This window comes from Megascapheus bottae, chromosome 16 (genome assembly GCF_031878675.1).
Source record: "Megascapheus bottae isolate mThoBot1 chromosome 16, mThoBot2.hap1, whole genome shotgun sequence".
Classification (NCBI taxonomy): Eukaryota; Metazoa; Chordata; class Mammalia; order Rodentia; family Geomyidae; genus Megascapheus; species Megascapheus bottae.
The window spans coordinates 6,360,475-6,632,656 of NC_143524.1; the positions used below are offsets into that span (position 1 = coordinate 6,360,475).

General features: G+C 49.3%; 21 protein-coding genes, 1 long non-coding RNA gene and 1 other non-coding gene across 33 annotated transcripts in view; 15 read left to right on the top strand and 8 right to left on the bottom strand.

The window, feature by feature from the left end:
• Positions 1–4,323: 4,323 nt before the first annotated feature.
• Polr2g (RNA polymerase II subunit G) lies at positions 4,324–8,866 on the bottom strand. Its single transcript, XM_090348675.1, has 8 exons — positions 8,729–8,866; positions 8,274–8,383; positions 6,868–7,027; positions 5,518–5,568; positions 5,343–5,408; positions 5,185–5,256; positions 4,954–4,987; positions 4,324–4,550 (listed from the first exon to the last, which is right to left on the bottom strand). The coding sequence occupies exons 1-8, from the start codon at positions 8,738–8,740 to the stop codon at positions 4,537–4,539; spliced, it is 519 nt and encodes a 172-aa protein (XP_090204801.1). The 5' UTR covers positions 8,741–8,866; the 3' UTR covers positions 4,324–4,536.
• An 8,650-nt stretch (positions 8,867–17,516) lies between these two features.
• Positions 17,517–20,046, top strand: Zbtb3 (zinc finger and BTB domain containing 3). The gene has a single exon (XM_090348676.1). The coding sequence runs from the start codon at positions 17,677–17,679 to the stop codon at positions 19,246–19,248; it is 1,572 nt and encodes a 523-aa protein (XP_090204802.1). The 5' UTR covers positions 17,517–17,676; the 3' UTR covers positions 19,249–20,046.
• Positions 20,047–23,903: 3,857 nt separating this feature from the next.
• Positions 23,904–32,652, bottom strand: Ttc9c (tetratricopeptide repeat domain 9C). Of its 3 annotated transcripts, none has more exons than XM_090347508.1 (4): positions 32,584–32,652; positions 31,222–31,480; positions 27,678–27,860; positions 23,904–25,141 (listed from the first exon to the last, which is right to left on the bottom strand). In XM_090347508.1, exons 2-4 carry the CDS (start codon positions 31,457–31,459, stop codon positions 25,047–25,049), a joined length of 516 nt encoding a protein of 171 aa, XP_090203634.1. In that variant the 5' UTR covers positions 31,460–31,480; positions 32,584–32,652; the 3' UTR covers positions 23,904–25,046. The 3 variants fall into 3 exon arrangements, with proteins under 3 accessions (XP_090203634.1, XP_090203632.1, XP_090203633.1); XM_090347506.1 differs by lacking the exon at positions 32,584–32,652 and adding an exon at positions 32,332–32,574; XM_090347507.1 differs by lacking the exon at positions 32,584–32,652 and adding an exon at positions 31,929–32,073.
• A 220-nt stretch (positions 32,653–32,872) lies between these two features.
• Positions 32,873–45,130, top strand: Hnrnpul2 (heterogeneous nuclear ribonucleoprotein U like 2). Its single transcript, XM_090347509.1, has 14 exons — positions 32,873–33,704; positions 35,467–35,602; positions 35,901–35,977; positions 36,526–36,665; positions 37,162–37,252; positions 37,342–37,454; positions 37,859–38,122; positions 38,280–38,402; positions 39,027–39,155; positions 39,951–40,119; positions 43,205–43,405; positions 44,360–44,433; positions 44,693–44,800; positions 44,926–45,130. The coding sequence occupies exons 1-14, from the start codon at positions 33,170–33,172 to the stop codon at positions 45,004–45,006; spliced, it is 2,241 nt and encodes a 746-aa protein (XP_090203635.1). The 5' UTR covers positions 32,873–33,169; the 3' UTR covers positions 45,007–45,130.
• A 7,151-nt stretch (positions 45,131–52,281) lies between these two features.
• On the top strand, positions 52,282–67,033 carry Bscl2 (BSCL2 lipid droplet biogenesis associated, seipin). Of its 3 annotated transcripts, none has more exons than XM_090347511.1 (12): positions 52,282–52,403; positions 53,902–54,092; positions 55,396–55,715; positions 57,172–57,253; positions 62,500–62,643; positions 63,977–64,111; positions 64,420–64,517; positions 65,799–65,940; positions 66,092–66,158; positions 66,334–66,423; positions 66,529–66,609; positions 66,775–67,033. In XM_090347511.1, exons 2-12 carry the CDS (start codon positions 54,018–54,020, stop codon positions 66,930–66,932), a joined length of 1,392 nt encoding a protein of 463 aa, XP_090203637.1. In that variant the 5' UTR covers positions 52,282–52,403; positions 53,902–54,017; the 3' UTR covers positions 66,933–67,033. The 3 variants fall into 3 exon arrangements, with proteins under 3 accessions (XP_090203637.1, XP_090203636.1, XP_090203638.1); XM_090347510.1 differs by lacking the exon at positions 52,282–52,403 and adding an exon at positions 52,583–52,675; XM_090347512.1 differs by lacking the exons at positions 52,282–52,403; positions 53,902–54,092 and adding an exon at positions 54,797–54,896.
• Gng3 (G protein subunit gamma 3) lies at positions 52,353–53,588 on the bottom strand. Its single transcript, XM_090347513.1, has 3 exons — positions 53,278–53,588; positions 52,864–52,963; positions 52,353–52,708 (listed from the first exon to the last, which is right to left on the bottom strand). The coding sequence occupies exons 2-3, from the start codon at positions 52,960–52,962 to the stop codon at positions 52,580–52,582; spliced, it is 228 nt and encodes a 75-aa protein (XP_090203639.1). The 5' UTR covers position 52,963; positions 53,278–53,588; the 3' UTR covers positions 52,353–52,579.
• A 3,173-nt stretch (positions 67,034–70,206) lies between the features above and the next one.
• On the top strand, positions 70,207–71,072 carry Lrrn4cl (LRRN4 C-terminal like). Its single transcript, XM_090348677.1, has one exon. It carries the CDS (start codon positions 70,207–70,209, stop codon positions 70,909–70,911), a length of 705 nt encoding a protein of 234 aa, XP_090204803.1. The 3' UTR covers positions 70,912–71,072.
• A 1,933-nt stretch (positions 71,073–73,005) lies between these two features.
• On the top strand, positions 73,006–76,178 carry Ubxn1 (UBX domain protein 1). Its single transcript, XM_090347514.1, has 10 exons — positions 73,006–73,103; positions 73,209–73,297; positions 73,437–73,490; positions 73,578–73,684; positions 73,775–73,844; positions 74,407–74,598; positions 74,685–74,736; positions 74,887–75,009; positions 75,691–75,883; positions 76,037–76,178. The coding sequence occupies exons 2-10, from the start codon at positions 73,239–73,241 to the stop codon at positions 76,084–76,086; spliced, it is 900 nt and encodes a 299-aa protein (XP_090203640.1). The 5' UTR covers positions 73,006–73,103; positions 73,209–73,238; the 3' UTR covers positions 76,087–76,178.
• Positions 76,179–79,454: 3,276 nt separating this feature from the next.
• On the bottom strand, positions 79,455–80,262 carry Uqcc3 (ubiquinol-cytochrome c reductase complex assembly factor 3). The gene is made up of 2 exons (XM_090347515.1): positions 80,090–80,262; positions 79,455–80,021 (listed from the first exon to the last, which is right to left on the bottom strand). The coding sequence occupies exons 1-2, from the start codon at positions 80,207–80,209 to the stop codon at positions 79,872–79,874; spliced, it is 270 nt and encodes an 89-aa protein (XP_090203641.1). The 5' UTR covers positions 80,210–80,262; the 3' UTR covers positions 79,455–79,871.
• Positions 80,263–82,453: 2,191 nt separating this feature from the next.
• On the top strand, positions 82,454–88,186 carry Lbhd1 (LBH domain containing 1). The gene is made up of 9 exons (XM_090349146.1): positions 82,454–82,603; positions 82,685–82,841; positions 83,837–84,052; positions 84,785–84,997; positions 85,122–85,275; positions 85,437–85,954; positions 86,134–86,258; positions 87,887–87,984; positions 88,066–88,186. Exons 1-9 carry the CDS (start codon positions 82,454–82,456, stop codon positions 88,094–88,096), a joined length of 1,662 nt encoding a protein of 553 aa, XP_090205272.1. The 3' UTR covers positions 88,097–88,186.
• Positions 84,327–85,476, bottom strand: Cskmt (citrate synthase lysine methyltransferase). Its single transcript, XM_090347517.1, has 2 exons — positions 85,165–85,476; positions 84,327–85,046 (listed from the first exon to the last, which is right to left on the bottom strand). Exons 1-2 carry the CDS (start codon positions 85,229–85,231, stop codon positions 84,340–84,342), a joined length of 774 nt encoding a protein of 257 aa, XP_090203643.1. The 5' UTR covers positions 85,232–85,476; the 3' UTR covers positions 84,327–84,339.
• LOC150052461 (small nucleolar RNA SNORA57) lies at positions 85,521–85,669 on the bottom strand. Its single transcript, XR_016538170.1, has one exon. It is a non-coding gene; the product is annotated as a small nucleolar RNA SNORA57 (small nucleolar RNA).
• A 2,964-nt stretch (positions 88,187–91,150) lies between the features above and the next one.
• Ints5 (integrator complex subunit 5) lies at positions 91,151–96,295 on the top strand. The gene is made up of 2 exons (XM_090347518.1): positions 91,151–91,264; positions 93,159–96,295. Exons 1-2 carry the CDS (start codon positions 91,185–91,187, stop codon positions 96,133–96,135), a joined length of 3,057 nt encoding a protein of 1,018 aa, XP_090203644.1. The 5' UTR covers positions 91,151–91,184; the 3' UTR covers positions 96,136–96,295.
• A 276-nt stretch (positions 96,296–96,571) lies between these two features.
• Positions 96,572–117,497, top strand: Ganab (glucosidase II alpha subunit). Of its 2 annotated transcripts, XM_090347519.1 has the most exons (25): positions 96,572–96,641; positions 104,557–104,661; positions 104,808–104,916; positions 105,166–105,293; positions 107,499–107,678; positions 108,129–108,194; positions 108,974–109,043; positions 109,331–109,418; positions 109,523–109,619; positions 110,056–110,236; positions 111,607–111,760; positions 111,946–112,181; positions 112,284–112,410; positions 112,514–112,593; positions 112,811–112,954; positions 113,314–113,410; positions 113,863–113,964; positions 114,098–114,341; positions 114,903–114,967; positions 115,116–115,192; positions 115,281–115,355; positions 115,488–115,601; positions 115,704–115,816; positions 115,963–116,063; positions 116,388–117,497. In XM_090347519.1, the coding sequence occupies exons 1-25, from the start codon at positions 96,604–96,606 to the stop codon at positions 116,495–116,497; spliced, it is 2,901 nt and encodes a 966-aa protein (XP_090203645.1). In that variant the 5' UTR covers positions 96,572–96,603; the 3' UTR covers positions 116,498–117,497. The 2 variants fall into 2 exon arrangements, with proteins under 2 accessions (XP_090203645.1, XP_090203646.1); XM_090347520.1 differs by lacking the exon at positions 108,129–108,194.
• A 4,122-nt stretch (positions 117,498–121,619) lies between these two features.
• On the top strand, positions 121,620–127,967 carry B3gat3 (beta-1,3-glucuronyltransferase 3). The gene is made up of 5 exons (XM_090347527.1): positions 121,620–121,874; positions 123,220–123,394; positions 125,741–126,101; positions 126,295–126,585; positions 127,479–127,967. The coding sequence occupies exons 1-5, from the start codon at positions 121,793–121,795 to the stop codon at positions 127,575–127,577; spliced, it is 1,008 nt and encodes a 335-aa protein (XP_090203653.1). The 5' UTR covers positions 121,620–121,792; the 3' UTR covers positions 127,578–127,967.
• Positions 127,968–128,150: 183 nt separating this feature from the next.
• Positions 128,151–130,505, bottom strand: Rom1 (retinal outer segment membrane protein 1). The gene is made up of 3 exons (XM_090347526.1): positions 129,763–130,505; positions 129,135–129,381; positions 128,151–129,039 (listed from the first exon to the last, which is right to left on the bottom strand). Exons 1-3 carry the CDS (start codon positions 130,350–130,352, stop codon positions 128,824–128,826), a joined length of 1,053 nt encoding a protein of 350 aa, XP_090203652.1. The 5' UTR covers positions 130,353–130,505; the 3' UTR covers positions 128,151–128,823.
• Positions 130,506–130,926: 421 nt separating this feature from the next.
• On the top strand, positions 130,927–142,108 carry Eml3 (EMAP like 3). Of its 4 annotated transcripts, none has more exons than XM_090347524.1 (22): positions 130,927–131,195; positions 131,950–132,121; positions 132,210–132,458; positions 132,537–132,647; positions 135,300–135,367; positions 135,516–135,639; positions 135,859–136,029; positions 136,185–136,254; positions 136,338–136,448; positions 136,641–136,736; positions 137,409–137,564; positions 137,701–137,842; positions 138,167–138,318; positions 138,696–138,821; positions 138,909–139,040; positions 139,677–139,744; positions 139,998–140,086; positions 140,158–140,255; positions 140,379–140,466; positions 141,159–141,242; positions 141,464–141,594; positions 141,680–142,108. In XM_090347524.1, exons 1-22 carry the CDS (start codon positions 131,174–131,176, stop codon positions 141,881–141,883), a joined length of 2,664 nt encoding a protein of 887 aa, XP_090203650.1. In that variant the 5' UTR covers positions 130,927–131,173; the 3' UTR covers positions 141,884–142,108. The 4 variants fall into 4 exon arrangements, with proteins under 4 accessions (XP_090203650.1, XP_090203647.1, XP_090203648.1 ...); XM_090347521.1 differs by having other exon boundaries at positions 130,928–131,195; positions 141,144–141,242; XM_090347522.1 differs by having other exon boundaries at positions 130,928–131,195; positions 132,213–132,458; positions 141,144–141,242.
• Positions 142,109–142,525: 417 nt separating this feature from the next.
• Positions 142,526–154,209, top strand: Mta2 (metastasis associated 1 family member 2). Its single transcript, XM_090347528.1, has 18 exons — positions 142,526–143,009; positions 143,683–143,750; positions 144,066–144,159; positions 145,617–145,734; positions 146,214–146,277; positions 146,457–146,574; positions 147,053–147,155; positions 147,335–147,434; positions 147,588–147,776; positions 147,878–147,952; positions 148,072–148,130; positions 149,213–149,310; positions 149,419–149,558; positions 149,752–149,980; positions 150,156–150,245; positions 152,343–152,461; positions 152,572–152,720; positions 153,386–154,209. The coding sequence occupies exons 1-18, from the start codon at positions 142,982–142,984 to the stop codon at positions 153,549–153,551; spliced, it is 2,007 nt and encodes a 668-aa protein (XP_090203654.1). The 5' UTR covers positions 142,526–142,981; the 3' UTR covers positions 153,552–154,209.
• Positions 154,210–155,856: 1,647 nt separating this feature from the next.
• Positions 155,857–168,738, top strand: Tut1 (terminal uridylyl transferase 1, U6 snRNA-specific). Of its 3 annotated transcripts, none has more exons than XM_090347531.1 (9): positions 155,857–155,994; positions 159,786–159,976; positions 160,473–160,788; positions 161,383–161,483; positions 163,366–163,835; positions 166,045–166,154; positions 166,626–166,736; positions 166,900–166,992; positions 167,571–168,738. In XM_090347531.1, the coding sequence occupies exons 1-9, from the start codon at positions 155,913–155,915 to the stop codon at positions 168,695–168,697; spliced, it is 2,601 nt and encodes an 866-aa protein (XP_090203657.1). In that variant the 5' UTR covers positions 155,857–155,912; the 3' UTR covers positions 168,698–168,738. The 3 variants fall into 3 exon arrangements, with proteins under 3 accessions (XP_090203657.1, XP_090203655.1, XP_090203658.1); XM_090347529.1 differs by lacking the exon at positions 155,857–155,994 and adding an exon at positions 156,235–156,459; XM_090347532.1 differs by lacking the exon at positions 155,857–155,994 and adding an exon at positions 156,235–156,459 and having other exon boundaries at positions 160,533–160,788.
• Positions 168,739–169,540: 802 nt separating this feature from the next.
• Eef1g (eukaryotic translation elongation factor 1 gamma) lies at positions 169,541–180,433 on the top strand. Its single transcript, XM_090347533.1, has 10 exons — positions 169,541–169,645; positions 170,717–170,875; positions 172,069–172,132; positions 172,271–172,413; positions 172,905–173,048; positions 174,370–174,499; positions 174,776–174,989; positions 179,624–179,796; positions 179,892–180,016; positions 180,192–180,433. Exons 1-10 carry the CDS (start codon positions 169,634–169,636, stop codon positions 180,348–180,350), a joined length of 1,323 nt encoding a protein of 440 aa, XP_090203659.1. The 5' UTR covers positions 169,541–169,633; the 3' UTR covers positions 180,351–180,433.
• A 10,842-nt stretch (positions 180,434–191,275) lies between these two features.
• Ahnak (AHNAK nucleoprotein) lies at positions 191,276–225,566 on the top strand. Its single transcript, XM_090347537.1, has 5 exons — positions 191,276–191,397; positions 202,962–203,068; positions 203,180–203,336; positions 203,745–203,932; positions 206,165–225,566. Exons 3-5 carry the CDS (start codon positions 203,180–203,182, stop codon positions 224,687–224,689), a joined length of 18,870 nt encoding a protein of 6,289 aa, XP_090203663.1. The 5' UTR covers positions 191,276–191,397; positions 202,962–203,068; the 3' UTR covers positions 224,690–225,566.
• A 28,626-nt stretch (positions 225,567–254,192) lies between these two features.
• On the top strand, positions 254,193–269,595 carry LOC150052471 (uncharacterized). Its single transcript, XR_016538023.1, has 3 exons — positions 254,193–254,694; positions 266,634–266,878; positions 268,646–269,595. It is a non-coding gene; the product is annotated as an uncharacterized LOC150052471 (long non-coding RNA).
• A 2,178-nt stretch (positions 269,596–271,773) lies between these two features.
• Scgb1a1 (secretoglobin family 1A member 1) overlaps positions 271,774–272,182 on the bottom strand; it is a 1,849-nt gene continuing 1,440 nt past the window's right edge. The window contains exon 3 of the mRNA XM_090348678.1: positions 271,774–271,938. Within this exon, the coding sequence (XP_090204804.1) occupies positions 271,858–271,938 (81 nt within the window). The 3' untranslated portion in view covers positions 271,774–271,857. The remainder of the gene's footprint in view (positions 271,939–272,182) is intronic.

The following is a 272,182-nucleotide window of genomic DNA, read 5'->3' on the forward strand; positions in this document are numbered from 1 at the left end:
AATTAGAATATAGTGTCAACTCTGCTAAGCTATGAAAAATCAATAAACTATGTTGCATCATATTACCTGCCTATTGGTGAATTACTTCGCCTGCACCACTGCTCTAGACACCAATGCCCCTGGTCTGGTCCTTGCACCATTTTAAGAAAGTTTTTGTGGACTTCACAGTAAACCCTAAGGGTTTTTAGCCTGTGTAATTATGCACACACACATTCACACACACCTAGTGTCACAGGTGCAGCACCTAGTCCAGTGCCTAGCAGCTAGCATCCCTCACAATATCTCAATATCTATCTATCTATCTATCTACCATCTATATCTATTTATTTTGCCAGTCCTGAGGGCCTGGGCACTGCCCTTGGGCTTTTTCTCAAGACTAGTGCTCTACCACTTGACCCACAGCGCCACTTCTGGCTTTCTTCTGTATGTGGTAGCGAGGATTTGAACCAGGACTTCATGCATGCAAGGCAAGCACTCTATCACTAAGCCACCTCCTGGCCCCCTCAAAATATTTATTGAATAAATCAGGTAAGTGTGAGCATAAAGCATCAGATAGCAAAGAAAGATAGTAACACATTTCCTAATTTCAGCATGCAAAGTATTGCCAGGAAGTTCTTGAGTTCTAGGCCAGCAAGACTACATAGCAATACTTCGTTTTAAAACCATAAAAAAAAATCAGCTGTTAATCTAGGATCCAGTTGCTTTTTTATGTTCCTGTTCCTATGCCATCCCCGCCCCCACCCCAGTGCTAGATACGGAACCCTTGGATGTTTGTTGGTCTGAGACAATGTCTCACTGTGTACTTCGAGCTAGCCTTGAACTTCTAAGAGGCCCACACTGCCCTGGAATGTCCAGTCTTTCTTCCTGCCTTTCCCTCCCAAGGCCTCGGACACCAAGGACACCTGGAATCCGATTTCTGACATTGCCTTTGGGCAATTTACTTGACTGTATCTGCCCTTCCTACAAGTACAAAAGAGGTGACAGGAACGCTGAGAGGGAAGGTTTTCAGGTTTCAGATTGGTATAGGCTAAATTAGAGACCATGTCTCAAAAAAAAAGTTATAATGTACTTGACAGAATAGAAGATTGAACTTTCACTAATATCAGAAAGCAATAATTTCCTTCATGTTCACCAAGGATGGGAAGTTTGCTTGGTGCATTATTATTTTTTGTTTTGTGATAGTCCTGGGGCTTGAACTCAGGGCCTAGGCTTTTTGGGTCAAGATTAAAATGGTACCACTTGAACAACAGCTCCACTTCTGGCTTTTGAAGTAATTATTTACAGATAATAGTCTTAAAATCTTTCCTGGCTGGGCACTGTGGCCCACACCTGTAATCTTAACTACTCAGGAGGCTGAGATCTGAGGAGCCAGGTTCAAAAACAGCCCAATAAACTACTCAGATAAAGCCAGAAGTGGCACTGTAACTCAAGTAGTAGAGCACTGGCCTTGAACAGAGGCTCATAGACAGCATCCGTGCCCTGAGTTCAAGTCCCAGGACTGGCAAAACATAAAACCTTTCCTAGCCAGGCTGGTTTCCAACCATGATCATATCTCAGTCTCCTGATAACTAGGACTTACTGAAATCAGCCATCAGTACCTGGTTAGAGCTACTACTATTATTTCCTTTATCACAGTGCTGGGGATCAAACAACCCAGGGCCTTGGACACACGGGGCAAATATTCTACCACTGAGATATACTCCTCACCCTTTTAATTTTAGTTCTAGAAGAGTTTTCTGTGGGGGAGAATGCCTGTTTACATCCTCCCACTTCCTCTTAGGGCCAGATGCTGCAGCTTGTTTAGAGAGAATCCTCTGGGACTGAATGATGAAAGCCAGATGAAGGTAACTAGGGTTGTCATGACAACTCACCTGCGGCAAAGACCCTGCTGAGTCTTTTTCAGCCATATTGACATTTGAAGTGGTTGGATGCTTTGGGACACTGGAGTATCCATCTACCTGTGCTTGAAAGGAAGGGGACAGCACAGCCTCCTCTGAGTCTGGCCATCAATTCAGCAGCATCTGTGGTGCAGACCAATCCCTTTGCTCAAGTTTATTGGTTTGGAGAGCCATTTGCAAGCTTTGAGGTAGGAGAGGCTGAATGAGGCACCCAGGGCCATTGAAATTATATGGAAACGGTATCCAGTCTTTAAGTAAGCAAGTGTGGCACTTACTTGTCTACTTTTTTTTTTTTTTGCCAGTCCTAGGGCTTGAACACAGGGCCTGGGTATTGTCCCTGAGCCTCTGTGCTCAAGACTAGTGCTCTAGCACTTGAACCACAGCACCACTTTTGGCTTTTTCTGAGTAGTTAGAAGTAAGCAGACTTTCCTGCCTGAGCCTGCTTTTTTTTTTTTTTTTTTTTGGTCGGTCATGGGACTTGAACTCTGGGCCTGAGAGTTGTCTCTGAGCTGTTCAGCTCAAGGCTACTACCCTATTCCTGGAGACACAACAAAGCCACTTCTAGCTTTCTAGTGGTTAATTGGAGATGAGTCTCAGACTTCTTAGTGCCCAGGCTGGCTTTGAATTGCAATCCTCAGATCTCAGCCGCCTGAGCAGCAAGGATTACAGGCGTGAGCCACTGGTGCCTGGCTTTTGCCTACACTTTTTTTTTTTTTTTGCCAGTCCTGTGCTTGAACTCATGGCCTGAGCACTGTCTGTGGGCTTCCTCAAGGCTAGAGCTCTACCCACTTGAGCCACAGCACCATTTCCAGCTTTTTAGTATGTATGTGGTAGGGAGGAATTGAACCCAGGTCTTTGTACATGCTAGGTAAACACTCTTCTATTAGGCCAAACTCCCGTCCCTTGGCTACAATATTTGTGGAGGCAGGAATGAGAGTCATGCCAAAAGACTGCATGCCTTTTAGAATAATTTTGGAATCAGTTTTTTTGTTTTGAGAAAAAGGAAGATGAGGAGGCAAAAAGTGGCTTGTGTGTTGGTATGTATGGACATGGGTCTAAAATCCCACTACAGTGCATGGTGGTAGCCTTGGTGCCACACCCTACCCCTGCTTCCTCCGCAGTACCTAGACTCAGTCTCCGTGAACTATCACTCTGCCCATCTTCTCTCCAGACTTGCTGTTCCTTCCCATGTCCCCCTACAGTTCACCCGAGAGTATTGGTTCATTTGGGGAAGAATTTTACTCCCTGAGACATGCTATTTAGGAAGCCTAGGAAAAGCCCTAAAGCCTATATAAACAACTCACTATACCATGAAATAGTACCTACAACCTAAGCATTTGTTCCAGTAAAATTTCATCAGTGGGCTGGAAGCATTACTGGCTCGCATCTATAATCCTAGCTACTCAGGAGGCTGAGATCTGAGGATTGAAGTTCAAAGCCAGCCCTAGCAGAAAAATCCCCAAGATCATTTCCAATTAATCACCAGAAAATCAGAAGTAGAGCTGTGACTCAAAGTGATAGAGCACTAACCTTGAGCAAAAGAGCTCAGGGACAGTACCCAGACCCTGAGTTCAAGCCCCAACACTGGCAAAAAAAAAAATAGTGATTGTTGCTGGCGCTTAAATTCAGGTTAACATGCTCTTGCTTATTTGTTTCTTTGTTTCACTCATGGCTGGTTCTCTACTACTTCAGCTTTCCTACACTTCTGGCTTTTTGGGGGTTGGGGGAATATGCTGACCTTGGTGCTTTAATTCATGGCCTAGATGCTGTCCCTTAAGGTGTGTGTGTGCGCTCAAGGACCGTGTTCTACCACTAGAGTCACAGATCCACTTCTGGCCTTTTTGGTATTCAATCAGAAATCAGTCTCAGCCGGGTGCAGTGACTCACATCTGTAATCCTAACTACTCAAGAGGCGGAGATCTGAGGGTTGAGGTTCAAAGCCAGCCTATGACATAAGACTTTTATCTCCAATTAACCACTAGAAAACAGGAAGTGGAGCTGTGGCTCAAGGCACAGCAGTAGGGCAGCAGCTTTAAACTGAAGAGCTCAGGGATAGCACCCAGGCCCTGAATTCAAACCCCATGACCAATTAAAAAAAAAAAAGGAAAGAAAGAAAGAAAGAAAGGAAATGAGTCACACAGGCTTCCCTGCTCTAGCTGGACATGTGGACATGAACCTTGATCCTAGATCTCCATCTCCTATGTAGCTAGGATTACAGGTGTAAACCACCTGTTGTTCATGATTGGAAAGAGAATCTCATCTCATGGGCATGTTTGTTTTTTTTTTTTTGAGTGGGGGAGTGGCTGGCTTTTAACCACAATCCTCCAGATCTTACCTTTCTGAGTAGCTACACAAGTTCCCACTGCCATTGTTTAAAAAGTTATTATTCCTAGCTGCCCCCCCCCAAGGGAAAGAAAATGAAACATTTCCATGAAAACCAAGGACATTTAATAATTAGAACAACACACAGTGGGCAGGTCTATAAGCTGTGACTAGCTGGAAGAAGTGCCAGATGTCTTTCTTGAGTCAAGGAACTTTGCTGTCAGTGAAAACAGCTAGAGTCAGCCTCTGGACCAAGTAGCAAGTATGACAGTCATACTTCCCCAGTGAGGATCAAAAAGGTCAGAGTAGTCCACGCTCAGCTCACAAGTCCTGGAGAAACAGGGAAAGCATTTCAGCGAGAGTCTGCTCAGGGGCAGCCACACGGATACTTCTCACCCCTAAGGCCACATGCCCTGAACTTTTTTTTTTTCTTTTTTGCCAGTCCTGGAGCTTAAACTCTGGGGTTTATGCACTGTCCTTGGGCTTTTTCCTCAAGGCTAGCACTCTGCCACCTGAGCCACAACACCACTTCTGGCTTTTCTATGTTTGTGGTACCCAGGAATCGAACCCAGGGCTTCCTGCATGCTAGGTAAGCACTGTACCACTAGGACAAACTCTCAGCTCTGCCCTGGACTTCTAAGCAGACAGAATGAGAACTGACTGGGGCATTAAATCCCACATCTTCCCTGTGCCCAGGCACAGCTGTGGCACCCATGATAAAGCAGGCACTTACCCAGATAGTCATCCATCAGGGAGCCAATAGCAAACTAGAGGAGGGAAAGTAAAAATGAAGAGAGGCCAAAGTAAGCACAGAAGAATCTTCCACCTGGCCAGCCCCAGGCCCTTAGCCACCCAGCCTTTCTTCCTCATAAAAGAGCACAGAACACCCAGGAACTGTGAGTGATAAGAAGTCAGTAGCTCTCAGCTCTGTCTGGTACAAAAAGGAAGGACACAAGAGACTCACAATGTCATTCTTGTCCACACGGGTCCCTACGATTTTCAAGCGAATCTCATCATCCTGTTGAATCACAATGTCCTAAGGAGAAGAGAACAGTGTTCTGGAATATCTGCAGGCCAGTATTTTTCCTCCTGCCTCTCCCAGAATGCTTCCTGCCCACTCACCTCATCCGTTGTCTTGTAACACGGTGGGTTGGAGTTAGGATCAAATTCCATCTCTGATGGGATAGACTGAAAGGAAAGATGAGATGGAGTCAGCGTTTTAAGTGATGGCTATTACATGAACTGGTCATGAGTGATGTCTCCAGTCCATGGCCCTACCTAGTGCATCCAAACTTACATGCCGGGAGATGAAGCAAGACATGGGCCCAATTTCAGTGAAAAGTCCAACCTAGGAGGAAAAATGAATACTCATCCTTCTGTTTTTGCCCCATACCCTCACCCTTTTAGGCTTGTAGGTTTACGTTACTCTGTGTGTGTGTGTGTGTGTGTGTGTGTGTGTGTGTGTGTGTGTGTGTGTGTGTGTGTGTGTGTTTCAATTCAGGGCCTCAAGCTCTTGCTTGGCCACTGAGCCACAGCTCTACCTCCAACTTTTATTTATTTGTTATTGTTTTTGCGAGTCCTGTGCTTGAGCGCAGGGCCTGGTCACTGTCCTTGAGCTTTCTCAAGGCTAGGACTCTACCACTTGAGTCATAACACCATTTCCAGCCTTTTCTGTATATATGGTACCAAAGAATTGAACCCAGGGCTTCATGCATACTAAGCAAGTATTCTACCACTAGGCCCTGGTCCTGGTCCAGTCTTCTGCCTTAAATTTTGGGATGGTTAGTTGAAGATAAGTATCTCAAGGGCTATCCTACCTGGGCTGGCTTTAAACCATGAATCTCTTCTGTTGAGTAGTTAGGATTAGAAGTGTAAACCTTTCTCTGTTTTTAACCTTTTAAAATTAAACAAATATAGTGTGGTTGTAAAACACTTAGGCTTATCTCCTATAATCTAGTTAGTCAGAAGGCTAAGATCTGAGAAATGTGCTTGAAGCCAGACCCAGCAGGAAAGTCCTTGAGACTCATCTCCAATTACCCACCAGAAAACTGAAAATGGTGCTATAGGGTCCACGGCTAGAGTGTTTGCCTTGAGCAGAAAAGCTTATGGACAGCATCCAGGTCCTGAGTTCAAGCTTAGGCTTAGGACTTGTTAATCCAAGTTTGTTATTCAAATGACGTTGGCCAAAATACATCCCTAAGCTTCAGCTTCTGGAAAGAAAGAAAGAAAGAAAGAAAGAAAGAAAGAAAGAAAGAAAGAAAGAAAGAAAGAAAGAAAAGAAAAGAAAAGAAAAGAAAAGAAAAGAAAAGAAAAGAAAAGAAAAGAAAAGGAAAGGAAAGGAAAGGAAAGGAAAGGGTGCTGGTGGATCATGTCTGTAATCCTAGCTACTCAGGAGGCTGAGATCTGAGGATGGAGGTTCAAAGCCAGCCCAAGCACTAAAATCCATGAGGCTCTTATCCCCAATTAACCACCAGAAATCTGGAAGTGGTGCTATGGTTCAAGTGGTAGAGCACTAGCCTTGAGCTGAAGAGCTCAGGGACAGCATCCAGGCCCAGAGTTCAAGTCCTATGATACACACACACACAGTCACAGTCACTGTGATTGATTAAATAGCAATAGCTCTTCACCCTGTGAATAAGCTTATTACCTTGTTCACCTGAGTGACCACAGCATCCACAACTTCGCCTTTAAAGGGCCGGAAAACAATGGCTTTGTACTTCACTGGATAAAGGACAAAGCCTCGGCCAGGTTGGATCACACCAGCACCAATGTTGTCGATGGTGGTGACAGCGATTACAAAGCCATACCTGTGAGGAAAAAGAAAAGGCAATGGATGTTGAGGAGCACTAGCCTGGAGCAATAAAAGCGCAAGGACAAAGCCTAGGCCCTCGGTTTAAGCACCAAGACTGGCAAAGAAGAAAACAACAACAACAACAACAAAAAAACACTTTGGGCTGGGAGTTTGGGCTAGTGGTGGAGTGCTTGCCTAGCATGCACAAAGCCAGGGTTTAACTCCTCAGTACCACATACATAGAAAAAGCCAAAAGTGGTGCTGTGACTCAAGTGGTAGAGCTCTAGCCTTGAGAAAGTCCAAGGAGAAGAAGCAGAAGCAGCAGCAACAGCAGCAGCATACTGTGTCTCATTTATGTGCTATGTCAGGCTCTTGACTCTACAGGGCATAAAACAAAATCACCAAAGGAACACAGACATAGGAACAATGATTAAACAATACAAAAGATGGGGACTGTAGCTCAGGGACCCTGGAGTCCATGCTCAGCACCACTAAAACAACCTTGAGCAAGTAAGCAGACTGCAAGTGCAAGAGGGCTGACCTCATCTAATCTTCTGTGTGGTGTGTCTGCAGCAGTAGTAAGCCTTAAACTTAAAATCTGAGTCTGTCCCTTAATTTTTCACGCAAGCCTGTCGCTTTACCATCTGAGTCACAGCTCTACTTCTGGCTTTTTGCTAGTTAAAAAGCTTTTTTGAAGGCTTTCAGAGTTTCCTGCCAGGGTTGGCTTCCAATAGCCTTAGCTCTCCACCTCATAAGTAGCTAGGATTGACTACAAACATAAGCCATGAGGGCCATACAGGATCTGAAAGTTTGGTAAACTGCCTGGACAACACAGCAAGACCTTGTCTCAAAACAACACAGCTAAGAATTTGGCATAGTGGTAGATTGCTTGACCATCATGCAGTAAGTCTAGGATTCAATTCCTTGGTATCTCTTACACAGAAAAAGCTGGAAGTGGCACTGTGGCTCAAGTGGTAGAGCTCCAGCTTTGAGAAAACCCAAGGACTGTGCCCAAGCCCTGAATTCAAGCCTCAGGACTAGCAAAACAGACCCATATACCACCACCACCACCACCACCATGTTTGTGGAATAAATGAAGTGTCCAATTATCAGCTAAGGAAAGAACGTCTTGTCATCCATTTTGCAGAGGGCATCATGGCATAGGATCCCAAAGTAGTGAGCGACCAGCTGCCTGGGACCCCGGGGAGGAGGGGAGGAAGGGTGGTTGCACAGAAGTGACAGGCAGGGAGGGTGACACTCACTTTCCGGTGCAGGTCCCCTCCACCTCGGTGAAGAGCTTTTGCTTCACGGTGTTGAGCAAGTTAGGGCCGAAGTAGCGCGGGTGCAGCAGGATTTCGTGCTCCAAGGAGATCTGCAGAGAACATGGATGGGGACCAGGTGAGACCCACCAAGGATCCGGTAGAGGGGTGACCCTCGCGTATAAATCAGAGCTCCGCAGGAGGCCGGAATCAGGGGGCAGCGGTTCAAAGCCAGGCTGGGGAGGGCGGTGCGTGAGATTCTCCAACTAACCACCCAAAAGCGGGAAATGAAGCTGTGGCTCAAGTGGTGGAGCGCCATCCCCGAGCAAAAAGTCACCCCCCAGAGACGGCGCCCAGATCCCGAGTTCGAGCCCCACGAGCGGCCGAAAGGAAAAGCGTCACTCGGCTCGGGAGAACCGCTTCGCAGCCCCCGCCCTCCCACACCGCGCGCGGCTTACGTGGTAAAACATCTTCCCGCGGAGGCTGGACCACGGAGCCGGCAACGCGGGGAGCTGCGGCTGGGCTCCCGAGCTCGACGGAACGCGCGCGCTGCCCACTCAGGGCCAAGATCCCGTCCGCGAATCCGATTGGACGTCGCTCGGCTGGGCGGCGCTGGGAGGCGGGCACTGGAGTTCCGCCCTAGGGCCCCACCCACCGGAAGTTTTCCCAGCTATCAATCTCCGTAGACGGAAGATTAACGATTTCTAGTACTGGAACCTGTAACGCTACCCTTCCCAGGTCGCAGATCCCGTCCGCGAATCCGATTGGCGGGCACTGGAGTTCTGCCCTAGGGCCCCACCCACCGGAAGTCCAGCTATCAATCTGCGTAGCGAGAAGATGAACGATTTCTAGTACTGGGCCTGTGAGTCTGATCCTCCTGCCCTGGACCGCTTGAGCCACGCTTAAAGTCTGGCGCTTTTAAATTTTTTTAAAATTGTTATTATAAAGGTGATGTACAGAGGGTGACAGTTACATAAGCCAGGTTCAGACTGACTTTTTTTCCCCTCCCGGTTGTGGGGTTTGAACCCAGGGCCTTGGCCCTGTCCCTGAGCCGCTCCTGGCCCAAGGCTAGGGCTACAGCCACTGGAGCCACAGCCCCACTTCCGGCTTTTCCTGAGTGGTTTATTGGAATGAGAGTCTCTTGGGGACTTTCTACCTGTGCTCAGCCTCCCAAGTAGCTAAGATTACAGGCATGAGCCTGCCAGACGGACTTTGTTTTTGGTCTTTTTTGGTACTGGGGATCCAACCCAGGACGTTGCACTTGGCTAGGCAAGCACTTTGCCCCTGAGCTACATCCCAGACCCAGGCTGACTTTTTGCTGGTTATTTTAGCGATGGAATCCCATGGACTTTTCTGTTCAGGCTGACTTCAAGCTAGGACCCTCCAAATCTCACCCTCTGGAGTAGCTAGGATTATTGATCCTGGGACTTGGAACTCAGGGTTTGGCACTTCCCCAGAGTTCTTTTTTTGGGGGGTTATGGAACTTGAGCTCTTCAGCTCAAGGCTACTGCCCTACCCCTGGAACCACTGCGCCACTTCCTATTTCCTAGTAGTTAATTGGATATAGGAGTCTTCTTGGACTTTAGTGCCTTGGCTGGCTTTGAACTGTGATCCTCAGCTTTCAGCCTCCTGAGTAACTAGGATTACAGGCCTGAGCCAATGTGCCCGGCTGCCCCTGAGCTTTCTTGATCAAGAGTAGTACTAAAACAGTTGAGCTATACAGCTCCATTTCTGGTATTTTGCTGGTTAATTGGAAATAATCTCATGAACTTACCTAACCAGGCTGGCCTCAAACCATGATCCATAGATCTTCTCCTGGGATGAGCTCCAGAGCCTGGCTGTGAGTTTGGTTATAGGAGTAAGCTTCAGGTGCCTAGCTTCAGTTTTCATTTTTTGTATTTCTGGAAAGCCCAAAACATGTTAGATCCTTGGTATGTTTCATTCCTGTACTCCAACCTCCAGGGTGAAATGAGGGCTGGAGGTTGAGCCAAATTTTAATCAATAATCAATGATTTAATCCTCTCAGTGCAATGAGACCTCCTTAAGCACTGATAAATGATAAATTCAGGAAGATGGTGTGTCTGAAGATGACATTGAGGCATTTAGGTCCACAGAGCATAAATTTCGGGAACATGCTCAGACAAGTTCTTTACAGTGTTCTGCACAAGCTCTGTTTGGGCAGCATGAACTTAGATGTCTCAGTGGTTTTTTTGTTTGGTTGGTTGGTTGTTTTTTGTTTTTTTTTTTTTACCAGTCCTGGGGCTTGAACTCAAGGCCTGAGCACTGTCCTTGGGCTTTTTCCTCAAGGCTAGTGCTCTGTCCTTTGAGCCACAACACCACTTCCAGCTTTTCTTTTTTTGTCAGTCATGGGGCTTGGGTGCTGTCCCTGAGCTCTTCAGCTCAAGGCTACCATTCTACCCCTTGAACCACAACATTTTCTGAGGATTAATTGGAGATAAGAATCTCATGGACTTTTCTTTTTATCTTTTTTCTTTTTTTGCCAGTCCTGGGGCTTGAACTCAGGGCCTAAGCACTGTCCTTGGGCTTTCTCAAGGCTAGAGCTCTACCACTTGAGCAACAGCACCACTTCTGGAATTTTCTATGTATATGGTACCAAGGAATCAAACCCAGGTCTTCATGCATGCTAGGTAAGCACTCTACCACTAGGCCAAACTCCCAGTCCTCTTTTTTCTTTCTCTTTCTTTCTTTTTCTTTCTTTCTTTCTTTCTTTCTTTCTTTCTTTCTTTCTTTCTTTCTTTCTTTCTTCTTCTTCTTCTTCTTCTTCTTCTTCTTCTTCTTCTTCTTCTTCTTCTTCTTCTTCTTCTTCTTCTTCTCATTTATTTTTGCCAGTCCTGGGCTTGAACTCAGGGCCTGGACACTGTCTTGGACACTTTTTGCTCAAGGCTACTGTTCTGCCACTTGAGCCACAGTGCCACTTCTGGCTTTTTCTAAGTATGTGGTACCAAGGAATCGAACCCAGGGCTTTGTGCATGCTAGATGAGCACTCTACCTCTAGGCTATGCTCCCTGCCCTCACACACTTTTTAGTGCCCAGGCTGGCTTTGAACGGCGATCCTCAGATCTTACCCTACTGAGTAGCTAGGATTACAGGCATAAGTCACTGCACCTGGCTCACTTCAGGCTTTTCTATGTATGTGGTACCGAGGAATCAAACCCAGGTCTTTGTGAGAGGTAGGTAAGCATGCCTCAGTTTTACATCCACTTACAGGTTTTCTCTTCAGTCCTGCACATAAGTACTTCCCCTTTACACATCAAGACCCAGTTCTCAGAAATTGCTCCTTGTGCCGGGCGTGGTGGCTCACACCTGTAATCTTAGCTATTCTGGAGGCTGAGATCTGAGGATCAAGGTTCAAAGCCAGCCCAAGGCACAAGAGGACCTGAGACTTTTCTCTCCAATTAACCTCTAGAAAAAGAGAAGTGGGGTCCGGGAGTTTGGCCTAGAGGTAGAGTGCTTGCCTAGGATGAACAAAGACCTAGGTACGATTCCTTGGTACCGCATACATAGAAAAAAGCTGGAAGTGGTGCTGAGGCTCAAATGGTAGAGCTCTAGCCCTGAGAGAACCCACGGACAGTGCTTAGGCCCTGAACTCAAGCCCAGGACTCGCAAAAGAAAAAAGCAAATAAAAGAAAATGGGAAGGGCCGGGAGTTTGGCCTAGTGGTTAAAGTGCTTGCCTAGCATGCATGAAGACCCGAGTTCGATTCCTCGGTTCCACATACATAGAAAAAAGCCGAAAGTGGTGCTGAGGCTCAAGTGGTAGAGCTCTAGCCTTGAGAAAGTCCAGGGACAGTGCTCAGGCCCTGAGCTCAAGCCCAGGACTGGCAAAAAAAAAAAAAAGAAAAAAAGAAAATGAGAAGTGGGGTTTGGCTCAAGGGTAGGGTAGTAGTCTTGAGCTGAAGAGCTCAGGGACAGTGCCCAGGCTGAGTTCAAGCCCCATGATTCCCCCCACACACCCAAAAATTTCTCCTTGTTCCAGCCTTTCTATCTTGTAAAGATTAGTTGCCCACAGAAGTCTATCTTTCATAGATAAGCTATACACTAAAGTTACTAAAATAGCAGCCTCTCCCTTGTTCTCTCACGTTCCTAGAGAAGGTCACATTTGGAAGAGTGCTTTTCAGAAACACTGCCCTCACCATAAAACAGACACATATTACTGTTTTGGTGGTGATCATGGGGCTTGAACTGAAGTCCTGGGCACTGTCTCTGAACTTCTTTTATTCAAGGGTAGCACTACCACTTGAGCCAGAGTGCCAATTCTGGCTTTTTCTGTGTGTGTGGTTCTGAGGAATTGAACCCAGGGCTTCATGCATGCTAGGCAAGCGCTTCTTCACTAAGCCACATTCTCAGCCCCACTCTATGGCTTTGAGCTATAGTTCTATCATTTTTTTTTTTTGCCAGTCCTGGGCTTGAGCTCAGGGCCTGAGCACTGTCCTTGGACTTTCTCAAGGCTTGAGCCTCAGCACCACTTATGGCTTTTTTCTATGTATGTGGTACCGAGGAATCGAACCCGGGTCTTCATGCATGCTAGGCAAGCACTTTAACCACTAGGCCAAACTCCCAGCCCCAGTTCTATCATTTTTTTAAGTGATCAATAGGGGCTAAGAGTCTCGGAGATTTTTCTGCCTGAACTGGCTTCAAACTGAGATCCTCAGATCTCAGCCTCCTGAATAGCTAGGGCAACAGGGGTAAGCCACCAGCACCTTGCTACAGGTCACTTTATCAGCATACTCTGCTTCTGTCTTCTTTAGAGCCCTTGGCCATTTTCAAAGATCCCTTTGCTCACTTCTTCTTCCAGCTAGAGCACTGATTTCCCCAGAGCCCCACTGTATAGACAGCTCTCCCCAAGGTGGGCCTGTTTGATTTACTGCAGGCCAGTTTGGGGGTGGTCAGTTTATGACTGACCTAGTAGAAGGCTGGCTTTGACTTCAGTCCAGACTTCCTTATTGCATGGGGCAAGGCTCCTGACAGCCAGTCTCCTTAGGGTATTTCTACAGGGCCACTTCTTACCCTGTGGGATGCCCAGGAAAATGCCTTCTTCTTTTTGTTTTTTTTGCCAGTCCTGGCCTTGAGCTCAGGGTCTGAGCACTGTCTTGGACTTTCTCAAGGCTAGAGATGTACCACTTGAGCCTCAGCACCACTTCCAGCTTTTTTCTATGTATGTGGTACCGAGGAATTGAACCTAGGTCTTCATTCGTTCATGCTAGGCAAGCACTCTACCACTAGGCCAAACTCCCAGCCCTATTTCTTTAAGGGCTCACTTAGTTACCCAAAGGCCTTCAACTTGCTTGGAGGATGTGACCCTACAAGATATTGCTTCTATTATTCCTGAGGAACACCATTTTGTATGGACTAATGGCCTAAAATCATGTATCGATGGGTTTTTGCTAAAAGACTGCCACAGGTCCTGTTGTATGGAGGGAAAGAATGTCTCTCATCCTCATGTGCCCCATTTGACCCATGCCAAAAGAGCTGTGATTGTACTGGCTGGGTCCACATGGGGATCACCCGAGCTTGGAGCTGCTGCCCTCATCCAGGGGGGTGGGGGAGAGATGTTGACACTGAGACACTGAGCAAGTCACACAACCTGAACCTGGAGGGATTGGAATTGGCCATCGTAGAGCTGCCACCTCAGCTCAACTCCCTGGCTAAAGTTGCGCTCCAAAACTGGAAAGGCAAAGATCTTTTGATCTAGTCACAACGAAGAGAACTGTGCATAGCACTTCAGGATTAAGTTTTATGTCAATAAATCAAGCATCAAATTGGTATGAGTCTTTTAAATTGGAACCCACGGTTAAAATCCTTAATTAGTGGAATTACTGGATTCTACTTCCTTATAGAAGCCACTTGTCAGCGAATTGAGTTATGTACAAGAGTGGAGAATGAAGTAGAAAAGTTACCCTCCAGGTGAAGGCACTTTCTAGCATCTAGTTACCAGAATGTGGCCTGGTGGGGCTATTGCTGGAATGTGGGCTGGCCAGAGACTAAGTGGGACCATCTGAATTGATAGCTGGAAGCCCACTTGGCATTATTTAAAATAATACAGAAAGAGTAGTAACAGGATTATCCATGATTTGTGTACAACTAGAATGGAATTGATTACCTGGTCAGAAATTGATGTCAGCTCACCAGACTTTTTTTTTTTTATATCGGATTAATGCCTATTTTGTTTGTAACCAGCTTGTATAAAAGCCAGAATCTTCCTCCCTCAGATTCTGAACTTTCTGGCCCTAATCTGGTTCAGGTGGCTGACAATAAACTTATCCTTTCTAAAAAGTGGTGATGATTTTGCTGGTCTGCATTGCCACAACAGAGCCACACCTCCACTTCTGTGTTTTTTGGTAGTTTCAAGTAAGAGTCTCATAGGCTATCTTGATCACTGGCTTTGAACCTAGATCCTCTGATCCCAGCCTCCTGAGTAGGCAACAGGAATGAGCCACTTGTGTTCAGCTTGTTAGTATTGAGTGGTAATGAATAATCATTTTCATGTTTCATAATTTTAATTCCTATTTAGGCAACATTTGAATAGCTTATAAGAATGGTTATAGTGGGCCGGGAGTTTGGCCTAGTGGTAGAGTGCTTGCCTAGCGTGCATGAAGACCCAGGTTCGATTCCTCGGTACCACATACATAGAAAAAAGCCATAAGTGGTGCTGAGGCTCAAGTGGTAGAGCTCTAGCCTTGAGAAAGTCCAAGGACAGTGCTCAGGCCCTGAGCTCAAGCCCAGGACTGGCAAAAAAAAAAAAAAAAAAAAAAAAAAAAAGAATGGTTATAGTGAAGTGCTTAGTCCCCTACACCACCATTATGCTACGTTATAAGAATGGAAGCCTGTCCGAGCCTGGTGGTTCACACCTGTAATCCTAGCTACTCAGGAGGCCGAAATCTGAGGATTGTGGTTCAAAGCCAGCCTGGGCACTAAAGAAAGTGAGACTTTTTTTTTTTTTTTTTTTTTTTTTTTTTTGGCCAGTCCTGGGCTTGAGCTCAGGGCCTGAGCACTGTCCTTGGACTTTCTCAAGGCTAGAGCTCTACCACTTGAGCCTCAGCACCACTTCTGGCTTTTTATCTATGTATGTGGTACCGAGGAATCGAACCCGGGTCTTCATGCATGCTAGGCAAGCACTTTAACCACTAGGCCAAACTCCCGGCCGAAAGTGAGACTTTTATCTCCAATTAACCTCTAAAAAACCGGAAGTGGCCGTGTGGCTCCAAGGATAGGGCAGTAGACTTGAGCTGAAGCGCTCAAGGACAGTGCCCAGGCCCAGAGTTCAAGTTCCATAACTGACAACAAAAAGAATGGAGCTGTGTGCTAGGCACTGTGGCTCACTTCTGTAATCCTAGCTACTCAGGAGGGTGAGATCTGAGGATTGCGGTTCAAAGCCAGCCTGGACAATGAGGTCTGAGAGACTCTTATCTCCAATTAACCACCAAAAAACTGGAATTAATGCTGTAGCTCAAGTAGTAGGGTGGGTAGCCTTGAGCTGAAGAACTTAAGGACAATGCCCAACCCCAGAATTCAAGCTCCACGACTGACAAAAAAAAAAAAAAATAGAGCTGTGGGAGCATCTTGGAATTTTTGGTAGAAAGGATCTTCAAGACAACAGTACTTCAAAGAGGTGTGGCTACTACTCACAGTTTTTGTTTTTTTTCTTTTGCTTTGTGGGTTGTAGAACTTGAAGTCAGGGCCTGGGCCGAGTCCCTGAGCTCTTTTTTAATTTTTTTAATTTTTATTTTTTGCCAGTCCTGGGCCTTGAACTCAGTCAGGGCCTGAGCACTGTCCTTGGGCTTTTCCTCATGGAAAGTGCTCCACCACTTGAGCCACAGCACCACTTCTCGCTTTCCTATGTATGTGATACTGAGGGATTGAACCCGGGCCTACATGCATGCTAGGCAAGCACTCTACCACTGGGCCAAACTCCTGGCCCCCGTCTCTGAGCTCTTTTGCTCAAGGCTAGCCACCACAACTCCACTTCCAGATTTTTATTTATTTATTTTTTATTTTGTTTTATTTTGGTGGGTCGTGAAGCTTGAACTCTGGGGCTGGAAGCTCGTCAGCTCAAGGGTACCACTCTTCCATTTGAGTCACAGACTCACTTCCAGTTTTCTGTTCATTATTCGGAGATAAAAATCTCGGGGCCGGGAGTTTGGCCTAGTGGTAGAGTGCTTGCCTAGCATGCACAAAGACCTGGGTTCGATTCCTCGGTACCACATACATAGAAAAAAAGCCGGAAATGGTGCTGAGGCTCAAGGGGTAGAGCTCTAGCCTTGAGAAAGTCCAAGGAGACAGTGCTCAGGCCCTGAGCTCAAGCCCATGACTGGCAAAAAAAAAAAAAAAAAAAAAAATCTCACGGACTTTTGTGCCTGGGCTGGCTTCGAACCGAGATCCCCAGATCGCGGCCTCCTGAATAGCTAGGATCACAGGCGTGAGCCATGGGCGCCTGGCACTGCCCAGTTCTGGCAGAGCCTGGTGTAGGATCTGGCTCCCAAGGGACCACATTAGTCTATTGTTTCTTCCAGTCACCTGCACTGGGGTGTTTGGGGGTCGAGCGAGGGCGGGAATGGGGACGGAGGACCTGAGGGTCACTCCTATAACAGCATTGCGCAGTCGCCAACTTCCAGTCTCACTCGCCTAGATTCTCAGGTAGAAGGGGAGAAATTCAGCCAATCCTAAGGGCTCTGACGCAAAGAGGGCGGGACGAACGGGAAAATGGTTAGGACAGGAGGGTCAGCCAATCAGATGCCGCGCTGACTGAGCGACGGCTGCGTGTACCCATTTAGAAATGCCAGTAATAGTGGGGCGGGACACTGGGTAATAGACCAATCTGTGACTAGAGAAAGGAAACTTGAGCCAATGAAGACTGAGAAGGTGGGAAGGGGCGGAGCCTGCCTGTGGCCGCTTGGTGGTGGGTGAGGGATCAGCTTGCTAGTTCCCGTATTTGGAGTCTTTAGCCCCTGGAAGCCGAGAGGGGGAGGCTCGGGGAGTTCTCAGAGTGGGGCGTGGTGGCATCGTCCGGGAAAGCGTGGGAAAGAGAGTAGTCCTAGTTGGCGAAACCTCTAGAAGCTACCGGGTGGGCATCGAGGAAGCGGACTGGTCGGGGGTGGGACTTCCGGGGGCGGGGCGTTTGCCGGGCGGGGCGGGGCCTGCTGCTAAGGTTAGGTCGAGGGGGCGGGGCTAATAAGGATACCTTTGGGGTGTGGGTGTGACCTAAGTAAAAAAAAAAGGGTAACAACTAAAGCCTGCGTCTGGGGGGAGGGGGCATAGGGCGGCTAGCCACAGTTCAAGGATAACGTTAGGGTTGCTGGGGAAGTTACTTGCCCTTAACTTACTGTCCTCTTTTCCCAGGGAACCACTGGTGGGGACATCTCTTGGGCGCCCTTCCCTTCCTGGGGTGCTATGGAGTTCCCAGAACACAGTCAGCAGCTGCTGCAGAGCCTCCGGGAGCAGCGGTCCCAGGGTTTTCTTTGTGACTGCACCGTGATGGTGGGTAGCACCCAGTTCTTGGCCCATCGGGCTGTGCTGGCCTCCTGTAGCCCATTCTTCCAGCTTTTCTACAAGGAGCGGGAACTGGACAAGAGGGATCTGGTGTGTATTCACAACGAGATTGTTACAGCTCCAGCCTTTGGCCTTCTTCTAGACTTTATGTATGCTGGCCAGCTGGCTCTGAGGGGGGATACCCCTCTAGAGGATGTACTGGCAGCTGCCAGCTACTTACACATGAATGACATTGTCAAAGTGTGTAAGCAGCGGCTTCAAGCTCGGGCCTTGGCAGAGGCAGATAGTACTAAGAAGGAGGAAGAAACCAATGCACAGCCCCTGAGTCTGGAGTTTTTGTCTAGCACTTCTCGTAGCTCCCAACATTCACTGACATCTGCTGAGACCTCAGGCCACTGGGGCAAAGAGGAATGGAAAAGTAATGCTCCCTTACCTATTGTCCGTCCTACAGAGGAGCCACCAATGCCTGCTGGGGCTGACACTACACAGCCTAGCATGGAGGTTGACTCACCTCATCTCCGAGCACCTCCTCCACCAGTGGCTGATGTCTCTGTTTCCCTGGCCAGCCCTAGTAGTTCCACAGAGACCATGTCTGCAAACTACTTCACTTCTGGCCTCCCATCCGTTTCAGTGGAGCCTCTGACTCCTCTGGAGGTTGGGTCTGAGAGTTTGAGGATGGTGGAAGCAAGGGATACTGGAGGACCATTACAAGGCTTCTATCCCCCAGCATCAGCCCCTGTCTCGGCCCCAGCGTCAGTCGCGGCCTCAGTTCCACCCCAGGCCCCAGCCCCAGCCGAAGCTGAACTTGTCCAGGTCAAAGTAGAAGCCATTGTGATCTCTGATGAGGAGCCCGATGTGTTGGAGGAGCAGTCTCAGGGTCCTGAGGGACTGTTTCCAGCCGGAGGCGGAATGTATGGGGGACAGCCTGCCCAACCAGAGACTTTTGAGGAGCCAGGGGCAGCAGGACTAGATGAGGTGGGGCCGACTGACCACTTCCTGCCTCCGGACCCTCATCTGCCCTACCACCTGCTGTCAGGGGCAGGGCAGTTTCATCGAGGACTGGTGACTTCACCCCTACCTGCACCTCCAGCCTTGCATGAGCCACTTTACCCGCCTTCTGAGTATGAAGCAGCTCCAGGAAACTTCGGTGTTTTTACCGATGACGTTCCCACTTGCAAGACGTGTGGAAAGACCTTCTCATGTTCTTACACGCTACGGCGACATGCCACCGTCCACACACGTGAGCGACCCTACGAGTGCCGCTACTGCCTGCGCAGCTACACACAATCAGGGGACCTCTACCGCCACATCCGCAAGGCTCACAATGAGGATCTGGCCAAACGCAGCAAACCTGACCCAGAGGCCGGCCCTGTGCTGGGGATGCAGCCCCTCTCTGGCTCACCTACAACAGAAAGACAGGGGACTGGTAGTGGAGGACCATCCAAAGATTTTGTACTTGGGCCCAAAAATTAATAATTGAGGGACATGAACTGATGCCAGGCCTGGTCGTACCCTCCATAGTGGTAACACTGAAAGCCAGAGGCATCTCATCACTTCCAGTGGGTGACAGAACTAAGATTCGGCTCAAGCTAAAGGTTCCTACACTTTTCTTGGCCCAACCAGATACATAGGACTTAACCAGGACGGGCAGGTCAGCAGCCCTCTCTGAGGGTACTGGGATTTTTTTTTTCCCCTGAGGTGTAATTACTTCTCACTCCAAATTCTAGAACATAAAGCTAGCAAAGAAATTATCTCTTTTGAACTGATGTTGTCTGGTTTCTTCCTCAGACCTGCATGCCTTCATCCCTTCCCTTGGGTTCTTGAATCTGATTCCTGTACTTGAGTTAGGCAAGTGAGTCAAAAGTAGGTTAAGGGGCAAGCCAGTATTTGAACCTGGCTTATGACTCGAGACATCATGTATGCTATAGACTGGTTTCATTCTTGGCAGTTGGCAAACAATTGAAAGCTCTTTTCTTGTCCTTTGAGTGTGGCTTTATTCCCTTGATACCTCTTCTGCCAATAAGAACATTTGCTTGATTGTTTCAGTGACAGATAATGTACTGATGAAGTTTTTGCTTTTATGTTGAAAATACGGGTTAGTCTCTGAAGATGAGAAAGGGACAGACAGTAAGCCTTGTGGTAGTAGTCTTGTGAGGGGAGGGAGGTTGTGAGGCATTGGAATGATGGTTTTTTGGGAAAGCTACAGCAGGAAAACCTAGGAGAAAGTCTTCTTCATGGGGAGGTGGGGTCGTGAGGCTTGAACTCTGGGCTTGGGAGCTGCCCCTGAGCTTTTCAGCTCAAGGCTAACAGTTTACCACTTGAGCCACAGCACCACTTCCAGTTTACTGGTGGTTAATTGGAGATAAGAGTCTCAGAGAGCCAGGGAGCCAGGGTAGTGGCATACGCTTGTAATCCTAGCTTCTTAGGAGGCTGAGATCTGAGGATCAAGGTTCAAAGCCAGCTCAGGCACAAAAGGACCAGAGATTCTTATCTCTAATTAACCTCTAGAAAATGGGAAGTGGGGCTTGGCTCAAGGGTAGGGGGGTAGCCTTGAGCTGAAGAGCTCAGGGACAGTGCCCAGGCTGAGTTCAAGCCCCATGACCCATAAAAAAAAAAAAAAAAAAAAGTCTCACAGGCTTTAGTGTCCTGTTCCCCTGATCCTCAGATCTCAGCCTCCTGTAGCTAGGATTACAGTCGTGAGCCACTGGCGCCCGGCTCCAGGAGAGAATCTTGTGCATTAGAGGTGAGACTGGGAACATAATTCAATGGCAGTGCCTAGCATGAATCATGCCCTGGGTTCGATACCCAACACCAGAGAAAGAAAACAATGTGATGATAGTAGCCTAGAGAAGTTAAATTACGTAAGGTAATACACATGGCTGTTGGCAATGGAATGGCAAAGAAATGAAATTTTGGGGTGTTGATGTGGAATAGGGAAAATGAGCCCTAAGAATATGAGAGAAGGGCTAGGAATGTGGCTTAGTAGTGGAGTGCATGCCTAGCATGCATGAAGCAAGATTCGATTCCTCAGTACCACATAAACAGAAAAAGCCAAAAGTATCAGTGTGATTGTGGTTCAAGTGGTAGAGTACTAACACCTAGAGCACAAAGAGGCTCAGGGACAGCATCCAGACATTGAGTTGAAGCCCCAGGAATGGCAAAAAAAAAAGTGTGAGAGAAGAGTTTGCCCAACGGTGGTGAAGTCTGAAGCTGTAGAATGGAGTAACAGGCTTGCTCCAAACCAAACTTTTATTTACACTGGGGACCTGAAAGTAGAAGGGGCCAGGAGCATAGCCTTAGTGGTAGAGTGCTTGCCTAGCGTGCATGAAGCCCTGGGTTTGATTCCTTGATACCACATACACAGAAAAAGCTAGAAATGGTGCTGTGGCTTAAGTGGCAGAGTGAAAAAAGTGTCCAAGGACAGTGCCTAGGCTGTGAGTTCCAGGCCCAGGACTGGTGGAAAAAAAGAAAAAATAGAAAAATGAAAATACAAATAAACTTTACAAATTCCTTTCCTCTCTTTTGGGTTATCTACCACTAACTTCTTACAAAGTTAGTGTTTTTTTGAGATACAGGAATGAGAGCTTCAAGGTAAAGATCTGGGAAAAGAAAAGTTCCTTAATGAAGAGATTATGGAAGTAAGAGCTGATGATGCTGGCTCAGGGCCATGGCTCAAGTGGTGGAGCACCTGCTTGGCAAGCATGAGGCCAAGTTCAAACCCACTGCCACACAAAACCAAACAACACTTGAAAAGTTGATGATGCCTAATTTTTCTATGCTGAATGAATTCCAAATCCAGGGACAATGGTACACAACGGTAGTCATAGCCCCTTGGAAGTGTTAGGCATGAGGATACTCCAGGAACTCACGACCAGTTTGGATAACTCCTAAAAACCTGTGTCTAAGGAAATTTATCCCAGAACTAGACTCTCAACTATGTACTGAATATACTGACCAGGAAATACAGAGTTTAAGCAAAACAAGGTTGGAGGTTCAAGTTTGGAGAATAACATTTCTCATTATCTCTGGGAACCAAAGTATGATTGCCTATCCATGATGGATAATTTTCATAAAAAATTTTTTGTGTATGTGCTAATACTGGGGCCTAGAATTCGGGGCCTAGGTGTTATCCCTTATATTTTTGTTGTTGTTGATCCTGGGGACCTGGACTCTATCCTTGAACTGCTTTGTGCTCAAGGTTAGCTAGCACTCTACCACTTGAGTCACAGTGTCACTTCCAGCTTTTTCTGAGTAATGTAATAGAGATAAAAGTCTCACAGGGATTTTTCTGCCCTGGCTGGCTTCCAACTGTGATCCTCAGATCTCAGCCTCCTGGGTAGCTAGGATGACAGGTGTGAGCCACTGGTGCCCAGCTAAACTGCATTTTAAAATAACCGGCTTATTGGGGCCGGGAGTTTGGCCTAGTGGTACAGTGCTTGCCTAGCATGCACGAAGACCCGGGTTCAATTCCTTGGTACCACATACATAGAAAAAAAAAATAAAAATAAAATATCCGGCTTATTGTTTCCTTACTGATGAAAAAGGCAGCTTATTATTATTGACCAGTCCTGGAGCTTGAAGTCGGGGCCTGAGCATTGTCCCTGTTTCTTTTGCTGAAGGCTAACACTCTACTACTTGAGCCACAGCACCACTTTGGCTTTTTAAGTCTATGTGATACTGAGGAATTGGACCTGGGGCTTCATGCATGCTAGGCAAGCACTCTACCACTAACCCACATTCCCAGCCCAAGACGGCTTATTTTATTGATTTATTTTTGCCAGTCCTGGGCTTGAGCTCAGGGCCTGAGCACTGTCCTTGGACTTTCTCAAGGCTAGAGCTCTACCACTTGAGCCTCAGCACCACTTCCAGCTTTTTTCTACATATGTGGTACTGAGGAATCGAACCTGGGTCTTCATGCATGCTGGCAAGCACTCTACCATTAGGCTAAACTCCAAGTTTTGGGAAGGAGAAAAAAAAATCAGAGAACAAAACCAGTTCAAACCAAATGAAGCATGTAACTTCACAATTTCTTTTCTCACATTTATTATTTTTTGTCAGCTGTTGAATGTGAACTTAGGGCCTGCAATTTAAAAACAAGGATTACAGGCATGAACCACCATTGCCTTATCAAAAAAATGTTCTGATGTGAGCTGATGATTATATTTAGTGTGTAGAGAGGCCCAGAGAAGTCTAATCTATTGCAAGAATGGGGTCTTATTAACAAACAATGGTTTTTCATTCTGAAAACCTATTTACTTTATAGTTATAGGATGGCTAATCACACATATATTATCTCCATTATAAAGGTACTGCTACATGTTTTCAGCTGTTATTTAGTATCCATGGCACAGATGTAATCCACAAGGAAACACAATAGCAGAGGAGCTTCTGGTGGACAGGGCCACCCCAGATGTGCATTTTGCATGGGTTCTCAAGACAGCTTCCCCAGAGGCCCAGAGGTTCTTCCAAGGCACTGAGCAATAAAATCATGGGCTTTCCTCATTCCTATTCTGTAAGGACCTGAACTCCTGCAAAATATAGGGTGACAGATCAAGAGATTTGGGATTTTGTCCTACTTTTTTTTTTCTCCAGTCCCTGAGCCTCTCTGTGCTCAAGGTGAATGCTCTACCACTTGAGCCACAGTGCCACTTCCAGGTTTTTCTGTGTTTGTGGTATAGTGGAATTGAACCCAGGGCTTCATGCATGCTAGACAAGCACTCCACCACTAAGCCACATTCTTAGCCCTGCCCTATTTTTCTATAGGATAGTTTCCAGAAGACATGGTAAGTAATCTATCTTACAGGTTTTTTTTTATGTTTCTTTTTTGTTTTTTTGCCAGTCCTGGGCTTGAGCTCAGGGTCTGAGCACTGTCCTTGGACTTTCTCAAGGCTAGAGCTCTACCACTTGAGCCTCAGCACCACTTCTGGCTTTTTGCTATGTGGGGTACCGAGGACCCAGGTCTTCGTGCATGCTAGACAAGCACTCAACCACTACGCCAAACTCCTGGCCCCTATCTTACAGGTTTTTTAAGAGAAATGTTCATGCAACAAATATACAACTTTATGAAAACAGAGATTTTTTTTTTTTTGGCATGAGGTGGAAGGATTATTGGATGAATACTTCAATACTTAACTCTGCTAAGTTATTAGTTTAATGAAAAAATAAGTTAATGATCTGAGTACAAGCATTAGCAAAGACTAGAAATTACAAATAAATAAGTCATAAAATAATAACAAGTATTTAATGTGGTACTGACCCCAGAAATGGAACATACAGCATCATATGTGGTAAGCAAGGGCTCTACAACTGAGCTATATCTTTGGCCCTTTGTTCTTTGAGATAGGATCTCATTATGTAGCCCAGAGTAGCCTCAAACTCAAGATCCTCTTGTCTCAACTTCCCAGTGGTAGAATTCCAGGACTACAGTACCACATCCAGATAGAAAAGAGATATCTTTATAGGAAGAAAGAAATTTCAATGTGTGTGAATTATTAAAGAGAATAAGGGAAAAAAAGCTAATCCTAGCTACGTTGGAGGCTGAGAATTGAACAGCTAAGATCTGAGGATCGTGGTTCAAAGCCAGCCCAGGCATGAAAGTCTATGAGACTCTTATCTCCGACTAACCACCAGAAAACCAGAAGTGACACTGTGGCTCAAGGTGGTTGAGTACGAGCCTTGAGCTGAAGAGCTCAGAGACAGTGCCTAGGCCCAGAGTTCAAGCCCCACAACTGACCCCCCCCCCCAAAAAAAAGATTCTCTGAAAGGTTTTCATTTATATAGACTCAAGTTGTACTTATAATTATTTAGTTTTCCAGTTTAACTTTGGGCATCTGAGATACCACTGGAGGCTTTTGCCTCCCCTTACTTCACCTCTGCTAGTCTTCTGCCCTGTATAGAAATATATCTACCACATCTCATTAAAATTCATGCCAGAAATATTAATTCCACCCATGGCTGATGACTATTTTCTGGTCTAGTTCTCAAAGCAAATATCCCCAACAATAAAATTTATTGGAAGATAGCATATATATAGATGAATAAACACACACACACACACACACACACACACACACACACACACACACACACACACACATATATATACAAAGACACAAATGGTCTAAACAAAGATCTGTGCAGAACAGAAAACAAAACAGAAGTTCAGCTGCAATAGAGGTACAGGATTCATTCTCTTGCTGAGGCTCAGGTTTCTCTTGCTGGGTCTTCAATGGCCCACCTCAGTTCGTATGTCCAAGCATCCTTTTTCTTCATTAACCAAACATGCCAAGATACAGCTGTTTCTCTTTCCTATGGTAGCTGTTGAGTTCTGACTGTGTCAGCTGGAGGTACCGCCGGACATTGGTATCTTGGGAGATGAAAGAGAAGGCAATCAGACAAATTACAATCATGTTATGTGGGGGAGGGTCATTAACACATTCTCACTTATTTTATCTGAACATATCACAATCTGAATATATTACAACAGTAAATTCCATTACTTAGTATCACTTTGAATTTTTAAAATATCTGCCTTTACACAGCAGGGTTGATTGCTAACTTTTTTTTTTTGTCAGTCTGGGCTTGAGCTCCTGTCCTTGGACTTTCCCAAGGCTAGAGCTCTACCACTTGAGCCTCAGCACCACTTCTGGCTTTTTTCTATGTATGTGGTACTGAGGAATTAAACCCGGGCCTTTGTGCATGCTAGGCAAGCACTCTACCTCTAGGCTAAATTCCTGGCCCTGTTGATTGCTAACTTTATAATGAAATGGATTTTTAGGAAACAGTGATTATAAAAGTACCTGAAGATGCTATTTATATAGTCATGGGGATGGGGCATGAACTTGGGCCTGGGCCTTGTCTCTGAGCCACAGCTCCACTTCTGGTTTTCTGGTGGTTACATGGAGATAAGAGTCTTATGGACTTTCCTGCCCTGGCTAGCTCCGAGGCAAAACCCTCAGATCTTAGCCTCCCAAATAGGTAGGATTACAAGTGAGTCACTGGCACCCCAGAATTATTGCTCAGGACCTGAGCACTGTCCTTCTGTTTTCTGAAGGCTAGTGAACTACCTACCACTTGAGCCTCAGCTCCACTTCTGACCTTTTCTATGTATGTGGTACCAAGGAATCCAACCCAGGGCTTCATGCATGCTAGGCAAGCACTCTACCACTAGGCCACTCTCCCAGCCTCTTTTTGTTTTAGATATAATTTTATTGTTACTAAGTTTTTGTACAAAGAGGTTATTGTTTTCATAAGTCAAGTACTAAGTATATTTTTGGGGGGACACTATCATCATTTTCCTCCAGTTTCTCTCTCCCATCCCTACCCATAAATTGCATAGTTCATTTAAGTTCATTTATTCATCCTTTTTCCCTCCACCATTTTTTTTGGGGGGGGGGCCTTCAACTCAGGGCCTGACCACTGTCCTTGGGTTTTCTTCAGACACTTGCAGAGTCTTTCTATGTATGTGGTACCGAGGATCTTCATGAATGCTAGGTGAGCACTCTACCACTAGGCCAAACTCCAGGCCCCCTTCTACCATTTACGTGTCCCCCTTTTGTTCCTCAAAAGAAAGAAAAAAGAACAAAAAAGGTAAAGAAGAAAAAACACTACCGGCACCACCATCAACAACAAAACCAATGTTTTCATTTCCTAAGCTATAGTGGCTTGAGCATTCATTTAACTTAATAAGGTTTTACAGCACTTTGGTGCTTGGGGACCCTCTGCTTCTAGTCTTCAGAAGCTGCTATAAGCCAGCATGAAAACAAGGGAAGACAATTTTCAGTGCTGAGCCAACTAACATAGGAATATGCCTACCATCCATTTCACAGCTTAAAGACAAAGTACCAAGTCTCAATTCTCTCAGTAGGCTGCTTCTTTTTACTAGGTCACACCTGGGGCTAGCAAGAACTCAAAAACAAAATGACAGCTAAAGCAAAGGCCAGTCCCAGCCTGAGAGCAGGCAGAATGAGGATTACCAAAGTTTACTTGGGGTCCACATCCTATTCTAGATATACGTTTAAAGGGTAAGAAGTGAACTTTGAAAACTGATGCTTCTAAAATTCCTGGTCACCAGTTGGGCAACTAAAAAAAATTATTATGGACTGTGCCTTTCAAAAAGCTACAAGGATTTCCAATAGGTATGTTTCATTTGATTTAAAATATTTTGCCATGGAAAGTAACATTGAAATTCCCCCATATAACAAAGGTAAGCTAACAAAAATATACAATGTATCCATTGTATAATGTCTCCTGAGTAGCTAGGAATGTAGGCATATTGTTCTTGTTACTGATATAATAGACATATTTGGAAATACATAGATATGACAAATACTGATCAGATCAATTATCATTTCTGTTTTTTTTGGGGGGGAGGGGTCATGAGGCTTGAACACAGCCTGGGAGCTGTCCCTGAGCTCTTCGGCTCAAGGTTACTGTTCTTCCCTACAGCGAAGCCCCACTTCTGGTTTTCTAGTGGTTAATTGGAGAAAAGAGTCTCAGAACCTTTTGTGCCCCGGCCGGCTTTAAATCTTGATACTCAGATCTCAGCCTCTTTTGTAGCTGCCTCACCATGCCAGGCAGCATTTCTATTTTCTTAAACACTGATCATTTTTTTTTTGTCAGTTGTGAGAAACTCAGGGCCTGGGCACTGTCCCTGAGCTCTTTCGCTAAAGGCTAGCACTCTACCACTCTGAGCCAAAGCTCTACTTCTGGTTTTTTGGTGGTTAACTGGAGACAAGTCTCCCAGACTTTCTTGCCTGGGCTGGCTGAGAACAGAGATCTTCAGATCTCAGCCTGTGGAGTAGCTAGGAAGACAGATGTGAGCCCTTAGCACCTAACTTGATCATTTCTTTGTGTTAAGGACAGATATTTGTCCTCACCATTTTAACGTCCCTGTCACTCACCTTTAGGCTGCCTGTTCACAGCAGCCAGGAGGTAATGCCGAGCCTGGTCATAGTCCTGCAGATGGAAAAAGGCTACTCCGGCCCGATACAGGGCCTTGGCATTATCTGGCTGGCGTTCCAGGACTTTCTGACTATATTCCCTCACTCGTTCGTAGTTCACTGGCTCCATCTGAAGGAGACAGGCTAGTGGACAAAATTAAAGGTGGAAAGAGGAGAGGCTTATTATAATAGGTTCCATGCATAAGTTCAAGGGGGTCCCCAATGTTCACTTCTTCAACAATTCAACAAACACTCAAGTGTCTCCTAGGTGCCACACCCTCTATTAGGTACTGGAAACACAGCAGTGTAAAAAAAGCCATACATACTTGGAATCCACTTCAGTATTTACCACTTGCCTATTGTGTACATAGTGCTATGATATGCTAGTTTGTCGTTTTCAGTACAGGGCTTCTACACCAAGGCTCTACGTTCTCAGTCTCCCATCTCACCAGTTCTTGCCATTTTCTTTTTCTTTTTTTTTTTTTTGCCAGTCCTGGGCTTTAGCTCAGGGCCTGAGCACTGTCCTTGGACTTTCTCAAGGCTAGAGCTCTACCACTTGAGCCTCAGCACCACTTCCGGCTTTTTTCTATGTATGTGGTACCGAGGAATCAAACCCAGGTCTTCATGCATGCTAGACAAGCACTTTAACCACTAGGCCAGACTCCCGGCCCAGTTCTCGCCATTTTCAATGACAAGGTATCACTGTTCTCTCGGATGACTGAACAGGGGCTCAAATTAAAACCCTGACTAGGAGGCAACAACTGGATGCACAGTTCCTGTCTTAAGAGCAGGGAAATATGCTCCTTACTTCACAACTGTTAGAATTACACATACAAGGATTCTATCATGGTTCTGAGATGGAACAAGGTCCAGGGATTATGAGAATAGCATGGGCTTATTACATGTGCTTCCTTTTTCCACAACTCCACCAAGTAGCCACAGAGTTTTTAACTTTTTTTTTTTTTCCAGTCCTGGACCTTGAACTCAGGGCCTGAGCACTGAGTTGGGCTTTTTCCTGAAGGCTAGCATTCTACCACTTGAGCCACAGTACCGCTTGCAGCTTTTTTCTATGTATGTGGTACCGAGGAATCAAACCCAGATCTTCATGAATGCTAGGCGAGCACTCTACCACTAGACCAAATTCCCAGCCCTAATGTAAAAGTCTTTTTTTTTTTTTTTTTGCCAGTCCTGGGCTTGAGCTCAGGGCCTCAGCACTATCCTTGGACTTTCTCAAGGCAAGTGCTGTACCACTTGAGTCTCAGCACCACTTCTAGCTTTTTTCTATGTATGTGGTACCGAGGAATTGAACCTGGGTCTTCATGTATGCTAGGCAACCACTCTACCACTAGGCAAACTCCTGGCCCCCACAGAGTTTTTATACTGAGCTATTTCTCCAGCATTCAATTAATCCCTATTTCTGACTAGCTTCATTAATTCATTTGACAATGAATGAAGCATTGACCTATGTAAAGACACTGAACTAGGAGCACGGGATTAGAGGAACAAAACAGGTCTTCATCTCTACCTCACTCCAGATGGGCTTGATCTCAAGGTCTTGTACTTGCTCAACCATTTGAGCCACACAGCCCAGCTATTTCCTGGTTATTTTGGAAATGGAGTCATGGTTAACTTTTCTATCTGGGTTGGCTTCAAACCATAATTCTCTGAATCTTGGCCCTTCTGAATAGCTGGAATTCTAGGCAAGAGCCACTGGTGTCTGGCTAAGGTAAGATACCTTGATGATTAACACAGATTGTATTTCCTAGTCTCCAAGTGGAAGAATACACAACAAATGAATGAAATCTTGAAAGTATTACTTGAAGACAATCGAATTGAGTTGGGAGGGACTGGGAGTATGGCCTAGTGGTAGAGTCATCGCCTAGCATTCATGGAGCCCTGGGTTCGATTCCTCGAGGTAACACAAACAGAAAAAGCTGGGAGTAGTATGGCTCAAGTGGTAGAGTTCTAACCTTGAGGAAAGCCCAAGAATAGTGCTCAGGCTCTGAGTTCAAGCCCCAAGACTGGCAAAAAAAAAAAAAAATAGAGTTGAGAGAGTAAATGAAGTCAGACTACTGTTTGGTCCGAAGACTTCTCTAAAAAAAAGGTTACTTTTGGAAGCTCTGAATGTACCTTAAGGGTAGAGTGATTAACTAGCATGTGTGAGAACCTGAGTTTGATAGCCATAGCGCTCACGCATGCCCGCGTGAGCACACACACTTAAGTGACTTTTAAGCAAGCTCTCAATGACAAGGGTCATTCCAGGAAGACAGCATTCTAACTGAAGAGAAGCTGTTAGCCAATGCAGCCTGAGACAGAAATGTGCTTTGCCATGCTGGGCATGGTGGCTCATGCCTGTAATCCTAGCTACTCAGGAGGCTGAGATCCGGCTATTAAGGTTTAAAGCCAGCCTGGGCACAAAACGGTCTGAGACTCTTTTCTTCAATTAAACTCTAGAAAATGGGAAGTGGGGCTTGGCTCAAGGATAGAGTGGTAGCCTGGAGCTGAAGAGCTCCACCAAAAAAAAAAAAAAGTGCTTTGCCCGTCCCCCTAAATGTGGTGAGATCACACACACACACACACACATATATATATATATATATTTTTTTTTTTTTTGCCAGTCATGGAGATTAAGCTCAGGGCCTAGGCACTGTCCTTGGACACGTTTTGCTGCAGGTTAGCTCTCTGTCACTTGAGCTACAGCACCATGTCACTGTTGTGATATTTACATAGATTAATATGAGCAACAATTAATACAGGAGCTACTTGTTGCACTGTCATAATATCATCTCTGTGAACCTAAAATTCCTTTTAAAAAATCAAATTCCCCTTAAACAATACCAGTGTTTTTTTCCTCTACAGTAAGTACAAATGTTCTTAAGTTATCAACATCCCCTGCGAGCTTGTTAGAAAATGGATATTGGTAAGTTTCATCCAAGACATAAATCCACATTTCTGTTCTGTAATAATGAGGGTTGTATACATTGGAAATGGGGTAGGGGTGTATTTGGCACCATCCCTTAGCTATTTTGCTCAAGGCTGGAGCTCTACCACCTGAGCCACAGGTCCATTTCTAGCTTTTTGATGGCTCATTGGAGATGACAGTCTCACAGTGTGTCCTGCCTGTGTTAACTTGGAACTGCAATTTTTATTTAGATCTCAGTCTCTTGAATAGTTAGGTAAGTGTGAACGAGCGGCACCCGGCTTAAAAACAGATCTCAGTTCATGTCAGAATAAACTGGATTGGTCTTTTGCCAGTAGTACTGGGCTTGAACTCGGCCTGAGCACTGTCCTTGGGCTCTCATGGCTATTGCTCCACCACTTGAGTCACAGCACCACTTCTTGCTTTTGCTGTGTATGTGATACCGAGGAATCTAACCCAGGGCTCCGTCTATGCTAGGCAAGTACTCTGCCACTAGGCCAGGCTCCAGGCCCCTCATTTGTTGTTGGTTTTCTCCAAAGCTCACCTTTAATGTTCCTCTCTACCCACCCTCAGCCCTGTTCTTACCAGCCAGATTGTTGTAGCAGTCTGTCTGGGTGGTGTGCAGTTCGTTTTCTTGCTCAGGTGTAAGAGCCGGGCCCTGTGGCCCTAGACTAGGAATCGGGGAAGGCAGACTCGGGTCCAGCCCTCGCAGCTGAAGCAGAGCTCGGTGGTACCGACTCACGGCGTCCCGGTACTTCCCTTCCCGGTAGCGCTGGTTCCCTTCCTCCTTGTATAGCTGAGCCTCCCGCAGGCGCTTCTCCATAACTCTTGGTGGCCCAGGGCTCTTAAAAGAATCGGAGAGGGAAAAGAGCCAATGAAGCTCGGGGTGGGGATGGAAACACCCGGTCTTGGCAGCTGAGGAAGGTGGAAAATCACTGTTCTCAAAAAATAAAGTAAAATTAAAAAAAAAAAAGGCCCGGGAAGGTGAACTTGGAGGGTTTTTACTACAGCCTCTGAACGGTATTTCTCTCTCTTTAGAAGTGCAGGAGACTCGTTCAAGGGTATGTAGGATAGTCACGCCTAGGACTACGTTGAGGACCACGGGACGAGGAGACTGGGAAGAAGCCGAGGCCCGAAGGGAGCGCCAGAGGCCGGCGGGCCGAGGCCCCGAGCCCGCTTCCTTCCCTGCGAGACACACCCCCTGGCCCGGAAGTGAACGCCGCAGGCACACCCGCCACGCCGGGAGGGCTTTGCTGCGTCCTCGCTCTTTATTTGTCCTTCCTCAACATTACATTTAGTGATATCGGCCTTCGCGAGCTGGGGAACCGGGGTGGGGGCGATCGGTGTCCTCAGTCTACAGGCGAGGCTGACCCGGCCGCCGAGGCAGCCGGGCCCGGGCGCAGGCCCGAGCCCGGAAGTCTGCTCGCGGGCTTCGGTGCCGGGCGGGAGCCCGGGCAGGAAAGGGTCACACGCCCCGCAGTCTGGCATCCGAAGGGTCGCGCGCATGGCGCCCACGCCGTCCAACCAGAAGCAGCTCTAGAAAAGTAATCCCCCAGACACGACCCCACCAGCCCGGCGGAACGACTCCACCCCACCGCACAAATACAGACAGACAGACAGACAGAAAGAAAGAAAGAAACCCAGCCGTTTCGTCCATTTGAAAAAAAACAAAAACAAAAAAAAACCACGCAAAACCTTGGCGAACACGGATGACCAATCAGAGCGTCAGGCGACGGTTCAAGCTAGCCAATGACAAGGCGGGAAGGCGGGGTCGGGGCGTCTGTTGCTAGGTAGAACTTCCAATGTTAACAGAGGGCCAGCGGGGACTACGGTGTGTCTTGGGTCTGATGACCCCCTTCTCCAGAAGCTACGAAAACGCTCTTATGTGGCCACGCTTGTCTTCTGGTTTTTCTTTTGTTTCTATTCTCCAGACTATACTGCACTCACACAGAAAAGAGGGCATGGCGCAAGCCCTAGGCAGACGCGGTAATTGAATGTGAGCCGGAAGCACTGGTGGTGAGCGGGTGGGCGGCGCTCCGGGCAGCTGCGCAGAACGCCCGGCTGAGGTACGGAAAGACGGGCGCGCACTCGTTTCCGTGCTACGAGGCACTTGAGCCGCAGCCAGCCTTCCTCGCGTCAGACCGCGGCGCGCCTGCGCCGTAATATTTTGCGGGCGCTGATTGGTCCGGGGAGGCGAAAGGGGCGGGACGAGGGAGGGAACTCCGTCGCCCTCTGCGCGCGCCCGTCCTCGGTAGGGAACCCAGGGCCTGGAAGGAAAGCGGAGCTGCGTTGCGTTGTTTTGGGCTCCCGGAGCCGAGAGGGGGAGGGAAGAGGAAAGCGACCCAAACAGGACGCTGCGGGGACTGCTCGGCCTTCGCCGCTGCGTGCGTGCGTGCACTCGCTCGCGCGGGTTCAGGACTGGCGCGTGAGGCGGAGGCGGGCGGTGGCGGCGGCGGCGGCGCCTGCGCGGTCCGACTCGGTCGACGGTTCGCAGGGGAGGAGGCGGCGGGAGGCGGAGGAGGCGGCGGCGGCGATGGAGGTGAAGCGGCTGAAAGTGACCGAGCTGCGGTCAGAGCTGCAGCGGCGGGGCCTGGATTCGCGCGGCCTCAAGATGGATCTGGCGCAGAGGCTGCAGGAAGCGCTGGATGCCGAGATGCTTGAGGACGAGGCCGGTGGTGGCGGGGCCGGGCCCGGCGGGGCCTGCAAGGCGGAGCCTCGGCCTGTGGCCGCGTCGGGCGGCGGCCCGGGCGGGGACGAAGAGGAGGACGAGGAGGAGGAGGAGGACGAGGAGGCGCTGCTTGAGGACGAGGACGAGGAGCCACCCCCTGCTAAGGCCTCGGACCAGGCCGCGCAGCCGCCGCCGGAGCCCCCGGAGGTGTCAGCCATGGAGGCCGAGCCCGAGCCCGATACTTCCGACCTGCCGACAGAGGCCACGGCCGGGTCAGGTGGGGTAAATGGTGGCGAAGAGCAGGGCACCGGCAAGGGGGAGGAAGACGAGCCGGAGGAACGGAGCGGGGACGAGACGCCAGGATCCGAGGCGCCGGGTGACAAGGCCGCAGAGGAGCAGGGTGAGGAGCTGGCAGCGGAGCCGGGCTCGGTCCTGCCTCGTGCGTCCATGATCCGGCACCCTGCCCTGCACTGCGGGGTTCTACCGCTTGTTCCCTCTTGCCCCCCATCGCTGCTCGGTGGGACTCCCCGGGGGAACATCGCTTTCTTTCTCTGCCCGTCTTTCTGAGGGGTCTAGCTGCCTCGGTGGCCTAGCACTTTGCAGGAGGGAGATCCCTGCCCCAGCTAGATGGCCGTGCTACGGGTGCACGGATGTGAACGGTTTGGTATGCGAGCTACCTGTGGAGCATTCTCTTCTGGTCCTTGCACCGCTTATCTGACCAAAAAATGTGCTGAGGAATCGGTGATTACAGGAACCGCTAGACTGACAGTTGGAGTAGGCCTTAGGGCTATCTGACTGTTGACTTTCTCACTGTAAAAAGTCTGAAGCAATAAGCCGGGTCCGGCAAAGTCCGCTCTGCCAAAAGTATATTGCCAGAGCAAATCTGAACGTCCGATTTTGCTCTTGCTTGATCGGTAGGGGACAGCGTCTAGTGTGAACTTGTTGGGTTTAATGGTTAACTAGAGAAGAGAAAGCATTAGAATATTGCATTTAGAATAGTTACTTGTAAAACGTTTTCATTTTCCCACCGAGTCCGTGTGTAGGTGCTATGACTTCCTGAGTTGAATGATTGAGGCTCAGTGGGTCCAGTAAGAACCTTGTGGTAGTGTATGTAGAGATGTCCCAGGGAATTGGTGAGCTTTCCGCGTTCTTTTAAACATATTGTATGTTTGGTCCATAACACAATCAGAATAGGTTGGGAAAGGGGAGCTTCCTTCAAGTCTTTCTTCGAAGTAGATTGCTTTAATGTTTTTTTCCCTTGTTACTGAGTATTCTGTTGGTGTAGTTGGAACCTATTTTACTATAATCTTATAACCTGCACCTTAACAAGTTTTTTTTTTTTGTTTTATGTCCTGGAACAAAAATCGTATTATATAACCTTTTACTTGTCTGTATCCCAAATAGATAAGAAAAGAAACACTGAAGGTTGAAGCCCTGGGGGATTGCTTTAAAGAAATTATTAGTGTCGCAAAATGGAAAAGCTAGGGAAAACTCATGAGCATTTTCCTCTTATAGAGACTGTTACTAAATATATGGCAACACCTTTCTGCTCCAAATTATGTGCAGTAGAGATGCAGGATTATTTATGGGTCTCTTGTGACAATGGTTTGCTCTTGCAACCTTCAGGTAAAAAAAAAAAAAAAAACTCCTGATAAAATATAGCTGTCTTGTGCTTAGGTTCATTGACCATAATGTATAAGTAAAAGCCATTGGATGGCTGCGTATTTTAATGAAGACTCTTAAAAACAGAGATGCCTGTGTTATAAAGTTGTGGAAAAGTGTTAGAAAAATAACATGCCTGTCTTATGTCCAAATTTGATAAGAATTAAATATACCTGTGCAGGTTTCCAAAAGACAGGATATTTTTTATATCACTTTAGTGGGAAAGTCTTCAAGTTTGACCTGATTTAAGCAGATAAATTTAGAATGCAAAATTGCCCGGTTTTTAATCTGCTCCTTGACAAATTAGCCAGTAACATTCTTCCTCCCCAATGGCTGGAGCCATTGATAAGAAAATGATCTTTGGAAATAAAATGTTAAGTGGATAAATGAAAATAACTTGACCATTTTGATTAGACAGATCACTTACATTCCCCTTTAGTTTCTATTGGTTCTACACTCCAGTATAAAAACTGCTGATTTTCTTTCCCTCCTTTTTGTAGGAGATGACCAAGATAGTGAAAAGTCAAAACCAGCAGGCTCAGATGGTGAGCGGCGGGGGGTAAAGAGACAGCGGGATGAGAAGGATGAACATGGCCGAGCTTACTATGAATTCCGAGAGGAGGCTTACCACAGCCGGTGAGGGAAACAGTCCCTTTCCTTGAAGGGAGTGTCTGCTCTGATTTTGGTAAACCTGGTATTGACTGGTTAGCCTGGAAGGAGGGGTGGATTGAAAATGGAATAGGTTTTTATAGGCATAAGTTTTAGAATGATTATGCCATGGAAGTGCCTATTACCTTATTTGTTGAAAGAAGCTGTCTGCTGGGATTTGATATTCACTGGTAGTTTAAAATGGACATGATGCCAAGCAGATACTGCCCCTCAAAGAAAAGGGCCTTTTTACACTCTATTTGCTTTTCTTTCCTACTGTGTATAGCTCAAAGTCTCCACCACCTCCAGAAGAAGAGGCAAAAGATGAGGAGGAGGATCAAACTCTTGTGAACCTGGACACGTGTATGTATAAGGCAGATAGATTGTTTGGAGGGGTTTTTGTTTGGTTTTGAAATAGTCTTTCTATGTAGCCCAGACAGTCATAGAATTCCTTGGGTAGCCCAGGTTGACCTCCTTCCTCAGCCTCTGGAGTGATGCCTAAAAATGATTTTAGAAGCTGGATGCTGGTGGCTCATGCCTGTAATCCTAGTTGCTCAGGAGGCTGAGATCTGAGGATCATGGTCGAAGCCAGTCTGGGCAAGAAAATCTGTGAGACTCTTACCTCCAATAGACTAACAGAATAGCCAGACGTGGAACTGTAGCTTAACTGGTATAAAGAAGCTTGAGCAAAAAGAAGCTGAGAAGTAGCACCCAGGCTGAGTTCAAGCCCCAGGACCAACAGCAACAACAAAAAAAAACCCACAGTGGTTTTGGAGATTAAAATTTCTTGATCTGAAAATTTTAAGAAATTTTCTATCAATTCTGGACAATTAGATATACTTGTCCTCTGTGGGCAGCTTTCAAATGTGGGGATCATACTGTTAACCAGTTGAATCTTTCTTTCTACACAGATACCTCAGATCTCCATTTTCAAGTGAGCAAAGACCGCTATGGAGGGCAGCCACTTTTCTCAGAGAAGTTCCCCACCCTTTGGTCTGGGGCAAGGAGTACTTATGGAGTAACAAAGGGAAAAGTCTGCTTTGAGGCCAAGGTAAGAGGCTCTTTAAGACTATTCATTTAATGTATCCGCTAAACTATATAATAGACTCTTATCCATTAATATTTATAGGTTTAGGAAAAGGCATTGACAATAAGAGTAAGAGAAATCTACCCATGTGTCTTTAGGTTCAGTGAGCTGTTCCTCTTGATATTGAGTTGTGGTTATTTTCAGTTAAAAAATGAGCCAAGTTAGGCTTGGCTCTTGCCTACAATCCTAGCTACTCAGGAGGTTGAGATCTGAGAATTGTGGTTCAGAGCCAGCCTGGGCACTAAAGAGCATGAGACTCTTATCTCCAATTAACCACTAGAAAATGGGAAGTGGGGATATGGCTCAGGGGGTAGGGAGGTAGCCTTGAGTTGAAGAGCTCAGGGACAGTGCCCAGGCCCAGAGTTCAAGCTCGGTGACTGACAAAACAACTTGCTTTGTAACAAGTTTGCTCCTGAATCTATCAGAATCTTAAAAGAGTTCTTTTTTCTGACTTGGCTAGGTATCCCAGAACCTCCCAATGAAAGAAGGCTGCACAGAGGTTTCTCTCCTTCGAGTTGGGTGGTCCATTGACTTTTCCCATCCACAACTTGGTAAAGTTACTTTGTTACTTCACTGTGTCCCTCTGTTACCATTTTGTTACTGTGTGGGAACTTTGACTGGTAACTGATTTGTCCACTAGGTGAAGATGAATTCTCTTATGGCTTTGATGGTCGAGGACTCAAGGCAGAGAATGGACAGTTTGAGGAATTTGGCCAGACTTTTGGGGAGAATGATGTCATTGGCTGTTTTGCTGTAAGTGTTCCTAAAAGGTGTAGATTAATAGCAAAAAAAAAAAAAAAAAATGGACATAGAACCCTAGGAATTCAACTGTTTTCCATCAACTGCAGACATTAAGCATTTACATTGCTTCTGTTATGCCATAATCTTAGTTTAAAGAATAAGATTTAGGGGCCAGGAGTTTGGCCTAGTGGTAGAATGTTTGCTTAGTGTGCATGAAGACCTGGGTTCGATTTCTTGGTACCACATATATAGAAAAAGCTGGAAGTGATGGTATGGCTCAAGTGGTAGAGCTCTGGCCTTGAGAAAGCCCAAGAACAATGTTTAGGCCCAGAGTTCAAGCCCGGGACTGGCAAAAAAAAAAGATGTAATATTCATCAAACTCAGCCCATAAGTACTTCTGGTCTTTGTCCTTACAGAATTTTGAGACTGAAGAAGTAGAACTTTCCTTCTCCAAAAATGGAGAAGATCTAGGTGTGGCATTCCGGATCAACAAGGAATCTCTGGCAGACCGGGCACTTCTGCCCCATGTCCTCTGCAAAAATTGTGTTGTAGAATTAAACTTTGGTCAGAAGGAGGAACCTTTCTTCCAACCACCAGAAGAGTTTGTGTTCATCCATGCTGTGCCTGTTGAGGAGCGTGTGCGCACTGCAGTCCCTCCCAAGACCACAGAGGAGTGTGAGGTATGCCAAACAGAATGCAGAAATGAGCTTTCGTGGCTGGGTATGACCTCCCAGGTGTATTGCGAAAACATTACCATACTGGGATGCAAATTAGGTTCTTAAATTGGCATTTTTATTACGTGATGGTGATTTTATTATTATTATTATTATATTGTAGGTGATTCTGATGGTGGGACTACCCGGATCTGGAAAGACCAAGTGGGCATTGAATTATGCAAAAGAAAATCCTGAGAAAAGATACAATGTCCTGGGAGCTGAGACTGTGCTCAACCAAATGAGGGTCAGTTGCTCTGAGGATTACCAAGATAGAGTGTTTGCTCTGTACCCTAGCAAGCTCCTGTGACCTGTCCTTTATGGAGAGTTAGTGGGTTTTTTTGTTTTGTTTTGTTTTTTTAAGGGTCTGAGAATAAAGGTCCTACTAATAGAGAAGTATTTCAGATGTTTTTAGTGTTTTTTAGCTTTCTTTTTTTTTTTTTTTTTTTGCCAGTCCTGGGCTTGATTGAGCTCAGGGCCTGAGCACTGTCCTTGGACTTTCTCAAGGCTAGAGCTCTACCACTTGTGCCTCAGCACCACTTCCGGCTTTTTTCTATATGTGGTACCTAGGAATCGAACCTGGGTCTTCATGCATGCTAGGCAAGCACTTTAACCACTAGGCCAAACTCCCGGCCCCTTAGCTTTATTTCTTTCCTTTGCTATGTCAGCTTTCTGAAAGCGTAAAATCTAGACAGTATTGAAGTTGAGAACAGAAATGACTACTGTGACTACTAAATGACTACTGCAAGCTCTGAGGAAAGGGGATGACTTGTCATGGATGGTGGAAATGGCATTTAAAGAAGCAGCAGCAGTAGCCATGAATCACCCGTGAACACTCTTGTACTTCTCTTTACTTCCTTACATTTGTCAGATGAAGGGACTTGTGGAACCAGAGATGGACCCCAAAAGCCGAGACCTTTTAGTGCAGCAAGCCTCCCAGTGCCTTAGTAAGCTGGTCCAGATTGCTTCTCGAACAAAGAGGAACTTCATTCTTGATCAGGTATTGTTGAAACATTCAGAAGAACTTGGTTTTGCAGAGAATCCAGAGGCAATGGGAATTTCTTCTAACATTCCATCTGACATAATGAGTTATAATCAAAAGCTGAATACATATGTACAGAGAGCTGAATAAAAGATCAATTCAGATTATCTAATTATGACTGTGAGTGGTGGTTGTAATGTTGGTTTGTCATTAGTTTTTTTTTTTTTTTTTTTTTTACCTGAGAGTAGTATATAAATCTAGGTAATAGAGAAAGTAGTTTATTTGGATTCTTGAATCTACCACTTAGTTTGGAATTTTGGAGAAATCTTATTCTTTAATCTCTAGGGCTATGCAAAATGAGATAGTATCGCTCTGTAGACAGTTTTTTGTTGTTGTTTTTTGTTTCTTTGCCAGTCCTGGGGTTTGAACTCAGGGCCTGGGCACTATCCGTGGGTTTTTCTCAAGGCTAGCATTCTACCACCTGAGCCACCACACTACTTCTGGCTTTTTTCTGTGTACATGATATCAAGAAATCAAACCTGGGGCTTCATGCATGGTAGGTAAGCACTCTACCATGAGACCATGCTTCTGGCTCTCGTATACAGCTTTGAAAATTAAAGGTTGGACAAAGGTGTAGCTCGGTGATAGAGCACTTGCCTAGCATGTATAAGACCCTGAGTTTGATCCCCAGCATTGGAAGGAAAAATAATAAAGGTGATTGTATATGTGTGATTTCCAATCTGGTGACTTAAATTTAGTTGACATTGAATTCAATTTTCATTGTTAACCATCTGTTATGTCTCCTGTTCTTAGTGCAATGTGTACAATTCTGGCCAAAGGCGGAAGCTATTGCTGTTCAAGACTTTCTCCCGGAAAGTGGTGGTAGTTGTTCCCAATGAGGAAGACTGGAAAAAGAGGCTGGAGTTGAGAAAAGAAGTGGAGGGAGATGATGTTCCTGAGTCTATAATGCTGGAGATGAAAGGTGGGATACATTACGTGAGAGTTCCTGTTACCTTACTGGATACTTTTATCACCAGCGGTGACTTCCTGTGTCTAAATGCAGTAGCTTATACCTGTACTCCTAGCTACTCAGTAGGCTGAGATCTGAGGTTCACGTATCAAAGTCAGCTTGGGCTCTAAAAGTCAGTGAAACTCTTATCTTCAATTAACTACCAGAAAACTGGAAATGGCACTGTGGCTCAAGTGTAGGGCCTGAGCTGAAGAGCTCAGGGACAGTGCCCAGGCCCAGAGTTCAAGTCCCATGACCAGCAAGAACAACAATGAAAAATGAGTGTGTGAATTTGAAGAATAACTTAGGGGCCTGGATTGTGGCCTAGTGGTAGAGTGCTTGCCTAGCATACACAAAGCCCTGGGTTCAATTGTTGGTACCACATACACAGAAAAAGCTGGAAGTGGTGCTGAGAGGTAGAGTGCTAGTCTTGAGAAAGCTCCAGGACAGTGCCCAGGTCCCCAAGAGTAAGACTCAGGACTGGTAAAAAAAAAAAAATACAGTCAAGCTGTTGTAAATAAATGAGTGAGCAGAGTGATGAAGAAGCAGTGATCCCTTGACTCATTCTGGATATGATACAAGAAAGCAAAGTGGTGAGCATAGAGTGATGGTACATGCCTGTAATCCCCACACTCTGGAGGCTGATGCAGAAGACTTGAGTTAAAAGGCAATGTTGGCTACAATAATAGGCGGAGAGTTTGGCCTAGTGGTAGAGTGCTTGCCTAGCAAGCACGAAGACCCAGGTTTGATTCCTCGGTACCACATGCATAGATAAAAGCTGGAAGTGGTGCTGAGGTTCAAGTGGTAGAGCTCTAGCCTTGAGAAAGTCCAAGGACAGTGCTCAGGCCCTGAGCTCAAGCCCAGAACTGGCAAATAATAATAATTAGTAATAGATTACAAGACAATTAGAACTCAAGAAAGAAGCTTCCTAGCATTACTTAGTAAAGTAAGATTTGTGGTGTGTCTGGCCAGTAGTGCCCTAGACATGGGGAAATAGCATATGAAATGAGGTTCCTTCTTTGTGGATTATTCATATTACATGAAAACGGGGAATGGGAGATTGTTAGAATTCAAATTTAAATTGAGTCCTGAGAATCTGCCATAGTGAATGATCTTAATGTTGTTTTGTTATTTTGTTTGTTATTAGTCAGTTGTGGAGCTTGAACTCGACCTGGGCGCTGTCCCTGAGCTGTTCACCTCAAGGCTACTGCCCTACCCGTTGAGTCACAGTACCACTTCCAGTTTTCTGGTTGTTAATTGGACATAGGAGTCTCACAGACTTTAGTGTCCGAGCTGGCACTGGGATCTCAGATCCTCAGATCTCAGCCTCCTATTATAGGCGTGAGCCACTGGGCCCTGTTCAATATTGTATTTGTTAGTATCTTTAGTTTTACAAAGGATTCAACAAATTGCTTAATAAGTACAGTGTGTCTTGGTCTTATGATCTTGTTTTGATTTTTGGTATTTGATGAAATTGTTAATGCAGTCCAAAACCTGTAGCTAGGTCTGCACAAAGTAGTATTAGCTGTTTGCTTGGTTTCACTTCCTGATTTCCTCTTACTGTCTTCAGACGACAGCCTGCCATCTGCTCTTTTAGCCAGTGGCCCTTTAAATTCTGGTAATCACTATCCTTGGAAACATTTACACAGCCAGATCCTCTAAATTTTTACAGAGTGAACTTTGACAGTTCATAATTGATACTCCAGCTCCAGGAGGAATTTAGTATAGTTTCATAAAGTAAGGCTGCTTGGATTCATCCAAGAACCACAAGTGCCCCATTGGAGTTAATTTTCCTGGGATTTAGCAGTCTATATGAACTTGAAATCCAGTGACTGGTAAACATGCTGGGTAGTTGTGTACAGGTGGCAAATGAGAAAGCTTACACTCTTATTTTCTTTTCTTATATCAATATAAAAGGCCTGTAGGCTGGAGTTTCTAAGAAATACTACTTATCTAGCAACACCAAAATCTCCTCAGTTACTTTATACTCTTTCTCTGCTTCTTTTCTAATGAGAAACTTTACTCACTTAACTGTTAGTTTATTATGGATCACTTAAGACCTCATAAATTTACTATTTGCAGAGATTACAATTTAGGGGAAAATGAAGTGGTAGAATGCTTGCCTAGCATGCACAAAGCCCTGGATTTGATTTCTCAATACCAAATTCTTAGAAAACCCGGAAGTAGCACGGTGATTCAAGTGGCAGAGCATTAGCCTTGAGCAGACGTGTCCAAGGGCAGTGCCCAGGCCCTAAGTTCAAGCCCCAGGACTGGCAAAAACAAAACAAAACTATTATGTAGGTAGGTACCCAAGGCTAGTGACTATAATTCTAACTATCAAAAAGCCAGAAATGATGGTATGGCTCAAGTGATAGAGAGCTTGCAAAGTCTTACACGGGGCCAGGCATGGTGGATCCCCAGTCCATCTGGGGCTACATAAGAGGTCTTATTTAAAAACAAGCTGGGGAATGGAGCTCATTGGATTTGTACAGCCCTGCGTTTCATTCCCCTCCACACATGTACTCACTCACACAGTGTCTTTCTATAATAGAATTTTTATGAGTTCTTACCCATCTGTGGACTTTCCAGACAAAACTTCTTTTTTTTTTGTTTGTTTGTTTTTTTTTTGCCAGTCGTGGGCTTGAGCTCAGGGCTTGAGCACTGTCCTTGGACTTTCTCAAGGCTAGAGCTCTACCACTTGAGCCTCAGTACCACTTCTGGCTTTTTGTTATGTATGTGGGGTACCGAGGAATCGAACCCGGGTCTTCATGCGTGCTAGGCAAGCACTTTAACCACTAGGCCAAACTCCCGGCCCCCTTTTTTTTTTTTTTTTTTTTTTGCCAGTCCTGGGCTTGAGCTCAGGGCCTGAGGACTGTCCTTGGACTTTCTCAAGGCTAGAGCTCTAACCAGTTGAGCCTCAGCACCACTTCCAGCGTTTTTTTTGTATGTATGTGGTACCAAGGAATCGAACCCGGGTCTTCCCGCATGCTAGGCAAGCACTTTAACCACTAGGCCAAACTCCCGGCCTCCAGACAAAACTTCTTTCATACCTTTGCAGCCAATTTTTCTCTGCCTGAAAAATGCGACTATATGGATGAGGTGACATACGGGGAACTAGAAAAGGAAGAAGCGCAGCCCATTGTCACTAAGTACAAGGAGGAGGCTCGGAAGCTGCTGCCCCCCTCCGAGAAGCGCACAAACCGCAGAAACAACCGGAACAAGCGTAACCGGCAGAACCGAAGCCGAGGCCAAGGCTATGGTGAGTCTTGAGGATCTGCCGCCTCCAGCCTCAGTTTGTTCTTTGCGCTGAATTATCCAGGGAGACCCAGGAAAACCAAGTCACTTACAGAAAGGAAGTGCCTTCTTGATGGATCCTCTTTCTTTCTGTGTCCCTTATAAACTCTGATTCTTTCATAATCCTTCAACAAAAAAGAGTTACTTTTCAACAAAAATATTTATTTTCTTGGAAAGCAGTGCTGTACCTTCTCTTTCTAGTTTTCCTGTTGACTTATGGGCTCCCTGCTTCACTGTGCCAGTGTACTGATAGGATTTGTACAGTGAAATCTGATTCTTTTCTTGGTGCTTTGTCTTTTGGATAAAGTCAGCTGTAGAGATTAGAAAGTGAATGCATCATTCAGTAATTTGTGGGCTTGGGGGGACAGTGGCTAAAAAGCAAGTTAGGTTAGTGGTGGAATTGTTTCCCCTAAACATCTACAGTTAGTCAGCTAAACCCCCCCATGTGCGTTCACTGCCTTTAAGAATGTGTTTGTGTATGTGTGTATATAACCATAAGTCAGCAGGCTTTGAGCGCTGCTAGCTATGTGCCGAGTACTTAGAATTCCAGGTTTCTGTCCTCATGGAATATTAGACTTTGTTTCCAAGGCTGAAAGTTTGTGATCCTGTGAATGGCAGTTTTTACTCGTGTTTCTAATTCTGCCATGTATTCCTTTTGCCCTCTTAAATGTTTTCCAGGATTGGGGAATTTGAAAAGCAAGGTGGCTCGGTTTTCTTGTGTCTCTCTTCTTCCTCTGCCCTCCCCTCTGAGACTCTCTAAAATCCTGGCAGTGCTTTAATTAACATTGTATAAGCCTGGTTGAAACAGGCCTCCTATTCCCCTAGATTTGCCTTTGGCTCCAACTTTTTGATTTCCACTCAGTTGTGGAGCCAGGACCCCACGCCAGCTGTCTGAGCGTGCTCTCCATTTCTCTTCCAGTGGGCGGGCAGCGCCGAGGCTACGACAACCGGGCCTACGGGCAGCAGTACTGGGGGCAGTCTGGAAACAGAGGGGTGAGTGCAGCTCTCCTTCTGCTCCTCCCTCTGGGCCGTGATAGCCATTCCTATTGGCTTGGGGGAGCAGAGGGGTCTGGGCTGTTTTCTCAGGGCTTAGGGTTTTGCCCACTTAATGTTTCATCTGGAAGAATTTATCCTGATTTACCCTGATTTGTAATATGAAGCTAAGATATATCTTGTTGAAGAAGGGGGTAATGGTTGGGTCATGCTGCTGAAAACACGTGAATGTTTATTACTCCTTTCTCTCCTTTCTCAGGGCTACCGTAATTTCTATGATCGATACAGGGGAGACTATGATCGATTCTATGCACGAGATTATGAGTACAACAGATACAGAGACTATTACAGACAATACAATCGGGATGTAAGTATCTGCTTGGGATAGAGACAGGTCAAACAAAGGTGGGGGTCAGGAGCAGAAGGATGAGTGTCTGTCCCTTCTTCCAGCCAGCTCTGGCTTCAAGTGATAAGGTTTCCCCTTTCTTCTAGTGGCAGAATTACTACTACAACCACCCCCAGGACAGAGACCGATACTACAGGAACTACTACGGTTACCAAGGGTATCGGTGAAGCCTCTGCTGTTGTCACCTGTCAGCCATGAAGCTGAATCTCTGGGGGTGCCAAGCACCCTTCAAAACACAACCAAGGAAAACAGGGGCTGTCTGGGTGGGGCTGAGCTGCCGGGGAGGGGCGGTGGGGGGGAGGGTGCGTAAGCAGGGGGGAGGGGGGAGGTGGAAACAACAAAACTGTACATTTTTTTTAAAGTTTGTTGAAAAGAATATTGTCTTATTCTATAAAACATTTCAAACCTAGTTAGATATTTGTAATCAAAAAAACATTTGCGCAGAAAGCAGCCCTTAGGGCTGCCTGTTCTGTACCCTGCAGTTGGACAGGAAAAGAACTGAAAATGTCACCTCTTCTGACATTCTAAGGCAGCTGAACTGGCAGCCAAGTAAGGGAGAGTGATGTGGGGGGCAGGGGAGCAGCGTGTGGGTACTCTCTCCATAGCAGATAGGAGCAGGCAGGAGTGGGGATAGGGGAGCGCTGTGATGGGACAGTGAAAATAAACGATTGGCTCTGATCAATCACTTGCACCAACTAACCGTTTGTATTTTCTTTACCGACCTCTCCCTCTTGGGATATCTGGTCTGGTGGGCTGGGAGGCCAGAGTGTCCCAGTGTCCACTTTGCTGTGCCTTGATGCTGTGTGGTTGAGGCACAGAGACTCTGGTTGGGCGGTTCTATTATATAGGATTCCCAGGCTGAGGGGGCCTATGGACTGTTCTGGACTGCAGGGCAACGTAGCTTGGCCCCTCCATGTACCTGCTAGTGAATACTTAAAAGTTGGGGAGAGGGGAATTGCAGCCCTCAGCTTGAAGATTGTAATTTGCCAGTTTATAGTCTCCTGTCTTCCGAGTTAAGAGAAGCAGGAGGCCTCTAAAATCATCTATTGGGAGTGTCTGCCTCTTAGGTGCAAGAGAAGGAACGATTCTCAGGGTTTCAGCTCACAGAAATGCAGCAGGACTCTGCTCGCCGCAGCAGGACATGTATATAGGGGAATCCTGTGGTGTGGGCTCCCAGCCCAGGTGCTGAGAATAGCAACTATTTTATACAGTATGGGAGGGCCTCTGCCCTGCTGTTTTTTTGATACACAGGTAGAAAGTGAATACCAGAGGGGGGCGGGGTGGGGGGGAGGCAGCTCAGTGGGGCTGCTGAAACTTTGGGGGAATGTGTGAACATGTATGCATGTGCGTATGCAAGGAGCACCCCTACCAAACTTCTTGAAACAAGATTCCTTCTGAAGTGCTTTCCTGGGTGAACCTAGAGAGGCATCTCCCCAAGAGACTTCAGTTAGGATCCCTTACTTTGTAGCTGTACCAATATCCTCCTAGTTCTTGACAAAACAGTTTCTAGTTGCTGAGTTCAAGACTAGGTAGGAAATGGGAATGCTCTTTGATTATTCAGTTCAGTTGTAATTCACCTTCCTGCTCAGCAGTGTGTCAGCCAAGAGGATACTGGGCAAACCTCCATGAACTTCAGCCCTTGCTAATGAGAGAATACCCTGGACTGTGCTAGTAGAAAATGCCTCACTTCAACTGCAACTGTGCAGTTCTCGTTCAAAATTTTGTGCTAGGATCCGTCTTTCTCTTTCTGCTGGGCAGTGCTTTTCTAGGTGCATAGACCCTCGTCCTGAGACCTTCTGCTCATGCATCTTTGATCCCTGAGGCTGGAATGGGGCTGGTAGAAAAATCCCCCATAATGATGTTTTGTTTTCTCTTAGTACCTACTTGGTGTAGGTGCCAAAATGGATTTGTATGTGGCAGTGGAGTGATGGCATGAACCTACAGCCCACTAGCTTTATTATTATTAAGCGAGTTTGAGAAAGTTTTATTCCTATGTCAGGGCAAGAACATAAAAACTAAAGCCCAAAGAAATTCCCTTAGGGCAAGATAATGTTTATAATAGCAAATTTAATTTTCAGAGGCTTCCCTACCCCCTACATATGCTCACTTGTCCATTGAATTGTGTCTTGTTTCTGACATGGATTGGGGGTGCTAGGTCTCAAGCAGGGGAACAAAGCTTATACCATTTGGAGGGGGGCATTTTAGGAGAGTAATTGCTATTTGTTTTTGGCACTAGAAAAGTCATCTTTTTCTGAAAGCTGTTTTTCTAGCTGTAGAGAACTTAACTGCCGTATCCTTATGTGTTCAGCCCAAGATCGCTTGCAGCAACAGTGGATGTCTGAGTTTTGTTTCTGTCTTGTGTTTTTATTATGGAAAAACAATGTTATGGGGGGAGGGAATGTATGTGGATTATGGTAATGGGAGGGAACTCTGGCCTTGTTTTCCTTAGAAGACTTGTTTAGTGTTTTATCAGATGTCTGTTGTAGTTGTAGATGGAAAAGCTTGTGAGAAAAATAAACACCACATGGAGCCTGTAAATGTTTTTTGCACAACCTGTAAAGCATTCTTGGAAGTGGCCAGTAAAAAGGGTTTACCATTTTAAAAAATGTAACTGTGTCATTGTTTACATCTGTAACTTTTTCCTCCCCTGTTCTCCTTACAACATTCTGGCAAAAAAAAAAAAAAATGTAGGCACAGTAGCGTCCAGTTTTAGAATAAATAACCATTTGGATTGGATTCCCTCTACTTTCTATGGCTGCATTGACTGGGGTGGAGTGTGTTATTGAGATGTTTGTATTATTTTTTGTCTGTGCTAGGGCTAAACTCAGCGTGGGCACTTTTGTTCATACCTCCATTTTAACCTTTGATCATTATCACTGTTCTGATTCTGGGACTTGAAACGAAGTCCTAGGCCCTGTTAATTAGGTTTTTTGCTCAAGGCTGGCATTCTGTCACTTGAGCCACAGCTCCACTTCTTTGCTAGTTCATTGGAAATAGTCTTACAGACTTTTCGTCCTTGATAGCTTTGAATGGTGATCAGATTTTAACCTTCTTGAGTAGCTAGGATTATAGACATGAGCCACTGGCATCTGGTTCCATTTGTTTAATATAATCATTTCTCAGGTTATACCAGGTACAACCAAGGATAGCCTTCCTCTCATTGCTAGGATTTTATTTATTTTTAGTCAGTGGTGGGACTTAAACTCTGGGCTTGGCCCCTGGGCATTGTCCCTGAGCCCTTCAGCTCAAGGCTACTACCCTACCCCTTGAGCCACAGCACCACTTCAGTTTTCTGGTGGTTAATTTTGGAGATAAGAGTCTCACGGACTTCAATGACTTTAGTGCCGGGCCTGGCTTTGAACCAGGATCCTCAGATACCAGCTTCCTGAGTAGCTAAGATTACAGGTGTGAGGCCACTGCGCTTGCAACAATCTCAGAAGGCTGAGATCTGAGGATCACAGTTAAAAGCTAGCCAGGGCATAAAAGTCTGTGAGACTCTTATCTCCAAATAACCACCAGAAAACCAGAAATGGCACAGTGGGTGGCAGCCTTGAACTGACAAGCTCAGGAACAGTGTCCAGGCCCAGAGTTGAAGCCCTACAGTTGACCAAAGAGTAAAAAAACATGACTTTAGCTGGGAATGTGTCTTAGTGGTAGAGTGCTTGTCTAGCATGCATGAAGCCCTGGGTTAGATTCCTCAAGTACCACATAAACAGAAAAAAAACATGTGGCACAGGGGCTCAAGTGGTAGAATTTTAACCTTGAGCAAAAGGTTCAGGGACAGGGCCGGGAGTTTGGCCTAGTGGTTAAAGTGCTTGCCTAGCATGCATGAAGACCCAGGTTCGATTCCTCGGTACCACATACATAGAAAAAAGACGGAAGTGGTAGAGCTCTAACCTTGAGAAAGTCCAAGGACAGTGGTCAGGCCCTGAGCTCAAGCCCAAGACTGGCAAAAAAAAAAAAAAAAAAAAGGTTCAGGGACAGTGCCCAGGCCCTGAGTTTAAGCCCAGGACTGGCAAAAAAATAAAATAAAATTCATGACTTTCACTCAGGAGGCTAAAATCAGAGGAATCACAGCTCACAAGCCCTGAAAGAATGTTCCTGAGACTTATTTCCAATTTATCACCAGAAAAGCTGGAAGTGAAGCTGTAGCTTGGCACTGTGCCCCGGCCTGTATTCCTAGCTACTCTGGCTACTCCTACAGATTCTTATCTCCAAATAACCACTAAAAAATCGGAAGTGGCGCTGTAGCTCAAGGGGTAGGGCGGTAGCCTAGAGCTTATTACCTCAGGGACAGTGCCCAGGCCCAAGGGGTAGGGTGGTAGCCTGGAGCTAAAGAAGTTCAGGCTCCATGACCTTCCCCCCCAAAAAAAGAGAAAATGAAAGGGTCAGGGACATGACACTGAAAATAAAAGTAAAAGTAGCCTGTTAGCAGTGACTCAGGAAGCTGAGATCTGAGGATGGCAGTTACAAGCCATCAAGTGTGAGACTTGAAATCCCACTTCATAACAAAATGCTGTTTTGTGTGTATGTCACTGCACATGCACACGTGCACAAGCCAGACATTGTGCTTTCCCTTAGCTTCATTTGCTCATTGATGGCACGCCACACTCTCTTCCATGCCTCCAGTCCTGCCTCCCCCCGCCCCCTCCCCGCCGCCCCGCCCCTCCCTTCTGGCTAATTGAAGTTTTGGACTTACCTGCTTAGGCTGACTTCAAACCACAATCATCAGAGTTAGTTAAGATTACTGGCATGAGCCACCAGCGCCTAGCAAGACTTTCTGATTTCTTAATTTGTGTGTGCTGGACCTGGGGGCTCACCATCTCTTAGCTTTTATGTTCAAGGCTGATACGGCAGCTGAGCTACACCCCCACTTTCAGGTATTTTTTTGTTTTTGTTTTGCCGGTCCTAGAGGTTGAACTCAAGGCCTGGGCACTGTCCATGAGCAATTTTTTGCTCAAAGCTAGCACTCTACAACTTGAGCCACAACGCCACTTCTAGCGCTTTTTCAGTTTATGTGGTACTGAGGAATTGGATGCAGGGTTTCATGCATGCTAGTCAAGCATGTGCCACTAATCCACATTCTCAGCCACTACTTCCAGGCTTTTTCCTGCCTGGTCTGGCTTCTCATTTCCTCTGATCTTCCTGATCTTCTGAGTAGCCAGGATTACAGGCCTGAGGACTTTTGCTTTTTGAGACAGGGTTTCTTCTCCCTCTCTTTTCCCCTCTCCCCTGCAACCAGGCTGGAAAAAAACTCATAATCTTCCTGCCTTCTGAATACTGGGAATTACAGGAGAAAGTCAGTGGTGAAATGAGAGTTGTAGACGTGATTTATGCAAGGCTCTAAATTCAAACCCATAACCACTACCAATCATAGAGGAGAAGAATGAAAAACCTAGGCTATCTCTTAACCATGCTGGGGTTTGGGCCAAAGGGTCTTACAAATAAATGCTAGGCAAGAACTCAACTACAGGTTAACACTCCCTCCAGTCCTAATCAGAATGGAAAATCAATATCCACCCCTCATTTTTTTTTGGGGGGGGGGGTAGTCTTAAGGCTTGAACTCTGGGCCTGGGAGCTGTTTCTGAACTCTTCAGACTCAAGGCTAGTGCCCTACCACTTGAGCCAAAGCGCCACTCCTGGTTTTCTGGTGAATTTTTTGAACTGTGATCCCCAGCTTTAAGCCTCCTGAGTAGCTAGAATTACAGGTGTAAGAAAAAGTGAACTTGGTCTGGGAGTTTGGCCTAGTGGTTAAAGTGCTTGCCTAGCATGCATGAAGACCCGGGTTCGATTCCTTGGTACCACATACATAGAAAAAAAGCCGGAAATGGTGCTGAGGCTCAAGTGGTAGAGCTCTAGCCTTGAGAAAGTCCAAGGACAGTGCTCAGGCCCTGAGCTCAAGCCCAGGACTGGCAAAAAAAAAAAAAAAAAAAAAAAAAATGAACTTTTAAAATGTAATGTCAGCTATATTTATCAAGAATTTTCTGATTTTTTTTTTTAACCAAGTATGAGCTGATGTGGAAATTTTCACTTACTGTTCTATAATATGTGCCCCACACTGATACAAATCACAGTGATAGGAAAAGAGTTCTTATTATCTGCTGTACCATACAATCTATTCATTAGGTGTTTGAGCCCTGGCTGTGTGTGAAGCATTGTCAGCATGCAAGGATCCTAACAGCTGATTCTCCCTGGGATCTCCACAAATCAAGAGCTAAGCATATTCCTGAACAGAAAGCGAGTTGTTCCCCTCCAAGTGCTTGCTTATCCAGTTTCTTCATCTTTAGAATGAAGAAAATTAATGAGATGACCTCTAGGACTTACTTGGGCTCACAGCTTCCACCAACAGTGCAGTGCTGGTATTCCTGAATGTATTCCAAGTTAGCTGGGAATCCCTGTAGCGCACAAATAACATGCTCAGGCTAATTAAGTTCCGTTGTTAGCAGTGCACCTTTATTCCTTTGATTTCTTTTTTCTTTTGCCAGTCTTGGGGCTTGAACTCGGGAGCCCGGGCACTGTCCTTGGGCTTTTCTCAAGGCTAGCGCTCTAGGGCTTGAGTCCAAAGCATCACTTCTGGTTTTTTTTCTGTGTATGTGGTACCTATGAGTCAAGCCCAGAGCTTCATGCATGCTAGGCAAGCACTCTACCACTAGGCCATGCTCCTGGCCCCTCCTTTGATTTTTTTAATCTAGTCTTCTCCCTCTACTCTCCCTCTTTGGGAAGGTATGGGAAAGCCGGGGGTAACAGGGCTGTAACCCAAATATGCCCAGGCCACCCCTGGCAGTCAGTCAGTCCTAAGTATATGCAGACACGGGATGAGGGCCTCAGCTTTTCTAGGGAATGGCGTTCAGTCACCTCTTGCTCCTGTAGAAGCAGCCAACTAGGGTTGGCCCACTGGCACTTACGTTTACCCTGGGTAGGAAACGGGGTCCAGGAGGCGACTGGGCTCCCAGGATCCGGTTGCCTGGCGGAAGGCCGCTGGACCCTGCACGGGGCAGCTGCGCAGCAGACGTGGTGGACACACCGCCGGCCCCAGGACCCTGGCTTGTAGCCGCCCCGTGGGCCCTGGGTGCCGCCACGGGAGGACCTGGGCGCGGGAGGGAGCAGCCATTTCGAGACCAGAGGAGTACGGACAGGCCCATCTCGGCAGCGTGGAGCGTCTGGGGGACGCCATTTTATGAGCAGATCCGTACGGTGGCGGCGGCCGGGGGGGCGGCCATCTTGGAGCGGCGGCGGCGGCGGGCGCGGCCATCTTAGGCACCAGCCTCCCCCTGCAGCCGCGCCCCGCCCCGCGGGCTCCGGCTCCGGAGTCGGCCCTGCCCGCGCCCGGTGACGGCCCGCCCCGCCCCGGCCCTCGCCGGGGCCCCTACCTGGCGGCGTCTGTGTGGCTCTGCGCCACCCGCCCCGGGCCGCCCGCCCCGCGGAGCGCCCGGCGTCCGGTGGCCCCCGGGCATGGCCAGCCTCCCGCCCGGCGCCGCTGCCCCCCAAGAACGCTGAGCCCGGAGCCGCCCGCGGAGGTCGGGAGACTTTATTCCGCAAATGGCCTCCCCCGCCCCTCTCCCAGGTGAGCCGGGAGCCGGCCCGGCCCGTCCCCCTCCCGAGTGCCGGGGCGCCGGGGAGACGTGGCGAAGGGGGTCTGTGCTTCCGATGATGTCACAGGGCTGGGAAGGGGCTCGGGGAGCCTCCGGGGGCCCCGCAGTGACCGGCCCGCGGGGAGGACCGGGCGGAGGCCGGCGCGGCTCAGAGGAGGGCGCAGAAGAACTTCTTCTCCCGGAAGGGGTTCTCCGAAGTGGGCACCGGAGTGATGAGGGGGTCCTCACAGGCGTGGGCATCACAGTAAGTCATCAGGTCTGCGGCCGCCTTGGACACCTGGGGCGCAGCGGGCAGCGGGCGTTAGCCGGAGCCGCCCCGCCGCGGGTCTGGGGCCAGCTCCTGGCCGGGCCTCCGACCGCGGCCGTGCGCCTCTCCCCAGGGCGCACTGCCCAGCAAAGCCTATGAATCGGTGGAGCCAGGGTCCCACCCACCTTTATCCGACACAGGCTGGCCTCAATCTTAAGCTGCTCCACCATCTTGCGGGCTTGCCCAATACTCATGGTGCTGTTGACGGGGGTCTCCCCTTTCATCCTGGGAGAAAAGAGAGACACAGCTCAACACGGTCTCTAGGCTCCACCGTCACCAACCTTTACAAGGCTGGGTGCTGCCTTCCTATCCCCACCCTCCTTTTACAGGCCTGTCCCAAGTAAATGCTCTCCAAATTCCCCCACAGTCTGGACCTCAGGACATCAAAGCTATACAAAGGGTTTTCCAGCTTTTTCAGCCCTTCACGCTATCAGCGGTGAAAGATTCAGCCACAAAGTGCCCAACCCTGATGAGATCACCGCACCCCCGCTTGTCCCCTAAAACGCCAGTGGGAGAGAAACAATGACTCCCTTACTCACCTGAAGCCACAGGCAGCAGCAACGGCAGCCTCCTTGGGATATGGGGTCAGTGAGGGGCACCAAACCCTGCCTCGGATGGGTACTCTACCCTGCGGGCAATTGCAGCTGAAGATGTCTGTAGCACAAACAGTTGTGATAGAAGGCCAGAGGTCAGACCAGAGGTCCGCAGGTTTGGGGTGGGGAGTGGATGATCTCTGCAGTTCAAGCACTGCCCAGATGGCTGGTACCTGAAGGATGAAGGATGTTGGAAGGAGCTGCTCGATCCTGGAGCATACCAACTGCTTGGCCAGTGGGGGAGCCTGGCTGCTGCCTGCATCCCCTGTGCACACCCCCACTGTCACTGTCTCTCTCCCTGCCCCTCCCCCATTGCAGACGTCTGGGCTAGAGGCCCCCCTCCAAGTAACTGTGGCCGGAAGCAGACTCCCCCCCTTAAAGGAAGGTGGTCTAGGCCTGTGACAGTCTCTGCAGTAGCTTACACTGGCTGCGGGGGGGACCCTGCTCATTGGAAAATCTGACATCAGCTGGGCATTCGCCCCCCTCTTCCCTTTCTCCCTCTGCCCTGACACAGCATTTTGGCATCTGAATCTTCATTTCTCTGAGTGACCCTCCACTCCCCATATGCAGGAAAATGTGATGCGCACAGGTGATCCGCTGCTAGAACCCCCACATTCTAGCCAAAAGTGATTGGAGTGGGAGATCCAGGGGCAGCGGAGGGAATCGTCAGAAAGATATCTAAAGACATGACGGACCAAAAAGGAGAAACTGGAGGAAAAGAGGAATGCGGGGACCAGATCAAAGGACCGGACAAGGATGAGGTAAGGCTTGTATAGGAATCAGTGGAAATATTTTGAGAATCAGTGTGCTTCCGAGGATGGATTGTAGGGGTGACAAGCTGTGAGGGGATAGCGACGTAAAATTATTCGTATGTTTTGAGTAGATTACATCTTAACACTCGCAACCCCATCCAAGAAGACATACACAACACTGGCCTTGCCTTCTGTAGTACCTTATCTGAGTGCAATTAGAGGATGCCACTGATAGAGTGCTAGTTGTTCTACAGGGGTTCTGAGGGAAATGGAATCCACTTAGGGTCATGCAGCGGCTGACATGCAGCTTTGTAAACAGCGGACAGCAAGGCCATCTGCACAACGCGTGCTGCAAGGTTCAGGCAGAATAGGTCATTCTCTGGATGAATCCTCCCCTCCTTGGACGCCAACAGGTCTCAGGAGCTGTGCTTGCTACAGATTAGGGTCCCCTTCACCATTACCACCACCACCCCCGTCGTCACCCCCCAACGCCCCCACCCTGCCTCGGCTCCAGGGGTTACAAGGAGGCCTCAGGACATATTTTAGGGCCGGGTGGGAGGCACCTTTTCCCGGTAGTCATGGTAACCAAGGTTGGGACTTGGGGCGCGCGAGGAGGCGGGGCGCTGCACCCAGGGGCCCCGCCCCGGGATCGGATCGGACCCGCCCTCGAGAGGCCCCGCCCCCAGGCTGCGGCATCCGGACGGGGCGGGGCAGCCGGACGGGGCGGGGCAGCCGGACGGGGCGGAGCTCCTCGGGGCTCCTCCGCGGCAGCCGGAAATCCCTCTCCGGGTTGCCCCGGCAGCCGCGAGGCTGGTGAGTCTGCGGAGCTGCGGCCTCTGGCCGGGCTGGTGTCCATGGTGGCGCGTCGACGGCCGGGGGTCCTCGGGCGCTGAGCCCGCTGGCCTGCGGGAGGGCACCGGCGGGCGGCAGCCATGGACTGCCGGGCGTCCTGCGAACCTGAGGCGCGGCCCTCCGGGCGTTTATGGCCCTGAGGCGAAGGGGAGAAGCTTGGGAGACGTTGGCGAGGGTGACTGCTCGGAGGCTGCTGGCTTCCCGGTCGGCTGTGCTGCCTCAGGCAAGGCGCGCAGCCTCTCTGGGCCGCCGCGTGAGGGAGCTGGGAGGAGCTCCTCGTGTGAGGGGAGCCTGGGGGTGGTTTGCCCCTGCCTCGACGGCCGAACTGGCAGAGAAGCGCTGTCACTGGGAAAAAAAGTCCTGCGGAATCATGGCTTTGCTTTGTCCGGCTATCTCTTGCTCCTCAAGCTTTGCTTTTCTTTTCTTTTTTTATCTTCAGCTGCCCTTTTCTTTTTTCCAGGAACCTCCGTCTGCCTCATCCCATGGCCAGGGGTGGCGTCCATGTGGCAGAGCAGCAGCTAAGAACTCAAGACCTGAACCTGGGGCCAGACCCCTTCCTCCCCCCGCCATGGTCAATGACCCACCAGTCCCTGCCGTACTGTGGGCCCAGGAAGTGGGCCACGTGTTGGCAGGCCGTGCCCGCAGGCTGCTGCTGCAGTTTGGGGTGCTCTTCTGCACCATCCTCCTCCTGCTATGGGTGTCTGTGTTCCTCTATGGCTCCTTCTATTATTCCTACATGCCAACAGTTAGCCACCTCAGCCCCGTGCATTTCTACTACAGGTGAGAGTTACTGGAAGCCTTTTGGAGTTCTTCAGTCCTCCTGTTTACAGCGGAGGAAAGATGAGCCCGTTCTGCTGACAGGGCTAAGCTTCTCCACCCAAGGCTGCAGCAGGTCTAGACTTGGGATGTACAGGTCCTACCTCTATCTCTATCGCTGAATTCTGCTTAAAAAATGAGGGGCCAGGAGTTTGGTCTAGTGGTAGAGTGTTTGCCTAGCATGCACAAAGACCTGGTTTGATTCCTTGGTACCACATACATGGAAAAAGCCAGAAGTAGTGCTGTGGCTCAAGTGGTAGAGCTCTCTAGCCTTGAGAAAGTCCAAGGACAGTGCTTAGGCTCTGAGTTCAAGTTCCAGGACTGGCAAAAAAAAAAAAAGAAAGCAAAGGGTGATAATGACCGAAAAGCATTACACTTATAATCTGACTTGTGGAATCATACAACTACGTAATAAAATAATAACATAATGAAATAGAAAGAGGCTAACTGCTAGTGGCTCACACCTGTAATTACAGGAGGCTAAGATCTGAGGGTCACAATTTTCAAAGCCAGCCTGGGTAGAAAAGTCTGTAAGACTTGTTTCCAATAAACTACCAAAAAGCTACAAGTGGAACTGTGGCTCAAGTGTTAGAGCACTAACCTTGAGCAAAAAAAACACAAGGAGAGCACACAGGCCATGAGTTTAAGCCCCAGGACCAGCACGAAAACAAATCAAAATTCCTTTTTCCTCTCTGAATCCATAATCATGAATTGTAGTTTCTAAGATAGATCTTGAACTTTTAGGAGACATGGATCTTATGAAACCTTTAATCCATCCTCTCATGAAAGTGCCTGCATGCCCAGGCATGCTGCAGGCCCACATACTTCATACAGTTTTGCTACTAGTTTAAGGGGTTTCATGAGCTTCAAAAAAATTTGCCTTTAGATCCCTTTAGAGGAATTTTTTTGTTTTTTTTTTCTTCAAAGCAGCCACAAATTCGATCTATTGGATATAACATAGTTTAGAAACATTGTGTTCATAAATCCCTATTTAAAAATAGAAAGTACAGGAAGGAAAGCATTCTGGCATCTTAAATCTCCAGTCCACAAGCCGGGTGCAGCCCAGTGGCTCACGCCCATAATCCTAGCTAGGCTGAGATCTGAGGATCACGGTTCAAAGCCAGCCCGGGCACAAAACGACAGGAAACTCTTATCTCCAATTAACCTCTAGAAAATGGGAAGTGGGGCTTGGCTCAAGGGTAAGGCAGTAGCCTTAAGCTGAAGAGCTCAGGCATAGTGCCCAGGCCAAGTTCAAGCCCCATGACTCCCTCCCAAAAAAAATTAAAAAAAAAAAAATCTCCTGACCACATCTGTTCTCTGTAACAGAAAAAAATAGGATAGAGGCCAGGGAAGTGTGAGGAAAGATCGTCAAGGTAAACTGTGTAACTCAGCAGAGGATCATTGCCCTCTTCTCATTTAGGACTGACTGCGATTCCTCCACCACCTCGCTCTGCTCCTTCCCTGTTGCCAATGTCTCATTGGCTAAGAGTGGACGTGATCGGGTGAGTATGCAAACTAGAGAAAAGTTTGATGAGATAGGAAGACTTGAGAAAGACAGGAAGAGCAAGCATTGAATAATAGAGACAAGAAGCAGGGCTCTAAATGGAAGGCAAGCTCAAGAAAAATTAGGATCTCAGTTACTTCAGTATTTGAATCTTTCTACAAGAGCTGGGAAATCTGATTAGTTTCAGAATGGTCAAGAAAGTATAATGTGTTGTAAAGTTCAGTGAACACACCAACTATTTAATTGCAATAGTGTGGCATGCACCCTAGAGTTTTAAAAGCTTGCACAGAAAATTATGGCTGGGGGCCAGGAGTGTAGCCTAGTGATAGCGTGCTCAGCTAGCATGCACGAAGCCCTGGGTTCGATTCCTTAGTACCACATACACACAAAAAGCCAGAAGTGGAGCTGTGGCTCAAGTGGCAAAGCACTAGCCTTAAGAAAAAAAAAGAAAGAAGAAAATTATGGCTGGTAATGTGGCGTAGTGGTAGAGTGCTTGCCTAGCATGGATGAAGACCTAAATTCAATTCCTCAGTACCACATAAACAAAAAAAGCCAGAAGTGGCACTGTGGCTCAAGTGGTAGAGTGTTACCCTTAAGCAAAAGAGGCTCAGGGACAGTGCCTAGGCCCTGAGTTCAAGCCCCAGGACTGGCAAAAAAAAAAAAAAATTATGAAGTGTTTGGAAAATATGTATAACCTGTATTACAAAGGGTACCGTGCCAGAGGACTGGCCAGATGCCAGTGTGACCTGAACAAATGTGGAAACCCTCGTGAATGTCCATGGACTCCTCCTTCTATATTTGTTAAGCTGATTGAGGCTCTGATTAAAGCATGGGATCCCTGAACTTAAAAAGTACTGTCTGGTGGGTGCCAGTGGCTCATGCCAGTAATTCTAGCTACTCAGGAGACTGAGATCTGAGGATCACTGTTGAAAGGCAGTCAGGGAAGAGAACACTGTCCTCTTCAGTCCAAGGCTACCTGCCCTACCCCTTGAGCCACACAGCGTGCCACTTGATTTTTTTTTTTTTTTTTTGCCAGTGCTAGGGCTTGAACTCAGGTCCTGATTACTGTCCTTGGGCTTTCAGAAGGCTAGAACTCTACCACTGGAGCCACAGCACCATTTCCTGCTTTTTCTGTGTATATGGTACTGAGGAATTGAACCTGGGTCTTCCTGTACATTAGACAAGCACTCTTATCACTAGGCCAAACTCCCAGACCCTGCCTGTGAGATTTTTTTCTCCAACTAACCGCCAGAAAACTGGAAGTGGCACTGTGGCTCAAAGTGGTAGAATGCTAGTCTTGACCAAAAAGAGCTCAGGGACAGTGCCTGAGCTCTAAGTTCAAACCCTATGTCCAACAACAAAAAGTAGCACATGCCCGAGTGTGTGTGTGTGTGTGTGTGTGTGTGTGTGTGTGTGTGTGTGTGTTCTATTCCTGGGGCTTGAACTCAGGGTCTGGGTGCTGTCCCTTACCTTTTCTGCTCAAGGCTGGTTCTGTATCAGTTGAGCCACAGCTCTACTTTCAACTTTTTGGCAGTGAACTGGAGATAAAGAGACTCCAGACTTTCCTGCCCCAGTTGGCACAGTCAAGTAAGGAGGCTGGGATCTGATAATTATGATTCAAAGCCAGCCTGGTCAGACAGATCTTTGAGATTTATATCTCCAGTTAACCACCAGCTTAAGTGGTAAAGCACCAACCCCTAGTAAAAAAGCTGAGACAGGCCAGGAGCATGGCCTAGTGGTAGAGTGCTCATCTAGCATACACAAAGCCCTGGGTTCAATTTCTTGGTACGACATACACAAAAAAAGCCGAAAGTGGTACTAGCTTGAATTCAGGGCCTGAGCACTGTCCTTGGGCTTTCTCAAAGCTAGTGCTCTACTGCTTGAACCACAGCACCACTTCCCGCCTTTTGTGTGTATGTGGTACTGAGGAATCGAACCCAGAACTTCATGCATGCTAGTCAAGCACTCTACCTAGACTAGGCCATGCTCCCAATCCCCTTCCTTCCTTCCTTCCATCCTTCCTGCCTTCCTTCCTTCCTTCCCCCCTTCCTTCCCCCCTTTCTTCCCCCCTTCCTTCCTTCCCTCTCTTCCTTTATGTATGTCAGTCATGGTACTTGGACACGTCCTGAGCTCTTCAGCTCAAGGCTACTGCCCTACCCCTTTGAGCCTCATGAGCACCACTTCTGTTTTTTTTTTTTTTTGCCAGTCATGGGCTTGAGCTCAGGGCCCGAGCACTGTCCTTGGACTTTCTCAAGGCTAGAGCTCTACCACTTGAGCCTCAGCATCACTTTCGGCTTTTTTTATGTATGTGGTACCAAGGAATCGAACCCGGGTCTTCGTGCATGCTAGGCAAGCACTCTACCACTAGGTCAAACTCCCGGCCCCACTTCTGTAATTTTAGTGGTTAATTGGAGTCTCAAGGCCTTGGGCCGGGAGTTTGGCCTAGTGGTAGAGTGCTTGCGTAGCATGCATGAAGACCCGGGGTTCGATTCCTCGGTACCACATACATAGCAAAAAGCCTGAAGTGGTGCTGAGGCTCAAGTGGTAGAGTGCTAGCCTTGAGAAAGTCCAAAGACAGTGCTCAAGCCCTGAGCCCAAGCCCAGGACTGGCAAAAAAAAAAAAAAAAAAAAGAGTCTCAAGGTCTTTAGTGCCCCAGCTGGCTTTGAATCTTGATCCTCAGATCTCAGCCTTCTGAGTAGCTAGGATTACAGGCAAGAGTCACTGCGCCTGGCTCCTCAGCTTTTTTATTCTGATGCTCTACCCCTTGAATTATATACTTCTAGCCTTTTTGGTGGTTAATGGGACTCTCACACAAACTTTTCTGCCTGGGCTGGCTTCATGCCAAAAATGTCATTCTCAGCCTTGTGAGTAGTATTATAGGTCTGAGTGATGATCACCTAACCAATTCACCACCGTAAGGTATACAGTTCTGTCATTTTTGATATATTCACAATTGTACAACCATAACCCACCATCAATTTTAGGACATTTTCATTACCACCACCCCTAAAAAAACATGCTTGCATGCTTGTTAGCCCCCCCCCACACACACACACACACACACTTCTCTGCAATCTGTAGGTAGAAAACTAGCCACTAGGCCAGGAGCATGGCCTAGTGATAGAGTGCTTGCCTAGCATGCATGAAGACCCGGTTCAGTTCCTACATATGTAGAAGAACGCTAGAAGTGGTGCTGTGGCTCAAGTGGTAGATAGAACCTTGAGAAAGCCCAAGGACAGTGCTCAGACCCTGACTTCAAGCCCCAGGACTGACAAAAAAAAGAAAGAAAGAAAGAAAACTACCCTTTTTTGATTTTCCAAAACTTAGTGAAGCACCTGGGATACAATCATCTGGCCTCCATTGGAGAAGGGGTTAGGAATCCCGTAAAATCTTTTTTTCTTTTTCTTTTTAAACCAAGAGATAGTTCAGCTGGTGTTAGTGGTTCAGATCTATAATCCTACTGAGCCTCTTGCTCAAAGCTAGTGCTCTGACACTTGAGGCTGAGGTCTGAGGATCATGGTTCAAAGCCATGATCAACTAAAAGGTAGAAATGGAGCTGTGGTTGAAGTTGTAGAATACCAATTTTGAGCACAAAGGCTCAGGGGCAGCACTTAGGCCCTGAGTTTGAGCCTAAAGACATACATAAAAGCTAGGCCTGAGGGCTCAGGCTATAATTCTGTCTATTGGGGAAACTTGAGATCTGAACCTTATGGTTCAAATCAGCCTGGCTAGAAAGTTTGTGAGACTCATATCGCCCATGAATTACCAAAGAGCCACAAGTAGAACTGTGGCTCAAGTAGTGGACTGGCAGCCTTGAGTGAAAACCAGAGGCAACACCTGAGGCCCTGAATTCAAGCCCTAGTACAGGCACAAAAATGAATAATAACTAATCCCCTTTTGGTTAAACCAGAAGTTTGGCCAAGCGGTGGCTCACGCCTATAATCCTAGCCACTCTGGATGCTGAGATCTGAGGATCATGGTTCAAAGCCAGCCCAGTCAGGCAAGTCTCTGAGACTTAACTCTAATGAATCAGCAGAAAAGCAGAAATAGCACTGTAGTTCAAAGTTATGATAGAGTGCAAGCCTTGAGCAATAGAGCTCAGGGACAGTGCCTAGGCATTGAGTCCAAGCCCTATGACCACCTCCACCAGCAACAAAATGAAATGATCCGGAGAAATTTAAAATAAAACTAACTTTCTTTTTTGGTGGGTCTTGGGACTTAAGCTCAGGGCCTGGGTACTGTCTTTGAGCTCTTCAGATCAAGGCTACTGACATACCCCTGGAGCCATAGCCCCACTTTGTTTTCCAGTGATTAATTGGATATAAGAGTCTCGAGTTCTTTAGTGCCCAGGCTGATTTTGAACCATGATCCTCAGATCTCAGCCTCCTGTGTAGCTAGGATTACAGGCATGAGCCATCGCACCGGCTTAAATTTTAACTTCTTGAGCCAGACATGGAGGTTCATACCTTTAATCCTAGCTACTCTGGCACTGACCAATAAGAATCATGATTCAATCATGGTTCATGCCAGCCCAGGCAGGAGAGTCCATGAGACTCATCTCCAATTATCCACTGAAAAGCCAGAGATGAGGCTGTAGTTCAAAGGGGTAGAGCACTAGTCTTGAGCAAAAAAACTTAGGTTAGCCCTTAGGTCAAGCCCCAGTATTGGCACAGAAAGAAAACAAAAAATCTCTGGAGGTGGAGCTCGGTGAAGAAGTATTTCCACTGTGAATCTCAGTTCTAACAACAGAACCTAGAGTAGGAACTTGAGCCTAATACACACCTAAGTCCTAGCTATTTTGGAAGAACAAGAGACAGCTAACAGGAAAGACCAACAAAAAAGCAACAAGACAATCTAGGAGATGTGCGATTTTACCAGAGCTGGCTTGGGAGGCAGAGCTCTGTGGGCAGTTGATTAATTAACCATGTAAGTGAGGGCAGGCTGGGTCCAGGGGGAGGGCCTCGCCGGCACATAGGCGAGAATTACAGATGGCCCAGTTGGCAACAGCATAGTTCACTTTGAGGAAAAAAATAAATAAAAAAAAGGAATAGAGCATGTCTCAGAACAGAGTAGCTAGTAAGATGTGGATGGGAGCCATCAGAAGGGGGCAGCACATGCACCTTCTGGTGGTGAGCAGTGAGAGGGCCTGGATGCTGTCCCTGGGGGTTGTGGGCTGAGTAGTTGGAGCTGGCACAGCACAGTTTTGAAAACCTTTGAAACGAAATGGTGGCTACCTTTGGCAGGTGCTGATGTATGGACAGCCTTATCGTGTAACCTTAGAGCTTGAGCTGCCAGAGTCCCCTGTGAATCAAGATTTGGGCATGTTCTTGGTCACTGTTTCATGCTACACCCGAGGTGGCCGCGTCATCTCCACTTCTTCACGCTCGGTAAGTGTTTGTGGCCATGGTGGGAAGCCGGGGAGAATTACTGCCAAAGTCAGAGCATCAGAGAAAGGTTTCGGGAGAAGAAATCCCTGGTTCTGAGGTCAGGGGCCAGTCCAGAGAGATGAAGAGGAATCCTCTCCCCAAACCACAAGCATTTTCCCTGATATCTGATTAGCATGTTCATGTGGGAGTAGAGGCTGAATAGTCCAGCTGCTCTCAGCAGCGAAAGGTCAGCTAGGCATGATGGTGAAGGTATATCAATCCCAAACCTGGGACATGGATCATGAGTTTGAGGCCAGCCTGACTTAGCAAGACTTTGTTTTCAAACGAGAACAAACAGGTTTAATAGTCACAGTGTCTCATAGGAGGACTGAGTACACACACACACACACACACACACACACACACACACACACACACTAATGGCTCACACTTGTCACCTAGATAATTAAGAGGCTGCTACCTGGGGCTGAGAGTTTGACCTAGTGGTAGAGTGCTTGCCTAGCATGCACGAAGACCCAAGTTTGATTCCATAGTACCACATACATAGAAAAGCCAGAAGTGGTGTTGTGGCTCAAGTGGTAGAGCCCTTGCTCTGAACTCAGTGCCCAGGCTGAATTCAAGCCCCAGGAGTGGCCAGAGAGAGAGAGAGAGAGGCTGATACCTGACGATCATGGTTCAAAGCCAGCCTGGCAAAACAATCCATGAGAGTCTTCAGTTGACCACTCCCAAAAAACTGAAGTGGAGCTGTGTCTCAAAGTGGCAGAGCATTGGAAGTGGTGCTGTGGCTCAAGGGTAGGGCGGGTGGTAGCCTTGAGCTGAAGAACTCAGGGACAACACCCAGGCCCGGAGTTCAAGCACCATGACCTACAAACAAACAAAGTGGTTGAGCACTAGCCTTGAGCAAAAAGGCTCAGGGACAGCACACAGGACTTGAGTTAAGGGGCTGGGAATTTTGCCTAGTGGTAGAGTGCTTGCCTAGCATGCACAAAGACCCAGGTTCGATTCCTTGGTACCACATACACAGAAAAAGCCAGAAGTGGTATTGTGGCTCAAGTGGTAGAACTCTAGCCTTGAGAAAACCCAAGGACAGTGCTCAGGCCCTGAGTTCAAGCCCCAGGACTGGAAAAAAAAAAAAAAAGGCCTTGACTCTTGAGTTCAAAGCTAACCAAAAAAAAAAAAAAAGAAAAGAAAAGAAAGAATGAACAAATGTGGTAGGATGGAGTCTGAGGGATAGGGAATGAAGATGAGAAAAGGGCCCTTGGCTGGTGTTCAGAGGTGGGTCAGTTGAAACCTGGGATACTTGTCCCCAACCTTTTCCTCCTGGCCCTGGTAGGTGATGCTGCATTATCGCTCTGACCTGCTCAAGATGCTTGACACGCTGGTCTTCTCCAGCCTCCTGCTGTTCGGCTTTGCAGAGCAGAAGCAGCTGCTAGAAGTAGAGTTGTATGCGGACTATAGAGAGAACTCGGTAAGTGAGGTGAAGGCGTGAAGAAGAGACAGTGTCCCTGTTGGCTCGGTGGGTGTGGGGGGGAGTGATAGAGACTGGGAGCGGGCCTCTGATCAGGCTGATAAGATTGGCAGCAGTGGGATGGATTTGATACATAGAAAAAAAAAAAAAGCTGAAAGTAGTGCTGTGGTAGAGCCCTAGCCTTGAGAAAACCCAGGAGCCAGCGCTCAGGCTCTTGAGCTCAAGCCCCAGGACTGGCAAAAAGAAAAAGAAAATTGGCAGCAGTAGGATGCCAGCCCAGCACAGCTCTTGCTTCCTCCACCCTGCAGTATGTGCCTACCACGGGAGCGATTATCGAGATCCACAGCAAGCGCATCCAGATGTATGGCGCCTACCTCCGCATCCACGCCCACTTCACTGGGCTCAGGTGAGCCCTGAAGGGAGCCATGAGGTTCCGTGACCTGGAACTCAGCAGCTCTCCTGGGGGCTGTCCTTAAATGAAGAGGATCTTGGGCAGAGGTAACAAGTTAATCCCCCACCAGCATGGCCAACAGTTCTCTATGCTGCCTGCAGTCTGCACACTGACTTCCTAAGGAACCTTTTTTATTTTGGAAGGGTGGAGGTGTGCATACTTGGGCTTGAGCTCAGCGTCTCACGTCTGGCCCTCTTCCACTTCAGTCATGCCTCCACTTGTAGCTTTTGCTGGTTGATTAGAGATAAGTGTCAAGGATTTGGCTGCCCAGGCTGGCCGCTAGATGTTGACCCTCAGCTCTCTGCCTCCTGAGTCGGTAGGATTTAACAGGCATAAGCCACTAGCACCTGGCAGCTGAGGAACTTTTTAAAACTGTCATGCAAGATGGTACATACCTGTTATCTTAGCACCCAGGCAGGAGAATCAGATTTCAAGGTCAGCCTGGGCAAGTAGTGAGTTGAAGCCAGTCTAATTATAGAAAAGATACTATGACTCAAATTAAAAAAAAAAAAAATCAGTCTGCTAGAGGGGTTGGCTCAGCAGCAGAGTGCTTACCTAGCCCTGGGTAAGAAGAAGGAAAGGATTGGAAGAAAAGAAGGAGGGATGGAGGGAAGGAAAAACCACTTGAACCAGGTATGGTTCTAAGTAACTGTAGTCTCAGCTTCTTGGGAGGCCTAGTGATCAGGAGATTTACTTGTTCTCAGAAGTTTGAGGCCAACCTGGGCAACATAACATTAGATCCCAGAGTAGGAACATTAGATCCCAGAGCTCAATTGGAAAAACACTAATCAATGAGTGAAAGCAGGTACCAAGTTTGAGTCCTGGTCTCAGACCAAAAAGAAAAGAAAAAAGTAACATTACATTCTCCTTCACGAATACAATAGAGGACTTATAAAATCTGTCTGATTCATGGTCTTAGGGTTAGGGTGACTCCAGAGACCAGAGACAGCCTTAGAACCTGGGTTGGGTGACAGGGTCTGGTATCTCAATGGTAGATGGGGAGTGGCGCTGTGGCTCAAGGGATAGGGTGGTAGCCTTGAGCAGAAGAGCTCAAGGACAACACCCAGGCCCAGAGTTCAAGTCCCACGACTGACAAAAAAAAAAATGGTGGACGGGGAACATGAAGGCCAAATCCAGCTCTAAGCCAAACTCACTAGTTCTGTCTGGGGAATGAGAAGGCTGGGTCCTGCCTAGTATCTAACTACAGTTTGATTCCTCTCCCTTGTCTGGCTTCAGGTACCTGCTGTACAACTTCCCCATGACCTGCGCCTTCGTGGGCGTCGCCAGCAACTTCACCTTCCTCAGCGTCATCATGCTGTTCAGCTACATGCAGTGGGTGTGGGGGGGCATCTGGCCCCGGCACCGCTTCCCTTCACAGGTTGGAAGGGGCAGGAACCCCGTTTTTCTTCCCCACATGATCTTTCTTTGCGGGTGGGCCAGGGATATGTTGGGGCGTAGGGAGCAAGGGGCCCTGATCTCTGGAGAAGGAATTCCCATCCTTGCTGCTCAATTGTTTCTCCCTGCCACAGACCAGCATGAGGAAAAGGGAGAGTTCACGCAGGGAAGCCCAACGTCGCATTTCTACCAATCAGCCAGGTAAAAGGATTGCCTGGGTGGTGGATGAGGCACGAGAGGCCACCTACCTCTCTCTAGTAAGAGGTGAAGGCCATTATACTGAGTTCAGAGTTGGGGAAAAGGCTCAAGAAGGTAGAGTTGGAGCTGCCCGCCCTCCACAGCCACCAACCCCCGGCCTCTGTTTCTTGCTTTGGAGGCTCGGGGACTGAAGGCACTCAGGAAGAATCCACTCAGCAGTCAGATCTGACAGAGGATGGTGAGGGGCCTGATGACCCCTCGGGGACAGGTAGGGTACAGTCCCTCCTTCCTGGCTCCTCTGCTCCGCTTACCTACTCCCCACCCCACCCCGTCCCCAGTGGGTCTCACCCAGATGTTCCCCACTCTGTCACAGAGGGCCCACTGTCTGAGGAGGAGAAGCCAGATCAGCAGCCCCTGAGTGGAGAGGAGGAGCTGGAGCCTGAGGCCAGTGATGGTGAGGCAGTGATGGTGGGCAGCTGAGGTGGGGGCAGTGATGGTGAGGGCAGTGATGGTGAGGGCAGTGATGGTGGGCAGCTGAGGTGGGGGCAGGACCTTGTGGGAATCTAGTAGCTTATTTGGGATTTTGTTGTTGTGTTTTGTTTTTCCTTTTCTGGCCCAGGCTCAGGCTCCTGGGAAGATGCAGCCCTGCTGACTGACACCAACGTGACTGCTGCCTCTGCCTCCGCCTCCACTCCTGCTCTGGCCCCAGAGACACTGGGTACCTCCGAGGCTTCTGCGGGCGGCCTTCGGCAGCGCCCCACCTGCTCCAGTTCTTGAGGAAAAGTGGGCAGATTCTCACATTCCAGCACTTTTCCACCAACCCCCTTTTCTCCTGTGTTTCCCCTCAATAAACTATTTTATGCCAGCTGCTTCCCTGACTCAGGAGTGGATTTTGGGTGATTTGCAAACCTCGGATTCCCCAGGCACCTCCCTCCCTCCCCCTTAGGGGAAGTTACCTGGTCAGGGATTGCCTATGGGACAGCCTCCAGACCCAGGCTGGCAGTGCGGGACGTTGTTTTTGTGTTTGCTCTGGGTTAAGACAGGGTCATACTGTGCAGCCCTGGCTGGCCTCTAACTCACCATGTGACCGAATGGCTTTGGATATGCAGACCTGCTCCTACCCTTCTGCCTCACGAGAGCTGGGATCCTATGGTTTGCCCGCATGCACGGCCTGCTGCTTTAAACACATCTGTTTCCAACCATAAGCCTAGGAAGTTCAAGGAGAGAAAATGATCTGGGCTCCCAGAAAGCTTCCAGCTCCATCCATGTGACTTGTCTCCCTCAGGGGAGGGACAGGGCAGGGCTGGCCTGGAGAGCCAGGATCCTACATCCTAGCCTTTACACCCCTCCCTTTCTCTGTCCATTGGGAGGCAGAAGACAGGAAATGACTGCTGTAAATGTGTGATTTTTTTTTTTAAACCAAAACCATATTTTATAACTCAGGCTTCATGTTGTTCACAGCTATTTTCCTGCTTCAGCCATGAAACTCCACTCCCCAAGTCATCACACGATTCAGCCTTTGGGTTCTCAGTTTCTGGCTGCTTTCCACACTTCACTCCTGTCAGAACCCAGGCATCCTGGCTTCCAGCTGAAACCACTGCATGTGGCTTCCCCCATTCCTGGCCTCATGACTCAGGCCCTGTGAGGGGACCAGCCCTCTTGGCACTCACCAGGGAAGGGGCTAGGTGGTGACATCAGGGTATAAAAGCTTTCAGCCAAAACTGAACTGAAATTGAAGATACAACCTGACAGTACGACCTGTGATCCTCGGGACACCTCCGCTGATACCAGCAATATTTGGTGGTGGACTACCCACTGGTGAGGGGGTGCTGTGGGCCTGAGGAGAAGCAGGGGACTGCTTTGATGAGATTTGCATGAGATACAGGTGGCGAATAAGGATTCCAGGTTTCTTCTCTCTCTGTTCTCCTTTGTCAATTCTCTTTCTGGGATTTTGCTTGTGCGATAAGGTTTGTTTGCTAAGATCTTTCTTGGAGGGGCAGCTGGAAATGCTACCTTTTCCTCCCCCCCCCCCCGCCACCCCACCCTGGGCTGAGTAACTCTTTTCTTCCTCATCTTTTGGCCAGCCCTTTGTTTATTCATTAGCGATTTCGAGCATATTTGCACACTTCTGGCCACGCATCTCAGGAGTCAGACTGGATTTCGTTTCTGTGTGTGTACGCGCATGTGCATACGCCACCAATTCTAAGGCTTATCCTCAGCTCCTCAGCTCGCACATGGCCTTTTCCGCTCAAGGTTGGAACTTGGTACACAGCTCCACTTCCAGTTTTGTTTTGTTTTTTTTTAGTTGGAGGTAAGCATCTCACTTTTCTATTTGGGCTGGCTTCAAAACTCAATCCTCAGGGATGGGAATGTGGCTTAGTGGTAGAGTACATGCATGAAGTGAAAACAAAAAGAAAAAAAAAAATCTCAGGCGGGGACCAGTGGCAAACACCTGTAATCCTAGCTATTCAGGAGGCTGGGGTCTGAGGATCTCAGTTGGAAGCCAGCTCAGGAAGGAAAGTCCGTAAGGCTTTTTATTTATTTATTTATTTTTGCTGTTGGGTGTGGGGCTTGAACTCAGGGCCTAGACTCTGTCCCAGAGCCTGTTTTGCTCAAAGCTAGTGCTCTGACACTTGAGTCACAGCACCATTTCTGGTTTTTGATTTTTAGCTGGCTTTGTACTGTGATCCACAGATCTCAGCCTCCTGAGTAGCTAGGATTACAGGCTTGAGCCACCAGCACCCAACCCATAAGACAGTCTCCAATTAATCTTTAATTAATCACCAGAAAACTGGAAGTGGTACTGCGGCTCCAGCCTTGAGTGAAAAAGCTCAGGGACAACACCCATGATTAAAAATCAAAACAGGCTAAGAGTTTAGCCTAGTGGTAGAGTGCTCGCCTAGCATGCATGAAAACTGGGATTCAACTCCTCAGTACCACATACATAGAAAAAGCTGGAGGCGGGGCCGGGAGTTTGGCCTAGTGGTTAAAGTGCTTGCCTAGCATGCATGAAGACCCAGGTTCGATTCCTCGGTACCACATACATAGAAAAAAGCCGGAAGTGGTGCTGAGGCTCAAGTGGTAGAGCTCTAGCCTTGAGAAAGTCCAAGGACAGTGCTCAGGCCCTGAGCTCAAGCCCAGGACTGGCAAAAAAAAAAAAAAAAAGAAAGAAAGAAAAAGCTGGAGGCTGGAGTTTGGCCTAGTGGTAGAGAGCTTGCCTAGCATGCACAAATACCCGGGTTCAATTCCTCAGTACCACAATAAAAAAAAAGCTAGAAGTGGTGCTGTGGCTCAAGTGATAGAGCTCTAGCCTTAAGAAAACCCAAGAACAATGCTCTGGCCCTGAGTTCAAGCCCCAGTACTGGCAAAACAAACAAAAACTCAATCCTCAGATTTCACTCTCCTAAGTTCAGAGAGTTACAAGCATAAGTTACCAGCTTGTGTGTGTGTGTGTGTGTGTGTGTGTGTGTGTGTGTGTGTGTGTGTCCTGTGGCTTGAACTCTGGGCCTGGGTGTTGTCCCTGAGCTCTTTAGCGCAAGGCTATTCCCCTCCTCCTGGCACTACAGTGCCATATCCCGTTTTCTAGTGGTTTATTGGAGATGGGTCTCATGGACTAATTTATTGCTCAGGCTAGCTTTTAACTGAGATCCTCTGATCTCAGCCTCCTGAGTAGTTAGGATTACAGGTATGAGCCACTGCACCAGGCTTTACCAGTTTGGTTTTTTGTAAATGAGTGTCTCATTCTCACCTCTTTCCTCCTGGTGGTTTGTTTGTTTTGCCAGCCCTGGAGCTTGAACTCAGGGCTGCACATTGTCCATTTGAGCCACAGCACCACTTTGTGCTTTTTCCGTGTACCAAGGAATCGAACCCAGGCCTTTGTGTATGCTAGGCAAGCACTCTACCAGTAGTCCACCCTCCTGGCTCCTTTCTTCTTTCAGTCTTGGTCTGTAATCATGTTTCCCTGTCCTTCGAGGATCTGTTCCAGAAGGCAAGGGGCCTAGAAGGCAGGACCGACATCTTTGACCTCTTCACCCCTTCCCTTCCAGACTCCATGCACCACTCGCCTTGCTTTCTGTGGCTTCTGGCCATGGCCTTCACGTTGGTTCCCAGAGCTCAGCCTTTGACCCCTCCAGGCTTGGAGGAGGGCGAAGAAGATGAAACAGTGGGCACGCCACTGCTGGCCCTCCCCTGTGACTACGACCGATGCCGCCACCTGCAGGTGCCCTGCCATGAGCTGCAGAGTGCTGGGCCAGTGGCCTGCCTGTGCCCAGGCATCTCTAGCCCTGCCCAGCGGCCTGACCCACCACGCTTGGGAGAGGTTCGTGTTGTGGCCGAGGAGGGCCGAGCTGTGGTCCACTGGTGTGCGCCGTCCTCCCCAGTTCACTACTACTTGCTGCTGCTTCGGGAAGGCGCTGGGGCACCACAGAAGGGGTCCCCGTTCAACGCAACAGTCCGAAGAGCAGAAGTGAAGGGACTGGTCCCTGGGGCCACTTATGTCATCTGTGTGGTGGCTGTGAACGAGGCTGGGGAGAGCCAGGTCCCCGAGGCAGGTGAAGATGGCCAGAAGAGTGGGGCCTTCCCGGCCTTTGGGCCCTGTGGCAAGCTCACTGTGCCACCCAGGCCCGCCACCCTGGTCCATGCCGCGGTCGGGATAGGCACAGCTTTGGCCCTCCTGAGCTTTGCTGCCCTGTTCTGGCACTTCTGTCTACGTGAACGGTGGGGCTGTCCCCACCGCCCCGCTTCAGGGACTGTCTGATGGGACTCTGGGGACCACCCCTCCTAGAGCAGTGAACCCTTCCTTGGGCAGGAGTGCCAGGACTTGTGGACACATGATGACCAAATAGAGCCAGGTCCAGACCATGGGACCACCCATGAAATGTCAGGGCTGAGAGTTAGTTAATGCCACAACTTGTCATTTTGTTCAGGGTTGAGGACTAGGAAGAAATAAAATGTTCTCTCTAAAAGGTGAGATCATGAATGATTTAGGCTTTGTCAGTTTGGAAGGATAACATCAAGAACATTTTGTAGGTATTGATATAGCCATTTAAAATATAGTCGTGAACATGGAAAAACTGAGCTGGGTTCTGGAGGGTCAGGCCTGTCATTCCAGCTATCAGGAGGCTGAGATTTGAGGATTGCTGTTGGAAGCCAGTCCAGGCAGGAAAGTCTGTGAGACTCTCATCTCCCATTAAGCACTAACAAATCAAAAGTAGAGCTGTGGCTCAAGTGGTGGAACACCAGCCTTGAGCGAAAAAACTTAAAGACTAAGGTGCAGAGTTCAAGCTCCATTACCAGCACAAGAAAACAACAAAAAAGTAAAAACTGGTGTTAGCTCACGTTTAGAAATCAAGTACCTTGAAAGGGGTTCTGTTATTGTGAGTGGCTTCCTTGGGAGTGTGTGTGTGTGTGCCTGTTGGACCTGGGAGGTGTCTCAGCATTTTTTGCTCAAGGCTAGTGCTGTACTATTTGGGCCACAGCTCCAGTTCATTTTTTTTGCTGGTTAGTTGAAGATCAGAGTTTCATGGACTTTCCTGCCACAGCTGGCTTTTACCCTCAGATCTCAACCTCCTGAGTAGGTAGGATGACAGGATTGAACCACCAGCACTTGGCTTAGTGTTCCTTTTAGTTAAAGCAAAACTAACATCAACACCTAGGAATTCCCATTCCCAGGTGTTGTATATCCAGTGTGATAACATTAAAGGAAATTTAAAAGGTCTTTTGATTGCGTGTGTGTGTGTGTGTGTATATATATATATATATATATATATATATATATATACACATATATATAGTTGTTGTTTTGCTAGTTTTGGGGGCTTACCCTCAGGGTCTGGGCACTGTCCTCGAGCTTTCTCAGGGCTAGCACTCTACCACTTAACCCATAGTGCCACTTCCAGCTTTTTCTGTTTATGTGGCACTGGGGCATCAAACCCAGGGCTCCATGCATGCTAGGTAAGCACCCTACCACTAGACCACCTCAGTTTTTGAGTGGTAAATTGGTGATAACTCTCTTGGGGACTTTTCTGCCCAGACTGACTTTCAACCAGGATCCTCAGATCTCAGCCTCCTGAATAGCTAATACCACAGGTATGAGCTGTCAGAGCCCCGCATGAGACGCTCCAGTGAACTACTAAAAAAATAAATGAATGAAATGAAAATCTGGCCGTGGAGCTGTGGCTCAAGTGGCAGAGCGCTGTATTTGAGCAGAAACGCTGAGGGAGAGCGCAGTTCTAGCCCGAGGACGGAACACACACAAAACAACACAACACCAGCGCCTCGAGGTTGGGCTTGGTGACACGTGTCTGTAAGGATGGGGTGGGAGCTGGTGACATTCTGCAGTAATATCTGTCATCTGGGAGGCAAGGGCAGACAATCTAGGTCAAGCGGGGCCACAAAGCAAGACCTTGTTTTTCAACTAAGCCAAGCAGGGCACAAGGCCCGGGCTGCGGGGCGGAAGGCAGCGGCGATCGTTCCGTCAAGGTCTCCGAGCCGGAGGGGAGCGCAGTGTCGGACACAGTGTTGCAAAAGTCCCTCTGGCAATCAAGCAGGGAATGGCTGCATTCCCAGGAGGGGACGAAGGGGCCTCGAACTCCTGATAAGCTTTCCAGCGGCCACGCTCCGCCGGAACCAGCGCGGCGGTCCGCAGCGGGAACCGCGGCCCGCGCCCGCTCCCCGCGCGCGCGCCCGAACGCCCCGGGACCTGCCGGGAACGCGCGCGGCCGCCCGGAGCGCGGTTGGCTGAGAGCGTCGCGCGGCCCCGCCCCCCGCCCCTCTCGCCCCGCCCCCTCCAGCCCGCGCGAAGGCCCGGCCGCCCAGTCCAGCGGAAGAACTTTTGGCTCTCGGCGGCTCCCGTCCACGCCCCGCTCCCACGTGACCCAAACAGATTCGGGTACTTCCGCTTCCCTTCGGCTTTCTTCTCGTCGGTGTCCCCGGCGGGTCCCGAGCCGGGTGAGTTGAGCGAGCGACGGGCCGGGGCGGGGGGAAGCGGGGGGTGGCGTCGAGGGCGTCTTTGCCCCATGCTGACCCTCCCCGCCTTCCTTCTCACCCTGCCAGGTCCCCGCGGAAGCGGTGGCTGGCGTCGTCATGGCGGAGCTGACGGCTCTGGAGAGTCTCATCGAGATGGGTTTTCCCAGCGGACGCGCGTAAGAGCGCCCCGAACCTCCCCGATCTCCCCGAGCCCCCGGCCCCGGGGTGGAGGGCCGTGGACCTGCCCTGGCCTTCGCCCCAGGCCGCCCGTCACGATGGCCGGCGGGCGCTTGCTCACGGTGTTTCTGCCTCCAGGGAGAAGGCTCTGGCCCTCACGGGGAACCAGGGCATCGAGGCCGCGATGGACTGGTGAGCGGACGGGCGGGCGGGCGGGCGGGCGCCCGGGCTGGAGGGGGCGCCCCCGGGCCAACCTCCCCTGCCGACTTGCCCTGGCAGGCTGATGGAGCACGAAGACGACCCCGACGTGGACGAACCTCTAGAGATGCCTCTTGGACATATCCTGGGACGGGAACCCACCTCCTCAGAGCAAGTCGGCCCTGAAGGTGCAGACAGGGAGAGAGACAGCCTGTGATTTACTTGGCAGGGCCGGAAGAGAATCACGAGGCATAGTCATGCCTGTTGCTTATTTGTAGGACCTGGGTCTGCTGCAGGCGAAAGCAAACCAACTTTGACCGAAGAAGAAAGACAAGAACAGACTAAGAGGTACAGTAAAGAATAATCTTACTTTCCCCGGAATCGTGTGACACCCCCCTCAAATGTAAACACAAGCTTTGTCGGATAGATTGACAACACATTTCCTAAGTTCTTCCAAAAAAAAAAAAAAAGTCCTGGGCTCTCATATGCAGAGCATAAGTTCTACTAATGAACTACTTTAGGTTGTCTGGTGATTAATTGTGGTTAAGAGTCTCATGGACTTTCTTGCCCCAGACCGCTCTGAACCACAATCCCCAGATCTTAGCCTCCTGAGCAGCTAGGATTACAGGTGTGAGCCACTGGTGCCTGGCATCACTCAGCTGTTTTTCTTTCTTTTTTTTTTTTGTTGCCACTTCTGGGGCTTGAACTTAGGGTGTGAATACTGTCCTTGGGCTTTCTCAAGGTTAGAGCTCTACCACTTGAGCCATAGCACCACTTTGGCTTTTTTTATGTATGTGGCATTGAGGAATCGAAGTCGGGTCTTCGTGCATGCTAGGCAAGCACTCTACCACTAGGCCAAACTCCCAGCCCTCAGCTGTTTTTCTTGAACTCTTTCATTTCTTCGACACAGAATGTTGGAGTTGATGGCCCAGAAGCAGCGGGAACGTGAAGAAAGGGAGGAGCGAGAGGCACTGGAACGAGAAAAGCAGCGCCGGAGACAAGGGCAAGAGCTGTCGGCTGCCCGACAGAAACTACAAGAAGATGAGATGCGCAGAGCTGCTGAGGAGCGAAGGAGGGAAAAGGCTGAAGAGTTAGCAGCCAGGTCTGAGTGATGGGCAACTGTTGAGAATGAAACCAAGATTTGCTTTGTCCATCTCCAACCTACTTTCTTTTCTGTCTACATTCCAGGCAAAGAGTTCGGGAAAAGATTGAAAGGGATAAAGCAGAAAGAGCCAAGAAGGTGAGTAATTGAGAAGACAGTAGGTAACTAGATGAGGGGGTTAATTTTCTTTTTAGCTTCAGGTGAAAAACTGGTTACAGGATTGCCTTCTCCTGATCTGTTTCTCGACAGTACATGAGTATCTGACTGAATTCTTCCTTTGCTCTCCAGTATGGTGGTAGTGTAGGTTCTCGGTCAACCCCACCAGTGACAGAGACAGAGCCAGGTCCTCTCCCCTCCTCTCCCAGCCAGGAGCCACCTACCAAGCGGGAGTATGATCAGTGTCGTATACAGGTACTAATTCTGATACCTCTTTTTTTTTGAGTGGGGGGAGGGGGAATGGGCTCTACTTTTTGCTATTGGAGATAAGAGTCCCATGGATTTTCCTGCCTGGGCTGGCTTTGAACTGTGTTCTCAGCCTCCTCAATAGCTAAGGTTATAGGCATGATCCATGGATACCAGGCCTCCTACCTCTCTTGCTCCCAGAACCTCTTCATTGGTATACAAGGGGCCCAGCTTTACTTCTCCCCACCTTTTCAGCTATGTTGTTTGCCAAATCTCTCCTTTCTTTGTAAATGACTTTTGAACTCTTGTACTCTTAGGAAAGATACCAGTTTCACCTGCCCTAGTCGATTTTAAAGTCCATACCTCCCAGTTACCCTTTTACTTGTTCATGATGTTTTTTTTGTTTGTTTTTTAAGTACTCAGCTGTTTTTGTGATGTTATTGATCCTGACAGTGTGATCTTGTCCTGTTTGTCTTAGACTGGGAGGAAGCTAGGGTCCTTGCTTTTAAAACTTGGTAAAGCCCACAGCACACATGCTTCTTCATTACATGCTTTAGTAGTTGTACTTGAGTTGTAAAATGCTTCCAGTCCCTTTTAAGAGAAAGGAGGGGCCTGCTTTAGCTCTTCTTTGCCTTACTTGGGCATCTTACTTTTGATTCTCACAGTATTGGGATCTCCTTTGCCTTCTAGGTGAGGCTGCCAGATGGGACCTCACTGACTCAGACATTCAGAGCTCGGGAACAGCTGGCAGCTGTAAGGCTCTATGTGGAGCTTCACCGTGGGGAGGAAGCTGGAGGAGGCCAGGACCCTGTGCAGTTGCTCAGTGGCTTCCCCAGACGGGCCTTCTCAGAGGCTGACATGGAGCGACCTCTGCAGGAGCTGGGTATGGCCTTTGTTACCTAGAACCAGGACTGGTGGGTTTGGGGCATGTTTGGGAAAAGGAGGGATGTAAAAAAAAGGTATTTTATGAGAAATGGTGTGGCCAGGAACTTGGGGAGCAAAAGCACTATCAAGCCTGCTTTTCTTCCATCTTTAGGACTCGTGCCTTCTGCTGTCCTCATTGTGGCCAAGAAATGTCCCAGTTGAGGGGCTTTTATCTCACCATCCCTCTTGACCTTTTCATCTTTGATACAGCACTGACATCTCCTTCCTAATAAATAGATCTTTGGAGTTCTGTATATGCCTGGCTTCTTCCTGAATGGTTGGAGGGACAAAAATGAAGTAGAGGAAGACATTAAAAGGAAGGCATTTGCATAAATTGATATGTTTCTATGACATACATACCGTTAGCCTAATTTTGATTAAGTTCTAAATTCTAAGTCCCAGAGAATGTAATTAGAGATTCCCTCCTTGAACAATTGTTTGTTAAACTTGTCATTTAAAATATGATGTAAACATAAGCCATATAATTAATGATTGTTGTTCTAAAAAAAAAAAAAAGCATTTGGATTAGGCACTAGAGGCTCATGTCTTTAATCCTAGTTACTCAGGCAAGATCTGGAGATCATTCAAAGCCAGTCCAGGCCTAAAACTCCTTGAGACTCCATCTTTAGTTAGCAAGCAGAAAAGTGGTTTGGAAATGTGGCTTATGTGGTAGTACACCAGATTGAGCAAGCCCAGCTTCCAGGACAGTTCTAAATTCCACAACAGGCAAGGAGGAATTAAAGGGTATTTTGAGTAGAACTTCTTCCTCTTCTGAAGTTTCCAATGAAGAGACTTCTTGTTTATATGATTTGCTGCTTCAGAAGTGGAGGGGGTACCTACAATTCTAGTTACTCAGGAGGCTGAGATCTGAGGATTACAGTTTGAAACTAATCCAGGCAAGAAACTCTTGAGATTTGGCCCCAGTTAACCAACAAAAAGTTGGAAATGGCATGGGAGGGGAAAACTGGGAGAAAGTGAAAGGATGACATTTTCCAAAAAGAAATACACTTTTTATCTGTAATCCCTCTGTACATCACCTTTTTCTTTTTTTGCCAGTCCTGGAGCTTGAATTTAGGGTCCTGAGCACTGTCCTTGGGCTTTCCTCAAGGCTAGCACTCTACCACTTGTGCCATAGCACCACTTCTGTCTTCTGTGTATGTAGTACTGAGGAATCGAACCCAGGGCTTCCTGCATGCTAGGCAAGTACTCGACCACTAGGCCAAACTCCCGGCTGTACATCACCTTTATAATGACAAATAAAATAGTTGAAAGTGAGCCAGGTGCTGGTGGCTCATACCTGTAATCCTAGCTTCTCAGGAGGTTCAGATCTGAAGATCGTTTTCAGACCTTGTAGGAAAGTCGATGAGACATTTATCTCCAATTAACTATCAAGTGTTCTCAAATGTCATCAAGTGGAGCTGTGGCTTAAGTGCTAGAGTGCCAAAGAAAACAGTGCACATAGGGCCGGGAGTTTGGCCTAGTGGTATAGTGCTTACCTAGCATGCACGAAGACCTGGCTTTGATTCCTCAGTACCACATATACATAGAAAAAGCCAGAAATGGTGCTGTGGCTCAAGTGATAGAGCTCTATAGCCTTGAGAAAGCCCAAGGACTGTGCTTAGGCCCTGAGTTCAAGGCCCAGGATGGCAAAAAAACGGTGTGGGAAAGGGCTGGAATGTAGATCAGTGTCAAAATGCTTGCCTCACAAGTACAGTATCATGGGTTTGATCCCAAGTACCAAAAAAGACAAGACATATGCAATTAAAAAAAAGAAAGGTGGGAGGGACAACAGGATACATTGCATGTCACCTTTCATTCTGTAGGTGGAATATATGAATTAAAATCCTCACTAGCAATTTTCCTTTTTGGGGGAAGGATCCATTCCTGGGACAGAATTCAAGGCCTGAACACTGTCTTTGGGATTTCTCAAGGCTAGCACTCTACTACTTGAACCACCACACCACTTCCAGCTTTTTCTATGTATGGGGTATTGAGGAATTGAACCCAGGTTTTCGTGCATGTTAGGCAGTCATTCTACCACTAGGCCAAACTCTGCCCCCATGCCTTGACTTCTTTAAGCCTGGTTTCTTCTTCAGTAGAACAGGGGACAGCAGTATCTCTTGGGGTTATCATGAGGTTGCCATAGTCTTTTAGCAGTGTCTTGGTACTTAGTCCTCAGTAAATTTCCACGGGGGCCTCTTGATACTGCTAATAACCTCTACCTAGTGTCTTATTCAGCAGACTGCTGCCTTAATCCTGAGTGTAGGGAAGAAACATTAAATAACACCAATGTTGTTAAGGTTGTGACTCCACCACTGTTATTCATTTCTGAGTTTGAACTTCAGTGTTTGGTATTCTAAGTGCTATTAACATGCATAAGACCCTGGGTTCAGGCTCTTAAAAAAAAAAAAAAAAGGTAGGGGGTGGGGGGGAGGGAAATGGGTACCAAGACATGTGAAAGGGTATCAATGTATGTGAATTAATGCATCTTCTATCTGGCAAATACCATGTAACCCTTTTACTAATTACAATAAAAAAAAAAAAAGGTAGGCCCGTCTCCTGAATAGGTAATATTACAGGTATGAGCCATTGATGCCCAGCCATCTACGAGGTTCATATCTCCAGTAGCAGAGTGCCAACATTGAGTGAAAAATACAAGGGACAGCACCCAGGTGATGAGTTCAAGCCCTAGTATCAAATAGTACAAAAAAACCCACAAAGAGGCATGACTTAGATTTACTTCCTGTAGAGCTCCAAAATCTTGGCTTTATTCTATGCTCAGTGGCAGAGATGAAATCTACAATGGTTGATTGGGATTCCAATTCAAAGACTGGAAAGCATGTGGATGGAAGTCCACTACATTTATTGAGACTGTTCTATTCCAGGAATGTGCACTTCACAGGCTTTTTTTTTTCTTTCCTTTTGCCAGTCCTGGGCCTTGAACTCAGAGCCTAGGCACTGTCCTTGAGCACTTTTGCTCAAGGCTATAGCTCTATCACTTGAGCCACAGCACCACTTCCAGTTATTTCTGTGTAAGGGATACTGAAGAAATCAAACTCAGGGCTTCATGCATGCTAAGCAAGCACTCTTACCACTGAGCCATATTCTCAGTTCCATGCATGGTAGGCAAGCACTACCACTAGGGCACACTCCTTGGCCCCTCTAAGTTGAGGGTCAAAAGCCTAGAAAGATCAGATCTTGACTGACAAAAACCATACCTCTTTAACCACAGGTAATGCTTCACAAAAAACATTCTGGCACACCTGAATTGCTAGATAACCCTGCCCAAAGGGCCTTATATGTATCCACTGCTAATAACATGCTTAAGAAAATTATATTAATAACACAACCTGAGCTGGGCATCTGTTGCTCATCTGTGTAATTCTGGCCACCCAACAGCCTGAGATCTGAAGATCAGGGTTCCATGCTAGGAAGTGCAGCCAAATCCTCAAGACCCTTATCAATTAACTAGTAAAAAGCTGGAAGTGAATGATACAATGGGCCCTGAGTGAAGAAGTTAAGCAAGAACATAGAAGTTCCGAGTTTTAATCTCGGGCGGGGACTGTGGTGGCTCAGGTGGTAGAATGCCAGCCTTCAGCAAAAGAAGCTCAGGGTCAGTGCCCGGGCTCAGTATTCAAGTCCCAGGAAGTGCACGCACATATAACACCTCCTGACTTGACAGTTTTGAACACGTGGCCGCTAAGCCAGTTGGCCTTAAACTTTCCCAGAGGAGTAGAGGACGGTCGCGGGCAGGGGCGGCCCGGGTGCCGGCCGCGCCGCCCCGCAGCGAGGCATTAGCAGAGGTCCATCTGCACAGCTTACTCCCGGGATGCACAAACAGGAGTTACTGTTCCTTCCACTCCATGTACGTCACGTCCGGCCCCCATGCCGACCCCGGCCCGGGCCGTGCTCAGGCGATGGAGGGGCCTCCCGGCGCCCGGCCCGCCTCACTCCGGCCTCCCGGGGCTGCTAGCCATCCAGCGCTTCCTCCAGGCCACGTTCTGCTGCGTGGCCGCGGCCTTCTGCAGCTCATCCATCACCAGCCGCTGCCTCCAGCTCGCCTCGTCCGTGAGCAGCCGGTTCTGCTCGGGCATCTCCTGCCGGGAGAAGGCGGCTCGGGATCCTCCGCACACCCGCACACCCCCTCGGGCGCTCCCCGTCCTACCTTCAGCTTGTCCCGCTTCAGCACCCCTCCGGGTGTCACCAGAGCGTAGAGCACGGTGCCCACGGCGGCCCCCACTCCCAGACATGCGGCCACCTGCGTCACCTTGGTCCGGGAGCCCATGGCTGACCGCGGGGCAGGAGAGGCCGGCTACAGCGTCTCCTGCCGCGTCTCGATGCTCCTGCTCCGGCTAGAGCGTCGGCGAGGCGCGGTGGGGCGGGGCTCCGGGGGGGCGGGGCTTCCAGGGACGGGGCGGGGCTCCCAGGGACGGGGCGGGGCTCGAGAGAACCTGACACCAGAAAAGAGGAGTCCGGAGCGCCTGGGCCTAGGGGTGGGGAAGGTTGAGCATGGTGTGTGGGTCCAGCTCAGTCGAAGCATGTTTCTTTTTCGCCCACGGAGACCCACCCTAGGCCTGAGTTCAATCCCCAGCCTCATGCACAACAGAACAAACAATCTGATTTACCACCAAGCCATCCCAGCACTGGGAGGGAGGTCAGGCTTTAGAAGGATCTGCCTAGCCTAGTACACTTAAGCCAGATCTGTCTACCTTTCCCAATCTTCCTCCCCCCACCCCCAATTTCTCTTACTATCCTTCTCCAGTTTTTCTCCCATTTCTTTTAGAAGCATACATTAGCTACATACTGGAAATCAGGATATACTGGGAATCAGGATATTCAGACCCTTTATCACTCTTCCTCCTTTCTCTGCTCATACTCTAAACCTATCTTTAAAGGCGGCATTGTTTTTCTTGCTATAGGTGGGAATAAAAAAGTTCAGGGCTCTTCCCTCTCCTGTGGACACTTGCTTTCTCCTCTCACCTCCCCCCTCCCACCCTAGTGTGTATTAATTGATTGTACTAAGAAGTTTTGCCTTAGTATTTGTTGGTCAAGGATCTTGAACTCTGAGTCTGGGTATTGTGCCTGAGCTCTTTAGTTCAAGGCTACAGTGCCACTTTCTGTCTTCTGGTGGTTAATTGGAGATGAGTTTCATGGACTTTAGTGCCCAGGCTGGCTTTGAACCACGGTCCTCAGATCTCACTCACCTGAATAGTTACGATTACAGGCTTGACCCATCGGGCCTGGTAGATATAGATATATTTTAATCAGAATAATCTCTATTGCTCTTTTCCCACCCAAGCCTCATATTGAGTTTCATGATGCCATCTTCATTGTTACAATGTGTTTTTTTAAATTGTGCCTCTCCTTTTTTTTTTTTTCCTCAAGGCCAGTGATCTGACACTTGAGCCACAGCACCACTTCCAGCTTTTTTCTATGTATGTGGTTCCAAGGAATTGAACCCTGGTCTTTGTGCATGCTAGGCAAGCACTCTGCCACTAGGCAAAACTCCTGGCCTGTGTACTCTTCTTTTTATCTTCTTTCTCCCCTCTCCATTTATTAATCAGTCTCATAGTTAGAATCATGTTCTATGTATATCTATATATACTATGTACATGAGTTTACATCTTTGTTCTTTAGGCTAGCTTCAACAAAGGAGCAGAAACATGTTATTTGGGTTTTGAGGCTTTTTTTTTTTTTTAATTGGTGCTGGTCCTGGGGCTTGAACCCGGGGCCTCTTGATTTTAGGTTTCACATTCATGTTTGGGGTTCCATTCCATAGAGCATGAATCTAACTGACTTCCTGGAGATGAGGAAGGGGAAAAGAGTAAGGATGGATATTTTGATTATATACATGTGTATATATGTATGTGTGTGTGTATATATATATGTATGTATGTATATATCTTTCTGTGTATGCACTGAGGAATTGAATCCAAGGCTTCATGCATGCTTGGCAAGCACTCTACCACTAAGCCATGCTCCTGGCCACTTAGGATGGGTATTTTGAGAGGATGAGTATTAGATGCTTGAAATAGTGTTTACAACTATGAAAATTAAACAAGGAAAATTGCTCAAATTGCTTTGGGAAGGTAGAAAGGGACAGAGGGAAAGTGAAAGGCCCCTTCTCTGTAACTAATGTAAGCTAATTAAAAAAATAGAGTGCCTGGCCAAATAGTAAACACTACCTATAAAAAAATACAAATAAATAAGCCATCTTGGGAATCCCAAGTAGGTAAAAAGTTCCAAATTCATTATCATTGCTCTTTACTCACAGGTCATTCATTCAAATGCCCTTGGTGTCTCTTACCCTCTTTTCCAGGCAGGGAGAAAATAGAAATAAATCTCCTATCCTATCTTGAGCATCTCCCCTCCCCACATCTAAGGCCCATAATCTGTTAACTCATCATCCTCCTCTCCTCAGCAGTGATTAAGGAACTGGCTCCAAAGAAGATTAAAGGTGCATTCTATAAGGTCCATAGGACAGGGGTACTCTCCTGAGTTTGAACTGGCCTGCACTCTTGGAATCACCATGGCCCTTGTGCCACAGAGCAGCGAGAATGGAAGTTGGCTTAGAAATAACCCAGGCTCTGCCAGGCACCCAGACAGTTCTAGGATGACCAATCCTGTCTGGGAAGTCAGAGACGAAATTGGCAGGGTTGAAGGGCACCAGGATGTTCAGGTTAGTACTTGTTACGCTGTGTCCTGCTTGCTGGCTCACCCTGAAGTCTGACCCCTGTGCCTGCTGTCTTTCTTTACTCAGGGCTCTCAAAAGGCCCACTTGCCCTCTTCTGTGGCAGAAGCATCAGTGGGCAGTGAAGACGATGTGGAGCTACCTTGGCCACATGGGGAGCTCCTCTTCCTCACTGATGATGGAGAGGAGGCTGAGGTCTTCTTCCAGGACCAAAGTGAAGAGCCAGGTGAGGGGAGGAGCGGTGTCCTCTGCATTCACTTTTATTTGGCACAGAAGTAGGTACTCAGGTTTGGTAAGGGGCTACTGGTGCTTTAGCAGTTATTTATAGCAACAACAAACAAAATATGTGGGAGATAAAGCTGATGAGTATTAGAGGGAAAGACACACAATGTTTGTATTATTCCTTTTTTTCCCCCTAGTCCTGAGGGCCTGGGCACTGTTCTTGAGATTCTTTTGCTCAAGGCTAGCACTGTTATACTTGAGCCACAGCACCACTTTTGGCCTGTGTATGTGGTACAGAGGAATCAAACCCAGGGCTTCATGCCTGCTAGGTGAACACTCTTCCACTAAGTCACATTCCTTGTCCCTAGATTTTCTCAAGGCTAGGGCTCCACCACTTGAGCCACAGCACCACTTCTGGCTTTTTGCTACATATGTGGTACCGAGGAATCGAACCTGGGTCTTCGCGCATGCTAGGCAAGCACTCTACCACTAGGCCAAAGTCCAGTCCCAAGTACATTTTTTTTGTCGGTTGTGGGACATGAATTCTGGGCCTGGGTACTGTCCCTAAGCTCTTCAGCCCTACCCCTGGAGCCACAGAACCCAGTTGCAGTTTTCTGGTTAATGAGAGGCAAGTTTCATGACTTCAGTGCACAGGCTGGCTTTGAACTAGTAGCTAGTATTATATAAGCATGAGCCACTGTGGCTGGCTTCTGACATATCTCAGCATCCTGAGCAGCTAGCAGTATAGGCCTCAGCTGCCAGATACTCCCCTCCCCCCCACTCCTGGGGCTTTAATTTAGGGCAGCATTGTCCTTAAGCTGCTCTTAAACAAGGCTAGCACTCTACCCAGCTACAGCACTTTTGGCTTTTTTTGTCTGACAGAATAGAACCTGGGGCTTCATGCATGCTAGGCACTCTATCACTAAGCCACATTTAAAGTCCCCATTGTTTTAGACGCTAAGTATCCCATTAATAGTTCTGTAAGTTTCTTTCCTCCAGGATGGGTTTGGAGTCCACAGGACCCCAGGTCCCCCTTAAGAACAATTAACCCTGTAATGACCTTGGAGCAGGAAGAGAAAAAGCAAGATTACTGGATTACTGACACTCCTTGTCAGGAAGCTCTAGACTCCTGTCCTGTTGGGGAGACAGGCTCCTGTGTCTGCAGAAGCTGTTTGGCGGAATATTCTCACCTCCCACCTTCAAATACTTTTGGAGGTGAGTCTATCTGGACTGGGAAACCAGTTTACTCACATAGCCCAGCCTCCTTCCCCTCACTGGGAAGTTTTAAGTTGCACCACTGGGTCACACAAGTTAGTTCCTATCTGCTGCTTTTGGTTGGAAGTAGGGAGGGACCCAAGGGCCACCACTGCACACTACATGTAATCCATGTTATTTCTACTCTGTAAATAACCAACCAAATGTGCAGCCAGTTTTATCGGGAAAGCAAGCTCCCTTCAAATCCCTCTTTCCGAATAGAACATACTTTTGGAAACAAAACATCTTTAATGAGACCCTTGTACAAAATAAGCAAAATAGGTAATGCCCTTGAAAGGGCCCAGTTCCTGGACCGTCACTGTCCTTCCGTAGGATCTTTGCTCCAAGCAGGGAAGTCGCACATCAGGGTCTTCATCTGAGAACTGAATCAGGGTCCCTCCAGGGCTCAGGACTCTCAGGCATTCTGATAGTAGCTGGTATGCCCCAGGTAGACCACCCCGAACCACAGCATCCCAAGTGCCCTTGTCCAATACTAGGTGGAAGGAACCGGAAGGGGCTACAGATGCCATGTTTTGGGCATTAGCTTGCATGAAGCGGAGGGAAGAGGAAGGGTGTCCAGGGGATAGGGGTACTTGGTCTTGTCCACCCTCCAAAAGGGCATTCATGTGGGCCACAGCCACAGGAGAAAAATCAATCCCTAGCACATCCACAGGGTATGGGGATTTGGCGTAGAGGCCCGTACTGAGATCAGAGGTTCCACAGCCCACATCCAGCACCCGCAGCGGACTCGTGGTTTGTACCTCCTGCAGCAAGGGGAGGAGAAGTTCCTGGATTTCCTCATAACCAAAGAACCAGTCGAAAGTAGGGGTACCGGCCAGTCGGGGCTGGGTGTGGAGCTGGTCCCAGAGGCGGCGGTCCGCCAAGCAGCTAGTGGCCAGAGAACCTGTAGTTTCAGGTGAAGGGTAGTCTCTGCTGCCGGATTTCAACCTCGCAGCTGCAAAAAACCGGCTCAAATGTACCCGGGGTGGGGGGAGGAGGCTCTCAGTGACAATTTCCGCTCCTATTGAAGTCACCCCCACCACCCACCCCCCACCGCCGTCCCACCGTCCTACCCGCCAACACTCGGCGCACTCGGGCCGCCAGAGTCGGCAGCAGGAGCGGTCGGCGGAGCGCGGCCATCCGCAGGTCACCCGCACTCGATCAGGAGCCAAGGAAGGAACGGGGTGGGGAAGGGGAGGAAAAAACGCGCACGGCCTGTTAGGACGGAGCTCGGGCGTAAACAAACACGCACAACGGCCTGGGTGGCACCAACTGCCTTTATTGGTTTCAACATTACCACGAAGGGAGGAAACACGTCAGCTTCTCATCACGGGGCGGCGCCTAGACCTGAAACCAAAGCACAGCGTGTAAGCACCTCGCCGAGGGGACGCCCCAGGGGAGCTTACAGAGCTCTGCCCGTCTCGGAGACGCGTGTCCCGGCGCTTGAGGATAGAACCGGCGAACGAGAACTCGCCGGCACCGAAGACATGACGCCGAGAGGGCTCGAGCCCTTTCCTTCTGCCTCCGAACATAACGGAGAGCGGGACTGCACGCCCGTTCCCCGCCAAGAAATGGAGGGCTGGATGGATGCTGGCCGCCCCCGCCGCCCCCGATCTCCTCTACCGCCCCGCAACACCGGGCTAAGCGTAAAAGAACCCATCACTCACCGAGATGCCCTCCGAAAGGCCGCTGTGCGCCACGAGGCTTCTTATATAGGCCGAACCACGCCCCCTTGCTGTGATTGGTTTGAGGTGCTAGGGGGCGGGGCTCGGCGGTTGTTGCAAGAAGCGGAAGTGCGGCCCTCGAGTGCCCCACGCTGCAATTATGGGTGCCCCGGGAGGAAAGATCAACCGGCCCCGAACGGTGGGTGACTGGCGCGGACGGCGTGGGGGTTGTCTGCGAAGGTTTCCTCTAGCTTTCAGAGTCTTCTCTGGGAAGCAGGAGAAGGGATCGATAGGAAGGTGGGGCTGCCAAGTGTCCGGGGGAACACGGGTGGCTGAACGCATCTTCAGCTGACCCCAGGCTTTCGCCCCGCTTCGTAGGAGTTGAAGAAGAAGCTGTTCAAGCGCCGGCGGGTTTTGAACCGAGAGCGGAGACTGAAGCGCAAGGTGGTCGGGGCCGTGATAGACGAAGGGCTGATCACGAGGCATCACCTCAAGAAGAGAGCGTGAGTGCCTTGCCTCCTTTTTCCTTGGTCCTCCGCATCGATTTCTTCTCCCCTTGCCTTCCAAGTTTCAGAGCCGTTCAAGGCTCCCCTGGCGTCTTCTTGAACTCTCATGTTAACGCAGGGAATATGTGTTGGTTCCTAAACTCTGCTAGCCGCTCACCACACCCTTAGCTCACAGCCTCTGCAAGATTGTCACTCCTACATCTTGTCCTACGTATGTACATTCATTTTGTGTGTGTGTGTGTGTGTGTGTGTGTCGGTCATGGGGCTTAAACTCTGGACCTGAGCACTTCAGTTCAAGGCTACAGCCCTACCCCTTGAGCCACAGCACCACTTCTGGTTTTCTAGTGGTTAATTGGAGATAGAGTCTCATGGTCTTTAGTGCCTGGGCTGGCTTTGAACAGTGATCCTCAGACCTCGGCCTCCTGAGTAGCTAGGATTACAGGCATGAGCCACACTGCCTGGCTATTCACTCACTTTTTCCTTGGTTTTCTTTTTTCTTTTTTTCTTTTTTTTGCCAGTTCTGAGCACTGTTCTTGGGCTTTTCTCAAGACTAGCACTCTGACACTTGAGCCACAGCACCACTTCCAGCCTTTTTCTATGTATGTGGTACCGAGGAATTGAACCTGGGTCTTCGTGCATGCTAGGCAAGCACTCTACCACTAGGCCAAACTCCCAGCCCATATTCACTCACTTTTTAAAGTAAGTTTATTTCTCATACAGAAAAGTACTTATGTAAGTGGACACAATTCTTTGAATTTTCCTAAAGATACCCACAAGATTTTGCATAGGAATATCAAGATTCTTGATTCTGGGGAAAGAGTTTTCATTCATTAATTGAAGCTAATTATACATTAAGGAATTTAGTTAAGCAGGTTGCTGGTAGTTGAAGTCTGTAATCCCAGCTACTCAGGAAGATGGAAGCCAGACAAGACTGGAAAGTTAATGAGACTCTTAGCTCCAATTAACAGCAACAAGCTAGAAGTGGGCCCAGGAATTGGCCTAGTGGTAGTGGAGTGCTTGCCTAGCATGCACGAAGGCCCGCATTCGACTCCTTGGAACAACATACACAGAAAAGCTGGAAATGGTGCTGTAGCTCAGTGGTAGAGTGCTAGCCTTGTGGAAAAAGCCCAAGGACAGTGCTCAGGCCCTGAGTTCAAGCTCCAGGACTGGCCAAAAAAAAGACAACTAGAAGTGAAGCCGGATGTGATGGCTCACACCTGTAATCCTAGCTACTCCAAGAGGCTGAGATCTCAGGATCTCAGTTCAAAGCAAAAAGTCTGAGGCACTAAAGTCTGAGGCTCTTATCTCCAATTAGCCACCAGAAAATCAGAAGTGGGTGTGGCTCAAGGGGTAGGGAGAGCGGTGGCCTTGAGCTGAAGAGCTCAGTGACAGTTCCCAGGTCCATAGTTCAAGCCCCATGACAGAGAAAGGTAAGGGACAATAGACACTTCATGCAATAACCTGATCCTGAGATGTATGTTGATTGGAGTTAAGTATGTTGGACTTAACTCACAACACTAAAGCCCACAATTCTAAAGACAAGTTATTTGAAATTGAAGACTCTTCCTATAGCTAGAATCACTTGTGATTTGATCTGTGTATCCTTGTTCCTACTTATCGTTCAGGTCCAGTGCTCGTGCCAACATTACTCTGTCAGGGAAGAAACGCAGAAAACTCCTACAGCAGATTCGGCTTGCACAGAAAGAAAAGGCCGCTATGGAAGGTGAGGCCGGGACAGAGAGATGGGATGAAAGAAACTGTGTTTGTCTGGATTCTTCAATGTCTCCTTCTTCCCGTTGTTTAGTGGAAGCCCCTTCAAAGCCAGCCAGGACTAGTGAAACACAGCCCAAAAGAAGACAAAAGAAGATGAAAGCCCCCCAAGATGTAGAGATGGAGGACCTTGAAGAGGAGGGTTAAATTCTTCTACAAGGAAAATCTCGGCTGGAGCCAGGATTTGGTGGTTGCTTCGAAGGACTTTAGAGAAAGCAAAATCCCTTATCCTCAGATTCCTTTTTCACAGTGGTCTTCTGACCTTCCCTGGAGGGATGTTAGGAAGGAGGGGGGCACAGAAGCAAGATTGAGGAGTGTCCTCTCTAGCAATTAAATCCATTTGTAATGAAGCCCTAGAATCTGCCTGAGGCATGTGTGAATAAGTGTAGAGATAGAGGTGGGCCTTAAAAAAGAGTGTAGGTGAAGATAGGCCGGAAGCAGGACTTACCGAACTTCCTTGAACAAAGGCAATTAGAAACCAGCTTATCTTGCTGTGTAGCTCATGCCTGTAATCCTTGCTACTCAGGAGGCTGAGATCTGAAGATCTTGTTTTGAAGCTGGCCTAGGAAGGAAAGTCCATGAGACTCTCATCTCTAATAAAGTACTCAGAAAAGGCAGGAAGTGGTGTTGTGGCTCAAGTAGTAGATCACTGGGCGTTGAGCACAAAGAGGCTCAGGGATAGCACCTAAGTCTTGAGTTCAAGCCCCAAGACCGGTAATAAAAGGAAAGAAAAAAAAAGTGGCTTCTCCAATGGTCCTGCCTCCCTAGTGAGTGACATTCCACCTTACCATTTCTAAGGCAAGTAGAGATTATTGGGGGGGTGACAGGTGTGAATCCTGATACCAGTCCTGCCTCTGGTTTTGCTCAGGTTGGGTAAATCACTTTACCTCATTTACCTTGCTTCTTCTGGAATGTTTTTAATAAAATATAGTCCAAACATTACCCATTGTCCTTTTTTTCTTGTGTTGGAGAGTAAAACCTAGGTCTTTATGCATGCTAGTTAAGCATTCTACCACTACAGTATCAGCTACCATATTTTATATCTATTTTAAAAAAAATTTTTTTTTCCAGTCCTGAGGCTTGAACTCAGGGCCTGAGCACTGTCCCTGGGCTTTCCTCAAGGCTAGTGCTCTACCACTTCTGGCTTTTTTTTCCCTATGTATGTGGTCATGAGGAATTGAACCCTGGTCTTCATGCATGATATGCAAGCACTCTACCACTAGGCCAAATTCCCGGCCCCATTCATGTCTAATTAGATACCATTAATAGACGAACTTTTTTTCCTCCCAAAACCCAGTTTGGGTCTTGTATTTGCTAGCCAAGTGCATTGCCACTTAAGGAAAGCTTTTCTTGACTTTTTTTTTTTTTTTTCAAGTAGTGTCTCACTTTTTGCTGAGACTATCCTAAGTGGTAATCCTTCGATTTATGCCTCCAGAGTAGTTGGAATGACAACCGTGCTGCCACACTCAGTTTAGTTTTTTTTTTTTTTTTTTTGCCAGTCGTGGGCTTGAGCTCAGGGCCTGAGCACTGTCCTTGGACTTTCTCAAGGCTAGAGCTCTACCACTTGAGCCTCAGCACCACTTCCGGTTTTTTTCTATGTATGTGGTGCCAAGGAATCGAACCCGGGTCTTCATGCATGCTAGGCAAGCACTTTAACCACTAGGCCAAACTCCCGGCCCCTAGTTTTTTTTTTTTTTAATTGGTTGAAATGAAGTTTCATGAACTTTTTGTCAAGGTTGGCCTGAAACTTCAATCTCAGTCTTCAGACCTACATTCCCACTAAACTTAAGGTCTCTGTTACTCAGCTTTTTTTTCTTTTTGCCAGTCCTGGGCTTGAGCTCAGGGCCTGAGCACTGTCCTTGGACTTTCTCAAGGTTAGAGCTCTACCATTTGAGCCTCAGCACCACTTCTGTTTTTTTTCTATGTATGTGGAATTGAACCCCGGTCTTTGTGCATGCTAGGCAAGCACGCTATCACTCGGGCAAACTCCTAGCTTTGTTCAGCTATTTTGCTCACTGCTGTGTTCTACCACTTGAGCCATGCCTTTAGTTTTCAGTGTTTTAAAGAGGCCTTCTATCAGTTGGGCCATGTCCCAGTTTTATTTTTTCCCCTGTTCTAAGGCTTGAACGCAGGACCTGGGCAATGTCAGTGAGACTTATCTCTAACCAGCCAAAAAATAGAAGAGGGGGGAATGTGTCTTAATGGTAGAGTGGTGGTAGAGTACTTGCCTAGCATGCATGCACAAAGACCTGGGTTTGATTTCTCACTACCACATATACAGCAAAAGCCAGATGCGACACTGGCTCAAATGATAAGAGTGCTAACCTTGAGTAAAAGAAGCTCACGAACAGTGTCCAGACCCTGAGTTCAAATCGCACAAGTGACCAAATGAAAAAAATCTTTTGGACTTTCTTGCTTGCTGTCTTCAAACAAAGATCTTCAGATCTCAGCCTCCTGAATATGACTATAAGTATGAACCTCAAGTGCCTGGCTTCCTTTTTACATAGTTGTTAAATTCTACATAATTATGCATTAATAATAATTTTACTATTATTGCTGTTATCTTTTGAGACAGAGTCTCCCAGTTTATGTATCCCAAGCTACCCTGGAATTTGTGATTCTGTCTAAACCTGGGAGTTTACTAACGTTCCTGGGTATCACTGCATTTTAAAAAGCTCACAAATTTCATTTTAGTAATTTTATTGTTATAAAAATAATGTAAAAGGGCCTGGAGTTTGGCCTAGTGGTAGAGTGCTTGCCTAGCATGCAGAAATGGTGCTGTAGCTCAAGTGGTAGAGCTCTAGCCTTGAGCAAAAAGTGTCCAAGGACAGTGCTCAGGCCCTGAGTTCAGCCCCAGAACTGTCAAAAAAACAAAAACAGTTGAGTAAAAAAACCACAAAAATAAATCCCAGTGAATGTCACCCGCAATCCTCAAATCTATCAGTGGTCCTCAGGCGGTGGGCGGGACGAAGGGCGTGTGAGGACGGAAGAGGTCCTCGACGCGCCGCGGAACCCAAGTGCTGAGCTCAGGCGCGACGTCGGACCCCTTTTCCCGTGAGGCTTCCGCGCTAGTTTCTTTCGCGTCTCCCGTCAACGCGCATGCGCCGTCTGAACGCCGCCGCTCCCGCCTCGGGCTTGGGGTAGGGCTCCGGGATGTCCGCGTTGTGCGACCCTCCCGGGGCCCCGGGGCCTCCCGGGCCTGCCCCCGCCACCCACGGTCCCGCGCCTCTCAGGTAGTCAGAGCCCTTGGTCTCTTCCCCCACCGCGCGGCCTTCTCGGCAGATACCCGGATCCTGCCCCAAGAACTCGCGGCAGGATTCTGACGGATTCCGGTTCGCGTCCACCAGAACTCGGGATTGCTTCTCTTAAAAACTCTGGGCTCCAGGGCCCGCCCTCCCAAGGCTTCGGGCCTGCTTCTCCCTACCCCCAGACCCGATTGCTTTCCTACCCTCGGCTTGGTGGAAGCAGAACTCCTGCGGACGCCTCACCCCGTCCCTTGTAACCTGAAGGAACCCGCAGGGCCTTGGCTTTCCTAGACTGATAATCCAGACGCTGAAACCTATGGAGTTGTTCCTGCTAGACTTTCCCTTGCACACTCTTCCTGTCTTGGGGGGTGGTTTTTATGTTATTTTGAGGAACCAGAGAGGAATGCACAGCCCCTCGCGGATGCTGCTTTGACAGAAAAGGGATTTTGTCTCTTTTCCTTCTGAGAAGGAGTCCGTGTTTCCAGAGTGCATGGGACACTCTTGATTCTCAAGGCACTTTGAAGGTGCTGGGTAGGTGGTGAGTGGTTAGGATTCTTGCACCATATGGGAAGAATAGGTGTTGGGAGGGAGAGCCTTTAATAAGGAGCTTAACGACTTTTTTCATTGCACCAGATTCCAGGGTGCTTTTGTGCAGGGGAGTGTGACACAAAATATACTTAATTCAACAAAAGTTGAATATACCAGCACCTCCATAAAAAGGGATTTATTATTGAAGAGCTCGGGAATAGTTCCTATCCTTTTGTAGCATCTAAGCTGATGACTTAACTTTGATTACCATATCTGTAGAATGGGGTCATAATTGTGCTTCGTTGTTATTCTATTGTCTGGATTGAAATAATTCACATAAAATAATTTAAACAAGACCTGGCCTGTTAGGGGGTGTAACTCAGGGCAGAATACATGCTTAGCATGTGTGAAACCTGGGTTCAATCTTTAGTGTCCCCCCCAAAAAAAGGGCAGCTAGCCTTTATATATATATGTGCATCTTTTTTTTTTTTTTTTGCCAGTCCTGGGCTTGAGCTCAGGGCCTGAGCACTGTCTTTGGGCTTTCTCAAGGCTAGAGCTCCACCACTTGAGCCTCAGCACCACTTCCGGCTTTTTTCTATGTATGTGGTACCGAGGAATCAAACCTGGGTCTTCATGCATGCTAGGCAAGCACTTTAACCACTAGGCCAAACTCCCGGCCTATATGTGTATCTTTTTCTTTTCTTTCTTTCTTTTTTTTTTTTTTTTTTTTTTTTTTGTGGGTCATGGGGTTTGAAGTCTGGGCTTTGGCGCTGTCCCTAAGCTATTCAGCTCAAGGCGACGGCCCCTGGAGCCACAGCCCCACTTCTTTAGAGATTAATTGGAAATAGGAATCTCACAGTCTTTAGTGCCCAGGCTGGCTTTGAACCTTGTTCTCAGCCTCCTGAGTAACTAGGATTACAGGCATGAGCCACAGCGCCCTACTTACCCTGCAGTTTCTAGTTATTGACTGCTAGATTTTTTTTTTTTTTTTTTGCCAATCCTGGGGTTTAAACTTAGGGCCTGGGCACTGTCCTTGGACACTTTTTCTCAAGGCTAGTGCTCTGCCACTTGAGCCACAGCACCACTTCTGGCTTTTTCTGTGTACGTGGTACCGAGGAATCAAATCCATGAATGCTAGGTGAGCACTCTACCACTAAGCTACGCTCTCGGTCCCAACTGCTATTTTTTTTGGTATGGAAGATGAGCATTGACTTAATGATACTGTGATGCATGCTTTATAAGCTCTTAAGAATTTATTCTCCTTGTTTTATATAGAAAGTGAATCTCACAAAAGAAACGTAACTTGCATAATCTCTCCCAATGCTCTAAGTCTGCTTCTTTTTCTTCCTTATAGTGCTCAGGAGCTGTCCCAGGAAATCAAAGCCTTTCTGACGGGTGTGGATCCTATTCTGGGTCATCAGCTCTCAGCCCGGGAACATGCTCGCTGTAGTCTACTTCTGCTACGCTGTTTGCCACCTGCTCGGGCTGCTGTCCTGGACCACTTAAGAGGTGTTTTTGATGAGAGTGTCCGGGCCCATCTAGCTGCCCTAGATGAAAGCCCTGTGGCTGGTCCTCCTCACCTCCGTCCACCTCCGCCCTCCCACGTCCCTGCTGGGGGACCCGGTCTAGAGGATGTGATACAGGAAGTACAGCAGGTGCTGTCTGAGTTTATCCGGGCCAATCCAAAGGCCTGGGCACCTGTGATTAGTGCATGGTCTATTGACCTCATGGGTCAGCTGAGCAGTACCTATTCAGGCCAACATCAGCGTGTACCCCATGCTACTGGCTCTCTCAATGAATTGCTGCAGCTATGGATGGGTTGTAGGGCCACCCGTACGTTAATGGACATCTATGTGCAGTGCCTCTCAGCTCTCATTGGTAGCTGCCCAGATGCATGTGTGGATGCCTTGCTGGATACTTCAGTCCAGCATTCCCCACACTTTGACTGGGTTGTAGCACATATTGGCTCCTCCTTTCCAGGCACTATCATCTCTCGAGTCCTCTCCTGTGGGCTTAAGGACTTCTGTGTCCATGGTGGGGCTGGAGGTGGAGCTGGTGGTGGCGGTGGAAGCTCTTCTCAGACTCCCTCTACCGATCCATTCCCTGGCTCTCCTGTCCTCCCTGGGGAGAAACGAGTGCCCAAGATTGCCTCCGTTGTAGGCATTCTAGGGCACCTGGCCTCCCGCCATGGAGACAGCATCAGACGGGAGCTCCTGAGAATGTTCCATGATAGCCTGGCAGGGGGCACTGGCGGCCGGAGCGGGGACCCTTCCCTTCAGGCTACAGTTCCTTTCCTACTGCAGCTGGCAGTCATGTCACCGGCTCTACTCGGCACGGTCTCTGGAGAACTTGTGGATTGCCTCAAGCCCCCAGCTGTGCTGAGCCAGCTGCAACAACACCTGCAGGGATTCCCCCGAGAGGAGCTGGACAACATGTTGAATCTGGCTGTGCACCTGGTGAGCCAGGCCTCAGGTGCAGGTGCCTACCGCCTACTGCAGTTTCTGGTGGACACCGCCATGCCTGCTTCAGTCATTACCACCCAGGGCCTGGCTGTACCAGACACTGTGCGAGAGGCCTGTGACCGCCTGATCCAGCTGCTGCTGCTGCACCTGCAAAAGCTGGTTCATCACCGGGGTGGATCTCCTGGAGAAGGGGTGCTGGGCCCACCTCCCCCTCCCCGCCCGGTGCCCTTTCTGGATGCACTAAAGAACCATGTTGGAGAGCTGTGTGGTGAGACACTGCGGCTAGAACGGAAGCGCTTCCTCTGGCAGCACCAACTTCTAGGCCTGCTTTCTGTCTATACTCGGCCCAGCTGTGGACCTGAGGCCTTGGGCCATCTCCTGAGCAGAGCTCGAAGCCCTGAAGAATTGAGTTTGGCGACCCAGTTATATGCAGGGCTGGTGGTCAGTCTCTCTGGCCTCCTCCCCCTGGCTTTCCGAAGCTGCCTGGCTCGGGTGCATGCAGGGACTTTACAACCTCCCTTCACATCCCGGTTCCTGCGCAACTTGGCACTGTTAGTGGGCTGGGAACAGCAGGGTGGGGAGGGCTCTGCAGCCCTAGGGGCCCGCTTTGGAGAGTCTGCCTCAGCCCATCTGTCTGACCTGGCTCCTCTCCTGCTCCATCCTGAGGAAGAAGTAGCTGAAGCTGCAGCTTCCCTCTTGGCCATTTGCCCCTTTCCTAGGGAAGCCCTGTCTCCCTCCCAGCTCCTGGGATTGGTCAGAGCTGGGGTGCATCGCTTCTTTGCTTCTCTCAGGCTCCATGGGCCCCCAGGTGTGGCCTCTGCCTCTCAGCTTCTCACCCGCCTTTCTCAGATTTCCCCAGCTGGGCTCAAGGCTGTCTTGCAGCTCCTAGTTGAGGGAGCCTTACATCGAGGCAACACAGAACTGTTTGGAGGGGAAGTGGACGAGGACAATGAGAACCTTTCACTTGTTTCAGCTCCTTTGGCTTCAGCCTCCCTGTTGGACACGAACCGGCGCCACACTGCAGCTGTGCCAGGGCCTGGAGGGATCTGGTCCGTTTTCCACGCTGGAGTCATTGGTCGTGGCTTAAAGCCACCCAAGCTTATCCAGTCTCGAAACCAGCAGGAAGTGATTTATAACACCCAGAGCCTTCTCAGGCTCTTAGTGCACTGTTGTACCGCCTCTGGAAGCGCTGAATGTGGGGGTTGCTGGAGCGCTCCTACCCTCAGCCCAGAGGCAGCCAAAGCAGTTGCAGTGACCCTAGTGGAGAGTGTGTGTCCAGACGCGGCTGGGGCAGAGCTGGCCTGGCCCCCGGAGGAGCACGCCAGGGCCACTGTGGAGCGGGATCTCCGCATTGGCCGACGCTTCCGGGAACAGCCTCTGCTCTTCGAGCTGTTAAAGCTGGTCGCAGCTGCTCCTCCGGCCCTGTGCTACTGCTCCGTGCTGCTGCGGGGGCTGCTGGCCGCCTTGTTGGGCCATTGGGAAGCCTCCCGCCACCCTGACACGGCTCACTCCCGCTGGCATCTGGAAGCATCCTGCACCCTGGTGGCTGTCATGGCTGAGGGAAGCCTCTTGCCTCCAGCCCTGGGTAATATGCACGAGGTATTTAGCCAACTGGCCCCATTTGAAGTGCGCCTGTTGCTGCTCAGCGTCTGGGGCTTTCTCCGGGAGCACGGGCCCCTGCCCCAGAAGTTCATCTTCCAGTCTGAGCAGGGCCGCTTCATCCGGGACTTCTCCAGGGAGGGTGGAGGCGATGGTGGCCCGCACCTGGCGGTGCTGCACAGCGTGCTCCACCGCAACGTCGATCGCCTGGGCCTCTTCTCCGGCCGTTTCCAGGCACCCTCACCGCCCGCCCTTCGGCAGGGGACCTAACCTTCCCCCCCTTCCCCGCGCCAGAGGCCCACGGAGAGAAGAGACTTAGGGAGCCGGGCCACAGGAGGGATCATTTCTACATCCTTGGCTTAATGAGTGCTGTCACTATTCCCCTGCCCTACTTTTTTTCTAAATAAAATTTGTCGAGTTGAGACAAGCAGTCCAGTGTTTGTGCCTAACGTGGGATGCAGGAAAAGTGCGGACAGCCCCGAGCGCCCGCGCAGTCGACCTCCCTGACCCGCCCGGAGCCCGCCGGCCCCGCCCCTCGCCCGTCGGCCCCGCCCCCCAGCCCGCCGGCTCCGCCCCCCCTCCGGGAGCAGGTAAGGTGTGAGGTCCGCGGATAGGACGGACGTTCGGCCCCTTTCTCGATTCGCCAATCAGGAGGCCGGAAGGGGCGGGCACTGTGATACGTGGCCCTGCGTGCGCAGGGGCGGGGCCGTCCGGGTCAAGGAGCAAACCCGGCACAAGATGGCGGCGGTAGCGGCAGTGGCGGCGCGTAGGAGGCGGTGAGGAGTCCGGAACCCGGGGGCGCACCCGGATGCCCCTAACTCCCCACACCCCATATTGCTCCCTTTCGTATGCCCTGTGTGCCGCCCTGCTCCCCAGGCCTCGCGGAGACCCTTCGTTCCTCGAGGCGGCCTCAGGCTCCTCCAGGCCCCCCTCCCGTCGTGGTGGCCCTTGCCCCTGGGGCTCCTGCCTCCGCCTCCGGGGCTCGCAGAGGCCGCACCGGCGCGCTCTTCTCGGCCTGGGTCGCTCTCCCCAGTCTGGCTTCCCCGGCGGTTCGTGCCGGCTAGCACCGCCGCCTTCTTCCTGCAGTGGCTGGGCGGTCCGGGGAGGTCAGGGTGGGGGGACACACGCACCCCCGCCCCTGGCAAAGCCGCCTGTTGCCTCGCGGCCGCCTCGCCTGGCGCCCGCCTCGCGCCCGCTTCGGCTCCATCCCTACTATTGTCTTCACGTGGGCACCAGCCAGGGCTTGTGTTCACTTTGGCTGGGTACGACTGGGGTAGGGTCTGTAAGTTCAGAATCTGCATGGGTGATGTTGCTCAAACACGCCATGTAATCGAATGGTCTAGTCCTTGCTCTCAAGTTGTTAAGTACCGGGAGAAGGAGGAGAAAGGGTTCGAAACACATCAGCTCCACAAAGCGTTTATCTAACGGATATACTGGGAGTGTGAAAAGAGTGGATCATAAACTTAGCACTGGGTAGCCTGAAATAACAAACAGGTCTTACTTACCAGCAGTTCATGCCTGACTTTTTAGCTTGTGAACTCTTCTTGTTGAGGGGTGCTCAGAGGCATCTCTGGATTTCTAGCTCCCTTCAGCAGAACATAACTAAAAGATACCTCAAAATCCTATTCTCTGGCAGGAGCAGGTGGCTCACACCTGTCTTCTTTGCTACTCACAGAGCTGAGATGTGAGGATCAGGTTCGAAGCCATCCCAGGCAGGAAAGTTTATGAGATTATTTATTTCCAGTTAACCAACAAAAAGCCAGAAGTGGAGGTGTGACTCAAGTTTGTACAGCCATAGCTTTGAGTGAAAAAGGTAAGGGACAATTTCCAGGCCCGGAATTCAAGGCCCAGAACTGGCATACATTAATAAAGTCTTATTCCCCATTGTTATCCCTTCAACTCTATTCTGCAGAGCATTTAAATCATTGGCTTAACACTGTTGCTTAGGGGATGGTGCATATGAGCAATGGCCTGAGATGCTTACTGTAGTCACTCTTCGGGACCTCAGCCACATGCCCTGTGGCTAAGTTTTCCTTCCTTCCTTCCTTCCTTCTTTTCTTTCTGTCTTTTTTTTTTTGCCAGTCCTGGGGCTTGAATTTAAGGCCTGAGCACTGTCCTTGGGTTTTCTCAAGGCTAAAGCTCAGCTACTTAAACCACTTCCAATTTTTTTTTTTTTGCCAGTCCTGGGCTTGGGCTCAGGGCCTGAGCGTGTCCTTGGACTTTCTCAAGGCTAGAGCTCTACCACTTGAGCCTCAGCATCACTTCCGGCTTTTTGCTATGTATGTGGTACCCAGGAATCAAATCTGGGTCTTTGTGCATGCTAGGCAAGCACTCTGCCACTAGGCCATACTCCTGGCCCCCTTTGTTTGCTTGTTTTGTCTTTTTCTTTTTTGGTACTGGGGACTGAACTGAGGATGTTGCACTTGCTAGACAAGTGCTTTGCCACTGAGCTACATCCCAGCCATGAATTTTCTGATAGCATTGATTTTGCTAGTTTTGCTGATACAAACCTGTATCTAGTGTTTTCCTCACTTTTCTCACTGGCCTGCTGTAGAATACTCTCTTTGCAGAATTTTGTGGTCCTATATCATGGAGAGCGTGTGTTCTGTGATCCCTTTTCTAGTTATTTTCATCTTTATTTTTATTTTTTGCCATGATGATCAAACCCAGGACCTGGTACAGGCAAAGTAAATGCTTACCACTAAGCACTCTGGTGCATTTTTTAAATTGTTAGCTTATAAACAGATATAAAGTCTAGATCTAATGTGTATAATAGGTCCTGTTGTTAGTAATCCTATTACAGATTGCAAAGTTTTGTTGCCTAGAAGAAATCTGTCTCCTTCCTCTCTACTTTGAAAACTTCTCCAGCAAGTGTTCCTGTACAATTCATATAAAAAAGAGTTACCAAGACAAGCGCAGTGGCTCACGCCTGTAATCTTAGCTTCTCAGGAGGCTGAGATCTGTGGATCCCTGTTCAAAGCCAGCTCAGGCACTAAAGTCCATGAGACTCTTATTTCCAATTAACCACTAGAAAACTGGACGTGGTGCTGAGGCTCAGGGGGAAGGGCTGTAGCCTTGAGTTGAAGAGCTCAGGGACAGTGCCCAGGCCCAGAGTTCAAGTCCCACAATGGACAAAAAAAAAAGTTACCAGCAGGTCAGGTGCCAGTTGCTCATGACTGTGATCTTTGCTACTCAGAAGCTGAGATGTAAGAATCATGGTACAAAGCCAAAGCCAGCCTGGACAGGAAAGTTGTTGAAAGTCTTTTTTTTTTATTTTTATTGTCATTCCTGGGGCTTAAACTTAGGGCCTACCCACTGTCCCTGGGCACTTTGTTCAAGGTTAGTGCTCTGCCACTTGAGCCATAGCGTCATTTCTTGCTTTTTCTGTATAAGTGGTACCAAGGAATCGAACCCAGGGCTTCCTGCATGCTAGGTGAGCACTCTACTAGGCTACACTCCTAGCCTCTTGGTGAAACTCTTACCTCCACTCAAACTAAAACTACCAAGAAGGCCAGAAGTGGAGCTGTAGCTCAAGTGGTAGAGTGGTAACCTTGAGCAAAAGAAGCTCAAGGCCAACTGTATCTGTTTAAGTTTTTGTGTGTGGGGGGGGGGTTAGGGGGGGTGGGAGTCATGGGGCTTGAACTCTGCCTGGGCACTCTCTCTGAGCTCTTCAGCTCAAGGCTATGGCCCGACCTTTTAACCAAACCCTACTTCCCATTTTCTAAAGATTAATTGGAGATAAGAGTCTCAGGTCCTTTTGTGGTAGACTGGCTTTGAACCTTGATCCTCAGATCTTAGCCTCCAGACTAGCTAGGATTATAGACATGAGCCACCTCGCCCGCCTGGCTCCTGTACTCTTTCATTGCAGGCTAGTGTTCTGCCACTTTCAGCCACAACTCTACCTCTAGTTTTCTGGTGGATAACTGGATGTAAGCATTTCATAGATTTTCTTGCCTGAGTTGGGCTGGCTTTGAACTGTGATCCTCAGATCTCAGCATCCTGAATAGCTGGCATTACAGGTGAGAGCTACCAATGCCTGGATATATATATGAAATGGAAGAAGTCTATGTTGCCTGGTTGGGCCTTGAACTCTTTGGCTTAAGCTGTCATCCTTCTTCAGCTTCTTAAATTGCTGTGAACTATAGGTGACACTTTATCATTTAGAGAGCTTTTGAACAAAAACACAGACCCTATTTCAGTCCTATTAAATCATAGTTGTAGAGGTTGAGACAAGAGCACTAATGCTTTTTTTTTTTTTTTTTTTTTTTTGGTGGATCATTGGGCTTGAACTCTAAGCCTGGGTGTTGTCCCTGAGCTCTTTAGCTCAAGGCTACTGCCCCACCCCTTGAGCCACAACCCCACTTCCCAATTTATGGTGATTAATCGGAGATAAGAGTCTCACGTTCTTTAGTTCTTTAGTGCCCAGGCTGGCTTTGAACTGAGATCCTCAGATCTTGGTCTCCTGAGTAGCTAGGATTACAGGCATGAGCCACTGCACCAGGTCAAAGCACTTAATAGTTTTCAAGTTGCTTGTAGAGTTGAAAGCTAGGGATACAAAACAGACAGGCCCCATGGCTATGTTATGGGTAATTGGAGTTATAGGTCTTGTTCTTTTCAGCCCTGGGTAGTGATGGAGTGCTTTATTTTAAAGATACAAAAGTATATTTAGGAGGAGCAGAATCCCTGGTGTGCTGTAGGAGTTAAGATCCTTAGGAATTGTGACCAGCAGGCTAGCTGAGGGTACATCTTTAATTTTTTAATTATACCTGCTGTCTCTGCTCATTCACAAAAGATACATTTTTTGTTGTTGTTTCTTTCGTCCACACATGGTACCTCCATTTCCTCGGAGACTAGCTGTTAATACTTTTTATTTTTCCTCTTGAGAGACTGATGAAACTACAGTTAATACAAGGGCCTCTGAAGGACAAAGCTATTTGTTCCCTTCCTCTTTTTATTTGGCCAGTCCTGGTGCTTGAACTCCTGGTGCTTGAGCTCAGTTCCTGAGAATCTCTGTGCTTAAGGTTAACACTACCACTTGAGCCACAGTACCACTTCTGGGTTTTTTTTCTAATTGGAAATTAGAGTCTCATGGACTTTCCTGCCCTAGCTAACTTTGTGATCCTCAAATCTCAGCTTCCTGAGCTCTTGTCTCTTTTTTTTTTTGGTCAGTCCTTGGGCTTGAACGCAGGGCCTGGGCACTGTCCTTGGACACTTTTTTTTTTCCCCCAGTCTCGGGGCTTGAATTTGAGGCCTGAGCACTGTCCTTGGGTCTTCTCAAGGTTAGAGCTCTGCCACGTAAGCCATAGCACCACTTCTGGCTTTTTCTGTGTATGTGGTACCAAGGAATTGAACCCACAATCATGCAAACTAGGCTAATCTCCCAGCCCCATTTTGTCTTCTTTTATTGTGCCAGTACTGGGACTGGAACTCAGGGCTTCAAACTATTGCTTGGCTTTCTCATTCAAGGCTGATACTTTACCATTTGGGCCTCAGCTCTAATAAAGTCTCAGATTTTCTACTAGGACTAGCTTCAGACAGGGATCCTCAGATCTTGGTGTCCTAAGTACCTAGGATTACCTCCTACAGGAGCCACCAGCACCTGGCCAGTCTCTTGGTCTTTTGTGCTTTGAATTGTGATCTTCCACTTCTCAGTTTCTTGAATAACTAGGATTACACATTGAGTGTCTGGCTCTTTAATTTTATTTACTTATTATTTTGGAGATTTTAAATTAAAATTTAAAAATATTCAAAATATTTTTAGTTTTGTAGGATGAGTTCAGGGCCTGGATACTGTCCCTGAGCTCTTGTGCTCAAATCTTTTTTTTTTTTTTTTTTTTTTGCCAGTCCTGGGCTTGAGCTCAGGGCCTGAGCACTGTCCTTGGACTTTCTCAAGGCTAGAGCTCTACCACTTGAGCCTCAGCACCACTTCCGGGTTTTTTCTATATGTGGTACTGAGGAATCGAACCCAGGTCTTCATGCATGCTAGGCAAGCACTTTAACCACTAGGCCAAACTCCCGGCCCCCTCACAAATCTTGTTTGGGTTGGCTTTGAACCTGAATCCTCAGATCTCATCTCATCCTCCTTAGGTCCTAGGATTGCAGGAATGAGCCACCAGCACCTGGCTTTAATTTTTTGAAAGCATACAAGGTAGACAAGGTAGATTTTCTTTCTTTTCCTCTTTTTTTTTTTGCCAATCCTGGGGCTTGAACTCAAGGCCTGAGCACTGTCCTTGGGCTTTCTCTACCACTTGAGCCACATTACCACTTCTGGCTTTTTCTATGTATGTGGTACCGAGGAATCGAACCCGAGTCTGCATGCATGCTAGGCAAGTATTCTACCACTAGGCCAAACTCCTGGCTCCACAAGGTTAAATTTCATTGTGACAGATCCCTAATCTCCCTATCTTTCTTCCTTTTTTTGGAGATGGGGGAAGCTTGAACTTAGGGCCTTGTGCTCTCCCTTTGTGTTTTCACTCAAGACTGGTGCTCTCTCATTTTCACCATATCTCTACTTCCGGTGTTTTGGTGGTTCCTTGGAGATAGGAGTCTTTTAGGCTAGGCTTCCTGGACTGGAGCCTGTAATCCTACTAATGAGGCTGAGACCTGAGGATCTTGTTATGAAGCTAGCCTGAACAGTCATGATTCTTACCTCTAATTAACCACTAAAGGTGAAATTAAAAAAAAAAGAGTTGTTACTCACGTATTAGATACCAGCCTTGAGCAAAAAAGCTAAGGGACCTCATCAGGGAAAAGAAAAGTCTCAGGATTTGTCTGCTGGAATGGTCTGGCTTCAAACTGTGATCTCACCCTTCTGAGTAGCTAAGATTATGGGTATGAGTCACCAGTGCCCTCTCCCCCTTAGAACAATTTGAATAGGCTTCATTTTTTATTTTCATATATGCAAAGAAACTATGTCAACCAAATTCATCCTTATTCACCCTCTTTGTTAGCCTTCCTTCATAGTGTTGGTTCCTTATCCCTCCCTTTCCCATCCAAGCTTGATATTTTCCCGTTTCTTTTGGTGCTGGTACTTGTTGTCCCTTAGCTTTTTTTTTGGCCAGTCCTGAGCTTGAGCTCAGGGCCTGAGCACTGTTCTTAGACTTTCTCAAGGCTAGAGCTCTACCACTTGAGCCTCAGCACCACTTCAGGCTTTTTTCTATGTGTGTAGTATCAAGGAATGAAACCTGGGACTTCGTGCATGCTGGGCAAGCACTCGATCACTAGGCTAAACTCCTGGCCCCGTCTCTTAGCTTTTTTACTCAAAGCTGGCACTCTACCACCTCCATTGTTACTATTACTATTACTACTTCTTCATATAATAGCAATTATAATTATTAATATTTAATATCATTAATAGTTATTATATAATAATTATTATATTTATTTTTTACAATCATGGGGCTTAAACCCTGAGCATGGTTGCTGTCTCTGAGCTCTTCACCTCAAGGCTACCACCCTTCCCCTTGAGATACAGTGCCACTTCCAGTTTTCTGTTGGTTAATTGGAGATAAGAGTCTCAGGAACTTTAGTGCCCAGGCTGGCTTTGAACCAGGATCTTCAGATCTCAGCCTCCTGAGAAGCTAGGATTATAGACATGAGCCATTGCGCCCAGCATCCACTTCTTATTTTTTGCTGGTTAATTGGAGATCAGAGTCTTAAGCAACCAGGTGCCAGTGGCTCATGCCTGCATTCTAGCTACTTAGGAGGCTGAGATCTAAGGCTCCTAGTTCAAAGCTAGCCCAGGCAGGAAAGTCCATGAGACTCATCTCCAATTAATCACCAGAAAGCCAGAAGTGGCTCTGTGGCTCAAGTGGTAGAGCACTAGACTTGAGCTGAAGAACTCAGAGGCAATGCCCAGGCCCAGAGTTCAAGCTCCATGACTGATACCAAAAGAATTATTTAAAAAAAAAAAAAAAGAGGGGCCAGGAGCATGGCCTAGTGGTAGAGTGTTTATCTAGCATGCATGAAGACCTGGTACCACATACATAGAAGAAGGGGGAAGTGATGCTGTGGCTCAAGTGGCAGAGCTCTAGCCTTGAGAAAACCTAAGGACAAGTCAGGCCCTAAGCTCAGGCCCCAGGAATCATAACAAAAAGGAGTCTTAAGGAATTTTCCTGCCTGGACTAACTTTGATAATCCTCATATCTCATCCTTTAAAGTAGCTAGGGTTACAGGCATCATGAGCCTTTTATGTGTATTAATCACATTAGCAGGTTTCACAGTTGTCATGCATATATTTTGCTGAGGATAACCGTGTAATTATGTTTTGTTTTTCAAGCCATCTTTTAATTTATTATTATTATCATTATTGTTATTATTATTATTATCTGGTAGTGATCCTGAGGTCTGAAACTCAGGGCCATGCACTGTCCCTGAGCTCATCAGCTCAAGCCTACCACCCTACCCCTGGAGCCACAGCACCACTTCCAGTTTTTCTGGCAGGTTAATTGGAGATAAGAATCTCATGGACTTTAGTGCCCAGGCCGGCACCTCCATCCTCAGATCTCAGCTTCCTGGGTAGCTAGGATTACAGGTGTAACCATCATGCCTGGCTATCTTCTGCCATCTTTTCTATTTAATTTGACCCTATCTTCCTCCTTTTTCCTGAGCTGTCCTTTAATGCTATAACAGGACATGGGGCCCTTCCTAACTTCCATGTTGATTCTACCTCTTTGTCCTTTTGTTCCATAGGTCTTGGGCAGGTGTGGTACTGGCGTGTTTAGGGGTCTGCTTGGGGATTACCTTTGCTGTGGATAGAAGCAACTTCAAGACCTGTGAAGAAAGTTCCTTCTGCAAGTAAGTTATTTATGGGAGAATGGGTTGAAAATGAGGGTGATGTTGTAGGTGGCAATGAATACCCTAAGAACTTTGCAGGTGATAGAGATACTTAGGAATATTGGGGTGCTCTCTTACCTTATTTCCCCATTTGTTGTACTTGGCAGGAGGCAGCGAAGCATACGTCCAGGCCTTTCACCATACCGTGCCTTGCTGGAGACTCTGCAGCTGGGTCCTGATTCTCTCTCTATCCATCTGATCCATGAGGTTACAAAGGTGAGGCAAGGCATGGAAAAGTAGTGGAGATGGGGAAAGGACTGAGGAATCACTTGGGAAGGGAGAATTTACAATGAACAACCTATGTCAGCCTAATCTTTGGATAGTTATTCTTTGTAAAGAAATCTAATCTTAGGTCCTTTAGGCAAAGTCTTAAAGGGGGAGACCCTTTCAAGAGGGACCAGGTTCAAGGATTTTGCATGGTATAGTCCCTCTCATTTCTCCAGACCCAAACCTCTGTTCCCGCAGGTGTTGCTGGTCCTGGAGCTGCAGGGACTTCAAAAGAACATGACTCGGCTCAGAATTGATGAGCTAGAGCCCCGGCGGCCCCGATACCGTGTGCCAGATGTTTTGGTGGCCGATCCCCCTACTGCTCGGTAAACCAACCAACCAACCTTCCTTCCTTTCTTCTTGCCAGTGTTGGGGCTAGTGCTCTGCCACTTCAGCCACAGCACCACTTCCAGCTTTTTCTTTGTATGTGGTACAGAGGAATGGAACCCAGGGCTTTGTGCATGCTAAGCAATTTATCTACCTCCAGACTATGCTCCCAGCCTCTCGGCAAATTTTTCTTAAAAACATACCTTTCCTTTCCTTTTCTCTCTCTCTTTTTTTTTTTTTTTTTTGTCAGTCCTGGTACTTGTACCCAAGACCCTGGCCACTGTCTCTGAACTTCTTTCGCTCAAGTCTAACACTCTGCCACCACCACTTGAGACACAGTTGTACTTCCAGCCTTTTCTGTTTATCTGGTACTGAGGAATCACCCAGGGCTTCATACATGCTAGGCAAGCACTGTTTCACTAAGCCACATTGCCTGCCTTCAACTTTGTTTTTTTTGTTTGTTTGTTTGCTTTTTTTTTTTTTTTTTTTTTTTTTGCCATTCCTGGAGCTTGGTTTCAGCTTAGGCACTGTATTTGAGCTTTCTCAGAGCTAATGCTCTTCCACTTGAGCCATAGCACTACTTCTGGCTTTTTCTGTGTATGTGGTACCAAGGAATCCAAACCCAGGTCTTTGTGCTACTAGGCAGGCACTCTACCAGTAGACCACACTCCTGGAGCCTCAACCTTTTTTTTTTTTTTTTTTTTTTGCCAGTCCTGGGACTTGAACTCAGGGCTTGAGCACTACTATCTTTGGACTTCCTCAAAGCTAGAGCTCTACCACTTGAGCCACAGCACTACTTCTGGCTTTTTCTATGTATATAGTACCAAGAAATCAAACATGGGACTTCGTGCATGCTAGGCTAGCACTTTTCCATTAGGCCTAACTTCCCTTTTCCCCCCACCCTTTTTTTTTTGGTCGGTCATGGGGCTTGATCTCTGGATCTGGGCACTGTCCCTGAGCTCTTCATCTCAAGGCTACTGCCCTACTTCTGGAGCCACAGGGGCATTTCTGGTTTTCTAGTGGTTAACTGGAGATAAAGAGTCTCACGGACTTTAGTGCCTGAGCTGGCGTTGAACCATGATCCTCAGATCTCAGCATCCTGAGTAACTAGGATTACAAGCATGAGCTACCACACCAGCCTTTTTTGGGTGTATCCTACATTAGGATAATTTTCAAGTGTTTCTCCATGCTGTTCTGACTCTTATCTTTCTCTGTTGTACCTACTTTCACTCTATCTTCATTCAGTAAGCAAATAGGTATTATTTCACCTTCTGTCTCTGGCCTGGCTTGGGCGCTGGTAAGAGAAAGTAAACAAGGTTGAATAGACTTTTCAGGCCCATTACTCCCCCCCCTCTGATTTTACTTTTTCCCCCCCCTCAAAACTGCTCAGAGGACTGGGAGTTTGGCCTAGTGGTAGCGTACTTGCCTAACACACATGAAGACCCAAGTTGTATTCCTTGGTACTACATATATGTAGAAAAAGCCAGAAATGGTGTTGTGGCTCAAATGGTAAAGCTCTAGCTTTGAGAAAGCCAAGGACAGGGCTCAGGCCCTGAGTTTAAGCCCCAGGACTGACAAAAAAAAAAATTACTCAGAATAGGATATTCAATTTATGTATGTCTTTATTGTGCTACTTCTAGGGCTTGAGCTCAAGTCCTAGGCTCTGTACTTAGCCTTTTTGCTAAGGCTAGTGCTCTACCACTTTAGCCACAGTTCCACTTCTGGCTTTTTGGTGATTAATTGGAGATAAGAGTCTCACTGACTTTTCTGCCTGGGCTGGCTTTGAACTGTGATTCTCAAATATCAGCTTCCTGAGTATCTAGTTACAAATGAGCTACAAGCCTTTTTACCTCTGGAAATATGCCTCTGGCTTTTGCATGCGTCTCATCACAGATTGCATTTTCTTTTGAAGTACTGGGTTTATCCTTGCTCTTTGCCCTTTTATTTTTGCCATTCCTGGGGTTTGAACTCTGGGACTAGATGCTGTCCCTGAGTTTTTGTGCTTAAGGCTAATGCTGTGCCACTTTAAGCTACAGCTCTATTTCTAGCTTTTTGGTAGTTAATTGGAAGTAAAAGTTTCACAGACTTTTCTTGCACAGGTTGGCTTTGAATCTTGATTCTCAGATCTCAGCCTTATGAGTAGCTAGGCATGAGCCCAGCTTGCCCTTTGCCCTTTTCTGTATCCCTTTTCATATCTTTCCCAGGCTTTCTGTCTCTGGCCATGATGACAATAGTGTTGAGCTAACAGTGGCTGAGGGACCCTACAAAATCATCTTGACAGCTCAGCCATTCCGCCTTGACCTGTTAGAGGATCGCAGTCTTCTGCTCAGTGTCAATGCGCGAGGACTCATGGAATTTGAACACCAGAGAGCCCCCAGGGTCCCGTGAGTATACAGGGGTTGGAACAGCAGGGAATCACTATGGGAGAGCTCAGGGATTTTGTGGGTTATCTGACACTAAGTTCCTGGGAGGAGACTGGGTGACAGGACTGGTAGGTAGAAGTTGGGGGCTGGGAGAAGCTATCTGGGAGGGGTTGTGATTTTGTCCATTTTCTGTACAGACCAGGAGGCTGTTGCTTTTGTCCCTGAGCTGTGCTTTGGGTACCTCCTCTAGGAGGCCTGCCTGGGTCTATCTCTCCTTCTTTCCCTTCTCATATCATCATATTCCCCATATTTATTTTCTTTCTTTAAAAAAAAAACTATTTATTTATTTATTGGTTTCTTTTTTCCCCCATCTCTGGAAGTTTGTCGACTGAAACTCACTTTTATGTTTCTGTTTTTGTGTTGGTTTTGTGCCTCCTTTTCCCCTTCCCTATTCATTTCCTCCTGCCCCAGTTTTTCGGATAAAGTTAGTCTCACTCTTGGTAGCATTTGGGATAAGATCAAGAGCCTTTTCTCTAGGTAAATGAATGGCCACTGGTACTCTCTGTGTTTCTCTGTCTTTGCCTACCCATCACTCTGGCCCTCTGGGAAAAGGATCTTTCCATGCCCTGTCCTTTACCTCTCCCACTTTTCCCCATTGTGTGGCATTTTGGCCCTTGTTCAGTGTTGCTCTGGCTAGCACACCCATTAGAGAAGGAAGATGAAGTTCTGGAAGTCCTTAAGGAATGTTCGGAACTTAGTGTTTTGCCAAGGGGTGGAGGGATATTGCTTGTTGCTGGGGTTTTTCACCCTTAGCTGAGATGGAACTGAGGTCTTTGACAGCTGCTTGCCAGCCACCTGAAAACATTCTTTAGAACCTTTAAAAGTTTCTGTTTGTGTCTGGAGAGGGTAACTGTGGTCTGACTTACTCCCCTTGCAAAACCCTGTCTCAGGCCAGGTGTCTGAAGCTAGTGAGAAAGTAGCTGGGATCAGAGTCAGGACTAACATTCAGAACTCAGGCCCCTGAACCACGCTTTGCTTGTTTCTTCAGATGCTGGCAGAGTCTGGTGATTTGCCCCTGTATGTAGAAAGCATCTCCTGGTAGAATTTACCCCTCATTTTCTTTTCTCAGTTTGTTTCCCATCTTTTGAAAATGTAACTGCATCCTGGGGTCCCTCTCCACGCTTTAACGTTCAATCCCTTGCTCCAGTGCTTTCATCCCTTTGGATCCTTGGCTCTCTATTCCCCTACCCCTCCTTCCACTAGCCCCTCGTCCCTGCCCCCTCTGGATTGGAGCAGACGGCTCTCCTACCTTCCAGGCAAGGATCAAAAGACCCAGCTGAGGGCGATGGGGCCCAGCCTGAGGAAACTCCTGGGGATGGTGACAAGGCAAGTTGGACAGGGTGGGTGGTGGGAGGATGGGCTGGCTGGGAAAGGCCCACAAGAAACTTTAGGGAACTGGGAAACATGGCCGGACTGGTAGACCACCAGCTGTAAGTAAAAGAGCTGAAGGAGAGTGCGAGGTCCAGAGTTCAAGTCCCCGTAATCTGCATATTAAAAGAAAAAAAGAAAACCTACAAACTCAGCAAGTCTCACCATGAGGGATTGGATTTAGAAAATGAGGGGGAAGAAAAATTGGTGTATGATTGGGTTGTGGTCCACTTTCCTTCTTACAGCCAGAGGATACCCAGGGGAAAGCAGAGAAAGATGAGCCAGGAGCCTGGGAGGAGACATTCAAAACTCACTCTGACAGCAAGCCATATGGTGAGGAGCTGGGAGAGCCCTGGGCAGGGGCACAGGGAGTCCTTGCTAAAGAGGGTGCACTGGAGCTCAGCCTTGTTTTTTGGTTTTGGTTTTTGTTTTTCTAGGCCCCACCTCTGTGGGTTTAGACTTTTCTCTGCCAGGCATGGAACATGTATATGGGATCCCTGAGCATGGAGACAACCTGAGGTTGAAGGTCACTGAGTGAGTCCCCTAATGACACCAGGAGGAAAAGGGGGTGAGGGAGGAGGAGGGAAAGGTGGGAGGAAGTCTGAGTTATTGGATAGTCCAGGTACGCATCGATCACTTTCTGTTTTTAATCGCTATTGGTAGTTCAGAAAGGTTTTTTTTTTTTTTTTTGAGAAAAGATAGAGAAACCGGGTGTCAGTGACTCCTGTAATTCTTAGTATTCAGGAGACTGAGAGCTGAGGGTCACGCACATGTAGTTCAAAGCCAGTCCTGGCACAAAAGACCATGGATCATCTCCAGTTAACCACCAGAAAAATTAAAGTGATGCTGTGGCTCAAGTGGTAGAGCACAGAAAAATTATTTCTATCACTCCCTGAATCTGGTAGGGTTTGGAGTACTGCAGTTGGGACCAGTTCTTAGCTCAGGCCTGTCTGTCTGTTTACCACACCAGGGGTGGGGAGCCATATCGCCTGTACAACTTGGATGTGTTCCAGTATGAGCTGGACAACCCCATGGCCTTGTATGGGTCTGTGCCTGTGCTCCTGGCACACAACCCTCATCGAGACTTGGGCATCTTCTGGCTCAATGCTGCGGAGACCTGGGTTGATATATCCTCCAACACTGCGGGAAAGGTAAGGATAGGGAGATGGCAGGGCCTGAGCTAAGCACGATGGCTCATGCCTTTTATCCTAGCTAGTCAATGGCTGAGATCTGAGGATCATAGTTCAAAGCCAACCTGGGCAGGAAAGTCCATGAGACTTTTATCTCTAATAAACTACTTGAAAACAGCCAGAAGTATAGCTGTGGTTCATGTGGCACAGTGCTAGCCTGCAGTAATGAAGCTCAATCCCTGAATTGAAGCCCCAGAATTGGTACCACGAGAGAGAGAGGGAATGGGGGGGAGCCTGAGATCTGAGGATCATGATTTGAAGCCAGTCTGGGTAGGAAACTCATGAGGCTCATTAGCTCCCAAACAGCCAAAAGTGGGGGGGTGTAGTTTAAATGATGGAAAGCCAACCTTATGAAACAGCGAAAGCACAGTGCCCAAATGCTGGCTTCAAGCCTCAGTACCACACATACACCATAAAGAGAAGAAAGAAATTAACATACTCTGGGTGCCTGAGGCTCATCCCTGTAATCCTAGCTACGCAGGAGGCTGGGATCTGAGAATAATGGCTCAAAGCGAGCCCAGGCCTGAAAGTACCCATGAGACTCTTAACTTCAATTAACCACTCAAAAACTGGCTCAAAGAGGGCCGGGAATTTGGCCTAGTGGTAGAGTGCTTGCCTAGCATGCATGAAGACCCGGGTTCAATTCCTTGGTACCCCACATACATAGCAAAAAGCTGGAAGTGGTGCTGAGGCTCAAGTGGTAGAGTTCTAGCCTTGAGAAAGTCCAAGGACAGTGCTCAGGCCCTGAGCCCAAGCCCAGGACTGGCAAAAAAAAAAAAAGAACTGGCTCAAAGTGGTAGAGCACTAATCTTAAACAAAAGAGCTCAGGGATAGCCCCAAAATTTACACTGATATCCTTCCCCCCCCAAAATGCTGTGAGTGTGGCCTAGTGGTGGAGTGCTTGCCTAGCATGCATGAATACTCAGGTTTGATTTCTCACCACATACATAGAAAAAGCCGGAAGTGGTGCTGTAGCTCTAGTGGTAGAGCTCTAGCCTTGAGAAAAAACCCCAAGGACAGCACTCAGGCCCTGATCTCAAGCCCAGGACTGGCCAAAAAAAAAAAGTATCCAGTCTCAGGAAGACAGTTTTCACGGCAAGATAAATTTGAGATGGTAATTGCTAATACTGAAAGCCATGGAGATGGATGTGGGTATGTGCTGCTTTAGTTAATGCAGTACACAAACGCCTCTCTGGGGGAGGTGACATTTTAGTATTACACTAAAGGAAGACCTTAGGAGTCAGTTGTGTGAGGACCTTGAGGAGATTATTGCTACTTTTGCATGGAATTGGAAAATACAAGGGCTGATTTCTCTTTGGTCCCTTCTGTAGACTCTGTTTGGAAAGATGCTTGACTACCTGCAGGGTTCTGGGGAGACCCCACAGACGGATGTCCGTTGGATGTCAGAGAGTGGTATCATTGATGTCTTCCTCCTGCTTGGACCGTCTCCCTTTGATGTCTTCAGACAGTATGCTAGTCTCACAGGTAGGGTCCACTCTGCTAACTTACAGCCTCGCTCCTCTTGTCTTTTATACTTCTTTCAGAAATTTTGTGTTCTAATCTCCTTACTAGTGCTATACCCCCAGCCTCCCTTAGTTTCTGGCTGTCCCCACTGGCCCCTAGTTGGTCCTGATCCCCATTAATACCCCCATCCCTTCACAAACCTACAGGAACCCAGACATTGCCCCCACTCTTCTCCCTCGGCTACCACCAGAGCCGTTGGAACTACTGGGACGAGGCTGATGTTCTGGAAGTGGATCAGGGTTTTGATGATCACAACCTGCCCTGTGATGTCATCTGGCTTGATATTGAACACGCTGATGGCAAGCGGTACTTCACCTGGGACCCCAGCCGCTTCCCTCGGCCCCGCGCCATGCTTGATCACTTGGCCGCCAAGAGGCGGAAGGTAAAAGGGTTGCAGCCCATGGTCAGTCATCTCATGGTAAAGGCCGAGGCCGGATAACCTTGAAGATCTCTGACCAACCCCTTTTGTGTTCCTTGACCTCAGCTGGTGACCATCGTGGACCCCCACATCAAAGTGGACTCTGGCTATCGAGTACATGAGGAGTTGAAGAACCAGGGCCTTTATGTTAAAACCCGGGATGGCTCTGACTATGAGGGCTGGTGCTGGCCAGGTAGGCAAGCAGAAGCTTGAAGGAGAGGGAGTTGGAAGGCTCGGAGGTACATTGGTGACTTGGTCCTGGCAGAAATTTGACCACTACTTTTACCTCCTTCTAGGCTCAGCTGGTTACCCTGATTTCACTAATCCTCTGATGAGAGCCTGGTGGGCTAACATGTTCAGCTTTGACAATTATGAGGTAAGCTAGGCCCTTTCCTGTGACTCCTGTCCTTCCTACCCTGTGTGCATGCACAGATAGTCTTCCTGGTTGTCACATCCTGCTTTGGTTGGGTGCCTAAACCTTTGTCAGCCCTTGGTCTGAGTAAATAATTCTTTCTAGGCGCCCTCACACTGACACTGCCTGTCTTCTTCCTTCTGTTTGTCCTCTTGTCCATATCATCTGCTTATATTCCCAGGGCTCAGCTCCTAATCTCTATGTCTGGAATGATATGAACGAACCTTCTGTTTTCAATGGTCCTGAGGTCACCATGCTCAAGGATGCCAAGCATTATGGGGGCTGGGAGCACCGAGATGTCCATAACATCTATGGCTTCTATGTGGTAAGAAATTGAGAGAGGAGAGCTGGTGGAAAGAAAAAAGATAGAGCCTTGTTGGGCTCAGTGGCTCACACCTGTAATCTGAGGATCCCAGCTCAAAGCCAGCCTGGCACTAAAGTCCGTGAGACTCTTATCTCCATTTAACCACTAGGAAACCAGAAGTGGCTCAAGGGGTAGGGCTGTAGCCTTGAGCTGAAAAGCTCAGGGGCAACACCCAGGCCCAGAGTTCAAGCCCCACAACTGAGAAAACAAGAAAAGGAAAAAATAATAAGAAAGATCCTAGAGACTTGAGGATCAGACATCTTGCAACTGATAATGGGACTATTCTTATTACTCCCTTTCTTTCTCTCATCTTTACCCAGCACATGGCCACTGCAGATGGGTTAATACAGCGCTCTGGTGGAATAGAACGCCCCTTTGTTCTGAGCAGGGCTTTCTTCGCTGGCTCCCAGCGTTTTGGTAAGACTTGGAGAATAGAGCTGTGGCAAAGAGAGAATACCAGATCAAAGATGCAGACCTAGGCCTAGAGAGTTGTTCACTGAGCTCCCTAGCTGGGTACTCTCAAATGGAGTCAAAGAGAGTGGGAACTAGATGCCAGTAGCTTACACCTGTAGTCCTGGCTACTTAGGAAGCTGAGGTCTAGAAGATTCCAGTTTGAAGCCAACTTGGACAGAAAAGTCTGTGAGACTCCATCTTCAAACTAACCAGGAAAAAAAAACTGGACTGGAGACCCTGAGTTCAAACCCCAGTACTAGCAAACAAAATTCTTGTAAGCTCTACTATCTTTTGAGGCAACCCCTATCTTCTGCTTCTGGGGACCCCAGAGTAGATGTGGTTCGGCAGAGTGGTCACCTATGCAAAATGCTAAGGCCTTTTCTCTGTTTAAGCTCTCTTCCTCTTGTCATCTTCAGGAGCCGTGTGGACAGGGGACAACAGCGCTGAGTGGGACCATTTGAAGATCTCCATCTCTATGTGTCTCAGCTTGGGGCTGGTGGGACTTTCCTTCTGTGGGGGTAAGAGGGAGGAATTTAGGGGTTTTTTTGGTAGGAGAGGTGCAAAGATCATAGGACCCAGAACTACAATTTGGGCGTCGGGAGTGTTTGTCTTGAACCATCTTCTCTAACTGCTTCCCCCTCCCTTTCCCAGCGGATGTGGGTGGCTTCTTCAAAAACCCAGAGCCAGAGCTACTTGTTCGCTGGTACCAGATGGGTGCCTATCAGCCATTCTTCCGGGCTCATGCTCACATGGACACTGGGCGGCGGGAGCCATGGCTCTTAGCATCTCAGTACACAGACATAATCCGAGATGCCTTAAACCAGCGATACTCCCTGCTTCCCTTTTGGTACACTATCTTCTATCAGGCCCATCGAGAAGGGTTTCCTGTCATGAGGTGAGGCGTTCTTCGGGCCCTTGTCGAGCAGGCTGAGAGTGGCTGGGGAATACTGGGAACTGTGAAAAGAAGGGAAACCTCATCTTAAGAGTTAGAGGGATGGGACTGTGAGTGTGGTAGAGCGCTTGCCTAGCATACAGGAAACCCTGGGTTTCATTCCTCAGTACCATATATACAGAAAAAGCTGCAAGTGGTGATGTGACTCAAGTGGTAGAGCGTTAGACTTGAGAAAGCCCAAGTACAATGTCCAGGCCCTGAGTTCAAGCCCCAAGACTGGCAAAAAAAAGGGGGGGGCTGGGAATGTGGCTTAGTGCAAGAGTTCTTGCCTAGCATAGATGAAGCCCTGGATTTGATTCCTCAGTACCACATGTACAGAAGAAGCCTGATGTGGTACTGTGGCTTACATGGTAGAGTGGTAGCCTTGGACAAAAGAAGCTCACGGACAGTACCCAGGCCCTGAGTTCAAACTCTAGGACTGGCTCACCCCCCCCCCCAAATAAAAAATCATTTTTCTCTGGTCCCTTTACACAGAATATCTTTCTCATCCTGCTTCCTTCCTAGGCCCCTGTGGGTACAGTATCCTCAGGATGTGACTACCTTCAGTATGGATGATCAGTTCCTTCTTGGTGAGAAGTGGTTGATTTGGAGTGGAGAAGCTCTTGGCTGTGGATACTCAAGAAGGGTGGGATGCATGTGGCTGGTGATACAGGGGACAGATGCTCTGGTGCTTCCCATTTAGCCTGTCAGTTACAAGTTGGTTCTCTTGTGTTTTAGGGGATGCACTTTTGGTTCACCCTGTATCAGATGCTGGCGCTCATGGTGTGCAGGTTTATCTGCCTGGCCAAGGGGAGGTGAGTTACGGAAAGGCATAGACAAAAAGTAAACGATATGGGGGTCCCTGTGCAATGGTGACTCAACATCTTAACCTTGTCCCCACAGGTGTGGTACGACAGTCAAAGCTATCAGAAGTATCACGGTCCTCAGACTCTGTACTTGCCTGTAACTCTAAGCACTGTGAGTATACCAGTTCCATCTGCCTGTAGGTTTACAGACAGGAACTGTGTGTACTTTGAGGTGGTAACCGTAAGAGCAGAAACATGTTGAGGTGTAAGTGGTGACTTCATCCTTGCACTGCTTTTGTTGTAGATCCCTGTGTTTCAGCGAGGAGGAACAATTGTGCCTCGATGGATGCGTGTGCGGCGCTCTTCAGACTGTATGAAGGATGACCCCATTACTCTGTTTGTTGCACTCAGCTCCCAGGTGAGTATCCAGGCAAAGAGCCACCTTGGGACTCAGTCTCCTAGGGATGAGCTCCCGACTTCCTCTTTGCCTAGGTGCCTAATTGTCCCATTTCCTGCTCAGGGTACAGCCCAAGGAGAGCTCTTTCTAGATGATGGGCACACATTCAACTATCAGACTAGCCATGAGTTCCTGTTGCGCCGTTTCTCCTTCTCTGGCAACACTCTTGTCTCCAGGTAATGGTATCGCTCTGAGGGAGTTGGTCCTTGGGGAAGTCACCATTGACTGCACTCTTCCCTCATCTCCTGACCTTGCTTTGGGTGACTTCCTTCCACTCTTAACATTTTTTTCCTTGATGGACATCTGCTTTTGCCACCTTCAGCTCAGCAGACCCTAAAGGCCACCTTGAGACACCAGTCTGGATTGAGCGAGTGGTGATAATAGGGGCCGGAAAGCCAGCAACTGTAGTGTTGCAGACAAAAGGTTAGTGACTGGGCAGGGAGTTTGGCCTAGTGATAGAGTGCTTGCCTAGCATGCACGAAGACCCAGGCTTGATTCCTCAGTACCACATACATAGGAAAAAGCCAGAAATGGTGCTGTGGTTCAAGTGGTAGAGCTCTGGCCTTGAGAGAGCTCAAGGACAGTGCTCAGGCCCTGGATTCAAGCCTGGGACTGGCAAAAAAAAAAAAAAAAAAGGTTAGTGATTGACTGGGCTCTAGGATGGCGGAAGAGAGGAAGCAGAGGCAAGGTTCACAATGTTGAGATGGCCTTTCCTGTTAGCCAACTGTGGTACTCTTCTTCTCCCAGGATCTCCTGAAACCCGCTTATCCTTCCAACATGACCCGGAAACTTCTGTGTTGGTCCTGCGTAAGCCTGGTGTCAATGTGGCATCAGATTGGAGTATTCATCTCCGATAACCCAGGGGATCCCTTCTTGGTTGGGGAGAAGGGTGTGGTGGTGATGATGAGAGTTAACCCTTCTACCTTGAATTTTGATCCTCCCCAGACTCTGCCCTTTTCCAAGACCCAGATTCTTACCAACATCTGGGCAGGATGATAGGACTGTTATGAGCTCCAAATTCCTTTTGTGACCTCTTGACTTCTGTTCTCTGACACCAAGCCTTCCCCTTCATCCCTCCCCCTTCCCCCCCAGCATCCTATTGCTCTGACTGGAGCATATTACTTGTGACAACCTCAGAACTACAAGGCCCTTGCCTCTCCTCTTTCTCCTCCTTTAGGAACCTTGATTTCCCCACACCCTGTCCAACTGTGCATCTTGTATGTTGATACCATTTCTTGGAAGAAGATGAGGGCAGTGAGCTTTAGTGTTCCCTTTCTCCTTCCTTTTTTTTTTTTTAATTTTTCCCTACCCATCTCCCCTTCTCCCCACCCCCCTTTTTTTGTTTGTTCATTCCCCTGGCTCTACCATGTCCAGACCTCCCCTTTCTCTGCTCCTGGGACTTGTCTCTATATTGGGACCACCCCTTACCTGGTAAGGAATAAAAGGAACAAGAGTGAGGTTGCTTCCCTCTCATCTCAACCAACCTTTCCCTCTACCCCACTTCCTTCCAGAGCTGCTGCAGTTCTGTGGGGACAGTTCTGTCCCTGTCCCCTGGGGGAGAGACATTTCCAGACCTCCTTAACTAAGAGGGGATGGGTGAAACTTTTGCCTCCTTCTGGTCCCCTGGGGCTTCAAGATGAAGAAATCAGTTGTGGTTTCATTGAATCACGGTCACCTGTATTTATTGCTGGGAGAAAGCTTCGGGTGGGGAGAGATGATCATGTGTGCCCAGGGTTGGCCAGAGCTCTGGGTGGGAGGTGGGTGGGTAAACTGGGGCAATATTTGTGGGATTTTTTTAAACTTCCTTTTGGCCCCCAGCTGTGACAGATTTTGATAAAAGGAGAAATAATAAAAAAGATAAACCATAAGTAACTGCAGGTGTCTGAATGCTAGTGGTAACGCAAGTCATACCCTAGAAGCTCGGGAGCCTGACATCTTCATCTGGCTCCATCATAAGCATCATTTCAGTTGAATGCATAAGCTCCAGCCTTCCTCAGCTTGTTAGAGGCCAGCAAAGCCAGGGATTTTAAAATAGACTTGGTTAATAAGTGGTAATCAGAGTTGACAACATTTCTCGAGTAAAACAATATCAGCAGGAGCCTCTTTGAGGAAATTAAAGTCGGATGTTTTCAGAGTAGAAGCTCTGTCTCTAGCTGACAGAACCTTAAAAAAAAATTCCCATTAATCTGGGCGTGGTGGCTCACTCCTGTAATCTTGGCTGCTTAGGAGGCTGAGATCTGAGGATCTAGGTTCAAAGCCAGCCCAGGGAACTAACGTCAGTGAGACTCTTATCTCCAATTAACCACTAGAAAACGCTGTGGCTCCTGGGGTAGGGCAGTAGCCTTGAGAAGAAAAGCCCAGGGACAGGGCCCAGGCCCAGAGGTTAAGCCCCACAACTTTAGGGTGGGAGTGGGGGGGGACAAACTCCTATTAATGACCAGTAGTTTGGCTTAGTGGTAGAGTGATTGCCTAACATACACAAAGACTCGGGTTTGATTCCTTGATACCACATACATAGAAAAAAGCCAGAAATGGTGCTGAAGCTCAAGTACAAGTGGCAGAGCTCTAGCCTTGAGAAGAACCCAAGAACAGTGCTCGGGCCCTGAGCTTAAGCCCAGGACTGGCCCCCCCCCCAAAAAAAAAAAAGAAAAAAAACTGGAAGTGGTACTGTAGCTCAAGTGGTGAAGTTCTAGCCTTGAGAAAGCCTAAGGACAATGCTCATGACCTGAATTCAAGCCCCAGGACTGGCAAAAAAAAAAAAAATCTCCCACTAAGTTAGGTGCCAGTGACTCATGTCTATAATTGTAGCTACTCAGGAGGCTGAGATCTAAGGAAGTCAGCCATGCAGAAAAGTACCAGTGAGGTTCTTTTTTTCTTTTTTTTTTCCCTTCCAGTCCTGGGGTTTGAACTCAGGGCCTGAGCACTGTCCTGAGCTCTACCACTTGAGCCATAGCACCACTTCTGGCCTTTTCTATGTATGTAGTACCAGGAATTGAACCCGGGTCTTTGTGCATGCTAGGCAAGTACTCTACCACTAGGCCAAACTCCCACCCTCTAGTGAGGCTCTTATCTCCACTTAACCACCAGAAAAGTGGAAGACCTGTGACTCAAAATAGCATAATACTAGTTTTGAACAAAAGAGCGCAGGGACAGAATCCAGGCTCTGGATTCATGTTGCATAACTGACAAAAGAAATTGATGATGTTGTGGAACCCAACAAAGCATTTAGTTATAATTGGTGCAATCAGTCACATATCCCAGGGGCCAAGAAACCCTAGACTCAGAGCCACTGAAACTACCTGATGGATGGGGAGATAACCACCTGGCCACCTGGGGGTAAACAAGAGGACAAGTAAAGGTAGATGCAACAGCAGATACTTATGAATAAAATATTTCACACCCTCTCTTGTCCTGGACTTCATTTATTGAGTTGCTGAGTCAATCTGAGGAGACTACAGCGCAGTTCTGGCATTGAGTTGCAACACTGACAGGCATCCTCTGCTGATCTGCACCTCTAGTATGTGTTTGTTGCCTCTTAGAGTTACGGAAGCCAAGTGGTGGCAAGTTGGTGTGAATATTGCCTACCAGTGTTAGACTCCCGATTCAGCGGGATGTCTTCCAGACGGAGCCCCCTTCCCAAGGAACAGCGAGACCACGCAGTCGGATGCAATCAGCAAGAGGTTTATTCAGGAACACGAGTACTCGGGGCAACAAGGTCTCCTAGGAGACTTGCGCACCTAGGCTGGGGAGAGGGGGATATTTATGGGTGGCTGAAGCAGGTTACAGAAGCAGAAGCATAGTTACAGAGTAATGATTGATTATAATCACATTAGGTAAGACTCAGCTAGGGGCTCAGCTAGGGGTTTATTGAATTTCCACTTGGTTAAACAGGCAGTTAACTGCATGTCTTGTTTCTGGCCATATCTTATTGTTTTATTCCTTGAATTTCCTCCTCTTATTCAGGTTCATAAGGTATACAGTTTCGCTGACTCGAACCAACTCAAACTGCACATCCTGTTGGCTGTTCTTCAGCCCATTGTATAAACTGCAGCTACTTGCACTATTCTAAAGACCATTCTTTTAAGACTTTGGATTATGTTTGTGTTGTGAAAGTACTTTCGAGTGGTTGCTATTGGTTACTATTACATTATGGGGAGATTTCATATTTCTCATCATTATGGGGAGATTTCATATTTTTCATCATTATGGGGAGATTTCATACTTTTCACCAGAAGCAACAGAAAATTTTGTACCCTAACTACTCAGGAGGCTGAGAAATGAACGATCTAGATTCTAAGCCAGCTTGAGCAGAAAATGTTACAATACTCCCATCTTCAGTTAACCAGCAAATGTTAGACTGAAGTGGTAGAAATACAAACAGCAAGAAGGTTAAATAAGAGCCTAGTTCAAGACCCAATACTGGTGTGCACACCCTCCAAATGTTTTAGTGACAGGAAATACTTTCTAGCCTTAGAGATCCTTTTGCAAAAAAAAAAAAACAAAAAACAAAACAAAACTTGGAGTTCAATAAGTAGTTATTTTCGTAGGTTGTGGGGCTTGAAATCAGGGCCTGAGCACTATCCCTGAGCCTCTCTATTCCAAGGCTCTCTCCCACTTGAGCCACAACACCACTTCTGGCATTTATTTTAGTCTCATGGACTTTTCTGCCCAGGCTGGCTTCAAACCTTGATCCTCAGATCTCAGCCAGAGTAGCTAGGATTACAGGCATGAACCACTGGGTGCCTGGCTAAATAGTAATTTAGTTATTTTTATTTATCATGGGTCTTGAACTCTGGACTGGATACTGTTCTTGAGCTCTTCAACTCAAGGCTACTGCCCTACCCTTGAACCACAGCCCCACTTCCCGTTTTCTAGTGATTAACTGGAAATGAGTCTCTTGGCTTTGTATTGTCCGGGGCTGGCTTTGAACCTTAATCCTCAGATCCGAGCCTCCTGAGTAGTTAGGATTACAGGCATGAGCCATCCTACCCGACTTTTTTTTTTTTTAATTGTAAGGGGCTAGCACTCTGCTACTTGGGCCACAACACCACTTCTGGCTTTTAATGTGTATGTGGTACCGAAGAATCAAATCCAGGGCCTTATGCGTGCTAGGCAAGCACTCTATCACTAGGCCATGTTGCCTGGCCCACATTAAATAGTCATTTGAATGTTCAGAGAAATTACATCCTCTTTTTGTTGTTGGGTTTGAACTTGGCCTGGGTGCTTTCCCTGAGCTCTTCACCTCAAGGCTAGTACTCTACCACTTTGGTTTTCTGCTGATGAACTGAAGAGAAGCCTCTCACAGACTTTCATGCCTGAGCTGGCTTTGAACTGTAAGTAGGCTTACACGCATGTGTTAGCCTGTGTATCTAGGCTTACATGCATGAGCCACCAATGCTGGCTTCAGTTATTTTTAGGGCAAATTGAGTGTTCAGTGGCTTATGCTTGTAAAGAGATAATCGTGTTCATGAAAGCCCCCAGTTTAAGAAATATTTCAGTTCCTTGGGAGGTAGTGTATTGCCTAAGCACTTCCGTATGCCCAGTTTTCCCCTTGTGGTAAAATGGGTCAGAAGAAACAGTACATGGGAAGGGGCCTGGAAAGTTGCCTGTGTCAATGACATCTTTTTTTGTCAGTTTTAACCTTGTCTAAGATGAGGTCAGCTGTCTATCTCAAGTAAAGGCCATGAGAGATACACAGAGGACCAGCCTGGCACATGGTAGGCCCTAGAGTGCATTCATTGGTGTAAGAAGTATCAAGCAACTTAGAGCTGTGGCTGATGGATGCAGGAAACTAAGACCGGTACGAGGAGCGGCAGGGTTTTTCCCTGCAATTCCACGCTGGGGGGCGGGCCTCCCACGTGCTTCCCTCGCTGGACACGCGCACTTGACACGCCGGATATGACGCCACCGCCCCTTGGCTCCCGGAACCAGGTGTTGAGACCGGATGTGCGGGGGAGGCGAGCGCACGGATGACCGGAAGTGGGTCTTGACGTGCGCTGTCAGCCCCAGCTCCTGGGTGCCTGCAAAGAGCCCCAGGAAGGCGGGGTGCAGGGCGGGCCGCTGCAGGGGCGGGGCTTACCGGCGGGGGCAGCGGGGGACCCTTCGTCCCCGCGCCCATCCCCGCCTGCCCCGGCGCCCGCGGCGGCGCGGCCATGAAGCTGAAGCTGAAGAACGTCTTTCTCGCCTACTTCCTGGTGTCGATCGCGGGCCTCCTCTACGCGCTGGTGCAGCTCGGTGAGCGGGGCGGGGCGGGGCGGGGTGTGGCGGGGCGTCCCGAGGGCGCTCGCCCAGCTGTGTCCGGCTGTGGGGATGCAGCTCCCCGGGGATGCAGCGCCCCGGGGATGCAGCTCGCTGGGGATGCAGCGCCCCGGGGATGCAGCTCGCTGGGCATGCAGCGCCCCGGGGATGCAGCTCGCTGGGCATGCAGCGCCCCGGGGATGCAGCTCGCTGGGGATGCAGCGCCCCGGGGATGCAGCTCCCCGGGCATGCAGCTCGGCGCCCACGCCGGGCATCCCGCTCTGCCGTCGGGACAGCCCTTGGCGGCCCCGCGCCCGTGCTCCTCCAGGCGCTCGCCGATCTCCTGGAGGCTGCAGGGTCTTAGCCGGACTGGCTTCCTGACAGGCTCTCCAGACCCCCACATTCGTTCTCTCCTGAGCTCTTGACTTGTTCCTTCCACTAGCAACGCTCTTCTCCCAGCTTTTCCTGAGCATCTATTTCTTCTCACCCTTGCAGGTTTAAACTCACTTGTCACTGCCTCAAACAGGTTTTCCTTCACTACCTTAGCTAAAGTCATCCGCATTATTCCGGTCCTCTTTTAGCCTCTCTTTATTTTCCTCATGGCTCAGAGCACAGTTCGTAATGATTTCTTTTCTTTTCTTTTTCTTTCTTTTTTTTTTTTTTTAAGAATTTGTTTAGTATCTGCTTCAAAGTGAAAGGTCTATTAGGATACAGTCTAGTCTGTGTTTTGTTCATTGCCTTCTAGGGATATTAGTCAGTTGTGGCATCAGTGAATTTAATAAGACTGTGGTCACACAGCCAAAGGAGCAGATTGAACTCCACCTATTGCATACAGATTTAAGGATAGTGCCACTGCATGATCCTCAAGTATATCAGTCTGATGAAAGGGGACACTGATGAGTTCCTTAGAAATCTAGAGTGTAACGTTAGGACCATTGGATAGAAAGGATGAAGACAGATTAGTAGCTTTATGGCAAAACTGAACGTGTTAGATTGTTAGGAGAGCTTAGTTGTAGAGTGCTAGGCCCTTGGTTCTATCTGCAGTGTGTGGGGGTGGGGGTAGGGGAATGGGGGTGTTGGATGTGGTGGTCCCAGCCACCACAGAACATGCTGTTATTCAGGTGTTGGAGGCTAGAAGGTCAGGAGTTCTAGGTCAGCCTGTACTATGTAGTTGGAGGCTGCCCACTGAAGCAGTGCATTCCAGAGCTATAGAAAATGTTACAAGGAAATTGAAAGGGGCATTGGTTGAGAGTTAATGAAAAGATTTTTGACCCATGTGGATACTGAAAATTTTATGATTCTCTGCCCCACTCCCTTTCCCTATCGGTGCTTCCTGGGCCAGGCCAGCCATGTGACTGCCTCCCTCCCCTGCGGGCAGCAGCTGAGCAGCTCCGGCAGAAGGATCTAAGGATTTCCCAGCTGCAAGCAGATCTCCGTCGCCCACCCCCTGCCCCTGCCCAGCCCCCTGAACCTGAGGCCTTGCCTACCATATATGTCATTACCCCCACTTACGCCAGGTACGGGTGTGTTGCAGCTGAGGGGTGCATCAACCAAGATGTTGGGCTGGGGGCTAGGAAGGTGACTTAGTGGTAGAGTAATTGCCTTGCAGGCATGAAAAGCCCTGGGTTCTATTCCTCAATACCACATAAACAGAAGAAGGCTGGAAGTAGCACTGCGGTTCAAGTGGTAGAGTGCTAGTCTTGAGCAAAAGAAGCTCAGTGCCCAGGCCCTGAGTTCAGACGCTAAGACTGGCCAACACACACATACACAAAAAAAAGTTGGGTTGATGATGAGTTGAGGGAGGCCCTAGGGTAGAATATGTTTGTAAACTACAGCTGCCAAATAATGCCATAAATGAACTGTGTCTACTCAAGTTTGTGGGGGACATTTTTTTTTTAAGGAACATATCATAACTAACAAGTATATAAAATTCCTTCTGGAATTGTTGTTGTTATGGTTGTTGGTTGTGGGCCTGGAACGTAGGACTTGGTCTCTATCCCTGAGCTCTTTTGCTTAAAGATAGTACTCTACCACTTTGAGCCACAGTTCTGCTTCTAGTTTTCTGGTGGTTAATTGAAGATAATAGTCTCTCAGGCTTTCCTGAACCATGATCCTCAGATCTCAGCCTCCTGAGTAGCTAGGATTACAGGTATAAGCCACCAATACCCAGCCTGAATTTTGAAATAGGACAATAAAACTATATATAAAAAAAAAAAGGTCAAAGCTGGGTGCCAGTGTGCCAGGCACATGGCTGTAAACTTAGCTACTCAGGAAGATCACTGTTTTCTGCCCTGGCAGAAGAGTTGGTAGATTCTATAACCAAATTAAACAGCAAAACGCAAGGCTGAAAGTATGGATCAAGTGGCAGAATGCCAGCCTTGGAAAAAGCTAAAGAAAAGTGCCTAGGCCCTGAATTCACATCCCCATCCTGCCACCAAAAATAAATAAATACATACATACTAAAATTAGAGAGCTGGAGCTGAAGCTCAGTGATAGAGAACCTGCCCAGCACGGAAGTGAGAAGGGAACTGAAAGTTGTGGCTCACACCTGTAATCCTTGGCTCAAGTTTCAACAGCAGCCAGCCCAGGCCTTAGAAATACCCCATCAATGGGCCGGGAGTTTAGCCTAGTGGTAGAGTGCTTGCCTAGCGTGCACGAAGACCTGGGTTCGATTCCTCGGTACCACATACATAGAAAAAAGCCGGAAATGGTGCTGAGGTTCAAGTGGTAGAGCTCTAGCCTTGAGAAAGTCCAAGGATAGTGTTCAGGCTCTGAGTTCAAGCCCAGGACTGGCAAAAAAAAAAAAAATACCCCATCTAAACTACTGAAAAGCTGGGTGGTGGCACACATCTGTATACATCCCAGTACATCCCAGCTATAGTGGGAAGTGTATATAGGAGGATATAACTAACGCGATAAGTTTTAGAGGTATGGCTTACGTGGTGGAGCACTTGCTTAGCAAGTATGAGGCCCTGAGTTCAAGTTCCAGTACTGCCCCCCCCACAAAAAGAAAAAAAAAAGTAGTTTAAACAGGTCAGTTATTTAATTTCTAGAAACGACTCCACAAGCTATCACGTACAGTGTGTTACTCTTTACCACGCACTGTGCTAAATGCTTGACATTTGTTTTAAGTCAAAGAATAGCTTTGTAACTGATAAACACCAATTTGGAAATGTGGTTTGGGGTCTGCAGCCAAAAGGGCCTCATGACGCATGTCTGTCTCTGGAGTCAGATGGCTGGGCCATCTCCACACAGGCAGTTCTGATTGCCCTCCGCCCACATGCACGTTCTTGCACAGACTACCACCCCTGGGGCAGGTGGCGTGACGACAGAGGCCAGAAGAGGCTCAGCCACATATTCCCAGTGCTTTTTGTAAAATCAAAAATCTTCCTCCCTGCAGAAGAATGACGGAGGAACTCCTCTAGAATCCCTCTCCCTAGACACCCAGCACAGGAGGAAAAGAACCCGAAGAACCTGGTCTACTGGAGTTCTAAAAAGTCATTATCTTCTTTATTTTTTAAAATAACTGTGTTAGAATGTATAGTTATTCCCACTTGACATCTGGGTAAACATAAGGCTGAGAGCTAAGTATTTCAATCTCATGTTGCACCGATGGGATTCAAACCCAGATCTGTGTGATCCCAAACCTGGCAGTCTCCTAGGTTGGAGGTGGGTGGGGCAGGGCAGGGCAGGGCAAGTGACTGAGGGCATGAAATTGACGGTTAATAAAGAGGGCACTTGGGCACACACGTTTGAGGAGAAGCTAGGGAAGATAGTAGCAGTGACCCAGGAGAAACTTTGTATTGACCAGGCTGCAGTGGGCCCACCGTGCCATTTTCCTTCTTGCCTCTCCTTCCCTGCAGGCTGGTGCAGAAGGCAGAGCTAGTACGTCTGTCCCAGACCCTAAGTCTGGTGCCCCGGCTGCACTGGCTGCTGGTGGAGGACTCGGAGGGCCCTACCCCGCTGGTCTCAGGGCTGCTGGCTGCCTCCGGTCTCCTTTTCACACACTTGGCTGTCCTCACCCCCAAGGCCCAGCGGCTTCGGGAAGGCGAGCCAGGCTGGGTTCGGCCTCGTGGCGTAGAGCAGAGGAACAAGGCCCTGGACTGGCTCCGGGGCAGAGGGGGTGCGGTGGGCGGGGAGAAGGACCCACCGGCACCGGGAGCCCATGGAGTCGTGTATTTTGCTGATGATGACAACACCTACAGCCGGGAGCTCTTTGAGGAGGTGAGACCTGGGAAGGGAATGGGGAAAGAGGCCAGATGGAACCAACTGCATCTCTTACCTTGGTTACCAGTGCCGCTGAAGGCTTCTGGGTGAGATGTGTGGAGCAGCGTGGGGCAGCGTGAACCCAGTGGTTCTGTCTGTGGTTCCCTTTCCCTCCGGCCACCCCTGTTTCTTCTCTCCCCATCTCCGTTAGATGCGTTGGACCCATGGTGTCTCAGTGTGGCCCGTGGGACTGGTGGGCGGCCTGCGATTCGAGGGCCCTCGGGTACAGGATGGCCGGGTTGTAGGCTTCCACACGGCATGGGAGCCCAACAGGCCCTTCCCTGTGGACATGGCGGGATTTGCTGTCGCCCTACCCTTGCTGTTGACTAAGCCCAATGCCCAGTTTGATGCCACTGCTCCCCGGGGCCATCTGGAGAGTAGTCTCCTGAGCCGTCTCGTGGATCCCAAGGACCTGGAGCCAAAGGCTGCCAACTGTACACGGGTAAGGGGATGGGGGTGGCACAGAATCCCAGCTCTGGGACAGATAAGTGGTGGGAGAAGGGGGGCAGTAAATTGGGTGCTGTGGTTCACACCTGTAATCCTAGGGGCTGGGAGTTTGGCCTAGTGGTAGAGTGCTTGCCTAGTATGCATGAAGACCCAGGTTCGATTCCTCGGTACCACATACATGGAAAAAGCCAGAAGTGGTGCGGTGGCTCAGGGTAGAATTCTAGCTTTGAGGAAAGCCTAAGGACAGTTCTCAGGCCCTGAGCTCAAGCTCAGTACTGGCAAAAACAAAACAAAATAAAAACATCTGTAATTCTAGTTACTAAGGAAACTGAGATCTGAGGATCACGGTTCAAAATTCAGGGGCAGGAAAGTCCATAAGATTCTCCTGTCCAATTAAACACCAAAAAAGCCAGAAGTAGAACCATGGCTCAAGTGGTTGAGTGTTAGCCTTGAGCAAAAATACTTAGGGACAGCACTGAGGCTCTGCATTCAATTCCCAGACCAGTACCAAAAAGAAAAAAAAAAAAAAAATATATATATATACATGTATGTATGTATGTATATATGGGGCAAGATCTGGCGTTTGGGTATTTGAACAACGAGGGATATTCTGATCTTTCATCAACCCTGCTTGCCCTTCTGATGGGACCGCTGAAACTAGGGAGGAACAGCCTGCCTGCCACTGCATGTCACAGATTCCTTGGAGCCCACAGAAGGCAAAGGGACAAAGCCCCACTTGAGAGGCACTTACGTCTCCTCCCTACCTCCACCCCTGCCCTTCATACACTGCAGCTAGCACTGAAGGGGAGAGAGAGAATCCTCTCTTGATCAGGCCCCAGAGGCCTGGCTATGGCTGGTCCTTGCTATAACTGAACCCCTCCTGCACAGGTGCTGGTGTGGCACACACGGACCGAGAAACCCAAGATGAAGCAGGAGGAGCAGCTGCAGCGGCAGGGCCGGGGCTCAGACCCAGCCATTGAGGTGTGATGGAGGAGGCCTCACCCGACTTCCACCTCACTTTAGACATGGACCTGGTGGGATTAGGCCCCAGGCCTGTTTAAGATGTGGTTCTGCAAGTCTCCACCCCTTAGCCGAGGCGGCTCCTCTGGCCCCAGGCGTGGTGTACCACTTCTCCCTTTCCCAGCCCACCATGCGAGACTGCCCACGGGCTGGGGACAAGCAGCCCTTGTGTAGAGCCAGGTCAGCTCTGTCTGGGGTGGAGCAGGACAGACGGACTCAGCAGGGAGGGTGGCTGAGGAACTGGGTAATTTATTGGGGCTGGGCATGCACTGGGGGGCTGGAGGAGCTGGGCCGGACCCTCCCCACCTGAGCATGTGGACCCCTTCCTACCTCCAGAATAAAGAAACTCAATCTGAAGGGGTCTTCTGTTTTCCTGTGCTTGGCACACCTTGTTCTTGTTCTGTAGTCCTGAGAGATATGGGTACCTGATCCTGCCCAGGCTGAGCCAGGGTTAAAACTCTGGAGTCCTGGGGCCGGGAGTTTGGCCTAGTGGTAGAGTGCTTGCCTAGCATGCATGAAGACCCAGGTTCGATTCCTCGGTACCATATACATAGAAAAAAAAAGCTGGAAGTGGTGCTATGACTCAAGTCATAGAGTAGACCTCTTGCCTTGAGAAAGTCCAAGGACAAGTGGTCAGGCCCTGAGCTCAAGCCCAGGACTGGCAAAAAATAACAACAAAAAACTGGAGTCCCGGCTTCCTCTTCACACACAAACCCATTTTGTCAGCATCTCCATGCACTCAACAAGAAAGAGCAGTGGCTTCCATACAAACACTTTATTACAGGGCCCGCACTAGAGGCCATCTCCAGTCCTTCACCCAATGTTCTCATCCCTATAGTGGCTTTGGCCAAAGGCTGTTTCCTAGGAAAGCTAGTTCTCATCCCAGTCTAGCCTGTGACTACCTTTAACCCTCTAATCCTAGGAATTTCCTCCTAGAGTCTTGGTAAGGAGGGTGGCATCCTGCCTATAATCTTAGTTACTCAGGAGGCTGAGATCTGAGGACCACGGTTTGAAGCCAACCTGGGCAGGAAGTCTGTGAGGTGATTTATCTCCAGTTAACTACCAATCAGGTGGAAGTGGAGCTGTGGCTCAAATGGTAGAAGTGCCAGCCTGGAGCAAAGATGCCAAGAGAGAGCTCAGGGCCTTGAGTTCACCACATTTGTCCATCCCTTCCTCTTCCTCTGCCCTGATGCCCCACCCCAACTGCAGACAGCTAGGGCTCCTGTTCGTCCTTGGGAAAGTCAGCTTCTGGTGGGGCCTCCTCAGGTGCTGGCTTGTGGGCACCCCCTCCTGGCAGCCATGCTGTTTTTAGCGTGTCTTTCAGCCCACTGGGGAAGAGATAACCCTGGGTTTCTCCTTCCCCATCGATGACCCCTCCAAGCCCCTCCAGCGCTGTCTGCAGATACCGCAGGCCGAGGAGCACTAGAGCCTGTAGGAAAAGCGAGGGGGGTGTGTGTGTGATTCTGAGGGCCCCAGGGCTGGAGTCTCAAATGGAAGGGGGCCCAGGGTCCTTTGCTGACTCACCTGCAGCAGGAAGGTGACAGCCAGCAAGCCGCCCAGTGTGCTCGACAAGTCTTGCAGGTATCCCCGCAGCACCTCGTGGCACCCTTGGGCCCACAGGTTTAGGTTGCGTTGTCGGGGGTCGAAGAGAGGGTGGGCATAAGGATCTGACAGTCGGCTTTGCAGGCAAGGCCGGGGAGAGTGGGGGTTGCAGCAAGAAAAGGGGACCCCATCCGTCAGGTATAGGCCTTCCACATTGCTCTGGATCCGGCTGCAGGGGGAGGACTTAGGATGTTAGCCAACTGAAGCTTGGGGGGGAAAGCTGGGGCCACAGGAATTAAGGAGGGAAAAATGATAGTAAAACATTTATAGACTGTTTTACTCTGTGCCAAGCATGTATAATGCGCTTATCTTCGTAACTCTTATCAAAATAGGCACTGTTATCTGCCTTTTACAGATGAGGAAACGGGTCCAGCATGGCTTTGGCATCATACTCTGGTGCACAGCTGATGATTCCCCATTCTCAACCACTGTGTCTATTCCTTGACTGTCTGGATGGGGGTGTGGGTTCCAGGCAGCAGGAGGGGGTCTGGGGATGCAGGGAGCCCGGAGAGGAACAGGAGAAAGAGAAGGGGAGAAGTAAATCACTCACTCGACCACATCCTGGTCATTGGGGTCCAGATAACGGCTGCTGACCCACTGGACCCCAAACCAGTCCTTGTAGCCATGGCGCCCACAGCAGTGATGCTTCAGCTGCAGCTCATCCATCAACCTTTTGGCTTGACAGTGCCCAGGCACCTCGGTGTCCTTGTAGTGAGCCAGGGCGGTCCCCAGGCCCTCCTCCAGCCCCTGGTCCAGACTCACAGGCAAACCCAGGGCTAGCCCCAGGGCAAGGGTCAGGAGCCCCCCACCCCCGGCTGTGCCAGCCGCCAGCAGCGGGCCCAGGACGCCGCGCCAAGGAGGGAATCCAGCCGCATCCAGACTTGCTCGGCTGGCTCCTGCCACTCCTAGTCCCGTGCCCAGAGCCGCTGCACCCGCTGCCAACGCAGTCTGGGGCAGGGCAGGGAACCGACAGGAGGGAGCCAGGAAAGTGCCCAGGTGCCTCAGCTGGACCAGGAGGTGCCCACTAGAGAGAAGGGTGAGGCCGCTGGCGAATGCCAGCAGCCAGGAGAGGAGCCAGAGCCCTTGCGCCAGACGGATGCGGGCCTGGAGGGGCAGCACCAGGGGCAGCACGGGCGCCATCTCCCATCTCTGCCGTCGGGGATGAGGGGTGGCCGGGGCAGGGTGCTGAGTCAGCCCGGCCTGGCTTGAGCTAGGCTAATGCCACCCTGACCCCAATACCCTGGGCATCCCCCCGCCCCCCCGCTGGGCCTTAACCCTCTGCGGCCCCAGCTCGGGGTGCGCGGGCCTGGCCCCTTCGGGAAGGCCCCGCCCACGGGCACAGGGCCCACGGCCTGACCCCGCCCTGCCCCTTCGCGGAAGTGGGTGTTCCACCGGCCCTGCGCGGCCAGGCTGGAGTGGGGGGCGGAGACCTCGGGGCCCCGCGTCCCCTCCCGAGTCCCCTGGGATTCCGTGACCGGGGTGGGGGGGGCGGAGTGGGGACCCCGGAAGGGCCTGGAAGCTCAGAGCCAGGAGGGGTCAGGGGCCCGGCCCGCCCGCGAGCTGGGCCGCGGGGCCCGGACGGGGAGGGGTTACCCGGCGTCCCCCCTCCCGGCCCGCCCCCCCCCGCCGGGCCCGCCTTCCCCCCTCCCCGCGCTTCCTGGCGGCTCCGCGTCCGGCGCCTGTTTGTGCTGCTGCGGCGCTGGGGCCCCGGGACGGCCCCGCCACCCCAACCCCGGGAGCCGAGAGCCGCCCCGGCGGGCCCCGGGGGGGCTGCGGCCCCGGCTCCCCAGCGCCCCCTCCAGGCCCCATCCCCGCGCCCGACAGCGCCCCTCGAGGGGAGGCACGGCCCCCACCCCCGCCGCGTGCGCCCCGGGGTGCTTCCCCTTCCCCGGTCCCCGGCCATGGCCCCCGCGGCATAGACGCCTCCGCCGCCGCCGCTCGGAGCAAGCCGGGGGCCCGGGATGGACGGGGCCGAGGGGCCCGGTGAGTACGGGGCGGGGCGGGCGGTGCGCCTCTGCCCGTCGGCCGGCGTGCCCGCGTGCTCCTCGGCCCCGGGGGCTCCGGGCATCCTCCACCGCCTCCCGGCCGCCCCCTCGGGCTTCCCGAGCGTCCCTCCCGCCGCCTGGGCCGCCCGCGCTCCCCCGGCGCCGTCGCCCCGCCGGTCTCTAGGGATCCCCGGGTCACTTGGGGACCTTGGCCACCGCTCCAGGCGCCCCGTCCCGCGCTGGCGCTCCTTCCTTGCGTCCGATCCCATCCTCAGCGCAATGCCGCTGCCCGGCCTCCCCTCGCGCCCGCCTCCCCGGCTTGGTTTCGCCGCTTTTCTTCTTTCTTTTTTTTATTTTGAGACCCGAGCTTGCCCTCGGTGTGGGAGGGCGACAGACCCTCGCCAGTGCCGCTGCACCCGCCGGGCTCCCACGTTCCCCGGCCGTACTCCATATTTCCCCCGCTGGTACTCTGTGGTTCTCCCTGTCTCTGCTTGCGGAGGCTGAGATAGCAGGAAGGAAGCTTTGCCAGGCTCCCCGCCTGCCCTGCCAGAGCAGGCCGTTGATCCCCTGCCACCCTTGTCTCCTGCCCGCTGGATGAGCCTCCTTCATGCCTAGGGCTGCTGCAAAGGGGCAGTCCTGGGAGACCCGTTGTAAAGTTTGGGGGACCTGGAGAAGGCAGGGGGAGCACAGGCCTCCCTCAACGTCTTTTCCAGGTGGTGGCATTTTCTAAGTTCTTCTTGTCCCTTTCCCAGAAGAGGGCCCTGCCCAGGAGGCCCTGCAGGCTCTGAGCAAGCGGCTCCTGGTGCAGGAAAAGGAGATGGAACTAGTCAAGGCAGCTCTGGCAGAAGCCCTTCGCCTGCTCCGGCTGCATGGATCACCCACCTCCCTGCAGGGAGCTGGCATGCCAGCTCCTACAAGGGACAGGTATGCCTGCCAGTACAGCCTCTTCCTCCTCCTCCCTTCCTGGAGCCTCTAGGTTCCAGGCTGTTAGGCTGATTCACTTTCTCCCCAGCAGCCTTGCAGCGCCCCCAGGACTGCCACCTACATGCAGCCCCTCTTTGGTGAGCCGAGGCACCCAGACAGAAATCGAGCCATCCCCTGCACCTCCCGGCCTGAGCAATGGGCCTCCAGCCCTTCAGAGGGGTGGTGAAGAGTCTAGTCTCGCCCAGTCTGAAGGAGGGGGCAGCAGCAGCAGTGGGGCTGGCTCCCCTGGCCCCCCAGGGATCCTCAGGCCCGGGCAACCTCTACAGCTTGCTGAAACGTAGGTGTTCTGTGGTGGAGGCCGGGAGGGGTGGAGGATCAGGAGCAGACCTTCACCCACTTACTCTACCCCTACCAGGCCTCGAAGAAATTCCTCCTCCTCATCCCCCTCTGAGCGCCCTCGGCAGAAACTCTCAAGAAAGGCAGCTTCTTCCGCCAATCTGTTACTGAGGTCAGGCAGCACAGAGAGGTGAGCGAGGCCCCTCCTTAACCTGTCCTGCCCAGGCTCAGGCTCTGGACTTTCCACATGGCTCACCTCCCTTTCCTGGGTGGGAAGGGGTACGCATCAGGGAGAGGGGGTCAAGCACTTTTGTGCCTCAGGATCCTTGCTATGTACAGGGCACTGTGTCAAACTTGCCATCTCATTCAGCATCTCTTTTTTGGGGGGATAGGGATATAGGTGGTGCCATGCAGTCCATTGCAATGGTGAGGAAACAGGCTCAGAGATGGTAAATCATTTGCTTGAAGTTAAAGCCAAGTTGAGCCAGCTCTTCCTGAAAACAAAACAAAACTTAAGTGCCTGTATTGGGGTTTGAACTCAGAGCTTGGCCACTCTCCCTTAACTTTTTGTTCAAGACTGGCACTCTGCCACTTAAGTCACAGCTCCACTTCTGGCTTTTTGGTGGTTAATTGGACATAAAGGATCTCACAGACTTTTCCTGCCCAGGCTGGCTTCAAACTGTGATCCTTTGATCTCAGCCTCCAGTGTAGCTAGGATTACAGGAGTGAGCCACCAGGGTCTGACTTCAACTCTTCCTGATTTCATTTCCCCGTGCTGTGTCTACCAAATCACAAAACACCCTCCAGGACTCCAAGAAGCTTTTCTTCTCTCGAGGTTTTCATGGATGACTGTTCCCAGAGCTCAGAGGGCTTCTCTCTCCATTTACTGCTAGAGGGCAAGGAGACATCCTAGCAGTAGCTGGCTTAGTGGTCTCCGAATGTGAACCCGAATGTTCTTTGTAGCACTATCTTTTCTTGGCTTCTCCTCTGTTCTCTAAAGAGATATCATCCAGAGACAGTGATCTCTAGAATTCACTGATTACTTTCCTTCAGAGAGATAAGGACTTGCTTGCCTGCCTCTCACATTCCTGGAAGGCCTACCTTTCTAGATTCACATTGGTCCCTTTTTACAAACAGGGAAATGACAGTGCAAACACAGATACTGTCTCTTAAAAGTTTGACAGTCTTGTATTATCATCTCTTAAATGGAATTAAAAGTTTTCATTAGCCAGCCCCATGGTTCATGCCTGTAATCGTAGTTACTCAGGAGACTAGATCTGAAGACCAAGATCTGATGCCACCCTCGACTTCCGTACCTGAGACTCTTGTCTCCAGTTAAGCATCAAAAAAGGCTACAAATTGCTGGGTATCAGTGGTTCACGCCTGTAATCCTAGCTACTCAGGAGGTTGAGATCTGAGGATCTGGGTTCATAGCCAGCCCAGGAAGAAAAATCTGTGAGCCTCTAATCTCCAATAAACTACTCAGAGAAAGTTGGAAGTGGTGCTGTGGCTCAAGTGGCAGAGCATTCCCTCCTTGAACACAAAGAGACTCAAGGACAGCATCCAGGCCCTGAATTCAAGCCCCAGGACCATGAAGAAGATGAAGACTAAGATGAAAATGATAATGACAATGACAATGAAGAAGAAGACAACGATGAAGAAGAAGAGGAGGAGGGGAGGAAGAAAGCTGCAAGTGGAGAGAGAGAGAGAGAGAGGAGGGGTGAACAAATGCAGTCATGGTATTTATTCAGTATGCACTACATGGAAAATGAACTGTGCAATGTGTGGGCAGGGATGGAAGGGGGAAACCAGGGGAAAACAAAGGAAGGGATATCATTGTCCAAAAAAGAATTACACTCATCTGACTTCTGAAGCCATAATCCCTCTGTACAGCATCTTAATAATAACAGTAATGCATTTTTAAAAATACAGTGCCTAGTGGTAGAGTACTTGCCTAGCATGCACGAAGACCTGGGTTCTAGTCTTCAGTACCACATACAAAAAAAAAAAAAAGAGAAAAAAAGCTGGAGCGGTGTGGTGGCCCAAAGTGGTAGCGCTCTAGCCTTGAGAAAGTCTAAGGACAGTGCACAGGCCCTGAGTTCAAGCCCCAGGACTGGGAAAAGAAAAAAAAGCAGAGCTGTGTATCACATGAGCACAAAAGCTCAGGGATAGCTCGCAGGCCCTGAGTTCAAGTCTCATGATAGCACCAAAAAAAAAGAATAAAGCTCTCATTTACTGCTGGGGCTCTGATACTCAGGGGCATGTGCTCTTGCTAAGCTTGCTTGCTTGACTGGCCACTCTACTGCATGGGCCACACTTCTTGGTGCTTGAACTCAGGACCTGGGTGTGTGATCCCTGAGCTTTTTGTTCAAGGTTAGAACTCTACCACTTGAGCTACAGCTCCACTTCCCAGCTATTTTGGTGCTTAAAGAGTCTCATGGAGGGCCAGGAGTTTGGCCTAGTGGTTAAAGTGCTTGCCTAGCATGCACGAAGACCCGGTTCGATTCCTTGATACCACATACATAGAAAAAAGCCGGAAGTGGTGCTGAGGCTCAAGTAGTACAGCTCTAGCCTTGAGAAAAGTCCAAGGACAGTGCTCAGGCCCTGAGCTCAAGCCCAGGACTGGCAAAAAAAAAAAAAAGTCTCTTGGACTTGATTGCCCTGGATGGCTTTGAACTGCGATCCTCACATCTCAGCCTCCTGAGTCCTCAGTAGCTAGAATTACAGGCAGATGTGAGCCACCAGCACCCAGCTCAGCTTGGCTTCTTGCTGGGTTCCTTTGGAAATGGAGTCTCATGAACTTTCCTACCCCTAGTCTCTTGTTTTCCTTCCTTTCCCACAGCCGCGGTGGCAAAGATCCCCTCCCCAGCCCTGGAGGTCCTGGGTCTCGGAGAAGCAATTATAATTTGGGTATGTGCAGAGGGGGAGAAGGGTGATAGCACGGATGATGGGAGTTAGGGTTTGGGTGCAGGTCCCAGGATCTGTAGTGGGGGAACCTGTGAGATATGATTGGGTGCAGTTCTGCTTTGGCTGATCCGCCTCCACCTTTTTTCTGTAGAAGGCATCTCAGTGAAAATGTTCCTTCGAGGCCGGCCCATTACCATGTACATCCCATCTGGCATCCGCAGCCTTGAGGAGCTGCCCAGCGGCCCACCCCCGGAGACCCTCAGCCTTGACTGGGTGTATCCTACCCCTTCAGTGCCACAGAACTCCCCGCCCCGCCCCGCCCCGCCCGCCCCGCCTTGCCCTGCTTCTTTTTCATAGAGCATCCTCCTGGTTATGGGGCAGAGAATTCTGTGAATGGTCTCCTCCCATCCTGCTGCAGATGGCGCTGCTGGCCAGAAACCTTGTCATTCTTTTCTTCCTCTTGCCCTTTTCCTTGACGGTGCTTCCCATCTCAGCTATGGGTACAGGGGTCGTGACTCCCGTTCTAATCTGTTTGTGCTGCGCTCTGGGGAGGTGGTCTACTTCATTGCCTGTGTGGTGGTGCTCTACCGGCCTGGGGGAGGCCCAGGGGGGCCCGGAGGTGGCGGCCAGAGACATTACCGGGGACACACGGACTGCGTTCGATGGTGAGGGGCCTGGGGAAGGTGGGCTTGTCTGGAAGGGGGGCTGGCTGGGTGTGAAGGAGCAGGAGAGATAGGTTGACTTGCTTCTGTGTAACTGACATGTGTGGGGTGGTTTTGAGAGAGATCCCCATCTCTACAGTGTCTGTTCCCCTACTTAGCCTTGCTGTCCACCCTGATGGGGTCCGGGTAGCCTCGGGACAGACGGCTGGAGTGGACAAGGATGGGAAGGTAAGGCTGAATACCAGACAGACAAGATGAGATTCCAGGCCAGCTCTGTTGCTCAGAGTCCTGATCCTCTTCTCCTCTCCCAGCCCCTCCAGCCCGTGGTGCATGTCTGGAACTCAGAGACACTGCAGAAGTTGCAGGAGATTGGACTGGGGGCCTTCGAACGTGGTGTCGGGGCCCTGGCTTTTTCAGCAGCGGTGAGCTGGCCCCAAAGCTTCCAGACCCCCTCTCCTATGCATTTTCCCAGGAAGCCTGGGAAGGCCTGGCTTCCTGCGCTCCACCCAGCCAGTTTTCCTAAGAGGATTCATGCCAACTTCTCCTGGCTTCTCAACCTGTGATCACACCCTCTGCCTGCCTGATAATCCCATGCTGTGTCCTCCATTCCTTAGGACCAGGGTGCTTTTCTCTGTGTGGTGGATGATTCCAACGAGCACATGTTGTCTGTGTGGGACTGCAGCCGGGGAATAAAGCTGGCAGAGATCAAGGTGAGGACTCCAGGTGGCCTGGAGAGGAGGGGGAGGGGGTGTAAGGTTGGAGGTAGCATGGGACAGATGGAGTACAAGACAGCTTCAGACCTGCCCCTACATTTCCTTCCATTTTCCCTGGGTCTCTCAGTCTTCCTCTCTTCATCTGTTAAATGGGGACCTTAGAAGTTCTAATGGGGCAAGCACCAGTGGCTCACATCTGAAATCCTAGCTATACTGAGGAAGTTGAGATCTAAAGATTAAGATTTGATGCCAGCCAGGGCAGAAAAATCCCCCAAGACTCTCGTCTCCAACAATTAACAAGCAAAAACTGGAAGTGGGAAAGCACCAGCTTTGGGAAAAAGCCAAATGAGAGCAAGAAGCCCTGAGTTCAAGCCCCAGTATCAGCAGAGAGACACTGAGAGAAGAGGGTGTGTGTGGGCGGATCAGGGTGGTTGTTGTTTTTGTTTTTTTTTCTCCTCTTTCTTATTGGTGTTGGAGTCAAACCCAGGGACTTGAGAATGTCAGGCAAGCATTCTATCCCTGATCCACATCCCCAGTCTGCATAGAGTCTTGAAAAAAGGGTTGTCCTGGGCTTCAGTGCAGGTCCCCTATGGGGATACAGAGTGAAATCAAGGAGAGTGAGGGGCTCAGGGTTTGGGGTGGCTGGACTTAATGTCTTCCTTCTTTCAGAGTACAAATGACTCAGTCCTGGCTGTTGGCTTCAGCCCTCGTGACAGCAGCTGCATTGTTACCAGTGGCAAATCTCATGTCCACTTCTGGAACTGGAGTGGTGGAGCAGGGGCTCCTGGGAATGGGACCCTTGCCAGGAAGCAGGGTGTCTTTGGGGTGAGGCATGAATGAGTTGGGGGGGTTGGGAAGGGTGGAGCTGGGAATTGAGGACCCTTACACTGCCCTGCTCCCATCCGTCCCCTGACTTCTGGACTTTGCCTTACCCTTTGCCCTCTGCTTTCTCTTCCTCCAGAAATACAAGAAACCCAAGTTTATCCCTTGCTTTGTATTCCTCCCGGAAGGAGACATTCTCACTGGGGACTCAGAGGGGAACATTCTTACCTGGGGGCGGAGCCTCTCTGATTCCAAGACCCCTGGCAGGGGTGGTGCTAAAGGTGTGTGGTTGGGTTGCCAAGTGGGATGTCTGCCTGCAGGGGTCTCCCTTGAGAGATCGCATTTTTTGTGTGGGATAGAGGTGTGAGGGGGTTCTGATCTATCTCAGGCTTAAAGCTCTACCTTCTGTGCTAGTTGTGTGGCCTTGAGGAACAGTTTAGGATGTGCTTAGCATACAATGGGACTAATAGTCTCAGGGATTAGAGAGCCTTTGGTAGAGACATAGCTAGCTGGATGTGACTGCTCTATTGTCATGGCCTAGCTTGTCCTTTCCCTTACTTCCCTGCACTCCCAAGAGCCTAATCCATCTGTGGCTTTACCAACAGAGACCTATGGGATTGTGGCCCAGGCTCATGCTCATGAAGGTTCCATCTTCGCCCTGTGTCTCCGACGGGATGGGACAGTGTTGAGTGGTGGCGGGAGGGACCGTCGCCTGGTGCAATGGGGACCCGGGTTGGTGGCTCTCCAGGAGGCTGAGGTGAGGGCTGGCCAAGGGTCAAGGGAGGGACGGGAAAGGCAATGGGTAGTGGTCTCACAGCTTCTTGACATTCTGTGTGTGTGTGTGTGTGTGTGTGTGTGTGTGTGTGTGTGTGTGTGTGCGCGTGCGCATGCATACCCCAACATACACCAGTACTGGAACTTGAACCAGGGGTTTGTACTCAGGGCTCTCAGTTGACTTCCTTGTTCATTACTCTCTGACACTTGGCTGGTGAATTGGAGATGGAGTCTCAGATTTTCCTGCCTGGGCTGGCTTTGAACCTGGATCCTCAGCTCTCAGCCTCCTGAGTAGCTAGGATGACAGGCGTGAGCCACTGGTTTGCAGCAGACTCTTCCCATGTTCTTACCACTCGGCAGATTCCAGAGCACTTTGGAGCCGTGAGGGCCATTGCTGAAGGGCTTGGCTCTGAGCTTCTGGTGGGAACCACAAAGAACGCATTGCTGAGGGGAGACCTGGCTCAGGGCTTCTCCCCTGTAATCCAGGTAGTGGGCTTAAGAGCTGAGGAGGAGGGGAAGGAGGGTGGTGGTGCTGGGGAAGGGGTGGCAGTGACAGGCCATGTTCTCTTGCAGGGCCATACGGATGAGCTCTGGGGGCTCTGCACACATCCTTTCCAGAACCGCTTCCTCACCTGCGGCCATGACCGGCAGCTCTGCCTGTGGGACGGGGAGGGCCACGCGCTGGCCTGGAGCATTGATCTTAAGGTAGACCTAGCGCTCCCTGCTCCCTCGGGCCACACCCATGTGGCCACAGTTCCTTCTCCATTACCCATCTGTTCTCCACTTCTCAGTGGCAGCCAATTATATTGCATGGCCACACTGGCTACTCACATTGGAGTTCTTTTGTATACACGGCTGAAAGTTGGTGCCCTGGGCTGGGCAGGTGACTTTGTGGTACAGTACTTGTCCAGCATGCATGAAGCCTCAGATTCGATTCCTCAGCACTACAAAAACAGAAAAAGCCAGAAGTGGTGCTGTGGCTCGAGTGGTAGAGTGCTAATCTTGAGCAAAAAGAAGCTCAGGGACAATGCCCAGGAGCTGATTTCAAGCCCCAGGACTGGCAAAAAATAAAATAAAAGTTGGTGCCCCTAGTGTTACCTGCCCCACTCCCAAGCCTCCTGTTGGTCCAGCAGCAGCTAAATGGTTAATCTGCAGTACAGCTAGGGGCCTCCTTTGGTGGCGAGGGGTTCTCTGTATCTCTTTCTGTTCAGGTTCTCGTGACCTTGTCTCAATCATAGGTCTCTAGTCCATCATTTCCTTGGAAGAAACATGGTTGGAAGTTATTGTGATAACAAAGTGTCTCCTTGTTCCCTTACTAGAATTCCCCTTCTCTCCTCCCAGGAAATAGGTTTCTGTGCTGATTTCCACCCGAGTGGGGCAGTCATGGCAGTGGGTCTGAGCACAGGAAGGTGAGAGTGTACCAGGGAGGAGGTCTGGGAGGGGTTCCTAGTGAACGGGGAAGGCGACGTGTGACCAAGGCTGCTCCAGGGCCAGTTGTGTTTCCACTCCTCTGTGCTTCTTTCTGTGGCCTGTGCCTTCCTCCCCTGCTCTCCTGTTGTCACTGTCCCCACCTCTTCCCCAGCCACTCTGTACCTCTGAGCATGGCAGACCAGCATGGGGAAGCGGGGACAAACAGAGAGGGGACAAACACCTCTTTTCCAGGTGGTTAGTTTTGGATACAGAGACCAGAGAGATCGTGTCTGATGTCACCGACGGAAATGAACAACTCTCAGTTGTCCGGTATAGCCCAGGTGGGAGCTGCCACCAGTCTGGATTCAGATTCTTCCCTGGCCCTTCTTTCTCTGAGTGACTCTCTTTGCAGATGGGTTGTACCTGGCCATCGGTTCCCATGATAACATGATCTACATCTATAGTGTTTCCAGTGATGGGGCCAAGTCTAGCCGCTTTGGCCGCTGCGTGGTGAGGAAGCTGAGGCGGAGGGTGGGCCATGCTCACTGTGGGTACACAGACAAGGGATCTGGAGTATTAAATGTGTGGTGTGGGGATGGTGACTGCCTTGGTAAACTCCACCCTTGTTCCCAGGGTCACTCCAGCTTCATCACTCACCTTGACTGGTCCAAGGATGGAAACTTCATCATGTCCAATTCTGGGGACTATGAGATTCTTTATTGTGAGTGGTAGTCGGGGGAGGACATCGGAAGAGGGCAGTTGGAATGGGTTTTATTTGCTTGGGACCAGCCTGGTCTACATAAGTTCTAGGCCTGGGCTCAAGTTGTCTCCTACCTCTCACTCCCCTCCCCCCCCAAAAAAAGGTATAGTTGAAATTGTATGTATAACAAAAATTATGTAATTTGGGAAAGTCTCAAACCATGCCTTCTTCCCAGAGGGATTTGAGGGAATTTGAAAATGAACTAAGAAAGGATTGTTTTGGAGGCTGGGTGCCAGGTGACTCCTGCCTGTAGTCCTAGCTATTCTGGAGGCTGAGATCTGAGGATCTCAGTTGCTAGCCCCAGTAGGGAAGTCCTTGCGACTCTGAGCTCCAATCAGTCAGCAAAAAGCCAGAGGTAGAACTATGGCTCAAATGGTAGTAGGCTGACTGTGGCCCAGGCTGAGAGCTCAAGCTCTGCTGTCCTAAGGATAGCAGTTTTATACGTTTCTTAAGTAAGTGTGGAGAGGCTGATTTATCTAGGGAGTCTGAACTGAAGAGAAGGTGTCAGAACTTTGGGGTGGAGTGCCTACTGCTGTGCTCACATGCCACCCCTCCTTAAGCTCCTCTTTCCAAACCTTTCATCTTCCTGAGGGAGGGAAAGGTGAAAAATCCGAACTGAGTAGACCCCCTCCATGCAGGGGATGTGGCTGCAGGCTGCAAGCTGCTAAGGAATCGCTATGAGAGCCGAGACCGGGAATGGGCTACTTACACCTGCGTGCTGGGTTTCCATGTCTACGGTGAGCAGGAGGGGCGCAGGGATTACGACCCCTGAGATCTGAATGCTAGCCTATGCGCTCTGGGCTGGGTGTCTGGAGATGGGCAGATCTAGACCAGGAGGCTCTTCTGGCCTTCTAGCACGGGACTGAGATTCGTGGGTGCCCGTGGTACCCCAGGAGGACGAGGACCGGCCGGGGGGATGGGTGGAGGCCCGGCTGAGGAAGGTCTGTCTGTCTTCTAGGCGTGTGGCCCGACGGCTCCGACGGGACGGACATCAACTCCCTGTGCCGCTCCCACAATGAGCGAGTGGTGGCCGTGGCCGACGACTTCTGCAAAGTCCACCTCTTCCAGTACCCGTGCGCGCGCGCCAAGGTGAGGCCCGAGGGCCTCCCGGGCCCTGCCGGGTCGGGCGGGCTCCCGGGCTCCGGCGACGTCCCTCACCCTTGGTCCCGTCTAGGCACCGAGTCGCATGTACGGGGGCCACGGCAGCCACGTGACCAGCGTCCGGTTCACGCACGACGATCTGTTCCTGGTCTCCCTGGGCGGCAAGGATGCCAGCATCTTCCAGTGGCGAGTGCTGGGCGCTGGGGGCGCGGGGCCGGCGCCCGCCACGCCCTCCCGGACCCCCTCCCTGTCTCCCGCCTCCTCCCTAGACGTCTGATCCCCGTGGCCGCCCCGCCCGCCTGAGCACCGGGCGGAGGGCCGGTCATCATGCCCGGCCCGACTCCTCTCTCAACTTCCAGACATTCCCGACCGTGCATTTGCCTGGAGGGGACGTACGGCACCTTTGCACAACACTGTACAGACCCGCTGTGGCCGAGCCGGGCAGCCCCAGCCCGGGCCTTAACTCTCGCTGCCTGCTGAGGGGCAATAAATAGAAAACCGAGCTCGCCTCCGGGTTTTTGTGGGGTGGGGAGGTGCGGGGGAGGGGAAGAACGGGACGAGCGCTCCGGAGCCCGCAGGGGAGGAGGGATAACGGCAAAAAGTGGAGCGCGGAGAAGGGTAAAGGAGCGAGAACGGATCATGCAAATCTCAGGCAAAGCCGCTTGCAAATGACCCGAGAAGCGTGAGGGCGCGTGCGCGCGCGGGCCGGGCCGGAGGCTCGGCCAGGAGCGGGTTAAAGCTCCCTGCACTCCCGCCCTCGGGGAAGACGCCGGGCGCCCGGCGGAAAGAGCCGAGCGCTTTCCGCCGCTGGCCGGAAACAGCCGAGCGGCTTCCGGAAACAGCCGAGCGGCTTCCGGAAACAGCCGAGCGGCTTCCGGAAGTGGCCGAGCCGCGCCGTCCTGCGCTCCGTCCGGACCCGACCGCCTGGCCTTGTTCTCCGGATCGGCCGAAGGTGTTCCGGAAGGAGGCGAACGGCGAGGCGGGCCGGGCCGGCCTTCCCCCCCTCAGCTCGGCAGGGACGGACGTCTGCCGGTGCAGGCACTCGGAGGAGGCGGAGGGAGCCGGAGTTTGGCTTTGGTCCGGCTCGTTCCGGAAGCAGCCGAGCGGCCGGGCGCCGGCCTCGGCGTCCCGTGAGTGAGGCGGCAGCGGCGGCGGCGGCGGCAGCGGCGACGGCGGCACCAGGTCCAGCGCGGGCCGGCATGAACCGCGACGGCTGAGGCTGAGGAGGTGCCGGCTGCGCGGGTCCCATCGACTCCCCGGCAAAGCCCCAGCCCCACGCTGGGGGTCCCGCCTCGAGCCAGGCTCGGTCCCCGCGAACCTCTCGGACCCCTTTGTGCGGCCGGAGGCGGCGGCGGCGGCGGCGGCGGGAACGGCCATGGCGGCCAACATGTACCGGGTGGGAGGTGAGTGTCCGGAACCGGGAGGCGCGGCACCCCCCAGGGGAGGGGGTGGTGGGGGGCCGTGGATGAGTGAGGTGTCCGGCCCCGGGAGGTGCTGGGGAGCCAAGCCCCGGGGGCCGAGTGGACCGGAGCGGTGACCGGAACCGGAACCGGGGAGCGACAGCGTCGCGGTGGGGCCCCGAGCCTTGGAACGGCAGCGAGCGGGGTCCCCGACGGCGCCGCCTCGCCTTTCCCCGGGACGGGGCGAAGGTTTGGGAAGCGGGTTTCGGAGGGGTTGACAGGGCAGTGCGGGGGCGCGGGAGCCGAGGCGACAGTCTTGATGGCTGTGGGGGAGACGCCGAAGGCTTCCCGGCTCTCGACGCCCGGACGTGGGGGGGTCTAGGCGCTCCCTCCCCCGACTCCGGGAGACAACTCGTTTGAGTTGTGGGGAACCTTCGCCTCGCTCTCCTTTAAGGTTCACTTCTGAGTGAAGACCTGAGTTTTTACTAGTTGCAGCAGTGGTGGTGTTTGGGGCCGGCGGGGGGGGGGGCAACCTTTATTTCCTTTAGTTTCTCCACTTCCAACATTTCAGCGTCTTCTTCCACCTGGAGGCTTCTTTTGGTCCTCTCAGGCTGACTGATTTTGGCGCTTGCCTCTTTCACTGATCTTCCTGGTTCTTCTCCACCCCCTTCTACAGATTACGTCTATTTTGAGAACTCCTCCAGCAATCCTTACCTGGTTAGACGGATTGAGGAGCTCAACAAGGTGAGTTGTGGTATTCCCCCCTTCCTCCAATCCCATCCTCAGGTGGGAGGGAGGATCCCGTCTGGACGAATCCATTCATTCATTGTGGTATTTATGGAAGGTTTCTGAGAGTTTAGTGAGTGGGAACTTTGCTGTTCCTTGGAGGCCAAAGAAGAAAAGGATTTGGAATTGTTTGTGTATTTACTGGTAATTTCCTGGGCTTTTTCTACATTGATCCCATTGGAATGTATTGACAGTTCTTAGTCTCTGCTTGGTGCATTTCCACTTTCAAACTCATATGTATTGCCCCCCCCCCTTTTCCTCCCCACCCCTTAGACTGCAAACGGAAATGTGGAAGCAAAAGTTGTCTGTCTTTTCCGGCGAAGGGATATTTCTAGTAGCCTCAACAGCTTGGCCGATAGTAATGCCAGTGAGTGTCTTCATCACCTCCTTCCTCCCCTTCCCGGTGATCTGAGGCATGGGCATGCATGCCTTTGCAGGTGTTTCCCCTGGTAGCATGCCCAGGGCATGGGTGGGAGTTTGTGGGGTGGCGGAGTGGGGGAAGGGCCTGGTCTGAGGAGAAAGGCCTGTTTTTACACGTTGGAGAAGAAGGGTGGGGAGACCAGAATATGGGGTATGAGTGTGTGTGATGTGTGTGTGTGTGTGTGTGTGGTGGGGAGGGGAGTATTTAGATAAGGATGGGGAAGAGCATTTAAAGAAGCCAGACACTTGGGAATAGTTTCAGGTAAAGAGGAAAGAATTCTTAGAGACTTCCATAAAGGAAAACAGACTTATTTGTGAGATAGTGAGACTATTTTTGAAAGGAGGTAATAGGAAGCTAGGAGATGGAGTTTTCTTGCACTTTTTGTTTTACATGTCTAAATTTTTTACTCCTCTCCAATTTACATCTGATTTTTCCTGTCGCGTTATCTTTGTTCTGCTTTTACTTCTTTTAAAATTAATTTTTCTTGGTTCCTTGTATTCTTTCTGCTTTGATTCTTTCTTCTTAAAGTATTCCCCTTAAATTATTTTCCTGGCTGTTTTGGTCATGAAGGGGTTAACAAGGAGCTGGGCCTACCAAGTTCCCTGGCCCAGGGGTTTCCAGGCCTGTCTAGCAGGGGCTGACCTTGGCCTTGTCCAATCACAAGGGGTGTGGGGGTGTGGTCCCCCTAGCCTTAGCACTGGTTTCCGGAGCACACTGGTGAGGGGTGGAGTCTACTCAACTCCCCTCCCCCCTTCTCCCTGAGGTTGGGAACAAAGCACCAATGAGCCTGGGCCTAGGTTTTTCTGCCTCCTCCTACTTTGGTTGGCACTCATCCAGGTTAAACCTTCTTTTCCAGGTTTAAGGACCAGCTGCAGCTTTGTGTGTGTGTGTGTGTGTAGGTGTGTGTGTAGTGTGCAGAGTTGTTGGCTGTGGCTTGAGGGGCTGTCCTTGTTAGCCCACAAACTATTACTAACCAAGTACAGAGGGAGGGATAGTTAGAATTGCATGTGATGTTTTAGAGCAAAAATCTGCAAAGAGGAATGAGTAAACACAATTTGTATGATGTTCTTTCATCTTACTGAGTTCCTAGACCTTAGGCTGGTTTAACAAAGAGTTCATCATGTGTGTGGTATGGCCATATTTGTGCTTTATGAATAGTGTCTGAACATCAGCAATTGGGCCTGGGGATGCATTTTGTGGCCTTATGTGTATCCTTACAGCTCTCTGCTTAACAGTCCTAATGATGGAGTGGATCTCTAATAAAGCACTGGGCTAAGGGAGAAGCTGGTTGAATAAGGATAAGATGCTTGAGAAAAGTGAGAAATAGTTTCTGGGGTTAGTTTCTAAGGTGTCTTCTTTTTGGACTGGTTTCTGACTTGGTTTCTTCTTCCTCAATTTCTTAGGGGAATTTGAGGAGGAATCAAAGCAACCAGGGGTGACAGAACAGCAGAGACATCAGCTAAAGCACCGGGAGCTTTTTCTTTCTCGGCAGTTTGAATCATTACCAGCCACCCACATAAGGTATAGGACAATAAGCCATTATAGTTTTCAAGCATTTATTTAGAAGAAGGAAAGGAAAAGAAAATAAAATCTTGCTTTTTTTTGGGGGGGGGGAGGCACAGTGCCAGTCCTGGGAATTGAACTTAGAGCCTCATGTGCTCATCCTGTTTTTCCCCCCCAAGTTCCAGAACTTGAGTGCAGGGCCTGGGCACTGTCCCTCAGCCTCTTTGTGCTCAAGGCTAGCACTCTACCACTTGAGCCACAGTGCCACTTCTGTCTTTCTCTGAGTAGTTTATTAGAGATAAGAGTCTCATGCACTTTACTGCCTGGGCTGGCTTTGAGATCCTCAGATCTCGGCCTCCTGAGTGGCTGGGATTACAAGTGTGAGCCACCAGCATCTGGCTCCTCACAGGCTGGGAGTCTACCACTTGAGCCACAGCTCTGCTATGAAGAGAGAAGGAGAGGCTCACACAGGGTTTTTTCTGACTTTTCTCCTATAGGGGAAAATGCAGTGTGACGCTCTTGAATGAGACAGATATCTTGAGCCAATACCTGGAAAAGGAGGTGAGAAGAATGTATTGGGAAAAGAGGGAGGAGAGTGGATATTACCCTGTAAAAGCTAAGAGGAAAGTAGAACAGTGAGGAGGTAAAGGGATGACAGACTGGGAAACTCTGCATCGCACTTCCCCCCCATCCCCATACATTGATTACTGCTCTGCTTACCTTCCTCTCCTCATCTCCAGGACTGCTTTTTTTACTCGCTGGTATTTGACCCTGTACAGAAGACACTTCTGGCTGATCAGGGGGAAATCAGAGTTGGTTGCAAATACCAAGCTGAAATCCCTGATCGCCTAGCAGAGGGTAAGCATCACACAGGTCATCTGGCTACTGGGTTATTGAACTCCTGGGGGGCGGGGTCTCAGACATTGCTGCATTTGCTGTGAGTGGCATGCTATAGGGTGTGGGGAACACAGTCTACAAGGCTTTCTGCTATGACCCTCACAGAATGGGACCTTAGGAATCTGAAAGGGACAACTGGGTACTACTGGGAGAATTATTATTATTTTTTGGCCAGTCCTGGGGCTTGAACTCAGGGCCTGGGCACTGTCCCTGAGCATCTTTTGCTTAAGGCTAGTAAGTTATCACTTGAGCCACATGCATGCTAAGCAAGCATTCTATTACTAAGCCCCATTCTTGGCCCTGGGAGGAAAATTCTAAGAGTTGATTTGGCTGAGAGAATCCAAGCAGAAGAGGGGGAAAAAGGTGCTACAGTGAGTGACTAAGACATCAGTTGTTTCCCTTTCACTCTCCCTGGTGATGCTTTTGCTTGGTTCCCCAGGAGAATCAGATAATCGGAATCAACAGAAGATGGAGATGAAAGTCTGGGACCCAGACAACCCACTCACAGACCGACAGATTGATCAGTTTCTCGTGGTGGCCCGGTGAGGGTGGGTGGATCGAGAAATGGGCTGGGGGTGGTAGAGACACAGTTCTGAGTCCCACTCATTCTTAGAAATTCTCAGAGATTTCTTTGTCAGGAGCTGTTTTCCTTCTTTTTTCCCCTTAATTCCTCAGCTTGCTTATACCTTCTTTTTTTTGATTCCCTCAATTTCTCCCTTAGAGCTGTGGGGACCTTTGCAAGAGCCCTAGATTGTAGCAGCTCCATTCGGCAGCCAAGCCTGCACATGAGTGCAGCTGCTGCCTCCCGAGACATCACTCTGGTGAGCAGAAGTTGGTGGGTAGTTGGACAAGCTGGGCCTTGTGGGGAGCTGTAGAACTTGGGGGTCGGGGTTGGAGAAGAGCATCTCGGAGGCCTAAATGCAAGTGGTGCTGAAGCTTCAGGTACTTAGTCTTGTTCTCTGAATTTTCTATAGTTTCATGCCATGGACACATTGCAGAGGAACGGCTATGATCTAGCCAAGGCTATGTCGACTCTGGTGCCTCAGGGGGGCCCGGTGCTGTGCCGTGACGAGATGGAGGAATGGTCTGCTTCTGAAGCCATGCTGTTTGAGGAGGCCCTCGAGAAGTATGGGAAAGATTTCAATGACATTCGCCAAGATTTTGTAAGTGGATGGGCTAAAAGACGGAGTAGGAAAGGTGACAAGTCAGGGACCTGGGCGTGTGGCAGGGTATCAGATTACTCCCATTTTTCTGCCCTCTTTAGCTACCATGGAAATCCCTTGCCAGCATAGTCCAGTTTTACTACATGTGGAAAACCACTGACCGGTATATTCAGCAGGTATGGACTGGGCTAGGAGGCTGGACCACAGGCTGCCTGCTCCCCTCTGCCTTTGAAGTTGATGGTGTCCTCCTCTCTGCTGAGATGTTCTGATCCTTTGTTCTTTTTCTTTCTGGCAGAAAAGATTGAAAGCCGCTGAAGCAGACAGCAAACTGAAACAGGTCTACATCCCTACCTAGTAAGTGTAATTAGAAGCATACTGCCTTCCTCAGTGCGGGACGGTGGGCAGAAGGCCCATGGGAGTGGGGGGTTCAGTCTCCAGCATTGTAAAACAAAACAGTGTCTAAGGCCTGGGATGTAGATCAGTAGCAAAGTTCTTGTCTAGCAAGTGCAATATCTTGGGTTTGATCCCCAGCACCAAAAAAGAAAAGACCCCCCCCCCCCCAAACACAAGCCAGGTGCCGTGGCTCACGCCTATAATCCTAGCTACTCAGGAGGCTGAGATCAGAGGATCCTGGTTCAAAGCCAGCCTGGGCACTAAAGTTCATGATAACTTTATCTCCAATTAACCACCAGAAAACCGAAAGTGGCACTGTGGCTCCAGGGGTAGGGTAGTAGTACCTTGATTTGAAGAGCTCAGGATAGTGCCTAGGCCCAGAGTTCAAGCCACACAACCAACCAAAAAGCAAACAAACAAGAAAAACACCACAAATAAAAAACAGAACTGTATATACACATAGAGAGGGAGCCAGAATATACAGGATATGGTATATATAAATATACATATATTTTTCAGTGACGGTACTGGGACCTGAACTCAGGACTTAGGCACTGCCCTTTAGCTAGCGTTTTTTTTTTTTTTTTTTTTTTTGCCAGTCCCTGGGCTTGAACGCAGGGCCTGAGCACTGTCCTTGGACTTTCTCAAGGCTAGAGCTCTACCACTTGAGCTTCAGCACCACTTCCAGCTTTTTTTTTTTTTTTTTTTTCCTATGTATGTGGTACCGAGGAATCAAACCTGGGTCTTCGTGCATGCTAGGCAAGCACTTTAACCACTAGGCCAAACTCCCGGCCCCTAGCTAGCGTTTTTTGCTCAAGGATGGTGTTGTCATTTGAGTCAGATTTTTTGGCTTTTTGGTGGTTAATTGGAGGTAAGTGGCTCAAGAACTTTGCTGCCTGGGTTGGCTTTGAATGGCAGTCTTCAGATCTCAGTCTTCTGAGTAGTTAGGATTATAGACATGATCCCTGGTGACCAGCTGTTATGAGGTTTTTGTTTTTTCCTTAAATCTTCGTTTTTTTCCTTCCTCTTCCTGTTCTCATCAGCACGAAGCCAAACCCTAACCAGATTATTTCTGTGGGGTCCAAACCTGGCATGAATGGAGCTGGATTCCAGAAGGGCCTGACCTGTGAGAGTTGCCATAGTGAGTTCTAGGGAGGGATCATGTCGTTTCCTGGGGGGGGTGGCGGGGGAGGGGGAGGAGGCTTAGGTCTCAGTGTATTTCCTCTCTGTCCTCTCTCTGCTTCTGCAGCCACACAATCTGCCCAGTGGTATGCCTGGGGCCCGCCCAACATGCAGTGCCGCCTTTGTGCTTCCTGTTGGATCTACTGGAAGAAGTATGGGGGACTGAAGACCCCAACCCAGCTTGAGGGTGCTGCTCGGGGCACCACAGTAAGGATTGTTCAAGAGGCGGGCAGTGAGCAGACAAGCAGAGGCCGTCTTTTCCTGGGGATGGATTGATGGGCAGGCTGTGGGTGCTTGATAAATGTTGGGGAGCCAAATAGGTTGGGGTGTCAGTAAGGAGGTCGTGAGGGAACTTGAGTGCTGGTACTTAGTCTTCCCTTTTTCCTTACCATTCTTCCAGGAGCCCCATTCAAGGGGTCATTTATCCAGGCCTGAAGCCCAAAGTCTCTCCCCATACACCACCAGCGCCAACCGGGCCAAGCTGCTGGCTAAGAACAGGCAGACTTTCCTGCTTCAGACCACGAAGTTAACCCGACTTGCCCGACGAATGTGCAGGGACCTGTTACAGCCGAGGAGGGCTGCCCGACGCCCCTACGCCCCTATTAATGCCAATGCCATCAAGGCAGAGTGTAAGGGCACAAGTGGTGGGCTGGTGGTGGGCTCAGGGTTGCTCTGGCCAGAGACTACTTTCTGTGAGTGTTTAATGACAGCAGGAATACTAGGTGGTAGAGGTTGGTTTTCTTTACTTTAGACTTGGCTTCTGGTCCCCAGAACTCCGGCAAGAGTTTTTGTCTTTTCTTCCAGGCTCCATTCGACTTCCTAAGGCCGCCAAGACACCACTGAAGATTCACCCTCTAGTGCGGCTGCCCCTGGCAACTATTGTCAAAGATCTGGGTATGAGCTAGGGTACCAGGGTGGGGAGAGGATGGAGAACCAGTTAGTGTAGTGTTAGGCTTCTAGTCCTTTTACTGTCTATGGGGTGTGGCGGTGCATGTCTGTAATTCCAGTATGTAGAAGGGTGAGGAAGGAGGATTTTGAGTTCCAGACAGCTGGACTCGCATAGGACATTATGTCTCAAAAACAAGAAAAAGCCGGGAGTGTGGCCTAGTGGTAGACTGCTCATCCACCATGTACAAAGCTCTGGGTTCGATTCCTTGTTACCATATACATAGAAAAAGCTGGAAATGGTGCTATGGCACAAATGGCAGAAGGCTAGCCTTGAGCAAAAAGTGTCCAAGGACAGTGCCCAGACCCTGAGTTCAAGCCCCAGGATTGACAAAAAAAAAAAAAAAAAGAAAAAGAATTTTTCTTTCTTCCCACTGACTCTAGAGAGATTTGGTTTAATAAACTCTTTGTTTTATGTAGGTGTTTATTTTTGCAGTTCTTAAAACTCAAAACCAGAACTTTGTATATCACTGAACTGAGCTACATTCCCCAGCCTAATGATATGTTTTTCATAAGACATAATCTAGCTGGTGCTGGTGCCTCGCACCTGTAATACTAACCATTCGGGAAACTGAGATCTGAAGATTTCTGTTGCAGAAAAGTCCATGAAATTTATCTTCAATTAACTACCAGAAATCTAGAGTGACAGATTAGTGGAGTGACAATTTAGTGGCAGCCATGAACAAAACGCTCTAGAATGAACAAGAAAGGGAGGGAGGAAGAGAGGAAGAGGAGAAAGAAAAGATAGGCAGAAAGAGTGGGAGAGTAAAGGTAGGACTTGATAACATTTGAAATAAGCTTGTTAGACAATGCCCTCATTACCCTTATTACTTTTTTTGTTGTTTTTGGTTGATTGTGGGGCTTGAACTCTGGGGCTCTTCAGCTCAAGGCTACACCCTACCCCTGGGTCTGGGTATTGAACCTGATCTCTTCAACTCAAGGCTACTGCCCTACCCCTCCAGCCATAGGGCCACCAAAGGGCCACTTCCGGTTTTCTAGTAGTTAATTTTCGATAACAGACTTAGTTTCTTTAGTGCCGGGGCTGGCTTTGAATGGCAATCCTCACATCTCAGCCTCTTGAGTAGCTAGGATTATAGATGTGAGCCACTCTTCCTGGCTTACTATTTTATCTTTTATACCAGTCCTGGGGCTTGAATTCAGGGCCTAGTCACTATCCCTGAGTTGTTTTGCTCAAGACTAGGCCTCTACCACTTGAACCACAGATTTTGGGTAGTTAGTGGTTAAGAATCTCAGACTTGCCTTCCCTGGCTGGATTTGAACTGCAGTCCTTCGATCTCAACCTTCTGTATAGCTAGGATTACAGGTGTGAGCCACCAGCACTTCATTACTGTTGTTGTGTGTGTTTTTTTTTTTTAATATATATAAAACATCTTTTGAAATTTCATTTTATATTTGTGGGTCATGGGGCTTGAACTCAGCCTGGGTGCTATCCCTGAGCTCTTAGCTCAAGGCTACCACCCTACCCTTGAGCCAAGCCCTATTTCTGTTTTCTAGTGGTTAATTGGAGATAAAAGTCTCAGGTCCTATTATGCCCGAGCTGGCTTTGAACCATGATCCTCAGATATCAGCCTCCTGAGTAGCTAGGATTACAGGCTTGAGCCACTGCATCTAGCTTCTTTCTCCTTTCTACCTTTTTTCTTTTTCTTTTTTTTTTTTTGCCAGTCTTTGGGCTTGAATTCAGGGCCTGGGCGCTGTCCTTGTACGCTTTTTGCCCAAGCCTGAGACACAGCTTTTTTCTGTGTATGTGGTATCAAGGAATCAAACCCAGGGCTTCATGCATGCTAGGCGAGCATTCCTAGGCTTCGCTCCTGGCCCTCATTACTGTTTTTGAAGATAACCTGCTGCCCAGGGAAGGAATGAGGGTGAGACAAGGAAACAAAGTAGGGAAGAGAAGGTATGAAAGTATTTTTTTTATGTACGGAGGTTTGAACTCAGGACTTTGATTGCTAGGCAGGTGTTCTACCATCTAAGCCACCAAAGAGATGTGAAAAATTCTCCTTTGCTTTTTTTTTTTTTTCCTGGCAGTGGCCCAGGCACCTCTAAAACCAAAAACACCTCGAGGCACCAAGACACCAATCAACAGAAACCAGCTGACCCAGAACCGGGGCCTGGGAGGCATCGTGGTGAAGCGCGCCTATGACACTGTGAGTTGACAGAGCTTAGGCCAAGATGGCTTGGGTGGGCTTTTTTCTTTTTTTGGTCTTGTGTTGGCTAAGTAGAGAGGGCTGTTTCCTCATTGTCCATCCTTTTCCAGATGGCAGGGGCAGGGGTCCCCTTCTCTGCCAATGGAAGGCCTTTGACTTCAGGGATTCGCTCAAGCACACAGCCAGTGGCCAAACGTCAGAAACTAAACCCAGCGGATGCTCCCAATCCTGTGGTATTTGTAGCCACAAAAGATACCAGGTAGGCACTGCACCATGGTAGGGGCTAAGAGAGTTGACAGTCCAGGTTGGCGAGGGCAGGAAGTGATTAAGACAGTCTTTAGAATGGTAGTACAAAAGTGGGGCTAGCCAGATGCCATGGTCACTCCTATCATCTTAGCTACTCAGGAGGCTGAGATCCAAGTTCGAAGCCTGCCTGGGTGGGAAAGTCCACAGAGACTCTTATCTCTAGTTAAGCATCAACAAAAACTACAAGTAGAGCTGTGGCTTAAGTGGCAGATCACTCACTAGCCTTGAGCAAAACGTTTGGGGACAGGGTCTAGGCTGTGAGTTCAAGTTCCGGGACTGACTAAATAAAAAAAAGAAAAAGTGGGGCTGGCAGTTTGGTCTAGTGGTAGAATGCTTGCCTGGCATGCTCAAAGACCTGGGTTCACTTCCTCAGTACCATGTACATAGAAAAAAAAAAGCCAGAAGTGGTTCTGAGGCTCTAGTGGTAGAGCCCTAGCCTTGAGAAAGTCCAAGGACAGTGCTCAGGCCCTGAGCTCAAGCCCAGGACTGGCAATAAATAAATAAATAAAAATAAAAAAATAAGCTAGAAAAAGTGGGACATTACAGAATGTAGTTTCACCTGTGGGTCTTCGTGTTCACCAGACTTTCTCTGTTCATCTTTTGCCCTTTCCTGGTCAGGGCCCTACGGAAGGCTCTAACCCACCTGGAAATGCGGCGAGCTGCCCGAAGGCCCAACTTACCCTTGAAGGTGAAGCCAACGCTGATTGCAGTGCGGCCCCCAGTCCCTCTACCTGCAGTCTCACATCCCGCCAGCACCAGTGAACCTATTGTCCTGGAGGACTGAGCATCTTTGGGCAAGGGAGGTCTGTGGGTTGAGAGGTAGAGAGGATACTTGGGGCATCCAGACCTCCCTTCCCTTTAGTAAAGGGAGCTAGAAGCAAGGGAGGGCTGGAGCTTGTCCCTGGAGGGGTTGGGCGCCCTCTGGTGGTAATGCCTTTGTGACTGATCTTCGCAGCTCCATTCTTGTGATGGAGGGCAGCCTGCGGGGACTTGGCCCCTGTGGGCACTTAACCCGATTCCTGGGGTAGGGCTCACAGTTGTCTTGGACAGTTTTCTGTGGAGGGTTTTTTAATTTTTTAAAATTTTGCCTCCCTTTGTGAAAGGGATGGGGGAGGGGAAAGAGTAAACATATCAGGTGGTGGTACCTGGTTGGGGGAGGGGGGGCGTGCACTGCCATGTCTTTTCTTTCTTTTTTTTTTTTTTTTTTTTTCTAATTGGGAGTTTCGTTTTCTGTCCGGTGTCCGGACTTTCCTAATTGGAGTATGAGGCCCCTAAGCTGGCATCAACTCCAGCCCATGCTCGCTCTTTCTTCCCTCCCCCTCTCCCCTCTGCCTTTTGTACGCCAGTTCTCAGAAATAAAGATCTTTTGTCCGTTTTTTAACCTCGAATTCTGTAATTGGTTCTTATAGTAACAAATAAAAAGCTGGTTTCTTTGGCTCCTCCTTGGCTCAGCTGTTCTCTGCCATGTACGTGTGTATATGTGTTGGGGGTGTATTTGAGTGGGAAAATAAAGGACAAAGGACAATTTAGAAGAGGTACAGATGGTGCTTGTGCTGGGAACAGCTTTGTGAGATAGGCAGCTTGTGCCAGTTGTGGGACCCCAATTCCCAGTGGTGGAGTCTAGGCTCAGCCGTTTCATCCGAAGCTCTCATGGCTGTATGCCTCCGTAGGGTGGAGGTGTGAGGATACTTCTAGTTTCCTAAATTTTTTCCCATCTGTTCTGGGGAATCCAGCCTAGGATCTTGCACATACTAGGCAAGTATGCTACAAATGAGTGACATTCCCAGCCCTACCCTTCCTTTTTAAGCAGTTCTGGAAATTACTAGTAGCCAGGGTAATGTGTAGTCGGGGGTGGGGGGGTGGGGGGAGAAGACTGGATCTTTCTGTCCAGCTCAAAAATCCTTAAGGCGGAGCCTCAGCAACTGCCTCGGTGATGAGGTGTGCAGTAGTGTGTTATGCTCTCTCAGCTCTGGGAAACATGCCTGAGCTGAGGCCGCAGAAATATCTTAAGATACAGAACAAGAACTTCTGCCTACTCTGCGCCCTTTAGACACCTTGGGCACAGAACGCTCAAGGTTGCTCACAGAGTGGATCTCATGCAGAGGTCCACTGCCCTTTACATGACTCAGAGCTGTCCTTGGGGCTCCCCAGCTCTCTTCGAGTTCGGTGTCAGGAGCTGGCTTCAAACCCTGGATCTCAGAAGAGTGTCAGGAGCAACAGACAGCTATACTAATCTGGGCTGCCTTAAACCCTTCTCCCCTCCAAAATCTTCAGGCGGCTATCACCATAGTGGGTTTCATCTCACTGCTTTAAAGTGGATCTTCTGCAGCAGCCGGCCACAACCACCAGAAGTGGTGGCTTGGAGTTCAGAATGTGCCTTAGGGTTTGGAGCATCCCCTGTTGTCCTCTCCCTGCCACCCAGCCCTTGAGAACTTCCTCAGTAGAGGAAGAGAATGAGGCAGTCCACGGACAGTCCTGGCTTTCGTGAGTAAGATTTGAAGCTGTCCATCTTCCGTCTTTATTCGCCTGGTAAATAGTGGCTGTGCGTGGAGGGAGCGTCAGCGACTCAAAGAAGCCCACCCCGCATTCGGCCACGGTTCTAGACGCCAGTCTTTATGTCTGCCTTATGAATATTCATGAGCTGCAAAGGCCAATCGGCGCCAGAGTAGCCCAGAACAGACTAAGGGACAGCAGTTGGTTTACGGTACTGCACAGCTGTAAGCCCTCTGTGTGTGTGTGAGTGTGGAACTTGAACTCAGGGCCTGGGCGCTGTCCTTGAGCTCTTCCTTTCTCAAGGCTAGCGCTCTACCACTTTGAGCCACAGCAACACTCCCGGCTTTTTTGAATAGTCGACTGGCACGTCTCTCCGGGACTTTTCTTGCCCGGGTTGGCTTCTAACCGCCATCCTCAGATCTCAGCCTCCCGAGTAGCTAGGATCACACGTGTGAGCCGCCGGTGCCCTTAAACCTTTTTAGGGAGGCTAAAGCCGGAACTCTGATTCCGAGGAGCTGTTTCCGGAAGGCTTGTCTAGCGGTAGCACCGTACGTCACTTCCGGTGAGACGGCGATCGCGGCTGCCGGGCGCGGTGCGCGTTGCAGGCGGGAGTTCCGGCGGTGCCTGAGGTGGTTGCTTTGGGCCGGAGGCTATGGCTGCGGTGTGCTCGGATGTGGAGGCGCTGCCGCGCGGGGGCTTCCGCTGCAGCCTCTGCCAGGTTACCACAGCCAACCGTAAGCGGTGGCCCGCGAGGGAGGGGGAGGGCGCAGGCTCCCGCCTCGTAGGTGGTCGTAGCGCTCTTGGAGACGCTCCCCGAGGCGGAGGGTCTCGCGGGGGGGGAGAAAGCCCACCAGCGTCCGTCTGCGCCTCGCACGCCCGGAAATCTCCACGAGCAAAGCCTCCCTGCTTCATCTCCCTCCCACACCCCTTTCTGTTTTTCTTTTGCCGGTTCTGGAGCTTGGACTCGGCCTGCGCCCTGTCCCTTTTTCCACCCAAGGCTGATGCTTGAACACTTGAGCCAAGCTCCACGTCTGGCTTTTTGGGGCGGCTGATTGAAGATAAGAATCTCATGGGCTTTCCTGTCTACCCTGGTTTCGAGCCTAGATCCTCAGATCCCAGCCTCCTTCGTAGCCAGGATTACAGGCGTGACCGCCGGAAACCCAGCCGCTTTATTCCCCTTTTGAACTCACGTCTACTGGGTGAGACTGTTAGGGTGTCTAGTGTATGAGTTCGGAGACGCAGAAACTCATCTCCGGAATTTCTGACAGTTTCCGTGTATGTAGAGCTGTGGCATCAGACTGCAGAGAACTTCCAGAGAGCTCAGGATGGGTGAAAATGTGGCATGAATGACGGAAGAAGCTGCCTAAGGAAGAAGAATAAAACAAAAATATCTAGACCAGGCGCTTGCCTGATAGTGCAAGGGGCTCAGTGGAACCTCAGGTTTTCTTTTTTCCTTCTATCAGTACCAAGCCCTTGCACTCTTGCTTAGCTTCCTTAGCTGGTATTCTGTCATTTTAGTCTGGCATCTAGCTGTATTTTTTGGAGACACAGTCTCACAGGCTTTTCTGCTCCAGCTGGCTTTGAACCACAGTCCTCCAGATCTTGGTCTTCCCCAAGTAACTAGGATGACAAGCATAAACCACCAGATTTCTCTGTTGTTGGTGCCAGTATGGCTTGAACCCAAGGTCTGGGTGCTGTCCGTTAGCTTTTTTTACTCAAGACTGGTATACTGCCTCTTCTTCTACCCTGCTCCCTAGTTCTAGAGCTTGAACTCAGGGCCTGGGCACTGTGGGCACTGTCCCTGAGCTTTTTTTTTTTTTTTTGCTCAAGGCTGGCGCTCTACCTACTTGAGCCACAGCACCATTTCTGTTTTTTTTTTTTTTTTTTTTTTCTGTGTATGTGGTACTAAGAAATTGAACCCAGGACTTTGTGTATGCTAGGCAAGCCCTCTACCACTATGCTGCATTCACAGCCCCTGTACTCTGCCTTTTCAGCCATAGCTCCACTTTCCACTTCTTGGTGGTAAATTTGCAGTACGAATAGCATAGACTATCCTGTCTGGACTGACTTTGAACATCAGTCCTCATATCTAAGCCTACTGAGTAACTAGGATTTCACTTTTGAGATCTGGATCCTGGATCTTCCATGAGCAAGGCTTTCTACATTTTTTTTTTTTTTTTTTGTCCATCATGGGCCTGCTCACTGTCCCTTAGGTCTTTAGCTCAAGGCTTCTGCCCTACCTCTTGAGTCACAGTACCCCATCCAGTTTTCTAATGGTTAATTGCAGATAAGAGTCTCAGGGTGTTTAGTGCCTGGGCTGGCTTTGAACCATCATTCTCAGACCTCAGCCTCTTGAGTAGCTAGGATTACAAGAATAAGACTTTGCCCTGTGCTTTCCATTTTTTTTTGCTTGATAGTTGGCACTGTCACTATGTCTAAAAGTGCAAGCCAACCAGGTGCCGTGGCTCACGCCTGTAATCCTAGCTTCTCAGGAGGCTGAGACCTGAGGATTATGGGTCAAAGCCAGCCTGGGCAATACAAAGCCAGGCAGTACAAAGCCCTGAGACTCTTCATCTCCAATTAATCACTAGAAAACGGAAAATGGGGCTATGGCTCAAGGGTAGGGCGGTATCCTTGAACTGATGAGCTCAGGGACAGTGCCCAGGCCAGAGTTCAAGCCCCATGGCACCCCCCCACAAAAAAAAAGTGCAAGCCAGAAACTTCCTTGGGCTCCAAAATACTTGGGTGATATCAAGCAGGTGATAATAATTCTAACAGCTAAATTTTCAACATTGGCTATGTACCAGATTATCTGCTAGGAGCCTATGTGGTAGATACTGTTACTAACTCTGAGGAAATGGATACATTTTGAATCACCATACCTCACAGCCTTGATTTACTTAATTCTTTTCTATATAACCAGGAAAAGTTACCTGTTAATTTCTTCACAACTGACAGGTCTTGTTGTATTACTTAATAATATGGTATAAATACTACTTGTTTGCCTGATGCTGGTAGCTCACACCTGTAATCCTAGGTACTCAGGCAGCTGAGATCTAAGATTTGAGCCTGGTCAGGAAAGTCCATGTAGCTCTTAGCTCCAGTTAACCATTCAAAAGCAAGATAGTAAGCTGTGGCTCAAGTGATAGACGGCTTGTGTAGTAAGTATGAGACCCTGAGTTCAGACTTCATTACTGGCAAAAAGAAATCTAAACAAACTGGGCGAGGTGGCTCACTCCCATAATCCTAGCTACTAAGCAGGCAAACAAATGGGAAGTGGGGCTTGGCTCTAGGGTAGGGTGGTAACCTTGAGCTGAGGAGCTCAGGGACAGTGTGCCTGAGCTGAGTTCAAGCCCCATGATTCCCCCTCCCCCTCAAAAAAAAGCCAGCGTGGTCAGGTATGACTATTAAGTCTCATCTCCAATAACCATCAAAATACAGTGATGAAGCTGTGGTGTAAGGGTAGAGCCCTAGCCTTGAGTGGGAAAAGCACAGGAGCTCTGAGTTCAAGCCTCAGTACTGGCACCAAACAAAACAAAGCAAATACTTGCTGGTGGCTTACACCTATAATCCTGGGCAGGCAAAAACGGAGAGATTGTCTCTAGCCACATAAACAGAAATGGAGCCAGGTGCTGTGGCTCACATTGTAACTAGCTACTCAGGAGGCTAAGATCTGGGGATGGTGGTTCAAAGCCAACCTGGGCTGAAAGTCCATGGGACTGCTTTATCTTTCTCACACACACAAATCACAAATCTGGAGGTGGAGGTGTGGCTCAATTAGTAGAGCACCAGCCTGTGTGAAAAAGCTAAGCAATGGTAAGAGGAGTCAAGCTCTGGCAAGGAAAAAAAATAAAGTACTGCTGGTTCACACCTGTAATTGTAGCTACTCTGGAGGCTGAGATCTGAGTAATGTGGTTCCAGCCTGAGCAGGAAAAAGGAAAGTCTAAGACACTTTTTTTTTTTTTTTTTTTAAATTTGGTGGTGGTGGTGGGGTCATGGGGCTTGGGCACTATCCCTGAGCTCTTCAGCTCAAGGCTACCACCCTACCTCTGGGTCTGGGTGTTGTCCCTGAGCTCTTCAGCTCAAGGATACCCTTGAGCCAAGCACCACTTCCTGTTTTCTAAAGGTTAGTTGAAGATAAGAGTCACAGGTCCTTTTTGTGCCAGACTGGCTTTGAACCTTGATCCGCAGATTTCAGCCTCCTGATTACAGGCGTGAGCCACTGCGCCTGCTAGTCTAAGACACTTTTTATGTCCAGCGGACTATTTAGAAAGGGCCAGAAGTGGAGCTGAAACTCAAGTGATAGTTTTCTTTGAGTAGAAACTTAGGGACAGCAAGTCCTAGGACCTACACAAAAAAGAAAAAGAATCATATAGAGAAATGGGCAGTCCTGTCAAATGTGGAAGGGGTGAGGTCTTTGATTATTCTAAGACACTTGCTGTGCCTTGGAAGATCGAGAGAGTAGAGCCAGGGAAGAGATACACTGAAGAACACAGACGTTTTTGTGTCATCCTTGTCCCTTCAGGACCCAGCCTGGATGCCCACTTGGGAGGCAGGAAGCACCGCCATCTGGTTGAACTGAGAGCTGCCAGAAAGGCCCAAGGACTCCGGAGTGTATTTGTCAGTGGTTTCCCCAGGGATGTGGACTCTGCTCAGCTCTCTGAGTACTTCCAGACATTCGGACCTGTGGCCAGTATTGTCATGGATAAGGACAAGGTAGAGTGAATTAGCCAAGCTGCATGCTGAGAGGGAGAGGGGATTGGGGAGAAACTAGCAGTCTCTTGTCTATTTGCTAATGTGGCCTCCGCTTGGTGGATACCACAGAACTTGTGAGAGCTTCTCACACCTCCCCTTTCCCTGTGTTTTATATGCCTGCTGACTATTGGACTTGGTCAAAGATTCAGTGTGCTTTGCTTTTTTGTTTTGGTGTCAGTCCTGGAACTTCAGCTTGGGCCTTGGCACCATTCCTGAACTTTTGTGCTTAAGGATAATGTTTTGCCACTTGAGCCACAGCTCCACTTTACTTATTTTGTTGTTAATTAGAGATAGGAGTCTTTCCTGCAGGTGTGAACCACTAGCACCTGGCTCAGTGTACTTTTGATTTGCTCACCAAACACTTACCACTGACTTAGCGCTAAGCACTTGTGCTAAGACCCTGTGCTTGGATTCTCAGTTGCAAAACCACCGTCTTCTCTCTCGTGTGGTCTGGCAGGGCGTATTTGCCATTGTGGAGATGGGGGATGTGAGTGCGAGGGAGGCTGTCTTGTCACAGTCCCAGCACAGCCTGGGGAAACATCGCCTGCGTGTCCGGCCTCGGGAGCAGAAGACGTTCCAGAGCCCGGCTGCCCGGTCCCCCAAGGGAGTGGGCCCCGACAGTAACCAGCTTGCCAGAGCATTAGCCGAGGCCTCCAACGTGGAGGCCCAGATGGTGAAGCTTGTGGGACTGAGGGAGTTGTCTGAGGCCGAGCGGCAGCTGCGGAACCTCGTAGTGGCCCTGATGCAGGAGGTCTTCACGGAGTTCTTCCCAGGTAAGTAAGCACCTTGCCCTGTGTCAACCTGCCTGTCCTTCACCCCAGCTCCCCTCAGGCGAATGGGCTCATTCAGTGTCTCCCTCTCTTCCCCCCTCCCCTCCTCATCTCCCTTTCCCCCTCTCCTCCCTCTCCCCTTTCATCTCCCTCTCCCCCCTCATCTCCCTCTCGCCCTCTCCTCCCTCTCCTCCCTCTCCTCCCTCTCCTCCCTCTCCTCCCTCTCCTCCCTCTCCCCCTTCTCCCCCCTCTCCCCCCTCTCCTCCCTCTCCCCCGTTTCTTTCCTTTCCTCCCTTTCCCCCACTCTCTCTTTGTGCCATTCCTGGGGCTTGAACTCAGGGCCTGGGCTCTGGGCTCTGTCCTTGGGCTTTCTCAAGTAGTGTTCTACCATTTGAGCCCACAGCGCCACTTCCAGCTTTTTCTATGTATGTGGTACTTGAGAAATCAAACCCAGGGCTTCGTGCTTGCTAGGCAAGCACTCTACCACTAGGCCAGCCCCTCCTTCAGTTTCTCATCCATCTCTGTACCTCATTCTGTTCTTGCACCTCCAGTTCCTCTCTACTCTCTCCTGACTTTTGTTTTCCTCTTGGTCCCTAGGTTGTATGGTCCATCCTTTTGGCTCTTCCATAAATAGCTTTGATGTCCATGGCTGTGATCTTGACCTCTTCTTGGATCTAGGTGATATGGAAGAACCTCAGGTGAGTAACCAGGGATTGTGATGTGGGCATCTCTGAGGTCCACCTTGTAAAATGGGCATGATAGGACCTACTTGAAAGTGTCACTCGGGCATGTAATCTTAAGCTACTTGAGGGCTGGGATCCAGAGGATCTGAGTTTGAAGCCAGCCTGGGCATAAAGTTCAAGACTCCTTTTCGACCCACTGTTGGGTTGTGTGATGTGTGCCGATCATTCAAACTACGTGGAAGGCTGAGATTCCCCAGGCAGAAAAAGCCTGCGGAGGAGCCTCTATCTCAGCCAGGGAGGCTGTCATAGTGCCAAATGCCTGTTGTCTCAGTTACCTTGGGAAACCCAAAGTAGACTGACTGGTCCCAGTGTCTGCTGAGGCAAGCAACAGTGGCTCATGTCTGTAATTCCTGCTACTCAGGTGGCTGGATTCTAAAATATTGCAGTTCAAAGCCATCGTGGGCAATGTTCATAAGATTCCATCTCCCAAATAACCAGCCTTCTTGTCTGCTCCCCTCAAAATATGCTAAAAGTGTGACTCAAGTGATATGAACTGCTAGTCAAACAAGCAAGTTGAGCAGTGCAGGGTCTTGAGTGCAGACTCAAGTCCTGGTTAATAAAAGAAAAAGGAGCTCTGATAGGAAAAGATGTTCAGTGTATAATAATCCTATTGGGGGAAAATATATAAACATTGGGGTTTCACATGAAACGTTGGGGTTATACTGTTGTCTTTTTTATACTGTTGTTACTAGGGGTTGAACTTGATCTTGTGCCTGCTAGGTTGGGATTATACTTGAGAACCTCTAGAACCATACCTCTAGCAGTAGGGTTTGTTATGGTTGTTGTCTGTTGTGGGGCTTGAAATCAGGGCTGGGCGCTGTCACTGAGCTCTTTGTTATTACTCAAGGCTAATGCTCTATCACTTTGAGCCACAGTGCCACTTCTTGTTTTCTGTTGGTTAATTGGAGATAAGAGCCTCATGGACTTTGCTGCCTGTGCTGGCTTTGAACTATGATCCTCAGATTTCAGCCTCCTGAGTAGCTAGGATTATAGGCATGAGTCACCAGCACCTGACTTATTTTAAGAAAGTTGGTGGGTGAGGTGGCCCATGCCTGTAATCTTAGCTACTCAGGAGGCTGAGATCTGAGGATCTCAGTTCAAAGCCAGCCCGGCACTAAAGAATGAGACTTTTTTTGTGGGTCATGGGGCTTGAACTCTGGGCCTGGATCTGTCCCTGAGCTCTTCAGTTCAAGGCTGCCACCCTACCCCTTGAGCCTCAACCTCACTTTCCATTTACTTACTAGTAGTTAATTAGAAATGAGTCTCATATTCTTTAGTGCCCCAACTGGCTTTGAACTGTGATCCTCAGATCTCAGGATCCACTGTAAGACTTTTTTTTTTTTTGCTAGTGCTGGGGCTTGAACTCAGGGCCTGTGCACTGTCCTTGGGCTTTTCTCAAGGCTAGAGCTCTACCACTTGAGCCACAGTACCACTTCTGTGTATGTGGTACTGAGGAATTGAACCTGGGTCTTTGTGCATGTTAGGCAAGCACTCTACCACTAGGTCAAACTCCCGGTTGTGAGACTCTTATTAACCACTAGAAAACAGGAAGTGGGGCTGTGGCTCAAGGGGTAGAGTGGTAGCCTTGAGCTGAAGAGCTCAGGGACAGTGCCCAGGCCCAGACTTCAAGTCCCATGACTGACAAAAAAAGAGGTACTGCTGTGAAGATTAAATGAGTTGATTTATATAAGCTTCTCAAATAGGGTCTATCACATAATAAACACATAAAATTATATAAACATGTCACATAAAATTAGTAGCCACCATGTTGGGAATTGAAATTTTTAGAGTAGGAGGCAGTAGGCGGGGCAGTCACTCATTTCCTTCCCATCCACAGCCAGCCTCGAAGCCTCCCGAGTCTCCATCCTTGGACTCAGCCCTTGCTTCCCCTCTGGATCCTCAAACCTTGGCCTGTACCCCAGCTTCTCCTCTAGACTCCCAGCCTCCAGCTTCTCCTCAAGATTCTGAAGCACTGGATTTGGAAACTCCTTCTTCCTCCTTGGCACCCCAGACTCCAGACTCTGCTTTGGCCTCTGAGACTATCGCCTCCCCCCAGTCCCTTCCTCCAGCCTCACCACTACAGGATGACAGGGGAGAGGGGGACCCAGGGAAGGCTCAGGAACAAGCAGAGGTGCTGAAGGAGGAGAAGCCTGAGGGAGCAGCAATGCTGGAACTGGTGGGATCCATTCTCCGTGGCTGTGTCCCTGGTGTGTATCGGGTACAAACTGTGCCCTCTGCCCGGCGCCCTGTGGTCAAGTTTTGCCATCGGCCTTCAGGTCTCCATGGTGACGTCTCCCTCAGTAACCGGTACCTTAATTTTGGGAGGATGGTTGGGGAAGACTAGCAGCAAGTTTCAGAGTGGATGGGAATGTTGGTTCGGCTCTTGTGCTTGCTGAATCAGCATTGTCCTTCTGGTTCCATCTTTTTCCCACTTACCTTCTGTGTGGCTGTGTTTCCATGTTTCTTACCTGGGTTCCTTGGAGTACTTTTTTTTCTGTGCAATTCAGGTTGGCTAGGAACTCACTGTGTAGTCTATACTGTCTTCAAACTTGAGATCTTTCTGCCTGCCTACCTCTGGATTAGCTGGATTAGCAAGTATATGCCACCATGCCTGACTGTATAATTTTAATTATGTAATACCTTTTGTTTTTTGAGGGGTGGGTAGTCCTGGGGCTTGAACTCAGGGTCTGGGTGCTAAAGTATTTTCACTCAAGGCTAGTGTTCTACCACTTGAATTATAGCTCCACTTCTGGATTTTTTTGGTAGTTTATAGGAGATAAGACTGTCATGTACTTTACTGCCCAGGCTGGCTTGGAACCATGATCCTCTGATCTCAGCTTCCTAAGTAGCTCAGGTTCTAGGTGTGAGACATCAGTACCTGGCTGTAATACTGTTTTTTTCTTTTTGCCAGTCCTGGGCTTGGGCTCAGGACCTGAGCACTGTCCCTGGATTTTCTCAAGACTAGGGCTCTACCACTTGAGCCACAGCACCACTTCTGGCTTTTTGCTATGTATGTGGTACCAAGGAATCGAACCTGGGTCTTTGTGCATGCTAGGCAAGCACTCTACCACTAGGCCAAACTCCCAGCCCTGTAATACTTTTTTTTTTTTTTTTTTGCCAGTACTGGGCTTGAGCTCAGGGCCTGAGCATTGTCCTTGGACTTTCTCAAGGCTAGCACTCCACCTCTTGAGCCTCAGCATCACTTCTGGCTTTTTTCTATGTATGTGGTACCGAGGAATCAAACCTGAGTCTTTGTGCATGCTAGGCAAGCACTCTACCACTAGGCCAAACTCCCGGCCCTGTAATATTGTTTTTTAAGGGATGTAGAAGAGAGTCTGTGATTGCCTAAATTTGGGAATATTAATAGGTTCTCCATCCTTTTCCATTGCTTCCCCTTCTTTCTCCCCTTTTCCTCTTTGTTTCTTTCTTTTAAATTTTTTTTGTTGTTATTGGGTTGTCGGGCTTGAATTTAGTTCCTGGGTACAGTCCCTGAGCCTTTTTGTGCTCAAGGCTAGTACTGTACCACTTTGAGTCACAGCACCACTTCTGACTTTTATTTATTTATTTTTGCCAGTCCTGGTGCTTGAACTCGGGACCTGAGCACTGTTCTTGGGCTTTCTCAAGGCTAGAGCTCCACCACTGAGCCATAGCACCTCTTCCAGCTTTTTCTTTTTCTTTTTTCTTTTTTTTGCCAGTCCTAGGCTTGAGCTCAGGGCCTGAGCACTGTCTTTGGGCTTTCTCAAGGCTAGAGCTCTACCACTTGAGCCTCAGCACCACTTCTGGCTTTTTTCTATGTATGTGGTACCGAGGAATTCTACCACTAGGCCAAACTCCTGGCCCCATCTTCTTTTTTGTGTGTGTGTCAGTTTTGGGGTTGAGCTCAGGGCTTAAGCAATGTTCTTGGACCTTCTCAAGGCTAGAGCTCTTCCACTTGAGCTGCAGCACTACTTCTGGCTTTTTTCTTTGTATGTGGTGCCATGGAATTGAACCTGGGTCTTCCTGCATGCTAGGCAAGCAAAGCACTCTACCACTAGGCCAAACTCTGGGCCCCTGACTTTTATTTTGAGTAGTTTATTGGAGATAAGAGTCTCGGGAAGTTTCTGTCCCAGCTGGTTTTGAATCACAATCCTCAGATCTCAGCCTTTTAAGTAGGATTTTAGATATGAGTCACTAGTACCTGGCTTGTCTTTAAGTCTTTGCATACTAAGGGCTCTCAACAGTCTGTCTACCTATCTGTATATATCTTGGCATTGCTGGTATTTGAACTTAGGATCTTGTATTTGCTAGGTGGGGGCTTTCTCAACTGAGCCACCCCTAGTCCTGAATAGTCTGATCCACCTCCTTGGCTGTCTTTTCTTCTTTTGTATACCCTCTCACAAGATCATTGTTTTAGCCATACTTTGGGAAACATTGTGGGCCTTATTCCAGCTGGGTTCAAGTCTGGACTGGGAGCTAGTGAGGTGATAGGTTCTAAGGTGTACTAAGCTCTAACACTTTTGTTCTTCCTTTGTTCTAGTCTCGCCCTGCATAACTCCCGGTTCCTGAGTCTCTGCTGTGAGCTGGATGGGCGAGTGCGACCCCTTGTGTACACTATCCGCTGCTGGGCTCAGGGCCGAGGGCTATCAGGTGAGAACAGATTTGGCCTGAGTTGGTATTAAGACAAAGGCATATTTCACCCAGGATTCAGGGAGAGAAGGAAAGTGGGTGTAGGAACCAGGGTCAAGGAAATTACTGAAAGTTTAGAATCACATTTTTTTTTTTTTTTTTGCCAGTCCTGGGCTTGAGCTCAGGGCCTGAGCACTGTCCTTGGACTTTCTCAAGGCTAGAGCTCTACCACTTGAGCCTCAGCACCACTTCCGGCTTTTTTCTATGTATGTGATACTGAGGAATTGAACCCGGGTCTTTGTGCATGCTAGGCAAGCACTTTAACCACTAGGCCAAACTCCTGGCCCCTAGAATCACATTTTTGTAACTGACCTTCATTTTTTTTCCTTTTTGATCATAGTGGAGTTTGAACCCAGTGCTTTGGACTTCTAGGCAGGTACCATTTGAGCCATGCTTCTTGCCCCTAACTGATAATCTTGCTTGCTTACCCAGGGAGTGGCCCCCTTCTCAATAACTACGCCTTGACCTTGCTCGTGATCTACTTTCTTCAGACCAGGGACCCTCCTGTGCTGCCAACTGTGGCCCAGCTCACCCAGAAAGCAGGTACTGCAGGCAGCCCCTCTCCTATCTCATAAGCTCCTCTCTTCCTCACACTGAAACATACCAAACTACTCACAATGAAACCTCTGCTGTCACCCCATTTCCACCCCCTCGGTCCCTTCATCTTCTTCCTTCAAAGCCGACTCCCTCTGTTTTTCTTTCACAGGGGAGGGAGAGCAGGTGGAAGTGGATGGCTGGGACTGCAGTTTCCCCAGGGATGCCTCAAGACTGGAACCCAGCACCAATGTGGAGCCCCTTAGTGAGTCTGGCAGAGAACCAATGATGATAGATAATAGGTGTTTTTTTTTTTCTTTTTCTTTGTTTTGGTCTGAAAAGGACCCCTCGCCTCTCATGGCTTTTTACTCAAGGCTCTACCACTTGAGCCACACTTGCACTTCTAGTTTTATTGCTGGTTAATTGGTGGTAAAGGCCTTTTCTACCTGGGCAGGCTCACACTGGGATCTACCAGTGGCAGGCAGGCGTTTGTCACCCCAGTGAGTAACACGCCAGGTGCTGGTCCTGTGGGTCTTGCAGTGGTTTGGAGAAACCATGCCTTGACAGAGTTACTTGGTTTGGCCAAAATTTATACTGCTACCATGGGCAAGGAGCAGTATCTGGGGGTGCAGGGAGGGAGGCTTGTTGTCTTTTTTTAGGGGGATCAGAGAGGCCTGGTTCCTTAGGACTCTCCTGAGCCTCTTGGGAGGAAAGATGTCTCTCCAAGGACACAGACCTTCCTGCCAAGTGACTGTTAAGGAAGCGTCTTGGGTGCAGGCCCTGCCTCAGTTTCAGTCCTCACCTCATGGTGACCCCCTTTCCTCAGTCTGTTCCTTCTTCCAGGTTCCCTGCTGGCCCAGTTCTTCTCCTGTGTCTCTTCCTGGGATCTTCATGGCTCACTGCTCTCCCTGAGGGAGGGCCGGGCATTGCCAGTGGCAGGGGCCTTGCCCTCTAATCTCTGGGAGGGTCTGCGCCTTGGCTCCATGAATCTCCAGGACCCCTTTGACCTGAGTCACAATGTTGCAGCCAATGTGACCAGCCGGGTAGCTGGTCGGCTCCAGAACTGCTGCCGAGCAGCAGCCAATTACTGCCGAAGCCTCCAGTACCAGCACAGATCCTCTCGGGGTCGCGACTGGGGGCTACTCCCCCTTTTACAGCCCAGTTCCCCCAGCTCCCTGCTGTCTGCCACACCCATCCCCTTCCCCCCTGCTCCCTTTCCCCAGCTGTCTGATGCCCTGGCCCGGGTGTTAAGGGAAGCACTGGGGTGCCATATAGAACAGGGAACCAAGAGACCACGGTCGGAAGGTGGTAGGACAGAGTCACCCCAGGAGGGGACAAGGAAAAGACTGAAACTAGATGGACAGAGAAAGAACAGTGAGGAGGGGAAAGAGGAGCCGCAGGGATGTGAGGAGGACCCTGGTGAAGATGCGGTGGAAGAAATGGTTATAGAGGCTGGAGAGGTGCCGCAGGACTGGGCCATGCGGAGCCCTGGGCAGTCAGGGGAGCTGCCCGATGTGACCGTGACCACAAACTGTGTAGGCACACTTGCTGAGCAGAGGCCCATGGCACCTGGGATGGGAGGAGGTGGGTCTCCAGGTGAGCCTGAAAAGGGGGCGTCACGTTCTGCTTCGGTGAGCTGGCGCTGTGCTTTGTGGCACCGAGTGTGGCAGGGGCGGCGGCGTGCCCGGCGACGCTTGCAGCAACAAAGCAAAGATGGAGGTGGAAACAGGGCCATTGCGGGAGCCGAGTGGCTGGCCATGGAGGCTCGGGTAACCCAGGCACTGAGACAACCAAATGCTGGTGAACAGATGCCAGACATGGAGCCTCTCCTGACCTTCGTGGCATCGGCCTCGCAGGCTGACCAGGCCCTCACTGTGACCCCGCTCCAGGACTCTCAAGGCTTGTTCCCTGATCTCTATCACTTCTTACAAGTTTTCCTCCCTCAAGCTCTTCGAAATCTCCTCAAATAGAGGATCTGGACCCTAGGAGGTCAATAAAGCTGCTAGTTTAATACCACACTCCTCTTGTTCAGTTTTTTTCTTTTTGCGTTGGGTCTGGGCACTGTCCTTGAGCTTTTTTAGCTCAAGGCGAGGGCTCAACCATTTGAGACACAGATCCACTTCTGGCCTTTTGATGATTAGAGATAAGAACCTCAGATTTTTCTTTCCAGGTTGGCTACAATCCTCAGGCTGGAGGCTCCTGATAAGCTAGGTCACTGGTGTGAGCCACCAGTGACCGCATCATCCATTGTTCTTAACACTTCATCCACTCCTTCCATGGGATAAGAAATTTTCAAACTTGAACATGGATTCAAAGCATCCCACCAGACCAGGATTTCCTTGTGCTCTCTGCTCCCCCCCGAGGCAGAGCCCAGCCTACAGGAGGCTGAAGGGTAGGTCGGGGCCCTTGTCCTAGAGCTGCAAGGCGGCCTGTTCTGCAGACTTGGGGCCCGCCACAGAATAACCGGGGCAGGAATGAACGTTCAGTGAACTGCCATTCCTGGGTGTCACACAGTCATAGTAAGAGGGGCTGGGCCAGTGTCCACCCAGCGGTCCGGACCTGAAGGCAATTGGTGCCACGTCCCTTCTCCGGGCTCTTCCACCGTCCACGCCCCCCGCGCGCTGGGAGCCTCCCGTCACGACTCCGATTGGCCAGCGCTACCGGAGGGCAGCCCTAAGAGCCCTACTGCGCAGGCGTACACTTCACGCGGGCTGGCAGGCCCCACCCCTTTCCTTTTCCAATTCAGCGCCTCGGGCTACGGAACTGTCGTGCGCCGGCCTTCTATGCCGTCCTCACTTTCCGGCTGCTGCCTCTCCACGGCTCTCCCTTGCCCCCTCCCTCCTGTCCCTGGCGGCGCACTTTGCGGCAGCACCGACAACCCCACCCCCTTTCTCTGCGGAATCACCATGGCGGCTGGGGTAAGTTCGTCGGCTCTGGTGATTCGGTTCGTCTCATCCGCCGCCATCCTCTGTCCGACTGGGACGGGTCGGCGCCGGAGGATGTCAGGAGCCATGCGGGCGCCCGGCCCGGGCTCTGCCGGGGGCCCTGTCGGGGAGCAGGGCTCCCGGGGCCGGGGCGGAGCGGAACCGAGACCGGAGTCTCCAGAGGGCAGAGGTGGAATGTGAGGAGAAAGAGATGCTCGCGTCCGCGCGTCTGCAGGCTGGCCGGGCGGCCCGGCCTCGCCGCCGTTGGGAGGCGTGGGCTCTGGGTTTCCTGATGGAACTTTGGCCCCGTGGTGTGCGGCGGCGAGCGGGCAGCGAGGAGAGGGCGTGCGTGGTCGGGGAGGACGGCTGGCACGGCCCAGGCGTGGGGGCCGGCGAGGCTCCGGGCGCCCGGGCCGGACCCCCTGTAGAGGCCGGCGGAGGAGTCAGTTGAGAGCTCGGGGCCGGCCAGCGCCGGAGGACGACAGTGCTGGATAAGGAGAAAGGCTTCCCGTGTTACGCTTTCATTTTGGGGGGAGAACATGCTATTGGGGTTCACTCGCAACGTGGCAGTGCTCAGGGGAACTTGGGAAATTTCTCGTTCGCAATGTGTGCCTTGGATGGGTGATGCTTAGCTCAGCAGTGGAGCGAGGGAGTTGTCGGGCGCTCGGGTCGCCGTGGATGAATGAATGAAACCCTAGGTTCTGAGCGGGCAGGGCAGATAGAGGAGGAGGAGGCTAGGAATCCGAATCTCCTGGATTTCTTCGAGATAACACTGGGAAGGAGGAGAGTGCTTCCTCCCAGAATGTCCTTAGGGAAGGTCACATCTGTCAACAAGCTTTATTTAGCAGTTGGTAGGTAATTCAGTTCTTGGTATTTTGGAGGACTCTGATTACATCTGACAAATAGCTGAAGAACTTGGTTCCGCAGGAGCAGCATAGATAAATAAATGGAACAGATTGGGGTTACCTAGCAAAGTTCTCCTGTGTGTGTGTGTGGGAAACAGTGGCTTTTAGGACTTGGAATCCTATTTACGGTAATCTTCCTCACTTCTCCTTTCTCTGACAGACCCTGTACACATATCCTGAAAACTGGAGGGCCTTTAAGGCCCTCATTGCTGCTCAGTACAGTGGGGCCCAGATCCGTGTACTCTCCGCACCACCCCACTTCCACTTTGGCCAAACCAACCGCACACCTGAGTTTCTCCGAAAATTTCCTGCTGGCAAGGTGAGTAGGGAAGTAGAGGAATTGTTTTTGGTCCTGAGAACCCAAAGAACGCTAGGATTCCATTGCCCTAGAGAAGGCTGCCATCTTTTTAAAGGGAGCGGTCCAAATTACTTAACCACATTTCAGTGGTTTAAGAATAAAAATTTGAGGGTCCAGGAGCATAGGTAGAGTGCTTGCCTCCCATACACAAAGCTCTGGGTTCTATTCCTCGGTACCACATATGCAGAAAGAGCCGGAAGGGATACTGCGGCTCAAGTGGCAGAACCTTGAACAAAAAGTGTCCAAGGATAGTGCCTAGTCCATGAGTTCAAGCCCCAGGACTGGCAAAAAAAAAAAAAAAAGCCTAAAAGTTTGAAAGCTGGGTGTGATGGTGCCCCTTTGTAATCCTGACACTAGAGCGTGGAGGCTTCAACGCTACCTTGGGCCACATAGAGACTTTTTGAGAGAACTATAGAGTATTCTGCAAAAGATAATGTAGAACAACTTGCCAAATTCACAGGCTTACTATGTTTGTGGGAAAGCAAGTGTTGCCATCGCAGATATATTAAGTATTCATTACAATGAATTTCCCCTCCCCGCTCCCCAGCAACTTAGAGAAAGGTAAATAACCACACTTAAGAGGTTAAGATCACAGTGGTCCATTGCTATATGGGTTGTGCCATAATTCTTGTCAGTCATAAAGATGTAGGGATACAACTTTTTTTTTTTTTTTTGTGGGTCATGGGGCTTGAACTTTGGCCCTGGGCACTGTCCCTGAGCTCTTCAGCTCAAGGCTACCACCCTACCCCTGCAGCCACAACCCCACTTCCTGTTTTCCAGTGATTAATTGGAGACAAGAGTCTCCAGTTCTTTTGGTGGCCTAGTGCCCAGCTTGGTTTGGCTGACTTTGAACCGAGATCCTCATTTCAGCCTTGGGAGGAGCTAGGATTACAAGCGTGAGCCACCAGGCCCCGCCACAACTTTTGTTTTCTTAGAACTCAGAAGTTTACTTTAAGCTTACAGTCTTCTCAGACCTATAAGATGTAAAACTTCTAGTTTCTATCTTTCTGCTTAATATGATTTAAAGGAACAGCTTACTGTTCCTACTGTTGGTTAGTTTGGATATTCATATTTAAAGGGACACTGTAGTCCTTACAATCTGAATATCTCATCCTGGGACTGGCTCTTGAGACTTTCTTTAATTTTTTCCCTAGGTTCCAGCATTTGAGGCTGATGACGGGTTCTGTGTGTTTGAGAGCAATGCCATTGCCTACTATGGTAATTTGCTGGGATATTTGGCACTGGGGCGGGGGGAAGAGGAGAGGGTGCAGAAGAGGATGAGGATGAACTGCAGTGGACCTGGCTTGCTATTGGCATGACTCCCAGGGTTCTGACCTGCGCATTCTGCCTCTGCAGTGAGCAATGAGGAGCTTCGGGGAAGTACTCCAGAAGCAGCAGCCCAGGTGGTGCAGTGGGTGAGCTTTGCCGATAGTGACATAGTGCCTCCTGCCAGCACCTGGGTGTTCCCCACCTTGGGCATCATGCACCATAACAAACAGGTGAGCTCCTTTGGAACTTGAGGAAAGGCTGGGGACAGCATCGGCTCCTCCTCAGTGTCGGAAAGTGGGAAACAAAATAGGTTGAGAACCGGATAGCAAGAATATGTAAGCAATGCAAAGACGTAATTTCTGGGGTGCAGATAGACTACTGATGGTGTTTGGGTACTTCATGTGACACAATGGTTTGTCTTGCACGTGATCAGAAGCATTGCTTCTGCTCTGGTTATACCCAATGGGAACTGAATGGTTAGAGCAGATGTGCTCTAAATTTCAGTAAGAGTCTATCATTATCCACAGTCTTGAGAGAAATCAAAGATCCAGACCCACCACAAAGGGGTTTAGTATGGAGAGCTTCCTTCAGGATAAGGTTTGAGATAATTCTAGTTGATCCTGACTTGATTTGGAAAAGGATGTGTGTCTGATTATGTTCTTGGGAGGAGAACAAGGAAGACAGATTGATACCAGTTAAGTTTGACCATTTTGAATCATAGGCCACTGAAAATGCAAAGGAGGAGGTGAAGCGAATTCTGGGGCTACTGGATGCTCATCTGAAGACAAAGACTTTCCTGGTGGGCGAACGAGTGACATTGGCTGATATCACAGTTGTCTGCACCCTGTTGTGGCTCTACAAACAGGTGAGGCTTGTAAAGGATCCATTTGGCAGGAAGTAACTGAGTGTCCGAAACACAGTGGTCAGTCCTGACTGGCCTGGCTCTCCTGAGGACATAGATGAAAGGGAATCCAAGATATAGCTGTGGGGTCCTGGAGTTGACGTGGGACTCACATCACTCTTTGGCCACTGAGCTGTTTTATGCCTCCCTTTCTTGGGAAGCTTGGTCAGTCTTAGGTATGAAGATTGAGGTTTGCAGCTTCAGAATCTTTTGGGGACAGACTTGGCTTTACTGGTGGATATAGAGGGGTATGTGAATCCCTTTAGGTTGTTTGTGTGTGTAGACGTGTACATACCTCAGTATTTGGACTTGTGCTTTCTTAAGGCTAGAACTCTACCATTTGAGCCACAGCACCACTTTTGTCCTTTTCTGTGTATTCAAGGGATTGAACCCGTGCTAGGTAAGCACTCTACCACTAGGCCAATTTCCTGACCCAACTTTTTTTTTTTTTTTTTTAAGTTCTGTTAAGTACGGAGACTGTGGCCTAGTGGTAGAGTGCTTGCTGCCTAGTGTGTGCCAAGCCCCTGGGTTGGATTCCTCAGTACCACATACTCAGAAAAGCCCAGAAGTGGTGGTGGTGTGGCTCAAGTGGTGGAGAACTAGCCTTGAGAAAGCTCCAGGAGTGGCCCCCTACCCAAAAAAAGTGCTCTTAAGGCACTTGGGAGGAAGTCTTAAAAGATGGCTTATTGGCATGTGAAATTTTAAAACATTGGTAACAATATAAGATAAAGGAGCAAGATGCGGGCTTTCTACCAAATAGATAACAGTAAATGGAAGGTGGGGACCGGAATCTCTTAAATTAGACTGATTATAAAGAAATTAAAAAAAAAATTCCAGTACTTGAGAGGCTGAGGCATGAGGATCAGGAGTTGGAGATTAGCCTGGGTGGTGTAGCTAGACCTTGTCTCAAAAAGTAAAGTTAGCTGGGCATGATGGCTCACACCTGCAATGCTAGCTGCTCAGCCAGGGCACTAAAGAACCAGAGACTTAGCTCCACTTACTCACTAGAAAATGGGAAGTGGGGCTGTGGCTGCAGGTGTGGGGTGGTAACCTTGAGCTGAAGAGCTCAGGGATAGCCTCTGGCCTGGGCCCAGAGTTCAAGCCCCACAACCAACCAAAAAACAACGCAAGTAAGCAAGAAGTACAGGAGGTAGTTCATCCGGGAGAAATGAATGCCGTCAGATGGAGCTGTCTAGGATTTTGGAGAAAGGGTGGCCCAGAGAGGGTAGGGAGAGAGCTGAGGGTCTCCTGGGCTCACTTTAATTCCACCTGCATATCTTGACAGGTCTTGGAGCCTTCTTTCCGCCAGGCTTTCCCTAATACCAACCGCTGGTTCCTTACCTGCATTAACCAGCCCCAGTTCCGGGCTGTTTTGGGGGAGGTGAAGCTGTGTGAGAAGATGGCCCAGTTTGACGGTAAGTGAGGAGACAAAGGAGTGCAGGTCACAGTCCCATTGACTCCTCAACAATCCTCTGATTTCCTATCCATCCTTTGGGCTAAAGGGACCCTATATCATGTGAACTTGCGATAAATGCAGAGTTGTAAGGTGTCTTCTTGCTTGAGTATGGAGAGTGCGGGGCAGTCTATAGTCCCATCCATCCATTTTCCTTTTATTATTATGCTCATTGCTGCTTGGGTATGGCAGAATCTGGAGACTGGACATTTACCTCCCTTCCTTTTCTCCCCTTCAGCTAAGAAGTTTGCAGAAAGCCAGCCTAAAAAAGATACCCCACGGAAAGAAAAGGGTTCAAGGGAAGAGAAGCAGAAGGAAAAGGAAAAGGCTTCTGAGCGAAAAGAGGAGAAAAAAGCAGCTGCCCCAGCTCCAGAGGAGGAGATGGACGAGTGTGAGCAGGCACTGGCTTCCGAGCCCAAGGCCAAAGATCCCTTCGCTCATCTACCCAAGAGGTAAGGTTACTGGATAGCATGCTCACTTCCATTCCCTGTGGCAGCGGGGGCCAGAACTTTAGGTGGTTTATTTATTTTGGTGGTTTTGGAATTTTTGAACCCAGAGTTTCATGTGTGCTTGTCGAGCACTCTATCACTGAGTCATTCTTCCGGCTAGAAGTGAGGCTGTGTTTCAATTGGGAGAGCGAGCATTAGACTTGAACACAAAAGGTAAGGGAATGGAGTGTGAGCCCTAGGACTTAAAAAAGAAGAATTTGAGTTGACAGCACTTTGTTTAGAGTGCTTATTTCATTTAAGTGTCCAAGGCTAAATGGTAGCACATATTTGCAATCCCAGTGTGAAGCACAAACCATGAAGATGGCAAGTCAGAGGCCAACCTCCGTGTCCCACCCCCCAAAAAAATCTCTGGTCTGCAAAAGGTGTGGGGAGGAAAAAGATGGAGAGAACCTGTGTCTATAGCAGGGCTGGCTTTGCTGAAGTATCTGACAGCAATAGGCTTCTGTGTAGTGGTAGAGTACTTGCCTAGTATGCACAAAGACACAGGTTCCATTTCTCACTACCACATACAAGGAAAAGCCGAAAGTGGTGCTGTAGAAATAAACGTTGCTTATCAAACAAATTGTTTTATTATTATTATTATTATTTTGCCAGTCCTGGGCTAATGGCTCACACCTGTAGTCCTAACTATTCAGATGGCTGAGGTGTGAGGATGGCAATTTGAAGCCAGTCTTGGGCAATGAAGTCCTCATGAGACTCACAGAAGTAGAGCTGGGGCTCAAAGTGGCCTTCAACCATAACTCAGGGACAGTGTCCTGAGTTTATGCCCTATAACCAAGAAAAAAAATTTTAAAGCATTTAGAGTGCAACTGATGTGGACAAACTCTTCATCATGGCTTAAATGTCAGTTGTGTTAAAATGTGTGAGCTGAGCCAGGAGTTTGGCCTAGTGGTAGAGTGCTTGCCTAGCACATGCATGAAGACCTGGGTTTGATTCCTCAGTACCACATGCATAGAAAAAAGCCAGAAATGGTCTGTGGCTCAAGAGATAGAGCTCTAGCCTTGAGAAAGTCCAAGGACAGTGCTCAGACCCTGAATTCAAGCCCAAGACTGGCAAAAAATAAAAAAGAAAATGTGTGATCTGCTGAGTGCTTGCCTCCCCAGCTGTAACGTAACAAGTTTAATATTTTTAGTAATAAAGTGAGAAGTGGAGACTCCCAGGTACCTAGAAGGCATTGGTGGAGGTGGGGCCCAGCCACCTCTGGGCACCCATGGCATACCTACTAGCTCTTGCACCCGTATACCTGTGGGTACCCAAGGTCTGCTGTCAAAATAACGATTCTTTGGAAGAAAGCATATAGTGGGTTTTGTTTGTTTTTTTGGCAGTCTCATGACTTGATCTTGGGGCCAGACGCTTTGGTTCAAGGCTTGCCCTATCAGCCTTTTTGTGTGTGTGTGTGTTTACATGTGTTTATGTAAGCGTGCTCATGCATATACCAGTCCTGGGGCTTGAACTCAAGGCCTAAGCAGTGTCCATGCACTTTCTCAAGCTAGTGCTCTAATACTTGAGCCACAGCACCACTTCTGGTGGTAGTGGGGAGTTGAACCCGGGTTGTTGTGTATACTAGGCAAGTATGCACAACACATCACTAGGCCAAACTTTCTTAAAATAACTAAGCCAGGTGTTTTTGTTGTTGTTTTGTTTTGGACAGACATGGGGCTTGAACTCTGGGCTTGAGCACTGTTTCTGAGCTTTTCAGATCAAGGCTGACACTCAACACTTTGAGCCACAATGCCACTTCCAGTTTTCTGGTGGTTAATTGGAAATACGATTCTCACAGACTTTTGACTTGGCAGGCTTTGATCTGTGATCCTCAGATCTTAGCCTCCTGAGTAACTAGGGTTACAGATGAGTCACTGGCACCCGGCTCTTTTTTTGTGTTTTTGTTTGTTGATGGGGTGCTTGGACTCTGAGCATGGGCGCTATCCTTGGAGTCTCACAGACTTCTCTGCCTGGATGGATTTGATCCAAGATCTCTAGATTTCAGCCTTCTGGGTAGCTAGGATTATAGGCGTGTACCATTACAATTCAACTTAGTGTAAGACTTTTGTGTGAAAAAGGATAGCTAGTGTTTTCCTGGAGACTTTTGTGTGAAAAAAGGATAGCTAGTGTTTTCCTGGTTCTGTGCCGCTCAGTCACTTTGGTCATTTTCCCAAACATTTTATTGGAAGTCTTAAGTGTATTTTCTGTGAATTAGGACTTTTGTTTGCATGTTTATAAGAATGTCTTATCATGTACGCCAGCTGGCCTTGAACTCATAGGCCTTCTGCCTTTCACTATTTGGTCTGTTAGGATTCACATTTGACCCTCTTTCCCCTACTTTGATGCTTAGTGTGGGGTAACTTGGTATGCATGGGTCCTGAGAGGAGGGAAATTAGAGGTGTACAGGGTGTGACAAGTGATTAACCTTACACTGGGATAGGTCAGGAATGAGCAGGCTTGTGTGTCTGTCTGTCAAGACAACTGTTGTAATTGACCTAAACTGTATATGCTGTTGAAATACATTTTATTACCTGAGGTGTTTTGTTTTGCTACTTAGGGGCTTGAACTAGTGTTCAAGCCTGGTCACTCTTCCTGAGCTCTTTAGCTCAAGGCTAGTACTCTACCACTTCGAGCCACAGCACCACTTCTGGTTTTCTGGTGGTTAGTTGCTGCTAAGAGTCTCATAGACTTTTGTGCCAGAATGACCTCAGATCTCAGCCTTCTGAGTAGCTAGGATTACAGGTGTGAGCTGCTGCTGGCTCCTGGCCCTGGAGATTTTATAATGTAGATCAGGCACAAAGGGGACATCTTGTGGGAGAACACCTCTAGACTTGAACTCTGGGGGCCCTGCAGTGGGACTGTGAAAGGTTGCATTTTCTTAAAACACATTTTGAAACATTTAATGTCTATTTGCTGGTGCCACATTGGGCGGCTGGATTTCCTGGATCCCTTCCCCTAGGGATTTTATGTCATAAAGACTTGAGACTAGTTTATTTTGTTCATAGTTTTCTTTCAGTCCCTTTAAGGCCTTCTAGCTAAATGTGTTTCCTTAGAAGCCTGTGGGTAGTTTATAATTCTTTGAGACAGGGTCTCAAATTACAATCCAAGCTGGACTCAAAACTTTGTTTTTGTTTTGGTGTTGGTCCTGGGGCTTGAACTCAGGGCAAAAGCTAGTGCTCTGTTTGAGCCACAGCTATACTTGCAGCTTTTGTTTTTCTTTTTTAGTTTAGTGGAGATAAGAGGCTCCTACTTGGGCTGGCTTTGAACTGCATTCCTCAGATTTCAGCCTCCTGAGTAGCTGAGATTACAGGTATGAGCCACCAGTGCCAGGCTCAAACTTTGTTTTAAGAAGGGCTTTTTGGTGTAGTTTTCATTTATGCAGCCTTGGCAGAAAAATCTGTGAGACTTGTCTCTAATTAGCTGCCAGAAAATCAGAAGTGGCACTGTGGCTCAAAGTTTAGATTGCTCTAGCTTTGGCAAAAGAGCTGAGGGGCAGGAGTATGGCCTAGTGGTAGAGTGCCTAGTGTATGTGAAGCCCTGGGTTCAACTCCTTGGTACCACATACACAGAAAAACTGGAAGTGGTGCTGTGGCTCAAGGACAGTGCCCAGGCCCTGAGTTGAAGCCCCATGACCAATGAAGAAAAAAATCCAGAAAGATAGGACAGGCAGTGAAGGGAGACAAGTACCAGTCTTGGTACATTGCTACATTGGTATCTTTAATCCGTAGCTGCTGGTTAGGCTTGCTGGATTCCTCTTAGCCTGCAGTGCTGGGGTTATAGGCATGCACCTATATGTACCCAGTAAGAATTTGTAATTGTCACAGTTGACAAATTAAGGCACAAGACTTCATGGGTTGTTTCCTGCATCTTTGAAAAAAATCAAAGACCTGAAGAAAGAATGCAAATATTACTGCTCTTGTCTGTTAGCATTTTAGATACTTTCTTCCCTTTGTTGTTGTTTTCACTTGTGAGGCTTGAGCTCTGGGGTCTGGATGCTTGGAGGAAGCTCTTTGGCGCAAGGCCAGGGCTCTGCCACTTTGGAGCTACAGCCACTCCTGGGTTTTGAGTGGTTGATTAGACATAAGAGTGTGACTTTCATGCCTTCCCTTGTACCTCGCACATTCCTCAATTCTCAATAGCTAGGATTATGGGTGGATCAGCAGCTATAGTTGCTTCGATAATTGAGGAAAAAATAGAACCTCAGCCTTGAATAGTTGTTACTAACCCCTCCTCTTCTGCCTATTTAACCTGAGAGGCCAGCACAGTGGGTGGGCGTGCACACTTTGCTTTAGTGAGTGAATTGGGCTTGTGGCCAATAGGCAGGGCCAGGCTGAGGCAGAAAGAAATCTTTACCGCCAGTCTCCACCTGGGGGCAGCAGTCAGCCATGCCCTTCCTGACCCTGCTGGCCCAGGCCCACCATCATGCTTAGCATACTTGGGCAGGAGTGTCTTCCTCCTGTTAGTCCCTTCCCATCTCTTCACCGGAGAAGGCATTCAGTCTGCCAGTGAATGGAGTGGAAGCCCCCTTAGCCCAGCAATCCCTTGCTGTGTCTCTAGGACTTGTCCTATTGGCTCCTTCTGTTTTCTTCTTTCAGTACCTTTGTGTTGGATGAATTTAAACGCAAGTACTCTAATGAGGACACGCTGTCTGTGGCACTGCCATATTTTTGGGAGCATTTCGATAAGGATGGCTGGTCCCTGTGGTATGCTGAGTACCGCTTCCCCGAAGAGCTCACCCAGACCTTCATGAGCTGCAACCTCATCACTGGTAAGAGGGAGCAGGTGGGTCTGGGGAAGAGGACAGAGGTCTGCCTGCTGTGGGCTAAAGTGATTCCAAAGGCTGAATGTTCTTTGCCCTTCCAGGAATGTTCCAGCGATTGGATAAGCTGAGGAAGAATGCCTTTGCCAGTGTTGTCCTCTTTGGAACCAATAATAGCAGCTCCATTTCTGGAGTCTGGGTTTTCCGAGGCCAGGATCTGGCCTTTCCGGTGAGGAAGGGGGAAAGGGAGGAGTCTCTAGGATTGGGGCAAGAATATGGGCCTTTGGGCCATGTGGGAGCGATGACGGGTGCTCGGGGAGAACTGTCCAAGTTCTCCACTGAAGTTTGAGGCTGTACCGGTGTCTAATAAACCTGACCACAAGCCTCTTTGCTTCTATCCCCAGCTGAGTCCAGACTGGCAGGTGGACTACGAATCATATACGTGGCGGAAACTGGATCCTGGAAGCGAAGAGACCCAGACCTTGGTTCGAGAGTACTTTTCCTGGGAGGGGGCCTTCCAGCACGTGGGCAAAGCCTTCAATCAGGGCAAGATCTTCAAGTGACCATCCCTTGCCTTCGCCTAGCTGCCTGCACCTGCCCGTCAGGGAGACAGGGGTCATTAAAGGAAACTGAACATTGAACATTTCCTGTCGTGCCTCCTTTGTGAGTGGTGGCTACTAGAAAGGGCGGAGATGAGCTGCCCGAGCCTGCAGCATCTCCACAGCAGAAGTCTTCAGAAGAGCAGAAATGGAGGCCTGGCCTCATTTTTGCCTTATTACTTGCTTCCTGCAATGGAAAGATGAGGAACAGGGTGTGGTGACCTGGAGCTTAATTACTACCAAATTCTTAGGAGCCAAATTCCAGGCCTTCCTCATGAGGAGTGAAAATAACCTGTTAAAAATGAAAAGCCAACTTGTAACTCAGTGTATAGAGGAACTTCTGTGTGTGTGTGTGTGTGTGTGTGCGCGCGCGCGCTAGTACTGAGGTTTGAACTGTGGCCTCACATTCTTTTTTGCCTGAGGCTGGTGCTTTACCCCTTGAGCCACAACTCCAGTTTGCTCTTTTTGCTGTTTATTTGAAGATGAGTCTCCCCAATTTGCCGCCTCAGTTAGCTTTAAACAGATCTCCACATCTCAGCCTCCGGAGTAGCTAGGATTAGACATGAGCTGCTGCCAGCACCTGTCCAGAGGAATGTTTCATTTATAGTTGTCCCTACCTGTCGGGTGGGGTAGGGGTGGAAATGGTTCCAGGAACCCCCTAGGATATTCAGGTCCTCTGCTCCTCATGTCCCTTACATGAATGGCGCAGCATTTATATGTTTTGATCATCTCTTGGGTTACTTGAAATAGCCAATATACTTATTAACGTTTTATAAATTCTTGTGCTGTATTGTTTACGGAATGATGTGGGAAATGCTCAGTATAGATGTAGATTTCTCCTTTTTTTCTTTCTGGGTTTTTTTTATTTTTATTTTTATTTTTTTTTTTGGTTGGCCTTGAGAGTGAACCTGACCTTTGAGCAGGTGCAGGTCTACTCGACGATGCCCATTTGTGGTTTTTTTTTTTTTTTTTTTTTCTCCAGTCCTGGGCTTGAGCTCAGAGCCTGAGCAATGTCCTTGGGTTTTCTCAAGGCCAGAGCTCTACCACTTGAGCCTCAGCACCACTTCTGGATTTTCTCTATATATGTGGTACCAAGGAATTGAACCCGGGTCTTCGTGCATGCTAGGCAAGCTCTCTACCACTAGGCCAAACTCCTGGCCCGCCCATTTGTGTTTTACAGGTGTATTTATGGGGCTTTTGCATTTGAGGGTGTGGTGGTACATCACAGAACTTGAAGTTCTGATTTCAAGGCCAGGCGGAGCCAAATGATACGCCCCCTGCAACCTTCCCCAAAAAGAAAATGAGTTTGATTGGTATATGTGGCCTTTTTTCCCCAAGCTCGGGCACAGACAAGGGGCAGGTTGGGAGCTTGGGAGGGGGTATTGTTATAGGCTGGCTGGACACAGAAGGGCAGTTGGGGTTCTGTGATGGGTAGGCAGAGGAATTGTGTGGTTTGGATGAGATGAGGATAGGCTGGTACCTGCTGCGGGCCGCTCATCTTCAGCTGAAGTGGAGCTGTGCATTTTGTCCTTGTAGCTGGTAGCTGAAAGTGCTCGAGATCGGGGATGGGCCCTTGGCTTATAGCTGGGGCCTTATGGAACCTGTCTGCCCTAAGTACTATTTTCCCACCACACCCCTCTGCTTGAGCAACCTTCACTACTAATCTTCCCAGTAGCTGAGGATTTAGACAGGAGAGGCCACGTTGTGCAAAGACTTGTATTTGAGGGGCAGGCCTCAGGCCTTGATGACAAAGGTGGGGTTTAGGGGTTAGGCCATTGTTTAGGTAGCTTACCTGGCAGCCCATATGAACTGGGCGTGTCTGGGTTTGGGGGCATGGATCCCCCACTTCTAGTCCCCTCAGCTTACAGGAAGGGTGACTCATCTGCACATCCTGCCAGTGCCCTGGCAGTTTGGTTTGGTACAGAGCTAGAGTAGCCAGGTTGTTGGAAAAGGACAGCACTTGGGGGAGAGCCAAGACTAACTGAAGGTTGGAGAGACCAGGGAAACTGGACTGCAGCATTCTGGGGGGCAAGGGTAGGGTGGGGAGGGCTAGGCAGGAAAGAGTTAACAGGACTTTGTAGCAGAGCTGGGGGCAGGAAAGGGGAAGCCATCTGGAGTTGGTTCTGTCCACACCCTGCCCTGGGGAGCCCTGAGTCACTACTGCTCGCACCACTCCCCCAACAATCCATGTGGGCTCCAGCTCTGGCTGGAGCTCTTTCTTCTGCCATGGGCAACCAATCAAGAGCGTTTGTGTCTGTGACATGTCGAGTTGCTGGGCAGTTTTCCTTGTCTGCTGGGGAGGGTCCTGTGCAAGCTGCCTGAGGCTGAGGATAGGGGGCAGAAAGAAGTGCTGGGAAGGGGTCAGGGCCTGGGGATGCTGGTAGGATGAAGGGAAGAAGTGTCCATTCTACCCACTAGAGAAAAGTCTCAGCTCCACAAGGAGATAGAGAAACTGAGGAAGGTTGTGGCTCAGAGTTGAAGTTGTCTCAGAATCCTCACGGAAAGAACCCAGAGGCCAGGAGTTTGGCCTAACAGTAGGGTGCTTGCCTAGCATGCTTGAAGACCTGGGTTCTATTCCTTGGTATCATACATAGAAAAAAGCCGGCAGTGGTGCTGTGGTTTAAGTGGTAGGACTAGCCTTGAGAAAGCCCAAGGACAGTGCTCAGGCCCTGAGCTCAAGCCCAGGACTGGCAAAAAAAGATAAAAAATAAAAGAACCTAGAGTATGAGTGCGAAAGCCAGAGCCTTGGTTTCACTGGTAGATAAACTAGTAGATACTGATTATAAAACAGCTGTGTATTTGAGCCTTGTTGGCAGTTCTGCTTAAGTCACTTGCTAAAAGGTTAAAAGCCTCTAAAGTTCTTTCAGGAACCTAGATTCTTTTCATGTTCTGCTTTGGCAGAGCTGGGCAGCTGCTGTGCTGCACTGCCTGCTGGGCCCATCCCGCCAGCTGCCCACATACCCCAAATGTGCCACTTCCCTTCGAGGTGGGGAGGGGTAGAAGGCTGAAGGGCCCCACCCAGGCATTTCTGAAAGTTGAGCTGCCTTCTTCATTGGGACCAGCCCTCTCATAACCCAGAACTTCCTCTTTGCACATATCGGATGCTTTTTTTGTCTTGTTGCTAGGCCGAAGACTTGAACTCAGGGCCTGGGCATTGTCCCTGAGCTTTTGCTCAAGACTAGCACTTCACCACTTGAGCTACAGTGACACTTCTGACCTTTACTGTGCATGGGGTGGCAGGGAATTGAACCCAGGGCTTCATGCATGCTAGGGAAGCACTCTACCACTACTAAGCCACGTTCCCAGCCCCTCCGATGGTTTTTTGTGTTTTTTTGGGGGGGGGGGGTATCTAGCTTCCTGGTATCCATAGGGTGCCAGTAATGCTGTAACATCCCAACTTGCTTTGACCCAACTGTGTTGGGGTGTGTCAGGAGCACACCCTGTTTTAAATCTGTGGAGTTAAAATATTGGTGCTCTGGAAAGGTTAGAGAAATGATGCCACCTGCCCTTGTCTGTCTGCCCTAATCAGGCTGGCAGTGTTCCCGGACAGAGTAGGCTACTCCAGCAGAATGTCTGCCATGGCCTGGTGTTCCAGCATCCTGAGGACGGTGTGCAAGGCGCTAAAGGAGGCTGTAGAGTCTGGCTCTGTTCACATGACTCGAGAACCCCTTGGGCAGGTGGTATGGTACCTCTGCTCTGCTATTGAGCTTGCTCCTCTTTTGTGTGTTCTTGATTTCCTAAGGTTTCCAAGGGGAAGCCTATTTAATTTTGAATAAAACAGGTTTGGGCTTGGATGGTCAGGCTTTGGGGCTATTTGTGATAGGATCTCCCATGAACTGTGCCTCTCCTCCCAGCTGCCCCCCTTGGGCGGAGGCAGCAGCGGCAGCTGCTGCTGCATCTGTCATGCAAAGTTCTCTGCTGGCTCAGCCCTTTTGCAATCATCTGGCTGGCCCTGCCAACATGGGGGTGGACAGTGAGGATGGACAGAGCCAAGGGGTAGTGGTAGGCTAGGGAACATGGCAGGGTCCTGGCCAGATAAGAGCGTGATGAGGGCTGTAGCCTTGAGGGCTGAAGGGAAGAGGTGCGAGGAGTGGAAACAGTTGAGTAGGCCAAGGAGGCCCGAGAGATGAGCTTAGGGCTCCTGTCACAGGAAGTGGGGGCCACACTGGCACAGGAAACTTTCTAGGTGTAGTTCCATTAGTTCCAGTGGGCCCCTGGCCAGTCATTCATCAGAGAGGTCCGTATTTCTCCTGACTCAGAAGCCAACGGGCGCTTTCCGGCCAGTTCTCCACCATGTGGGACCTGACTCATCCAGTTGCCTAGGGTGTTGGCTGCTCGGGTGGCAGTGAGTCGGCTCCACCTTGTCCTGCCCATTCATTCTCACTGTTAGGACAGAGGTTATCAAGCACACCCATTGATCCACGCTCTTCCACAGTAAGCATCTGTCACTTTGACTCAGGTTTACAGAACGTTACTTCACACGTGAATAAACTGGACCCCAGAGAGGGGGAAGTGACTTATCAAGGCCACATCTGTGTCTTCCTGAGTCACGCTGGCTCCTGAGCAGGAACGTGCTTCTGTTACAAGCTGTGGATAGGAAGTATGGTGCGCACAGTATACTGCTTTTGGAGGGTGAGGAGAGGGTGATTTCCTTCCAAAAGCTTCCATGATAGGTCTCAGAAGTGGAGTAAGTCCCAGGGCTGGGTTAACCACAGCCATCCAAGGCCTGAGCTGGGCAGAGGGCACAGGGTGGAGCAGAGGCGGGACTTTGAGTGACATGAACCTCAGCTATGTGGTGACTCAGGCTCTGGGCAGCTAAGGCCTTTCCTTCCCTGCTAAGTCTGATCTGAAGCTGAATTTAGGAAAGTGAGTCGAGGAGGTTGGGAAGCCCAGGCTGGGAAGGCCAAGGAAGTCAGAGAGGACTAAAGGAAGGCAGATTCTAAAGCAGGGCGACGGGTGTTCCTCCCTGACTCCTCTCTAGAGGAAACTGGCTGCTCCCTTCATCTCAGCTCCTGTATGCAACTTTGTCATTCAGCCTCCATGTCAATCTGCAATCTCCTGTTTTCTCTCTGCCTCCCTTCTTCCTTTGCAGCCTTCAGCCATCCTGCTTTCACATTTCCAGAATGTTTGGTGCATTTTTCCTGTTATTCCCCCCCCCCCACACCCAACTGTTAGGATCCATAGCTGCTAAAATGTCCTGGCCTGCCTGCATCTCCCAATTTCCTTTCCTTTCTCCTGCCTAGACAATCTTTCTTGGCCTTACTTCCTCCTAAGGCCTGGATTCAGAAGACATAAGAGAGCCCCCTGACTTTTTTTTTTGTGCCAGCACGGAAGCTTGAACTCAGGGCTTAGGCACTATCCCTTCGTTTTTTCTGCTCAAGGCTGACGCCATACCACTCTACTATTTTTTGGTGATCAATTGGAGTTTCACACATTTTACTGCCTGGGCTGGTTTTCAACCACCACACTCCTCAGATCCCAGCCTCCTGAGTAGCTAGGTTTACAGACATGAGTCACCTACTTACTGGCACCCAGCCTCCCTGAACTCTTGTTCTCTAGCCAGCCTTAACTTTGGTTCTATTTGAGTCTAAAGGTTTCATTAGAGCCCAAGTGTCATGGGAGAATTTCTGGGTCTTGGCTATTCAATTAGAATGATTCAATTCAGGAAAGCCTTATTTGAAGTTTGAGGTTGCATACAGGCTGGGATTTGCAGCGAGCTGGGGAATACTTGGCTTTGTATGTGGGGCTGGGGAATATTTGGCTTCGTATGTGGGGCTAAGGTGAAGAGTTTGGAGTTTGAGAATCGCTTAGGAAATGTTTGGATTCCCTGGTCACCCAATCTGCTTGCCTTTTGGCTTGGGGGAAGACTAGGGATTAGGAAATCCCAAAGTGAATGGAGAAGAGCTGGTTGGGCCACCACTGTAATCTTAGTTTGCTGTGGGACAGACTGATAGGGGTCTGGGAGCTCCCGGATGGGAAGTTGGCATTTCTCTGTTATTCAAAAGGGGATGTCATTCAGGATCAGGGACGTGAGGGTGGGGGAAGAGTCCCTCTGTTTCTAAAGCAACAACAAACACACGGTACACATTACTTCCTTCCTGGAATTTCACTTTAAAAGCCTAAATTACCCTTTAAATATCAGCTTCTCTTCTCTAACAAGCCAATGGCAGAACAGGGGATTTGTGGCAAGGAGGGAGGGGAAGGGGAATCCCCTGGCAAGGGGCCTGCCTAGTGAGCACCCCTTTGTGGTTACTATGGAAACAGGCATAATAAGAACAAAACACAAGCCCGTTGCCTGGCAACCAGAGAGCCTAAGGTTCATCACACACTCATTCATAACACGTATGTTTCAGGGAACCCCCAGGGAGGGAGCGTCGTCACTTTTGTGGAAGCTGGGCTATCCCAGGAATGACAAATCCTAGAGTGCAGCTAGCTTTGCTGGGGATTCTGGAAGGGCCTAGTGTGGGCTACTTCTCTCGGGGGTGGGGGAGCCAGCCGTTGGGTGTTCTTCCCTAATCTCTGCAGGTAGATAGGACTATCACCTTTATTTTGACAGGAGTTCAAAATCTTGGGGGAACAAACAAGTTTTCTTTGCAGTGTTAGGAGAGAGGAGAGTCTTTACAAACTAAACTATTTGTATGTGTATGTGTGTGTAATAGTGTGAAAGATCTGATAGAAGCCAAGTGCTGGTGACTCATGCCTTACACAGGAAGCTGAGAGCTGAGGATAGAGGTTCAAAGCCAGCCTGGGGCAGGGAAGTCTGTGAGACATTTACCTCTTATTAATCACCCAGAAGTGGAGCTGAGGCTCAAGTGGTGGAGCACAAGCCTTGAACAACAAAGTTAAGGGACAGTGGCTAGGCCCTGATCAAGCCACAGTAACATACACACACACACACACACACACACACACACACACGATCTACTAGAAAACTTCTAATTTTCTGAGCTTAGGGGGACCTTTGAGGAACTTAGAGACAAGGTAAAGGAGATCAGAGCCATCTCTGGACTGTGTCTCCAGGGCAGGGATTCCATTTTGCCAGGTTTTTCCATTGCTTCTATTGCCACTGGGTTTCTGACCCAGTGTTGCAAGCACAGTGATGTATGTGCAGCTGCAAGAGGGACCTCTTTGCTCCCTGGGGGCTGGCAGCCAGCGTTGGATGTAGGATAGTGGTGTGGAAAGAGTAAAGGCCTTTGGAGCTCTGAGTCCAGTGGCTCATGGCTATTCAGGAGGCTGAGATCTGAAGATTGAAGTTCAAAGACAGCATGGGCAGGCAAGTCTATGAGACTCTGCTGTCCAATGAGCCACAATAAAGCCAGAAGTGGAGCTGTAGCTCAACTGATAGAGCACTAGCTGTGAGTGAAGAAGCCAAGAGATAACACCCAGGCCCTGTGTTCAAACCCCCACTACTGATACACACACACACACACACACACACACACACACACACACAAATTTGGTAGAAGTAAAAATGTGAGCAGAAATTTCTGAAAATACTCTCCTTACCTGGATTGAGGCATGCAACTGAAATCCCAGTTATGGTTCAAATCTCACTGACATGAATAAACTTTTTCTTCACTGTTAGAGTTTGAACCTAAAACCCTGCTCACGCTAGACAATAGACAGGTGCTCTACCACTTGAGCCATGACTATAACCTCTCACTTTTTTTTGTCTGTTGTGGGACTTGAACTCTGGGCCTGGATGTTGTCCCTGAGCTCTTCAGCTCAAGGCTACCACCCTACCACCTGAGCCACAGTGCCACTTCTGTTTTTCTGATGGTTAATTGGAGATACGAGTCTTATGGACTTTAGTGCCAGGCTGGCTTTGAGCCTTGATCCTCAATTCTCAGCCTCCTGAGTAGCTAGGATTACAGGCATGAACCCCCATTTCTGGCTACCTGTTTTTTGTTTTTTGAGATAAGGTCCTGGTTGGCTTTGAACTAGCGATCATCCTATCTCAGCCTCTTGATTGGTCGGGATACACTGGCTGCAATGTTTTGAAGCCGTTTCTTATTTACAGTCAGTTCCCACCAGGTAATTTTGATATCTTTCCTCTGAAGTACCTGACAGCTATCCTTGCTCTGTGGCTGCTCTAAATACCAACCTCACCCACCTGCTTTCTTCCCTGTTGACCAAGAGGGTGGCCAGAACAAACAATGAAGCTCGTAAATTGGCTCTGAGCCAGGAAGTTCCCTCGGTTCTGGTTCTTTTTGACCAGTGGAGCTGAGATCAGCTGCTCCCACCTCCCTCCTCCAAATCCCTGGAACCCTCCTTGCAGATACCCCATGTTTTTGTGACACACGTCACATTGCAATAATCTTTCTGAGAGCCTAGGGCTAAATTGATTTCTATTTTATTTATTTGTTTTGTTGGTCATGGGGCTTGAACTCAGTTCTTGGGTGCTATCTCTGAGCTCAAAAAAATTTTTTAAAGTATGTATTAGTTGTACAAACAGGATTTCACTACAGCATTTCCGTCCATGCGTACAGTGTACCTAGCTCAAATTTAATCTTCTATCACTTTTCCATTATTCTTTCCCTTTCTCCAAGGCATTAATCTTATTTTGAAAAATGTCGACAGGGATGATCTAGCTTGTGGGGTGGTAAGACACTTTAGTTTATTCCTGATCTATGTTTAAGAGGCTGAATATTATTTAAGTGTAAAAAGATGTTGGGGACAGCTGGACACTAGTGGCTCATGACTGTAATCATAACTACTAAAGAGTCTGCGATCTGAGGATTGTGGTTCAAAGCCAGCCTGGGGCAGGAAAGTTTGTGAGACTCTCACCTCCAATTAACTACCAAAAAGCCAGCAGTGGAGCCGTGTCTCAAATGATAGAGCACTGGCCTTGAGTAAAAAGGAGCTCAGGAACAGCCTCAGGACCTGAGTTCAAGCCCTAGGACTGCAAAAAAAAAAAAGTGTTCGTGTGTGTGTGTGTGTGTGTGTGTGTGTGTGTGTGTGCACATGCGTATATTCTTTAAAGGTGGATACAGAACCAAATGGGGATTTTTTTTATTGTAATTAGTAAAAGGGTTACATGATATTTGCCAGATAGAAGGTGCATTAATTCACATACATTGATACCCTTTCACATGTCTTGGTACCCATTTCCCTCCCCCCACACACCCCTGGGGATTTTTTTTTAACCAGTCCTGGGGCTTGAACTCAGGGCTTGGCACTGTCCTTGGACATTTTTTTGCTCAAGGCTAGTACTCTGCCACTTGAGCCACAGTGCCGCTTCTGGCTTTTTCTATGTATATGGTAGGGAGGAATCGAACCCAGGGCTTTGTGCATGCTAGGCGAGCACTCTACAGCTAGGCTACAAATGGGGGAATTTTTATAGAAAGTGTGGATCCATGACTGTGCTTATAATGATGTGCATGTGGGGAGATTGAGTCAGTGGATAACGTGTGTGTGTGTGTGTGTGTGTGTGTGAGAGAGAGAGAGAGAGAGAGAGAGAGAGAGAGAGACAGAGAGACAGAGAGAGAGAGACAGAGAGAGAGAGAGACAGAGACAGAGACAGAGAGAGACACAGAGAGAGAGATTCAGACAGACAGAAAAGAGACAATGCTAGTTCTCAAGTCTCAGCCTTGTCTGTGTGTCCTGACATGTCCATACCTGTTGGGATGTCTACCTTTATTTCTTCACCTTTGGGTGCCTGCACGTCTGTGGCTTCTTTTCCTGCCTCTTCCTTCCCCCAGCCTCCTGTACCTTACCCTGTGCGGTAACTGGACCTGGACACAGCCAGCCCCCAGGCTGGCAGGCAAACTTGGCTGCTGGTATTTTTAGCCTGTAAACATGTTTGCCATTTCAGAGGACAGGGCTGAGCTGGTCCCAGCCCCAGCCCACTCATGATCTTGCTACAAAGCTGGCGCTCCTAACCTCCAGCCAAGGTCTCAGCTGTCCTGCCTGAAATTTCTCTTCTCCAGCGATTCGGAAGGAAGGGAAATTGGTGCAGTGGGTAGTGAGTGACCAAGAGGACCCAGGGAGGAGAAGAAAAATAAGGGTGCAAAGAGGGCGTAGCCAGAGGGCCTTGCACCCCATCATTACACGTTTAATAAAAATTTCCATGTGGTTAGAAGTTGCTGTGGGAAATGTCTGTAAATTGGGAGGCCGCGTCCTGTAAGTGGGGAGGTGGGGAAGGACTGGGAGAGGGGCTCCAGACCAAGAGAGCACAGAGGGGAACCTGCAGCTCGGGGGGAGGCTACAGACAGGGTGTGTGTGTGTTGGCCTGACTCCAGGGTCTGCTGTCACAGCCGATCAGGTCGGTAAGGGCCCGGGGCACATGTGACCCTGAGCCCGGGCTGAGGCCAGGGTCTCCCAGAGAGGTTTCTGTAGGGAGAGGAGATGAGCCAGGGCCTCAGGAAAGATGGAAGGCGAGACGTGGGCATGGCTGCCCGGCACCTGGGGAAACGCGGTGGGGGAACCCGGGGCCTGGGGCCCAAGTGTTGTCTGGCCTGAGAAGAAAAGTTCAAGTTCATGATCTGGCGGCTCAGTCGGCCTCGCCCGAACTTCTGGGTCCTTCCTGCAAAATGGGCTGCAGCTGTGAGGCTGGGCCCGGGTGCTTCCAGGAATTTCTGGTCCGTGAAGCCACTCGGAGCAGAGATGGGCGGGGGTGGATGCAGGCCCCGGACAGGCCGGGGGCAACGGCTTGGGTAGGGAGAGGGAAAGGGGACGCCCGCTCGCCCCCGCGCCCCCTTCACGCGCTCCCTGTACCCACAGCCCATTCTCGGGTGGCCCCGGAGTCGGCCCTGCTGGCCCGTCCCGGCCCGAGCTCCGGCCCCGCCCGGCCCCGCCCTCTCCCCACAGCTCGGGGCAGACCCGCCCGCCCCAGCGGAGTTACAAGAGCCGCCTCCGCGCTCGGGGGCCCGGCCACTCGGAGCAGCGCTGCCGCGGGGACCCTGCCGCCCTGCCCTGCCGGACCCGCCCCGACCGGGGCTCGCCGCCGCCGCCGCACCGCCAGCTCGGGCCCCGCGCCGGCTATGGCAGTGCCCCGGGGCTGAGCGCACAGGTAGGGACCCGGCGGGCTGCAGGGTCGGGGGGTCGGGGCGCGTTTGGGGTCCGTCCCCGTGGGCGCTCGGCCAGTGCGGAGCCCGGGGCCGCCAGGCCGGGAGGGACAGAGCCGCGCCGCGCGCCCCGCCACGAGCGCTCAGCCTCCGGAGTTGGGGCACAAGTTGGGCAAAGTTGGAAAATCGCGCCGGAGCGAAGGGTGCGTGGCTTGGGCTCCGCACTTCCCCCGGGGCGGCTCGTCGTCCCGCTCGCGCGGCAGGGCGCCCCGTTTCTGGCTCCGATCTCAGGATCTTCTCCCGCTCCCTCGCGCGCTCGCTCGCTCGCCCTCCACCCCCCCTCCTCGGGGCGGTGGCTCAGCGCGCCGCTGAGTTTCAATTCGGTGTTTACGGCTTAAGTTTTCGCAGAGTGCCGCGGCAGCGTCCCGACCCCTCCCCGCGCCCCTGCGCCCGCGCCACCTCCGCGTCTCTTCCCGCGCCTCCGCCCTTCACCTCGGGGGCCCGAGCGCTCCGGCCCCACCCTGTTCTGTACCCCGAGCCTCTCCCTCGCCGGCCCCCGCCGCCCCGCTCCAGCGGCCCCGCCCTGGTCTTGCCCCTCCGCGTGTCCCCCCTTCTTCCTCCACTGGAAGTGCGCTGCGCGCCCCTGCGGGACGGGTGGGGGTGGGGACGTCATTAGCGAGATTCTTGCGCTGGGGTGGGCGGGGAGGGGGTGCTGTGCCGAGACACCACCCTCTCCAGAACCGCCCCTTCCCCTCTCCGAGGCGGTGCTTCCACCCCTCCACTCCCAAACTCGTCCGGGCGGGCGGGGACCCCCCCACCCCGCCCCTGCGCTCTGGCCCGGTGCCAGCAGCCTGAGGAATGCGGTGGTTGGAGCCGGTGACTAATTCAAACCAGAACTCGGGGCGGAGTGGCAAGGGGCGAAGGGGAGGGGAGAGGGGCTGCGTGCAGACGGACGGAGGGGCCAGGAGCCGAGCCCGGCCTGGGCCGGGGACCCCCGGGGTCCCCCGACTCCTCCGCTCCGCCGCGCTGCGGGCGAGGCCGCGCCCTGGGTGTGTGCAGAGACCCGAGTTATGTAAGGCTTTCCCGGGCAGGCAGGCAGGGAGGGGGCCCGTGCAGTGCCAGGGTCCGGGGGTGGGGGTGGTGACCTGGAAGGAGCAGGGCTGGCTGAGCCCCCTTTTGCATGTCGGGGAGGGATCTCATAGATCCGAGCCAGGACCACCCGGTCGGGCCCGCTGTGGCACCGGTGCACGGTGTGGCCACGGGGGACCGCGGGACTCGACGAGCCTCGGGCGTGCGCCTGGCAGGGCGCGGCCCCCGCCGCTGCCCTCGAGGTGCTGCGGAGTCGCAGTGCTCGGGGAGGGGCCATCGAGAAAGACCCCCCCCCGTGATCGTGGGGTGACCCCGACTTCCCACAGGAAAAGGGAGGCAGATGATTTACCTCTGGGTCCCCCGTGCCCAAACTGGGCTTCCAATAAATGGCTTTGAAGTCCATGTCCCATTAAAATTTAACCTCAGGATTGCAGGAGTGGTCTTCAAACTCTCGCCCCTCCTCCCTGCAGCCCAGTCCGTGACAGATCTGGTGGGCTTGGCGGTGGGACCCAGGGGTCCAGCAGGGGAGGGGGAGGTCGAAGGCGACTTGGAAGGTATTTAAGGGTCTTGGTTCAAGTTAAGTGAGTTGAACTGGTCTAGGTCCCCGCCCCAGGAGGGAAGTCTCGAGGTCGGGTGTGGCACTTTCCTTTCCCCAGCTGAATGGGGTGTCTGCCTTGTCCTCTGGCCTGAGGGTCTGCTGAGCTAGACCCTCACCTGGCTCTGTAGAGCCCCTAGTTTAGAGGGCACATCCCTGCGTTGAGCTGTGAACTGTGTGGGAAGGAGGGTGGAATGGCCACAGAGACTCTGGGAGTTAAGTTTGCAAAGGAAAAGCTTAGCGCTCTTGGCTCATGCCTAAAATCCTTGCTACTTAGAAGGCTGAGAGCTGAGGAGCTGTTTGAAGCTGGCCCAGGCAGACAGATCTGACAGACTTATTTCCAACTCACCACCAAACAAACAAATGGAACTGTGCTGCAAGTGATGGAGCAGCAGCCTTGAGTGAAAAAGCCAGTGAGCTGGGCACTGGGGGCTCAACGCCTTGTAATCTTAGCTACTCCAGAGGCTGAGATCTGAGGATGGAGATTCAAAGCCAGTCTTTAAGACTTTTATCTTCAAGTAACCATTCAGTGGTAGAGTGGTAACCTTGAGCAAAAGCACTCAGGGACAACACCCAGGCTCTGAGTTCAAGCCCCGAGGATCAGCAAAGGAAAAAAAAAGCCAGTAACAACTTGAGGCCCTGAGTTCAAGTCCCAGTGAAGCATGTGCGCTGGCGTGCGTGTGCACGTGCGTGTACACACACACACACACACACACACACTCATACACACCTCTCTCCCTAAGAGATTATGCACAGGCCAGAGAAGAAGGACGTAAGATTCACATGCTCTGTGGAGGGGAGAGGGAGAGGGAGAGGGAGAGGGAGAGGGAGAGGGAGAGGGAGAGAGAGAGAGAGAGAGAGAGAGAGAGAGAGAGAGAGAGAGAGAGAGAGAGAGAGAGAGAGAGAGAGAGAGAGAGAGAGAGAGAGAAGGAGAAAGCCAGCTTTAGTCCAGGGCGGGAATGGGCCCCGGGGGAGGGAGGCTGGGTCACCTCAGTCCTGGGGAGGGAGGCCCTGGGTGGAGGGCCAGCACCACTGGACTGGATTCTTTTGCACGACTTGGAATTGGCTGGCAGGCTCTGGCAGAGCACACCACTGCGAGCCTGAGGAGCTGGTTGGAGGAGTGGGGCAAGGCTGTGGGGGTGGAGGGGTGTGTGGGGCACTGGGGTGTGGTGAGCAACTTCTTCTGAACTTGGGAACTGCCTGGGGACAGGCAGAGGCAGACTGGGAGAGCTAGTTTGACTCTTGATGGAAACTTAGCCTGGCCGCCCCCGTTTCTCTCCCTGGAGCTGGGCTGAGCATGCGTTGTATTCATTTAGGTTGGAGGAAGGGAGGGGGCCCCCGGGAAGGTTAGAATGTGTGTTTTATTTGGGCAGTGGCAGCGGGGACAGTGCTGAGGGTCACAGGCCTTCTGCTCCTTTTGCCGCCTGCAGGCTTTGGCCAGGGAGCTTGCCTTTCTCTGGATTTGACCCCTGGACCAAGGCTCTAGAAGTTTCCTGATCTGAGTGTGCCTGAGGGAGGGTGCAGCGAGCCTGTTAGAAATGTCCACATGCCTGTGACTGCAGAGACTTCCTCTCCGCTACCCTGAGTTCCTGCCGGGCTTGAACTGCAGGCGGTCTGGGGTTTATCGATGTGAGCGCTGCCCAGGTGGCTGTGGGTCCTGTGTCTTGCTGTGCCACTGCCTCTGTGTCTATGTCATTGCCTATGGTTGGTTGTACATTGCAGTGGATCTAGCTCTGTCACTTCTGCCTTTGTGTTTGTGCATGTGTGCATGCATGTGTCTGTGTGTGCCCCTTAGCTTTTTTTTGTTCAAGGTTAATACTCTATCGCTTGAGTCACACTTCCACCACTCCCCCCTCCCTCCCTCTCCCTCTCCCTCTCTCTGGTTAATTGGAGATGAAAGTCTCACAGAAGCTGGGTGCCAGTGGCTCACACCAGTAATTCTAGCTACTCAGGAAGCTGAGATCTGAGGATCCGATGTTCGAAGCCAATCTCGGGCAGGAAAGACTTTGAGACTCTCATCTCCAGTGGTAGAACTGGAACCACAAAGCTACTAGTAGCCTTGAGCACAAAAGCTTAGGGACAGGGGCTGGGAGTTTGGCCTAGTGGTAGAGTGCTTGTCTAGCATGCACGAAGACCCGGGTTCGATTCCTCGGTACCACATACGTAGCAAAAAGCCAGAAGTGGTGCTGAGGCTCAAGTGGTAGAGCTCTAGCCTTGAGAAAATCCAGGGACAGTGCTCAGGCCCTGAGCCCAAGCCCAGGACTGGGGAAAAAAAAAAAAAAGCTTAGGGACAGTTCCCAAGCCCTTGACTTCAAAAGTCTTACGGACTTTCCTGCCTAGGCTGGCTCTGAACCAGGATCCTCAGATCTCAGCCTCCTGAGTAACTAGCCACTGCTCCACAGCCCTGGTGGGGCTTGGAGGGCTTGGGCCCTGGCATTAGGCGGTGCTGGTGGAAGTTCTGTGCCAGGTGCCTGTGAGAGGCCTAGGACAGGCCTTGCACGCAGGCCTTGCACACAGCCAGTCAGGGAGGAGCATCCTGCCTGCTCCCTGGGGGCCTGAGCGGAGGTTCGTGCAGTTGGGGTAGGGGGGGCTGGGGAAGAAGGGGAAGTGCCTGGAGCTGATCCTGGCTGAGGCTGCGTGGTGTCCTGCGGGTTGGGGTGGCTATTTGGGAGCTGTGTGCTACGCCCCTGCACTGGCATGGCCTGACCGCTTGGGGGCGAATGCTTAGCACTGTTTCTACAGCGAGGCCATGGGTGGGGCAGAGGGCAGTTTACAAGCTGTAATCTACACTCCCCGTCTCAGGGTAAGCAGAGTAGTTTTGCCCCTTACCCTCCCTGGAGTTGCTGTTGTAATTCTGGGTAAAGGCCCGCTTTTGTCCTGCCTCTGTGACCGGAGTGGGACTTCTGCATTTGGTAAGGAGAAAAGCCCCTTTGGGCCAGGGAGAAAGAAGGACTCTCGCTCACTAATGGAAATAAAAACATCATATTTTGGGGCTTGGAGATTGCTGGGTGAGGAAGGAAGGTATGTAGAGACAGACATTAAAAAAAAAAAAAAAGCAGCCGGTTGTAGGCTCAAGCCATTAGCCCTAGCCACTCAGGGGATGAGATTTGAGAACCATGGTTCAAAAGGCAGCCTGGGCAGGAAAGTCCATGAGATGCATCTCCAGTTACCCACCAAATGCCAGGCATGGAGCTGTGGCTCAGGATGGTAGAGTGCTAGTGTTGAGTAAAAAAAGCTTAGGGATAGCACTCAGGCCCTGAAGCCAAAGCCCAGGACTGGTGCCCACATGGACAGACAAACACATTTAAAAAGGCTGTCTCCGACTGGGGTCTGGGCGTGGAGCTGTCCTGCAGGTTGATATTCAGAAAGCCCTCGCCCTACGATGAAGGGCTGATGTGGAGAACAGGGCTGGGTTAAGAAGGCCAAAACCATTCGGTCTTGGTAGGAGTTGTGGGCAGGGCCAGCTCCACCTCCCTCCGCCCCCCACCTCCTCCCAGGGCAGGTAGGTCTGGCCTGAGCTCATACCCAAGGAAGGCTCCGATTCAGGTAGGAAAGGTACCATGTGAACGTGGTAGTGGGTCTGCTAAGGTAGGGCTGCTGGCCTGCTCTGGGCTATGAAGAGTGGGGCTGACAGTCTTGGCGGATGTACTCTCGAAGTGTACTGGGTGGTTTTCTAAAGGGAACTCAAGCTCCTCCTGTCCTTAGCCTCCTAAGGCCTGAGATGGCAGGATTGCTTAGATAGTCTGTATGCTACTCCACATCGATTAGGACAATTTCTTTTATTTTTTTGAGTCCCGAGTGGAAGTCTAGTAGTTGCAACCCTTGAGGAATCATCTGGAGGCGAGGCTTTTTCTCCTTGATCCTTGGGACAAAGATTTGTTGGTCATGACTGTTCCATCTTCTAGTGAATGGCCATGTTTGCCTCGCCTTGCTGGTTCTTGCCTAACTCTAGTGCTGGTTGGGCCCCGGAAAGGGAGGATAGTCCTGTCTCAAGATAAATCTAGACATAAGCTGAGTTCTGGGAAGCTCCAGAATCACTGAACGAGTGCAAGGTCTGTGAACTTGTGACTTGACTTCCCAGGCAGCTCTCTCTGAGCTTTTTCTTTATTTTGTTCAAGGCTAGCTTTCTACCACTTGAGCCACACTCCTCTACTTCTGGCTTTTTGTTGGTTAACAGGAAATAAGAGTCTCTCTCACAGACTTTCCTGCCTGAGTTGCTTTCAAATCTCAATCTTCAGATCTCAGCATCTTGGAGTAGCTAGGATTATAGACGTGAGCCCCTGGTACCTGGCTTCAGGCTGCATCCCTCCCCTCTAGCACAGGGTTTGCATCCTCTGTGCATCTTTGTCTGTTTCCTGGCGTGTCTTGTCCTGTGTGTATTTCCTGTGCCTTCATCTCTCTGTCTGAGTTGAAGACTGTGGCTTGAATGGCAGCTCAGGCACCTCTCCTACAGGGCCTGCCTCCACATCTTTAAAAAATTAGGATATGAAGCAAGCAATCCCAGCTAATCAAAAGGCAGAGATCTGAGGATCGAGCTTCAAAGCCTGGCCTGATAGAAAGCATCTGTGACATTCATTCTCTTCGATTAACCTTTAGAAAGTGAGAAGTGGAGCTGTGTCTCAAGTGGTAGAATGGCAACCTTGAGTGAAATGCTCAGGGACAATGGCCCAGGCCCCAAGTTCAAGCCCCAGTACTAACACAAAAACAACATAAGGATCATGGCAGGTTTTGTTTGTTTGTTTGTTTTTGTTTTTTGTTTTGGTTGGTCATAGGACTTGAACTCTGGGCCTGGGCACTGTCCCTGAGCTCCTCAGCTCAAGGCTATCTACCACTCTACTCCTTGAGCCACAGTACCACTTCCAGTTTTCTGGTGATTAACTGGAAATAAGTCTCGGGACTTTAGTGCCTGGGCTGGCTTTGAACCATGATCCTCAGATCTCCGCCTCCCGAGTAGCTAGGATTACAGGCGTGAGCCACCACACCCAGCTTTGGCTCATGGAGCTTTTGCAGATAGGATATGACTGCTGGTATGGGTATCACGAGCACAACCTGTCACAAGAGTGCTCTGCAGAATTCTTTCTCCCAGCTCCCAATAGGGTGTGGTGGGGGGGGGCGCTGTGCTTCTTTTACCCATGGAGCTTTCTCTTCCTCTTTGTGACTGCTCCGTGTTTATGAGAGTGTGGCATTCATGTGGGTGTGCCTGTCTTCTTTGAGTTTCCCATCCCTTCTCCTGCTTATAAGTACTGGGGCTTTCCCTGTGGTGGAGGTCTTTTGATTCTAAAAATGAGTCATTGCATTTGTGTATGGGCTAGCCTTTTGTGTTTGGAAGCCTGGTTGGCTGGCGTTCATGCTGCTAGGCTGGAAGTATCCTGGGGGAGTGCCCCGTGCCCAGCCTGGGTAGGGCAGCTGCAAATCATCTCCCCTCTGGTGTGTAGCTTTGTCTTCAAGTTTGGTGCTTTCAGGAACTGAGGCCCCTGGGCTTAGCTCTCGGCCACTGTGAGTTCCTGTCATCTTGACACTGGTGCTGGCTGCTGCAGAAGTTAGGCAAAGCCCTTTCCCTTGCTGTCTTTACACTGGCTCTGGGCAGGAAGGGACCCCTCCCCCGGGCCTGGAGGTCACCTCTGCTTAGGGATGGGGGCAAGAAGAACGCCTCCTGAGCATCATCAGCATGGAGTCCCTGGCTGCTCTGTGCATCTTTTCATGGTTTTGAGTTTTAGGACTAGCCATTCTTCTGTGTGTCCCCACAGTCACGGACATGGGTCTTTTATAGGCTTTGCAGCGACACTATCATAACCATCTCCTTTTCTGTCCTCCCGGGCCATGGGGTTTCTGATTTCTCCACTCCAGCACTGCTGCTGCTTATCCTGGAGTGGCCCACGGGCTGGGTTAGCCTGGGCTGTGGCCCCACATTCTCCCAGTCTCATTTCCCTCCTCCCACCAGTGCGGTACCAACTCTGCAGTGGGGGAAATCTATGTCCCTGCTGAAATGGGGCTAGAGAAATGGGGCTAAAATCTTAATTTATATGTGTGTGTGTGTGTGTGTGCGTGCGTGTGTGTTAGTGGCAATGGTGATAAGGCTTGAATGCAAGGCCTGGATGCTCTCTCTGAGCTTTTTTGCTCATGGCTTGCACTCTGCCACTTTGAGGCATAGCTCCACTGCTGGCATTCTGGTGGTTAACTGGAGATAAAGGTCCTAAGCCTTTCCAGCTTGGGCTGAAATGTGATCCTCAGATCTCAGCCTCCTGAGCAGCTAGGATTATAGGCATCAGGCACCAGCACCCAGCTTTTCTTTTCTTTTCCTTCTTCCTTCTTTCCTTGCTTGCTTGCTTGTCCTAAGGTTTGGCCTTGAGCTTTGTTCACTCAAGGTTCATGTCCTATCACTTGAACCATAGCTTCACTCCTGTCTTTCCTGGTGGCTACTTGGCAATAAGCCTCTTACAGACTTTGCTACGTGGGCTGGGCTTTGAAACTCCATTCTGGAATCTGAGCCTCTTAAGTAGCTGAGACTGCAGGCATGAGCGGGCATTAATTTATATTTGAATAGCCACAGGTGTCTCTCCTATTGGGCAGCTGGGCTTGGAGGTCTCTCCTAATCTAAAGGACAGTTTCATAAACTTTTCCTTTGGGGAACTCAAGGAAGCTTGATCTTCCCTTTCTGTGGGGAAAACATCTGGGAACATCTGGGCTCTGGACAGGCTCCAGGAGTAGAGACTCAGGTGTGGGATTCAGATGCATAAAACAGTCTTTGCCATGGTGGTCTCACAGCTCTCATTTGCACCCATACATCCATCCTCAGAGCTGAGTGGCCCACATCAATGGGAGGGGAGGCCCGATTTTTGGCTGTGCCAGGCCTTAGGGCCAGAGCCAGAGCACCAGCAGGTTGGCCATCCCAGCTGGCCAGGAAAGCCATTAATACCTGGCCAGGGCCAACCTGTGGCTTTGAGTCCAGTTTCTCCTGTCAGGGTCTGTGGCCCCCTTCCCAGAATGGCTTCTCCACCCTTGGTGGCTTCAGTTGCAGCATGTGGCTGAGTCCCTCTTGAACGTCAGGAACTCCTGTCTCGGGGCATCCTCCTGTCCAGAGGAGCCAGGCAGAGAAGCTGATGCCAGCTTCAGCCCCTCTGGCACCTGGGGCCTGGGTCCAGAAGGCAATGCATGCTTTAGGCATGAGCCTGTGCTTGTCTAGAGCTGTTTGCTGCTGGCTGCAGTGACTCACCGCAAAGGAGGGTGGGTGGGGCAGCCGTGTGGGTGGGGGTGAGCTGGCCTCACTCTCCCCTCTGTCACTGCTGCTGGCTCAGCTGAGAAAAGGGGCCCTGCTCAAGGAGGAGGAAGGCAGGGGCGCGGTCTGGGGCAGCCTGGCCTGATGGCTTCATTTCTGACAGAATTGGACTGGAAGGTTTTTACCTTCCCTGCCTTTGCCTGGCTCCCATCTGCAGGGCCTTCTTGGTAGAAGGTGTCTTTTAAGTTTCAGCTTTGCTGGTTTCCAGGTGGGAAGGGTAAGTGAGGCCTCCTGTGGCCTCCTAGGCCTGCCAGGAAGGGGAGCGGAGGAGACAGGGCCTTTCCTCTAGAGGTGTTGTTGCTCTGGCTCAGTCTTTGCTCAACACCTAGCCAAGACAGCACCTGTGTTGCCCGTGAAAGCTCATGGTAAACACTTTTATGACTTTGTCAAATGGGACAGCAGGTGTGTGTGTGTGGGGGGGGTGGGTAGGGCAGGGGAACAGAGGGTGGACATGGGTGTGTTTATCATCCAGGTTGATTTCTGCCTGAGACTGGAGCACCTAACTGCCCATGACTTTCTTTTCTTTCTTTTTTTTTTTCTTTTCTCCTGCCTGTCCTGGGGCTTGAACTCAGGGCCTGAGCACTGTCCTTGGGTTTTCCTCAAGGCTAGCGCTCTACCACTTGAGCCACAGCACCACTTCCAGCTTTTTCTATCGATGTAGTACCGAGGAATCAAACCCAGGTCTTCGTGCATGCTAGGCAAGCACTCTACCACTAGGTCCCGGCCCATGACTTTCTAAGAGCCATAGTCCCATAGACGAGAACTCTAGCACCTTTGAAGTTCCGTACACATACGTGTGTGTGTGTGTGTGTGTGATTGTTTTTGTACCAGTACTGGAGATTGAACTCAGGGCTTTGTGTTCTTGCTTTGCTTAAGGCTGACACTCTTACTACTTGGGCCACATCTCCACTTTTGGCATTCTGGTGGCTAACTGGAGATAAGCCAGGCTGGCTTTGAACCAGGATCCTTAGATCTCAACTTCCTGAGTAGTTAGGATTACAGATGTGAGCCACTAGGGAAATCTATTTCTCATTTTCCTGAGAAGGCTTTCAAGCCTTCTAGAACACTGAGAGGCTCAATTGATCATACCCAGAACATCTTGCTTATAATTTATATCTGAGATCTCAGCCTTTTAAATCTTATCTTGCATGGAGAGTGCATTCAGTAAATATTTAGAAGTCTCATGAGCAATGGTAGGTAACAATCTAATGTACTGTGCAATTAAGTTTTGCTAGGCCAGGCATCATATTCGTCCTTGGCTAATCTCCTCTCCAATTGAGTGTTGGACAGAGAGGACATGATCGGTATGCATGTATATATTTATTGATTGCTTGATAAACAGCTTCAGGGTGGGGCTTGGGTGAGGTTCCTCCACAATGAATGGCGTCCTCCCATATAATTTCACAGGCGTGCTTCAGATGGCTGTCGCCGCCATTTTGTGTGGGTAGATATCGTTTGGGGTCAGATCCATAGTCCTGTGTGATGTCTTCCCAGGGCACCTCTGGGGCTGACAGCTCATCATTTGGGGGTGGGGGGTATCTTCACCCACAAAGCCTGGCTTGGGGCCCTGTGCAGGCTGCCAGATGGGCTTTGACTCATTACAGGCCTGAAGTGGGTATAGTTTTACTACCTCAGCCTCTTAGCTTGGGCCACAGCCTGGTGGGGCAAGGCATTCACTGGTTTAGGCTACCGCTAGGGGCTTAGGTCCTGGAGCAGCCAGCTAGTGAAGGATTCTTTTTGTCCTGAGAACTGGAGGGAGATGGTGAGCCACTGAGAGGTGGGTGGGAGGCTAGCATCACCATCCCTACCGGAAGTGCCCGCTGAGGAGTTAGCAGCAGAATGCTGCAGACCAGATTTGTAGGGGAAAGAGAGATGCAGTGGTGTCCCCCACCCTCCACTCTGTTTCTCACCTCCTGAGGAAGTTAGGATTACAGGAGTAAGCCACCAGCCCTTGGCTCCTTTTTCTCTTTTTGGTGTCAGTCCTGGGCCTGCGTGCTGTTCCTGAGCTTTTTCACTTTTTGTTGTGGTTGGTGGTAGTCTTGGGGCTTGAACTGTAGGCCTAGGTACTGTCCCTGAGCTCTTCAGCTTAAGGCTACTTCTCTACCTCTTGAGCCACAGCACCATTTCTGGTCTTCTGGTGGTTAATTGGAGATGAGTCTCTTGGGCCTTGTGCTGACTGGCTTTGAACCATGATCCTCAGATCTCAGCCTCCTGAGTAGCTAAGAATAGGTGTGAGCCACTGGTGCCCAGGTACTTTCTTTTTGTGTGTGTGGGTCCTCTTCCTTTTCATAGAGGGAAACAGGCTTGGTGGAGTTAATTGCATGGGCCGGAATCCCACAGCTAGGAGGGTATAGAGCCAGTGTTTGAGTATGGCTTCAGATCCCATTTATCTTCTTTATCTTTTTTTAATTTTATTTTCTTGTATCTCATTGCTGAAGGTACCAGGGTGTGAACTCCAGGGCTTGCTGGCCTCTCCAAGTCATAGAGTTGCTGACAACAGTGGTGGGTGGGGCTGTGTGGCCTGATATAGGAAAGTAATGTCTACCCATCCCTTTGGTGGCTAAGGTTTTGAGCAAGCAGAATTCAAATATGGCAAACTTCTTCCCTAGGCTTTTTCCCTAGACGGAGATTCCCAACGAAAAGAGACTGAGGGGAAGAGAGCAAGAAGGGGCGGGCTCCTGGCAAGGCATTTGCGCCTGAACCCAGTCCTGCAAAGGTCAGTTGGGGAGGGGGGGGGCATGTGGGGAAGGGGTTGGAGGTCTGGGGGCATCCTGGGAGAACCTCCACATTGGAAGGGTGTCTGACCCCTCACCATCTCCATTTCCAGATGGAGAAGGAAGAAGAGATAACCCGGGAGCTGCTGCTGCCCAACTGGCAGGGCAGCGGCTCCCACGGGCTGACCATTGACCAGAGCGACAATGGAGTCTTTGTGCGGAAAGTGAACCCGAACTCCCCTGCGGCCCGCACCGGGGTGGTCAAGGAGGGTGAGTCTCTCTGGGAGGTTTGATGCGGGTGCTGGGTGAGGAGGGTGGGAGAGTGCTGGATGGAAGAGCCGGGTGTAAGGAATGGACAGGAATGAACTGGGCATCCCCACAGCATCCCTGAACTCTGTCTTTTCTTGTCCACTCTGCCCCCTGCTAGAGGATCTCAGGGGATGTTGATCTGATGCGAATCTCTCAGATCTGACTTGCTCTCTTTTCTGCAGCTTTGGGCACATGTAGTTAGCCTTCCTCAGCCTCAGTTTGTTTGTCTGTACTATGGGTGTTCTCACGCTCTCTTGGTGCTTACAAGGGTGAAAGGCAAGTTCATATGAAGGCCCAACATACGGCTGTTTTGTGTCTGTTCCCTGAGACTTTGTAGGTCTTACTTGCTGTTGCTCTTTGCCCACTTAGGGGACCAGATTGTGGGGGCCACTATCTACTTCAAAAACCCGCAGTCGGAGGAGGTAACCCAGCTACTGAACACAATGGGTCGCCACACTGTGGGCTTGAAGCTCCATCGCAAGGGGGACCGCTCCCCCGAGCCTGGCCACTCCTGGAGCCAGGAGGTCTTCAGTTCCCGCAGCTCCGAGGTGGTTCTGGTGAGTTCCTGCACACACACCCTGCAGTGTCTGCTGGCTCCTGGACCCAGCTGATTCCCTCTCCTTCTCCCGCCTGGGGCTTGAACCCAGGGCCTGAGCTTTCGCAAATCAAGCGCTCTAGCTGGGTGTGGTGGCTCACGCCTGTAATCTTAGCTACTCAGAAGGCTGAGATCGGAGGAGGATGGGATTGCAGTTCAGAGCCAGTCCGGGCACTAAAGTCTGTGAGACTCTTATCTCCATTAACCACTAGAAAACAAAGTGGGGCTATGGCTCAAGGGGTAGGGCGGTAGCCTTGAGCAGAAGAGCTCATGGACAGCACCTAGGCCCAGAATTCAAGCTCCATGACCCACAAAGCAAGCAAACAAACAAAAAAAGACTAGAGCTCTACCACTTGAGCCACAGCACCACTTCTGTTTTTTTCTATGTATGTAGTACCAAGGAATCAAACCCAGGTCTTCATATATGCTAGGCAAGCACTCTATCACTAGGCCAAACTTCTGGCCCCCCTCACTTCATTGTATTCTCTTGGCCAGTCTGTTTCTTTCTGCACATGTGTGATGTAGAGCTGATGTTGTTTCTGCACATAAAGTCTCCTGACTTTGTCTTGAGAGTGAGAGTGCCTGCTGTGCCACTGGGTGGGACCAACTCATGTTCTCTAGGCCTACATTCCGGGAGGAAGATCAGTTGTCTTGAACCCAGGGCCTGGGCACATCTTTTGCTCAAGGCTAGCACTGTACCACTGGAACCACAGTGCCACTTCTGTCATTTTCTGTGCAAATGATACTGAGAAATCAAACCCAGGGCTTCATGCATGCTAGGCAAGCACTCTATTAAGCCACATTCTTAGCTCATTGCCTTTTTGCAGGAGTATGTGTGTGTGTGTGTGTGTGTGTGTGTGTGTGTGTGTGTGTGTGTGTGTGTTTAGTGAGCCTTGAACTCGGGGCTGGGAATAGTCCTTTAGCTTTTTTGCTCAATACTGGTGCTCTACCACTTAAGCCACTTCTTCACTTCTGGCTTTTTGGTGGTTAAATGGCAATACAAGTCTCATGGACTTTCCTGCCCAGGCTGGTTTCAAACCTTGCTCCTTAGAGCTCAGCTTCTTGAGTAGCTAGGATGACAGGTATGTAATCCCTGAGAGTTTTTTTTTTCCCATGTGGGGGGGTAGTTCTGTGGTTTTCTTTTTCTTTCTTTTCTTTTTTTTGCCAGTCGTGGGCTTGAGTTGAGGGCCTGAGCACTGTCCTTGGACTTTCTCAAGGCTAGAGCTCTACCACTTGAGCCTCAGCACCATTTCTGGCTTTTTTCTATGTATGTGGTACCAAGGAATCGAACCGGGGTCTTCGTGCATGCTAGGCAAGCACTCTACCACTAGGCTAAACTCCCGGCCCCTCTTTCTTTTCTTTTTAAGTGGCAGAGCAAGGAGCTTAATAGAGAGAGAAAAGACAGATGAGAGAGAGAAAAAGAGAGAGAGATCTTTAATGCAGGGAAGTTAAAGACTTCCAGTACTGGGATTTGAACTCAGGATCTCTTGCTCAATAGTCAAGTATTCTACCATGTGAGTCACACCGCCAGCCTGCACCAGTCTTTGAAATGATTCCTCTGCTGGCCACCTCTGCCTCTGCCTCACCGATATCATTTTCCTTCTCACAGAGGCCAGAGATCATTGAGTGAGTCAGAGGCTGGGCAGTGCCATGCTCGCAGGGCTGCCTCTCTAGTCTTGGTCACTTGTTCATTGAACACGTGGCAGAGCTTCAGAGGGGAAGTGTAATGTAAGCACAGCCGTGCTCTTAGGCTTACCAAATGCTTTCCAAAGTGAAAAGGGCTCTGGGAGGCCTTGATGAAAAGAAAGAAGTCAGCAAGTGGAGAGTTGAACACTCAGGTATGAATCGGAATGGGTTCCTGGGACAGGTTGTTTGGAACCCCTCCTCACTTTCAGAATCCCTCCCTAGAGGGCACACTTCAGGAGCCTGAACACACCCAGCCCATCTCTTCCCATGACTTCCATTTGTATCAATGAGCCCCAATTATTTCTGCATGTTCCTGTGATACGGCTGTCAATCTCCCTCTTTCTTCAGTCTCTCATGCTTTAGCCCAGGAAGCTTCCTGGCCCTCTCTTATGGTCCTAGATTCTTTGGGAAACAGGCAATTCTGTGTGTTAACGGCTGGGCTGTGGCCAGGTTTCTGCCAGGTTGGGCAGACTGTGCAGCAACTTCTGCCGGGCTTGTCTTTCTGCAGAGCGGGGATGATGAAGAATACCAGCGTATCTACACCACCAAGATCAAGCCTCGGCTGAGGTCAGAGGATGGAGTGGAAGGGGACCTTGGGGAGATGCAAAGCCGTACCATTACAGTGACCCGAAAGGTCACAGCCTACACTGTCGATGTGACTGGCCCGGAAGGAGCCAAAGATATTGACATCAGCAGCCCTGAGTTTATGATCAAGATTCCAAAGCATGAAGTGACAGAAATCTCTACGGTGGATGTAGAGGCCCAGCCTGGAAAGACAGTGATTAGACTTCCCTCGGGACCGGGGGCAGCCTCTCCAACCACAGGCTCTGCCCTTGACATCCAGTCAGGAGCCATTTCCGCCTCGGGACCAGAGCTTCAGAGTACTGGCCACTCAAAACTCCAGGTCACTGTGCCTGGAATCAAGGTGGGAAGTCCGGGCGTCCATGTCAGTGCAAAGGGTGACAAAGGAGAGGTTCGAGTTCCAGGAGTGGGCCTTTCGTCCTCCGTGGGGGGTGGGATGGTGGAAGTACAGGGCCCCTCCCTCCAGAGTGGTGACAGTGGGAAAATTAAAATTCCTACCATGAAGATGCCCACATTTGGTATCTCCACAGGGCCTGGCGCCCAGGCACCCGAGGTAGGGCTGAATGTTTCTGCACCTGAATTCTCCATGGGGCACAAGGGCAGCAAGCCAGGCCTGACGGTGAGTGGGGCAATCCAGGAGCCTCACCTGGAAGTCCAGGCACCCTCCGTCAGTATCAAGGGGCACGAGGGAAAGCTGACGGGCCCCCAGCTCACTGGACCATCTCTTGAGGGTGACTTAGGCCTGAAAGGTGCTAAGGCCCAGGGGAGCATAGGGATAGATGTCTCCGCTCCCCAAATTGAGGGTGGGCTCGCTGGCCCCAGGGTGGACGTTCAAGCCCCCAGTGTTGACATCCATGGGCCCGAGGGCAAACTGAGCATGCCCAAGATGAAAGTCCCTACATTCTCTGTAGCAGGATCCAAGGGAGCGGGAGCAGGGGTGGATGTGACACTGCCCACAGGTGAAGTGACTCTTTCTGGGGTGTCTGGGAATGTCAGCTTGCCTGAGATTGCTGCTGGTGGGCTAGAAGGGAAGGGGGTCAAAGTCAAGACGCCTGAGATGATCGTTCAGAAACCCAAAATCTCCATGCAGGATGTAGACCTGAGCCTCAGGTCCCCGAAACTGAAAGGAGACATTAAGATCCCGGTTCCGGAGGTGAAAGGTGATGTTAAAGGCCCTCAAGTGGCAGTTAAAGGCTCCAAAGTGGAGATAGAGACAGCAGGCCTAGAGGGTACCCTGACAGGCCCCAAGCTAGGTGGTCTTTCTGGGAAACCAGGCACATGTCGGATCTCCATGGCAGATGTCGACCTGAATGTGGCTGCCCCGAAAGGGAAAGGGGGTGTAGAGGTCACCCTTCCAAAAGTCGAAGGGAAAGTCAAAGTTCCCGAAGTGGGCATCAAAGGGCCCCAGGTGGATGTCAGTGCCCCAGCTGTAGAAGCTCATGGTCCAGAATGGAACCTGAAAATGCCCAAGTTCAGCTTTGCAGGGATCAAAGGGGAAGGCCCCGATCTAGATGTGACTCTACCCAAAGGAGACGCCAGTATTTCAGGGCCCAAGGTCAGGGTAGAAACTCCAGATGTCAGTGTGGAAGGTCTGGGGGGCAAACTTAAAGGCCCTGGTGTTAAGCTGCCTGAAGTAAGTGTCAAGACACCAAAGATCTCCATGCCTGATGTGGACCTGAGTGTGAAAGGTACAAAGGGAAAGGAGTATGACATAACAGTTCCAAAGCTTGAGGGAGACTTGAAAGGTCCCCAAGTGGACATTGCTGGCCCAGATGTGGACGTTCAGGGCCCAGACTGGCATCTGAAGATGCCCAAGATGAAAATGCCCAAGTTCAGTGTGCCAGGGCTCAAAGCAGAGGGTCCTGAAGTGGATGTGAACCTGCCCAAGGTAGACGTGGACATTTCTGGGCCCAAGGTAGAGGGTAGCGCTCCCGATGTGAGCCTCGAGGGACCGGAAGGAAAACTGAAAGGGCCTAAGTTTAAAATGCCTGAGATGAACATCAAAGCCCCCAAGATCTCGGTGCCAGATGTGGACTTACATTTGAAAGGCCCTAGTGCCAAGGGAACATATGATGTCACAGTTCCAAGGCCTGAAGGTGACATTAAAGTTCCTGATGTTGAACTTAAGAGTGCCAAAATTGATATTGAGGCTCCAGATGTGGATGTCCAAGGTCCAGACTGGCACTTGAAGATGCCCAAGATGAAAATGCCCAAGTTCAGCATGCCTGGCTTCAGAGCAGAGGGTCCGGATGTGGATGTGAACCTGCCCAAGGCCGACCTTGATGTATCGGGACCCAAGCTGGACATTGAAGGCCCGGATGTGAACATTGAAGGTCCGGATGGGAAACTGCAAGGGCCCAAGATCAAGATGCCTGACGTGAACATCAAAGCCCCCAAGATCTCCATGCCTGATGTGGATTTGCATATGAAAAGTCCCAAGGTAAAGGGAGACTACGATGTCACGGCGCCAAAGCTGGAAGGAGACCTGAAAGGCCCCAGAGTAGATGTCAGTGTTCCAGATGTTGACGTCCAAGGTCCAGATTGGAGCTTGAAGATGCCCAAGATTAAAATGCCAAAGTTCACCAAGCCCAGCCTCAAAGGAGAGGGCCCGGAAATTGATGTGAACCTGCCCAAAGCCGACATGGACATTTCTGCACCAAAGCTAGACATTAGTGCTCCAGATCTCAGCCTTGAAGGACCAGAAGGGAAGTTGAAAGGCCCCAAGTTTAAGATGCCTGAAATGCATTTCAAGGCTCCAAAGATGTCTCTGCCAGATGTTGATCTGGATCTCAAAGGACCAAAATTGAAAGGAAATCTAGATGTGTCTGCACCAAAAATAGAAGGGGAAGTAAAAGTTCCAGATGTCGACATCAAAGGGCCCAAGGTAGACATTAAAGCACCGGATGTGGAAGGTTCAGACTGGAGCCTGAAAATGCCCAAGATGAAAATGCCCAAGTTCAGTGTGCCCAGCCTCAAAGGCGAAGGTCCAGATGTGGATGTGAACCTTCCCAAGGCTGACATTGATGTGTCAGGACCCAAAGTAGGCATTGATGTTCCAGATGTAAGCCTGGAAGGCCCTGAAGGGAAGCTGAAGGGCCCCAAGTTCAAGATGCCAGACATGCACTTCAAGACCCCCAAGGTCTCCATGCCTGATGTAGACTTACATCTGAAAGGCCCCAAGGTCAAGGGGGACATGGATGTGACTGTGCCCAAACTAGAAGGTGAAATGAAAGTGCCAGATGTGGACATCAAAGGCCCTAAAGTGGACATCAAGGCCCCAGATGTGGATGTTCAAGGTCCAGACTGGCACCTGAAGATGCCCAAGATAAAAATGCCCAAGTTCAGCATGCCTGGCTTCAAAGCAGAGGGCCCTGAGGTGGATGTGAACCTGCCCAAGGCTGACCTTGATGTCTCAGGACCCAAGGTGGACATTGAAGGGCCTGACGTTAACATCGAAGGACCAGAAGGAAAACTGAAAGGCCCCAAGTTCAAGATGCCTGAGATGAACATCAAAGCCCCCAAGATCTCCATGCCTGACATTGATCTTAATCTGAAAGGTCCCAAAGTGAAGGGCGATGTGGACGTGTCTCTGCCCAAAGTAGAAGGTGAGATGAAGGTTCCTGAAGTTGACATCAAAGGCCCCAAAGTGGACATTGACGTCCCTGATGTGGACGTCCAAGGCCCAGACTGGCACCTGAAGATGCCCAAGGTGAAAATGCCCAAGTTCAGCATGCCTGGCTTCAAAGCAGAGGGTCCAGAGGTAGACGTGAACCTGCCCAAGGCTGACCTTGATGTGTCGGGACCCAAGGTGGACATTGAAGGTCCAGATGTGAATATTGAAGCTCCAGATGCAAAACTGAAAGGTCCCAAATTTAAGCTGCCAGAAATGCACATAAAGCCTCAGAAGATCTCCATGCCAGATGTTGGCTTACATTTGAAAGGTCCTAAAGTGAAAGGAGATCATGGCGTGACAATTCCAAAAGTAGAAGGAGAGATAAAAGCTCCTGCTATAGACATCAAAGGCCCCAAAATGGACATTAATGCACCAGATGTGGACGTCCATGGCCCAGACTGGCACCTGAAGATGCCCAAAGTGAAAATGCCCAAGTTTAGCATGCCTGGCTTCAAAGCAGAGGGTCCAGAGGTGGACGTGAACCTGCCCAAGGCTGACCTTGATGTCTCAGGACCCAAGGTGGACATTGATGTTCCAGATGTGAATGTAGAAGCTCCAGATGTGAAAGTGAAGGGTCCCAAGTTCAAGATGCCAAGCATGAACATACAGACACACAAAATCTCCATGCCTGATGTTGGCCTGAATCTGAAAGCGCCTAAACTGAAAGGCGATGTTGATGTGTCCCTTCCCAAAGTGGAAGGAAGCTTGAAAGGTCCCGAAATTGACGTGAAAGCCCCTAAAATGGATGTGGATATTGGGGATATTGACATTGAATGTCCAGAAGGGAAGCTGAAGGGCCCCAAGTTCAAGATGCCAGACATGCACTTCAAGACCCCCAAGGTCTCCATGCCTGATGTGGACTTACATCTGAAAGGCCCCAAGGTCAAGGGGGACATGGATGTGACTGTGCCCAAAGTAGAAGGTGAAATGAAAGTGCCAGATGTGGACATCAAAGGCCCTAAAGTGGACATCAAGGCCCCAGATGTGGACGTCCAAGGCCCAGACTGGCACCTGAAGATGCCCAAGATGAAAATGCCCAAGTTCAGCATGCCTGGCTTCAAAGCAGAGGGCCCTGAGGTGGATGTGAACCTGCCCAAGGCTGACCTTGATGTGTCAGGACCCAAGGTGGACATCGAAGGTCCAGATGTGGCTATTGAAGGGCCAGAGGGGAAGCTGAAGGGCCCCAAGTTTAAGATGCCCAAGTTGAATATCAAAGCTCCGAAAATATCTATGCCAGATGTGGACTTGAATTTGAAGGGACCCAAACTGAAAGGAGAAATAGATGCTTCTGTGCCGGAAATGGAAGGGGATCTCAGAGGCCCACAGGTTGATATTAAAGCTCCTGGTGTGGACGTGGAAGTGCCTGATGTTGATCTGGAATGTCCCGATGCAAAGCTGAAGGGCCCCAAGTTCAAGATGCCAGACATGCATTTCAAGACCCCCAAGATCTCCATGCCTGATGTGGACTTGCACTTGAAAGGCCCCAAGGTCAAAGGTGATGTGGATGTGTCTGTACCAAAACTGGAGGGAGATCTGAAAGCTCCTAGTGTGGACGTGGAAGTGCCTGATGTTGATCTGGAATGTCCCGATGCAAAGCTGAAGGGCCCCAAGTTCAAGATGCCAGACATGCATTTCAAGGCCCCCAAGATCTCCATGCCTGATGTGGACTTGCACTTGAAAGGCCCCAAGGTTAAGGGGGACATGGATGTGACTGTGCCCAAAGTAGAAGGTGAAATGAAAGTGCCGGATGTGGACATCAAGGGGCCTAAAGTGGACGTCAGTGCCCCAGATGTGGACGTCCACGGCCCAGACTGGCACCTGAAGATGCCCAAGATGAAAATGCCCAAGTTCAGCATGCCTGGCTTCAAAGCAGAGGGCCCTGAGGTGGATGTGAACCTGCCCAAAGCTGACCTTGATGTGTCAGGACCCAAGGTGGACATTGAAGGTCCAGATGTGGCTATTGAAGGGCCAGAGGGGAAGCTGAAGGGCCCCAAGTTTAAGATGCCTGAGATGCATTTCAAGACCCCCAAGATCTCCATGCCTGATGTGGACTTACACTTGAAAGGCCCCAGGGTCAAAGGTGATGTGGATGTGTCTGTACCAAAACTGGAGGGAGATCTGAAAGCTCCTAGTGTGGACGTGGAAGTGCCTGATGTTGATCTGGAATGTCCCGATGCAAAGCTGAAGGGCCCCAAGTTCAAGATGCCAGACATGCATTTCAAGGCCCCCAAGATCTCCATGCCTGATGTGGACTTGCACTTGAAAGGCCCCAAGGTCAAAGGTGATGTGGATGTGTCTGTACCAAAACTGGAGGGAGATCTGAAAGCTCCTAGTGTGGACGTGGAAGTGCCTGATGTTGATCTGGAATGTCCCGATGCAAAGCTGAAGGGCCCCAAGTTCAAGATGCCAGACATGCATTTCAAGGCCCCCAAGATCTCCATGCCTGATGTGGACTTGCACTTGAAAGGCCCCAAGGTCAAAGGTGATGTGGATGTGTCTGTACCAAAACTGGAGGGAGATCTGAAAGCTCCTGGTGTGGACGTGGAAGTGCCTGATGTTGATCTGGAATGTCCCGATGCAAAGCTGAAGGGCCCCAAGTTCAAGATGCCAGACATGCATTTCAAGACCCCCAAGATCTCCATGCCTGATGTGGACTTACATCTGAAAGGCCCCAAGGTCAAGGGGGACATGGATGTGACTGTGCCCAAAGTAGAAGGTGAAATGAAAGTGCCAGATGTGGACATCAAAGGCCCTAAAGTGGACATCAAGGCCCCAGATATGGACGTCCAAGGCCCAGACTGGCACCTGAAGATGCCCAAGATGAAAATGCCCAAGTTCAGCATGCCTGGCTTCAAAGCAGAGGGCCCTGAGGTGGATGTGAACCTGCCCAAAGCTGACCTTGATGTGTCAGGACCCAAGGTGGACATTGAAGGTCCAGATGTGGCTATTGAAGGGCCAGAGGGGAAGCTGAAGGGCCCTAAGTTTAAGATGCCTGAGATGCATTTCAAGACCCCCAAGATCTCCATGCCTGATGTGGATTTCAATTTAAAGGGTCCTAAAATCAAAGGGGACATTGATGCTTCAGCTCCAAAACTTGAGGGAGACTTCAAAGGTCCCGAACTAGATGTCAAGGTCCCCAAATTGGATGTTGATATGCCAGAAGTAGCTGTGGAAGGTCCAGAAGGCAAATGGAAAAGTCCTAAGTTCAAAATGCCAGACATGCACTTTAAAACTCCTAAAATATCCATGCCAGACATTGATCTACATTTGAAAGGTTCCAAGACAAAAGCAGAAGTAGGCATAGATGTTCCTAAAGTAGAAGCAGACCTCAAAGGGCCACAGGTGGACATCAGTGGCCCAGACATGGACATTGAAGGACCAGAGGGTAAACTGAAAGGCCCCAAGTTCAAGATGCCAGATGTCCATTTCAAAGCACCTAATATTTCTATGCCTGATGTTGATCTGAATCTAAAAGGCCCTAAAGTTAAGGGGGATGTGGATGTGACTGTGCCAGATGTGGACATCAAGGGCCCTAAAGTAGATGTGAATGCTCCTGAGATTCATGGCCCAGACTGGCACCTGAAGATGCCCAAGATGAAAATGCCCAAGTTCAGCATGCCTGGCTTCAGAGCAGAGGGCCCCGAGGTGGACGTGAACCTGCCCAAGGCTGACCTTGATGTCTCAGGACCCAAGGTGGACATTGAGGGGCCTGACGTTAACATCGAAGGACCAGAGGGAAAACTGAAAGGTCCCAAGTTCAAGATGCCTGAGATGAACATCAAAGCCCCCAAGATCTCCATGCCTGACTTTGATCTTAATCTGAAAGGTCCCAAAGTGAAGGGAGATGTGGACGTGTCTCTGCCCAAAGTAGAAGGTGAGATGAAGGTTCCTGAAGTTGACATCAAAGGCCCCAAAGTGGATATTGATGCCCCTGATGTGGACGTCCAAGGCCCAGACTGGCACCTGAAGATGCCCAAGGTGAAAATGCCCAAGTTCAGCATGCCTGGCTTCAAAGCAGAGGGTCCAGTGGTGGATGTGAACCTGCCCAAGGCCGACCTTGATGTCTCAGGACCCAAGGTGGACATTGAGGGGCCTGACGTTAACATCGAAGGACCAGAAGGAAAACTGAAAGGTCCCAAGTTCAAGATGCCTGAGATGAACATCAAAGCCCCCAAGATCTCCATGCCTGACTTTGATTTGCACCTGAAAGGTCCCAAAGTGAAGGGAGATGTGGATGTCTCCATGCCCAAAGTAGAAGGTGAAATGAAAGTGCCAGATGTGGACATCAAGGGGCCTAAAGTGGACATTGATGCCCCTGATGTGGATGTCCAAGGCCCAGACTGGCACCTGAAGATGCCCAAGATGAAAATGCCCAAGTTCAGCATGCCTGGCTTCAAAGCAGAGGGTCCCGAGGTGGATGTGAACCTGCCCAAGGCTGACCTTGATGTCTCAGGACCCAAGGTGGACATTGAAGGGCCTGACGTTAACATCGAAGGACCAGAAGGAAAACTGAAAGGCCCCAAGTTCAAGATGCCTGAGATGAACATCAAAGCCCCCAAGATCTCCATGCCTGACTTTGATCTTAATCTGAAAGGACCCAAAGTGAAGGGCGATGTGGACGTGTCTCTGCCCAAAGTAGAAGGTGAGATGAAGGTTCCTGAAGTTGACATCAAAGGCCCCAAAGTGGACATTGATGCCCCTGATGTGGACGTCCAAGGCCCAGACTGGCACCTGAAGATGCCCAAAGTGAAAATGCCCAAGTTCAGCATGCCTGGCTTCAAAGCAGAGGGTCCAGAAGTGGACGTGAACCTGCCCAAGGCCGACCTTGATGTGTCGGGACCCAAGGTGGACCTTAATGTTCCAGATGTGACTATTGACGCTCCAGATGTGAAAGTGAAGGGCCCCGAGTTCAAGATGCCTGAGATGAACATCAAAGCCCCCAAGATCTCCATGCCAGATATGGATCTTAATCTGAAAGGTCCCAAAGTGAAAGGAGATGTGGATATTTCCCTTCCCAACGTGGAGGGTGATTTGAAAGCACCTAGTCTTGACATAAAAGGCCCAAAAGTAGATTTAGAAGCTCTTGATGTTGACATTCATGGCCCCGAGGGCAAATTAAAAGGCCCCAAACTGAAGATGCCTGACACGCACGTGAATATGCCCAAGATCTCCATGCCGGACATTGACTTGAATTTGAAAGGCTCAAAGCTGAAGGGTGATGTGGATATCTCTGGACCCAAACTGGAGGGTGACATGAAAACTCCCAAATTGGATCTCAAGGGCCCTGAAGTGGACATTTCTGGTCCCAAAGTGAATATTGAAGGCAAATCAAAGAAATCTCGCTTCAAGCTTCCCAAATTTAATTTTTCAGTCCCCAAAGGTCAGACACCCGAGGTGGATGTCAAAGTGAAAAAGCCAGACATAGATGTAACAGGTCCAAAAGTTGATATTAATGCTCCTGAACTCGAGGTCCACGGAAAAGCAAAAGGCTCCAAGTTCAAGATGCCCTTCCTCAGCATTTCATCCCCCAAAGTTTCTATGCCTGACGTGGAACTCAATTTGAAAGGGCCCAAGGTCAAAGGTGACTTAGATGTCACGGGTCCTCACTTAGAAGGTGACTTGAAAGCTCCAAAATTGGATGTGGAGGCTCCAGAAGTCCATGTCAGCGCCCCAGATGTCAACGTTCATGGTCCAGACTGGAACGTGAAAATGCCCAAGATGAAAATGCCCAAGTTCAGTGTACCTGGAATAAAAGCAGAAGGGCCTGAGGTGGCTGTGGATTTACCTAAAGGAGACCTCAACATAGAAGGTCCCAGCATGAATATTGAGGCTCCCGTACTCAATGTGGAGGGTGCAGAGGGAAGCATAAAAGGTCCCAAGTTCAAGATGCCTGAGATGAACATCAAAGCCCCCAAGATCTCCATGCCAGATATTGACTTAAACCTGAAGGCTCCCAAATTGAAAGGTGATGTGGACGTGTCTCTGCCCAAAGTAGAAGGTGAGATGAAGGTTCCTGAAGTTGATATCAAAGGCCCCAAAGTGGACCTCGATGCTCCAGATGTGGACGTCCATGGCCCAGACTGGCACCTGAAGATGCCCAAAGTGAAAATGCCCAAGTTCAGCATGCCTGGCTTCAAAGCAGAGGGTCCAGAGGTGGATGTGAACCTGCCCAAGGCCGACCTTGATGTCTCAGGACCCAAGGTGGACATTGAGGGTCCAGATGTGAATGTAGAAGCTCCAGATGTGAAAGTGAAGGGCCCCAAGTTCAAGATGCCTGAGATGAACATCAAGGCCCCCAAAATCTCCATGCCTGACTTTGATCTAAATTTGAAGGGCCCCAAAATAAAGGGTGATGTAGATGTGTCTTTGCCAAAAGTAGAAGGTGAGATAAAGGTCCCTGAAGTGGACATCAAGGGACCCAAAGTGGACATTGACCCTCCAGATATTAACATTGAAGGTCCAGAAGGTAAAGTGAAGGGACCCAGATTTAAGATGCCAGAGATGCACCTCAAGACTCCCAAAATTTCAATGCCTGATATAGATTTAAACTTGAAGGGGCCCAAGATAGGGGGCGGTGTGGATGTTTCCCTTCCCAAGATTGAAGGGGATTTAAAAGGCCCAGACATCGACATCAAAGGCCCCAAAATGGATATCAATGCCCCAGATGTGGACGTCCATGGCCCAGACTGGCACCTGAAAATGCCCAAGATGAAAATGCCCAAGTTCAGCATGCCTGGCTTCAAAGGAGAGGGTCCAGAGGTGGATGTGAACCTGCCCAAGGCTGACCTGGATGTCTCAGGACCCAAGGTGGACATTGAGGGGCCTGATGTTGACATCAAAGGACCAGAAGGAAAACTGAAAGGTCCCAAGTTCAAGATGCCTGAGATGAACATCAAAGCCCCCAAGATCTCCATGCCAGACATTGATCTTAATCTGAAAGGTCCCAAAGTGAAGGGCGATGTGGATGTGTCTCTGCCCAAAGTAGAAGGTGAGATGAAGGTTCCTGAAGTTGACATCAAAGGCCCCAAAGTGGACATTGACGCCCCTGATGTGGACGTCCAAGGCCCAGACTGGCACCTGAAGATGCCCAAGGTGAAAATGCCCAAGTTCAGCATGCCTGGCTTCAAAGCAGAGGGTCCAGAGGTGGACATGAACCTGCACAAGGCTGATCTTGATGTGTCGGGACCCAAGGTGGACATTGATGTTCCAGATGTGAATGTAGAAGCTCCAGATGTGAAAGTGAAGGGCCCCAAGTTCAAGATGCCTGAGATGAACATCAAAGCCCCCAAGATCTCCATGCCAGACATTGATCTTAATCTGAAAGGTCCCAAAGTGAAGGGAGATGTGGACGTGTCTCTGCCCAAAGTAGAAGGTGAGATGAAGGTTCCTGAAGTTGACATCAAAGGCGCCAAAGTGGACATTGATGCCCCTGATGTGGACGTCCAAGGCCCAGATTGGCACCTGAAGATGCCCAAGGTGAAAATGCCCAAGTTCAGCATGCCTGGCTTCAAAGCAGAGGGTCCAGATGTGGATGTGAACCTGCCCAAGGCTGATCTTGAAGTCTCAGGACCCAAGGTGGACATTGAAGGGCCTGATGTTGACATTCATGGCCCAGAAGGCAAACTGAAGGGCCCCAAGTTTAAAATGCCTGACCTGCATCTTAAGGCCCCCAAGATCTCCATGCCTGACGTTGATCTGAATCTGAAGGGGCCAAAGGTGAAAGGAGATGTGGACGTGTCTCTGCCCAAAGTAGAAGGTGAGATGAAAGTTCCTGAAGTTGACATCAAAGGCCCCAAAGTGGACATTGACGCCCCTAGTGTGGACGTCCAAGGCCCAGACTGGCACCTGAAGATGCCCAAGGTGAAAATGCCCAAGTTCAGCATGCCTGGCTTCAAAGGAGAGGGTCCAGAAGTGGATGTGAACCTGCCCAAGGCCGATCTTGAAGTCTCAGGACCCAAGGTGGACATTGAAGGGCCTGATGTTGACATTCATGGCCCAGAAGGCAAACTGAAGGGCCCCAAGTTTAAAATGCCTGACCTGCATCTTAAGGCCCCCAAGATCTCCATGCCTGATGTTGATCTGAATCTAAAGGGGCCAAAAGTGAAGGGTGATGTGGACGTGTCTCTGCCCAAAGTAGAAGGTGAGATGAAGGTTCCTGAAGTTGACATCAAAGGCCCCAAAGTGGACATTGACGTCCCTGGTATGGACGTCCAAGGCCCAGACTGGCACCTGAAGATGCCCAAGGTGAAAATGCCCAAGTTCAGCATGCCTGGCTTCAAAGCAGAGGGTCCAGATGTGGATGTGAACCTGCCCAAGGCCGACCTTGATGTCTCAGGACCCAAGGTGGACATTGAAGGGCCTGATGTTGACATTCATGGCCCAGAAGGCAAACTGAAGGGCCCCAAGTTTAAAATGCCTGACCTGCATCTTAAGGCCCCCAAGATCTCCATGCCTGACGTTGATCTGAATCTGAAGGGGCCAAAGGTGAAAGGAGATGTGGACGTGTCTCTGCCCAAAGTAGAAGGTGAGATGAAAGTTCCTGAAGTTGATATCAAAGGCCCCAAAGTGGACATTGATGCCCCTGATGTGGACGTCCAAGGCCCAGACTGGCACCTGAAGATGCCCAAGGTGAAAATGCCCAAGTTCAGCATGCCTGGCTTCAAAGCAGAGGGTCCAGATGTGGATGTGAACCTGCCCAAGGCCGACCTTGATGTGTCAGGACCCAAGGTGGACATTGAGGGTCCAGATGTGAACATTGAAGCTCCAGATGTGAAAGTGAAGGGCCCCAAGTTCAAGATGCCTGAGATGAACATCAAAGCCCCCAAGATCTCCATGCCTGACTTTGACTTGCATCTGAAAGGACCCAAAGTGAAGGGAGATGTGGATGTGTCCCTGCCCAAAGTAGAAGGTGACCTCAAAGGCCCTGAAGTTGACATCAAAGGCCCTAAAGTGGACGTTGATGTTCCAGATGTGGATGTCCATGGCCCAGACTGGCACCTGAAGATGCCCAAAGTGAAAATGCCCAAGTTCAGCATGCCTGGCTTCAAAGCAGAGGGTCCAGATGTGGATGTGAACCTGCCCAAGGCTGATCTTGATGTCTCAGGACCCAAGGTGGACATTGAAGGGCCTGATGTTGACATTCATGGCCCAGAAGGCAAACTGAAGGGCCCCAAGTTTAAAATGCCTGACCTGCATCTTAAGGCCCCCAAGATCTCCATGCCTGACGTTGATCTGAATCTGAAGGGGCCAAAGGTGAAAGGAGATGTGGACGTGTCTCTGCCCAAAGTAGAAGGTGAGATGAAAGTTCCTGAAGTTGACATCAAAGGCCCCAAAGTGGACATTGATGCCCCTGATGTGGACGTCCAAGGCCCAGACTGGCACCTGAAGATGCCCAAGATAAAAATGCCCAAGTTCAGTGTGCCTGGCTTCAAAGGAGAGGGTCCAGAAGTGGATGTGAACCTGCCCAAGGCCAACCTTGATGTCTCAGGACCCAAGGTGGACATTGAGGGTCCAGATGTGAACATTGAAGCTCCAGATGTGAAAGTGAAGGGCCCCAAGTTCAAGATGCCTGAGATGAACATCAAAGCCCCCAAGATCTCCATGCCTGACTTTGACTTGCATCTGAAAGGACCCAAAGTGAAGGGAGATGTGGATGTGTCCCTGCCCAAAGTAGAAGGTGACCTCAAAGGCCCTGAAGTTGACATCAAAGGCCCTAAATTGGACGTTGATGTTCCAGATGTGGATGTCCATGGCCCAGACTGGCACCTGAAGATGCCCAAAGTGAAAATGCCCAAGTTCAGCATGCCTGGCTTTAAAGGAGAGGGTCCCGAGGTGGATGTGAACCTGCCCAAGGCTGACCTCGATGTGTCGGGACCCAAGGTAGACCTTGAGGGTCCCGATGTGAATATTGACGCTCCAGATGTGAAAGTGAAGGGCCCCAAGTTCAAGATGCCTGAGATGAACATCAAAGCCCCCAAGATCTCCATGCCTGACTTTGACTTGCATCTGAAAGGTCCCAAAGTGAAGGGAGATGCAGAGCTCTCCCTGCCTAAGGTGGAAGGTGACGTAAAGTGTCCCGATATTGATATGAAGGGCCCTGATGTAAATATTGAAGGTCCAGAAGGAAAATTAAAGGGCGCTAAATTTAAAATGCCAGACATGCATATCAAAGCTCCAAAGATTTCCATGCCTGACTTTGACTTACATCTCAAAGGGCCAAAGGCCAAGGGAGACGTGGACCTTTCATTACCTAAAGTAGAAGGTGACGTACATGGGCCTGACGTGCGCCTGGAAGGTCCTGAAGGGAAACTCAAAGGTCCCAAATTTAAAATGCCTGATGTTCATTTCAAAACTCCACAAATCTCCATGAGTGACATTGATCTGAACTTGAAAGGACCTAAGGTAAAGGGAGACATGGACATTTCGATTCCCAAGCTGGAAGGAGATCTGAAAGGCCCCAAAATGGATGTGTCAGGTCCCAGTGTGGATTTAGAAATGCCAGATGTTGACATTCATGGCCCAGAAGGCAAACTGAAGGGCCCCAAGTTTAAAATGCCTGACCTGCATCTTAAGGCCCCCAAGATCTCCATGCCTGATGTTGACCTGAATCTGAAGGGGCCAAAGGTGAAGGGCGATGTGGATGTGTCTCTGCCCAAAGTAGAAGGTGACCTCAAAGGCCCTGAGGTGGACATCAAGGGCCCCAAAGTGGATGTTAATGTTCCAGATGTGGATGTCCATGGCCCAGACTGGCACCTGAAGATGCCCAAGATGAAAATGCCCAAGTTCAGCATGCCTGGCTTCAAAGCAGAGGGTCCAGAGGTGGATGTGAACCTGCCCAAGGCCGACCTTGATGTCTCAGGACCCAAGGTGGACATTGAGGGGCCTGACGTTAACATCGAAGGACCAGAAGGAAAACTGAAAGGTCCCAAGTTCAAGATGCCTGAGATGAACATCAAAGCCCCCAAGATCTCCATGCCTGACTTTGATTTGCACCTGAAAGGTCCCAAAGTGAAGGGAGATGTGGATGTGGCTCTGCCCAAAGTCGAAGGTGATCTCAAGGGCCCTGAGGTTGATATAAAGGGACCTAAGATGGACATTAACGCCCCTGGTGTGGACGTCCAAGGCCCAGACTGGCACCTGAAGATGCCCAAGATGAAAATGCCCAAGTTCAGCATGCCTGGCTTCAAAGCAGAGGGTCCAGAAGTGGATGTGAACCTGCCCAAGGCTGACCTTGATGTGTCGGGACCCAAGGTGGACATTGAAGGGCCTGACGTTAACATCGAAGGACCAGAAGGAAAACTGAAAGGCCCCAAGTTCAAGATGCCTGAGATGAACATCAAAGCCCCCAAGATCTCCATGCCTGACCTTGACTTAAGCCTGAAAGGTCCTAAAGTGAAGGGAGATATGGATGTGTCTTTGCCCAAAGTAGAAGGTGACCTCAAAGGCCCTGAGGTGGATATCAAAGGCCCTAAAGTGGACATTGACGCCCCTGATGTGGATGTCCATGGCCCGGACTGGCACCTGAAGATGCCCAAGGTGAAAATGCCCAAGTTCAGCATGCCTGGCTTTAAAGGAGAGGGTCCAGAGGTGGATGTGAACCTGCCCAAGGCTGACCTTGATGTCTCAGGACCCAAGGTGGACCTTGAGGGTCCAGATGTGAACATTGACGCTCCAGATGTGAAAGTGAAGGGCCCCAAGTTCAAGATGCCCGAGATAAATATCAAGGCTCCCAAGATCTCCATGCCTGATGTGGATCTGGATTTAAAGGGCCCCAAAGTAAAAGGAGATTTTGATGTGACTGTTCCTAAGATAGAAGGTTCTTTCAAAGGGCCTGAGGTAGATCTTCAAGGTCCGAATCTGGATTTCAAAGGCCCTGAAGCCAAACTCAGTGGCCCTAATTTGAAGATGCCATCCCTGGATGTATCTGCTCCTAAAGTAACTCTTCCAGAAGTGGATTTGCATCTCAAGACACCCCAAATTGGAGTTTCTGGCCCCAAATTAGAAGGTGGTGAAGTTGACCTGAAAGGACCCAAAGTCGATTTAGAAACTCCAAGCTTAGATGTGAACATGGAGGTCCCAGATATTAATATCGAGGGACCAGATGTGAAAATTTCTAAATACAAGAAATCAAAGTTTGGCTTTGGTGCAAAAAGCCCAAAGGCTGACATCAAGTCACCCTCGCTGGAGGTGACTGGTCCTGAGGCAGAACTGAACGTTGAGACTCCTGAAGTCAGCGTCAGCGGCAAAGGCAAGAAAAGTAAGTTCAAGATGCCTAAAATTCACATAAGCGGACCTAAAATTAAAGCCAAAAAGCAAGGATTTGATTTAAATGTGCCTGGGGGTGAAATAGACGCCAGTCTGAAAGCCCCAGAGGTGGAGGCCAGTGTCACAGGGCCAGATGCTGCATTCAAGGCTGACATGAAATCCCCCAAATCTAAGAAAACTATGTTTGGAAAAATGTACTTTCCAGATGTTGAGTTTGACATTAAGTCACCTAAATTAAAAGCTGAGGCCCCTCTCCCAAGCCCCAAGATGGAGGGTGAAATCCAGGCCACTGATGTGGCTATTTCTTCACCGGGAATCCATATCGAAGCTCCCGACGTCAAAGTGAAGTCTCCAAAGTTCAAGATGCCCAGTGTAGAACTCTCAGGGCCAAAACTTGAGGGAGACCTGAAAGGACCCAGCATACAGGCCAATTTTGACACACCTGATGTCAACATCAAAGGCGTCGAGGCCAAAGTCAAAACACCATCTTTTGGCATTTCTGCTCCTCAAGTCTCTTTGCCTGATGTGGACATGAACTTGAAAGGACCAAAGATACAGGGCGATGTCCCCAGTGTGGGAATGCAAGGCCCGGACCTAGACCTGCAAGGTCCTGATGCCAAAATCAAGTTCCCCAAGTTCTCAATGCCCAAGATCAGTGTGCCTGGCGTGAAAATAGAAGGTGGGGGACCCGAGGTCCATGCCCATGGACCCTCTCTTGAAGGAGGCTTGAGCATACCAGATATGAAGTTTGGAGGGCCTGATGTCTCACTAAAGGGTCCAGGCGTAGATCTGCCTTCAGTGAACCTTTCTATGCCCAGCGTCTCTGGGCCTGACCTTGACCTGAACTTGAAAGGACCAAGTCTGAAAGGAGACCTGGCTGCATCCATTCCCGGCGTGAAGATGCAAGGCCCGGGGCTTGACGTGAGCAGTGCCAGTGGAAAGATACAGCTGGGAGGAGGTGGTGTTGGAGCATCAGATCTGACGCTGCAGGGACCAAGCCTACAGGGAGATCTGGCTGTGTCTGGTGACATCAAGTGCCCTAAAGTATCTGTAGGTGCTCCCAATCTAAGCTTGGAGGCATCTGAAGGTGGGATTAAATTTCCCCAAATGAATCTGCCCCACTTTGACATCTCTACTCCAGGATCCGACTTGGACATTCATCTCAAGGGGCCACAGGTTTCTGGAGATCTCACCAGGCCAGGCATGGGTATGAACCTGAAAGGGCCCCAGATCTCAGCACCCGGTATGGACTTGAATGTGGAAGGACCAAAAGTAAAAGGAAGCCTTGGTGCCTCTGGTGACATAGAAGGCCTCTCTGTCAGAGGGGGTCTTCCTGGCCTCGAAGGAAAAGTCCAGATGCCAGGAGTAAAGGCGTCTGGCTGCGAGGTGGGCCTGCCGGCTGTGAATGTGCAACTCCCAACTGGGCAGGTCTTGGGTCCTGAAATCAAAGGCGATCTGAAGGGTTCAGGGCTAGATTGCCATGGAACGGTTCCTGATATCAACATAAAGGGGCCTTCCGTTACCACCACATCTCTGGAGTCAGATTTCGGTGTCAACTTGAAGGGCCCGAAAATCAAAGGTGGTATAGATGTTGCAGGCACTGTTAGTGCCCCAGAAATCAGCCTAGGTGAAGGACATATAGGTGTCAAGGGCTCCTCTGGGCTCAACTTGGATGCGCCAAAGTTTGCCGGGGGCCTTCATTTCTCAGGACCAAAAGTAGAAGGAGGCGTGAAAGGAGGTGAGATTGGAGTCCAGGGTCCTGGACTGAGTGTTTGTGGGCCTCACTTGGAAAGTGGATCTGGAAAAGTTACATTCCCCAAGATGAAGATACCCAAGTTTACCTTCTCTGGCCGGGAGCTGGTGGGCAGAGAAGTAGGGGTGGATGTCCATTTCCCTAAAGTAGAAGCCAATGTGCAAGCAGGCGCTGGAGAAGGCGAATGGGAAGAATCGGAAGTGAAACTGAAGAAATCCAAAATCAAAATGCTCAAATTTAATTTCTCCAAGCCTAAAGGGAAAGCTGGTGCCACCAGCTCCCCAGAAGCATCCATCTCTGGGTCTAAAGGTGACCTGAAAAGCTCCAAAGCCAGCCTGGGTTCCCTGGAAGGAGATGCCCAAGCAGAAGCCTCCTCCCCCAAAGGCAAATTCTCCCTGTTTAAAAGTAGGAAACCAGGGCACCGCTCCAATTCCTTCAGCGACGAGAGGGAGTTCTCAGCACCCTCTACCCCCACCGGGACTTTGGAATTTGAAGGTGGAGAAATGTCCCTGGAAACTGGCAAAGTCAAAGGCAAGCATGGCAAGCTGAAATTTGGTACCTTTGGTGGATTGGGGTCAAAGAGCAAAGGTCACTATGAGGTGACTGGGAGTGATGAGGAGACAGGCAAGTTACAGGGGAGTGGTGTGTCCTTGGCCTCTAAGAAGTCCCGACTGTCCTCTTCTTCTAGTAATGACAGTGGGACAAAGGTTGGCATCCAGCTGCCAGAGGTAGAACTGGCCGTTTCTACCAAGAAAGAGTAGTGGGTCTCTGTATGTGTGTACATATATATATGTATATATAAAACAAAAGAGAGAGTATGTCAGTCTTGGGTGTGTTTGTATATAAACTCCAAAGAAAAACACCCCGACAGCCTCAGCAATAATGCAAAGATTGTGCCTCTGCCCTTGGCAAGTGCTGAAAACAAAACCAAAAACCAAACACCAACTGCCTCTAGGCTCCTGGAACCCTGCAGGTAGCTGGAGTTTCAAGTTCAGCCCAGGTCAAGTCAACAGTATTTGCCTTAAAGATTTCAGGGTGTTTTTGTTTTTGTTTTTGCTTTGACTGCTGAGAGCTCTTGTTTACTAAGCAAGCTTTGTGTATCTGTGTGTGTGTGTTTATTATCATTTTTACTGAACATTGTTAGTGTTGGGGATAAGGGAAACCCACTTTTTCATTGTAATAGCTTTTGGGGGGCATTCTTAGTAACAGAAGGTGGGATAAAAGGCAGTGGGTGGGGTCAGAACTTAATCGCTCCTGAGATTTGATCTGTTCAAATAGTTATATCTAGAGATGACCAGAGAGAGACATGGCAGCCAGAGTGTGGGTATTTTTCTCAAACTCGTTAGCATAGATTTTTTCTCTCTCCAGGGGTGGTGGTTTCAGTTTGGTGCTCAGGGTGAGAGGAAGTTAGAGCGTTTGCAGATTATTCCACCAGGTCAATACCAAGGGGCTTCTATTCTGTGTTTTGTAAGAGAAACGTCTGAATATGACTTGCCATGTTCTTGACATTAGTCCTGATTTCCTTTAACAAATACTATCATGAGCGAGATGATTTCTGGCACTTTAATGGCAAATTAATTGAGAATGTAAGAATATTGATGCTGTACGAGGCAAATAAAAGTTTATTAACCTTGATAACCTGTGTCATTGTTTTCTGTGATGACAGGGTGGGGTCAGGGCAGGTTACTCATCCTTGACTGTTGCGTCAAGACACATGGAGTTACCACTGCTAGTTTTGTTAGTGATTTTTTTTTTCTTTTGGAGCTTGAACTCAGGGCCTGGGTGCTGTCCCTGAACCTTTGTGCTCTACCACTTGAGCCAAAGCTCTACTTCTGGCTTTGAGTTAGAGATAAGAGTTACACTAGGGTTATAGGAATGAGTCAACAGCATCTGGCATTCTTTTTTCTTTTCCTGTTTTTTTTTTTTTTTTGTCAGTCCTGGGGCTTGAACTCAGGGCCTGGGCACTGTCCCTGAGCTTCTTTTTTTTGCTTAAGGCTAGCACTCTACCATTTGAGCCACAGCACCACTTCAGCCTTTTCTGTGTACTGAGGAATTGAACCTAGAACTTCATGTATGCTAGGCAACCACTGTATCACTGAGCCATGGTTTCCGGTCCCCTTAAATTTTGTGTGTGTGTGTGTGTGTGTGTCTGTGTGTGTGTCTGTGTGTGTGTCTGTGTGTGTGTGTGTGTTTCGTGGACCTTGAACTCTGGGCCTGGGCACTGTCCCTGAACTCTTTAAATATTTTTATTGTTATATATTATACAGGTGATATACAGAGGGATTACTGTTACATAGATCAGATGAGTATATTTCTTTCTTTCTTTTCTTTTTTTGTGGGTCATGGGGCTTGAACTCAGCCTGAGCTCTTCAACCCAAGGCCCTACCCTTGAGCCAAGCTTCACTTCCCGTTTTCTAGAGGTTAATTGGAGATAAGAGTCTCATGTTCTTTAGTGCCCGGGCTGGCTTTGAATCTTGATCCTCAGATCTCAGCCTCCTGAGTAGCTATGATTACAGGCGTGGGCCACTGTATAAATTTCTGGGTTTTTTGAACAATGTCACCCCTTCCCCCTCTCCCTTTTATTTTAACCCCCAGTTTTTCTCTCCCGTCCCCACCTACATGTTGTAGAATTCATTGTCAACATAGAATTCAGTGAGTACCACTGCTGCATTTGTTTGCCCTTTGTCCCTCCATTTCTGCGCCTAAAAGGATGCATTCTTTCTTGGTTCACATGGTGGGTCTGGCTATGCCACTACTGAAGTAAGAGAGGTAGAGCCCTAGGCGGGAGCAAGGCTCTGGGTTCCATCTAGAAAAAGGGAGAGAAGATATACCTTGTGTGATGGCCCAATCTCCCCGGACCCTTCCATCAGCTTTGCATCCTTGGATATGGACTCAAGATTCAGAAACTGTTCTAAATGGCTGGGGGGTTACAGATATGAACAGGTGAGCGGGAGGGGGTGGGGAGAGTCCTATTAGAGTGGCAGGAAGGATTCCTGCTGTGAAGCACAGGATGGCATTGGCTATGGGTTGTCTAGTGGCCTCAGGTCACTTGTACACGCTAGGCCTCAGTTTACCCTGAACTTGTAGTGCCAATCTTGCCAGGGGCTGGTGGTTCCTGCTTGTTATCCTAACTACTCAGGAGGCTGAGATCTGAAGATCAAGGTGTGAAATGGTAGGGAGAGGGGCCGGAAAGTGTGAAGTTCTCTCCAGTTAACCAACCAAAAAGCTGGAATCGGAGGTGTGGCTCAAGCAGTACAGCGCTAGCCTTGAGCTTAAAAGCTAAGCGAGAGCATGGGCATGGGGAAGGAAGACAACAAAGCATTGCAACTCAGTGGCTTCTGGAGGCCACAGAATGGGCGCCTCCTGGCAGTGACCATTACCCCCGAAGGAACTGCAAATGCCCAGCTGGCCTCCTGGTCTCAGGCGACACCTGCCCACTCCTGTTGTCCCCACTCCCGCTTCTCCTCTTGGTGTCATTGCCTCTGCCGGCCTTCTTCCAGTCCCTGGTCAGAATGACCCAATATTATCCTCCATGTCCTGGACTCTCTGGATCTTATCTGTTGAGGCCCCTATTGCTGCACTGGAAAGTGAGAACAGCAGAGGGAATTAGGAAGGGGCCAGGCTGCCTCTCGGATGTCCTTTCTCAGAGTGCCAGGAATGGTGGTGGCCTGAGCTGCAAGCCTCTGAGTATTCCTCACTGCGGGCATTGTGGCCATGTGCGGACAATGGTGTGACAAAGGGGACAGTTAGACGATGAAATTAGCTGAGTACTGGCAGCTTATACATATAATCAATCCTAGCTACTCAGGAGGCTGAGATCTCAGGATCAAGGCTGAAAAAAAAAATTCCAAAACCCAAAACCCAGAAGAGGAGCTATGGCTCAAGTGGTAAAGCACCAGCATTGAGCAAGAAACCTGAGTAAGAATATGATGCCCTGAGTTGAGAAACTGCTCTCATGCTTGGTCAGGGGGGGGCCTGGGGCGGGCATGGCAGAGGGAGTGGGAGATAGGGGGAGAGGGCCTGGCATTTGGCTGCGTTGTCCACTCTGTGGCGGGTGAAGTGCTCTGACCGCACCCCTGCAGGGGCCCCCCGTAGGGTCAGAGAATCAAGGTGCCACGCGGGGCTGAGAAGCAGGGAGAAGGCGCCTGGAGGTGGAGGGGGGCAGATAGGACATTTAGGACCATACCTCATCATCACCAACAGCCCCCCGTGATTTCCTTAACAACAATGGCTATTTCCCAGGTAGGCCACAATCAGCTGGCATTCGGCTACTGCTTGGTGTCTTCCTTGCTTTAATCTGGAAAGAGCTCTCATTTACGCAGGAGACAGGCATAGTGATCTCAGACACAAATGCTCCTCAGCCTGGGTTTGTTTGATGTTGTGTTTTCTTTCCCCCCCTTGGTTGGATTCAGGTTATGCATTTTGGGGTGGGAAAACCCCAGAAATAACCTGAGGTGCTCTCAGTGCCTCCCTTAGAAGGATGACATGTGATAGGTACATTGGGCCACATTGCTTTACCTTTGGAATTTATGTTTTCAAGCAACAAGTCCAAGCTGGGGCAGGTTTCTTTTGCAAGAGTGCTTTAGAGGGCTGGTGGCATGCTTAGCCTTGCCTTCCTCTTCAATTGGGGGTTTGGAAAATGGGACTCTTGGCTTTGGGTTTGCAGCACAGAGCAGCTCTGTCTTTCTGCACGAGGACAAAGAATTCGTGCATGAATGCTTGCCACGAGCCTGGAATGCCATGTGCTGTTTACCAGCCTTGGAGTGGCCCGGTAGGGTCAGGCTGCCTCAAGGGCTTCTGACAGCCTGCAGGGATCCTGAAATCTCTGCCCTGGGCCACAGCAGGTGTGTGGGGTTTCCCTTAAATACTTCTGTTCTTTTTCTTTTTGTTTATTCACTCAAGGCTGCTGCTCTGCCAGCCACAGCTCCACTGCCAGCTTTTTGGTGGTTTCATTAGAGGTAATAATCTCATGGACTTTCTTATCTGGGTTAGCCCAGAACTGTGATCCTCAGATCTTAGCCTCCTGAGGTGTGAGGATTACAACGTGGAAGTCTGGCTTTCTTTTCTCATTTAGCTGGAACCGCCCAGCTAATGAGGCTCAGAACCCCAGCCAGATCACAGCACTCCGTGATATCTTGTATGACTGAGACGCCTGTGCTTTTTTACATAGCATTGGGCTCACTCTGCTACCAAAAAGACTTAATAGTAAGGAGAGTTTCAAAGCTTGAGAGGGGCCAGGAGAGGTAATCCACTGTGAGATGGAGGAGTTGAGTGAGGGCCGGTTTCTTCAACAGGGTGGGGCTAGGAGGAGGGAGAGGAAGGGCAGAGAATGGGACAGAAACTGGAGGCCAAGGCTGGGTTCACCCTTGAAAGGCAAAAAAGAAAAAAAAAAAAAGTCTGTATCTACCCCACCATGAGGCTATGTTTTGAAGGGACAAGGTTTGCTCTGGGTCTCAAGTAGAGTGACACCTTGCTCAAGGTTGGCCTCGTGAGCTGCTGCCAGCCCCTCCTGTGGCTTTCCTGACCCTTTCTGAGTCTGCAACTCTTTCATGCTAATAAACAAGACAGAAAAGCCGATCAAAGCACAAGCGTTCTAACAGCCCCACCCAGGGGCCCTGGACCACAGCTCAGCCATCCTAGAAGCCCTGGGGGCCACCCTAATGAGGGGCCACTCGGACTGGCCCTGGCACATCCCTTTGGACAGTTGTCCCCGACTGACGTTTCCCCTGGCGTCTCTGCACCTGCCAGCCCGGCAGAGGCTGTTGTTAAAACCTGTTGGAAAAGGTACCAACGGCCTGCGGTGTGAACTCAAGGGCCTTGGACTTTCTGGGTGGAATGGAGCCCTCAGCCAGCCCATCCCCAGGGCCACACCCAAGGGAAGGGACTCCAACCTGGAGCCCTCTCACCTTCCCTTCCGGAGATGAAGAAGAAAGAGCCCTTGGGGCGTGTGGGGAGCAACACTCTAGGTCCTGGAGAAGGAAGATTAAAGGAGTAAGAAAAGGAAAAGCCAGGGGCTGAGAGTTTGGCCTAGGCGTAGCATGCTTGCCTAGAATGCCCGGAGGCCTGGGTTCGATTCCTTGGTACCACATACATGGAAAAGGCTGCAAGTGGTGCTGCAGCTCAAGTGGCAGAGCTCCAGTTTTGAGAAAACCCAAGGACAGTGCCTAGGCCCTGAGTTCAAGCCCCGGGACTGGAGGGAAAAAAGAAAAAGAAAAGAAAAGGGAAGGAGACAGGCTGCAGTGTGGCTCACTAGTACAGTCTTTGTCTAGGCTGTGCAAAACCAAGCGTGGTCCCAAGCACCAAATAACAACAATGAAAACAAAAAGAAGAGAGGGACAGGAGGAAGGGAAGGAAGGAAGAAAGGGACGGAGAGAGGGAGAAAGGAAGGGAAGAAAGGAGGAAGAAAGGAAAGGAAGGAGAGAGGGGAGCAAGGGACGTAGGAAGCAGGACAGCACGGAAGGATGCTGTCTGCGGTGGTTGTCTCTCCAAATACGGTTACTCTACCTCGAGGCAAACCAGAACTCAGCTCACATCTGGTAGCCCTCCTTCTGCAATCGGAGGCCATGTAGTCTAGATTTGACCTGTTCAGTCAAACTGCTAAATCTCCAGGCTCTATTCTGAATTCTGCCACCCCTACCTGGAGGAATTTTTTAATCCATTTTAGAGCCTTTGCAAAGCAGGGTGCTGGGCACAGAGGACTGAAGATACTGGGCATCAAGAAAGAAGATTCTGGAAGGCCATCAGAAGCCCCTCTGGGCAGGTTTATACTTCTCCATTGGGGCTGGTGAGGGCTCACCTCCTCACCCTGGTAGGTTCCTAAACCCCTATTAGCGTACCCAAGTTACCACTGTAGCTAGACAGCTCTAAGATCAGCTTTATAGTGGATGGCTCTGTATATGTTAGTGTGTGTGTGTGTGTGTGTGTGTGTGTGTGTGTGTGTGTGTGTGTGCATGTATATGTGTGTGTGCCAATACTGGGGCTTGAACTCAGGGTCTCACACTTTCCCTTAGCTTTTTTCCTGATCAAGGCTGGTGCTCTACCACTTGAACCACGTCTGGTTTTTTTTTGTTGATCGTGGGGCTTAAACTCTGGGTCTGGGTGCTGTCCCTGAGCTCTTCAACTCAAGGCTACCACCGTACCCCGTAAGCCACAATGCCACTTCCAGTTTTTAGTGGTTAATTGAAGATAAGAGTCTCATGGTCTTTAGTGCCTGGGCTGGCTTTGATCTGAGATCCTCAGATCGCAGCCTCCTGAGTAGCTAAGATTACAGGTGTGTACCCGGCTATGTCTGGTTTTTTGATTGTTAGTCAGATGAAGTTTCTTGGATTGTCTGGCTGGGCTGACTTTGAACCAGGATCCTCCTATCTGAGATTCCTCAGTTAGCTTCAATATGTGCACTCATACAGGTGCCTGACCTCAGAGCCTACGCACTGTTCCTTACTTTACCACTCAAGGCTGGGGGCTCTACTACTTGGCTTTTTGGTGGTTAACTGAAGATCAGCGTCTCATGGATTTCCTGTGCCAGCTGGTTTTGAACCCTGATCCTCAGACCTCAGCCTCCTGAGTAACTAGGATGACAGATGTGTCACTGGTGGCCGCCGGGATGACGCTCGTTAAGAGGAGAGCTTTGACAACCTTGTACCTCCTCAGAGGCAGAGCGTGGACTGGCTCTGTGTACTTTCCCTGGGTGTGTGGTCTCCGGGAAGGCCTTGGCTGCCAGGCAGCTGAGCTCTGTCCCGTCCCCAGTGGGCAGGCGGAGGGGGAGGGCTGGAATGTGAGCAAGCAGGGAGAAGAATGACAGCGCATTTTCTATTTGTAACATTGTAAGATCAGCTTGCAACTTGAATTTCAAGTGGGCCCTTCAGGCAGACAGGGATGTCAGGTGAGGGAGGAGGGTAGGGCCGTCTGTGTGGATTGTCTAAATTCCTAGAAAATAAATTCTAGGAATTCAGGTGTGAGAGTGCCAGGCGGATGAAGCTTGGGTCAGATGTGCTGAGAGGCCACAGATAGGGATTTATTTATTTAGCAGTTGTGGGGCTTGAATTCAGGGCCTGGGCAGTGTCGCTGAGCTCTTTTGCTCAAGGCTAGCACTCTAAGGTGTAAGGGTGCTAGCCTTAAGCAGAAAAGCTTAGGGACCGTGGCCAGGTCCCGGGTTCAAGCTTCAGAATTGCCTTAAAAAATAAAAATAATAAAAGAATGACAGGAATGGAAAGCAAATTCTGTTCAGAGTGTGGGGACTAATGGGAAGAGAGAAGAAAGGCAAAGGAGGATGAATGAGGTCTAAATATGATACTGTTTTTCCCTGTGTGAGAATGGAACAGAGAAGCTTGTTGAGACTGGTATGGAGGAAATGAGTCTAAAGAAAGTACATTGTATGCACATATGGACATGCCAACTGAAACTGCCTTGTTCAGCTAATCAATGCTAATAGAAAATGTGGAAGAAAACAACAAGATGCAAAAAAATCCCATGAATAAATAAACATCAAGGTATGCTGAACCTGTCAAAATGAACCCTCTTGTACACTATTTGATACTAATAGAAAATATAGAAGCCAGGCACTGGTGGCTTATGCTAATAATTCTACCTACTCAGGAGGTTGAGATCTGAGGATCATGGTTCAAAGCCAGCCTGAGCAGGAAATTCTTAACCTCCAATTAACCATCAGAAAAGGAGGCGTGGTGCTGTGGTTCAAAATGGTACAGTGCTATCCTTGAGCAAAAAAATAGCTCAGGTGCTTGCCTTGCATGCACAAAGACCCGGGTTTGATTTCTTGGTACCACATATATAGAAAAAAAAAGCCAGAAGTGGTGCTGAGGTTCAAGTGCTAGAGCTCTAGTCTTGAGAAAGTCCAAGGACAGGGCTCAGGCCCTGAGCTCAAGACCAGGACTGGCAAAAAAAAAAAAAAAAAAAGCTCAGGGACAGCACCTAGGTTATGAGTTCAAGACCCATGACTGACAAAAAAATGTAGAAGAAAAGACAAAAAAAATGCAAAACCAAAATGAATCCATCTTTTTATGAGATTCTGAGTCACCTCAACCAGGATACTTTTTATTAAACTGATTAAAAACAAATGACTTTTATTTGTTCTTTTTTCCTTCCCTCTTTTCCTTTCTATTTTTCTAAATTGTGTGTGTGTGAGAGAGAGAGAGGGCGGGGGGGGGGGGCAGATGAGTATTGAGGTAGGTTCAGGGCCTTGGCTCTGTCTCTTAGCTTTTTTGCTCAACACTAGTGCTCTTCCACTTGCGCTGTATTTCCACTTCTGGCTTTTTGGTGGTTATTTGGAGATAAGAGTCTCGTAGAATGTCCTGCTTGGGCTGGCTTTCAACTCAGTTCTCAGCCTCCTGAGTAGCTAAGATCATAGGCCTGAGCCGACGAGGCCCAGTGTTCTTCCTGAGTGTTTAGATCCGGAGCAGCTCGGCTGGGATGTGCAGGGGAAGCTGCTCGAGTCTTCATTGACGCGAACTCTCCCCGTGCCCGCTTTTCCCCCTTGTCCCATGCTGAGCCTGGCCGGCTTCTGCTCTGTTCCAGTACTGACCACTGCAGGAGCAGGCTCTGCCCTGTGCGTTTTGCTGGGTGGCACTGTGACACACTAGCATGTGAGTGCAGAGCAAGGGTTTGTGGTGCCAAGAAAGCACAGCACTGAATTCGTGCTGAGGTCTGGTAAATATATATATTCTCTTTCTCAAATTGAGGTAAAAGAAAGTAGATTTGAGACACTGAGACCAGAGATCTGGGGTTGGGGGGTAGAGTGGTATGTCTGAGCAATGTCCACACTCCAATGTAAGGGAGAACGGCTGTTTTGTCTGCCTCCAGTTCAGCACTGGCTCATTCAGTTTCAGCTGACACAGGTGGCTTTTGGTTAGTAGCTGATCCACCAGAGATCCAGCTCTTGTCAGCCAAAATCAAGATGGAAAGATTATTTCTAAGCATAAATTGGGAGTGAGAAATCTCTGTCTTATCTCAAACAGGAAGGGAGAGATGACTTCAAGGTATTTCTCGGTTTGATTTCTGGTCTAGTCAGTCAGACTGAGTAGTTTAAAACATCCCTGGATTTTTATACATCCCAGAAACAGTCAGGGCAGCTGACCACACCCTGAATCTCACTGTTGTTGCTTTTCTGAGGACCTGCACGTAGGCATGAGAGGAACAGGTTCAAACCTGACTCTCTGATCATTAACAAAGCCTGTCTTTTCTAGCAGCAACCTCCAGGCCAATCAGATTACCCCAGCCTTCTAGCACCCGTGTGAACCCGAGTCTCAGGGAAGTCTGGCTGGGCTGGGCACAGGTGGGGCAGCCAGGTGCTTGTAAGAGAGAGGCTGCCCAAGCCTGAAATGGCTCTTCTGCTGGCTCGCCAAGGGTGTCTGCTATTTTAACATTACTGAGCCATTTATTCCATTTTATTTTATTTTGCCAGTACTGAGGCTTGAACTCAGGGCCTGGGCACTCTCTCTGAGCTCATTTGCTCAAGGGTAGCACTCTAACACTTTGAGCCATAGTTCCACTTCTGGTTTTCTAGTTGTTAGTTGGATATGTTTCATGGACTTTCTTGCCCAGAATGGCTTTGAACTGCAAGCCTCAGATGTCAGCCTTCTGAGTAGCTAGGATTACAGGAGTGAGCCATTAGCACTTGGCTCACTGTCGGCTTTTTTCTGTTTAATTGGAAATAAGAATTTCATGAACTTTTCTGCCCGGGCTGGCTTTGAACCATGATCCTCAGATCTCAGCCTCCTGAATAGCTAGGATTACAGGTGTGAGGCACTATTACCCAATTCATAACTGGGTCATTTCTTTGTGTCCACTGGGGCTCTCTCTTGTCATTGTTTTGTGAATAGGACATAGGACCCCCTGTAATTTTTTCACCTTAAATCATGTGCATACAATTAAACTATATTTAATCTCTAGGATAAGCCCTAAACTGAGTTCCTTTTTTTTAAATATCAAATATCTTCAAAATTCCTTCCTCTACCCTGTTTTCTAGTTTGCTGGATTGACGCAGAAAATCATGCTGCACGCTAGGTGGCTCGGTAGAGAGCAGAGGAGCAGAGGGAGGGCAAGTGAGAGCCTGGGGACAGTGTCACATGGATTCTCAGCACTGTAAGGGCTGGGCTGGCCTCAGTCTGGTGCCAGATGGCACAGTGTCCTCTCCCCTTTTGGCCAAGGCGAAGCATGGCTAGCTATGACGTAGACTCCTTTCCATTAGATATTCTCCCACTCACTTTCCTCTCCCTGTCTGTCCCTTCTTTCTTCGCTGTCTTGGCTGTCATTTGTGGTTCCATTGTGCAGGAAGGGATCTTTCCCTTGGACCTAAGCCACATCAGAATTTGGCCACACTCTTTCCCTTTCCTCCCTTGGTACTGGTTACCCGTCCAGAACCCAAAGGAGCAGGTCATCTGAACATACCTACCTCTGCTTGTGCCACTGGCCGGAACAGACAGAGATACTCAAAGAGGGCCAGCCAGATGCCATGCATCTGCTCTAAAGCCACTTCATCAAATGCCAAGTCCCCCTGTCCCCTCCCTTTTTTGTGCTGATACTGGGACTTGAACTCAGGGCCTGTATTTGTCCCTTAGCTTTTTTTTTTTTTTAAATAAAAAAAAGATAGGCTGGTGCTGTCCCACTTTAGTCATGGCTCCATTTCTAGCTTTCTGGTAATTCATTGGAAATAAGAGTCTCATGGACTTTTCTTCCAGGGCTGGCTTTGAACTGCAGTGCTCAGATCTCAGCTTCCTGAGTAGCTAGGATTGTTGGGATGAGCCCCTCGTGCCTGGTTGCCAGGTGCCTTCTTAAGCTCCTCTATAACTATAGCTTCTAGACAAGGGTGGGGCTTGGGTTGTGCTGGGAGTAGTGGTGGAAAAGGTGATTCTTTTTCTTCTTCTTTTTCTTTTTGACCAGCCCTGGGGCTTGAACTCTGGGCTTGTGCTCTGTTCCTGAATCTCTCTGTGCTCAAGGCTAGAGATTTTCTACTTGAGCCACAGGATTACTTCCAGATTTTTCTAATATATATATATATATATATATTGTATCCATGTTTAGCCATTTGAGTATTGATTAGATGATTTCATGAGTAATAATTTTTACCCTTTTTGCTAGAGCACACCACAGCTATCAGCGGTGGAATGCAAAGACCAGAATAAACTCAAGGAAGCCACCAATCAAGCTGGGGCAGGTTCCATCTCCACCCCAAATGCAGGTGAGAAATGGTAGGGACTGAATGATGATAATCTTAATTATAGAAATGACACCCTCTGTGCAGAGATAAGATTCACGGGAGCATCACAAGTAAATAGGACTTCCTGGGCTGTAGAAGTCACCCGGGACTCAGGGCCTAGCTCTCAGTCTAAGGCTTAGTCAGGCAACACCTCCCTCGAGATTTTTTGAGAATCCTGGAGGAAATGAATTTAGTACAGGGACTTGTCCCCAACCCCAGAAAGATTCCCAAGGTTTCTTCATTCTTGGTGTGCCAGACAAGGTCTTTATGCTTGTAAGACAGTATCTATTAAACTCACGGCTGGGCTGGGAATGTGGACTAGTGGTAGAGTGCTTGCCTAGCATGCATGAAGCCCTGGGTTTGATTCCTTGGTACCACATACACAGAAAAGGCCAGAAGTGGTGCTGTGGCTCAAGTGGCAGTGCTAGACTTGAGCTAAAAGTACTCAAGGACAGTGCCCAGACCCTGAGTTCAAGCTCCAGGACCAGCAAAAACAAAAAGCAAAACAAAACAGCTAAGGTGAGACAGAGACTTAGAATGAAAGGGTTTGAATATCTTTCTAGTTGAAGATGTAAAACTTCTTTTTGGTGTTAGAGAAGAGTTTTGGTGCTGAGTCCTGGACCTTCTTAGAGAGCCCTACTTTCTCTGCTGGCAACATCTAGTGTGTGCGTGTGTGTATGTGTGTGTGTGTGTGTGTGTGTGTGTGTGTGTGTGTGTGTGTGTGTGATGTGCCAGTATATTAGGACTTGAACTTAGGGCCTGAACACTGTCTCTAAGGCTTTTCTACTCAAGGCTCATGTTCTACCATTTGAGCCACATCTCCACTTTCAGCTTTTTGCTGATTAATTGGAGATAAATCTCTTGAATTTGTCTGCCCCGGCTGGCTTTGAACCTTGATCCTCAGATCTCATCCACTCCCACTATCTAGGATTCTGAGTGTGAGCCACAGCCCCCTCCCTTTTGTCTTGACATCGGATTGTTTAGGGGGTACTGTGCCTCTCCCTCCCCTCCCCCCCCCTCTCTCTCTGTTGGTCATGGGACTTGAACTCAGGCCCTAAGCTCTTTTCTTCAAGGTTAGCACTCTACTACTTTGAACCATAACTCTACTTCTGGCTTTTTCTGTGATTAATTGGATTTTTTAAAAAATTGCCAATCCTGGGGCTTGAACTCAGGGCCTGAGCACTATCCTTGGGTTTTCTTAAGATAGAACTCTACCACTTGAGCCACAGCACCACTTCTGGCTTTTTTTCTATATATGTGGTACCAAGAAATCAAACCTGGGTCTTTGTGCATTGCTAGGCAAGCACTCCTTTTTCTTTCTTTTCCATATCTTTTTTATTGTAATTAATAGAAGGTTACATTATATTCACCAGATAGAAAGTGCATTCCTTCACAAACAATACTCTTTCTCATGTCTTGGCCCCTATTTCCCTCCCCACACCCTAGGCAAGCACTCTTACCACAAAGCCAAACTCCCAGCCCTGTGATTAATTGGAGATAAAGAGTCTCATGGACTTTGCTTGCCCAGGCTGGCTTGGAATTTCAGTTCTCAGGTCTCAGCCTTCTGTGTAGCTAGGATTACAGGTGTCAGCCCCCAGTGCCTGGCTGGTGCTCCCTTTTGAGCTCTAGGAAGCAGCCATGTCCTAGCCCACACCCCAGCTCTCCTGGGTTCTCTGCCTCACATTAGCTCTGCTCACATGTGGATGTGATTGCACTTAGCTCACCCACCTCTTCAGTTTTTGCTTCCATTATTTATGGCAATTGCTTCCTAGAGCTTCCCTCTTCTATCTTTTACTCCTTTGCTGGAAGCTTGAATGTTTTCCAAAATAAAGAAAAGATCAGCTGGCACCAGTAGCTCATGCCTGGAATTCCAGTTATTCAGGAGGATCAGGGTTTGAGATCGAAGGATCAGGGTTCAAAGCCAGCCGGGTCAGAAAAGTCTGTAGGACTCTTATCTCCAATTGATCACCAAAAGCCAGAAGTGGAGATGTGGGTCAGGTAATGAGAGTGCCAGCCTTGAGTGAAAAGCTAAAAGACCACTAGGGGATTAATAAATAATATGATTGGGATCGAATCTTTCTCCCTAAATGGTTTGTATACGAGATCCTGAATATCCATTTATTCCAGGTTGGGTAGGACCTCCAAAGAAGCAGGCACTGAAGATGTAGAATGAGGCTCGCAGCGGCGGGGTTTCAGAGAAAGCTTAAGAGGAGCTTGTGTGGCTTTCATGTCTGTTTAAACTACAGGAGAGAGATTTCCAGACACTGTATCTTTGCCCTCCCTTTGCTTATGGGCGTTGCCTTAGAAACCAATTAGTGTGTGTCCCAGGATTTTCTGGACTTTGAAAAAGCTGGATGTTCGTGTAAACATGACTTTCTCATGCCAGAAACCAGCTTTTCCTGCTCTGCCATTCCCCTCCCGAGGGTTATGCCATTTCCCTGAAGACCAGAAACCCTTCCTTCTCACCACAATTCCCACTGGCTTTCTTCAGGTAATACCTGGGTAAATCAAAGCCCAGGTAGACTTTGAGATAAGGCTGTTCAGTGCAGAGAGCCTGTGAATCCTTGCCTTGCCCTGTGTATTCAGGGCTTTTGGATTGTGTGTCTTTTTCTGCTGGTCCTGGGGCTTGAACTCAGAGCCTGGACACTGTCCCTGGGCCTTTTTTTTTTTCCCCTCAAGGTTAATGCTCTACCACTTGAACTACAGCTCCACTTCTAGCTTTTTGGTGGTTTCATTGGAGATAAGAGTCATGACCTTTCTTGTCTTGGCTGACTCTAAACTTTCATTTTCCACTCTCAGCCTCCTGAGTAGCTAGGATTACAGGCATAAGCTACCGGAACCTTGGTCTAGGGAGCTATGAGAGTGAAAGGCTGGAGAGTTGAAGCTACAAAGGTAAACCCAGCTAGGGATGGTTCTGAAGGTCGTGTGTGCCTGCTCAAAAAGCAGGCAAGGCATACAGGGGTGTAATGGTTAAGAGCCAGCATTGAAACTGGGCTGCAGGAGTTCAAATCCTGTGTTTGTCAGCCTAACTTTAGGTAAATTTTGGACTTTCTTTGCCTTTTACTTCCTTCCTTTTTTCTTTTCTTTTTCTTTCTTTTTGTTTTGTTTTGTTTGGTGGGTCATGGGGCTTGAACACGGCCTGGGCGCTGTCTCTGAGCTCTTCAGCTCAAGGCTGCTGCCCTACCCTTGAGCCAAGACGTACTTCTCATTTTCTAGAGGTTAATTGGAGATAAGAGTCTCAAGTCCTTTTGTGCCCAGGCTGGCTTTGAACCTCGATCCTCAGATCTCAGCCTCCTGAGTAGCTAGGATTACAGGCATGTGCCACCACGCTTGGCTTGAACCCGGATACTCTCATCAATGCTTCTCAGTAGCTGGTATGATACATGTGAGCTATTGCATTGGCTCCCACACTGACAGGAGGTTATTCCTTGTCCTGGAAGTCAGATTCCCAGCTCAGGGCTTTTGCATTTCCTGTGAAATATGCCTGGAATGTCTTTCCATTTGGCAGATTCTTCCCCTATAAGGACATCTTACTAGAGAGGCCTCTAACACACCTCAGGGGGAGTTATGAACGCTTCCCCTAATGCCCTGTTGCTGATTCCATATTCTCTATTTACTTAGCACTTTTGACATATATTAATCCCTCAGTTCATTCTTCCTTCTCCCTGAGCTCCAGATACAAGGGGTCTGTTTTGTCTCTGTTGGAGCTTTGTAGATCTGTTAGAACTAGACAATCTCTAAGTTCCCTTCCAGCCCACATTCCAGCCGGTGAGATACATTGGGCAGAAATATCTATTTGGACACAGGGAAAATACTGTGCATTTTTCCCCCTAGCACTGCTGATAAGGGGAAGAAGGACTCCATTTACTGAGTTTCTGCTCAAGGCTTGCCTTCTCTAGAGGCTTTTCCTAGGGGTTTCTATAAAATCACATCTTATCTCTTTTCCTACTTACTCTGATTTATTTTTCTTCACATTTTTCTCTTATACATTTGAGGAAATCTGATTTTTATTTTATTATTATTATTGCTGTTGTTATTATTTTGTGCTAGTTCTGGGTGCTATCCCTGAGGGATTTTTTTGGCTCAAGGCTGACACTCTGCTGCAAGCCACAGCTCTCCTTCTGGCTTTTTAGTGATTAATTGGAGATAAAAGTCCCACAGACTGGGCTGGGAGTTTGGCCTGGTGGTTAAAGTGCTTGCCTAGCATGCATGAAGACCCGGGTTCGATTCCTCGGTACCACATACATAGAAAAAAGCCAGAAGTGGTGCTGAGGCTCAAGTGGTAGAGCTCTAGCCTTGAGAAAGTTCAAGGACAGTGCTCAGGCCCTGAGCTCAAGCCCAGGACTGGCAAAAAAAAAATGTTAATTTAAACATGAAAACAGTAAAGATCTCAGCCTTCTGACTAATTAGGATTACAGACATGAGCTACCAGTGTTTAACACTGATTTTTATTTTATTTTGGCTATTTCTTAGGTTGTTCTTCTTTCCTTCCTTCCTTCCTTCCTTCCTTCCTTCCTTCCTTCCTTCCTTCCTCCCTCCTTCCCTCCCTCCCTCCCTTCTTTCCTTCCTTCCTTCTTTCTTTCCTTCCTTGTGAGCTGCTCACCTCATGGTAGCCAGGAAACAAAGATTCAGAGACAGAGGAACAGGCCGCTAGCTTCTCCTGTTGAAAGTAAACTCCATAAGAAGCGATTGGTGCTGTTGTTTGAGATTACCCCATGTCCTCTGGAGCAGCATGGTCATTTGTGGGTCTGCATTTGCTGAGTAGAGTTATGATTTGAGTGTGCTTCCTGCTTTGTGGCTGTGTAGAGTGTTTTACACTTATAATCAATGAGTTCACGCAGTATTATTTTCAGCCTAGGCAATGACTAAGGGAATAGAGCTTCACACAGGTAAGTATCAAAGCTGGGGTTTGAACCCAGAGGAGCTGTGTATCTTGTCATACTTATTCTCAGCTTTGGCCAGGTGGGCTTGAGGAATAGCAAATGCATTGGGGAATCTGGACACGGATGGATGATATTGCAGCTGTGTTTGTCTGTTTGTGGGGCTAGAGGCCAGGACTTCTCTCATGCTAAGCAAGCACTTTACCACTGAGCTACACCCCTGCCTAGGGCTGTTTCTAAATTCCTCTTTTATAAGACTGCTCCGTGGCCCTAATTTTGTAGAGAACATACTGTGTATATTTGGCATAGGACAGAATTCCAGAACTGATTATTTATGAGCAATCTTCTGGCTATAACAGAAAGCTACAGAAATGGAGGGCTAGAAAGGTTGAGTGACTTATGACTTTGCTGTGGTCCTACACTGAATCCATTGATTCTTGAGCCCACAGTGTTGGGACAAGCTAGAAAGCTTAGAGCCCAGTCCACACCAAATGTTCTTGCCATTGAGTGGTCCTGGGCTCTTGGCCTTTGGAGGTCTCCTGTGACTTGGGAACAGGTCACATTTAGGGTATGGCTCTTCATGTATGATTGGGGCTACTCTCAAGGCAGTACTTCTTGGTGTGAAAATCTGTCTTTTGGGGCAGGCGCTGGTAGCTCCTGCCTGGAATCCTAGCTACTCGGGAGGTTGAGATCTGACGATCGTGGTTTGAAGCCAGCTTGACCAGAAAGTCTGTGAGGCTCATCTCCAAGAAACTACTCAGACAAAGCCAGAAGTAGCACAGTGGCTCAAGTGGTAGAGCACTAGCTTTGAGCACAAAGCAGCTCACGGACAGCACTTATGTTCAAGCCCCAGGACTGGCAAAAAGAGAAAGAAAAAGGGAAAAAAAATGTCTTCTGGGTGCTCACAAGAGGCAGGACAATGGCTCTCAGGCTCCTTGTGTGGATCTAGTTACTTACGTCTTCATGGGACTGAGGGTTTGTCCGTCTTTTACCTCCAGGTCTCTTAGAGGTTAAATGCTGCCAGGAAGATGTAGAGCTGGTTCTGTTGCGTAGTCTGCACATGAGGAATGAAGACTATTTTATGTTCCTGAATAAGCTTGTGCTTATTGCGATGATGATTATGAAATAAAGTGTGCTGCTTTCTCTTTGTTACATGTGACATTGTAGTGGGTGGTACAAAGCAAGATATGAGTGATATGGTCTCTGCTATGCTGAGCATAGAAAATAGAGGGAATGTGTATCAGGGAGGCTGGTGAAACACGGTTTTCTTTTGTGCCAGTCCTGGGGTTTGAACTCAGGGCTTGTGTGCTGTCCCTGAGCTTTTTTCACTCAAGGCTAGTAGTATTTTACTACTTGATCCCCAGCTCTTCTTCCAGTTCTTGGGTAGTTAACTGGAGATAAAAGTCACATGAAGCCAGGCACTGGTGGCTCATGCCTGTAATTCTAGCTACTCAGGAGGCTGAGATCTGAGGATCACAGTTCAAAGCCAACCTGGGCACAAAAGGCAGTGAGACTGTTATATCCAATTAATAACCAGAAAGCCAGAAGTGGTGCTGTGACTGAGTGGTAGAGCACTATCTTTGAGTGAAAAAGCTCAGGGACAGTGCCTAGGCCTAGAATTCAAGCCCCATGAGGATTTTAGGTGTAAGCCACTGGTGTCAGGATTTTTTTTTTTCCTAGTTCCATCCTGGAGCTAGAACTTAGGGCCTAGGCACTGTCTATTAGTTGTTTCACTCAAGGGTCTACCACTTGAACCACAGCTCTACTTCTGGTTTTTGGGTGGTTAACTGGAGATAAGAGTCTCATGAGGGGCCGGGAGTTTGGCCTAGTGGTAGAGTGCTTGCCTAGCATGCACGAAGACCCGGGTTCAATTCCTCGGTACCACATACATAGAAAAAAGCCAGAGATAGTGCTGAGGCTCAAGTGGTAGAGCTCTAACCTTGAGAAAGTCCAAGAACAGTGTTCAGGCCATGAGCTCAAGCTCATGACTGGCAAAAAAAAAAAAAAAAAAAAAAAAGAGTCTCATGAATTTTCCTGCCTGGCTTGGCTTGAAATTGTGATCCTCAGATCTCAGCCCACTGAGTAGCTAGGATTCCAGGTATGAACCACCAGCCCCTAGTTCGGGGCATTCTTCCCCGAGGTCTGCTTTCTGGGCTATTATTCTTCAGGCCCAGACAAGGGGCCTTCCTTCATGCTGTGCATTTTGACTTGGTCAGATCAGAATGCTGAAAATCCAGGGTTTTTGTTTTTGTTTTTTTTTTCTCCTAAACTGGGGCAGAATTCCTAGCATAGCAGAGAGCTTGGGGAAAGAAGTCCCTGTTTGGGGACAAAGATTAGGGCTTCAGAGTTCAGGACCAACTTGGAGAGGGTCGGGCCCTTCTGTGCTAATCCCAAGTTTGCTTACTTAGGCTCTGACTTGGACCTGAAGTGAACTTTGGTCTAAGCAGTGATTTCATTTCACCCTTGAGTTTGATATTTTTTCCCCTCCCATTCTGAAAATATGGACAAGGAGGGGATTTGAACAGGGGCGGAGATGATGGGGGCAGGAAAATCATGTATGGCTTCTAGCTTTCAGGACCTTGGGCAGCTGGGTCCAGTCTGCTCTTCCCAGTGGGCCCAGGAGGGGTTGAGAATCCTGACCTGCTTGGCAGGAAGTAGGATCTGGGTGCGAAAGGCCTGACTTCTACCCCCAGCTGGAACTGAGGGTGGGTATGGTGTGGGTGGCAGTGGGGGTGGGGGCAGGGGTGTGTGCCCTCCTACAAACCTGGTAGAATTAAGCTGGTACCTTATCAGCCTCTCCCCTGGATTCCAGCTTCTTGGAGCCTGCCCAATTTGTCATAACTTTTTATTTTTTTAATTTTGGAGTCAAAAGCAGTTGAGATATGAGTATTCTCTAAAGCTACTCTGGAATACGTTCAAGAATAGTTTCAGAGCAAAAACTGGGCAAAAGGACAGGACTGCACCCAGGGCCTTACCCACTTGGAAAGATGGTTCTGGGAAGAGAATTTGGGGTTCACGCCTCATCTGCTTCACATATAGTAGAAGGGAGTAGAAGGTATTTGCTTGCAGGGATGGTGATCTGGTTCTTATCCAAAAAGTCCCTCTGCAGAGTGACAAGCTCTTAGAGAAACATCTTCAAAGAAAAGATCATAAACAATCTGGCCACCTTCCAACCGTCCTTGTACCCAAGACAAAAATGTTTGCCTGACACACACAAAAAAACATGTTTAGGTAACTTCCTAACGTAGGTACTACTTTATAGACATCAACTACACAAGTCATGGATTTCTTTCAAGAAAAAAAAATAAAGCTCTTAAAATGTGTCCAACTATCTTATTACGGTAAGTGCTGAAGGAAGCAGACTTCGTACTAATGCATCAACAAGGGTGACATGTGTGGCTCTAAAGACCTACGAAGGATTATTTTAACACGATTTTTTTTTGGGGGGGTAATGCCATATACATTTCAAAGCACTCTCAATGCCAACGGCCATTTTGGGGAAAGTAAAAAAAGAGAAAAGCCACAGAACAAGGGTGACTTTTTCTCACGGATGTTGCCCCGATGTCTGAGAGCAAGAGAGAGCTGACAGGCCTGGGGTCAGCAGTGGTAGTGAGGGGGGGTCCAGATTCAGAGAGGCCACACCTAGACCCCAGCCTCTTCTTTAAAATCCTCTGGCAATGGGATGGAAGATAAGGAGGCTGAGTGCTTTAGGCTCCTTCGATAAAATCTCTGTCTCTGGAAGGGAATTCCTGGAGGCAGAAGCCACAGAGAGATCTCAGTCTGGAATCTCTCCTCTGCCTGGTCGGCTCTTGCTTTCAGAGTCACAGGCCCAGAATAAGATGACTGAGCTGGCTTTTACATACTTGCCATCTCCCGCCACTTCTTTCTCCCTCTTATTTATATTTGAGGTCTTCGTTTGCATTATTCTTGGGCCACAAATGTCCTACCAACCTTCAAATCATTTCATCAATCTTTATCGGATCCTGTCTTCATTTAGTGAGCTTTCTCTCTCTCTCCCTCCCTGTCCCCCTCTCCCTGTCAATACCAGGGTCTCTACCACTGCTCTACTTGCAGCTTTTTGGTGAATAATTGAAGATAAGCCTAGGTTGGCTTGAAACTATGATTCTGAGATCTCAGCCTCATGAGTAGCTAAGATTACATGCATAAGCCATCAGTACCCGGCTAGGGTCTCATTTTAAGTGCCCAGCTTGGGCAATTGTTCCATAATGCCTTCTCCCCTCCCCTCTGCCCCAGGTTGCAGCTTAGGACTTGGTTTACCTGTGGTCCCAGGTCTGAGAATGGGAGAAGGGAGACCCTTGTCTGTCTGCACACAGGTGGGACACCAGTTGCTCGTGCCTGTATTCTTAGCTACTCGGGAGGTTGAGACCTGAGTTGGAAGTCAACTTGGGTAGAAAAGGTTGGGAGAGTAAGATTCTTATCTCTAACTAGCCAGTTTAAAACAACAACACAAGCCAGAAGTAGAAGAGTGGCTCAAGGGGCCGGGAGTTTGGCCTAGTGGTAGAGTGCTTGCCTAGATGCACAAAGACCCGGGTTCGATTCCTCGGTACCACATACATAGAAAAAAAGCTGGAAGTGGTGCTGAGGCTCAAGTGGTAGAGCTCTAGCCTTGAGAAAGCCCAAGGACAGTGCTCAGGCCCTGAGTTCAAGCCCAGGACTGGCAAAAGAAAAAAAAAAAAGAAGAGTGGCTCAAGTGATAGAGCATCAGCCTGGAGTGAAAAGACGAAGGGAAAGTTCCTAGGCCCTGAGTTCATGTCCTAGAGCCAGCATCCACCCTAGAATACTGGATGTTGTGATACTGTCTGTCCCCCTCCAGTGCCTGGGACCTAGCCCAGGGGCCAGCTTCCAGGGATGCTGTGATTTTATAGACTGTCCGAATGGAAGATGGTTTTGAAGCAGTAGCCTCCCACCTCACCCGCCACTTCAGTCACACATCCCATGTAACCCTCACCCAGCTGTGTAAGGAGATTGTGCAGCCATTCACACACAGGGAAACGGAGGCCTGGTGGGGATGGTAATGTGGCTGAAGTCTTGTTTTTCATACTTAGGATACAGAAGAACCACGGGGGAACTAGCTGGGCCTGGAATCCTAGCCACCCAAGAGGATGAGATTTGAAAATTAGGGTTCGAAGCCAGTCCTGGCAGGAAATGTCCACGAGACGCTCATCTCCAATTAACGACAAAAACAGCTGGAAAGCGGGGTGCAGCTCAAGTGGTAGAGTGCTTTAGCCTTGAGAAAACAAAAAAAGCTAAAACAACAGTGTAAGTTGCAACCCTGGCACGAAAATAAATTGCGTGTAGAGGTAGTACGTGACTCTAGGTGGAAAATAAACCACACAACTTGTGGGTGGGGACAGGTGCGAAAAACTGGGAGAGAATGAGGGAAGAGGTGGAAGAGGTGATAGTGCTCCAAAAGAAATGCACTCTTTTCCTGACTTCCATACCTGTAACCCCTCTGTACCGGTTTTACAGTAACAATAAAATAAAGACAAATGGACACAGGAAAAAAAGGCCATTTGAACCATTTCCAGGGGCACAACTCTGTGATATGGAATACATTGGCACTGTTGTATAACAGTTTAAACTGGCTTAAACTCTGTGGCCACTAAACCCTGGCTCCCTGTTCCCCTGCCCATCCCCTGGACCCACTTGTCTCTGTTGCTCTGCATTCTCCACTACTCTGGCAACCTCATAGATGTAATCATAATGCTTGGCCTCCATGTCTGGCTTATTTCACTGTCACAGTGTTTTAAACAAGGGTTTCTGGTCATCCTCACATTGGGATCTGGACTGTGGTTTGAGAAACGGTAGGAGAGGTGGGGGAAGAGAGTGAGAGGAGACATCCTGTCCTGGCTCAGATACCTAGACCTGGATGCAAGAGGGAGAGGGCAGAGCTGCGGGAGGGGCGGAGCCACAAAAGGGGCGGGGCCACAGGAAGGGTCAGGAGGTTGAGTTAACCTGACAGGCATTGCTTAGACTTTCTCCCTTCCCTTTCTCCTACCTGCTACTGAATGGAGCTGAGGACTGGGTGGCTCCAGTCTGGGGGGACATCTTTCCTCCTTTGGTGAACATTTGCTCTGTCTGTCTCTGTTCCTCACTTTCCCCTTTATGACATTTCTAGACAAGGTAGCATACAAGCTATTGTTAGGGTTAAGTTGAAAGAATTTATGTGAAGGGCTTAAATCAGTGCCCGGGCTCAGAGTCAGCATCTATTCTAGCTCAGAGTTTCTTTCTGCTTGAGTGTGGATCTACCTTAACTTCTTTTTTTTTTTTATTATTTTTTTTTATTTTTGGCCCCTTTCTCTTTCTGGCCCCGCTCGCTCCGGCCCCGCTCGCTTCCGCCCGGCTCGCTCCAGCTTGCTCTTGGCCCCGCTCGCTCCGGCCCGGCCCTGCTCCTGGCTTGCTCTGGTCCCGCTCGCTCCGGCCCTGCCAGCTCTCGCTTGCTCCTGGCTCTGCTCGCTCCGGCCCCCTCTCACTCTGGCCCCGCTCGCTCCGGCCCGGCTCGCTCATGCACGCTCCGGTCCTGCTCGCTCCGGCCCCGCTCGCTCCGGCCACCACTCGGTTGGGCTCTGTTCACTTCATCTCAGCTCGCTTCTTTCGCTCTCTGTCGCCGTCGCAGTCTTGTCTCTGCCACTTCCGGCTTGGTTGTGTATGTGGGATACCGAGGAATCGAACCCGGGTCTTTGTGCATGCTAGTCAAGCACTTTAACCGCTAGGCCAAACTCCCGGGCCCTACCTTAACTTCTTCTCTGTAAAACCAAATGCAGGCCAGGAGTTTGGCCTGGTGGTAGAGCCCTTGTCTAGCATGCACAAAGACCTGGGTTCAATTCCTTGGTACTCATATATAGGAAAAAGCCACAAGTGGTGCTGTGGCACAAGTGGTAGAGCTCTAGCCTTGAGAAAGCCCAAGGACAGTATCCAGGCCCTGAGTTCAAGGCCCAGGACTAGCAAAACAAAAACAAAAACCACAACCAAATGCAGCCCTGGAGCTGCTGGCTCATGCCTATAATCCTAGTTGCTCAGAAGATCTAAGATCTGTGGATTTTGAGGTTCAAAGCTAGTTCAGGCAGACAAGTTGGAGAGATTCTTATCTCCAGTTAACCAGCAAAGAGCTGGCAGTGCAGCACTGTGGCTCTAGTGGTAGAGCACTAGCTGACACTAAAAAGGCTAAGCTCTGAATTAAGTACCAGTCACAGTGTTTATGCAGGCAGGCAGGCATGCACACAAATGCACGAGAATACACACATTCACACCAAACAAACAAATGAACGAAACAAATGCACAGGTGAGCAGGTGAGGCCTGAGGTCCCTAGCCTGTGTGCACAGACAGCTTTGGTGGTGTGGGTGTGGGTTTGCTGGGTGTGGCAGCTGGAGCCCAGGCCATAGTCTCTGCTGGGTCTCAGACACATCCTGTGGGGAAGTGGGCAGTCTCTGGAAGCCATGTTACTTGAGGGAAGGAAAGAAGGGTTTTCCTTTAAGGATGAAGATCCAGGTAAAGGGTTAGGATTGTGGCTTAGTGTTAGAGTGCTTGCTTATGTGCATGAAGCACTGGCTTCGATTCTTCAGTACCACACAAACCAAAAGCACTGTGGCTTGAGCGGTAGAGCACTAGCATTAAGCAAAAGAAGCTCAGGGACAGTGCTAGACCCTCATTTCAAGCCTCAAGACTAGCAAAGAAAAAAAGTTTATACTTATATATAAGAATATATACACTTGGGGGCTGGGGGTTTGGCCTAATGGTAGAGTGCTAGCCTAGCATGCATGAAGACCCAGGTTTGATTCCTCAGTACCACATACATAGAAAAAGCCAGAAGTGGTACTTTGGCTCAAGTTGTAGAGTGCTAGCCTTGAGAAAGCCCAAGGACAGTGCTCAGGTCCTGAGTTTAAGCCCCAGAACTGGCAAAAAAATATATATATATATATATATTTATAGGTGGGGGGTGTGGCTTAGTGTAGAGCTTGCTTAAAATGCATAAAGCTATGGGTTTCATTCCTTGGTACCATATACACAGAAAATGCTGGAAATGGCACTGTGGCTAAAGTGGTAGAGCACTAGCCTTGAGAAAGCTCAAAGATAGTGCCGAGGTCCAGAGTTCAGGACTGGCCAAAAAAAGAAAAGAAAAAATATATATCCACGTATATGTATATACATGTACATGCAGATATACACACTGGCATGCATCTGTACACACATGTCTATGTGTACACGCATAGCATATATATGCTGAGAGGTGAGGTCGCTGCTCTGCAGGTGAACTGCGAAGTCTCTACTCCTGTGGAGAAACCAGTGCGTGGCTCCTGGCCATTGTCTGGTCCTGGCAGGGTTTTCTGTGTGATTTTGGGTTTGTGATCAAATGCTCAGATCTGGAAAGCTGTGCTATCTGTTTTCCTTGTCCACTTTCTGACCGCAAAGGGTAATTGTCTTCTCTGTCTCTGACACTTTTGCTCTCTTGTGTGTGTGCTCACCATAGCTCTATGATTAGGTGGCTAGACTCTCAATATGAGGAACGTAACCAGAAGTCTGGAAATGATTGGCTCCGCAATCCTACTTACTCAGATGCTGAGATCTGAGGTTCTAATTTTAAAGCCAGCCTGGGCAGAAAAGTCTGTGAGATGAGGCCCTAAGTTCAAGCCCCGGGACTGGTGTGTGCATACATTAAGACTCTTAATTCCTGGCCACATCAAACTGTGGCCAGAAATTAAAACAGAAAATTTCACATCGCAGGCCCACCAGGAGAGGTGTCACCTCATCAGATAACAGCCTGATTGGAAAAGGCGCAGTGGGACACGGGAAGGTAGAAGGGTTAATAGGTGTGTGTGTGTGTGTGTGTGTGTGTGTGTGTGTGTGAGAGAGAGAGAGAGAGAGAGAGAGAGAGAGAGAGAGAGAGAGAGAGAGAGAGCGCATACATGTTCATGTGAGGTAGTATTCTCTCTCTCTGAGGATACTGGAGTTTCAACCTCATAGCTCTAGTCCCACTGGACAGACACCCTACCACCTGAGCCATGCTCCCTGTCCTTTTATTATTTTGTGATTTTTCAGCCAGGGTCTTGCACAAACCCCCTGCATCCCTTTTCCTCCCACCCCTCCCCCCAGGCCTACCTAGACCAGGATCTCCTTGATAGCTAGAATGACAGGCAGGCACAGCCACACCCACTTTTATTGCTGAGATGAGGTGATCTTCCAGATCACCACCTCCTGAACAGCTGCGATTACAGAGATGAGACACCACACACCAGGCCTTGTTTTATTGAGGCTGGATACTGCTGTGTATCCAGGATGGCCTCATACTTAAGATCCTCCTTCCTCCATCTCCTGAGTGCTGGGATTATAGGCCTGCACTATAACACCCAACTGAGGTAGTTGTTGATCTCAGCTTTATTTTCTTGGTGACATAAGGGGTGAGATTATAAACTGAGAGAGGGGTTGATGGATGGGGAACCAGAGGAGGTGTGGAGAAAGGAAACTTGCTAAGAAATGTAATAGCATTTCCAGGCAGTGTTGAGTTGCCACTTGAGATCCATGGCCATAAATTTAGAATGATTCAGTCAGCTTGATTGTGGGGTGTGTACTCTACGCAGATTGCCAAGAGGCTAACATCCTGTTATAATCAACTTGTTGGCTTGTTAAGACTCTATTTGTTGTCCTGGAATATGGTTAAAACGGATGCATTATAAGAAACACATTCCCACTCTTTAGTGGAATGAAAATAGCCAAAGTCAACTCTCGCGAGAGAGAAAAAATAAACAGCGCCTTCATTCTCAGATTAGATCTTTTCCATGAGGGACTTCTAACAAGGTTCCTGCAGGCCTGGTCCTGTAGTCCACCAATCTTTCAGAACAAGATTGCTGGCTTTTACTTATTCTGCCCAGTCTCTTGGCAGATGCACGTGTGTGTGCGTGTGTGTGTGTGTGTGTGTGTGTGTGTGTGTGTGTGCACGCGCATGCGTATGTATGCACTTGTGCATCCACGTGCCAGTATTGGGGCTTAAACTTGGGGCTTCATGCTCTCATTTGGCAATCAAGGCTGGCACTGCACAACTTGAGCCACAGCTCCACTTCTGGCTTTTTGATGGTTCATTGGAGATAAGAGTCTTAGTGACTTTTCTGCCCGGGCTGGCTTTGAGCCTGGATTCTCAAATCTCATCTTCCTGAGCAGTTCTGGGTGGCTAGGACTACAGACAGGAGCCACCACTATACTGCTTCTAGGCAGATTTTAGGTGAGCTAAAGTCTGTCTAAATCTAAGTAAACTAGTCTAGCTAGTCTAGTCTAGTCTAGTATCTAGTTCTGTAGCTAGGGTGCTACCATAAAAGGGGATTGCTGAGCTGGGACCTGGAAGGTCACGCCTATTATCCCAGCTACTCAGGAGGCTGAGATCTGAGGATCACAGTTCAAAGCTAGCCTGGGCAGGAAAGTCTGTGAGACTCTTATCTCCAGTAAACTACTCAGAAAAAGTTGGAAGTAGTTCTGTGGCTCAGGTGATAGAGTGTTAGGGTTGAGCAAAAAGCAGCTCAGGGATAGAGCTCAGGCCCTGAGTTCAAGCCCCAGGACAGGCACCAAAAAAAAGTAGGGTGAAAGTTTAAGAGGAGCCTGAGTTACACAGTGAGACTCTGTCTCAACCTCGCCCCCCATTCGCTGGGTGCTGGTGGTACCTGCATATAATTCTGGCTACTTAGAAGGCTAAGAGCTGAGGATCTTTGTTTGAAGCCTCCTGGGAAGAAAAGTGGAGGTGTGGCTCAAAGGTTAGAGTGCCATTCTTGAGTAAAAAAGTTAATCAAGAGTCCAAAATCCTGAGTTCAAGCCCCAGTATTGACACAAAGAAAAAACTCCTCCAGTACCCCCATCAAACTAATAGCGCTGCTGAAATCATTAGGTGATACTTGTAGTCTGTTTATTTTCTTCTTTTGGTGGAGGTGAGGGTCCCACTTAGTGCATTGCACAGGGACACAGATTCTACCACTGAGCTATACCCCAGCCTGTTTTTAGAATGATACAGCTTTAGAATACAGGACCCAAGAGGCCGTTTTAGACAGGCTTCTCTTTTAAAAGTTTAAATATCCTCATGTAAAGATTTTACCTTTAGCTGTTCAGGAAATTCTACTCCATAAAGTAAGTGACTCATTCCTTTGTCCAAGGTTTCCGCATAGCCAGGGTTTCATAAAGCCAACCACAGACATATCAATTCCTGGAAGATGGCGCCCATCATCTGCTGGGTTATAACTCGGAGATCATGAATTCAGAAATCTTTTGAGGAATTCATTCTAAAATATTTGGGTGTGGCCCCTTCTTTTCCTGCCCAGTTGGAAAGTGGAAATGTTTTCTGATCTGTTGATTCACTAGGTTTCAATTTCCTCCTGCTTTGCTTAGGAAAACAAAACAAAACAAAGGGCTGGGGGTGTGGCCTAGTGGTAGAGTTTTTGCCTAGCATGCACGAAGCCCTGGGTTTGATTCCTCAGTACCACATACATAGAAAAAGCTGGAAGTGGTGCTGTGGTAGAGCACTAGCCTTGAGAAAGCTCAAGGACAATGCCCAGGCCCTGAGTTCAAGCCCCAGGACTAGCAAACAAAACAAAACCATCTGGAGTCCAACTCTCCCAGGGGGCAGGCAGCTTCCCCAGGATGATAGGACTGGACTGGACACCACGGGGCCTCACAGCGACCAGGGCTCTTTGTTCTGTCCTGGAAGTTAGCAGATGACGCGCTGGTCCCCTAAAATGTCACTATCGGCCACCGTGGATTGCGTTGGTAATCTTAACTTCTCAGGAGGCTGAGATCTGAGGCTCACCGTTCAAAGCCAGCCTGGGTAAGGAAGTCTACGAGACTATTAAAGTACCCCAAAGCCAGAAGTGAAGCTGCGATTCAAGTGGTAGAGTGCCAGCTTTGAGCTGAAAAGCTCAGGGACAGAACCCAGGCCTTAAATTCAAGCCCCAAGACTGACTGGTACACACACACACACACACACACACACACACGGCCTGTCCACATAGGCTGGATTCTACCCATAGATCTCAAGGAGGGTTGGGATCTCCAAAATATGATGTTCATGTGTCCTGCGGCAAGGAAGACAAGCCCATTAGGCGCTGAAACTGGAGAAATGCAGAGCCATATTATCTCTCCCGCAGCCTGCCACGTGGGGAACATTCTGAGAGCCCCGAAAATACCAGGTTCAGGACGTGTGATTTCATGTGGGAGAGTCTATGTCCCCTTTCAACAGCTTTGAGTTGTGTGGAATCATTGATAAGGATTTGTGTTTGGGGGCTGGGAGCAGTGGCTCCCACCTATCATCTCAGCTACTCAGGAAACAGAGAGGAGGATCACAGTTCAAGGTTAGCCTGGGGAAAAGAAGCCAGGACTCATAGTCCATCCTCACTATGGGGGAGGCAGAAATAGGGGGATCAAGGTCCAGGCAGCTGGAACAAAAATTCAAAACCCTATTCAAACAATGACTCAAAGCAAAAAATGGGTATGTGGTCTAAGTGGTAGGATGCCAGCCTAGCAAGCATGAGAGCTCTGAGTTCAAATCCAAGTATTGCCACAAAGAAAAAAAAAAGAATTTGTGATTTTGGAGTTATCTTAAAAATGACTTTTCTGCTGAGTCTATGCATCTAGCCTTCTTCTCAATGAGCATTTCTGGACTCCTTGTCTATTCTGTCTCTGTCTCTGTCTCTGTCTCTGTGTCTCTGTGTCTGTCTCTCACCCAGCTTTGTGCTTTTTTTTGTTTTTATACTAGACAGGCTCCTGTGGAGGTCAGGAGATGACCTCTGGCTGGCCGGCTCTGCCACGCTGTCTACTTTCAGACCTTAGCTTTCTCTTCTGAGGAACCAGGGATACGAGTTCTTCAAGAGATACCCATGCTGCCTGTGGCTCTTCTCCCCTCTCCTCTTCCCTCCACCTGGAGACAGCAGTCGGCTCAGGGTGGGCATTTTCTGCTTTCTGCGTAGGATTGAGGCTGTAGGTTTCGGGCAGGACACAGGCCCGAGGAAGCTGGGCCCTCTTCCAGTACCCCTGACTCAGTTCCTTGTGGTCAGATTTTATTTTTTCATCCGAAGTGTTGTGAAATCCCAGAACTCCAGCCACGCCTACACATCAACTCTGAACATATCCATGGAACTTTCCAGTTCTAAGTAGGAGAACTAGACAGATCTCCTTACCTGCACACTTGGTGATCCTTCCTCCTTGCACCCCTTCCCTCTTTATTTTTTGAAGGTTGTGGGGCTTGAACTCGATGCTTGTGTGTTGTCCCTGAGCTTTTCTTGTTGGAGGCTAATGCTCTCCTAATTTGAGGCACAGTGTACCACTTCCTACTTTTTCTGTGATTAATTGGAGATAAGTATCTCATGGCCTTTCCTGCCTGGGCTGGCTTAGAACCATGATCTTCAAATCTCAGCCTCCTGAGTGGCTGGGACTCCAGGCTTGAGTCACACACTTCTTTGCCCTTGGTGTGGGGGAATTTTGAGAAATGCTGTATCACTAGCCATCCCAGTTTGTTCTGGACTGTCCTGGCTTTAACACCACAAGTCCTGTCTTCCAAGAAATTCCTCACTCAGTCCAAACCAGGCAGTGTGGTCTGCCTAGGTCTTCTGGCCTAGTTCTACAATCCTGAGTGTCCAGCTTTCTTGGTGCCGGCGGCCAGAGGGATATGGGCTTCACACTCCGTTGGTAAGTCCTTGTTGGAGTCTTTCAGTAGATCTGAAGCATTTTAGATGACCCCAGGTGAGTCTCCTGTGGGTAGTTTGCATGCCTTGTGCCAAAAGCCTTGGAGAAAGCAGGCAGCTTCTGCCTTAAGGGTCTCAGAACTCAGGCAGGGGGGAAGCAGGCAGGGGGAGGCAGGCAGGGAATTAACTGGCCTTGATATGCAGCAAAATGAGAACTGTAACATTAATACTTGGTCAGTTTTTTTCCCTCTCCTCCCACCCTCCAATGTAATTCCAAGTTCACAAAGCCTGGCTTTGTTCAATAAAAGGGTGGCTTGGTGTTTTCTGGCTGGGAGCCTAGAGGAGGGTGTGTGGAGTGCAAAAAGCGTGTGTCCACTCCAGATCCCACCAGCTCAGGCCAGGACACCAGGAGGGGGAGGAAGTAGCCTTGCTCTCGTTCTCCCTAGTCAGCCACCCCACTAGTTGGCTGCTGTCATCCTAGCTACTCACTCTGGAGGCTGAGATCTGATGATCATGATTTGAACCCAACCCAGACAGGAAAGTCCACTTGACTCTTATCTCCAATTATCCAGAAAAAGTAGGAAGTGGAGCTGTGGCTCAAGTGGTAGAGTGCTAGCCTTGAGCAAAAAAAGGGCTCAGGAAAAGTACCCAGGCCCTGAGTTCAAGTCACAAGACCAGCATAAAAACAAACAAGGGACTTAGAGTCATCCTTGAGTACATAGGAAAGAAATGGTGGCTATCGGAAGCACTTGTGCCACTTAGCTGAGTGTGTGTGTGTGTGTGTGTGTGTGTGTGTGTGTGTGTGTGTGTGTGCGCGCGCGTGCGCACTAGTACTGGGGGCTTGAACTCAAAGCCTGAAGCTCTTGCTTGACTTTTTCTGCTCAAGGATGCCACAGCTCCAGTTTCAGCTTTTTGCTGATGATTAGAGCTCAGTGTCTTGGATTTGTCCACACAGGTTGACTTCAAACTGAGATCCTTCGATCTCAGCCTGAGTGGATCCTCAGGTGAGAGTAGCTAGGATGACAGGCCTGAGCCACACACGTAGCTTGCCTGATTAGCGGAAATTCTATGCATAAGCCACCATCCCAATTATTCATCAGCAGCAGTTTGCTCCGGTGAAGGTGAGGACCTGAGTGTAGGGTTGGTGTCTGGGAAGTGCCCTGGACCTGAGACAGCATGGAGGAGCGTCAAGGAGGCAGCCTGGCTCTGACTCCATACTTTGCCTGGGCCTATGTTCCTCACATACTTTCTCTTGTTGATTTTCTTTGAACTGAAGCCTTGCTACAAAGATTGTTCTAATTTGGGTGTGTGTGTGTGTGTGTGTGTGTGTGTGTGTGTGTGTGTGTGTGTATGTCCTGGAGCTTGAATTTAGGGCCTGAGCATTGTTCCTAATATTATATTGTTATTATTATTATTATTATGTTGATTGTGGGGCTTGAACTCTGGGCCTGGGTGTTGTCCCTGGCTTGTCCACTAAAGGCCTTACCCCTGGAGCCACAGTGCCACTTCTGGTTTTCTGGTGGTTAACTGGAGATAAGAGTCTCACAGATTTTAGTGCCCGGGCTGGCTTTGAACCACGATCTCAGCCTGCTGAGTAGCTAGGATTACAGGTGTGAGCCACTGCGCCCAGCTGTTCCTGATCTTTATAAGTGCCTGGTTTTGATGGAAGAGAGATGGGACCAAAATCTTCCTTTCCCTGTGGGGGTGGTTAGAATAGAAGAGCAGGCTTGAGAATCTCTTTACCATGAAGAGTACTAATTTTTTTTTAATTTTCATTTTAGTGTCAGGGTGATGGATAGAGGGGTTATAGTTACTAATTTAAAAAAACTGTAGTATTTGCCTAGCTGAGATAGATTTTTTTTTTTTTTGGCCAGTCCTGGGGCTTGAACTCAGGGCCTGGGCACTGTCCTTGGACACTTCTTTTGCTCAAGGCTAGTGCTCTGCCACTTGAGCCACAGTGCCCCTTCTGGCTTTTTCTGAGTATGTGGTACCTTGGAATTGAACCCAGGGCTTCATGCATGCCAAGCAAGCACTCTACCACTAGGCCACGCTCCAGGCCCTGAGATAGATTTTTATTTCAGGACAGCAGCTCCAGGTTAAAAGAAAAAAGTTGTAACACCGGGTGCTGGTGGCTCATTCCTGTAATCCCAGCTTTTCAGGAGGCTGAGCTCTGAGCATCATAGTTCAGTGCTCACCAGGGCAGGAGAGTCCGTGAGACTCTTATCTCCAATTAACCACCTGAAAGTTGGAAGCAGTGCTGTGGCCCAAAGTGGTGGAATGCTGGCCTTGGTCACAAAAGCTCAGGGACAGTATCAAGGCCCGGAGGTCAACCCCACAACCGACAAAGCAAAGTTCTAGGGCCAGGTGCTTGTGGTTCATGCCTGCAATTCTAGCTACTCAGGAGGCTGAGATCTGAGGATCATGATTCAAAGCCAGCCTGGGCAAGAAAGTCCAAGAGACTCTAGAAATAGAGGTGTAGCTCAAGAGGTAGAGCTCCAACCTGGAGCAAAAGAGCCAAGCGAGAGTGTGAGGACCTAAGTTCAAATGCCAGTACCAGCACATACACACAAAGAAATTATAGGACCAACTTTCTTTCTTGTCAGTCTTGGGATTTGAACTCTGGGCTTGGGTGATATTGCTGAGCTCTTCAACTCAAGGCTGCTGCTCTACCCCTTGAGCCACAGTGCCATTTCTGGTTTTCTGGTAGTTAATTGGAGATAAGAGTCTCATGGACTTTCGTGCCTGAGCTGGCTTTGAACCATGATCCTCAGATCTCAGCCTCCTGAGTAGTTAGGATGACAGGCGTGAGCCACTGGCGCCGGCCTGAATGCGTCTTTCTGTTGTAAGCTTTAGCCCAAATGCTTTGCCATGAGTCACCTCATTTAGTTCCATCTTACAGATGAGAGAAGGGGAGATCATCCCGCAGCATCAGAGCTGACACAACGCAGATGTCAGATCTGTGCAGTCGACGGCTCCCAGGCCTCCCTAAACCTCAGTGTCCTCATCTGGAACATTCCTTTGCAGGGTGTTTTATTAGATGGGGGCTGGGGGGGATGGGGAGATGCATATAAAATGCTTGGCACAGTGCCTGGAACTTTATAAGACCTCAAAATGGGTTAGTCATTGTTATTTTCGTTGCTATGATCTTTTTTTTCAAGCTTCCCTGGGCATGCCAGGTGCTGGGTTGTTAGTACCTTTGAAATCTGGTGGGGTGGCATGGGTGGGCTGGGCTGGTAGAGCTAGCCCCTGCCAGGAGGGTGTAGAAGAATTGCATTTCCTGCATCTGGAAGGAGGGCTCTCTGGTTACCATGGTTACAGCCTGGGCACTGGCTCTGTCACTGGCACCTCTCCAGCTCGGGTCTGGGACCTTGTTCCCACCTGGTGCTGGTCCACAGCTGCTTCTCTGAGGTCCCCCTGCCCTCCTCTAGTTTTGGGGGTTTGTGGGGGAGTGGAGTGGGGGGATCTAGTCCTGGGCTCTGTCCCTGAGCTTTTTTTTTGCTCAAGGCTAGTGCTCTACCACTTGAGCTACAGCGTCACTTCCATTTTTTTTTTTGCTGGTTAATTAGAGACGATAATCTCACCGACTGTCCTGCTTGGCTGGGCTGGCAATGATTTTCAGATCTCAGCCTCCTGAGTAGCTGGGATTACAGGTGGAAGCCATTGTGCCTGGCTTTCTAGTTTTAGTTTTATTGCATCCAAGTGGGGGTACAAGGGAAGATGAACTGGGGGGACTGGAGACAAAGCGGGGATTTCTCCCTCTCCAGGGGAGGAAACGAGAGCTAGAAGGCCTTGGCCACAGAAATGAAGAGAGAGAACAGCTATAAGAAATACACTATGGGCCGGGAGTTTGGCCTAGTGGTAGAGTGCTTGCCTAGCATGCACGAAGGCCCGGGTTCGATTCCTCGGTACCACATAGATAGCAAAAAGCCGGAAATGGTGCTGAGGCTCAAGTGGTAGAGTGCTAGCCTTGAGAAAGTCCAAGGACAGTGCTCAGGCCCTGAGATCAAGCCCAGGACTAGCAAAAAAGAAAAAAAAAAAAAGAAATATACTAGAGGGGCCGGGAGTTTGGCCTAGTGGTAGAGTGCTTGCCTAGCATGCACAAAGGCCTGGGTTTGATTCCTCGGTACCACATACATAGAAAAAAAGCCAGAAGTGGTGCTGTGGCTCAAGTGGTAGAGCTCTGGCCTAAGGAGAGTGCTCAGGCCCTGAGATCAAGCCCAGGACTAGCAAAAAAGAAAAAAGAAATATACTAGAGCCGGATGTGGTGGCTCACGCCTGTAATCCTGGCTGCTCAGGAGGCTGAGATATGAGGATAATGGCTCAAAGCCAGCCTGGGGAAGAAAAGCTGTGAAATTCTTAGCTCTAATCAATTATCAGAAAACTAGAAATGGTAGAGCACTAGCCTTGAACAAAAAAGCTCAGGGATAGTGCCCAGGCTGGGAATTCAAGCACCACAACTGACAAGAAAGAAAGAAAGAAAGAAAACAGAAAGAAAGAAAGAAAGAAAGAAAGAAAGAAAGAAAGAAAGAAAGAAAGAAAAATACTAGAATTGGGTGCCAGAGGCTCATGCCTATAATCCTAGCTATTCAGAAGGTTGAGATCTGAGGATGATGGTTCAAAGCCAGCTTGAGCAGACAAATTTATAAGATTGTTATCTCCAGTGAACCAGCAAAAAGCTAGAACTGAAGATATGATTCAAGAGAATTAGTATTGAGTAGTTCAAGCCCTAGGACCAGGGCAAGAAAAGGGGTATCAAGAGGAGAAAGAGAGTAGACATTTGAAGCTAGGTGGGATAGTTGAATCCCAGGCCCTGAAAGAGATATAGAGATGAGACCGAGAGCAGGGATGGAGTAGGAAGAATTCCTTGAGAAAACTCTCAGATCCTTCTTGGACAGGAGGGTGAAATGAGAAGGTGTGAAGCTCTCAACAAATAGACATCTCATTTAGTGATGGGACTCACAACCTGGACTGTTCTTCCATCTCTGTTTTAGTATTCTAGTAGAATAGATTTTTTTTGCGGGGAGGAACCCCTCTGGAAGTCCAAGCACAAATGCCCATTCTTGACATTATTATTATTATTCTTTTGCCAGTCCTGGGGCTTGAACTCAGAGCCTGTGCACTGTCCCTGAGCTTCTTTCGTGCAATGCTAACACTCTTATTTGAGCCATAGCACCTCATCTGGCCTTTTCTGTATGTGGTACTGAGGAATTGAACCCAGGGCTTCAAGCATGCTAGACAAGCACTTTGCCACTAAGCCACATTCCCAGTCCATTGTTCAAGACATAGGAGTTGCCCAGTTCACAGCCAGGGGTGTGGTTATATTGGATGCAGTTTCAGAGGGCACAGGGTCGCCTGAGCCAGTGCACCTGCCTTCATCCAAGGAGTCAGATCAGCAGCAGGCTGGAGGGGCCGAGCCCCGAGTTCACCAGGCAGAAACTTGGGGTCCTGGGTTCATTGGCATCCTCTAAGCCATAGCTTCATTTTGGGATGGTTGGCTGGGGGCAGCTTGTCTCTGCTGACCTCTGGATCCCCAAAGAAAAAGAAGCTGAATTTCATTTCCCTTCTCCAGTAGCCCAGCCTGAGTGAGCCCGACTGCTTCCCACAGCCAGTATAGCAGAGTGGTATTCACTTAGTTAAATTTATTTATTCATGTTTTTCCAGCCCTGGGGCTTGAATTCAGGGTCTGAGCAGCCCCTTAGCTTTTCCCCTCAAGGCTGGGACTCTACCATTTGGGCCACAGCTCCACTTCTAGCTTTTTGGTGGCTTATTACTCTAAAGAGTCTCATGGACTTGCCTGCCCAAGCTGGCTTTGAACCGAGATTCTCAGATCCCAGCCTCCTGAGTAGCCAGGTTTCCAAGCGTGAGCTGCAGGCACCTGGCGTCATCACTCCAGACTCTGATTCTGCATTTCTGCCATCATGCCCCTTGTTTTGGAGAAATGATAGCGTGGAGCCCGCTCATAAGTTGGGGAACCAAATCTTTCTCGTCTGTTTATTCCCATGGTAGCTATGGATACAACACAAAGCAAACAGAATTTTGACTAGATCCATGAGCCCAATATTTCACATCATTTAAGGCTGCTGTCTATGACGCGGGAGGCATAAAACATAACGTTATGTGAAAATAAATAATGGTCCCGTAGGAGGGAAAAAATGTGCATTTTTAAGAAAAAGTTCTTAGCCAGAATGTTCAGAGACCACACTGGTCTGACTCATGTGGGCTCTGTGTCTTCCTGGCAGCATCGTTTAGCAAGGCCATTCAGTGCTGTCTCTGGGGTGTGAGTTTGGAAGAGACATGTTTTCTTCCAAGGTCACCTTCATCTTTGTCAGGAGCCGGGGAGGGCTTTGTGTTAAGTGGAAGGTGAGGGTCAGTATTCCTTTAGTCCCTGCTGTTGCTATTCCAATCAGCTGTGTCTGGTCCTAGGCTGACTCACTCGTACTCTGCTTCACCTTCTCTAACGTGGGATGGGAGTGGGGGGGAGCTCAATGCATGTATGCCTGTGAGCGTGTCTGCTACAGCCACGTACAGCCATGTATCAGCACATCTGGAACTGATGAGTTGATCAGCAAACTCACTTGGAATGTGTCCATGATGCATTCTGCAGAAAAGAAGCCCCAAATGTGTCTTTGCTCTTAACAAACCAGAGTTCAGGCTTGTAATTCTAGCTCCTCGGGAGGCTGAGATCTGTGGGTCACAGTTCAAAGCCAGCCTGGGCAAGAAAGTCAAAGAGACACTTATCTCCAATAAACTACTGAGAAAGATCCAGTAGTGCTGTGGCTCAAGTGGTAGAGTGCTACCCTTGAACACAAAGAGGCTGAAGGACAGAACCCTGGCCCTGAGTTCAAGCCCCAGAACAGGCAAAGAAAAAAAAAGAAAAGAAAAGAAAAGAAAAATAGACAGGTGCCTCTAATTGTAGATACTCAGGAGACTGAGATCTCAGGATTGCGGTTTGAAGCCAGCTAGGGCAGAAAAGTCTCTGAAATTTTTATCTCCAAAAAATTACTCAAAAAACAACAAAAAAGGGGCCAGGAGTTTGGTCTAGTGGTAACATGCTTGCCTAGCATGCATGAAGACCTGGGTTTGATTCCTCGGTACCACATACATAGAAAAATAGCCGAAAATGGTGCTGAGGATCAAGGGTAGAGCTCTAGCCTTGAGAAAGTCCAAGGACAGTACTCAGGCCCTGAGCTTAAGCCCAGGACTGGTAAAAAAAAAAAAAACTAAAAAACAAAAAACAACAACAAAAAAACAAACCCAGAAGTGGTGCCGTGGCTCAAGTGGTAAAGCGCTGGCCTTAAACTTGAAGCGGCAGGCCCAGAGTTCAAGCCCTAGGACTGGCAAAAATTAAAAAAACAAATCAGAACTTAGCTGGAGACAGAAAAAGGGACACTGCGGAGATAAATAGAGATAAATAGGGCCGGTGTGAGGCCTGGGCCCCCCCTTCCCCACAGTGTTGACACGCTGGTGCTGGGTGGGGCCCAGTCAGCCGGCCCTGCTCCAGCCTCCTGGCCTCCAGAGGAGAAAGGAGAATCTGGAACTCATTGTGTGGTTGTTTCTAATTTCCTTCTGCTTTCGAGATCCTCTTCTAAGGAAAGAACAATGCCTCAAACAGCCAGGCTCAGGCTTCCTTGCTTGGGCATTTGCCAGCTGTGGGTGGCTGGTGCCCGGGAAAAGACAATGAGCCAGCACTTAGGTAACAGATGGCTTGAGTCTATCCTCAGAGAAACGCTGGGGACAGTGAGGATGGGTTGAGTCTCAGTTGATAGAACACTCCCCGCCCCCACCCCGCCCTGTTCAGCCCCAGTACAAATTTTATCTGTTGATTTCTATTATATGTATATGTATATATGTATACAGTGCCAATCCTGGGGCTTGAACTCAGAGCCTGCATGCTGTCTCTTAGCTTTTCTGCTCTAGCATTTGAGCCACAGTTCCACTTCTGACTTTTGCTGGTTGGAGATAAGAGTTTCACAGACTTTCCTGTCCTGGCTGGTTCGAACCAGGATCCTCAGATTCACCTCCTGTGTAGCTAGGATTATAAACATGAGCCACCAGCACCCGGGTGGTATGTTTTGCTTTTTTTTTTTTTTTTTGCCAGTCCTGGGACTTGAACTCAGGGCCTGGGCACTATCCCTGAGCTTTTCTTGCGCAAGGCCAGCACTCAATCACTTGAGTCACAGAGCCACTTCTGGCTTTTTCTGTTTATATGGCTTTCAGGACTCGAACCTAGGGCTTCATGCACGCTAGGCAAGCACTCTGCCACTAAGCCACATTCTCAGTCTGGCTAGTGTGTTTTGTCTTAAACTTTCCCTGTTTGCCAAGAAATGATAGTGGTTGCATAACTCTAGGCTTTTTTCAGAGAAAGCTGCAGAGGCCTAGCTCGTGGCCACACCTAGATTTGCAGAAAAGAGACTGCTCTGTGCCCTCCCAGCGGCCGCAGCCTGAGGACAGTAGTGGCTCCACTGGATTCAGCTCAAAGACCACTGCCTGGGGAGGCCTGGTGCTGAGCCTGCCATTGGCATAGGAGGGCCTTGTAATGTGTGCTGGGGCAGGGGACAAGGTCCAGGGTGGCGTCTGAAGAGTAGGGTGGGGTTTCCTCCTTCCTTTGCTGTCTTCTTACTTGGCTGTATTCATTCATTCATGTTTATTTGTTTATTTATTTTTGTTGGTTGTGAGGCTTGAACTAGGGGTCTGGGCGCTATCCCTGAGACTCTTTGTGTTTAATGCTAGTTCTCTACCACTTCAGCCACTGCACCACTTCTGGTTTTTGAGTGGCTCATTGGAGATAAGAGTTTCAAGGGGACTTTTCTGCCAGGGCAGGCTTTGAACCACAATTCTCAGATCTCAGCTTCCTGAGTAGCTAGGATTACAGGCATGAGCTACTGGTGCCTGGCTTTGGTTGTTTCTTTATACATTTTTGTGTACTCATCAACCTTTCTGGGATCTACTTTTATCACTAGGAAAAGGTGTGGCTGCAAAAAATGATGGACCTTTTGTGCAAGGAGGCAAGAGAGAGATGCTGATGGCTCATGCCTGTAATCCTGAAATCTAAGGATCACAGTTCAAAGTCAGCCTGAGGCAGTAGTCTGTGAAACCAGCAAAATGCTATGCTGTTGGGGTGGCTCAAGTGGAAAAGTACCAGCTGTGAGCAAGAGAACTGAGCATGCATTCAAGACCCTTAGTTCAAACCTTAGTTTCAGCAAAAGAAGAGAAGAGATGTAAGAAGACACAGAATTTCCATGTGTATGTCACTTTAGTGTCATCCTCTCTGTTTCTGCTACATCCACAAGCCATCTTCACTGTTGTTGATTTTTTATTTAGTTTTTATTTTTTTTGTGCCACGAATCAAACCCAGGGCCTTCCACGTGCCAGCCAAACTGTATACCATTGAGACACATCTCTAGGCCTCGAGTTTTTGTTTTTGTAGGTTGGGGGGTTGAATTCTGGGCCTGGGCATTGTCCCTGAGCTCTTCAGCTCAAGGCTAGTGCTCTACCACTTGAGCCACAATGCCATTTCTGGTTTTCTGGTGGTTATTGGAGATAAGAGTCACATGGACTTTCTGCCTAGGCTGGCTTTGAACCATTATCCTCAGATCTCAGATTCCTGAATAGCTAAGATTACAGGCATGAGCCACCTGTGCCCAGCCAGGGGTTTTGTTTTTGTTTCTTATCTTTGTCAGCCCTGAAGCTTGAACTCAGGGCCTGGGCACTGTTCCTGAGTCTTTTGTTCAAGGCTAATGCCCTACCTCTTTAAGCCACAGCCCTACTTCCGGTTTTCTGGTGGTTAATTAGAGATAAGAGTCTCACAGACTTTCTGCCCAGGCTGGCTTTGAACCATGATCCTCAGATCTCAGCCTCCTGAGTAGTCGGGATAACAGATGTGAGCCACCAGCTCTTGGCTCAGTGTTTTTCTAATATGCACAGAACAATACATAACTGTAAATATATTTATCGTGTATCACCAACTTCTTCCACTGCTTGTGGAAGTTCTTGGCACAGGCCTTACAAACAACTGTGTCTCTAGGCATGTCTGAAGGCTGTGTGTGTAAACCTGATATAGATAAAGATGAATGCCTGGCCCCAGTGGCTCACACCAGTAATCCTAGCTACTCAGGAGGCTGAGATCAGAGGATCTCAGTTATTTTTTTTTTCCAGTCCTGGGGCTAGAACTCAGGGCCTGAGCACTGTCCTTGGGCTTTCCTCAAAGCTAGCCCTCTACCACTTGAGCCATAGCACCTCTTCTGGCTTTTCTATGATGTGGTTCCAAGGAACTGAATCCAGGTCTTTGTGCATGCTAGGTAAGCACTCTACCACTAGGCCAAACTCCCAGCCAGGATCTCAGAAAAGTCGGGGTTAACCAGCAAAAAGCCAGAAGGGGAGCTGTGGCTTAAGCAGTAGGATGCCAGCCTTGAGCAAAAGAGCCAAGCAAGAGCTTGAGGCCCTGCCTTCAAACCCCCTCCCCTCTGCCCAAAGATGCTCCAGGAATGGCAGACCACCTCCCCGCCCCCCCCCCCAGCATGGCCGCCTCCTTTCTGCCCAGCTCTCCCCTGTCTCCCTTGGCCAGGGGTGGCCAGGTGGCATAGCTGTCCTTCCCTTTTGGATTACAGGATTGCACTAAGAGATGATCCTGACCTGAGTCATCACGAAACACCTGGATGCAGACAGTTATCATCTTGGTTCACTAGAGGCTTGGGAGAGAGAGTGGATGTGAGGGAGTGAGTGGGTGTGTGGGTGCTGAGACTTGGTGCTTGCTCTGCTTAGCCTTGGCTTGTCTCTGGCATGGTGGAAAGACTGGGAGGGAGAAAGGAACCTGGTGAAGCAATTCTGGGCGCCTGGTGGGACTGCGAGTTCTGCCCTAGGCCATGGAATTTTGACTTCCTGTTTGGCCTGGCATGTGTTCCCCCATATTTTCGGCTCTCACACATCCTCTCCCTCCCCCTCTCAGGATCCGTTTCCTCAACTGCAAAATTGAGGGGGTTGCATGAGATCATATCTATGGCCTCTTTAACCTTGAACAAAGTGACGATTCCATCTCCCAGCCACCTCCCCTCCTCCTCTATACTTTCCTCTTGGGCCTGTGGACTTGAGAGCAAGAAGAGGGGTGAGGAGGAGAAGGGAGGACAGCCCCTCCTCACCCTCAAAAATGGTTCAAGAATGGTCAATAGTACAGAGGTTGACATTCCTTGTTTGGGGTATAAGATAGAGAAAGGAGGGAGAAAAGAAAAAGACTGAAAACGCAAATGCATAAGTTCCCTATAAATGTTTCCGAGTGGGAAATTTGAGGGAGAAAATAAAACGCGTACAGAGGATATTACAAAGGGCGGAAGAGAAAAGTGAGCAAGGGCTGAGCGCTGGTGGCTTACGCTTGTCGTCTTAGCTACTCAGAAGGCTGAGATCTGAGGATAATGGTTCAAAGCCAGCCTGGGCAGAAAGTCTGTGAGACTCTTATCTCCAATTAACCACCAGAAAACTGGAAGTGGTGCTGTGACTCACAGTGGTAGAGCACTAGCCTTGAGAAAGAGAGCTCAGGGACAGTGCCTGGGGCCAGAGTTCAAGTCCCATGACTGACCAAACAAAAAACAGCAATAGCAAAACAAAACCAAAAACTTATCTCAGTTATTTGATTGAACACTCAAAAATTATGGGGTTTTTTTCCATCTCTTTTCTACAGGTGCCAGCCCCTGTCTAGAACCTAGCCTGTGGACAGACATCGGCTTTCCTCATGCTTCCTTCCCCCTCTTGTTATACAGAAAGTAACTGTGACCCACCCAGAACCCACAAACCCGATCCCCAAATCTGTTACTTCGGCTTAGTTTCCATGCTCTCTCAAGCAGATGAAGAGGCAGGAGGGACACGGTCCCAGCCCAAGCAAGCAGTCTCCCATGCATGAGGAGAAACACACCAAGTGTGTGGACTAAAACTGTTTTTGTTGCTGTTGTACAGGGCTGTAGCAGTTGCCGGGAAGAAAACCGCCCCCTCTGAAGGCTGTTTTTGTGACTGTTCTTTGCAGCATTGTTCTAAAAAAGGGAAATTACATCTTTCTGTGCCAAAGGAAATAAAACACCTGCCGTTAAAGGAATATCTTCCATGAGGTGGCTTTTCACAGCACTCACGATTATGCCCATGACTGATTCTGGGTAGAGCCTGGACTTGCCAGGAGACGGGGCATTCGTGGGTTTGCAGCTAAGGTGAGGGGGTGGGGCTGGTAATGAGGTGCACTGATCTATTTAATGCATGTTTCTTGGGCATCCATTCTGTGTCAGCCCTGTTGTTTTGTTTTGCTTTTGGAGAAAAGGCCTTACTAGGTAGTCCAGGCCGGGACCCACATTCCTCCGAAATGCCGGGAGTACAGGCATGAGTCACTACATTTTGGCTACCACTGGTGGGTTTAGCTCCGTTTTCCTCCCCTGGGTTGTTACCATTGCTGGGATGAGTGGCTATAGGCAGGTCACTTTTTTTTTTTCTTTTGTCATTTGGTTTTGTTGTTACTGGTTTTTAGTTTCCTTCATTTTTCAGCACTTGACGGCTGCTTCCCCACTACAGAGGAGCCAGCGAATCTCAGCCCATTCCATCCCTCTGTTTCCTTCTCCCAGCCCTCTCCCCCCCACATCTTTCCTTTTATCTCCTTTTGGTATGGGGAGTACTGACACTTAACTCCACGCCTTTTGCTCTTATTTAGTGTTTTCTTTCACCCTTCTACTTGACTTACATCTCCACTTTCAGCTTTTTGTTGGTTAACTGGAGATAAGAGGCTCATAGAGTTTTCTGCCCAGACTGGCTTTGATCCTCACATCTCAGCCTTTTGATTAGCTAGGATTACAGAAGTGAGCCACCAGTGTTGGGTTAGAAATGTTATTTTCAGCATGTCAGTGAATATATTCCCTCAGGCATAAGGCTATTCACAATGTCCTGTCTGAGGTACAATCTGAAATTGTTTTGTGCTGATACATGTTAAATGATATTTTTGCACTGTCTGGTTAATATTTAACCAGATATTTTATCAACATTGGGTATAATTGCAAGACAATCAGGCCTTGGAATTTATCAAGCATGAGCAGAATACATTGCAGATAGATTTGTAGTGTAAGAAGAATTTGATTTTGTAATCTGATTTCATCTTTACCTAGAAACAAGAAAGAACAGGGACAGGACTAGAGCTGTCTTAGGTAAAAGCTCAAGCCCTTACTTGGCTTAGGGGCCAAAGGAGAGACCCTGAATTCTACCCCAAGTAGAGAAAGAGGGAGAGAGTCCGGGGTCCAAGGTCATCTCTGTGGGGCCAAGTGGATATTGATGTGTTTTTCTCTGGAAGCAGAGACATAGAATAAAATAGGTTTAAATTCTGTGGGGTGGTGTGTGTGTGTGTGTGTGTGTGTGTGTGTGTGTGTGTGTGTGTGTGCGCGCGCGCGCGCGCGCGCGCGTGTGCATACAAGCACTGGGGCTTGAATTCAAGGGCTTGTGTTCTTGCTTAGGTATTTGGTTTTGTTTTGTTCAAAGCTGGACCTTTACCACTTAAGCCACCACTCCCTTTACAGCCTTTGCTGGTTAACTGGAGCTAAGAGTCTCTTGGACTCATCTGCTGAGGCTGGCTTTGAACGACAGCTACTCAGAAGGCTGAGATCTACGGATCAAGGTTCAAAGCCAGCGTGGGCAGAAAACTGCCCATAAGACTTTTATGTCCAATAAACCACTCAAAAACCAGAAGTACAGCTACGGCTCAACGTGGTAAAAAAAAAAAAAAAAGCTCAAGGACAGCACAGCCTTCAGGCCCTGAAATTTAAGCCCCATACCCACCACCACCACCACCACCACAAAAGACCAACAGGATCTCGTGGTAGGCTGGGCACCCATCTCACTGCCATGATCCAAGAACAGATCTAGGCTGGTCATCCTGCTTGCTTAGCTGGATGGATCTGCAGATCGTTTTGCTTGCGCTTAGTATGGTTTTCTAATTCTAGGTTGTTGGTGGAAATGTGCTGGATGGCTAGTTCTTTTCATGACTCACCCTCACATTCTTCTCTGTTGGTATACTTGGCAAGCCCTCCGAGGACTGTCTTCCTAATTACACCTCGCAGGATGCATTGTTGGTTTGCCCCTATCATTTCCAATGGAGGTTTCTTTTATCATCTATCTGAAGGATTTGGAGCAGGGTGAATTACTACCCACAGAATCCCCTGGTATTCATAAACAGCTTGCCTGGGGCCAGCGCTAATCCAGACATCATTGTAGCCTCCTCATCTTGATAGAGTTGATGAGGGCTGGTTTAGCTTCCTCTTCCGGCCTCATGAGTCATGTAGAGTTTTGTTTTTCCCCCCTGCCAGGCTAACCTCGAGTGTCTCACATGTAAAACAGCAGCTTTTCTGATACTCTGGTGAGTCTAGGATGTAACGGACATGTGCTTGTTCTGTGGGTGTTAAGAGGAAGACTGGAGACTGGTTCTTCGGAGTTGAGTCAGGTATAGTGATGATGATGATGATGGCAGTGGATAAATTAAGAAAAGAGAAAAAAAAAAGAAAATCTAGCTGGGCGCTGGTGACTCATGCCAGTAATACAAACTATGCAGGAGACAGATCTGAAGATCATGGTTCAAAGCTGGCATAGGCAGAAAAGTATGAGTCTTCTTGCCCATTAAGCCAGAAGTAGAGCTGTGGCTCAAGTGGTACAGCAGTAGCCTTGAGTGGAAAAAGCTTAGGGACAGCCTTCAAACCTTAAATTGAAGCCCCAGTACTGGCACAAAACAAACCAAAACAAAACCCCTTCAAATATATTTCTTTGTGTTAAAGTAACTCACCTCATGCCCCTTGAGGCAGACACCTCTGGGACAGGATTATATTTCGTTTGAGTCTATGGTATCTGCATTGTATTTGCCTAAGGTAAATATTTCTCTAGTCGTGAACATGTCATTAAAATTCTGAACCTTTTATGGCCCTGGATTCTTATCATTTAAATAATACTCACCTAAATGGACAGTCCACCTGGGAGACAAAGGTATGTGCCTGGCCGATGACTTGGGTCCAGAAGAATTCCGGGCTCTGGATGTCAGGGAGTGGGGGAGGGGGCAGGGAAGATGCCAGCCTCAGGGCCCCACCTGATGCAAAGAATGTCTTTGGAAATTGCCAGTCCCCCCCCCCCCATCCCGCCCTGGAATTTTTACAATTTCAGTCCCTCCTTGATGGCAGACAATGAAGAACTGGGTGTGGCTGCTTTACAGTGTGTGTGGGGGGGTGGGGAGGTGAATTTTTCTCCTCAGTATCGATTAATTTCCTGGCTCTGAGATTCCGATCACCGCCTTAGGAGGAGTGGGGAGGAATTGGGGTCTGCACTTTGGGTTGGTATCCAGTAGCCATTGTGCAAACGACTGCTGTGGAGTAAGCAATCGATTAGAGTTATGACGCTGTGACTTGTGCTTCAAGACTTGAAAAACCAGGCAGGTGGAGGTCGAAGGTCAGCTGCCAGCTCCTCTTAATCCTCAGGGGCCATCACCTGGTCTACATTCTGTTCCACTTGCCCTTGGAGGAGTCTGGGAGTGGAATTAATGCAACTTCCCCTCCCCAACCCCCAAACTAACAGGTCACGCAATCACAGCGTCATCTGTGTGACAGTCCCTGCTTTCCCTCAGAGTTCTAATTCCATAAAAGCTTCCAAAATCAAATTAAGAAAAAGACATCAGGTAGAGGACACAAGATCCCTTAGGAGTCAAGTTGGAGGTTAAGTGCAGGTTTAGAGCCAGCCAGGCTCAAGGCCTCCAGACAGCGTGGTCCACACTGCCCCCTAGTGGCGGCCTTGCCAGCCCTCCCACGTGGCTCCTGGAAGCTGGCAGAAGGCAGATGGGTAATTGGGTTGTTTTTTTTTTTTTTTAGGGGTGGTGTGTGGGGGTTTAAATGGACATGGAATCTTTTCAGGACAAGTTGTATTGTTCTCGGGTTCTTTTTTAAATTATAGCCACATATTCATTTTATTTATTTTGGTGCCAATCCTGAGGATTGAGCCTAAGACCTGAATGCTGTCCTTTAGCTTTTTTTTTTTTTCTCTCCCTTTTACACTATGATTTGAGCCATAGCTCCACTTCTGGCTTTTTGGTGATAAATTGGAAATAAGAGTCTCACAGACTTTCCTGCAATCTTCAGATTTCAGGGTCCCAAGTAGCTAGGATTGCATGCAGGAGCCACTAGCAGCCGGCTGAGAGTAATACCTGTGTATCTCTATCTTGAGCATCTATCTCTATCTATTAGCAGCTGATGTTTGGCCTGTGCAAAGGGCTTGAAACCGGAAGGCCCAGACTTAAAAAATATCTGTGGATGAAGGGGTTGCAGGAGCTCAGAGACCGCATGGAAGGCTGCTAAGTCAGCTGGGAGCCTGCGCCACAGTCCCCAGGGGTTGTGGCAGCCTGGGACAGTGGTCCTGGGGCCTGTGCACTTGGAGGGACGGAGGATTTGATGCGGAGGGAAGCAGTAAGGAATGGCCCTGAGGCTTCTGACTGGAACAGACCAGGCAAGGGGAAAGGCTAGAGGATGGGGAAGAACGGGGTGAGACTTGGGACCAGGCTGGAGATGGGGAGCTGAGGTGGAGGAGTGGTTAGGTGTAGCAGGAGGGGCTTGAGCTCCCGGCAAGGCAGGTGTCAGGAGCACAGAAGGGAGAAACTTCAGGGGGAGGCTTCTGAGCTTTCTCTGGGCAGAGCTCAGTTGCTCTCTTCCCTTCCCTCTGTCTCTCTTCCTTTCCCGCCCTGTCCCTCTCTTTCCTTCTTTCCCTCCCTCTCCCTTTCTCTCCCTCTCTTCCCCTCCCCCTCCCTCTCTCTCCCTCCCTATCCCTCTCCCTCCCTCCCACCCTGTCTCTCCTCCTTGGCCTGGAAGCTAACCTTGAGCTAGTAGTGCTCTATCACTTGAGCCACAGCATTGTCTAGATTTTTGGGCGGTGGTTAATTGAAGAAAAGAGCCTCACAGACTTTCCCACCCGGTCTGGCTTTGAACCACTATTCTCAGTCTTCTGAGTAGCTCCTTTGCATCTTGCTGTGACTTTTCTTAGCCAGGCTGGGACAAGCCTTCCCCACTCAGGCAGGTGAGTGAGAAGGAGATGGGAGACAAACCAGTAGAGATGCTTGGAGTTTTATTGCAGAGAACATGGACAGATGTGGGGGGGGGGGCAAGGTGACTGTGACAGGGGCTTTTGGCAATTAGACATTTTGGGGTTTGGGATCCACTGAACTTTGGGTTCCTTTATCAGATGTACATAGTGGGCTTTTTAATATTTTGTCCTAAAAGAAAGGAATAAAAACAACATTAATAGTGAGTGAATTTCATACAGACACACTGGCTCACAGAAACTTTTGCAGTGAGACAGTATAGTAAACCCTGAGAGGAGCTAAGAGTATGAGGGCCTCCCCCCCACCAAAAAAAAAATCTAGCAGGTGCTGGTGGCTCATGCCTGTAATCCTAACTACTACTCAGGGGGCTGAGATCTGAGGATCACAGTTCAAAGCCAGCCCAAGGCACCAAAGT

Coding starts and splice junctions, on each gene's coding strand:
- Bscl2 (XM_090347511.1), top strand. CDS start 54,018: ATGACGGACCAAAAAGGAGAAACTGGAGGAAAAGAGGAATGCGGGGAC. Junction 54,093..55,395: donor AAGGACCGGACAAGGATGAG/GTAAGGCTTGTA, acceptor TCTTTTTTCCAG/GAACCTCCGTCTGCCTCATC. Junction 64,112..64,419: donor CGGACTATAGAGAGAACTCG/GTAAGTGAGGTG, acceptor TCCACCCTGCAG/TATGTGCCTACCACGGGAGC.
- Hnrnpul2 (XM_090347509.1), top strand. CDS start 33,170: ATGGAGGTGAAGCGGCTGAAAGTGACCGAGCTGCGGTCAGAGCTGCAG. Junction 39,156..39,950: donor GGAACTTCATTCTTGATCAG/GTATTGTTGAAA, acceptor TCCTGTTCTTAG/TGCAATGTGTACAATTCTGG. Junction 44,801..44,925: donor ACAGACAATACAATCGGGAT/GTAAGTATCTGC, acceptor CCTTTCTTCTAG/TGGCAGAATTACTACTACAA.
- Ganab (XM_090347519.1), top strand. CDS start 96,604: ATGGCGGCGGTAGCGGCAGTGGCGGCGCGTAGGAGGCG. Junction 105,294..107,498: donor GCCGATCCCCCTACTGCTCG/GTAAACCAACCA, acceptor TATCTTTCCCAG/GCTTTCTGTCTCTGGCCATG. Junction 112,411..112,513: donor TGAGGGCTGGTGCTGGCCAG/GTAGGCAAGCAG, acceptor ACCTCCTTCTAG/GCTCAGCTGGTTACCCTGAT.
- Tut1 (XM_090347529.1), top strand. CDS start 156,330: ATGGGCTTTCCTGTCTACCCTGGTTTCGAGCCTAGATCCTCAGATCCC. Junction 159,977..160,472: donor TTGTCATGGATAAGGACAAG/GTAGAGTGAATT, acceptor GTGGTCTGGCAG/GGCGTATTTGCCATTGTGGA. Junction 163,836..166,044: donor GACGTCTCCCTCAGTAACCG/GTACCTTAATTT, acceptor CCTTTGTTCTAG/TCTCGCCCTGCATAACTCCC.
- Gng3 (XM_090347513.1), bottom strand. CDS start 52,962: ATGAAAGGGGAGACCCCCGTCAACAGCACCATGAGTATTGGGCAAGCC. Junction 52,709..52,863: donor CCAGCCTGTGTCGGATAAAG/GTGGGTGGGACC, acceptor GCTGCGCCCCAG/GTGTCCAAGGCGGCCGCAGA.
- Cskmt (XM_090347517.1), bottom strand. CDS start 85,231: ATGGCCGCGCTCCGCCGACCGCTCCTGCTGCCGACTCTGGCGGCCCGA. Junction 85,047..85,164: donor AGTGCGCCGAGTGTTGGCGG/GTAGGACGGTGG, acceptor GGTTTTTTGCAG/CTGCGAGGTTGAAATCCGGC.
- Ubxn1 (XM_090347514.1), top strand. CDS start 73,239: ATGGCGGAGCTGACGGCTCTGGAGAGTCTCATCGAGATGGGTTTTCCC. Junction 73,685..73,774: donor AGAGCAAGTCGGCCCTGAAG/GTGCAGACAGGG, acceptor GCTTATTTGTAG/GACCTGGGTCTGCTGCAGGC. Junction 74,737..74,886: donor AAGCAGAAAGAGCCAAGAAG/GTGAGTAATTGA, acceptor TTTGCTCTCCAG/TATGGTGGTAGTGTAGGTTC.
- Lrrn4cl (XM_090348677.1), top strand. CDS start 70,207: ATGCACCACTCGCCTTGCTTTCTGTGGCTTCTGGCCATGGCCTTCACG.
- Ahnak (XM_090347537.1), top strand. CDS start 203,180: ATGGAGAAGGAAGAAGAGATAACCCGGGAGCTGCTGCTGCCCAACTGG. Junction 203,337..203,744: donor CACCGGGGTGGTCAAGGAGG/GTGAGTCTCTCT, acceptor TTGCCCACTTAG/GGGACCAGATTGTGGGGGCC. Junction 203,933..206,164: donor GCAGCTCCGAGGTGGTTCTG/GTGAGTTCCTGC, acceptor GTCTTTCTGCAG/AGCGGGGATGATGAAGAATA.
- Mta2 (XM_090347528.1), top strand. CDS start 142,982: ATGGCGGCCAACATGTACCGGGTGGGAG. Junction 146,278..146,456: donor GCCAATACCTGGAAAAGGAG/GTGAGAAGAATG, acceptor CCTCATCTCCAG/GACTGCTTTTTTTACTCGCT. Junction 149,559..149,751: donor GTGCTGCTCGGGGCACCACA/GTAAGGATTGTT, acceptor CCATTCTTCCAG/GAGCCCCATTCAAGGGGTCA.
- Zbtb3 (XM_090348676.1), top strand. CDS start 17,677: ATGGAGTTCCCAGAACACAGTCAGCAGCTGCTGCAGAGCCTCCGGGAG.
- Polr2g (XM_090348675.1), bottom strand. Junction 5,409..5,517: donor CTTGCTTCATCTCCCGGCAT/GTAAGTTTGGAT, acceptor CTTTCCTTTCAG/TCTATCCCATCAGAGATGGA. Junction 4,988..5,184: donor GTGTGGACAAGAATGACATT/GTGAGTCTCTTG, acceptor TCCCTCCTCTAG/TTTGCTATTGGCTCCCTGAT.
- Eef1g (XM_090347533.1), top strand. Junction 173,049..174,369: donor TGTTGTGGCTCTACAAACAG/GTGAGGCTTGTA, acceptor ATATCTTGACAG/GTCTTGGAGCCTTCTTTCCG. Junction 180,017..180,191: donor GCCAGGATCTGGCCTTTCCG/GTGAGGAAGGGG, acceptor TTCTATCCCCAG/CTGAGTCCAGACTGGCAGGT.
- Rom1 (XM_090347526.1), bottom strand. CDS start 130,352: ATGGCGCCCGTGCTGCCCCTGGTGCTGCCCCTCCAGGCCCGCATCCGT. Junction 129,382..129,762: donor AATGACCAGGATGTGGTCGA/GTGAGTGATTTA, acceptor CTCCCCCTGCAG/CCGGATCCAGAGCAATGTGG. Junction 129,040..129,134: donor CTGTCACCTTCCTGCTGCAG/GTGAGTCAGCAA, acceptor CTTTTCCTACAG/GCTCTAGTGCTCCTCGGCCT.
- Ttc9c (XM_090347508.1), bottom strand. CDS start 31,459: ATGGAGAAGCGCCTGCGGGAGGCTCAGCTATACAAGGAGGAAGGGAAC. Junction 27,861..31,221: donor CTGCTACAACAATCTGGCTG/GTAAGAACAGGG, acceptor TTTGTCCACTAG/CCTGTCTCCTTCAGATGGAG. Junction 25,142..27,677: donor TGTGAACAGGCAGCCTAAAG/GTGAGTGACAGG, acceptor TCATCTCCCAAG/ATACCAATGTCCGGCGGTAC.
- Uqcc3 (XM_090347515.1), bottom strand. CDS start 80,209: ATGGGCTCCCGGACCAAGGTGACGCAGGTGGCCGCATGTCTGGGAGTG. Junction 80,022..80,089: donor TGAAGCGGGACAAGCTGAAG/GTAGGACGGGGA, acceptor TTCTCCCGGCAG/GAGATGCCCGAGCAGAACCG.
- B3gat3 (XM_090347527.1), top strand. CDS start 121,793: ATGAAGCTGAAGCTGAAGAACGTCTTTCTCGCCTACTTCCTGGTGTCG. Junction 126,102..126,294: donor GCCGGGAGCTCTTTGAGGAG/GTGAGACCTGGG, acceptor CATCTCCGTTAG/ATGCGTTGGACCCATGGTGT. Junction 126,586..127,478: donor AGGCTGCCAACTGTACACGG/GTAAGGGGATGG, acceptor CCTCCTGCACAG/GTGCTGGTGTGGCACACACG.
- Ints5 (XM_090347518.1), top strand. CDS start 91,185: ATGTCCGCGTTGTGCGACCCTCCCGGGGCCCCGGGGCCTCCCGGGCCT. Junction 91,265..93,158: donor CACGGTCCCGCGCCTCTCAG/GTAGTCAGAGCC, acceptor TCTTCCTTATAG/TGCTCAGGAGCTGTCCCAGG.
- Eml3 (XM_090347521.1), top strand. CDS start 131,174: ATGGACGGGGCCGAGGGGCCCG. Junction 136,030..136,184: donor CACACGGACTGCGTTCGATG/GTGAGGGGCCTG, acceptor TCCCCTACTTAG/CCTTGCTGTCCACCCTGATG. Junction 138,822..138,908: donor GCTTCTCCCCTGTAATCCAG/GTAGTGGGCTTA, acceptor GTTCTCTTGCAG/GGCCATACGGATGAGCTCTG.
- Lbhd1 (XM_090349146.1), top strand. CDS start 82,454: ATGGCCCTTGTGCCACAGAGCAGCGAGAATGGAAGTTGGCTTAGAAAT. Junction 82,604..82,684: donor AAGGGCACCAGGATGTTCAG/GTTAGTACTTGT, acceptor TTCTTTACTCAG/GGCTCTCAAAAGGCCCACTT. Junction 84,998..85,121: donor AGCTAGTGGCCAGAGAACCT/GTAGTTTCAGGT, acceptor CTCCTATTGAAG/TCACCCCCACCACCCACCCC.